We start from the raw sequence: 243793 nt of genomic DNA, 5'->3' as shown, positions 1-243793 counted from the left end.
GGGGTGGGGTGGCGGGGTGTGTGTGTGTCTGCTTTCTCCAAACTATGTCCCTTTTCCTCTGTAGCTTGGTTATAGTAATACAGGGCCCTTTGTTCCTATCCTCATTGCATTCTTCTGTGGGTTAACATTTACGAAAGATTTTTGATCGCTCCTTCTGACAAAGCTTTTCTGATGTTCGGTCAGAAGATATTCTGTGATACTTACCTGTGTTACCAAAAATTATTAAATATGAGCATTTTTTTAGTACTTGTAAGTGATCACATGGTTTCCTCAGCATGTTGGTAAATGGAGGGAAGCACCTCGGTACTTGCTAGGATCTCTGGCTTTAGTAAATTCGTGGATTTTGGTGAGTCCTAGCCTTCCCCTAAAGCAATATCTTCTCACTTTCTGGAGCTTCCAGCAGGCCACCTGGAACAACAGCACTGCCTGTAGAGATGTTTTGGTATCGTCTGTCAGAGACAACTTATTTTGACCCTTCGGGAGGCTTTCAAAGAAGCTGACTTGAACACATAGCGGTAAATGCCTCAGCATCCTTGTCCACACGTTTTCTGTAACAACCTGAAGAGCCGCCAGACTTCAAGGAATGGTGAACGTGTCCTCTGCTGGCACATGGGCGATGGTGACAGTAAAGGCAATGGTGTTTTTCCTACTTAGCATTTGAAACAAGATGAGAGCTGTGCTGCACGCCTTCCAGTAGCCTGGAACTGGGGGTACCTGTGCCTTGTTCCAGAGTCTGACGGTGCTGGCAGAGGGGTGCGGGGTGGAGAGCCAAGCCTGGTGTGGCTGGTGGTGGGCCAGGGCATGGTCTCGGTGCTGTTTGCCAAAGTCTCACTCTTTGCCAGGGGGTATGTGGCACGGCTCTCTTCCTGGCCGTTTTGGACACAGACATGAGGAGACTGTGTGCCCCTTCGTGCCTGGATGATGGCCCTTATTTAACCTGCTTATTCACATCACATCTGAAGAGCTGACGCAGATTTATGTCTGAGTAGTTAAAAAAAAACGAGAGAAAGTGTGTGCTACAAAAAAAAGAGAAAGAAAAAAATGTAGCTACCCTCTGGATTACTTCTGTTTTTTTGGTGTTGTTTTTTTTTATATAAGCAGGTGGGGGTTTTTTGCTTTTTTTTTTTTTTTTTTTAAATTGTGACTCACCTAGGTTGTGTTAGGAAGAGATGAAGAAATCACCTTTGTGGCTAACCACTTTCCTGGCAGTTCCACTGCGTGAGAGGAGTAGAAAACAGAGCTGTTAATGAAAGATCAGTAAAGTAGATCTTTAATGTTTATAATACAAGCGTAAAGTTACAAAGGGCAGTCGACTAAAAGGCGCCTTTTATTGTTAACACAGTTGTATGTGAAGTCCAATCCTAAATTTGAATTAATATAGTTCATATGTTTGGTTCTGAAAATAAAGCTGTGCTCAAATGATATATATCGCTGCAAGCATTGTTCTGTTGACAAAAGCTTTATGTGGACATTTTGCTACAAAAATATTCCCTCTCTTAAATCTTTATGACGGTGACTATACCAATCACGCTGAACTTTCTTGCCTGGGAGCATGTACCTCCCTTAAAAATCAATGTAATGAGGGTTTCTAAATGGTGCCTGTTTACCTGTATTGCTTGCTGTACACTTGCTGACCACAAGCTCTCTAGTCTCCTTGCAGTGCTGTCTCTTTCTTGCACGCGTAACAAACTAGTTAATGAAAATCCATTTTCAAATGCAACATGTTGGGAGAATACAGGCTTATCCGTGTCCTCTGCTGACTCCAGCCGGGACAACTGCGAAGCTGTGCCCTGCTCGCTGCCAAAGACGATGCCCCCGCTGCCGAGCTGGCAGGGTGGTACGTCTGCTCCAAGCTACTGCAACACGATGTATTAACAACGTGCAACATCACTTTTGATTTATATTAATATGCCAGGCTGTGACCTGTGATGGCTGAGGGCTGCGGTTCGCAACCTCTGTCAGGTAGAGAGATGCCCCCTGAAGAAGTTGCTGTTCCCATCCGAGGGGGCAGTGGCCCCTTCAGCCGAGCGTTTCCTTCCACAGCTGAGCCTGACAGGGGCTGTGAGTCAGAGCCTTGGACTCTTTTAAGGTCTCCTTCAGCAGAGTGATACGAAGGCATATTTTATTTGTTGTTGTATTTAAGCTGTTCAAAACCAGTACAGCCCTTTCCCTTTGCCCCTTGTTTTGCCAGTGATGGTTTTTCCACTGAAGTTTGGCAAGTATTGCGTAAAGCGCTGTGTGGTTTTGTTACAGGAATATTTGGTTCACTGGAGTCCTCCTTAATCATAAGGCAAAGTCCATTTGAGCTACCGAATGAATATTCATCAGTCGTCCTGCACATAGCCAAGTGGTAATTAATTCTTTCTCTTCTGGTGACCACATGCTTCTGATATGGAAAAGAGAGTCGAGGGGGGGGGGGAAAAAGGGGAAAGCAAACAGAAATGACACTGCAATCCTGCTGGTTTGCAGAGGAAAGGGAGAATACCCCTCCTTCTAACATTTTGGGCTTATGTCTTCCTAAAAAATGGGGGAGGAGAAAAAAAAAAATCATTTGCTGTCCCTGTGTTTGCAGCAAAGAAAGGCACTGTGTTATCCCACGGATCTGTCGTAAGGAATTATAGTGGCAGTCCTCTTCCCCCAAGCTTTGCTTTTTGTGCCTTAAAGATTGAATTGCCTTCCCTAGTGGCCTTTTTTCTGGAGAATATAAGCTATGAACAACAGTTTCCTCTTTAGCTGTTCAGCAAATATTCCATATTGATCGTGAATTTGGGCTTTTAGATGCAGAATTTTTTACTTGGGTAACTGTGAGGTGTGTCTGCAGCTTCTTTTGCTGTTGTGTCAGGTTGAAGTCAATGTTAAAACCTGGAAATTTCTGTTGAAGCAAAAATCTGAAGGTCTGAAAAATGAGGAATTATTTGAGCTAAGTGGACTTTTCGGTGGAGCTATGTGTTTGTTCACAGTAAATGGCTATATGCATGTACGTATATTCAGATGTGCGCACAGCGGTCAGGCTGTCTGCGGGACTGTTTGGATACAGCACCTGAAGTTGGTTTGATTAATGCTGCTCAAATGACAGCGCCTTTGGAATTCTTGTCTTCCCTCTGGCACTCGTGACATGCGGGAAGACTTTTCTTTCCAGCTCCTCCTGTTGGGCATTTTCTGGACATGTATTTCTTCAGTTCTGCCTTTTAATTGCTGTATCGTTCAGTAGTCTTTGGACATGCAAGATGCTGAGACATAAGAATGTTATAAATCTACTAGTCTGCCTTTTTCCATTCAGCACGTGATGCTTGCTTTCTGCCAGGGTATGTACCCTTATAAAACTGTTGGTTTTCTTCTGATCAGTGAAAGAACAGAGTATGATACTCAGATCTCAGTTGCATGTGCATGTCTTGCCCCCTGGAGATGGATTTCTGAATTTGATAGTAGGCTGTGTTCCTTTTCGTTTAAGCTTTTGAAATGTATAAATAATGACTGTCTACTTTGCTGTTTTCGTCAAGGAGCAGGAGGAAGAGATGCTTATACCATCGCTACAGAAAACAGATACTCTTCCTCCAAAAACACAGCCCTATGAGTCAGGAGGTATCCAAGCCCCAGGCTTTGGCAGCAGCAAGCGTGAATCCCTTTCTCTTTCCATCTTCCATTCCTTTTCCTGCTGCCTGTGTCCCTTCTCGTCCCATGCTCCCCCAGGTCTGTAATCGTCCAGGCAATGCCCCTAATTTCTGTATTAACCTCTGTATTATTGAGTATTTCATTTCACTTTGTCAGTAAAGATCCTATCCCGACATTTCACTGCCCCGAGCTCCGGCTGACCTGACGCCTGGAGGAGTAAGGTGCATTAGCCTCAGCAAATATAAATGATGTTGCTTCATGGAATTCGGGAGAATTATTTTCACTCTTTTTCTGTATGCCAAGGGCCTAACTTTTGCTTCAGATTTCTTACTGGTTGCATTTCTTACTGGGTGCACCCACTCTTGCTAGAAGAGGCATTTAAATTGGAGTAGCATTTGTTTATCTCTTTTTCTGAGATCCGTGGTCGTAATGGAAGTCTGAACGTAGCCTTGATGGCAAAGAGAAATGCAAAAAAAGTTCCCATCTTGGTCGCTGGGTAGTTGCTTTTGTGTTGGGGGAGCTGTTGCATTCTGCTCTGATGTGCCTTATACGATGCTTTCAGAACTGTTAATAGAAACGTGGGGGTGGATAATGCCTGCTCTTTATTAGTTCTTGTCACTTTGTGGCTTCGAGAGGCTTGCTGTCTGTTATTACAAAAGGGAAACGGCCGCTGCTATGCTCGGTGCTGCAGCAGTGCAGAATGCAGCCCTTTTCCTGCGTAACTATTGAAAACTGTTACTATAAGCTTTGGGAGGAATATAAATCTAGACACTATTTGAATCCAAGATCACTTTAATAAGACAAAAAAGCCAATACAAAAATAAATTATTTTAATATGGTGTAAAAGCCAGTAGAGTTGGTTATGAGCTTATATTTATTTGTTTAAAATCCCCTCCAAACAAGCAACAGATCCTACCAGAAATCCATGCCTCGATACTAAGGACAGAGTAAATCTCCATAAAATGCATACGTGGAAATAAGGTTGGCTTGATTATAAAACTGGTTTGGTGACAGCAGAGCTTGTATCCTTGATGTCAGCTGGAAGATTACACTCAAACCTTCTATTAAATATCCACCTACATCTCAGCATGTTTCCTGCCTGGAAGATCATCCTGAGTGACATGGCTATATCTGCGCCTAAAAAACTACGTGATCCTGAAATACTGAACTGGGTCCAGAGCTGGAGCAAGCGGGACATACCTTCTCAAGGAGTAAAGACCAGGGAAGGAAAGAGAAAGATTCTGCTATCCACAGACAGAGCTGTGTTTCCCTGGGCAGGCTGTCCAGAGCAGAAGGAATTTAAAGCTCTGTGTCACCGGGGAGCCCAGCACGAGCCTGAGTGACACTTGTGTGTGCAGTGCAGCTCCACAGTATCCGAGTCCATGTCGCCAGTGACAAATCCCAAGAAGGGAAGCAGAAGTAGTTTGTGCTGCTCTCCTGTGCTTTTTGTTTCACCTTTGCAGGTGGGGAGTTGTTACCTCTTGGTTTTAATTTATCTGGGCACATGAGACGTTCCCAAGAGAATCCTTTAAAGTTTTCCTAAACTTAACCCCAACTTGCCACTGAGTCAGCATCTCTTGTTTTAATGTATTTTAAGCTGCTGCTATGTGACTTAACTGTCATACCTTCTTTAAAGCCCACTGTGTCCTTTTGAAGAGGGTGATGGAATAAAAGCCCTCTGTAACTGTGTTTAGGGACAGTAAGGTGTAAGGAAAAAGTAGCTGATGGGTACCTAAATCCGATAGGCATTTATGTTAAGTAAGGGAATGGAAACGGAGCGATGTTATTGCCTTAAATTCTCCTGGGGTTAACTTTGTGAGTGGTGGTAAATGGTTATATTACTTGGAGGGTCTGATCGCTTGACTATGTAATATTATGAAGTTACATATTTAATCATCTTAGGTAACAGCGGGGCATTGATTTCTCAAGGCTTATTGCTTTTGTGTTATTTGATTGACATTATTCATTTTATTATTTTGATTTTCAAAAAAAAAAAACAACAACCAAAAAAGAAGGTGCATCTTTTTACTAATTGGTACCTGGATGGATTCTCTTTATAGTTACAGAATATGTATATCCTGAGGTACAAAATTTGTAAGCTCTTCGTGTTCTCTTTAAAATTAGTTCTAAATTGCTTCACAGCATGATTAATAAAAATAATGATCACTATGGAAAAAAGCCTCATGTTTTAATTCAGTGTAGAACTCTTGGGTTTTGACATTTTGGGGTTTTTAAATTATTTTTATTCTAGATGTATAAAAGTAAAAATGACAGCCCATTTGTCATTTACAGAAGCCAACGTATAAGATGCATAATGATGAAGTGGTGCTCTACAAAGGAGACCCAGCAAAGTAAGTCATAAACTGAGGCAAAACAGGTGAGTGAAAGCGTGACTTTTGGTCACCACTGAGTTGTAGGCCCATGCATCCAAAACGCGGTCCCGCTGTATGATCAGGGCAGGGACAAGTATCTGGTACAGGTTACAAGCACTGCTGGAAATCCAGGGCGCCTGGCACATAGCCGTGTGATGCCTGGTCCTGGCGCACTGGTGTCCAGAGCGGTGAAAGAGCAGTTCCGGACCACCTAGAGGACACAGCCTTCTTCACAGGTTTGATGAGGACCAAGCTTTCCCACCATCATCTCATTTACAGAATGAAAGCTGAAGCTGATGGGATTTGGCTCTAGGAAGACTTGGTAGGTCCTCTGAAAGGTGTTTTTGGAACCTCTTTTCCAAATACAGACTGTGGTGTTACCTGGTCATGGATCAGTTGCTGTCAACAGCTTCATCTGACTTGGTTGCCTTCCGTATATGTTTTTCCTCATGACTGTACTGTTTTTCATTTGTAACAGATGATTCAGGTGAAACTAAACTTTTCTTTCTCTCTTGCTATTGGAATATGATCTGCCTACCACTAAGACAAATCCTGGAATTTGCCTTATTTGAAATTTTTCTTTCATTATCATGGGTATGTATATGTGAAAGTGATAGTCCAAAGCAGCCTCAGGACGCATTTATTTTAGGATATGTATTTCTCCCGTGTTGCATTTTTTTTAATCAAACAAAGTAGGCTGAAAATGTCAGGATTTCAATAGCTAAAATCCATCTCTGGTTTTATCTTTTAATTTAATAGAAACACACACAAGAGCTGAAAGCATTTTTTTTTTCTTTCGTGAGGAAGTAGGCTCCTAAAGTAGGAAACACACAGAATACATGAGGAGAAGACATACTGGAAAATATATTGTCTGCTCCTGTGAACTATGTTTTTTCTAGCCTTGATATATCCTTGCCTTGCAATCCTGTAATGAAAATTTATTAACTGTTGTATTGAATCTGGTGGATTTACTAACACTGAGACATCTGAGGAGATCTCATTTGCCTTAAAACTAACAGGCTTGCTTTTTTTTTTTTTTTATGGTTGAAATAGGGGATTTTTTTCCTTTTTTAAGCCCAGTTTGAAGTAACACAGTGGATGCTCCATTGCACCCTCGGTATTTTCCTACGTTACTCAGCTCAGGTGGATGCCTGTTGAGAATGTACGCACAGCCCACAGCACTGACTTAAAGCCTCCCTAGGCCTTCCCCAAATAAAACAGGCTGTTCACTGCCCTGTTTCTGAGGAGAAACCCCAGAGACACGTTCAGTCTTGTTTGCTCCTGGATATGTATCTACAGGCTCCACCATGAAGGCTGAGTAACTGGGATTGTGCTCCACTGATGGGCCTGGCGCTGAACAGGCTTCAAAGAACGCATTGATTGCTCTGCAGGAGAAGTGATGGCTTTGGGATTGGTGTGAGGTGTGAGAGAAAGTGGAAGGAGAAGTGGAAACACAAAAACCAAGTATCTTTGCTGCCCGAGATGTGCGTCCTGTGTGGACGGCTGATGTTCGTGCCTGAGCTCTCAAGTCAGCACCTCTCATGGTTGTGGTATCTTCCTAAGGAAGTTTGGAAGTGACTCTGGAAACCAATGGCTTTGCCGTGCAGAAAGCATACATTTTCAGCGAGCGTGTCTGGGATGCTGAACTACTTTTTGCTAAATGCAAGGATTTTGGTTGCTTTAATGAGCCGCAGAGGCTGCAAACTGGCAGCTCTGCTCCTTCCCCTGCCACGAACCGCTATGCTCCACACATCTCAAAAGCTGTGAAAAGAGCAACTGAGCTCACACGTCTTGTCTGCACTCTGAAAATGAAACCTCTTCTGCATCTTTGAAGTGTCCAAAACTTACCGGGTCATCTGCCAGAGGAAACATTAGCTAAGCTGGCCTTAGCTGGTAAAATAAAATAAAATCTCCTGGTCCTGGGCAGCTGAAAGCCTGATACCAGAAAGCGTATGGGGACCCTTTTAGAAAGCTGATAAAGAGCTGAAAGATAAGCGAAGACTAGATATGGTAGTTAATACAACACAGAAACCAACAAGACTTTAACTCCTTGCAAGTACAGCCTACACAGGAATTTCGTTGCCGTACAGGAAAGCGCAGATAAACGCTTGGCTGTCGTTTCCACTCCCACCGTTTCGCTGTCCTCCCCTACCAACAAGAAGATGGGAGCACGCCCAAAAGGACCCATTTAACTCACACCAGTAGACAGATGGTAAGCACTGGACAACCAGAAGTCCTGCCACGGCTTTCTTCCAGGTCTTGGTCTAAGGTGGTAGGTGAGAGGGGTAAAAACCAACCCCCAAGCGAACAAACCCAGAGCTTTTGAATTTTGATTACTTATTTAACCTAGAATCTTTCAAGGCACTTACCTGTTTGGAAGATGGATGCCAAGTGAAGCACTTTTCCTTTTCCCCTTCCTGGCAGTGTGCCAAGCTCGGCTTCCTGATCTGGCATGTCAGACATTTCTAAAAGACAGCTTTGTTTTCCTAGGGAAAAGGAAAATCTATATTCTGAGGTAAAGAAAGAAGCTCTCCTGCCTCCTAACACTAGTTTGAAAGAGGAGGATGTTGTGGCAAGCATTATTTTGTTTTCTTCAGAATTCCTTTTTCTCCCCCTGATGCTCACGTGAAAATTCTCGTACTCAGAGTACAAATACATTAGTTACAAGAACTGATTTTTTTTTTTAATCATTGAAGAAGAGATGCCAGTAGCCTGTTGTTCTGTACATTCATTTTAATGTCCTGAGACAGTTTGCTGCTAGCCAAATAATTTGATGCATGTACTCTCTTGAGGAGGAGAAACAATTACAAAGGGCTTTTGCTAGCTTTTAGGAATTTATTGACAGTTGTTCAATTCACTGTAGACTGCAGCAATAATTGTGTGATTTTGGTCTCAAGTCCTAACTTTCAGCTGTTTTAGCTAGTCCCCTCCGAGCCCCAAGAAGCCTGTTGCCTGCAACTTGAGTTTACAGGTAATATATGTGTGCGTTCTGGTTTGTGGCATGTATTGTCTTGTAGGTTTGATATTTGTGAAGCTGGTTTTGGTTTTTTTAGTTGTTTGGTTTGGGGTTTTTTTTTGGTTTTTTGTGTATGTGTGTGTGGTGGGGTTTTTTGTTTTTTTTTTTGTTTTGTTTTTTTTTTTTTTTAAAGGAGAGATATGCTTCCATGTCCCCGTCTTATTTAAATGCAGAGGGTTACTTTGTCATTTACAAGCTCATCACTTCAGGGAAAGGTCTGTGGACTTCTGACTGCCCTGTAAGTGCTAGGACAGGCTTGCAGTACCAAGCTAAGTGATACTAGCTCTCCGCTGTACCGTGAGAACAGCTCACAGATAACTGCCTGTGATATTTTTTTTTCCTTCTCTTTCCTTTTTGTAGTGCAGAAGGTGACCCTGATGGCCGGGCTCCTGGCTAGGGCTGGAGGCACCAGCCCCGTCCTGGTGTTCCAAGTGGCAGCTCTGGCAATGCTGGTGTTGGGTGAGGAGGAGCCCTGGCGAGGAAAAGCAAACTGCTGGCATTTTCTTAAATCCTGCATAGGAGTTACTTGGTGTGGCTGAGAGATGCTGCTGGGTTATGGGAAAGAAAGAATAGCTATCGCAATGAGCTTCCAGCGGGGCATGCTCTGCACGATGTGTTTCAGCCTGTTGTGTTCTCCATGCTGAATTTTGCCCAGGGAGCTGGGAGGTGAAATCTGATCCCAAAAGAGCAGTACTTTGAGCCAATCTGTATTTTTATATTATCTTTCCATGGAATAGTTCAATATTTGATAAAAGCAAAACCCTTCAGGTTGAAGAGCAGAAAACATACGACACCCCCCCCCCCCCCCCCCCCCCAATACCCCTCTCCCCTGGTGCTTTTGCTTTCTTTTTTGAAGAAAGGACTCTCTTCTCATCTTCCATTTTTATGAAAACAGCAAAGCTTATAGAGAATATTCTGTTTGCTTAATGCCTTTGCTGTGAGATCTGCAATAGGAAGCAGATTTTTCTTCCATTCACAGGAGGGAAAAGTATTGTTCCTGCAGTGGTACCTGTTGTTCTGTGCTCCCTGTGCCCATCTGGGGCGTAAGGCAGCTCCTGCTTTCCCAGTGCATGAACAAATGGAGAAGTACGGTGAGGGACGGGGAGCTGGCCTGGCCCAAAGGTCAGTTCAGTCAGCGTCTGCTCTCTCCCACCACAGAACACGGTATGCTGGAAATCATTCATGCATCTACCATGAAACCCCTGGAAGAAGGAGAGACCCTGAATCTAAATTGTGTCATCAGCCATCAACAGACTCGGTCGTATAAAAAACCAAAGAGGCAGAACGAGGCTGGGTTTGGGAGGGAGATGGAAAGCTTGTACCTCTCACAACATTCAGACCCTGAGGCGAAGGTCATCTCCTCGCTGTTTCTGAAAATTCAGAGTCAACCAGTCAGTGGCCAGAATCAATGCAAGGCCAAAATGAAGAATACCGTCCTAATTAGCGTGGGCCACGTCATGAGAGCGAATGCAACAGGTAAGCTCTGTGTGTCGTGGAGCTTTCTGCAGAGGGAGCCGGGAGCTGACACTGTCATCTCTGGTGCAGAATTTCTCCATGATAAAAACTGTGTTCGTGGAGATGTAACCTCTCCTCCTAGGGTGCGAAACTAAAAATGGTCGCTACCATGCTGAGACGTGTGGAGTAAGTTTCATACTCCTCTGTCTCTTCGTCTGTGCATGCTAAGTGTAAGACTGACATGTGAAAAATGTTGGGGATTAGTTTTGGATTGGCTGTGGGCCCCTCTGAGCTAATGGGAATGGTTTCCCATGGGATTTCTACTCTGAGAACCGATAACCAGAGCTGAAAGGAATTGGGTGGGAAAATGTGTGTTAGCCTCAGGTTAGCTGCAGGTCTGCCCCGGTCCAGCTAGCCCCTGTGCTGTGATTACAGCCATAGCTACGTTCACAGGCGGTAAAGTTATTTTCTCTAAAATGAAAAACTGTGTATTTTCTGAAACAGAGACCTTTGTGTATGCAACCAGCCTAGCCTCATCGCCTCTTGAATTCACTGCAGTGTGCGCAGACCTCGGGGAGGGCTGGTGCTTAGCGCGAGTGATAACTGAGATACAGCAGCCACCACTGTGAATTATTTTGTTCTTTGAGGCGATTTTTTTTTCTCGTGCTTCATTATTTAGAAGAGAAAAACCATTGTGGAGAAAGACTGGGAGGGCTGGAGCATACAGTGGCAGTGCCCCTGTGCAATCGCTTCTATGCAGGTCTTAACTGATCGCACGGTGCAGTGTCCTCTACTTGCCAAGTGACTTCAGCTCCAAGCCTCCAGCAGACAGGAACATCTATTTGGCCTAACTAGCCGAGGTTCTCAGCTGCTGGTGGTGGTGAGCTACTAGAACTTTGCAGGTTGGTTCTGATCAGGGGCAAGTGGAGAAACCAGCTCATATTCCTTCCGGGCTGTTCTCCCAGCTTTGTTAAAATATAGGGTTTGTATTAATCTGTTGCTGCCTTAAAGCTTTCTCCAACGTATTTTGACAAAAAATAAAAGGAGTCACCTCTCTGCCATTAAGTTTTAGGTAAGGAAAAATGGAGTTCTGCAGACTTTTATTTCCATGTTGGTCATCATTGTACAAGGTGTGAGCATTGTCAATAGCAAAGAGGTCAGAGGGTGGCCTGGAACAGAACAAGGCTCTGAAGGTGGATTCTGAGCAGGAAAAGATGTGGGCTGTGGTCACAATATCCTGGATAATTGTGTGTGTCAAAGGTAAGAAGATATATCTGTATCTATATCTTTATATTTCCATATCTATATCTATTGATATATCTATGCATCTTTTCTGAAAATGGAGTTTAGGATTGATTTTTTTTTTTTTTTTTTTTTTAATAAAATCACAAGTCTCAGAGGCGGATTTCTGGCATGACCCTTAGATTTAATGACTCCTTGTTTCCCATTGTAATAATTCCAAAGAGGTTAGCAGGCTAGAGCTCCCCAGGGAGGAAGGTGAGATGATCCCAACTAACTTGCATTGCTTTTGGTTTTGAGCGATTTTGCAGAAGGTGCAGCTGAGCTGGATTCTGGCCAATGTTCACCGAAGTCACGTGGCTTAGTGTCCAGCTCCTGGTCGTGCCAAAACAGAGTGCGCTGAATGAGCACGGGACTATTGCTTTATGGACTTCAGATGTGTCCTCTATGGCCTTTTGGGATTATGTAGTTGTGTGCTAATGTGACATAAGGTATCTTGCAAACGGAACGCTGAGCCTGAGCTCAGGCTGTTGGCTTAGATGTGTGAAACTTTGTCGTCTTAGCCAGGTGACCCCTCCACATAACCTCTGAGTTGTAGTCTTGCATTAGGCGCTTTTTGAATAAACAGGTGTTTTCTTAATTTGGATTGGTATGTTTTACTTCTGAATACCAGTAATTTGTTTTATTTCTTTTTGGTCTGTGTATGTGTTCATCTTCTTTTCTACCCAAGGACCTGTACCGTGAAGATGCTGTTTGTGAAGTCCGAGATGTTTTGCTTAAGCAAGCTAATAATCCTGAGATGGTGTAAGAACAACTTCATTTTACTGCACATGATGAATATCTGGGATTCATGTTGTGTTTCATGGCACCCTTTGAGGTTTTGGGGAATTTATTTCTGGGATTGCTAGTACGGGTTGATTGGGATTATTCACTTTGCCTGTTAACCCCACTTACCTCCTAGGCAAAGAAGAATAATTTCTTCATGCCTTTTCTAGTCCTAGTCCTGGAATTGAAATTCTCTCACATCTAATCTTAGTTCTTCCAGGCTTTGCGTTCATTGAGGCAACAGACTTCTCAGTGTTGTGCTCTTTGAAATGGAGAGATGGTTTCCTTCCAGCTGTACTGAGACCTATCCCCCTTTCCCTTTCTGCGACAGCTCTCTGTGCAAAGAAGGATTTCCTGGGTTCTTCTCTCCTCTGAAATGTCTTCTGACATATTTCATGTCTGTCTGTGCTCTTCAGTTTTCTCTGAGTAAAACTGAGGCTCCTACTCTACTCCCAGCAGCATGAGCTCGGGTGGGGGATGCATGGGAAGCAGAAATGAAGTTGGACTCAGTGTTCCATGAACAGAAACCAAACCCAGGCACAATGCTTCATCTTCACCATGGGATGTTTAGAAAGGCTATTTTGTCTACAGTCTTTTTAACAGTGTCGCATCCCTCTCCCCTTTTCCAAGGTTTTATGTAAATTTGCCTTTTGTGTAAGGGGTTCTCTCTTAGGACTTAACATGCGGTACCAAATGGCAAGGGGAAGGTGGTCAGATGTGTATCTGTTTCTGTGGTTACCAAAGCCTGTCTGACCCTGCCATGTTTTTCATACCTGGGCACGTGTGTAATGGTTTTGAACATCAAAGCAGACACGTATCATCTCAATAAATAAGGCAAGTGAGCATTTATCTCCTCATTGCCTTGCCAGGCATCTGATTATCAGCTCTGAAGGGCTGCGATGGCAGCTGCTTTGTGAGCCTTTCCATCTAAGGCAGACTGATTTTTGGATTTTTGTTGAAATAATTGTGTACGTCACATCTGACAGAACCAGCCGCTTAAAGGGCAGCCTTGATGCTGAGAAGCAGTAACAAGCAGTGTAGATGTCTTGCTAGCTGGGGGGAGGTGGGTGGGGGGCTCGGGAAAAGCATCGTATGATCCTGTTTTGGGCTCCACTGAGCCAATTCAGACTGCAGATATTTTTAGCGCTATTCTTCAGCAGGCAGCATGCTGTACAATTACACATCAACATGATGCTTCTCTTGTAGTTGGTGTAACCATGTTTCCACCTCCTGGCAACTATAAGAATAGCTGAAAAGAGACTAAGGAGAATTCTGTTTTTATTTTTTGCGAGACACTAGAAGATGGAGCAGTAATTTTGAAGAGGCACTTCTCTTGAGCTCGGAGAGATTTTTAACTCTTCAAAGTTCAATGTTCTATGCTATGTATAAGCACAGAAGCTGTTTACAAGTAGTTTGCTTCATAAATACTGTGAAAATGAGTGCTTGAGCTCAAGGTCATAAATACAAGGTGCTTGCAGCAGGACTGTAAATAGTAAGACACCAGACTAATTTCATGTTGAGGGAGGGAACATGAGTTCATCCATGGTAACTGGGGACATGAACACACCTACTGAAACTGCAGTCTCTAAAATACCTATACGTTCTGTCTATTAAGGACTACAATTGTTATAGAGGTACATACTGTTATGGAGGACACGTAGACAAGACTATAGGCATTCTGCAAGGTAAGTGCCCTTCAGTAACGAGAAGGCATTAATTTTCCCGAATAAAAATCTCTTTCACAAGTCAGGATGACCTCGCCCTGTCTGTGACAGTAGACAGAGCTGGGTTTTCTTTCAGGAGCTGATCAGAAACCTATAGCACTCATTTGTTCTTCGCCAGTTCAATGCCACCTGCCTATTTCACAGGAAAACCCCAAAGCCCTTTTGGTAGCCGTCTCACAACTGCCCCGTGTGAACAGGAAAAAGACAAGTTTGAGTAGGTAGCGAAATACATATTTCTAGAACCTGTAAAGAAATATAGACTGCTAGTCCAAACTTTTCAGATCAAAATGGCTTTTTTCAGTGAAAACTGGTTTTCAAGCTTTTCAATGTAATGTGCACATATGCATTCAGCCAGGATCCCTTACGGGCATAATGAGATCACTGTTCCTTATGCCCTTATTAACTGCGGTAAAGCTAGTTTGTGGGAGTTTGGTAGCACATGTACATAAGCTTGTTTGAGTGGAGAGGTGCTTGACTCCAAAGCATTGAATCTGGACTTTGAATGAGGTGGTTTTCTTCATACAGTTGCAGGGACTCCCATGTAAACTGCAGTCAGTGTCTACAGCCTAGCTTCTTTTACATGATGCATCGCTTCACTTGGAAAAATCGGCCTGTTCAAAGGACCTTGTTGGAAGCCTGTATAATTCAAAGATGCCTTCAGTGTATCGCTACGGATGCATGTTTTAACGCCTTTAGCCAGAGGCTCTTTATCATTACAGAAGTCATAAACCAGCTCTGACAATAAACCATGTAGAAGCAACCTGCAACCCAGGTTTCTAGTGATGGAGACTTTGCAAACAGGCCAAATAACTTTTCCTGCTGTGTAGGAGGGCTGTGAGGTACACAGCTCTCTGCTCTCCAAGCGGGGGGCTGAGGAGGAAAAGAAAGAGGGGAGGAAAGCTGGTGAGGCAGCGCTGCCAGTGCTGTTTTGCTCTCCTATCTCCATTTTCAAGATAGCTGTTGGCTCCGGGCCCTGGCACTGGAGGCATCCCCTCTTCAGGAGGGGAAAAAGGCGGGTGGGGGGGCTGAGCCTGGCCTCGCTATGGGGCTGGATGTCCTGCTGTGGGGTGAGTTTTAATGTTCTCCTGCTGCTGTATGGGGAGGTCACTGCCCATGCTGGGGACTGCGGTGTCTGCCTGCACAAGCTGGGCTTTTTGGGAGCGGCAGCCCTGGCAGCTGCTTTACTGAAAGTATCCACTTTAATAAGAGTTATATGGAAAAAGATGTATAATCAGTGATGTAACTCGTTAGCTGAGCATCCCTAGGTACACTGTCACTTAATTGCAACAGCTCTACGAGTGTGTGCGTAATGTTGTATCTCTATATATTGCTTTTTTATAAACACACACATACGTAGCAACATGCACACATAGACACAATCGCAGCACAGATAGTTTTAGCCGATTCAGATGTTTTACATGTATTTTAAGTGGGTGCATAGCTGTGCATGGTGGCAGGGGCTGTACAGGCCTAAGGGCAGGGGGTGGGAAGAAGGCTGTGGTCTGGGGCGTGAAAGCATGCAAGCCAGAGCCTTGTGGTGGGGAGTGGGAGGCTTCCTGATCCTGCTTCTGCACACTCTGTGCTAGCTTAATTTTTTAAAATTATTTTTTTTATTATTTTTATTTTTATTATAGACAAGACCCAGCACTTTAGGACATTGAATGAGGAGCCAAAAGTCCCACTGTGCCTGCTCTCCCAGCCTGGAGCCGGCACTGCTCTGCCACCTTGACCTCAGGAGCCTTCCCCTCTGGCCTGATGGTGAGAAAATGAAAACGTTTTACCAGCAATGCCCACAACCCCACCACAGCGTCAATGTTCCTGACAGCCGACCTGACTTCACATTGCATTTTCCACCTGCAGACCAAAGAAGGCAGGCAGTTGGGGCAGCACCAGCCTGAATAAGGATATGTCGTAGGCCTGGGCTTCCCTTGGAGCTCTACCCTTCTGCATCACACTGCCTCACATCGAGCGTGAAATCAGCCAGAAGCGCTGCTAACCCCCTGCGATGCAGGAAAGAAACGGGGCGAGTTTGACTGGAAACCACCGTGGAGAATTTTTCTAAACCACTAAGTGACGCAGGGCTAAAGGTGTTAAGCTGGCTGATAAGAAAGAGAGTTTATGGCAGCAAAGCAGCCTGCATGGGGAGGAAGGAAACAAATAAAGCAGAAGCATCCCCTTTGATGTAGTATGCCCCACCAAAAGATTGTAGGCAGCGATAAATGCCATCCTGACGCTGGTGTCATGACTTTAGTTTGCATTTGAGAGGTGAGATGTGTAGTTTTTTTCCAGTACAGATACAGGTTTCTATATCAGGTATGCTTTGTTATAAATTGATTTGTTCCACTTGATACAAAACCCACAGAAATGGAAGCCACTAAAAAAAACCCACTATTGAGCCTTCTCCTTTGCCATGTGATAACAGTATGGATTTCATATTTGGAAGCATTGATCTAGCTGCTCTATAAACACAAAAGAGAAGATATTTTCTCTTCCTGTTAAAAAAAAAAAAAAATCTACTTCTATATGATGAGTCTGGGGAGGGCTGAGTATGCAGCTCCTTGGGGCTGGAGTAGCTGACTCCCAGCTGGGTCCGCTGCGGGTTCCTGGGACTTCTTGCAGGATGTTCACAGCTCTCCCTGGGGGGATGCAGCTGTAGCTTGCAGGGAACATTAGCTTCCCTGGGGGGTGAAGGAGGAGGAGCAGTGAACAGAAGGAGAGGGGCCCAGTAGTCCTGTGTCTCTACCCCTGCTTGGCACTGCCTAAAGCACCCTTTAGCATCGCTAAAGATCACGTAAGAGTGACCGATAAATGTGGAAGGACCGCCTGGGGTTCTATTTCTGCTCTACACCATTTCTTCTGCTATTTCTTTCTTTTCAAGGTGGGAATTATTTGAGGTTTGTAGCTTCTTTACGTGCAGTTTGGGATGTGTGGTGCATCACGTTTTGCCTGTAGAGTGGGAGGCCAATACCTCTGGCTGAAAGATGGGAGGAAACTTTTATCTGGGGAGTCTGAGATACGTACTGATTCTTATTGAAGTGTTTTGGGAGTAAAGTGTCCACCTATAAACCATCTCTTTTCTGTTCATCTTTGAATACTTGCATAGGAGACTTTCTTGGATTGTCCACAGTTCTGAAGGCAGTAATTGTACTTACAGGTTGTTGGTTTGCAGGTTCTTCCTGGAAAACTGGCAGCTAGGTGCAGTAGGTCCACAAGAGGCAGGAATTAAAATAGTTCAGGTCAGGAACATCTGGAGTATTGGGATGGAGTGAGAAGGCCCTGAGGTTAATGACCTACAAGTGGTAAGGGTCCTTGTAGGACCATGAGCAGAAGTTGCTGAACACAGCCATGCTGGTCTGGTGAGTGTTAGGGACAAATTAGGCGACAATTAGGGAAAAATTAGCTACAGTTAAAAAATAAATCCTATTCTTTGGTGTTGGAATTACAATATAATTGCCTCTGCATATTTTAACCTGGAAGTGTCAGGTTTTAAAGGCTTCATTATCAGCAGTGGTTCTTCCCATATGTTTGCTGACATTGGTGAGAGCTGCAGATGGTTTATACCTGGGGAGGTCAAGCTGTTAGGTACATGGACTAGGTTTTTTTTCCCCATACAATGGAAAACGTAAAGCAAATCTCTTCTGCCTTTCTGAAGGGAAGAGAACAGATTACTGGGGCTGGGTGGTGGGTAGCAGTGGTCTTCTTGTTCATCCTTTGCTCCTACTCTCCATTCCCAGTGCTGGGTTACGGTGCTTCCTGAGGAGGCTGGCTGCAAGGATGCTATAGGTGTGAGGTGTACAACTTCACTCGTGTTCTTGGCTCATAACTTTGTGGGACTAAGCTGTTTTCTAGATGGGCTGGCGTTAAAAAGGTAAATATTTCTGAGAAGAGAGGAAATGCTCACCTGCTTTCTTGAATTACAGGTATTAAAGATAAAAAAAGCCAGACAAAATACTCATCTGTTGTATAGCATTTTTATTCTTTTTCCCCTCTGGGAAAAAGCCAACTTTGTTGTAATGTTACATTAGTACTATCCTAAATATTAATATCTTGATGAACAGAACACACAGACACCACAAACCTTTGCCTTTCTGTGGAGGAAGCTTCAAACCTATTTACCTTCGGGTGTATGTTACCAAAACACTGTAATTTTACAGTTGTTCAGTATAACTTGTTCATAACTGTTTTCAAAACTCCTTCCATTGGTCTAGTTCTCTCTTTCAGAAAGCCATCTACCCTCTACTTCCCCATTTGTTGAGAACACTTCGGAGTTTGTATGTATTTGGAACTGAATGAAACTAGCTCACGAACCGAATGGGTTGATTTTCACAGCTACAAACCATCTCTGGCTTCCACTGATGCCAGCAAGTATGAAACATATAGGAAATGCACTATGGAGCTACAGCTCCTCCAGCCGCTGGCAGTGCTAACAGCCTTCTGCTGTGCTAGGACAGGGCTTCATGGATGCGTTTTCAGGCCAGAGAATAAAAACACTAGGAAGCTATAAAGTCAAACCAAAGGTCCGTTAGCCCAACAGCATGTGCAGTGGCCAGTCGCAGGTGATTAAGGAAGATGGCTCAGGACAGAGCAAGAACACAACCTCTCCTCTCCCCCAAAAAACTTTGCAGTTTCTAAGAACGAACAGCTTTGGGAGTATCTGTCTGCTGCACCTTTTGATATACAATTTGTCTTCCTCCTAGGGCACTCAAAGTCTTCCTACATTTTCTAACTTCATTTGCAGCAGAGGGACTTTAGGAATTCCCGGGAGAGGACCATCGCTCAGGAGAAACCAGGGCAGCAGTCGAGTCAGATCTGCCCCTGAGCGGGGACTGCCGGCTGCTCCCTGAGCTGGTGCAAAGCTCTCCGCAAACAGCGAAGAGGCTGCACAAAAATATGCGGGGAGCTGGCGCCTGAGGTGCATGGGGTCTGCAGACACATGGACACATCTGCTGCTGCATTTCTTCAGGTAACGCTTACAAATCAAACGCCTGGCAGCTCGCGTTAAAACTGAGGAGTAAAGGGAGAAATTGCCGTTTGAACTGCTCCAGTTATTTATTGCAAATGCCGTACCATGGGTAACCCCAGCTCCCCGAGTTCCCCACGCTCAAAAGAACAGCTGAACATGGAGGCTGACCTGGGGATGTTGAACATGTGGCATAACCAGCACCTCTCACTTCAGAAAAGGTGTTGGCTGCCTGCAGGCTTCGGCACTGGTTGCTGCGTGGTTGGTGAGTGTTTGGTTAAGGGCTCCCGGCCCCTTGCGACGACAGCCAGCCCCACGCGGGGTGCAAGGACTCGTGCCTGCAGAAGCCCTGCCACCCTCCCAGAGCCAAGGGATGGGGAGTATGGCTTGGAGAAGAGAAGCCTGGGTGAAGAGGTGGAAACATCAAATGCCTTGTAGTGGGTGATATGAAGGCTCTAACCCATAAAAGTGTGGGTTTGGATTTTAAATAACGTAGCCTTGCTTCGTGTATTGGTTACCTTCTCCTCGTGCCCTCCGGTGGGAGAGGTGACACAGCTGTGTGCGCCTGCCTCCTCTTCTTGCCGTCCCTGCCAGCCCTCTCCTGCCCAAAAAGTCTGTTATACAGGACAGACTTTTGAGGCAAGGTCTTCTCTACCCTTTAAAATGCTTCAGCTGCAAAGCAGAGCCATATTTTGCTGAGTTAATCATGGCAATGGCTACTGTGACATATTGGTTATTCTTTAAAAAGTTGTGGTGATGACTGCCGCACTGACTGATTCCTCGTTCTTTATAGTCTGCACCTTTTCCTCCTCCGGATTGTGTCAACGTATATTTTCATTATGTTGGACTTGACTTACGTTTATCTGATTTTAAGTCGGTGCTTTGCGTAGCTCAAGGCTCGTAGCTCGTGTTTGATGTGTAGCAGCAGACAGCTCTGTGTTGTGGTTTGCTCTTTGTGTCAGAAAGCGGTTTGTTTCCCTAGTTGGTGTCACATCCCCGCCGCGGGAGTGTGCGACCAGCTGGTTTGTTTTCACTCAGCCCTTTTGGAGGGGGTAGGGGCTTATGCCTGTCTGTGGGACATATCAGCTGCCTGTTAAGATCTCAGAAGAATCAACAAAATGGAATTAATGAACTGTACAGCTGAAAACAGGGATTATCTTGGATGGATGGTCCTAAACTGAGCTAGTTCTTACTTCTTTGCAACTGTACTCGTGAGGACGGAGTGGGGGGTTCCAGGTACATCTCTGGGCACAGGAGCCACCTCGCCAGCTGCCACCGGGACAGGCATCTACACTGGACCAGCTGCCTGTGTTAACATCTCCCTACCCATCCCCAGAACTGTGAGTATCAGAAGACCGGAGCGCGGTGGCCCTGCTGCTGTGCACCTCGCAGGCACCCCTGGCCGGAGGGCTCCTCTCCAGCCTGGCAGCCGGGTAACGCTCCTCCAGCCTCAGCGTTCCTCAGGATGGATCTGGGGGTGACCGGTGCCGTTCCCCCGCTGGAAAGCTGAGGCTGATGTAAGAGTGATGCGCATCTTGTGCCAGCCACTGCCATCAAGGCTGAGTAAAAATTTTAATTTATTTTTATGTAGTTAGTGAGGCATTTTAATTTCATCAAAGGAAATAACACAAGACGATCTACAAATATTCATTTGCAGCTTCTAGATCAATTTGATTCAGCTCTGCTTGGTTTCTCCTTTTTGGGTTTTACTTTGAGACTGACTTCTCGCTTACACAAGCATTCAAGGATTGTGAACCTTGAAATTTGCAGTCTAAATTCTGTGTTTCATACATGAATATTTAAACATATACTCTCTTCTTTCTGTAGGGCTCCACTTTTAATCATTAATGCCTGTTCTTTTGAGCAAATAAACCCCATATATATGAGACTTATATGCATTTTTAAATAAAGATTGTTCTCTGGGACAAGTTCCAATATGACAATATTCTCTTTATGCATATTTATAGATCCATCAAAATTGGTGAATACTGAGTTTGCTGATAAACATTGTGGAAGGTTTTTTTACTTTTCTTTTGAAAGCGTCTGAAAAATTATTTGCAAATTGGGTCAAATTAAGTACATAATTCTGGCCAAAAAGCATCTTTTATTTTTTGGTTTAAAAAAAAAATAATTTTTCACACTTTTTGATTGAAAGCAGCTTTTGCATGCATACTTTATCCAAATTGCAAAAATACCCCAAACCTTTTGACTGCATCAAGTAACATAAAAGAAAATATTTCATTTGTGGCAAAGATTTTAAGTGAACAAGAATTTGAATTTGGGAGTTTTTTAATATAAAAGTTATATTCCTTGTTGCATGTTAGTAGCAGAGTACTGATCAGCGTGGTTGTACTACAACTTTTTATGGGTTACAATGAAAGCTTTTCATCTAGATGCATCAGTGTTTTGTTAGAACCGTGAAGAAAACCGTCCGGCTGTTGTCTGAATGTGCGGGCACATCGTGTTGTGTTTTAAAAAATATTATTTTCTTTTGCACCCAGCTCACAAATGTGGCAGCATTTGTTCTTTTTGTGCCACAAATGGAGCAGTGCTCTGGTATTTCTTCTGTGCACCAGGTGTCCTCACTTGATGTATTTGACATTTAAAATGATTTTTTTAAGGCTGCGTAATTGAAGCCTGTTACTTTTAAAGCAATTGATACCAGATGAGGATTTAGGTTCCTGCGTGCGCAGTGAACCCTGGCTGCCTTTCCTCCTCTTCCCAGTGCATACTGAGAAGCATTTTTGTATTTAAATATGGGTGTGAACAGTGTGTGATCTAAATAGCCCAGAAGGGTAGTCCTGTTGCAAAACATATGACATTTCTGATTCAATCATTGCACAAAGATATTTGCTTCTCTGCTGCGTATTAGGGTTTGACTTGGGAATGAAAACAATGTTTCAGTATTTCCCATGGGATGAAAACACAATTTTCCAGTCATCGCTGTGGGTGACTGATTCAGAACATAAAAGATTTAAAGAGATACAAATGATGGCACAAAGGAGAGAATGACAAAAGGTCTACCACGAGCATGATTTGAGGGAATGCGGAGGCGAGTGATGGACAATGAGATGGCTTTATGGGCAGGCTACAGGGACCCTCAAGACAAAAGTGTGGCCACTGATTTCTGAGACAGTAACATCAGAAAACTGCAGTGCTGTGGAAACAAGCAGATGCTCTGAGACCTGGGCTTTTTTTCCCCAGCTGGCTGGGGCACAGCAGTGTGTTGGTTGTGAACATTTCTGCTGTGACAAACCAGCACAGGTGCCTACTGCAGCAGGGTGCTTCTCCTTGAGACCTGAGCCAAAGAGTCTGGGAGTTTGACTGTGGGAATACGTGTGTATATTGTTCAGTGCAGCGCAGTGCAAGTTTGCCATGCCAAATTGGGGTCGTTTGTATATGATACCTGATCATAGGAAGGTATCAGTGATGTTTTTGGCCAAATCCATGTTCAAACAACAGCTGAATGGGTTCACATCGGGAATCTCCACTGAGAACCACATATATTTTGATTGGAAATCTTTAGGATAGCGTAGAGTTCTGCTTTTTTGTGTGAACCAGAAAACAACGCGTTTGGATGACGGCGCTGTCTTAATCTTACCAATGAACTGCTGCTCTTTTTGCCAAAAAGGAGCTAGCCGTTTCTAAGATATGGTTTGTTAAAATGTACATCTGGTTGTGGAACAGCGTAAGTTATTAGATGCCTCTGGTTCACTGTGTCTAGGAAAGCAGGCAACAAACTCACGTGGTTTTGATCTCTTGCAATAGGATGTTTGCCCCTTTTTGTTCTACTGCAGAATTGAGTTATCCTTCAAGAAATGAAAAGCACACAAGGGTCAGGAATCATTTTTTTGTCAAACAGTTGATGAAGTTGATGAGGTTTCCTGTACATGCTGTTACCTTGATTTTTCAGAAGGAGTTGTAACGCGTGCATGTTTGCTCTTGCAAGACCTTTTTTCATCTTCTGCAGGTAAGTCTGTGAAGCAGCAGGAAGGGGTCTGTAGCTATCTCTGTGCTAGCTAGCTGGGAGTGAATAGGGAGCAGCTAGAGGTGCCTGTAAAATGGTATCAGAGAACCTGGATTTTTTAAACTTGTTTGTAAACAATAGTGGGGTTTTTATTTTCAAAACCCTTTTTGCTTTACTTTCTTCAGTACAAGAATGATACCGGACATGAGGTACTGTTTAGAACTTGGTTTTTCAAAGGAAACAGGTTTTACTATGTGTTCTTCTTAAAGGGGTTCTCACAATTTTTGACTACGTGCCATTTTCTTTGCCTTTGCTTTCTGCAGTTGCTGATTCCTTCTGCTAAAGATGGCTCAGACATGGGCAGTTCTGGCTGCGCTCCTTTTCTTGCTAATCGATCTGGTTGAAGGACAAGGTAAGCAAGAAAGATCTAAAACTACATACAGCGCTCTTTAGTACTCTATATTCCCAGCTCACCAGTACACTGAGACTTCACAGTTCACCAGGGGAAATTTTGCTTATTGTTCAATGTGAATGCAAATAGCGATGTCACCACAGCTGGCAAAATAATCGTGCGCCTTGCGGAGCGGTACGCGATGATATATCTGATAGAAATCTAACACAGATCGTCTGAAGACCCATCTCCTGTTCAACTGGGACGATATCAGGAGAGCTATGATTTTCTCGTAGAAACCGGATCTATATATGCCCATTATCAAATATGCCTGAGAACTAGTGCACTGAGTGATCTCGGGTTTTAACCTTGTCTCAGGTGTATGTTTCACTGCTATCCCTGGTTTTACTCACACTTTAACCAAGGTGCCTAATTCAATAACTCAATAATTTTTGTGAAAAGTAGTTTACTTTCCCTTAAGGTTGAATATTCCTCTCTTCCCCCCCCCTCCCCTGCCCCCCATTAGTTTTTCAAAACCTATATTAAAGTGGTAGAAATCTGTTGCCTAAAAAAAGGTGGAGGACCTGCATCTCATCAGCACACATCGCATAACTGCACAGTGCTCCAGCAGAAAGGCATCGTCCCCACTGCATTTCCAGATTTATTCCAGTAATGCTACTTATATGTGTCTGCACAGAGCGGTGTGTCCCCAAGGTGCCAGTACAGTAAGGAAGCAGAAATTTTTAAGTGTGATGAAGCCAGGTTCCTATGCTTTGACGATGGCTGTAGCATCATTTTTAATGTCTTTTTTCTTCTTATGTAGCTTTCAACATGGTGAATGTGGAGGTTGGTCACGAGGCTGTGTTGAGTTGCCCTTACGCCTCCAAGGAGCCTTTGCTAATGGTGATATGGAAGATGAAATGCAGCACTTGCTGCTTGTTGGCCTATAGAAGTGATCACAACAAGACAAAGAAGTTAAACTGCAGTGAGAGGACGATGTGGAGATATTCACCTGACAGTGACCCTGCTCTTCGGATTTACCCTGTGAACCTTGATGATGAGGGAAACTACACCTGTGAAGTCGTCAGCAGAGCAGGGAATTTTCTGTTCTTCTCTTCTCTAACTGTGACAGGTAATAGACATCTTGCCTTTTTCTGGGTGTGTATGTTGTGTAGATAAAAATGATTTGCTTTGGTGGTAAGAAATGAAATTAATTTTGGATCCATACTGAAATTGAAAATAAAGAGGTAAGCTGATTTACTCTGGCTATGTGGAGAAAGGCAAAAGGCATGAGGAGTTGTGCAACAGGACTTGGCTGTTCTGTGGAGAAATAATCTGGGGGTTTTGTGTTTTGGTTTATTTAACTCCTCCTGACTCACAAATGGGATGTTTTAAAAGGCACAATTCCAACAGTCTGCATAGTTTCTGAACGAGTTCTTTGGGCATAATGTTCACACAACCAGGAGTATACACTCTTGGTTAAGTTAATGCACATAGAAGGTACCAAATAAACATTGCACCTACAAGCCGAGCAAGAGGATGCTAAAACAAAATTCACAATGAGGTCAACATGTGTTTTGCCTGGGTAAGAGCTGAATAGGAAGGAAGCAAAAGTTTCAGGACACTATCTGGAAATATTTTACTCTTCCAGAAATATTGAAAGCCGTCTATAAGACTGCATCACTAAAAAATGAAATTAGTCTCTTTTCCACATAGTCAGGAACAAAAGAATATTAGGAAACATAATGAATACATCAAATAATCCTTTTCAGATAGACAGGTAAACTATCTCTAGGTTTCCATAAATTAAAAAAAAAAAAACCAAACCCAAAACCAAAAACAAGCCATGAGAGAAGATTTTGTGTTCTGGCCATGTTAGTTAAGCCATCTGAATATAACTAATAATTATGGGAAATGAATTTTGGAACTCTATAATTGCTATTATTAATTTTTATCACTTGATTATTTGTTGTTGTTGTTGTTTTTCTCTGCAGGGCCTTGCCTTTCCGATAATGGCTTAGGTATTGTCTGAGCCTTTGCCTGTTTCGTCAAATGCAGAACATGAGTCGTTCAACTTTAGGCAGAACAGTTTTGTCCAATTCCTCCTTTATTTCCTTACTATCCAAGTCCTGATCCTACCTGCCCGATCTCCTAAATGTTGTAGCTGGAGCCGCAGCAAGCTGTGTTCTCTTCAGCATGCGCGCTGCCCTGCTTTCAAATCTCCATTTAACCCACCCCCTCTGTCATCCCACCTTCACCTGTTACAGCTGCAGTCACCTTTCAGAAAACAGGAGGAAGCAGTACTTTTAGATGCAGCTAGCTAGTTTTAGAGATACTCACCTGGGACTGCTTTTTGATGTATCTTTTTGTGTGAAGATCGTTGGTACTAATATTGCAAATTATTTTTAAAACTCTTGAATTAGTCATGCAAGCTAAATACGACCTGACTGTCAGTTTCTCAGCCGGTGATTTGGTACTGAACTAGAACTAATGCTTGTGGCCTTTTTTTCTTCTCTAGTCCCTCCGACAGTGACTCTGACCTGTGACAACAGCAGGGGAGCGGTCTGTCGAGCATCTGCTGGAAAGCCAGCTGCTGACATCTCCTGGGTCTCTGCAAGTAGTCACAGCACCGAGGAAGAAGTCCATCACCCCAACGGAACAGTGACCAGAGTGAGCTACATAGCCTGGGTCAACAGCACGCATCCCACTGTCACCTGCCTGGTTACCCACCCAGCTACAAACCAGACCCTCTCCCTAGACCTGTCACGTATGTAACGTTGTTCTGCAGTTGCTCTTCATCATGCTCTTGGGCTTCTTCGTGCGCTGCTGTGAAGCTGTTCCACTGAATTCCAGGGCTCAGCAGATTGGTTTAAGTGGGGTTACAAGCCAAAGTCCTAGTGTATGTTGGTAGAGAAATTAATAATTTTGAATTAGTCAGTTGAAACCAAATGTTTTGGGGCATTGTATGGAGAAACTGTCAGTGCGTGCTTCTTTCTGTCCCTGTTCTGTTTCACAAAAGTTCCTCATTCTGCTTTTGATAGGTTGGCCTCGGCTGGCTGCCACGTGGTGCCCACCAAGCTGCTCCATCGCTCCACTGCCTCAACGAGACAGGGGGAGAGGAATACAACAAAAAGCTCACGGGTTGAGATAAGGACAGGGAGGTTATTCACCACTTACTGTCACGGGCAAAACAGACTTGACTCAGGGAAATTAATTTAATTTTTAGCCAATCAAATCAGGGTAGGATAGTGTGAAGTAAGAATGAATCTAAAAGCACTTTCCCCCCACCCCTCCCTTCTTCCTGTGCTCAGCTTCACTCCCAACTTCTCTCCCTCCTCCCCCGGAGCGGTGCAGGGAGTGGGGCTGCGGTCAGTTCGTAACACTTTGTCTCTGCTGCTCCTTCCTCCTCATGCTCTGCCTCTGCTCCAGCGTGGGATCTTACCCGTGGGACACAGTCCTTCATGAACTTCTCCAGACATGGGTCCTTGCCACCAGTAGCAATCCTTCACGGGCTGCTCCAGTGCGGGTCCCCCATGGGGCCACGGGTCCTGCCAGAAATACTGCCCCAGCCCGGGGCCCTCCCAGGGCGCAGCCCCCCAGGCCCAGCCGGCCCCAGGGGGGTCCCCGCGGGGTCCCCAGCCCGGTCTCCTCTCCCCACGGGGCCACGGGCCCTGCCAGGAGCTGCCCCAGCGCCGCTGCCCGCGGGTCACAGCCCCCTGCGGGCACCCCCTGCCCCGGGGGGGTCCTGCCCGGGCTGCGGGGGGGAGCTGCTCCCCCGGGGGCTCCGCGGGCTGGGGGCACGGCCCGCCCGGCCGGGGGCTTCTCCAGGGGCTGCCGGGGGGTCTCTGCTGCGGCGCCTGGAGCCCCCCGGCCTCCTCCTGCCCCGGCCCGGGGGGCTGCGGGGCTGGGGCGTTCATGTGCTCCCACTCCTCTCTCTGGCTGCAGTTTTGTTGTGCAGGTGTTTCCCCCCCTTCTTAAATACGCCATCCCAGAGGCTCTGCTGCTGTTGCTGATGGGCTCAGCCTTGCCCAGCGGTGGGTCTGTCTTGGATCCAGCTGGCGTTGGCTCCATCGGACATGGGGGCAGCTTCTGGCATCTTCTCACAGAAGGCACCTCTGCAGCCCCCCACTACCAAAGCCTTGTCATGCAAACCCAGTACAATGTTTCAGTAATCTTTTTAATCATCGATGACAGAAAAGTTGCTTTCGGCAGCCACTATAATACAGCTCACTAGTTTTTGGTTTGAAGCTTTGAACCCCTGAAGCTGAATTTCATCCAGCTTCCCACAGTGGCGATGGTCTGGAGAAAAATTCCTTGGCGAATGTCTGTCTGTGACTTTCAAATGACCTTTCCCGGGGCCAAAGGTAGTAAAGGGTAAAACTCAGCCTCTCAGCTGTCTGTGCCGGACCTGTTGGAAGTCTGTTCCAGTAGGTTTTGTAAGAATGGCTGAACAAGTGCTCGTATCCCTGAAATGAGTCAGCAGAGGCATGAAGGATACAAGTCAGCATACACCGGTCATGGATAACAGCATTTTACTGGGATGGCTGGAGAGCTCATTTGAAGGAGACCGTGCATGCAGATGAGTTGAAAACAGAAATGTGTTTGTGCACACAAGTGATGGGGTGTAGGTTCCTATTGCTGGCTGGCATCCAGACATCTCATCTGAGTGTCTCGGCTCGTTTGAGCTGTGGGGTACAGGATTAGCTTTCTCCGCTGGTTAAGGTAGACAGTAACATCGTGCAGTCAGTGGGTACTGACATCTAGCTCTAACTAGCTTTCTTTTCTCGTCTCTCAGATACCTCTCCCAGGATTCCTTACCTCCTGATAGCAGGCCCTGCAAGTGTTGCTGCTGTCAGTGGTGTGACTTTATGCTTGATTTTCACACGCAGAGGTAAGTCATTTGATGAGCCTGAAATGTATTACAAGTCTATTGCTGACTATGTGCAGGTACAAGGACATGTCCTTTATTGTTGAGAGTGGGGTGGGAGGCAAGGATTGAGGAAAATATCTATATGTGATACATTGTCCTTCTGAAAAAGTCCTAGTAAAATAATTCAAACAAGTCTGGAGTTTTGTAAGCGCCATAGTTGTTATGATATTAATACATTATATGTATGTCAGAGAGTTATCCAGGATGAAAAGGATTCTTTCTGAGAGTCAGGTAGTTAATGAGTTTTTAGAATTTGATTGTTCTGCATTTAACGACATAAAACTATACATAAGGATGACAGTCCACAAGCTAGTCTAATGACTAGGCACAAACAAGTGTCCTGTTTCCATCAGCAGTTGTAAGTTTTCCCCTGAGCAAGCGTAAGAATAGGCTAAATGTACATACTTTCTCCTGGTACACTAACCATTTCTCAGGCTGCATATATTTAATTGATACTGGGTCAGGTTTATACTGAATAATTTGATCCTGACAACTCAGATGATGGTTTGCTACTCTTGGAGTAGGGTAAGATGGCTGTGATGGAGGATGAAGGGAGTAGAAGCCCAAGTGGAGGCTTAAAACGGGAGTAAGAGAGAACAGCAGGCTGAAGGAGAGAGTGTTTTCAGGAGAGCGGGAGATGAAGCACTGGGAGAAGGCAACGTAGAGGTGGGTGAACTGTAAACGGAAGGAACCTGCAGAGAATCAGAGTGCCTGGTTTAGTCCTCTCCTTTGCCTCAGTGCTGCTCTAGCCTTACTGCTTGTCTGGGTTTCTTCTGTGGGCTCAGTGTCTTCCAGGTTATTCCCCCCCCCCCCGCACTGGGCATGTTACATTGCAGGTGTATTTCAGCCACCAGGTCTGAACAAATGGGGTGAAAGAGGGTGGGTGAGAGGGGACAAGGAGGGGAGGTGTGCACTAGAAGAGCAGGGGAGGCAGGGTGAGGAAAACAGAAAGCAGAAGGGTGGGTGTCATCGGCGGTGGCAGCACGGACCAGTGCTTGTAGCACTTTGATGGGAGCTTGTCCCTGTCACAGTGACGGGCTTCTCTGGGGCAGATGAGGAGAGGGACAATGTGCACAGATGGGCTCCTTGGCCCAACGTGTCCCTGCAGAACTGAGGAAAAATGCACTTAACTGAATCAATTCAACCAGGGTGACCAAAAGCTGCAATGAAGTGAAAAATAAAACAATAGTGCAGTCAAAAGCAGGACACACACACACAAAAAAAAAAAAAAAAAAAAAAAGGACTTAACGTAAGAGTGTACTATTTTGAAGAAAGTCTTTCAACAGCTGAGGACAGCTAGAGGAGAACTCTTGGTGTAACAGCTGTGCACCTTGCCCCAGCAAACCATTTTAATTTCTTACTTCCAGTTTTCCAGGTACCTAAACTGGCACGTGGGTCAGCAGCACCATCGGCAGTAAGTGTTGGGTTTGTGTGTGTGCACACGCTTTGCAGTTGTTTCTGTATTTTTCACTAAAACATGTAATTTCCTTGCAATGTGCGTGCTTTGACAAAACTCCCATTTATCTCTGTGTGTGGTGGTGGGGATGTATGAGGAACAGTGGATCTGGGAGGGTGTCTGTCCTTTGGATGGCCCTACCTTCGTGTATATTAAGAGTACCTGAGTAATTGTTTAAGCACTAGATGGAGAGTGATATAGTGCATTCCCTGCCTTAAGAATACAATAAATTACACTTACAATGCCAGTGGTTAAGCTGAATTTTAAACCTCCTAAAAGTTAATGTTTTCACATTTCTGCTTCACAGAGTAATTTTAATTCTGATCTTTTGCTTAAGAATATTTATTGTCCTTGATGGCAGAAACCTGCCTGATGAAAGATGGGATGAAAACAGACACGTATTTAACAATGAGGGGGAAAGGGTGCACTTCCTTATGCTCTGTTAGGGACAAACACAGCCATGAAACTTTTAATTTTTAAGTTGTGGTTCAAATACTTGGAAGCTCAGAAGCAGCAGCAATAAATTTGCCACCACAACTTTTACTTCCTCTCTAATTTCAGTGTGTTGTGATACATATTTAACAGCGTGATAATATGCTGCTTTTTCTCCAGGGCTTCTGCCTCATTTAATGCACATTGAAAAAGTAATTCTTCATATTTTGTTTTCTACTCATGGTTACATTAATGGCTGTGTGCCTTGTTGCAAACTAGTCAATCTGAAGTTAGAATGATTAATTTCTTGATATGCTCTTCCATGGCATTTGGGACAATTTGGCTGATGGGAATGGGAGTTACAGAGATCAAAGTGAAAAGCTTCCAGTAATTTTAGGTGCCTAAATTGGATTGCCTGTGGCCTGTCTGGGTGTTTTTTGGTTGTTTGTTTGCGATTTTTTGTGTTTTTTTTTTTTTTTTTCCCCCTAGAGAAGTTAACATTGTTCATTAGCATCTATTTTGCTGAAGATACCAACATTTGAAAATTTGCTTTCAATCATATTAAGAAAAAAAGATTTGAAGGCTGTCCTGTTCAGGCATCGTGAAGGTGGTTGTTGTATCTTTCTGTCACGTCAGGTTTCACCTTCTGTGCCCTGCCCCTCTGGTCACAGAGCTTAGAGGAATAACTTCACAGTTCTTTTGCAAAATTAATGTTACCTACCAGGTTTCTTCTGGTCTTGTTTTTTTTTTGTTTGGACTCTATAGAGGTGATGGTTCCACAAAATTTTACAACATAATATAATGGTACATGTTTTTCTTTATATTGCAGACTAAGAATTTCAGGTCCACACCATCACGTGTGAAAACAGCAGTGGTCAAGCCTCCTGTCTTATCAGAGGTTATCTATCAGAATTATGATCCAACAATGATGAATATGAACTATGCAACAGTGTAGGCATAAGCAGTCTAACACCAGCTCAGCTACTGCTGATACCATACTTGGACTTCAACGAACAGTACTCAGACTTTACCACAAAGCAGGCCAGCAGAACGCTCAAAATACCCCGCAAAAGTCTTTCCTGATCTGAAGGTAGTGGGGGAGAGCAACCCATTTTACTAAATTTTTTGAAATCTTTCTCTAAATATCAGTACAGCTCTTGAAACATTTGAAACTTTTAAAGATGGAGTTGGGGAAATACTGATCTGAGTTTTGTTTAAACATGGTATGAGGTATGTGCTGTCTTTCCTCAAATCAGTAATTGATATATTTCTGTGCTGGAGTCACAGATCGGTGGTGAAAATGAGGCACTTTTTTCCATTTTAGCAATGGGATTCTCTCTTCAATTTTGTGTTCGAAACCAGGAAGTGATACAGGGAACCCCAAAACATAGAAGGTCAAAGAAACACATCCAGCAGAAATGCAGAAATAAAAGAGTTGGGGTTTTTTCTGGGTAAATAAGTTATATGTGGCAGAGGTATTTGTCATCTTTGTTTATTTTATTTTATTTTTTTTTAATTAAACTTTCTGTTTGTATTGCTAGTGGAAGAAAAAAAAGCCAATTTGGAATTGTACTTGGTATGGAAATGAGAAATAGAAATGGGCAATTTTCTAAGATTAATTTTCAAGTAAACGTGCAAATATGCGAATATTTACCTAAATGATTCTGGTGCTATTTGGGTGAATGTTTACTGACCAGTCTCTTAGAAGCTGAGTTCACAGTGTGGTTTTATTGGGAACAGAAACTTGAAGTTGTGAAAAATGCAGGTGGTGTGCTTGTTTAGAGCACTCTTAACCAAACCATTTATTTCTTCTTATCCTTGTGCTCCCAAGCTGAACCACCACCCCCCTTCCCGCCCCTGACCCGTTGTTACCTGCAGTCCTCGTTTGTCAGGTTTGTCAGACCTCCCAGATGCTAATGCAGCAGTAAACGTACTGAAATGTGGGTTTCGAACGGCCTTTGCCTGCTCGTTGCTGAAGGAAATCATCTCTGCTCCATCAGTGTTCTTAGGCATGAGGATCTCCCTGAGCCTTTTAATTGCACTTCCCTTTATCACTTCTAAATAGACATGGGGGGGCACCTACTGACATCCCTCCAGTCCAAACATTTTATTTTAGTTGGAAAGGCACGAAGAGTGATTCTCTGCCTTAATGAAAAGTGCCTACAGAAGGTAGTCCATTCATGCCCGGTACCAAGCGATGCCTTTCTCGTGCTGTTAAATGGCAATGATGGGTCACTATCTCAGAGCTGTGTACAGCTCCTCCATGCCATCTGTGGGGAAGGAGACACATCTTTTGTTGCATAAAGCCTCTGGGAAAAAATAGTGGCAGATAGTCAGAATTATTGAAAGCAGTTTTTTTGCAGTGCTGAGTAGGGAAATGTTTTGGAGCTCTTGTGAAATCCATCATAGTGCCGTAGCGTAAGGAAGCGGTTTCCCAGTTCTGCTGGCCCACAGCTGGTGGTGCGTTGTGGGCATGATCCAGCACCCTTTTTTGTTCTCCCTGTCAGCCGGGAGCTTTCACAATCATGACGCTGCCAAGGAGTCTGTTGTGACTGGAAGCCTCTGAAACTGGGGGGAGATCTCTTGTTGCTTAGGGGACTGCCCAGCTGGATTTAAACTTGGGTTCCTAGGCTGGTGGTGCTCTGTGTGACAATCGAACAGGGGTCGTTCCTGTGGACAACTACAGCAGTGCAGGTCTGTCTTATTCAGAAGCTGGACCACTGCAGCCAGATCGAAGGATGACGTGGCTGTCAAAACGAAGAGTTAGGCTGTGGAGCAGTCTGCTTTTGGCAATCACGGTGCAAGTGTGTTGTGACTTTTAGGGTGCAAAGCAAGAACGTTTTGTAATTCCTTTGCACAAAGAGAAATGTTGAGGAGTAAGATCTAACAGAAACAGAGGAAATAGAACTTACGGAGATGGTGGTGTGTGTGTGTGTGAAAGCTGGAGAAGCATCGCTGTGTTAATTAACCCTGGCTGAAAAGTGTGGTTTCCATGCTTATGATTTTATTTTCCCCTCTAATCTGTATTTCATGTAATTGGTCCAGTCACCTGCAATGTGTCAGCATTTCCATTAACCTAGAAATTCTGAGCAGACTTTGATGTGCTGAAACAAGGTGCTCTGGCAATGAGATAAGTCCCTTTCATGCTGCAGGTACTTGGTGAAATGGGCTCTGCTGGTGGTTCCACAGCTCTTAACAGCCATGGTGGGCTAGGGTTTGCCTGATTTCTTATTTCTGGGATGGACCAAGAGCCAGTTCTGCTGCAACCTCTCAGAAAATTAGCTTACAGCACTGTAGTCAGGCTCTAATCATTACCTGTTTACTGCCAACAAAAAGCTTCAGCTACCAACACACAGCTCAGGCGAACCCGCATGTTGCAGGCATTAAAAGACCTCAGCTGCCTAATTGTTGTATCTTCCTTCTGAATAAAATTGGCCCTCATGTTTTTCAAGCTTGTTGTATATGATTAATAAAACTTATTAGGCCAAAGAGAATAATGTGGCTACTGGCGGTGATTGCAAGAAAGGATGGGACGTGAATAGTGCTTCCAGGCAGAGCATAATAATTGAACAAGCTCACTTAATTTTCTGCTCATCTTTTGTGTTTGTTGTAAGACTGGCATAAGTGGTAGGTAGTTTCAGATATAGAATTTGCTGCTTCTTGAGCTGTCTGCAATTCACTGGAGCTTTTGACCACAGGAGTGTTACATCCAAGCTGCCAGCAGGTGATAACTATTCCACTGGGGCTGTCGGCTCTGCTAACAGCATTGCCTTTGGAAGGAGGAGGGTAGGATTAGCCAGGCGGTGTGCCCATGTGTACCCAGAAAGGAAGTCCTTGCTGCTTGGGATAAGACATAGAGATCTGCAAGCTGAACGGTTTTGTATGGAAGCAGAGAGAGGAAAATGGGAGAGACTGGAGACGCGGGTTGATAGAGAACAGTTAAGACCAAGAAAGAGAGCATGGTGTTGCGTCTTTGCTGCTTCATACTTAATGGTGTGATTAATTACTTTTTCCATTCCCACTGCCTGTCACTGGGTACCTTAACTGCTGGTGGTGACTGGTGAAGGACAGATGTTGTCACATGGGAAGCTCTGGGCATGGGCTTTGATGGTTTCCACTCTGCCTGCCATCGCCAAAGAGCTGCATGTGTCATGCTGCTTGGTCTCACAAGCTGCACACCAAAGGGTTAAAAGCCATGAGGCACGCACCTCAGGGTGGCGAGGACAAGGAGGGAGAGGCCTGAGAAGCAGGACTGGTGTGCAGCGGTGCCCGGCTGCTGGGCCAGGGCAGCAGGCTGGGTGCGGGACCCCCTCCCACGCTGCCCGGGAGCATCCCATGGGCGCTGCTGGCTCCTGCCCCAGCTGCGTCCTCCTGGGATGGCTGCTGAGAAAGTGCCTGTTTCCCGCCTGGATTTAATTTTGTAGGTGATCTCGAGTATTTAGAGAATGAGAAGAAAATCACTTAAGTATTTTCTGTCATGTTGATTTTATAGGAGGTGGGCATCTCCGCGTAATCCAAAGACTAATCCAAATTGTGTTTTGGTCTCTTTTAGGAATTTAGTATGGAAAATAACCAACTTGAAGACGTTTTAATGAGTATATTTAGCATGCTTTTTTACCTTAATTGCAAGAACGCTTGTGGTGTTCTTAATACCTTTTTTCTTTATTTGCACCGAAAGCAAATTTAAGCAAGGCAAATATTCCAGACTGCAAAATTCCACATATTCTTCTGTGTCCTTGTCAAAATGCTAGGGAAATGGTGACTCTTTATTGAATATTCATTGTGAGAGAGCTACTAAAAGGCAATGGGTGTTGGAGTGAGCTATTTGCACGTTCTGGGGGGTGGGGAGTGGGAAATTAAACAAAAGGTTGGGAGTGTCAGCCCCTGCTCCGGGGCTGTTGCAACAGCTCTGCCTTGCCACTGTTGTTTTGGACAGACTATTTAGTCAAATCCACAGTTGATTGAACGTCACTTGTGCTTTTTAGCACTAGATGTGATTATAGATGAAAGCGCTCCTGTTTGTTGTGTGGACTTTCAGTTTATAGGGCACTCTTGGTAACAGCGATGATGTCTGCTTTATGATTAATCTATGAGCAATTTATCTCCTGGAACAGCAGGTGTTGTGATGCTGCCAAACAGTTCTTTGCTCTCTTTCTGTTTACCAAATATGGGGATTAAAAAAAAAAAAAGTTACGTTTGGAACCCCATAAACTGGAATGTATCTTCAGATTACAAACAAGATTTGTTTAGAATTCTAATTTTCGAAACCAGGATCGAAATGAAGAAAGTAAATAATTTTCCTGCAGACTTTGGAAATGGAGCAAATGTCCTAAAGGTATTTGCTATCTTAGTGAATAGCTTGGTTTCCTAAGTTGGTATTTCTTGCAGCTGTTTTTTGGTCTAGTATTTTTGGCATCAATTTGTCATTACATTTATTCTCTGATGAGAAAATAATACTTTCCTTGGTTCTCCCCTAATAAACTGTAACGCCTGTGGAATATTGTCCGGCTGGTTTTGACCATTTTGTGACTTGGTCTTTCTGCCTTTGTGAAGTTCTTTTGTTAGTGTTAACTTGTCCTCAGCTACTTGGCTTGGTGTCCACAATCTTGTATGCATTTGTCATGTGCTGGAGGCAGTGGAGAGCTCATGATTTAACCAAGAGGGATTTCTACTACATTTCCTACCATTTCTCTGTCCTGGAGTAGTTAGCATTTGTGCTTTTAATGGTGCTTCTTTAAGCAATTACCCACTTTTCTCTTTTTCCTTAAAGCTGTCTCCCCAGTCCTCTCATGAACCAGTTGTCTCAGTTTATTGATTTTTATCTTTTCTAACTATTTTATTATCAGATTCTCTTTCCTTCTCTTTTTGGCATCAAATACAATTGCATTCTCCATTCAATTGCTTTAGTAGGTGCCAGATCCTCTCAATGAATTTTTTTTCTTTATAAGATTTTATTTTTGGGGGTGGTGGTGGTGTGGTGTGGGAAAATTACTTTGGGGGGGAATTAGAGAAAACTGGGACCTAATAGAAGCGTAGTATTACAGACAGCTTTTTAGGCTAATGTACAGCTATGGCTTTCAGGATGGTTGGTATGCACAGAATCTACATCACCACAGCTCCCTAAGCAACACACCCTGCTCAGCACATGCTGATAGGAGTGATGGAGGATGGAGTGGAGTGGAGACCCTGCGGCCAGCTCTGCCGTGCTCCCTGCAGGAACGGGAGCTCAATGGCACCACACAGCTGATAAGCTGCAGAGCAGTTGTCACATGAAGGTGACATGTCCATGGCTGAGCCAACCACTGTGGCAAAATGACTTTCCTCAGATGAAATAATCTCAGTGTAGTCCTAACACACACCTCCATCCCACAGCTACCTGCCTCCAAGGTACTACTACACCTCACTGGGCATGGGATGCCAATCAGTACCAAAAATAGAAATGGCTAGAGTCACTCAAGCTCCACCTAAATGTAAGGAAAATGGATGGTCCTGGACTGAAGTAAGTCTGAAGGGGGGGAATTGTGTCTAAACTCCTGATTACAACTCTGATTTAGTGTTTAACTCTGACCCACCCTCTAAAGTTGTCCAAATCGATGAACAAAAGGAGTTCTAATGAAGGGAATTCTGCCTTGGGAAGGGCAGGAGACTAAGAACAGACAGTGAAAAGAACACCGCTCTCTAAGAAAGAAGCATTCAAGCGAGGAAGTTCTGGCCTCAAGAGAAGACAAGCTGATAAGGTGCTGCAACCCCCCACTCCCCCAACAAAACTTAGCTGGAAGTAGGACAAAGGTAATTGTGGCAAAGGGAGATTGCAACCTCTGACTCACACAACCTCCCCCCGGAAAGAGGAGAAAACCTTGCTTGAGGAACACGCTTAGTTATTGAAGAACTTCAGCAGTGCTATCTGAGGGTGCGCGCGAATTTACATTGGAAGCGAGCAACTTGGGACCAATCCTGTATGTGATGAATGAATATGCAACGTCCTATGAAGTATAAAAAGTGAACAAATGAGGGGAGAAATTAGGGAAGACCATAGTAACTTCTGGGATCAGTTGACAGGCTGAACCTGTCTTCTCCCCCATGGGGCCGCCTTTTGGGTAAGGACTTTATTCTGCAGCTAACTCATGCTAGCTGTTACTGAGTGAGTTGTTTTAAGCTTGCTTTGCAGTCAGTGTATTATCACCAGCAATCTTTGAACCTTATTCTGTCACAAACCTGTATTTTGTTTAATGTGGATCATCAGCTGAAATTCATTTTGTGGAAGTCGCTGGAGATCTGAGTAGTTACTGTAAGGGACTGACTGAGTGATGCTGTGAGTGGGGGTCCCCGGGTAGGTTGGTCGAACCCCCTCCAATACAGGCTGTCACAACACAGGTAGTGGGCAGGCTCGTTGGGCACAAGGGTCTTGTCTTTCCTGGGAAACTGGCAGGCTGATCAAATACAAAGGGTTCGAGGAGACCCCCCTTCTTAACGTGACAGGTGGGATGGGTGGGTAGGAACAATCAGTTTCAAATTGTGACTTGTTTTGGAATTTTCTAGTGTTCTTCACTGAACTTTGCCTTAGGGACACACTTATTCCAGGTCTCCTTGATTTTTTTTTTGGCCAATACATAATAGAAGATTAATTGCTTGAGTATAAACCGCTCCTGTGCTTCAGCTTCTGCAAATGTAAGCTCACCTACCAAGTCTAAATGCATAACATGCATGTTACTTGTCCTCGGATGACATCTGCCTTGCATTATTAGGCAAATATCATAGCCAGTTTCTTGTTTTCCTCCATAGTTTACATGCAGCTTTGTACCACTCACAGCAGCCATAAGCATCCAGCTCAGAGAAACTATGCGGGCATTTATCAGTGAGGCTTTTCAGACAATCTTGGTTATCAGTGATTTTACTTAGTTCAGACACAATAACAAAATATCTCTGAGATAATGTCATGCTTTCCCTGAATGGGGCTATACCTATGTCTGACTCATACATTGTTGGTAACACTGTATATAACCAAGACATTGTGGACTGAGCTCCACTGTAGAAAGCAGATGTTACTTTATTCAATTAAGCATAATAAGCAATGATATTTTCAGAGAAAGAGGAGAACCACAGACCCCTTGTGCATTTGCAAAAATAAAACTTACCCCCAAGAAGAGTAGAAGCAAACAGCATAAGGAGGTTTTTTACTCCACTTTTACTCTCTTGTCATTATCAAACTCTCACTGCATCTGCCGCAGTGTTTTCCATGTATTTTCTAGTGGTTTTGCCTATGTTATCAAATCATTTAGCACACAGTACCCAGAGAAGCCTCTTGGACTTCCTTGTTCAGACTGGGGCTAGTCTGAATTGGCCTCCTTTTTGACTCCTGATTCATAGTCTTATTTTTGTGTGAAGGCTTGTATTGTTCTCTAGCACTGATCCTGGCCTCCACATTTAATCTGATGCCTGGCATGGAGAACTCTGGAACAACCAGAGATAAGGCAAATAGCTTCATGAGAAGGAATGCAACAGATCATTCCTTTCATTGGGATCTCCTTTGGGTATCTTACCTGAGTCACACTGGCTGCAGTTGGCAACCTTGGTGACAAAGGTCTTGAAAAGCCTGAGCAGCTTTTATCGGAGCCTGACTGGTAATTTGCCTCACAGTTGCAGAGGTGGTACCCAGACCTCTGCGTCTTGCTCCTTGTCTTACCCTAGGAAGCTTCTGCAAGAACTTTTAAAGTCTGTTAATTGCTGTATTCCCCGTGGCAAGACTTCCCTGCCTTCTATCTTCTCTTTGAAAAAGGAATGGTACCCAGGCTGTCCCTCAAAGCAAAAGCATCTGGCTTGCAGATAAACCTAAAAATATAGGGACTGCTTAGAAGGGGTTTATAGTGCTAGAGAACAGTCACAGGACTAGCTCGGCTTAAGGTGTGTCTCCATGGCGCTTCAAAAGTGGCCTGTCATCCTGCTCCTGAGTCAGCCAGAACTACCAGTCTACACTGAATGTGGGGATTTGCACTGAATCCTAGGCTGGTAGAGTCAAGCTAGCACAGTATCTGCTGGCTTTGAATATAAGCCAGATACATCCATATCTGTGCTCCAATATGAATTTGCATTTATTTGTTCTCAGAGGGATTTAGCCTTATCTTCCTGGGGGATTTTGAGTTTCTCCTCTTGTTCTTTGTTTGCACGGTTTATATTGATGTTCTATCAGCAGCTTATATTTGGTACATTCTTTCTTATGTTTAAATGCTACAAAACCTTCTGCCAAGTAGATCTTACTATCTGCAGCTTAGCACGACAAGGAAAACACAAATGTAAAATCTCAAGCCATCACTCTGCTTTTCCAGGTGATAATTCTGCCAATTTCCAAATGATGCTTCAAGAAACACCCAATAGTGGAGCAATTCTGGCAACTCAATTACTATAAAAAGTTCAGCGGCATGTTGTGCAGAAATAGAAATTGTGCGAGACAGAGAGGGACAGCAGATTGTCTGTAACAGAGGACAGCATGCTGTGGGCAGGGGAGGGTGCTTTTGTTCTGCCATGTTTTGTGTCATCTGATGAGACAGACAGTAGTTATTTGTTGCTGTTGGACCACCTGTAGCATCCTATAGGACATCGTGGAATCTCTCTCCATGGAGATATTCAAACCTAGACTGGACACAATCCTTGGCAACCTGCTCTAGCTGACCCTGGCTGAGAAAGGACTAGATAATCTTCATCTAGCCTGAGATGCCTTCCGGTCTTGGCTATTTTGTGATTCTCTGACTAGTATCAGTTTCTAGATCCCAAACCAACAGCGCTGCCAGTTCTTAGGGTTGGTGCTTTGGACGTGGGAGAATAACATTGTAAGAGACTGTTCTGCCTTGCAAGCAAGTTTCAGCAGCTCGGGAGACATCATCTGAAGGAAGCCCCAGGCATCCTCTGGGAAGACAGTGGCCCTTTGCTTGAACACTGACTTCTGAATTAAGGACTCTGCTGTTTGCAAAGTGCTTTGTCTTTGCCTGGTCAGTGCTGCACACAGGTGCACACTCCTCTGGTGTGTTCCTGGGTGGGATGGGATGTACTGTAGGATAGGATTAGCAATCAGTGCCTGCAGGTTTAGGGTTGTGCAGGTACCCTCCCAGTCACAGCCTTTTTTTTTTGTTCTTTTTGTTTTCTTGTAACTATTTTTTTTCCAAGTGTGTTGTCAGCCCACAGACTCTCCTTGTCCTCGTTTTAGCTGAGTGTGTCTCAGTGACACCTGAGCTGAACAGGACTTCCACTTTGTTTTTGAGAAGAACAGTAGGATTCTTGGACTTCAAAAGTTACCGCTTTTACTTATTACTGAAACTTTTCAAAAGAAATGAACTTTAAAAGTTTGAAAAGGTGTATTTGGTTTGCATTGCAAGGTTTTGGTAGCAGGGGGACTGCAGGGATGGCTTCTGTGAGAAGCTGCCAGGAGCTGCCCCCCATTAGAGAGAACCAATTTGGGCTGGCTCCAAGACAGACCCACCACTGGCCAACGCTGAGCCTATCAGCAACACTGGTGGTGCCTCTGTGATAGCATATTTAAGAAAGGGTAAAAACTACTGTGCAGCACCTGCAAGGAAGAAGAGTGAGAAAAAAGTGAGATAAACAGTTCTGCAAACACCAAAGTCACTGGAGAAGGAGGGGGAGGAGGTGCTCTGGGTGCTGGAGGAGAGATTCCCCTGCAGCCCATGAAGAAGACCATGCTGAAGCAGGTCGTCCCCCTGCAGCCCAAGGAGGACCCCATGCTGGAGCAGGCTCCCAGTGGGAGCTGCGGCCCTGGACAGGAGCCCAGGCTGGAGCCAATTTTCTGGCACAACCTGCAGCCCTGCGGGGGACCCACAACGGAGCAGTCTGTTCTGGAAGGACTGCACCCTGTGAAAAGGACCGATGCTGGAGCAGTTCTTGAAGAACTGCTGCCTGTGGGAAGGACCCCCTGTTGGAGCAGTTCGTGAAGGACTGTATCCCATGGGCAGGACCTATGCTGGAGCAGGGGAAAGGAAGAAATGGCAGAGACAAAGTGTTACAAACCAGCCCCCATCCCCCTGCACTGCGGGGTGGGTGGTGGAGGAGGTAAATAAATCTGGGCAGAAGGGGTGGTGGGTGGTGGTGGGCAAAATGTTTTTAATTTTGTTTTTATATCTCATTATCTTATTCTGTTATTAATTGGCAATAATTTAAATTAATTGCCCGAAGTTAAGTCTGCTTTGCCTATGACACTGACTGGTGAGTGATGTCCTTGTCCTTATTTTGTCCTTATTTTGTCCTTATTTTGTCCTTATTTTGTCCTTATTTTGTCCTTATTTTGTCCTTATTTTGTCCTTATTTTGTCCTTATTTTGACCCATGAGTTTGTTCATCATATTTCCTCCCCCATCCTGCTGAGGTGGGGGGATGGTGGTGGTGGTGAGCAGGGAATGAGAGTATGTCTGGGTGGGCAGCTGGCAGCCAGCCAAGGTCATCTCACCACACAAGGCTTATTCACTAATAGGGCTATAATAGGAAATAGGATGCTGTAAACATAAGACTCTATTAAGGCATTTAATGCTGATGATACATGTCTGGATCTTCTGACTTTAATCTTATCACTCTGTACTGAGCTGTGAAAATTTCATTTCCACTCATTCTATTCTCTCAGCTGGCAATAAGTACTGCTGAGAAAACAAAGGTAAGTGCTTTATGGATTGATTTTTTCTGACTGCTGCCACAGTCCAACAGAGTTTATATTGCCATAGTGTAGTGTTCTTATCGAGCTGTGTTTATGTTTTGGATTTCATATGTACGTATGGAAACCATGGACAAAACCCCTGAAATCCTTTCTACGTTAGATTTATCATCTCTGAAGTTTACAACTCCCTTCTCTGTGCAAAACAAGCAGCCACATGCAGAACAATGTGCTTAGTACATAAACGTCTTGCTAGTGCTCACTCCATCTCTTGTGTGAGTGGAGTGTTGTGTGGAAAAAAAGATGAGTGAGCCAGCTACTGTAAAGCTCTGGCCTGGCTGCTTGCCTTTATCTTCAACTTGCTTGAAATATTCAAATCAGGAAGATTAGAATCGAACAACCCCAGTCAGTGTATTGTCAGGGTTGCCCCCTTAATCAGGCAAGTTAGTGCGTGCAGAGCTATGACACCCTCATGAGCACTGCATGCCTCCAGGTCTGAATCTCTACTGGCTGCACTTGCTATCACATTCTTTATCTTTGTTATTCTTGTGTAATCAACAGTGGTCGCCTATTTCATGGTGCTATATATAGCAAACATAAAAATGTACACATATATGCAAACATCTTTATGCATATGTACGTTGTGTGTGTGTGAAGCTGTGAATGTATACAGAAAAAGTTATGGTTTTTTTTTCTTGAGAAATTAATTGCTTGATAATTTCCCATCAACAGAACATCTCATTATATATAAATGTTGTGAAAGACCTTGTTAGACAGATAGACACATGAGGGATAAAATTAAAAGTTGCTGTGGAAACCATAACCTGAAATGAGTCTTTCTTTTACGCACTCAAAATCCCAGTCTTTGTCTTCTATTAGAATACTGTTTGCATATAATTTCTTTCTTTAGGAAAAAGAATCTGAATTGCTGATACACAAATGGAAATCCCATTTGACTGTGACTGTAAAGTGCATCTGAGACTAATGGAAATTTTTTTTTCACTTTCCTGTCAGTATTTTAAGCCCCTCTCTTGTCCTGGTATCAGTCTGGCATAAAGCAGAAAAAAAAAAATTAATCCCTGGTGGTCATTACTGCCTGTCTATGACCATCTGCAGCAGTTTTTTGGAACTGTTAATATTAGTGTCTTCACTGGAGTTAATTTTTATGTAGGAAACAGCCTGAGGTAGGCTATAGAAGAGGGAAGAAGAAAGAAGATGCTAAAGGACAGAGGAAATGTGTTGCTAAACACAAAACATTCTTCAGCTCTCAGCTGCAGCTGTCGCCATCCCTCTGTAGCACATTCTTAGAAAAGAATCACATTTAAAATATGGCTTGTCAAATAAGCAAAAAGTGACTTGAGCTCTGTGTGTATCAGCCACTTTGGTTACAAGAGGCTTGATCACACTAAAACTGGCATCCATGTTCTTTCCTTGAGATTCTTCTGTCGCTGTTATTTTCTGTAGTCATCTGCTGGCAGATGCATTCACATAATGTTAGCTTGGGTCAGAAATGTGCTTTTGAAAAGAAACTCCCGATGGTCCGCACTTACTATGCTGGGTTCATATTGTCAAGCAGTCTTGGAGCACACGGCAAACACTGCATCTTTTCTGATGGAGCTAAAACAGAATATGCACCCCAGGGGTGCACCTAATCTCTCCAGCTGCTAACAGGCACTCAGTTTACAGGATCAGACTAGAGCTAGCCCAAAATAAAATCCCCCCAACCCATGCTATGCTCTGTCAAATCACTCCTGATGAGCTACGCAGCTGATCAGATAAACATAGCTTTTGTTAAACAAGCTCTTCCCGCAGTGTGATTTTTTTAAAATCTGTTTTATATGCAAGAAATAACTTGAGCATCGGCTCCAAGAAGGCACTGAAAAAAGCTGGTTTGCAGTGCTCGTGTATTGAAGATCTTCCTTGATGATTACACGAAGGATGTGCATGGAAAAGATGGGGCCAAATATGGAGTATGCTCCTGTTATGTGCCTTTCTGTCTAGGAAAAAGACATTACAGACTGATTCTTCTTTTGACCTGCTAATTCTGGATTGCTGGGCAAGAAGACATGGTTGCATGCAGGCACTGTTGCCAGCTAAGCCTCACGTTTCCTTCACAAACACTGAACCACCACAGAGAATGACGTAATATCAATCCACACAATTATTTGCAAATGCATGAGTCTCATTTGACTTATTCAGTAGTTATATAGGGGGAAAAAAAACCTATCTGGCACAGCATTTCTACTGTTATCGCACAACAGCTTGCATTTAAAAAGCCATTGTGCTAAAGTGCAAATTGAGAATTAGCATATCTGTTTAAAAAAAAAAAAAAAAAAGGCAAAAAAGTGCAAAAAGCCAAATGCTTAGAATACATCTGCTAGATGCAGCATAAACCAGTCCCAGCTCTGGAGTTCACCCTCAGCAAATGTTTCATATACAGACACTGTCTGATGGGCAGGCGATTTTTGTCGCCCTTCTACTTGTAGTGCTATCAACGCAGAGCTCAGCTCTGGTGGAATTTGACTGAATTTATTCCGAACCTGTACTTGAATGCCTCTATGCTGCCTTATTATTTAAATAAGGAGTTGGCTGTGAAACAAGCTAGCCCAGACATTGCGAAATCCCCCTCTACTTTAGGAATACAGGAGGAGTTACATCCTGGAGATGGCTTTAGACTGTTCTAACTTCATATAATATTTTACAGAGTGATTCAGAATGACAATACTAGACAAGGGCATTTTTATTTCAAGGATAAATATTAGGTGATACTTTAGAAGTTTCACCTCAATTTGTTTAAGAGGGATTATGGACCGTTTCTCTCTGCCAGCATGGTTTGCCTGTGTTGAATGCGCTGTACATTCCTAGTGGATTCGTGTCCATGTCACAGAATACAGCTTCTACATTGGCATCTTTGTGATGGGTCTTTGCAGAGGCGGATAGTGAATGGGCAGGGAGGAATCTACTGCATTTCCCTGCCACGTAGCTAGTGCTAGACTGAGGAAACTTGCCTGTCCTTGTGATCTTGGCCATACGTAGGATGGTTTCTATCCACAGGGCTCTTGATTCAGCCCTATATTATGAGCCCCACAGTTTTGTTTTGGGAAAAAAATGTTAATTGTTTGTTGCATTCTAAGAGCCAATAAATGTTGAGGCAGAAGGTTTTCTGGTTTAGTTTAATTTTTGTATATATATGTTATCTGCCACCTGAAACATTTGAGCAAACAACCCCTGTCCCAGTGTCTTGATAGAAAGTTAAGGGTCCTGCGATAACTTTGCTTGTGTTGCTTTCCTCTTTGACGGCAGCAATCTGTCTGTAGCTTAGCGGCCTTTTTGGCTGCATTTCACACCGTCTGCTTGGTTACAGTTTGCAGTTTAGAGAGAGTGCTTGGGATTGTGTGTACTAAGTAGGCTAGATACTCATAGCTGAGCATTGACAAGCAGCTACTTGCCTTTGATCGCAAAAAAATTATTACTGAGCTACTTGGGAGGCTATTGCTGCGTGGTAAGAAAAAACCAAACCCCTGTCCACATTGAGTTAGAGAAAATATAAATAAATCTCGAAAAAAATTAGGTTGGAAAGGACTTTTGGAAGTTATTTGGGCTAACTTCAATGCTGCATCCTGTTTGGCCAGCAGCAGAGAAGATTAAAACCAGAAAACCACAGCTATCTTACCCTTTGGGCACCGTGCCCAGATTCTTACAGTCAAGGTTGTAGGACTTTGTGAGATGGAAATTGCATTTGAATCCTCTCTTAATAGTCATTAATAAACCTGCCCTCCATAATGACTTCAAGCTCTTTTAACCCTTTTTTGTTGTTGTTTTTAATCTCTAAAATAAACTGCAGCAATGAGTGGCACAAACTTAATTATGCTCTGTGAAAAAATACTTGTGCTGGTTGTTGAAACCCACTTCTTGGCAATTTACATATGTGCCTACTGAAGAAGCTAAGTGACCTGAAATGAAACCAAAGCAATCCAAAGGCAAATAGTGTGGTGTGTGGTTTCTGCTGCTGTGGCTGCTCTTGTTTTCTTAAAAGGGAGGCCCCATTACAGAGGACAGTGTATTCAGCTAAGTAAGCAATGGAGGAAATGAAGAGGCTTCCAGAGGTATTAAAGCTTTTCTCGTACAAAAATAGGAAACCAACTTAAGTTACACCAGGGGAGGCTGCCCAGGGAGGTGGTGGAATCACCATCCCTGGAGGTGTTTAAAAAACACCTAGGTGTGGTGCTTAGGGACATGGTTTAGTGATGGACTTGGCGTTCCTGGGTTAACAGCTGGAGTTGATGAACTTAAAGGTCCTTTCCAACCTAAATGATTCTGTGATTCTAAGTGTCTCCAGCTATGAGCAGTGGGACAGAAACCCTGCGGGCCAGGCATGTAGGTAGGGGCAGTGTGGTAAAATGCCAATGGAGAAAGTGATGATATGGTGGAAAAGATGATACATGGACCTTCTTCATCACAGAAGTTAGGTGCTGAGAGGAGGAGAGATTGCTGTGGTGGAGCTGAAGGCTTGTTCCCTTGCAAGAAGAAAACATTCAACAAGTAGCAAAAGAAGCAGAAGTGGCAAAGATGAGCAATGCAGCTCACTCCAAAAGAGAAGCAAAAGTCAGAGGGGCGTTAGTAGCTCAAGGTTTCAACAGAGAAAACATCAACATAGAGCAGTATTACATCCTAAAGAAAAAAACCAAACAGCAGGCTGGTCAGGCTAGTGGGACAGGCAGGAAACTGGGCCATGTCATGAGGTTGCCAATGCCACCAGTGTCAACAGAGCTGGTGGCAGAGGGCACCCCGGGAGCACTGTGGCTGTGTCCCAGGGAGGTGTGTGGGATGCTGCTGCCCCTTCTGCCTGCCTCTCCTTGGCCAGCAAAGGCCCCTGGATGCCTTATCAGGGTCATGAGCATAGTAGTGCTTAGCCTAACAGTCAAAGATTATCCTAGATGTCTTTTATGTGTGTTAGCTGGTAAATAATTGTTTTACACATCACAATTACATATACGTTACTCTTTCTGCCTGGCTAAACCTGCCCAAACAAACTGACCCAAAGGACAGGCTATGTAACAACGTGTTCCCAGGATGAAAGACAGTAGGGAAAAGACCCCAGAGATCCCCACCTGCCCTCACTCAAAAGGGCACATCCAGGAGCGTGAACAACCCTGGCTGAGGAAAAACTGGTTCAGTTGTCCCTAGTGAGTGGGAGGACCACGGAATGCAGCCCTAAGGAAGGACATGGGATGGGATGTTAAGGCTGAAAAAGATCCTGAAGGTCAGAGGAAGGATCAGCAGTGGATTTTTCACTGTTAAGTGTCAGTATCTGGAGCGAATCAAAAATAACTGTGCCAGGATGATACTCAAAGAAGAGTATATTCAGGTGAGCTTTGGTAAAATACTTTCAGTCTTTGAAAGGAAGTGAGAAAGCCAGAAAATACACTGCAGATTAGTACAGCTGGTACAAGGATTGTGGTTAGGAGGAAAAGCCATGCAAAGGGGACTGGTCTGAGGATGGATAATGCTGAAACCAGCTTTCTGAGATCTCACTTTACAAGACTTATGAGAAGAGCTTTAAACTAAGAAATGAGGAAAACTGCTTGGGAAAGGAGTAAAATCCTTACAGCTGTTTTTACAATAAATGGAGAAGGGGGGGTGGTGGCGGTGGAAAGGAGAAACACTGCTTCCACCTGTAGTCAACGCGATATCAATAGTCAAATTATTTACTTTTACATGGCTAGGAAGTATGTGGTCAATGGGAGACAACAGACATGCCTATGTATTCACACCAGGCAAGCATACTGCAGGTGATGTGCAAAGCATGAAACTGAATATGACCTCGACTGCATAGAGGTGGAAGAGCAGCAGTAATTATTACATGACAAGGAGCAAGTGGAAACACACTGTACAGAAATGATAGAATAACAGTTTAAAGGTAGTGGAGGAGTAGAATCATATTTTAAAGACGTTAAGAAATTATACAAAAAGTGATAATGTGGATAAAAGTAGGTTAGTTATGATCAAAATCATTCCAGGAAAGATGTCAGAGGAGGCCCTTCTGGGATAAACCAGGGAGTTGAAATTAGATATGAACAAAGAATTATTTAATGTTGTTAGAGAGAGAAATACTCCTGAGATTTGTATCACAGGACATTTTCATTCCTTAGTCATCGAGACTGAAAACCATTAGCAATCATACACCATAGGTGTGACAATCAAAAGACCTGTTTAACCGACCAGTTGACAAACCAACAGGTGATACTACTTCAAATTTTGTTTTTGTGACATTAACAACGTAGAGGAGGTGGTTGCAGGAAAAAATCTTGTGTGAGCAAGTGAGGTTGATTTAGTTGATGTGACATGGAATGCTGGTCTGTGACTCTTATTCTTAATTTAAAAAGGGAAAACCATGAATAACTGGAGGAAACTAAACGGTGAAGAATGGACTAAGAAGCTCAAGATTTCACTTTAAACAAAGCCTGGGATTTCTTTATGTTAAAGATGTAAAGCTGTTGGGGACTTCTCCTCTAAAGCAAAGAAAACAATAGCCCCAGCCAGCTCTGGAAATATGAACAACTTCTCTTGAAATGAATATTAGGAATGGACAGAGACTCTCCAAGGCTGGGGAGAAATAGTTGCCCTGCAAAGAGACCTGTCTTAAAGATGAAGAACTTCAGGGAGAAAATGGGAATAGCTTGCAGCTGTGCTAAGGCTGGCCTTACCAAGTGCCTTCAAATGCCGAGCAGCTGATTCTCTCAGGGTGTGTGGAAGGAGAAGAGCTGTGGTGGGAACAGCCCTTGGCTCTGAAGCCCTCATCACGTCCCTGTACTTTGGGAGAGCCAGGGGACCCTGTGGGGCTTATGTTGGGAGTTGTGCAGTTGGTGCTCTGTGAGTAGCAAAAGCGTGTGTGGTGAGGTAAGAACCACCACAGAGAAACATCTGGATTTTTTCCTGTAACCATGGGAATGTTTTGGACCAGATTTGCTTTCAGCACCTGGCAAGGTGGGCCAGGCCCAGGTGCCACCTTATCCTGAAGAGGCTGTCTGGGACAGAAGGAGTCAGCCTGAGCAGTGAAAAGCTTAGAGAAGTAATACCAACAAAGTCTTTGAGCACAAAGTGTTAGGAAATTTTAATTATCAGCCTCATTACTAGCTGGATGTGTAATGAATTCAGATCAGAGGATTTAGCGGGTGCTTTGGCAGAGATGGAAATGAATGAAACTGTCTTGATGCAAGGTGAATGTTTAAGATGACTCCCATTATTTTTTTGTGTCTGCTCCTTAGGAATGGGGATAAATGCACACACCAAAGATCCCCACCTGCCTAAGGAGGATGTACCCCTCTGCAAGTCCTGTGGCAGCTGTATCTGGATCAGCAAACAGCTGGCTGTAATGATATGGTAAAGAGTTGATTGGCATGCTGGTGGCTTTGCTTGACCCACATCTGGAAGCTCATGCCCCTTCCTCATGATACCAATTGGTAGTCATAGGAGTTATCTTAGCCTAACACTGAAAGCACAGTAGAAATTTGATTCTGGACCTCCATGGAAACATGCCTAACCTTTTTCCCACTGGCTTCATAAAAAATTCCCTCCTGTGAGTAATTTTTCACTTCCCAATATTTCTGACAACGCAAGCTGGCTACAGCACTGCTCGTTCTCACTGATTACTCATAAAGCCTCTGATGTTTTTGTTTTGTTTTACTTTAAAATCCCATCTGAGTCCAGGTTTTGTGTTTGATTTACTTTGTGACTGTAGAAGAAATCTGATGTTCCTGAGTCTTAAAATGATTAAAAACTCAGTGGACTGGGACACCACAGCTGTCAATAGCAAATTAAAAGAATCCCAGTTGTAGTGTTTTCTGAAGCCATAGCCATGATATTGAAAAGTAGGGGTTAAAAATAAAGATACTAGCTAAAAATAATAAATACCTATATATTCTTTCAGAAAATGTGTACCCTAGACCCTGCACTTTTATGTCAAAGGAGCTGCCTGGCTTGTTTCCTGACTTCAACATTATATAGACTTTTAAAAATGCTATAATGAAGCCTAAGAAGAGAATAAAATAATGTCATAGTAAGTGAGGAAACTTGGGTTTAATTCTTTGCTGCTGTTTTGTTTTGTGATCTCAGACAAGTTATTTTTTTCTCTCTCTGTTTGAGTCTTTATCTGTAACTGAGGACAATAGCAGTTTCTTGTTTCTCCTCGAGATGCGTTATTTTAATCACTATAAGAGACAATGAAGAGCTCGGCCGCTACAGCAAGGGGGATTGTTGAGTTATATTTAACACAGAGGTAGAAAGATCCACTTTGAAGCTCCTGATGTTTAAGGCTGCATTGTTTAAATATTTCTATCAGTTTGTTGTGCCTTCTGTGAACATGGGAGGTGTTCAGTAACATCAGTATCTTAGTAACATCAGTATCAGTAACATCTGCGTCTTAATGTCTTAAAGATCTGAACCCTGCTGCCAACTCAAGCCTTGGTTTTAGTACTATAAACACCTTTTCAACCATTAATCTCTAATGGTGAAAAAGGCTGTAAAAAAGCTACACATCTGTGAAATGGAAGAGCGGGATGAACTTGCTTTTCCTATTTGTTAAAATAGGAAATAAAGTACCTAATTAATTGCTTTTGTGCTACTTGAGTAGATTGTTTCAACTTAGGCCTAGCAATACGTTTAACCAACTTAGAAAAAGAGAGGAGTAGATCAGCAAGAAGACTGCACAGCACGTTGATCTCCCATAGCTGTTATAGCTGTCCACAAAAGATGCTGGCTGATACCTTTGGATTTAGGCAGAAGCAGCTGGGGAGGAAGGAATTCCCCGGCTGCCCCCGGACAAAACAGCCATCTGACAGACAAAACCGCTGATAGCACTGTCATTCAGGTAAATGTCTGGTTTATCCCCAGTTTCTTTTTCTTTAATTCTCGTTTCCTTGGGGAGCACTTTATAGTCTTTTGGGAACAGTGTAGTATCTGTATTTTGGCTGTATTTCTGTTGAATTTGGCTGAATTTCTGAAATCTTCGGTTGAAGTACATTATTGAAAAAAACTCTAGGTTATCAACTTTGCTCTCTCTTGGCACACTTGCGAATGTACAAATGGAAAAACATGAATTTGTGGGTAGTGACTCTGCAAATAGAAGCTATGTATCAGACCCTGGCTGTCTTGTGGTCTGTGAAGCCTCTCTGGACAAAGCAGTGGGCCACCTGTGAAGAAGTGGGTGGTACCAAGGCATGGGGAGAGAAGGTCATGATGATGAGGTTGGACCAAGAAAACCACCACAATGTGGGGGACATAGTATGGAGGAAGGAAATAGAAATACCACCCTAAAAAAAGCAGGTGAGAAATGGCAGCAGAAATGACAGTCTGTTGTGAGATTAGTAAAGGATTATTTTGTATTTACTTTTCAGGTAACTTAGCAATGCTTTAAATGTATATACAGCCAGACTAGAAAATGCATTGTTGGGGGAAGTGATACTTGCCATGCCCCTTCCTGGCAACAAGGACCAGAGTCATCTGGAGCATATTCATGCTGGCCTGCTCGGCATTGTTCCTGCAGCATGACGCTAAGCAAATGGCAAGCTGTACTAATTGGTCAGCAGGGGATTACTTTGCATGAAAAAGGCCCTCAAAAGGCTCAACAGTGCCCATACCTTAACACAGCTGAATGACAGCAGCCTATATAGGAGGTAGTGCTCGTATTTAAGTGGGGGTACAATAGGGATACAGGCTTGGCAGCTTTCTTGGCCATGTGTGGGGGGGTTGGCTTATCCCTGCCTGCAGTGACCTCAGCACAGTGGGCCAGAGAGCCAGCACATCCCTGCGAGCCAGCATGTTCCTGCATTGTCCTTCTGTAGTTGCAGGCAGAGGGGACGCCAGCTCAGTTGAACAGAGAGAGACCTGTTGGCAAGGTCCTCTCCTTAGGTGCTGCATTCTGGATTTCACTTTGGTTGTGTTCAAGCCACATTCAGCAGTCTGGCTCACCATCAGTCTTCGTTTTCCTCTTATGGGGCCTGGGGAAGCTGCTGTCCTTACCTGTTTTAGCTCATTAACTCACCTCATTTTACCTTAGGGCCTTTGATACCTTCTGTAACGTAGGGAGCATAGCTCATTTCATGCTTGTGAGCTCCCGCAACGCTGATGGTATTGTTTGAACTTCTTGCCTGTTTCAGCAATGAAACTCCAGGAGGTGCGTTTGAGCAAGGAGACCTCCCGTGCTAGAACATTTGGGTATGTCATGTAGTGACAGAAAGAAATACACTGGGATAGGGGAACGAGGGCAGGAGCTTACTTTGTATTTGCTGATTATATGGTGAAATGTTGCAGGTAGAAAGAACCCGTGTGTTCTCCTGCATCAAACGAATGTTAAAGATTGTGAAGAGCACTACCGGGCAAGAAGTCATACCCATGCTTTCCTGGGCTATTGAACAGGAGGATGTGGTTTGCACCACCTTACGACCATGCTGAATGTAAAGTTACTGTTTGTACAGTTCCCTAAACTGGCTGAAAATGTGAGCTCTCCACTACTTAAAACTAGCTTGTCTTTAGAGTGTCTAAATATTCGTAATTACCCGAGTCCTACCTCCTTTACAGCAATATATCTGCAGCAGAAGGGAATGAGACAGAATCATACTGCCACTGTGTACTTCCTTGGAAATGCAGCATAGATTACTCTAACTGGCCTCGCATTTCTTATGAAAGATTTGGAGTAATTTTTCATTTCTTGTTTCTTCCCCTTAGAATTCAACAGAACTTGGAAAAGGAAAGAAATTTCCAGGTCTGGTGACTTTTTGTCTGTATGACAGTGAAAGAGAGCATATGGGACAGAAAAAAAATGAAGAAGAGATGTTGACAGAAGCACAGGAGTCGGAAAATGTGTTATAATTTTCCTTTCTGCTTCGCAAAGCAGATCAAGTGGCTCCTGTGCTGCCTATATTTTTTTTAATACATAATTTGAAGCTGTAAGTAAATTGCATAAACAGTTCTAGACTCATTTTCCCAGTTAACAGGAATGGAATTGGACAGCTGACAGGGACCAACCAAAGCACTTGTGTATAAATCAATGACGAGGCAATTCAAGAGAGAAAATTCCTTAGCATGAAAAATGCCAGGTGAATTAGAGTCCTCTCACCTTGAGTTCTCCTCTTGCTCAGAAAAGATCGGCCATCATGTACCCCATATATTTGGTAATTGCTAACTCTGGAAAGTACTGTTTGTGACACTTCTGCTTTGTGTTTGTGTGCACAGATTTGTGTGGCTTATACGTGTTTCTTTTTCTACTTTTTCCAGTCTCAGTTCAGACTTTAAAGCTTTTCTACTCAATATCTGCAGTTTGCATTGATATTACATACAAATCACACAGATGCTCCCAAAGATTTTTCTTTTGATTGTTATAATCCTCTTTTTTTTTTTTAAAAAAAAGGTGGCTAGGGGACCCTCAACGAGGACTTCCTGCAAGTACTTGGCTTTGTCACATGGGGAACTCTTCAGTCTGCTTTTCTCTCCCCTTCCCCAGTGTGGTCTTGTGACAGGAGCATAGCAAAGACACCTATTAATTTCAACACTTCTGCCTTCCCTCCTCTGCATTATTACTGTATTTAATGCATTTCTTCTCTGTATCTCCATCCTTCTCCATCTGCCTCCCTCTTTGTTGAGATCAGTCATCAAAAGCCACAATACTGTCGTGCAGTTAGGCAACGTTTATCGATGGAGTACACCTCCTAGTCTGTAATCATACACCCACTGCTGCAGCCAGCTCAGAACCAGGTACTCCAGATGCAGTCCAGCAAAGCGGGGAGATGAGCGTACAAATGCCTGGGCTGCTGCTCTTGCAAATGGGCTCGTCTTAGTGTTCACTGCCCTACAGACCTGGCTGACTTTAACTTGCTGCCCAGTATGCCACAAAATTCAGGGACCCTGCCAGTAGAATTTAACAGAAAATATATGAAGACAGTCAGGCTTAAATTATGTTGAAACATGAAGAATTTTTCTTGCCTAGAATTCTGTCACTGACCAGTCTATAGTTTCAGAGCACAATTCACTTGCCCTGTGCCTTGGTTTGTCCTTTACACCGGTGCAGTTTGAGAGGGGATACAGCTTTTGGAAATGAGGAAGTTCTGGCCACTTTACACAATACTGTGCAACAGCAAAAGGTGGTAAAAAGCAACTGTGAATGAAACTTCCAGTCTGGTCCAAATCAAAAAGTTATTATAACATCACTACTTTAAATGGAGCAGTAAGTTGCTATTTCTGACATGCTTGGCATTGCTCGTGGCTTCTTAGAATTTAATCCTGAAATAAAGAAAATAACATCTAAATAGTATAGGCTGCAGCAGCAGGTTAAAAGTTTCTAGGATGGCTTCTAGAGAAGCAGTTTCTTTTGTGGTTTTTTATCGAGGAGCTGATCTCTGGGGATTTGTCGTGTTTTTTCCACCCGTGTACATTTCCAGACTGCATAGATGTTTCTGCACACTGTTTCAAATGACAGTCCTTCCTCACCCTTGCTTGGGAGGTCTCACAAATGTTATTGTACTCTAAAGAGTTGTCAATTTTAATTGAAATATCCTGCAGTCTCATTCAGCTAACAAGATGTTACAGAGACATAAACTCCCTCAGTCTTGAAGCAGCAGAGAGAGGGAGCAAACGTCATGTCCCTGGAAACCTCCATATCTCAACTCTGCTCCCTTGTCCCACCTACCCAGTCTTCGACCTGCTGCGTGCTCCGTGGCCCCTCCTGGGTTATTGCCCCAGGACCGATAAAGGGGATCAGCCTTTGACTGAAACTCTTCCTCTTGTCGCGCGCCTGTGTGTCAGCATGTAAAGTCTCTAAATTATACAAGACACTGGTCGTTAATGATCAGGCCCTAACGAAGGGGAGGGCAGGTAGACATGCAGGGTGTGATGCCCTTGCCGGGAAGGGGTGCGATCCCACGCTGATGGCTTCCCAGCTCCTCGGGCCCTTCCTAACGCCCACCCAGGGGTGCGCCCGCAGGGTGGCTCGGCCTGCAGAGCCCTGCCAGGGGACCGCGGGCCACCCCGCCTGCCGCGCTGGGGACAGCGGGGAGCCGCCGGCGGCGGGCCGCAGCGGGTGCGGGGGGAGAGGCCACGCTTGCGGGCGGGCACCCCCGGTGCTGCCCGTGGGGCCGGGCCGAGCGGGCAGCGCTCCGGCCGGGCCGTGCGGGATGCGGGCGGCTGGGCCCGGCGGCGGCCGAGCGGGCAGCCCGCGCTCCCGGCGCCGCTAGGGGGAACCGCCCGCTCGGGAAACGGCCGCCCGTGCCGCCCGCTCTCACGGCGCTGCCCCCGGACGCGGCTTGCCCGCGGGCTGCGGTTCCTGGACGAGCCGAATCGCGGTAGGCAGCAGGTCTGCCTCGGCACGGATAGCCTGGGCCGGCTGGAGCAGCCTGCAGATCACCGCCCGTTCTTATGCCCGTTTCCACCCCCCCGGCTGTGGACCCGACATGAGTCCCTGCCTTCAGCCAGGCCGGGCTGCCTTGTCACCGCCCGCCCCACAAGTGTAACCGCGCCCCAACCTCGCACGGGCTCGGCCCTCTCAGCGCCGGGGCACCCCGGCACAGCGGGCCAGCGGCCGGCCGGCTCCTCCGGGTGGGCCTGGGGCTGGCCCCCGCTGCCCCGGGCCTCGCTGCTGCTGCCCCGGGCCTGCCCCCGCTGCCCCCGGGCCTGTCCCCCACTGCCCCGGGCCTGACCCCCGCTGCCCCCGGGCCTGCCCCCGGGCCTGTCCCCGCTGCCCCCGGGCCTGTCCCCCGCTGCCCCCGAGGCACCCGCACCCTTCCCCACAGCGCCTAGCCACTGCAGCAAAGCTGCTCTGCCCCTTGAAAGCTTCCCTCCAAGCGGGCTGAATCCAGCCCTTGGTGGAAGCTCTGCACCTCTGGCTTTTCTCCTTCTGACACTTCGTGCATCTGTGCTGGGTTGCCTTGTCCTCATGCTAGTGTGTAATGTATCACTACTCCTTCGGTGTTCCTTGTACAGCTAAGGATGGGAGAAGACAGAACAGGTTATCATTTCACAGCCTTTCTCATTCCCCTGAAGGATCTTTCAATGAGCTCCTTTGTCCAGTAACACAAAATAAGTCAAACCTTCTCCTGAAATAACTCTCGCCCTGCATTCATGGTGTGTGGTGTGTTGTGAGCATGGAGTGGGATGAGCAGAAGTGGTTCAGGGGAGTGTTATTTGATTTATTTTCTGTTGAATCTAGACTGCTTCATTTTTTTTTTTTTCTTTTCCCTGTTTTGTTTACAGGTTTAGAGCTTGGAGGGTGTTTCGGTTGCTTTTTATTATTCTTCTCCAATCAGAAAGAGAAGCGCTGGAAGTAAATTGGTTACGAAGAGCTTTAACACCATGTTCAGTGAGCTGCAGACACAGGCGAAGGGCAGGCTGGCAGGGGCCAGGGAGGACTGGCATACACCAGGGTGTTTAACAAGGAGAGGCAGGAAATGTGGTAGTGGTTTGACTTTGTGTAACTTGTATTTGTGGAACATAAAGCAAGCTGAGCATATATCCCTGGCCATGTCTAAAGCAAGGGACAAAGTCTCCATTCAGCACTCTTCCTGCACTCAAGATGCCTTTTGAAAGGGAAGCGTTGGCAAGTCGGGAAGATTTTTAAAAGATCTGCTTTGATACTACTCAATTTTTTTTTCTGTGCTGTTTGTAGCCTTTAAAATCTCAGTACTTGCAATTCCTCGGTCTCACCAGCTGTGCATGGCTGGTGCTGACTGGTATCACCACACTAGTCTTCGAGAAGGATCCTGTGTGCTCAGACACAGCGTGCTGTACTGACCCCGGCTGGGATGGAGATAGCAAAACAACCTCCACTCCCTCGTTCAGCTCCTGGGAGGTGCCAGGCAGCTGCAAAGTGAACTGGCACTTCTGTGAGTTGGATCTGAGCTGTGATGAGTTCAAGCATATTTATTTCAAGGCTGCCTGGCTCTGTAAGGAGAAAACTGCTCAATCTTTTGTCTTTTCCTGTTCTCCTCCTCCTTCTCCTTGTCTGATTTGCTTTGCTCCGTTCAGACTGTAGTATGTGATTCCTCACGCAGTTCAACAAAGGGGTGCTCAAAATCCTGCACCTTGGGAGGAACAGCCCCATGCGCTAGTGTATGCCGGGGGCTGACAAGGTGAAAAGTGGCCTGGCAGAAAAGGACCTGGGAGAATCCTGGTGGACATGAAGCTGAACATAAGCCAACAACGTGCAGCTGAGGCAAAGGGGGGCTGATGGCATCCTGGGCTGCATTAGGGAGTGTTGCCAGCAGGTCAAAGGGAGGTGATCCTTCCCCTCTGCTCAGCACTGGTGCGGCCACAGCTGGAGTGCTGTGTACAGTTCTGGGCTTTTCTGTGCAAGAGAGACATGGAAATACTGGAGAGTCCAGCAAAGGGCCACTAAGATGACAGGCAGAAGCATCTCTTCCATGAGGGAAGGCTGCGAGCTGGGACTGTTCTAGCTCAGAGAAGAGAAGGCTCAGGGAAAACTTATTAACGTACATAAATACCTGAAAGGAAGGTGTAGAGCAGATGGAGCCAGGCTCTTTTCAGTGGGTCCTAGTGACAGGACAAGAGGCAATGGGCCTGAAACACGGGAGGCTCAATCTGAGTGTAAGGAACACTTAACTGTGAGGGTGACTGAGCACTGGCACAGGCTGCCCAGAGAAGTGGTAGAGTCTCTGTCCTTGGAGATATTAAAAAGCCATCTGGACATGGTCCTGGGCAGCCTGCTCTAGGTGGTCCTGCTTGAGCAGGTGGCTCAGAAGAGATGACCTCCAGAGGTCCCTTCCAACCTCAACCACTCTGTAATTCTGTGATTCTTCCACTAGCTTTGAAAACACCCTTTTTTCCCTTTCCTGTTTTGTATGCTGAGTGTCACCCCAGGACCTCACCCAGCTGGAGGTGCTCGGTGCCTACTTCCTTTGTCTTCTGGTTTTCTTCATGTAAAAGGGAGCTAAGACCTCCTACCTACCTCAGATAATTAATTAATTAGTATTTCTCCCATGCTTTGAAATCAGGATGGGAGAAATACTTACAAAATGCAAAGGAGCATCAATAAACGAGGTTAGAAACAGTGTAATGGTAATATAACTCATATTTATGTGTGTGAAAAATAAGGTCATGCTTACCTGTTATAGATATATCTTGCTTGGAAAACTGTTTTGGGTTCAAAACGACCACAGTTTACTTACTGTCAAAATAGATGTGGAAGAAAAATCCACAACCTGAAAACCCTTAACTTGAATTTTTACCACCTTAAAGTCCAATATTTTTACATTTACCCAAGCTGAATGATGACTTCAACCTTCAGAGCCGAACTTTATGATGACACGGCAAGCAAGCCCTGTACTGACCGGCACAGACCTGATGAGGTAGTTCAACACTGTCTTGCTAAACATGCTGGAGGGGCTGAAAGAGCCCAGCTCGGTTAGGATGCCAGTAAGCTGCAGGAACTGATATTAAGTGACCATTAATCTCTGGTGGAACTCCCTTTGCCAGATAAGATGGGCCAGATGCTGGATTGCTCTTTGTTTTATTACTAGTATAGTACTGACTAAGCTTGCTGCTGGTGGCATTCACCTTGAATAGGTATCTTTTTGCGTCTTGCTGGGGAGCAGTGCTGGGCTGTGTTGAGGCCACCTGGTCACAGGTCAGTTCAGGCTGCCTCCTGGCTACCTCCAAAATAATAGATGGATGTGAAACGTTTTGACTATTTTTGCTGTGGATAAAGACACAGCTTTGCTCCTGCTGGTTAATGGTGTGTGTTTGTGGACCAACTATCTCCTAGCGACTGCCAGACTAGAAATGACTGGAGTGCAAACTGGCTGATTTCTTATTTCATGGCTGTGGACTATTTTATGCAGCTTTGTACTGTGAAATATGGGAAACCAGGCTTAGCCAAAAGTGAGTTGCTTAGCAGACGCTTGCTGTCATACAAATTAGCCACAGCTTTTGCATCTTGGAGTGCTGCCAGCAGAGAGCTAGCTATTGCATTAAATGTCTACTACCAGTCATGATCTAAACTGAAAACAAGAAGATTAATCGTTCTTCTAGCATTATCTTAGCAGTTAGCGCTTTTTGTAGTGTTAAACATGTTTTTCGTCTTTAAACCCAAACTATAAAATACTGCTCTGAGTTTCACATCAATGAGTGTTGGGAAGAACAGGAAAAGGTTTAATTTAGTGAGGGACTGAAGTGTATAGGAACTATCTTGCATAAAAGTGGAAAGGGAAGTTAATTTTGTTAGTGCTTCTGACCTGCTATGTAACAATGAATACCTTCAAAACAATAGTTTAAATAAATATATGGTAGATGCAATTGATTTAGCTACTAGGAGATAAAAAGTAACAGCGTTCAATAAACAACTTCTTTGACTTTACCTCAACCAATATTTTAAATACATAATCGTACTGATGTAGTTTGACTAATGAAACACAGTATTTTTTCCTTGCCTAAAAATATTTCCATCTGAAATTTTCCTGAGTTGCGAAGTTCTTACTTAGGAAGTAACTCACTTGAACATGAAGTAAACAACTGGAATTTAGGAAATTCATACTTTAGTAAGTTCCTGAGGATTTAAGGTTGCTTTCAATCATTGGTGTCTGTTACGAGTGAGGGAATGACACCAGAAGGGCTGTTTTGAATTCAGTTGGTAAGCTTGACCGTTTACACCAATGCTGCTGACTTCTGTTTCTTCTGTTCTCTGTAATCTTACTTCTTAGTCAAACTCAGTATCATCAGGGCTTTCATTTCTTGAGTTACTAAATGGTGGCTAGGAACACTAGATCAAAGAAATTTTATGTTTCTTTTAGAGGTTTAGCCTTCCTGGTCGAGAGGGAAAATTAGAAATTTGAACCAGGCTCCCCAGAAGACAAATGAAAAATCCTGAAAAAAATAATCTGTTTAATTTGTTTCAGGATTTTGCAGGGGAGGATATCAACACCTTGCTGGTAATTTTTAGCAGCTCTGCTATTGGCAGTACTGTCCCTGTAGTAAAGCAGCACTTTATGGAGGAGGAACATGAAAGCCACCAGCAGACACCATTTACTGCTCACTTGGGTGTTGGAGTGCCCGTGAGTGCCTGCTGTGACCCATAGATGACTGCTGACCCATTAGCTCTCCGTCTGAGAACAGCTGCCCATGCACTGGTGCAGCTCTTGCGTCTAGATGAGACAGTGTTAGGTTTATGCTTAATCCTTACAGGTCTGCTACAAGGATTTCCTCTTGCTTTTCTTTCAGCATTTACTCTTTGGCGTGTGGAGTTCAAACAAGCCCTTCCTTCCAGTGGCTACAGCAATAGCAATGATTTTCTGTTTCCCTTCTGCAAGGGAATCTGAAATGCAAAGACCAAATAGTAATGTGCACTTGCCTAGAAATAATGTGCTGAGTTTGTAACTACTGGAGAAAATAATTCGGCACATAGTTATTTCCATGTACCTCCCTAGCACCAAGAACAATTAGACACCAGCTGAAGACAGTGACTGCCAAAAGCGCATTTGGATGAGGTGGGTGTTTCTGGGTGGTACAGTCATGCATTAACAAGTGTGACTGCATCACTAAAATGAAAGTATGTTTGTATCTCCAAGCCCTTTGTAGGGATATGCCATCCTCAGGAGGAAAGGACACCAATAAAGCATCTGGCAGGGAGGAAAAGCAAAGAAATGAGTTTAGGATAGTGAGGTGTAGTTAACTGCTTGCTGTTAGCAAAAACCATTCACCTGAACTGGATATAGTGCTCACAGCTGCTTCAGAAATCATTCACTGTGAAAGCTGGAGTGGGAGTAGGTCAGCTGCTCCCAATCCAGTTCTCTGGGTGTTAGAAGAAATCTAAACTGATGGGCAGATGGGTGGGCAGCTGCAGAAGGGATAGGGATCCAGGGAGCTTTGTGCAACCCTCAGAGGAGATGTAAACCTTTTTCCTGCAAGACACATACACAGTCTTCTGACAGAGCTGGGAAACCAGACATAATTTTTTCTATTTGCTGAGACTGAACTCTCACAGGGCGCAGAGCTACTTGCAAAAAATCTTCCCTCCACTGCATAAAATCTTTCTCCCTTTTGCTCTTTGAATCCTGTGCTGAGCTCCAGTAGTTGCCTGTGTACTTCATGGGTAGGGGAAAGCAGCATCTCATGGAAATCTTAACCCTTATGCATATTGAGAGAGGAACTAACTTTTTTTTTTTTTTTTTTTAACACGTCACATGCATGGATAAATGCTAGAGATGAAACGGTACTGTGTGGGGTTGTGTGATAAAGTGTTCGGCACAGTGGATTCCGTTAGAGAACGAGTGATGAGTTGCAGTCAGACACCAAGAAATGATGGTCCACAAGCCGCAAGTGCTTTTAATAGGATAACTACCCACTCGTTTGCTTTGATTTCTTGTAGTTGCATCTTCCACCACTGGGGCATTGAAGGGTGAGCAGATACAGCTCAGTGAAAATGATACAAAAGCGACCACCCTGCGTCTTGAGAAATGTTTAGCAGCTTAATTAGATTCAGAGTATAATACTGTTAACAGTGCATAAATGATAGCTATCCTCTGTTTATCTACATACTGTTCCATTCTTTCAGCTTTACCATTATTATTTAAATGTATTTTAAGTATCTTTTCTCCTCAAAAGCAACCCCTATTTTTATTTCTAATTTGATTTCACAAGATATTGTCAAACTTCATAAGTGTAAGAGGATAAACAGTATACTCTACCCTCCAGCAGTCATAAAGGGAGAAGCAGGGGGAGAGGAAGTCCTGCCCTTGGATATCCAATGTTATGACTCAGTACTCGGGAAACGTGGGAAACGGAGGTCTTCAATCTTAAATGTTTCAGTGGGGTTTCCTTTGCTGTCTTCTGCTAATCTGCTAATCCTTTTAAGAAAGCTGAATTCCATAGCTTTTTCTAGAGACAGTAGAGCACAGCTGATTTTTAAAGCAGTCTTTTCTTTCAGCATAATGCAGCCATTGCCACAGCCGCGGGGGCTGCAGAGGTTGTGCTCTGACTGCAATGGTAGTAACGTGTGATAGCTTGCACTGAGCATGAGCCAAATTCCATTCTGTCGCATCCTAGTATCTTCAAAATTTAACTGTGCTACCGCTGTGCTAGAGCTACACGGCATGACAGGTGAGCTTTCCATTAGATTCCTGGCTGGGTTAAAATCAACAGTAAAGCAAGTGCACCATTTCTAGTACTTCTGAATAGCATCTCATTTGGACCTTGATGTGAAAGCAGAATACAGCAAGTCGCAAGTGACAGAAACAAATTAGTTCAATATTTCAGGTTTCAAACCTTGTCACCTTGCAAGAAACATCTCTGACAGCTGTTGTGTCAGCTGGTAGCTACTGGGAAAAATGCAAAAATTATTGAACTCCAGAGTTTGTAATACAGTGGAGGGAGAGGGGGAGACAGAAATAACGGTGATGGCTTCTTTCTGGGTTTTCTTGTCTAACGCAAACCACGTGGAAGAATAACTGCGAAGACCAGTGATACCTTTCCCAAACTCTCAGCTTCTTTGTGATGTCCCTAAGCAGCTGCTGGCCCATGTGCCAAATCAGAGTGCTTTTGCAGGAGGCTGCTGCTGCTCACAGCAGGGTTTGTAGTTCCTGTAAGGAGCCTCAAGTCCCTGTTGCTGCTGGACAGCATTGAATGGCTGGCAATGAATTCAAAGCCAGGGTCTTAGTGATGCAGCCTGAATCTGCTTGTCCTGAAAAGTGCAAAACCCTGTCGCTGGGTTTTTGTGTGGCTCGTAGCGACTCCTCTGCACGCAGGGGCAAATGCTCTGTTAGTACCCTTAGCTGTCAGCAACCCTGCGCTGCTGGTTTTGAGGCAAGGGCTGCATTTGCACTCCTTAGCACTGTGGCTTGGCATCTAGAGCTTGTAAATCAAGGTTGGCCAGGGTGCTGCCTTTGAGGCCTTAGGAGGCAGCGCACAAAGAGGTCTGTTCATTGCAGTTATCTTTGGCTGAACCAGCTGGAGTGCCTACAAGGTCTTTTTAGCTCTGCTCTGGCTAGGGGCATGGAGTAGATGCTCTGTGGGAAGGAGGCGCTTAGAGGTGCCAACCAGTGAGCATCCCACAGGATCCCCTGCCCAGGTGTGCGCTGCATACAGAGGTCACTTCCCTCTGCCCTTAATGCAGAAGCTGTGGCACAGCCTTTTCCAGAGACCCGTGCTGCCAGCACCGTGGCCAGTCTCTGCTTTCTCACATGCTTGGAATCTTTCCATGTGCACAGCCTTTTCCAAGGGTGCACGGGGCGAGTGCCTGAGGCAGTCAAGAAAAGACTTGGGGATATCAGGCTTCTGGGGATGGAGGGCTGAACACAGAATTAGCCAGAGCTGTCAGCCCAAGTTCTTCATTAGGTGTCCCTCAACCAAACCTCACTAAGCCACCCACGCTCAGCCATGCGCTGGGGCCCCTGGCACAATCTGTGGCTGGCTTTAGTGCTGAAAGTCACAGGGGCTGTGCCTGGCCAGGTCTGTGAGGTTGGGATGAGGACATGAACCAAGGAGTGTCTTACGTTTCTCTCCCTTCTAACATCTCCATAAGGACGACCAGCTGCTCTTCAAGTGCTTACCCTGGCTAGTCCCAGCTGAAGCAGTGTCTCAGAGCACCAGGCACAAGGCTCCCTGGAGGTGCCCCAGACTGTCTGGCTGTTTCCCCTGGGGTTATGCCCGCGTCTGTTGGGGCTGGGCAACTGGCTTGCTATGAAACTGGTAACCCATGAAATCACCTTGCTGGCTGCTGGGGTGCTGCGAGGACGTAACACAGGGATGTTCTTCAGCTACAGAAGGCAGTGCTGCAGCTGCACTCAGCTAATCAACGTAGGATGATGCTAGATATGTTTCAAGCTACTACCTTTCGCTGGGAATGGCTTGGCTCTGTGCTGGAGACCTGTGCCAGACTAATAAAATCATGTCTTAATTGCAAGGTGTATTTTATATCTTATTTGTGGTTTGGATTTAAAAGCTGTGTGTTGTTTTACTTAAATTGCACTGATGACTGAGGGTTACTTTATTTTTTAAAAATTTTGTTTCTTTGTCTACTTCAAGTGTGTATTTCCTTCATATTTAAGGTAATACTTTAAGCTAGGCAGCTGGGCAAATCCCAAGTGGATCAGAGCCACAATATGCTACCTCTTTTTCCAGAGCAAAACTGACCCCAGATGATCCATCTCTTTAAAACTTGGGCAATTTATGCTTCCAGTGCTACGGATACAAAAGAATCATAACGTAAATGCAGAGTTCCGGTGCTTTCCCTTAAATACAACAAATGTCATTTCAGTTATATAAATTTATACAGGTTAAAAAACCAATAAGTATGTTCTCCTTATATGAACAAAAGCTCTTAAAGGTACTGCCTGCACCGCACAAGCTTCTGGAAGGCTTTCTTGAAATCGTCATTGAAGATTGTGTAGATTAGAGGGTTAATAAGGGAATTTATATATCCCAGCCATGCTAGGAAATTAGACATGTCTTCTGAGATGTGACATCTTTCACAGATATTAACAACTACTTCTTTTACAAAAAAAGGGAGCCAGCAGATCACAAATGCCCCCAAGATCAGACCCAGTGTAGTTGCTGCCTTTCGCTCTCTTGTGCTAGAGATTCTCTGTTTTTTCCAGGATTTCTCATGCTTAGATTCAGACCTGGGGCTTCGTAGGGTGATATTGATTTTATCACAGTTCACCAGGGGATCTGATGTCTTCTCTGCTGTGCTGGGCATAGAAGCCGATTTGGTGCTTCTTTCACCTGCGTCCAAAAGGACTTGTCCATTTACCTCCTCCCTTACGATCCGGCTGACGCTTCTTCTATGAAATGTCTTTGCTGCCTTGTATATCTTGTAATAAAGGATCAGAATCAAGGCCAGCGGGATATAGAAGGCGCCAAATGTAGAGTAAATGGTGAAAACAATGTGGTCGTGTTTGATGATGCATTCGTCATCCCTGCTGGTCGTCTGGTGCCGCCAAAACAAAGGCGGCATGGAGATAAAGATGGATATGATCCATACCACTGCAATCATGATGCCAGCATGCTTAGATGTCCTTTTCCGTGCATATTCCACAGCATCCGTGATTGCTCTGTACCGGTCCAAAGCAATGGCAGAGAGATGCAAGATGGAACATGTGCAGCACGTAATGTCCACGCTCAGCCAAATGTCACACACCACTTGCCCCATGATCCAGGTCTCCTTTACAATGTAAACAATGCTGAAAGGCATCACCAGGACTGCCACAAGGAAATCAGTCACTGCAAGAGAGCAGATTAGGTAGTTGGCGGGGTGGTGGAGCTTTCTTGTCACAATTATTGCAGTCATCACAAGAGAATTGATGGCTGTTGTCATTAGTGCAAGCACAGACAGGGTAATGGAAATGAGAATCTTGGATGTCACCCATCTGAATAGTTCTTCTGATGTACCATTTTGTTCAGTTGAGTTTATTAAATCCATTTTCTCTTTTAAAGATGATCTTTACCAGTGGAAGTTACCTGTTGGAAAAGTAAAAACATTCAGAAAGTACATTCTTAGCCGCCAGAAAATCTTGATTTTTGTTATCTTAAAAGAGTATGGGCCCCAAACTGATAAGAACCTCAGACTGGCTCCAGACAGACTTTCCTGGCTAGGACCATGTGGGATGCTCTGCCTCCAGAATACGGACCACCTCTTTCTCTTGGTGATGCTGTTGGGAAGGGGATGTTTGCGTGGCAGGGGAGAGGAGCGTGCTGTGATGCCCGAGATGGCACTGCCCTGTGGGGTGCCCCACATCACTGCTTGGGGGAACCAGCCTTGCTCCTTAAGCAGGGCTGCAGTGCCAGTGCAGCCCCTGGGGTGCAGGACCAGCCATCCTGCTAAACACTTTGAATGGATTGTAGCGGGGTCTTGAAACCGGTTAAATGTGGACCCTCTCAGCCTAAAGTACTAATACTGCTTTTAGGCTAGCACTGTCTACTCCCCTAAGCAATGTAAGGGCTGTTGAAAACTTCAATCCACAGGAAGCAGGCATAATGCTTCTTTTCTCTACATAAACTCCTTTTTCCCCATCAGCCTGTGAGTCCTTCCTTGTGTATAGATAAGCGTGGGCTTTCTAACCTGGGACATAGTTTTCCATCAAAAACAGGAACGTGAAACATTGCAGTACAAACAGAAGAAACAATTGTGTGTTGAAAGTTTAATTTTAGGTTTTCCTCTTACACATTACATCTTAAGATGAAATGGTTGAATATATTGTTAAGCTTCAAATGGTTGACTTACTGTCTAACTGAAATATTATACATAGCATCTTGAGAACATCATTACTTTTCCTCAAGTTTTGCTATTCTGTGGTCGTTGCCAAAGAAAACTGCAGAAAACTTGGATTCTAGTTGTTCTGCTAATGACTACAGAAACAGTATAACTCCTCTTAGGGCTCTGCAGGAAGCAAAAAGCAAAAATCACATAAATTCTCAGTTACGTTCTGGGGATGCACACCCTACTTTCTTATCCAGAAGGGTTTCTGAGCACTCTACAGACTGCAGCTGAAGTAGGAGTTTCCAGCTTTTTAGACTAGAGCCTGTAACACAGTAAGAGGGTCAGATTTTTCATCCTTTTGCGAGTTTTGACCTGCAATTTCTTGTGTGCGTAAGATCTACCTGATGAACCTCTAAGTGGGGTTTTCTCTGACAAATTTTGGAGTGTAGTGAGTGGGTTGCACATGTGTTGCATTGGATGCCACGTGTAGGGAAATATGTGAAATAAGTGAATAATTTTTCTTAGGTAAAGTGGCTCTGATTAACTAAAGCTTTTTGATATTATGCTGGAGTGGCTGAAAAGAAAATCTTATATACTGTTTATAACCTTGGACCTAGTTCACTAATTTGACTTGATATTCTAACCCGGGCAATGCTTAATATGCTATTGATCTACTCAAAAAGGTTTTTAGCGTTTCTTGACCAACATTTCATTGTGTGGAAGAACAAGGAAAGGAAATGTATTTTAGGTGGTCGTATTTACAAATGCTGAGCAGAATCTTGCCTTGTACATGAGCTGATTACAGCATGCATGTGCTCCCTTTCTCTCTGTCCCTCCCTCTGAACTTGAATACTTCACATGCATAAAAATAGATGTTTCATCACATCAGTGTCACCCTAAAACCTTCTGAATCCACAGTAATTGCTAGTTTGCGGATATTTTTGTCTATAGTTAGCTGCCTTCCAGAGAAGGAATAGGCACATATAGTATTATCGGGTGAATGTTCAACCTCTGCTAAATACATGTCCATTTTAAGCTTGTATAAATACATGGGGGAAAAAAGTTTATGGGGAAAAACTAAGATTTCTGTTGATATCCAGCAGCTGATCATATTTTAGAACTCATTATGGTTAATTACCTTATAAATTTCTAACTCTTTGGATATTAGTCCTTAATTGCAAGCAAGCAAAAAGCAATTCAGAGATAATGAAAACTGATAAATAGCTTTTGAAAGATTATTCACTTTGAGACCCTGGAGTGAGGAAAATAGTATGGGTGCATTCGCAAGACTGGTGTGTAAGAGTAAGTAGATTTCCTCAGTGCTGCAGTGACTTGGAGGCTCTTTGTAAAGAGGTACAGTGACAGAAATGTGCTTACTTGCCATGTGCAGTGATTATGCTTCTCTGCGTTGTTTTAAGGTTATCAGCTGGTACGCTCGGATTTCATTCAGGCTGCTAGCATGGAAATAGAGCAGTATTGAAGACCATCATGCCGAGGTTTTAGTGTACTACTATTAGATGCATAATTCTTCTGGTGTTCCCTGTTTGTGGGGCATAACCTGCTTTTAATGGTACCCATCTGGCCATAGGCCCTCCTGTTCCTACGTGGAGTGTTAATGACCCTCACAGCCCCGGCAGCAGGTGTCCAGGTAGGTCCCCGCGGGCTGCTGTGCAGACCAAAGAGTGTGGCTCCATCCAGGGGAGAGAGCAGTATGGTGACAAGAGCTGGCCTCCAAGGCAGTGGTTCCCTTTGAGGTTACAGAGCCATTCAGTGCTGCTTAGGACTGCCAGTCACAAAGTTTGGTGGCTTACCTGGCCATGTGGGACGGGGATCCTCTGCTAACTGTGGTGGGCATTTGTGTAAGGCTATTGGGTGATCATTAGCTGAAAAGATTGCTTTATAAATATGTGGAGTTGAAATGCTGGCAGCATTTAAGGACTGCCGCCCCTCTCTTTTTTGATCACTTCCAAGATGAACTAATTCTGGATTTTCTCTTGCTAGGCTGAACTCGGTTGAAGCAGTGGCCATCACTGGCTTCTGTCCTCAGCAAGCACTTGAACCGCTTTTTGTAGTAGGAAGGATGATGCTGTAAACAGTGCACTGGATTAGGATGCAGGAGAGCTGGCTTCTGCCCCTCTGCTGTAGGCTTCCCTTGTCAATCTTTGAGCAAATTCATTAAGGTGCTTCAGTTAATTCTCTATAAAATAGCTACAGGACTACTTCCCTGCTACCTTACTTTGCATGTTTGTGTTGTCTTCTTGTAGTAGCATTAATTATCTCTTGTATGCATTTAGTGCATTTAGGGAAGATCTAATCTCAGGTGATAGATACCCCCAGGTGCTGTGGGAATACTGGTGTAACTACATACTGCACTTCCAGCTCGGATTTTGCTGTTACCCCCTGTCAGTCTACTGAGCTTTTGCCTCACAGAGCAGGCACAGTCCCTCTGCCCTGCGGTGTGGGCATCTCCTTATGGCCACATACCTGACACAAGACTTCAAAATGAAGTATAGAAGACTGGGAGCTGTCTTCTCTTGAGCAGTGAATTTACTTTGATGAACGAAAACAAACTTGCAGCCATGCTGAACTGAAATCTGTATTTCAACAATTATGGAATGGGATCAGCAGTGACATGTAACTGTTTTCAAAGAAATCTCCACAGTCCAGATGTCTTTAAGGCTACTTTTGTGGAACTGGCAGCTCCATGACCCTCTCAAAGGAATAAACTGAATCTTTCAGCTTATCGCTGATATCTCAAATTCCATGGAAGTTGCTCTTGCTGCAGGTGGAAGTGTTGTCTTTTATTATTGCCTTTTCAATACGCAGCTGTTGTTGGAAAACTTTGCAAAGACTTGAGGCTTCAATTGCATTATATTGTCCTGAATTTAATATTGGTGAAAATGAAGTTTTGTACTTTATCTTCATTATAGATCTTAACACAGTAAATTAACCTATAACTGCTATTAAAATACAAGTATGGTATTTCAGTTGACCCATTAAAATATTAATCTTTGACTGCTGAACAAGAGCCCTGTAAACAAAGGAAGCTGCTGTTCACCTAAGATAGCGTGTCTGTTATTTTGGATACATGAACATTATTATTTTTGAGGAATTAGCCACCTCTATAAATCTTTTTTCCTCCCCTCCCAGATATGGCATGTTAAGGTGACCAGAACATAAGTACTTCCTTGTCTGTAAAAGCACATATATCATCCTGCTGATCTTATTTAGAGAGCTTGGAGGAAAATGTCTGTGCAGCCTTATCGCAAAAGCAAACATCGTATTTGTCTAGTGGCCACTCACAGAAAGGGGAATGTTGGTGCTGCTCCTCAGTTTTGCAGGAACACGTGTATATGTTATTCAGCCCATAACCACCCATTTCTTTCTGATACTTACAAAGTAGTAGTAAGATTGGTTTTGTTCTGTAGCATTAGCCTGCCCTTCCAGGTTTGGAAAACAGCACTCCTCTGCCTTTGAGTAAACCTGAAAGATAACATGAAACATGGGTTGCTGGACAAACACGGCCGGGAATGCCTTTGGGAAAGGCATCAGGAGCCTACTATTTGGGGTTCTGAATGTAGGCTGAACTGCCAGAAGTTTACAGCTCTTGTTTTTTGGGCCTGGTTTGCTTGATGTTGCTTTAAGCCCTGGCAGTGACAAAACTGGCTGATCAGAGTTTAAGTACTGCTTTTGCCTACAAGTTTGCTGAGCATACTAGCGGGGTGGGGAGGGTGTTTGCTTGCTTTATTCCATGTGGGTTCCTTAGCAAAATGTGTCTTTAATTTAAAAACAGTACTTAGAGAGCAAAATGAGCAAGTGATTGAATTAAGGGTATTTAAATTGCTGCAGACAGCAATAACAGTCTTTGTGCATTAAGTAAACACAGAGTTGTGCCAGTGGTACAGATAGATGCTGTTCATCCCTCACTCCAACGGGCTTCAGCTGGCTTTGAATTGATGAAGTGTTTCACTTGCTAGCAGAATCCCTTGCTCTATTGGCCGAGCTGATCTATAAGTCAGTTAGAAAGGCCCAGCCTTCTTGCTTCAGTGGAAACTGATCCTACAAACTTCTTTTCCAGGTAAAAGGGTAGACTATACTTGTTCCCAGCTATCCTGTTTTTATCACCTGTTCATGTATAGGCTAACCAGATATTTACTGGAGGTAAGACTAAAACAACCATAGAAGGATAAAGTACCAGCCTTGCTTGGGAGCTAGAATTGCTTCTAAAATTTATGAGCTTGTAAAAATCCTTCCTGATGTGGCTGTGTGTCTTTAGATGCTATGTGATGTACTGATGACAATTAGCTTAGTAATGATCAATCATATTAAATATGAGTAGAGGGAAATAATACTCCTTTGGATTAAACAAATCTATTTAAGAAGGGTGAGCTTATACTTGAATCTGATAGGGGATATGTACTTCATTGAGCCTGAACCATAGCATGCTAACAGAAGAGGAGAGGGGCATTTTCACTTGATTCTTAGAATTCTGTCCGTAAATTCTTCCCGCCCAATAACTCTTTCTAAGGCTCCTAAAGCTACAGTGCATCCCCTGGGACAGGGCAGGGGTGACTGGCAGGCTTGTAAGAGAAGCTACTTGCCAGCTGAAGGCAGCTGATGCAAACCTGCCATTTCTGGAATGCAAAGTAGATGTCTATCAGGAGTTTGAAGTGCAAGCAAAAATCACAAGGTTGCCAGTTTTCCTCATCCAGTCTGCATTTCTGCACATTTACAATTCCCTTTATTTTCTTTTCTGGTGTGGTGTGGTTTTTTTTTTTTTTTTTTTTTTTGTTTTTTTTGTTTTTTTTTTTTGTTTTTTTTTTGTTTTTTTTTTTCTCTGCATCTGCTACTCGGCTAGGAGGTAGAGTTATTTCCAGTTCTTAACCTGTCAGCAAATGTTTGTATATGCATGCTGAAGTAATGCTTTGGATTCCCTGGTTTGGGTGCTATTGTCTCAGTCCATAAGACTGAGCACATTCTGGACATGAAATGGTCCAGAACGTGAGCTGGAGGAATATCTCAAAAGCTGTTTAGGTTTTGCTGTTTGAGTCTCTATTAATTTGAGTATAAGTAACTTGTAGAAGGTCACAACACCCCCATTTCTAGAAAAACAGATGACAAATAAATGTAGAATCACAGATAAATCAATTGAACTAATATCAGCTAAAAATCATACAGAATTTTGCCTCCCAAGCACCCTTCAGGAGTAGATAGGTAGGCTTTGCATCATGCCCTGAATGTCAGTGTAAGATGCGAAGGAAATTGATCTGAGAGTCCTGGAGAAGAGGTGCCTCCAGCCTGGAGATGCACAAATCTATTTATTGCCTGAGCACAGGCACTCTGATTTCTTACGGAATGGCAAAGAAAAGTCCATTTCTGTGCCTTGAATGCAAGGCACAGAAGTTGTGCAGTAAACCTGCATTTGATGCTTTTCTTAGCTATGTTGCAGTCTAAGAGTCCCTGTGCTGGCAAAATGATACTGTGCAGTATGTTTTGTGTCAGCCACAACAAAGATGATGCTTGGTTTAATTTTCTGGATGGCTCTCTAAATTCTTTCAGCCATCAGAAATAATCCCAAATGGCTAAAATGACAATGTCTGACAGACTTAGCTCTGAAAGTTACCACCCCATGTGTCTGCTCTGTTAGGTTATTGCTCCAGGAGCAAAATCAGCAGGAGGGAGGTAGTGCTTCCACTGAAGCCGCTGAAATTCAGAGTCCAACGGCTTGCTTAGGCTGCCAGGGAAGGTGAACTTGCCCTCTGCCACTGGATGCTGACAAGAGATGCAAGCACCAACTTTGTCAGGACCAGAACGAAGGCAGTGATCTCTGGCAAAGGGGCGGTGTGAAGCACTGAAATAGCTTCTGTCCTTATCTCCCTGGTGTAATTAACTCACCTTCATGTTTCCTACTGAGGCTGTATAAATTGCGGTGTGCTGTGACTCCTTTGACACATCTCCCTCCAGGAGGTTTTGGTCCTTGCTTCGTTACTTCATGAGCATTACCAAGTGCTCTGTGTTTTCCAGTCTGCAAAATACCAGACTGCTCAAGCCCAAATGTGACAACCCCAGATAACAGGGATTCCCGGGGCTCTGTCACAGGGGGGCAGCTCCTTGCCCTCTGCATTTCAAAGGTGTCAGCTCCTGGGGAGGTACCACCTGAGCTACCTTTTGACTCAGCCAGGTAACCATGAGCAGAGCACTCCGCAAAACCTGCCTGGGAAGCAGCTATATAGGTGGGGTTACCCTGTGACGGATGCGCTCCTTGATGCCTTTGTCATGTTCTCTACTTGCATTTGTTGGGCTGCAGTGTAGTCCTGTGCTGCTTGTCAAGCCTCCTTGGAGGATAACCCCCCTGCTTATTGCCATCGTATCTGTAGCAGTTGCTACAACTGGAAGAATGATGTTCAGATGTAATTATGCATTCCTTGCCGCTTCTAGTGTCGAAGTTGAGGCTTTGGGGCTTTGCCTCCTTTTGGAAAATTAGTCACTTATCTGTGTTTGCTCTTTATTTCATGTCCCTCTGCCATCTGTTTTAATCTAGCTGAGGGGAATGGGGGCGGGGAGGGGGTGGGGAAGGCAAGCCAGCTTCTCAACCAGCCCTCTGGGAGGAGCAGCAAGAAGGAACGATATGGTCCACAGGATGACAGGCTTGCTTATATAAAGCAGTAAGCATGTTCTTCTTCTTACAAATGCAGCTTCAGTTGTTGGGTGACTGGAGAGTGATATGAATTTGATATTTTGGCTGGAGAAAGGGAAAAATTCAGACCCATATTCGTAATTCTGCAGAGGAGATGACAGTGATTTACTTGTACATTAGATGAGGGGATTCAGTTTCCTCTCTTATTTGAGGCTGGTCTGAATCCTTAGCCCAGGCTTCTCGAGGCAGTGGTCTAGATAGTTGCCTTTTATATTGTATGTGATGTGGAAGGGTCCCAGAGGACCAGGTCCTGGACAATAGTGCCCATGGGAGCTGCTTTCTGCCATCTCAGAAATTGCTGGCATTCTGAGCTCTGTAAATAGATATCTGTGAGACACGTAGTGTCTGGGCACCTCACCCCCCTGTGTGAGCTCTGTGCTGAAAAAAAAATGGTACCTTCATGATTGCAAATATTCAGCCAAATTCCTATGTTCTTTAGAGGCACGTGTCCCCTTGGATGGCTAGTCAGGATCTGAACTTGGACCCTCCATATCATGAGGGGGCCACTCACTTCCTACCACCACTTTTTGGTACCCGTCCTTAATTTAGTTTGCATCTAACAGCCTGAAATACTCTGTTCAAGCAAAAATTTTCTGTATGGGGAAATTTTTATAGTTTAAAATTTTTATTTTAGTTCTGTTGAAGAATAAGCAAGGGTTTTGTTTGTTTTTGTTTCAAGTTTTTCTTTGGATTGGCAGTGAATCAAAGAAATGACTATTCACACATCTCTATATATAATTTGTACAACTAGTTTTATACTGTGCCGAAGTGGCCTGATTTCATGATTATCAAATAAATTTGAACAGTGAGATAAAAATGCAGAATGGCTTTGCCTGAGTTTCAAAATACTGCCTTTTAGATAAGGGCTTGAATTCTGTACAAATCACAAAGCAGCATTGGAGCAAGGAGGTTGAAAGGCAGTTTTACTTCCTTTGAACAGCCTTGTTTCTCCCACTTCCCACTCATCCTTGTGCTTTGGGGCCAAGTGTTCTTTGCCAGCCCTCTGAAAACACATACGTGCACAGTTGTAAGTCACAAACCTTTTTCACTGACACCCCTGCCCCTGAAACTCCATTACAAGGAGTTCAACTTAAAAAAAAAAAAAAAAAAAAAAGAGTAGTATTTTCTATTTAATAGGTATTTTGGTGGAATAGTTCCTGTATTACCTGACTTCTAAGATAATGTGGGCACCTAATGTCTTAGTTTCTTGTGAATTTTGTCAAATGTGTTTTTTTATTGTATAATAACTGTGAAAGATTTTATTCTACTAGAAGAAACTACCTTGCTTACTCCTGGACAGTAACGAAACAATATCTTCCAATTCAAGTCTGGAAAAGGTCTCTGTTTCAATCTACACTGTAAGAAAACATCATTTTCGAACTATCACCTGGGCCACCAGTAGGTTATTTAGTTTTCTGCTGTATGCTCACCAGGGCAGCTTTGAGGGAGAATTGGTCTCAGCAGAGTTTGTTGGAAGAGGGGTGAAGGTGACGTGTCAGTTTGCTCCTCCTCTGCAGCAGGGGCTCTGCGTGACACAAGAACAGTACAAGTGTGTAGTTAAACACAATTTGGAGAAATGGCAAAATTCTCATAATCTGCAATCTCAGCTCTGCCTAGTTTTTAAGAGACTGATGCTTTTTTACAAAGACTGACTGGATGCTTCCCAGTGTCTTTCTCTGTACTTTTCACCATGCCATTTATATTTCTTCTAGTCCTCATCTGATCATCTCATAGACTGAAAGTCTTTCCCTAGGTCTTGTTATCCATATGTGATTGAATAACCCTATCAGATAGTAAACTCTGCATTGGGTTTGTCCTAAACAGCAGTTCTCTAATGTTTTCTTTATCAGGACTAACTGAGGCAATTCAGGCTATTTCCTCTGAATGATGTGCGTGTAGCCCCGGCCAAGAAGTACTTTAAGGAAAACAAACAAAACAGTCCTTAAAGGTGGTGGGTTTGAAAGTGGGAGGAAAATTAAGACCATCAACTTTTTAGCGGAAGTAGAACCCAAAATGTTTTTTTCCAGTCTCCTTGGGGAAGACAGAGAGGAAAGGAACTACATGCAGCCAGGAAACCAGGCAGAATTTAGCGAAAGCTTTCTCGAAGTGATGCATCCATGGGAAAAGATTTTTGTTATGGAGGAATACTTGGTGGTTTTTTTCCTTCAGACAATGCTTTTCTGTCAGAGGGTGCCAAGCTGCCTTGCCCTGATAACTTCTACCAGCGACCAGTGGCAGCTCTAGGGAAAGACCCTGTAAAGGGTGTGAGGAGGGGAAGGGCAAGGGCAAGCTCCTGCAGTTTGCCTGGGTGGCAAAAGGACTCTTTTAATGGCACAACAGACCCTCTGTCGTGCTGGCAGACTGGGGACACCCAGGAAGCAGTGAGCTTTGGCTGTGGAGGGTGCTCCTGTTAAGGTCTGTGATGTGCAGAGTCTTCCTGGAAACTGCTGCGCAAAAGCTTAGCGTGGAAAAAGTGAACTTTGAGACCACAGGTGAAGCTCTGGACAGGCAGGTGGAAGGCTGGAGAAGTCTTACTAAGTGAATCTGGGATACTTGCACGGGCAGGTCCTGTGCTGGAGCTGTGAGATAAAATCTAAAACTGGGAAGCTGCCCAGGAGTTCTCATTTTAGAAGTGGTAATGAAACAGTCCTCAGGTCTGGCTGGCTTGGATTGCTGTGGCTGGACTGGCCCCACCGTGCGGTACTGTGTCAGCCTGTACAGATCCCAGCTGCTAGCCTTCTTCGCAGGGAAACGGACTCACTCCTGCTGCTGGAGTTCGCATAGTGAGGAGGCAGAGAGGGACCATCATACAGTGGAGACTGGTGCTTCCTAACTGGCACTGCAGTGTTTTTCCAGTGTTTCTACGAAGATTGATTTATTCACCACTGTACACTTAGGTTGGGAGCTCTCTTTCCAAAATCCAGATGCTGTGCCTTCCAACTTCAGTCTGTACTAAAAAGGACACCGCTCTTGCATGGGGTGCTGCAGTGCCGGTAATCAAAACGTAGAGCTGTTCTCGTACATGCTTTCTCCTGTGTGGAGGCAGAGCACTGATGTGGGCAGGTAACTGGTCAGACTCTCCATGAGCACCACAGGAGGTCTTTGTCTGGGGATTGTATCTTTCGAAGGGAGAGGGTACCAAATAACTAGGAAGTTCTCATTTGCTGCTTCGTATGTTTTTCCAGTTGTGTGTGTGTGGGTTTTTTTTTATTATTTTATTTTATTTTTAAAGGATTTAAATCCTAGCATTGATACAAATGAATGCTTTAGCCAGAAGAGTTTAGTGCACTCAGTGAATTGGCATAAGTGCTAATGGCAAAAAGCATTTGTTCCAGGCCTGTGTAAGCCATCTATGTCTGAGATCTGGGATGCAGATATGCTGGCAAAACTTCTCTAGTGCAGATTGGGGTTTTGCTTTCCTCCTTTTCACAGTTCCAACATACTCTGCAGCTCTTAAGCATGTCTTTCTCTCTACTTAGTTTATTATTGCATTACAACATGATCCCCTTTAAAAGTATCAGTATTTGGAAAAATAAGCCCCAGGACAGCCTGTATGAAATCAAGTGTGTGGTGAGGAGAACTGTGGAGATGGAGAGAGTGCGTCAGATGGGAAAGTTGAGGGGAGAACTTGAGGAAGCGGAATGCCTGGGGAGGAGGGGTGCTGGCGTACCCCCTGTATCATGCTTGCATGCCTCTATATCTCACGCTGCTGCTGAATCACAGTATCACAGCATATGGTCGGGGTGGGAAGGGACCTCTGGAGATCACCCAGTCCAACCCCCTGCCAAAGCAGGGGCACCCAGAGCAGGCTGCACAGTCACATTCAGGAAGGTTTTGAATGTCTCCAGAGAAGGAGACCCCACAGCCTCCCTGGGCAGCCTGTGCCAGGGCTCTGTCACCCTCAGGGTAAAGACGTTTTCCTTGTATCCAGATTGCATCTTCAGAATCACATTGAACTTATTCAAATACAGTAATTTCTTTGAAGAACGAGGATGCCAAATAGGATGTCTGTGCAGTGCGGTGGAAGTCAGCGTTTGGGCTTTCTGAGTTATCCAAGCAAGCTGGCATGGTACTTGGCTCCACATGGGGCTGTGGTGGTGAGGATGAGTGGGAGGTGAGCTGGAGCAGCTGCTGCTGGGCCCAACCTGGAGCTGGGCTGGAAATGGCTTGTGCCTGGTTAGATAGGGACCTTGGCACCATGTTTTGGCAGAGAATGACTCTCTGTGGTCAGCTGGCACCACAGCTTGCTGAATAACCCCCGGAAACATTTCACCTTGGGTATATTTTTAGGGGTACAACACTTTCAAGAAAGCTTGTAACAGCAGGACAGTGTTAAAATGTGTCCAAACACAGAAACAAGGATTTATCTTCCCCAGGCAGCTTCCCAGACCTGCCAGGTCTCCTGTTGCAGATGCTATGACTACTAAATGTCTTAAGCTCTCTCACACTTTGTGAACTCATTTTCATTTCTGATAGGAAAATAACAGACTGTCACACACAACTTTTTTTTTCTTTGCATAATTCTGATGGAGTTGTGACACTTGACATACAGCACAGATGACTGTGTGAATGGCTTCTTAAAATTTAAACAGATGATTCAGAATGAATTATGAAAAACAACCTTATTGTCACAGGAATTCAGTACAGGCAGCAATTGTCTAACTAGATTATCCAGCTTCAATTGATCTCCAAGACTTCTCATTGATAAAGCAGCTAAAGAATCTTAAATGATAAGCCTAATAAACTATTTCCAAACAAAATTTCAAAGTTTTTTTTTTTACTGTCGATGATTTTTTTTTTCCCTCTTGAGAATCTGTTGATGTTGGTTTTCTAAGATCTTTTAAAATGTAACTTTGTGATTATGAAAGCCTTCAGCACTTTAGAGAAGTTTAGATACTATTTTGTTCCAGGGATGCTTTTAGGCAGAATTTCAGCTCTTTGTTTCCTGAGTAAGAAAAAAGCATGCACCTTCAAAAGAAGGTTGAGCAACTATCTTTTAGATTTAGATTGTAATGCTAACACTAAAGAAGCAATAATTCTAGCAGCTGTTTTCTCCTCTGGTTGTATGCTGAGAAAATGAATTTTTTATATGATAAGAACGTTTATTTGTAACCTCGGTGTATACTTGCAATATATTTTAAAATCTTTCACAAGGACTGTTTAAAAAAAGGTGTTTGACAGTACTTGCACATGACAACAGGTAATATTAATTTGGTGGTGGAGAAAAGCATTAAATTTATTGTGCCTAACTGCCCAAATCCGCAGAAGTCACATCAGTACTCTGAACTGCTTTAGGAGAGTTCAAAAACCTCCAGTGGATTCTCAGCAATTGTAGGCTGTCTGTGGCCCCCGTAATTTCTGAGAGATAAAGATTGTAAGATGTGCTTTCACATAATAACATGGTAAAAAGCAGGAGTAAAGGACAGAGGCAAATGGTTAATGTACTGATCTTCAGAGACTGGAAGAGGCCTAGAAAAATCAAAGGCAAGCTATTGCTTCTGTATGATTTGGCTTATGTATGTGAGCAGCATTGTGCCTAGCACTGTTGGAAAGGCTGAATTCCTTTCCCTGGATTGCTCACAGCCCACATCTCACATTGCGAAGTTGGAGGATTTAACTGTGGACTATAGCGTGAGAAACTATTTTTCTACCAGGAGACTGGAAAAGACCAAGTTATAACTTTGAAGGTTTCTGCTAAAATGCCTTTTCAGTTTTACCCTTGGAAGCTGCTGAAATTTATGGAAAAAGGCTTTTAACATTTTAACGATAATATATTGTTGACAAGTAATGAGAAATATAGAGTCTTGGATTGTTTGCCCTCATGTAGGTACACATGTATATATTTCATTGTATTTGTGCCCATCATTTCTAGGTTTTCTATTTTAAGAAATCATTATTGAAAACTGCATTTCCTTAGTGTTCAAAATGAGCCTTTGCTCTTTGAAGCTGAAGAATATTATAATGCTAACTCTTCTGGAAAGGAGTAATGAAAAGATTCAGGCAAGTCTTCACATCTGTATAGTCCCTTGGTTTTTTTTTTTTGTAATTGCATTTCCCCCCATTTTTAGCCACTAAATGATGACATTACATTCTGGGATTCTTCTACCTCTTTGTTTCTTGATTCACAATCTTTAGCATGTAGCTAGGTCATATATATCAAACATTTTCCTTCATAGTCCCAAGATGTAGAGGCTTTCCTAAAAAGATACAGAACTAACTTCAGGTAGTTATATACACATGCATTAAGAGGGTGCTCTCTCTAATCAGTTGACCTGAGTATCTGTGGCTTCAAGTAAAACTACCAAGCCTGAGGAGAAATAGCCAAGTCGTTAGCTGATGACACTAACTTTTATGGCCTGTCCAGCTGTACCACAGCACCTTTGTGATATAATATGCAGTATAGCAAATCCTAAAAAAAAGCCCACTGGGTTCAGTTCCCTGCAGAACGTAAGGACTGGCTAAGTACGCAAGTCCCGTGGTTTGTGGGCACCCTCCCCAATGCTTGGACATTAAAGTCCTGAAGATTGTGCCGTGGTTTCTTTGGAGCATGCACTTTAAACAAACAAACCGAAACCAACCACCAAATCCCCACAACAAGCCAAACCAAGAGAGGGAGTTTGTGAACGGGCAGAGTCATATCTCGGGTAAGGGAGCCAGCAGAGCCTCTTCCTCTCCGGTGTGGCTGGGAGCTGCTGTAACTTTATGCTCATTTGTTTATACCACCAGAGTATGCAGCCAGCATAAAAGCATACTTGGTCAATCTAAAAGGGCGCACAAATAAGCTTTTGCCTGCCTGGCACTCTAGAGGTGTGACGTGACGGTTTGGAACCGATGCTGGCCAGGGATGCTTTGGCTGTAGGCACGCCACGTGTGTACCCTTGGTTAGGGGAGTCTGTAACCTCCGTAGGGTGCTCCTGCTCTCTCCCATGGGAACGCTCTCCTTCTCTGCCCTGGCTGGGGTGGTGCCTGGGGGTGGCAGGGCTGTGGCTGACCTCATCACCATCCTAGGCTTGTTTTGCCTTGCTGGGGGCTGCGGGACAGGGCTGGTTGGGGAGGGAAGGGCACTGCACCACCCTGGTGGCCCCCAGCCTGGCCAGGCCATGCTGCACCCAGGCACTGTGAGGAGTGGGGAAGAATCTACCCTACAGCAGTGGCATTAGTCCCTGAAGCTTCTGGATGGGTATCTGGGGGCTCCAGGAAGACTTTCGGCTCCTGTGAGGGCAGGAGCTCTGTTGCATCTGCTGTCAGAACACAGTAAGCTCCATGCATGCTGCTCCTGCTGCTGCCTGTGTCTGGTGCTGGGGTGCAAGGGGTGCACATTCCTCTGCACCCCCAAGGTACAGCTCCTGCTTAATAGGGGGATGGCGGAGCCCGCAGGGGCTGGTTAGTGACTTGTGACATTAGGAAAAGCTGTTGGAACAGATACAGTGATGTGGTTGCCAGCATCTGAAGAAATCAAATGTATTGTCTTGGAAGCTCCATCTGTTTGTAGGTATTTAACTCCAGGGTTTGGGCTTCAAAAGTTCCAAGCCATTAGCTGTCGTTCCCAGGTTTGCTGTTGCTTGACCTCTACTGCAACTTTTATTATCCTTTCTGATAATTCACATGGATTGCTTTAGACCCAGGCAAGCAATAACAATGTTTTCCTTCTGCAAATAATTTAATCCAGTTGCTTAGTTCTCTCTGCTTCTGATAATGATTTTTTTTTTTTTTTTGTATTAGGAGGCATTAGGAGCTAATTTAGGCTGTGCAGCTAACTTTGTCCTAAAATCTTAGAATCTGTTGTGTTGGAAATAACATTTTATTAAGATTGGATCTCTTTTTTTTTTGTTTGTTTTTGGCTGGGGTTTTTTTTTGTGTGTGTGTGATTACTCCAGTATAACCTGGTTTGACCACAATACCGACTGTCGATATTCTCAATTCACTAGAACATATGCAGCACTGCATGGAAGAAAACCTCATATATGTAACCTTTATTCATCAACTAATCCAAATTTTAATTTAAAAGGGAATTTTAACAAGCAGCATAGGAGCCTTCAGAAAACATGTGAGGCAGTGCTGTGAAGGGGAAAAATGCTCAAATATACTGAAGTCCTTGCTTCCCTATTATTTTCAGCTGCAGACCTTTAAATGCCATAAATGTTTCTTATTCCAACTGAGATATCTGAGAAACATGGAAAGTAAGTGCAGAAGAACATTGAAAAAAGAACAAAATGAAAGAAAACCAATGCTGAAAAAAAAAATCCAAAAGAAACAAACACACACCCCCAAACCACAATACACTTCCCTCAACACCCCCCCATGCCCTCACCCCCCCCCCCCCCCAAAAAAAAAAAAAAAAAGACTACCTCTAATAACCATCACATATAGTACAGGATCATTAGATTAACCTTTTTTATGATGAAAAGCATTGCTGTAAGATGTTTCAGCTGTATTTAATGGCATCAGAAGCTTTATGCTCCTTATTATGTTGAAATGGATAAAGATTTTCATTTAGATAAATAGGTACCTGACATAGTCTGTTGTTTTTTTTGTTTTGTTTTGGTTTTTTTTTATATATAACTGCTGCTTTTATGTTGGCTTCTGACTTCTGTGATAATTAACAGCTAATTACTTTACCTGGAGTAAGCAGTGTTGAAGTTGAATGGCAAGAAGGATGTATGTTTTTTGTGCAGGTGTTGCTTCTTGCAGCAACATCCAGCAAGAATGATGGAGCTGGTGTCCGTGTGGGTAATGCATGACAAACACGGCTGTCTCTGCCCAGCACAGTGAACTCTGCTGCCCTGTTTGCTGGTTTGCCTCTGCCCAGTTTATAGAGAGAACTGTGGCAAAGTGTGCCTCTTCAGGCTTAAGAAAAAGATTTTCTTAAAGACAGAAAACATAAATCAGTTTGAGGGCTAGAGATTGTTATTCAGGTAGAAGTTGGTATCTGTGCCAAAACTCTTTCAGGAAGGTCCCTGTTGGATGCTGCAGCAGGGCAATATGGATCAAACAAATGTTCTGGAACCTTCATGCCTCCCTGAACTGATTTCTTTCTTTGGCACCAGGACATCTCCTTGACACCTTGGCACTCACGCTGCACGCCCAGGGTCCCGCACGCCCTGTGATGCCCAGCAGCTGGTGCCAAGGAGGGTGGTGGGGTCCCTTCTGTTCCTTCATGACTGCAAAGATACTAGAAGATCTTGGGTGAATTAATGACTTAAGTAACTTTAAACGTAAAATGGATATTCCTGTACTCGTGCTTCATAAATACATCGAAAACTCTTCGCTGTGCAGATAGTCCTGGAATTGAAGGATTGAAGCAAGCAATAAAATGCACTTAGGCTAGAAGTATGTAGCTCAAATCATCTGTTAGAGCTTGCAGTTGTTCTTCCTTTGGCCTGACTGTGGGCTAGTTTAATCAGAGCCATTTAATTTCATCAAAGGTTGCTCAGATGTCATGGTGTGGAGTGCCCCTAATGATCCTCGGAAAGTCGTGCTGCAGAGCAGCTCTGAAATAATGATGCTCACTATTTACAGATGCAAGCACGGTCAAATGCTTGCACATTGCTCGAGGTAACCTTGTAAAGACAAGTGATTATTGCAAGTTTGGGTCTCCGAAACAAACCTGTGGTAAATAGCTGGAGCCTCAGGGAATTGCTATTAGCAGCACTGTATTCAGGGAAGCAGCAGATACTTTCTTCTTCTCTTAACCCCTCCTGGTGGGATAAAGAAATGCAAGGAAAAGGGGGTTTGTTCATCAGGCATTTTGAACACAAGGCGATTATTTCTCAGTCCTTTTCCCCCAGAAATTTCCTTCCAGCTAGAAAAACAGATGCACGCCAGCTGGGGCTCCTTGCCATGTGCCGCTGAGAGTATCATACACGTTTTTCTCTGCCTGTCTGAACACTTGCCAGACCAAGGCTTAAGGTCTGTTAGCCTTAATAGGCTTTAAGGAAAGAACTGTTTGATTGTTTCTTAGTAATATGATTTTTTTTTCCAGCCTAATATAATTTAAAATCTTTTGCTGCCATGATGGTTGCTACAGAATATCAAGGAGGAGGATACTGACCAGTCTTCGAAGTTCAAGAAGCTGGGTTTTCTTTTGCTAATATGAAAGAGTAGAGAAGAGGTACTTGTGATCTTTTATTCAGCTTCTGTGAGTGTGCTTTCTTGAGTTTTTGTGTGGGTAAGAAGTATGCCTTAGAAGGAAGCTTGGCTGCGTCACTGACAGTATTGTGCTGACAAAAGTCTGAAGTGTAAATTGTTGGAAGAGATACCTGTTTAGGAAATAGATAGCAGGGGCTCTAAACTGGCTTCATTCCGTGGCATGACAAAGTTCTTTTTTCAGTCTGAAACTGAAGCTGAAGTATTTGCTTTTTGACTGCAACTGTATGTGCCACTTTCATCTTATAAGAAAAATAGGAACAATAACAGTTATTTCTTCAGGCTTCTCCAGCTGCATGCGTTGGCTTCATTGGAGGTTGATAATAAAAATGGTGTTATAAATTGCAATGACTTACATATGGGAATAGGTCTTTTTAATATTCCGTTTGCCATAGATGATGATTGCTGCATTTGCACTTTAAAGGAGGTATGTAAAACCAGCAAAAGGTGTGTCATGGGAAAGGCAATTGCCTTTGAAAAGTTTTCATAAGCTGCGCTATTAAGTATTTATATGTGTAGTCTCAGAGCAGGTAGACTAAAAAGTAACTGCCTTTAAGAATGTCACAAATGTTGCTTGGGACCCCTGGGAGACGCAGTATTTGGATCATTTATCTATCAAAAAAAGAGACTGATGGGCACAGGAACTTTCTTCTGACTATAGTAAAAATGGCAGTTTGTACAATTCTTGCTGTTTCAAGGCCAAAGCCTTTTTATTTAAGAGTATACTGCCCTTTAAGACCATTTGATCGGGACATTAAAGGCATGTTCAAACCCTGTGTCCTGTTCAATCAAGAAACTTTTATTCCTATATGTATGCTACAGATGCTAGAGAATTAATGATTCTGCTGGTAGGGGGTGAGGAATCCAAATGCCTCCTTCTGGACCTTGTTTTGTGTGGTTAAAAATTGTGGTTTACTGGCTATAAAGAAGTTTCTAGTGCTATTGCTGTAGCCATATACAGGAGAGTTGTTTGAAAAGACAACCAAGACTGCTTGTATTTATTAACTTTAGCCAAAAGGATAGAATCAACTGCTTGCTTTTCCTACGGCTCTGTTTATGACCAGAGAAAAGCTCATAAAATTCTATTCTCCATGAAACGGTAAAGAACCTTATGTACCAGTTTCTTGAGAAAGCTTTTCAACATCTAGTTGACTTCCTGCGTATCTTTTAGAAAGCATTTAATCTTGGTTAAATATTTAAAGCAATTGAGTATCAACCTTAGGAAATAAGTTATATGTAAGTATCTAAAATTGTAGCGATTGAAAGAATTGAGTACTGTTTAATAGTATTTCCCATATCTGCTATATTACAAACCCTGTACCAGGGACTATATTTTTCTGTTCAATTGTGTGTTCAATACCTAGGCTTAATGGTGTTCCTGTTCCTCTAGGCACTACTGCAATTTTCCTACCCGTACATATGGAGTTAATGAAATAAACCTCTATAAAAGAGATGTAGCTCTTCTTTCAGTACATAGAATTATGATAGTAATAGTAATGAATGGCAATGGAAAATTCACATACATATAGCTTTAATTATTCAGATTTTCTGTGTTTGGACATCTGGATTGCCAACAGTACATGATACTTTAATTGGTTGGGATTCTTTTATTAACCTTTGAGATGTTTGATAATGTTAGCAACAGAGCGTCTATGATCAGGGAGAGAGGTTGAATATTCCCCCCGCCCCCCCATTTCCTTCCTTCTGTGCTAGAAACACAGAAACTAGTGAAGTTAAAGACAAGTTTTTGGCTTCTGCTTTAGCTGCAAAGCAATGTAAAAAAACAGATGGCTTAGTGTTTCGGGAGAGGTAGGCTAAGTACTTTCCTTTTGCTCCAGTGGCAAAAGTGTCTTGAGGACACTTCAAGCTCAGCCCTCTGTTTTGCACAGCTTTTAGGATATCTTTCTGTGCAATTTGACCAAATGCTCCCATTTGGCTGCCTTCCCCCATCCATACCAATTGGCAGCAGCGAGCTGATTACCCTTCCCCTGCCAATCTCTGTGCAGTCTGCAGGTGAGCGATGAGCACTGCCCGTTAGTCCTGCAGCAGAGAACCCAGCAGCAAAATCATTCCTGATGTATCTCCCAGGTAGGAGATTTGCTTTTAAGGTCCAGTGTTTCTGATCTATAAGGTAGAAACCCAGCTTAAGTACACTGAAAGGTTACAGATGGACTTGTTAGCTCTTGCTTGAACTTTTCAAGGACTACTTTTGATGGAGAAAGTACAATGTGGGCCTTGTGAGTGTAAGGGGAAATACTGAGTGATTTATTAAGCCTGGAGAACCATGTGGAAATGGAATGGGCATCTAGGATGCTGAAAAACCCTTTTAAACAAGGAGCTTACTGTTAAGAATGACTTACTGTTCTTAGTAGAACTTTGCTTTTGTGATTTTTTTTATCTTAAAGCAATTATTATTTCAGCCATGTGTGGAACTGTAGATGAGTTTTTGAAGGTGTGAGCTCGGGTTAGGGTGCAAACACTTTGCTTCCCAGCCATCTGTTCAGGCAGTTAGAAAATGCCTGCTTTCCTAAAGCACGAGTGCTGAGGAGCCTTGATTTATGTGCAGGGTGAATTGAAATCAAATGCTGAACCTGTTAATTGATCCATTACAATCACCCTGCCAAAAGTTATCCCCTCCTGGGAAAGGCCATCTAGGTTTAAGTGCCTTAAACTCCTAAGAACATGGGTTCAGACATGGCAAAAAAAAAAAAAAAAAAAAAAAAAAAAAAATCATCATGCCTTGTATAAAGCCACAGTAATTTTCTTAGTTGTTAGGGCAACAGGAGAACAGAGTATAAGTAACTTAAAGATGATTTAGCTGGTCAGCAGCTGTAAACTTCTCTCTAAGTAAAGCCAGTGGAAAAATTCTTTGCCTAAGTACTCCTTGATGTATTCAAGGATAATAAGACAGAGGAGGTCCTTGGGCTTTCTTGTACTCAAAGCAGAGGAACAGGTTGAAGGTCTCTTGCATAGAAAGATGTAACCCAGGGATAAATCAATGAAGAATAAATGTTGTAAGATTTTTCTCCAAGTCTTATTTTTTTCTGTGGTAAGAAAATTAATTTTCCAGAAATAAGAGTGTGGCTGAAAATAACTGTGCTTCAAAGGACCATGTTCTCCCCCTTGTCAAGTAAACTTGGTGCTTAACTAGAAAGTTGATCCCTTTTCCATTTCAGATGGCTGAAGCTAAACTGTGACACATATCTGATTTCAGTGCTGTTGGCAAGAGGTATTGTTTGAAAGCAGTGGGACCAGAAAAGAGCTTTTTTGCCAAGGATGGCAGATGACCGAGCATCAGATGAGGCATCACCAGTGTTGTTCTGGGGCAGGTTATCCATGCCACATGCTTGCATGTGGGCCACAAAGGGATCTGGCATTATCCTTACTGCACTTGGCACCTCAGCAAGCAAACTACACACATGGAGTTCAGGAAAGTGAGCTGGAGCGATCTGTGTAGGTGGTAGGCTGTCTTAGAGCACATTTAACACTGGCAACTTCTTCTCTTAGTTTGAGCTTTACCTCCGTGTTTTACACTGAGTAAGTCTGTCTTTCTTTGCAGAAGAAAGAAATGAGGCTGAGGAATTAAAAGTAACAGAAAGCATTTTTTCTTCTGTTGGAGAAAGCTATCCCAAGGCTTAAGCTCCTGACAGTGGAGAAAACTCCACAGCTGAGATTTATTCTAACACAGCGGTACCTTGCTTGAGTGTATGGACAAAATGAAACCTACCTGGGTCTGTCTTTGTACTAATGACACTAAATACAATGGACTTGGGGACTGGGAAAGTCAGCTAGTTCCCAAAGTGACAACTCTGTGTTCCCTCTGGGAAATTCCTATTTAAAAGCTCAAGAGAAATGGCCCTAGCAGCCACCCATGTTATAAATCCCAAAGGAGCACGGTTCATCTGGCACCCTGTCTCCTTTTCTGCACTGGTCAAAAGGATTAAACCTAATCATTCGGGAAGTCGGTGGGAATGACAGCTGTCTTTTACACCCCTAGCATGGCTGGAGGTGGTATATGTCCTCCTGTTGCTTCTTCATCCATGAACTGTGGCTTAAAATCCCCATAGGGAAGCTCAGAGAAGCTTTTCTCCCAGAAGGGCCTTTTGCTGTGTTCAAAATTAAAAAAAAATATTGTGCTGGGGCATTAGAGAGCAAGCTGGAAGTGAATTAAGACAAATCAAGTAGCTGCAAGTGCTATTCAGAGACTGTTTCGGATTGAAATAGGCACCTAAGAGCATGAAGTGTTCTGTCAAATTGCTGAACATAAGGGTGGAAAATAGAGGAAGTCCATTTTGGTACACATGTTCAGCCGCATTAATTAGAGCAAAGTGATGACTTCCTTCTGTTGGGAAACATTGAGTCTGTACCCTCAAAACAAGAGCAGCTCCATCGAGGGAGAGCTAGCATGTTATCGTGTACGGGTTCCCCTTACGACTCGGTAAGATTTCTGTGCTCATGTGTCACACTCCACATTGGGAGTGTGGAGAGAAAATAATGCTTTAAAACACAAACGGTGGAATTTACTTGACTAAATGCAGCCATCTAATCCTGAATTGCCACCCTAGACAGAGAAGCAGGCATCTCTAGGGGACAGTTATGCTCATCCTGAAGTAGATGTTTCGGTTGAGTCAGATTAATTATGCCTGGAGGTGCTTATTTCTCCCCACTGATTGTAAAAGGACCCTAGGAAGACTAATTCAGTTACAGAAATCTGCAATGTGAACCTCTAGAGCTAGAGGAAATGAATCCTGCCCAAGGTACCAGTAATAGAAAGTTGGCAGATAGATTTCTAAGCAGAACGTTTATCATGTCTATAGTGTTGGTCCAAGAAGGTTATAAAGTGCTTAAAAGCTATGGGGATGTCGGGGCTGCAGTGGCTCATCAATGAAAACCACCACCAGACCAAGGGGATGAAAGAAGAATTTTTCAGGATGATTGTACTAATGTTAATGTCAAGATCGCTTCTCTTGAGGAGTTTATCCCATAGGGGTTCACCCGTAAAAGGGAACTCAGTGGAGAGGCAATAGGGTACTGAGGCTTCATCTCCTTTCAGCCTGTCTGTGCAACTCCTTGCTTATAAGGTAGGCACTTTCCTATAGTCCTTTTGACATTAAAATTCTCCTTTTCCTTCTCTCTTCTAATGGGAAAATAGTATATGGTGCCACCTGGATTTTATCTTATTTGTAATAATCTGTTTCTCCTAAATGAGAATATGGAAATCTCAGATGTGAGGTAATGGCCCAATTTATGGAACTAAAGAAACTTCAGTGAGTCTACAACAATGTAATAAAAATCTCAAAGAATTTATATGTTTTTTAAACATGCCACAGACTTTGAGATATGTTGAGGGCCTGTGTCTAACACAGCAAAGTCTGGCTATTTCACTGTATTAGACTATACAAGCATTTCTAATTTCAAGGACATGAAATTACAAGCTGCTAAATATATATGTATATTTTAACCAGTATGTGTCTCTATAAAGACAATGAATTGTGACTGCCTTCTCATCTTGTGCAAAGAACAATGAGCCTTAGAAGGCAGAAGCTTTAAAGATTAGTAGTTTTATTAGAAAGTGCCCTAAATGAAAAGTCTCAGCATTTTAATAAATTTCCTCTGGGATGAAAGAAGTTTCTCTCAAAGGAAATTGCAGCAGATGTGCAAGTATTTGGGAACACTAGGGAGACCTTGGCATTTGAAGGCAGGGAACTTTAACTGTGAAGCATTTGCTCCTCGTAATTTTGAAGTACGTGCCTATTAACAAACACTATGTACGTGTATAAAATTGAAGAAGTGCGTATAACACACATTAAAAAAAAAAGGAAGGAATAGGTATTTTTTCCTAGTAGCACTGAGGGGGGCATAGGACGGTAGCAGGAGAAGTTGTTGCAGGGGTTAGTGAAGAAACCGCATAGCTTGAAAGGGACACCTGGAGCCAAAGATGGGTCCCCCCCTGCCAGGGCTGGGCAGCCTGCACAAAAATCACCCCTTGCTACCTCCCGCGTTGCTGGTGGGGCTCCTGACAGTTTCTGGCATGCCGCGTGCCCTCGGCAAAGTGAAAACTGGCAGGGGTGGAGGGGAGGGGTGAATCTCTCCTCCCAGCAGCTGCTCTCTGGTCCTCTTGGACACCATGGCTTGGTGTTCCCAGCTGATGTCTTCCAGCCTGGGCCGGGCGAGGTGCAGGAAGGAGGCACCCACTCCTGCACTGCTGCCAGCATCCCCTCTGCCCACACTTTCCCCAGGACAGCGATTCACATCAGGGAGGCCCGAGAAGGCAGGCTCAGAGCCCATCCTCACCATCTGGATCTTGGTTACCTTGCTCTTCTCACCCTGATGCTGCTGGGAGTTACTGCTAATAACTCTCACACCCTTCCTCCAACGTGATGCATGAATCACCTGGAGAAGCTCCTTTGGGCCATTGTTTTGAAATGGCTGTTCTGAGTGATGCTGCTACAGGCTCCGTTATGAGAATCTGGTACGTAGTGTCTTTCACTCTCTTTACAACCTAACTGATCTAATGTGCAACAGGCTTCAAGGGATTTTGCTGCTTAATCTGTATTTATTTGAAGCCACATTTGTTCTTAGCGGGTTTTTTTAATTAAACAATCATAGAAAGTTACTTTTGGCAATGTATGCTGCTAGATTGGCTTCCTGGTAGTTTCAGATCAGTTAGACTAATTTTCTTAAATCTGTGTAAAATGTATTAAATCAATGTTTTATATAATTTTATTCCTCAGTTCAGCCAGAAATATAACTTTCTCTGCAGGAAATGTTCAATTGACTGGTTTAAAGTTTCTTGCCAGATCCAAGATTGTATTAACCATTTTACCAGCATAAGGGGGGATTGCTGAAGAAACATCTGCTTTGGGAAGGTTTATCAGATTTTCACCCCCTCATCATCAGGTTAGTGCTGTCTTGTGCATTCAGTTGCACAACCTCAAAGCACTGTCTGACAATTTACTGCAATCTTCGGCTGATTCCTTTGACCTAGAGATTGGGATTTAAAGGTGACAAGTACTAGGCTAGCAGGAAGCATTGTTTTAGTAGAGCGTCAGATATATTTCCTGCATCGCAGCAGTTTTGATGATGTTAGTAAGCAAAAGACTTTTCTTCATTTCCAAATAATACAACGAATGCTTCTATCCAACTAAAGAGTCCCCAGACTGCTGCTCCATACATCTTCAAGCTCCTGCATTGCAATGATAACATTGGATATGGGGAAGGGGGACTTGGGGAATTGCCCTGCAATTATTTTGTGTTTAGGAAGGACGACTGGCAGGGATTTCTAAGACTTGTGCACCCAGAAACGTAGGAGGTTTCATATTCCACAGTATCTCTGCCCACCCCACTGTACCTGAGCACTGTCCCCTGCTTGAGCCTTCTTCAAACAGGTTAATTCCTTTGCAGATGCTCTTAGAGTTGGCTGACCTCAGGAGGCAACAATTAAATGGGTGATCTCAAACCACACTGGAGTTGTCATATTAATTTTCCCTGGCGCGCGCGCGTGTGTATATATATATATATATATGAATATAACCTTGTCATATTCATTTTCTATGAATTCTGTGCTGATTTTAAGACTTACAGGACAATGAAGGTCCTCTCCAGACCTTCTTTTCCTTGGAAGACAGTCCAGGTGTCTAGAATCCCACCTGGGATACTGCAGTGTAGATGAGCAAGGATTTCTGCAATAATCATGCCAAGTTCTACGGTAATGACATTAGTTCATCAATAGAATATCAATTCTCCATTATTATCTCATTTGGAATCTTATAAAACTATTTATACAAGAAAGCTGATTAACATAATGATGTGGCATGAAGCAGTAACAGCACAACAATAAATATTTGTTTTAGGCATTTTTGTAACAATACATTTTTCTAATAAATATATAGCTGTTTTTAGAGCAGCAATTACATGAGTTATCACATTAATTTTTATGGAAAGTATTAAAGTATGGGCAATTTCATTAATCTAATGAATAGAAGGTTGCATACAGCTAATGCTAAATGATGGGGAAAGGGAGATTATTAGGAAGACTTTGTATATATATATATATACACAGTAAGTGATCCTTAAGGACAAATCAGGAGAGAAATTTGCTAAGCAAGCATGCTTTACTGGATTGATGAGTGTTTTGTTTTTGTTTTTTAAATTTGTTGGACTACTGGTTTAGGCAATCCATTAGGTATCTAATGGAAATGTTTAAAATAACTATTTTTAAATTACAGTTCCATTAATAAGCCAAGTAAACCAAGTACAAGCGCAGTATGTAAAGCTGATAATGAAGTCCATGTAGCACGCAGTAAACTGACTGGGCATATTTTCTGTTTCTAGACTACATTGGCTGAAGACAGAGAGTTCCATCCTGACTGCACAGAGCTGTAGTAGCAGGACAAGATATAAATGGGCTTGCTTGTAATATAGAAGTGCTAATTCCCTGTCTCAAAAGAAATTGGTGTGCTTAGAGCTAGGAAGAAATTTTACCTACAAAGTGCTATCAGATTCTCCTAAATGCAGTTTTATTCTGGATTCCTCCCACTGATATCATAGGGTGCTTGGGGCAGGGAAGGAAGTGTGGAAAAGCAAACTCCTTCCCAATGCCTGCTTAATTTTAAAGCAGGTCAGGGCAGTATTTCTAAGTCTGAACACACTGACACTATTCAGAACACTAACAAAAGAAAAGTGAAATAAGGCAGAACGTGCTCATTCTTTGAAAGATTTGCAAAAGTTCCTTAACAGAATAAATTATATATTTTGTGTTTTGAACAAAGCATAAAGGAATGTGGGGGTGATGACTGACAAGTTTCAGTCTTGGGAACGGTAGAAGTTTGAACATTTTTCAAAAAAGACCTTGAAAGTCGGAACGGTTAAATCATGCTGTTTGCCTGTCTTTTCCATGATATCCAGTTTGAGGTGCAGAATGAGGACATGTAGCTGTTTATAGTCCTTTTCAAAGGGGAATGAAGTGTTTTCACATAATGCTTTCAATATTTTTATCTCTCTGGGGATATAAAAGTGTCCTTTTTGGGAAGAAAAGGAAAGAGAAAAAAGGAGGGGAAACCTGAAAATCCTTTTTTTTTTTTTTCTTTTTTTTTTCCTGACTGTAGAAACTGCTTTATTACTTAAAAATAACCATTGCATTTCTTTCTCAGAAACCCTAAAACTTGAGGAGCTTGGTGTGCAAATGTGGAAGGCTGCAGCCTGAAGGCCAGTTTCTCTGTCAAAGCTACTGTTGTGCATTTTGTGCCCAAACGTAAGTTCCTCAGTCCTTCATGCTTGTCAGGCTCCAGTTCTCATACAGCAATTTATTCTATGTTATATGAGGTGTGCTAAAGAGAAGTGTTTAGAAGAGCAGAGCACACATGAACGATGCCTTTCTGTAGCCCTTTGGGGTAAAGGCATGAATCAGAAATGGGCAAGCTGCTTATGGCATGGCAGAGCTGGCTCAGATCTCCTCTGAAGTGTGGGACAAAGTGTGACTAATGCTGCCTCGAGGGTGAAGGGGAGGTGTAGGTGGGAGGGTATGAGCTGGACTGGAAAGTCAGAGGGCTGCTGGGCTGCTCCTGTCAGGGCAGGGGCGATGGCAGCAGCTGTGCTTCCTCCCTCCGTGGGCTTCCTCCCTCCATGTGGTTGGTGGTAGCAGCCAGCCCAGGGCAGTGGTGGCTGTGTTTGTTTGAAAGGCTTCTGGCAGAGATAAACTGGACATCCTTGGCAGCCTGATGTCCTAGGAAATTGGGAATACTTAAAGTTATAGCTGGCTGTGCCTTGCTGTAGGAGAAGCAGGAATAATAATGCAGATCTCTTGGCAGCATCAGTTCAGAGCTTTAATGACCAAATGGCCAAGCAGCCAACAACTTCTAAAGGAGCTTAACTGAAAAGTGTCATCCTCCTGTCTTGGCCATAAAGAGTTGGGGCAATGGAAAGATGAGATACTACTGAGGAAATGGGGAACACAGAAGGTCATGAGTGCTTCTTGTTCATCCATTTTTTGAAATGTGATGAGACAGTTGCCATAGAAATTCTATTCTCTGCTTGATAAAATGTGCACCAGTTCCAGGAAACCATTGATGGTTGTCACAAATAGCTGTCCATAAATTTAAATATCTCAGAGTAATGTAAGGGGAAGATCTTTTGCAAGATCTGCTTTTACTAGAAGGGCAATATGCCCGAGTTGGGCATCAGCTGTTATATGTAGTCTTCAAAGTGAATGTAGCTGCGGTTTGTTCTAGTTGTAAACAAAGGACAGCATATGTTTTTCAGAAAAAATATTAACTTGCATCTTTTCTGATCTATCAAAACTCTCTTGTAAATAATCTTGATTTACACTACCAGACTATAAAGTTACAGGAATTAATTTGGTTCAGAAGACAATTTTGGTTGTTTGAAATGATGTACTCTGTAAGAATAAGGTGCTTAGTAAGAAATGCTTTTTGGCTGTAAATAGTCTGGGGTATTCAAACCTTCCTAAATACAGCTAGTAAGTGTATTCTGAAAGGTCAGTTAGCAAGAAAGATACTTCTGCATTCTTTTTGTGGCTAATATTTATCCTAGTTGTGTGCTCCGGTATGGCAGGAGGTAACAGCAGCTGGATGGAGAGCACTGAGCATGTAGAACGGTATGAGCTTCTGGTCTGCTTTTCTGGTTAGCACCTTGCTCTGCTCAGCCCAGCTGAAAGCAAACCCCTTTGGGCAGAAACTAATTAGTTAGAGTGAAAGTTGAGCTACAACAGGGAAGAAAGAATGACCTGTACCAAACAGCCTATTGAAATAACACTTAAGGAAATGAAGGCTCTGAAAGTATTTTGCAGATGAAAGAGTCAATTCGTGGCTGCGTTTAGTAGCTCACACTATCTACAAAATCTTGCCAGTCAAGCATTATGCTTATCAGAACTTTTTTTTTTATCCTGAGATTAAAAAGATATGACAATTAAATCTAGTTATCTATCTGTCTTTATAGAAGACTAGACCCTACTGCAAATGAAGATAGGACCAGCTGATTTTCTCTTAGAGCTTTCTCGACTGGAACAGCATCCTTAAACAGTCCTATATAAAAAAAGTGAAAAGACTTGCTGCTTTCCTTTTCTGATAGTTAAATTTGGATTTACATAAAGACATGCCAGTAGTAATTCACTACAAAATATACCTGGCCAGGTGAATGTGCTGTGTAACATACAGATGGAATGCTTACTCAAAAACCGCAGTCAGAGGAGTGTTAGTTTGTCTCCTGTGCTGCCCTTCTAGTCTAAAAGGGCCTCTTTGGCCAATCATGCCTTAAAAGTTGAGGGTAGGGCAGCTGCAGGCTAGTATATTAATTAATGGGAAGGCGAAGTCTATGTGAGATTCTAGGTCAAAGATTTAGAGTTCCCGTTTCTTTTCCATGGAGCCTGCCAGCTGCTATAAATTGCCAAAACATCCACTGCTACTCTGATGGGGAAGAATGAGCTTAACAGCAAGGCAGCACCCTCAGGGCACAGAGAGCTGGCACTTGACTTGCTCCAGGGCCTCTCTGGATCCAGCTGGGAACACCACAGCCTTCTTTTCCGCCTCAGTCCCTCCCAGATGTCCTGCCTGGCACAGTATCCATTCAGTCCTGCTCTGCTTGTTATTAATTCTTACTGTGAGGCAAGTGTGCAAGGAAAGTCTGCTTGAGTCCTATGGGAGCAAGAAGAGTTAATGGTTCCCCTGTGCTGGGATCTACTGAGCAGAAGTGAGCATCACCCCTCGGGCAACAGATGCTGTATTGGGAACCTGGGGGACATGGGGGTCCCAAACTGGCTGCCATCATGTGTGGGATTCAAGGGGATTAGAGGTGCAGATCTGTGGTTGAGGGCTGTGGAGGGATGCCATCGCTGAGAACTTGCTGACTGACATCTAGTTCATTAGAGGACAAACTTAATTTTGTACTATTGATCGCCAGAAGCCTAAAGCCACACTGAGGTTTAGTACTCTGTTTCTTGCAGTTAGTGCAAACAAGTGTGGTCTGGTAAGAATATAAGGTACTTGTTCAATCGTAAGACTTACAGACAGCTTTATTCCTAGGAATAGTGCATTTATTCATCATTGTATAAGAAACTGCAAACTTGTTTTCTCAACATTAATACTGATCCTGTTCTTACCTTTTCAACCTCTGATTCGTCAATATCGTTAACACTGACAGAACTCAATTTCTTGAAATGGCCAGATTGTCTATCCTGAAATGGCCTTCTGTGAGGTTCTCAAATTTGAGGGCTCTTAGTGCTCCAAGTTAATTTACATGATGCTGCTAGCATCTTGAAAATACTCCTATCACTTTGTAAACAATGTGCTTTGACAAATGGCAGTCTATTGTCAATGGTCTTGTACCTGCTTTCTACTTCTGTGCTTTCATAACCAGACACACGACAAATGTTACCCATACTGTGTGCGACAGACATCCTTCTTCTCTCTAAGAACATACATTCTGTTCCATCTTGTTGAAATGGGTAAAAACGCTACCACTTGGTGTGTGAATCTGGCAGCAATACTGTCCGTCCATAGACAAAGTAAATGTGTATTAATAAATGATGACTAACAGACTTTCCACTTCTACAGTTTTCTATTATGTTACCTTAAAGCCCTTTACAGTCTGTGTCAGAGTTGCATATTCTACCTTTTTCTTTCATAAAAGAAGTATAGAAAGGCTAAATGCCTTGTCCTGCCTCCCAGGGGAGATGATGGGAAGGAGCACAGAACAAACCTCTAGGTCTTCTTTGCCCCAGCCTGCACTTTGCTTGTCCCCTTCCCCTCCGTTCCCAGCGGTACTCCAGAACCTGCCTGTTGGGTGTGTTTTCCAGCAGAGAGGTTTGCACCAGCAGGAGTGCCAAACACAAAATCCACCCTCAAAAAGAGATGAAGAGAGCAGAGGAGTGCTTTCTAGTGGGTAGGCTGACATGCTTAATGACTTGAATTGGGGGAACGGCCTTTTCATCTTGTCTGTTTTCCCATTTGGCCTTTCCTTTTTGGTTGGCAGCACTAGCTATGCTTGCTCCCAGTTAGAAGGGAAGGTTTTCAGTGGATTTGTGTGTGCACACCTGCAGGGTTGAGAAAGGAACAAGGCAACCTGCCTGGAAAGTGTGCTGTCCCAGGGTGAAGCTGCCCTATTTGTGTCGCTCCCTTTAGGAACCATTACAAAGAACAAGAGTCTTGCTAAAACAGGAGAGGTGCTGGAAGTATCTTCCTTCTTTCCGCAGCCTGTGCCATGAGGTACAGCTCCATACGGATCCCTTCCTTCCCATACTCTCCTAAATATTGAAACTTGAACCTACTTGGAAGGATTTTCCCCGTTATGTGCTTGAACCTTTTCCTCTCATGGTGATTTCTCCTCTCCCCAGTGAGGCTCTAGATTTATTGTCTCTTTAAACACACATTTGTGTTTAACTTTTGATACACTCAAACTACCATGCTCTCTTACATTAAATGGCAACTTAATCTATTCAGCCCTGTGAAGCACACAGCTGTCTTTTCTTAAAGAAAAGAAACTCTTTCAGCTTTTAAGACCTTTGGTATTGAAGGATAGAGAACAGTAGAAAACTGCCCAGTCTGTGTGTTCTAAATCTGGGAGATACATGTTTTTTTAAAGGAATAAATCAGTTACCTCAATTTCTCTGCCTCTAAGTCACTGGTGTTGGAAATATCCTAAACAACTCTTACAGAATGTTGCAAGATTTCTTATTCCCAGCCCATTAAATATTATTTTGTTCTCTGACCATGTACGCCTCTGGTAAGAAATTTCTCTGCCAGGAATACCACGGAGTGTGCAGAGTGCAGGGCACAGTCCCTGAAGTGGATGTGTCTAGCTCTATTTAGAAAGACTGATACCGCTCTTGGAGTAGGTGGTCTCTCTTAAAAACATCAGCTGAGAAGCAGATGGAGTGTCACCGTGATGTCTTGGTGACAGGTTTGAAAGGCTCTGTTACCAGCCTGGTTACAGCAAGAGCATCACCATTCTGAATTAAGTTGCTTGAGCCAAAACAGAAGGCATCAAAAAAAAATATTAGTTCTAGCTTTGGAATACCTGATGAATGATGGGGTTTGGTATTTATTTAAAAAAAACTCACAACACCAAACCCAAACACCTTCCCTTCCCTCTCAGCCAGTCTCCTGGCTGCTTTTTATTTTGCTGTAGCTCAAGATCCAATACCATGTATGCTGTGGTGAAAAATATCACTGATATCACATGAAGATGAAAGTTAATTACTGTTTTCAGTGCTGCTTGGAGCATTTAATTTCATGTTCGATACAAATGAAACAAACTGCTTTCAGAAAATAGCTTACCAGTTTCTTCCCTTTGTGGTTCCACGGAGGAAATCTCCATCTTTTTTCTGGATTACCTACTCACTTGAAAGAACACTTTTGCCCTGGCTGAAAGTCCCCACGAGGAGTGCCCCTGATTTAAGGGAATACTGAGTGGGAGAATATCAGGAATGAACTGGAGATTCTTTACTTCTAAATATCAGAAGGTAATAAAATTGTTTGATAGGAATCTATTTGTTAATCTGTTAATCCACGGAGAAGATGTTTTTCATGATATTCATGATACTTGTGATAATGAGTACTTGTACGTTATAATTAGAGGCACAGGTTTAACAACTTACTACATGGATTTACTATCTGCCTTGCAAAGGACAAGCCCCAAAGGGGCTACATTTCAATGTGTTTGAAAAGAAGGGAAAGGACAGGTAGATGTGCAACTGTTCTGCACAGTTTCAGGTACAGCTCCCTGAATAATTAGCCATGTGGCCACTGCAGCTGCTGTAATTACTCTTAGCCCCTGCATTGACCATCTCCTTATGCTGAGTGAGTAGTGATAGCGGGTGTCTAAAGAGGAAGTATAGGGTGCAGCGTCTACCTCCAGAGTATTGCTTCAGCCTCGAAATACTCTTTTAAAACAGGGACTTTTGACTTCATATGGCAGTTATTGCAAAATTGTAGAGAGTAACAGCAAAGTTGTGACAAAGCCTGAAATGTAACAAAATTAAAGTGACAGGCAGGCATACAACTTACAAAATTGTCTCCCTTCTCCTTTGGTGTCACAACAACTCTTTCTTCTAGTTCTGGTAGAAAAGAGATCATGAGAGACTGGCAGATAGGAGGCTTCCAGCTTGCAAAATGTTTCTAGCACCAGGTACAGCCTCATCTACCTGCTGTAAGATCTGGAGCCCCGATTATCTACAGCTAATCATTATTTCACAGGTAGAGAAGGCATGAGGAGGGAAAGAAAGAGCTGACCTGAGCTTTGTCATGAGCAGGGTGAGGTGAAGGCTGAATTCTGCTTTGGTTTATGACTAGAATGAAACTGAACTTTTTGTAATTTTACGGCTGCTAGTTTGGGCTCTTGGGAGACAGCTGGCCTGACAGAGCAGCGGTTTATCTATCCTGCATTGGCCTCCTGCTGCCTGTGCTTTGCTAACCTTATTGCTAGGCTTCTTCTATTGTACAAAGGTCCAGATTTCTGCCAAATTAGCATCACACAACACCAATCTGCTGCTTGGGGGTCCTGTGCGGTCAGTAAGTTGGTAGCTAGATTATAGAACTTCTGTTGAGACTTAGGTCTTTGCAATACCCTTGGTAGCTCATGACTGATGAGTGTTAAATACAGCCATGAAATCTCATAAAGGCCAGTTGGACCTTTCAGAAATAATATCAGTAGTTGTGATTACAGATTAAAGGCAGGATCTAGGCCTCATTTCTGGTTATAATGCATCACTGTTCATTGTAAGGGACAAAATTTTAGAGCTGAAGGCATCCTGTTGTGGGGGACTTTCCCTCTGTGTTGAAGCGGGTTGGTGATAGCCAGCATTTTATTATCTGTATTGGCACATATTTCATAAGTCAGACAAATTATTTGCATGTAGTACAATAATACCTACCACCTGACATGTACAGGGGAGATTCTCAGAGGGAAGAAGAGAGAATTCTCCTAGTTTTCACCACTAGTTGTTTATGGTGATATCCTTAGCTACAAGCTTGTCTTGTTAATTGATTGAATTATTTAAGGTATTGATTTATTTGCTAATGGCAAAATGAGTATCTTTATCTCTGACAGCCTTCAGACTTGGAAGAATAGTTAAGGTCTTTTTACTGATCCTTCAGTGCATTAACTAAGAATGTATTTCCTGTGTACTGGGTAAAAACAAATGGAGAAATCTGGTTTCTTTCCTTTTTCAAGTGCTCACTTCATGATCACCAGAAACTTCTCTTAGCAGCTCTTTTGGGTTTTTTTCAGTACAGTAGTTTCTCCATAAATCTTAAAGATCAAGATTTTACTACAGATGTAGTAAATGAGCCACATGAAATCACTTAGAAAGGTACATGTTGCTTTATATGTTAACATGTGTAAGCCAGAAAGCCAATATATAGATTTTTGTGGACATTCATTCAGGGTTTATAATACTTGTCTGCATTTATAGTGTGAGAAATGTTGACATTGGCTCAGCAGTAAGCCCTCTGGGGTTTGCATGCTGCTGCTTCCCATGCAGTGCAATGCCTCCGGCTGTGCAGCCCCCCTGCTTCCCTCCCCTGTCCTGCCCGAGTAACGTGTGAGTTGTCGAGCTGTCTTTCTCACCTCAGAGCCCTTTCCTCTCCAAAGTCTGCACAGCCACATAATTCTCGATAGCATCCTAGTCACTTGTAGTTTGTACTTCCACAAGAAAAAATGCTGCCAAGTCTTTTTTTTTTTTTTTTTTTTTTTTTTCTGGGGAATAATCTTGTTGTTTCTTACCCTTTGAGTTGCTGACAATCAACTACCATTTATAAACCAAGCTCTTGGGTGATGATGGCAATCTCATAAGTCACGGCTCAGTTTCTGCCCTAACTTACTGAGTCTACTGAAATAAATTCAAGCATTTATGTCTACCCATTTCTAATTTGGCCAGTAAAATTACCCCATCTTATTGCCCATACTAGAACATCAAGCAAGCAACTTTCCTTTCCCCTGTACAACCACACAGATCAGAAACGCAGTGCAGGAGTTACTCTGCTTTGGTCTCCTGAGAGATTATTCAGAAATGCTATCTGCCCTGCAGTTCTTACAAACAGGAACACTACTACTGAAATCCCCCCCAGGAGAATGTACTCTGAAATTCCAAGGGGCTCTGAATTTCAGAAATCAAGATTGATCCTTCAGAAGATACTAAAACTGAGCTTCAGCAGTGTTTGTATGGAATGGCTTTTATAACTAATTTCTGAGGCTATTGCAGTTTTTCTGGTAAAATATTCATACCACATTGCTCCCAAGAGAGGTGTAAAAGCAAGGAGAGGTATATGTATTATTTCATCTGTGGCTTGCACCACACTTCAGTTAATCTCTAGATATGACATGGACAGTTAGTGTTGTGTTAATCACAAAGATGTTCTGTTCAGATAAGTCTTGACAATTTGAGATGTTTACCCAATGTATATTGTGTAAGTCTCTTGAACTTGTGAAACTTTCCAAAATAACAAGCTCTCTGTGGGATATCAAGTATAGTAATTCCTGCTTCAGGCTTAGTCAAATATCTTGAAATACCTTCTCTTACTATTCTGCAATATTCCAACTTCTAACGTTATTTGAGAAATGCAAAACACAAATGCCAGAGAGGACTGTGCTAAATAAGTCTTTGAATGTGTGTTAAAAGAAATCTCTAACAAAAACCCATATTTTTTTAAAAATTCTGGGCACATGTTCAGATGGCTTTACCACTACTATTCAGTATGCAGTTCCCCCCCCCCCCCATAGCAGACCTGCAGTCTCAGTTAAAATCCTATCTCATTTAAATAAGGTACTCTGCTATTGAAAATGATTTAAAAGAAATACTGCCAAAGACTTGTTTGAGGATTACGGTTACTAATCATATCATATGACATCTAGACCTATTCTGTTAACCATCCCCTATGCTAAGTTTGTTCCCCAGCCTGCAATAACCAACTTGAAATTTACTGCTTTATTTTACTTTCACCATTAACTTGCTTAATGTCTGCAGGTTGTTAATGTAGTTGATGAGTATCTTTATTCTGTGCCACATTAAGCTTCCTTTTTCCTGTTGCAAAGCGTGAGGCTGGTCCTACAGGTGCTTACTTTGAAACTTTGTGTTAGTAATGGCTTAGGTGAAATAGGAAAGAGAGCAGTGAGCTTTTATTTCTAACTTATACAACCCATAGAAAGGCCAGAGATCTGCAGCTTTATATTCTCCCACAGATTCAGAAAGAGTGGTTCATTCACAAGCTTTACTCCACATTGTGGAGATGCTCATCTCCCTAAATCCATTAACAGTGGGGCTCCTCCGGAGAGTCACAGAATCATGGAGGTCTTGGTTGGATAGGACAGCTGGAATTCACCTCATCTGGTCTCCTCTCTGTAGCTGGAGGCTTGCTAACATTATAGACCAAGTTAGCCATGCCTTTGTTCAGAGGAATTTTGGAAATCCCCAGTAACAGAGACACTGCAAGTTCTCTGGGCAACAGCACTGCACTGTCTTCGCAGTGAGAAAGTCTTTCTCTAGTCTCCAGCCTGAACCTTTCTAGGTGGTTCTAGACACCAATTGTGAATGTCATCCTTTGCCTGCCACTCACAAAAACAGTTTGGCTCCTTTGAGTAGTTGTACTACATCATTCCTTCTTTAGTTTACTGGATCACCCCTTCTTGGAAGACTAAATGACCCCTGCTCCTCAACCTTTTCTCATGGGTGATGTGCCCTGGGCTGTCTCCAGGTTCTCCACATCCATCTTGAACTCATCCCTCATCCCAAATGTGCATGGAGTACTGTAAGTGTGGCCTTATCAGTGCTGACTAGCGGGGTATAATAACCTTTCAATCTGCTGGGCATGCTTCTCTTAATGTGGTCATTTCATAGAATCATAGAATCATTTATGTTGGAAAAGACCTCTGAGATCATCAGGTCCAACCATTAACCCAGCACTGCCAGGTCCATCACTAAACCATGTCCCTAGGCACAGCATCTACATGTTTTTTAAACACCTCCAGGGATGGTGATTCCACCTCCTCCCTGGGCAGCCTCTTCCAATGCTTGACCACCCTTTCCATGAAGAAATTTCCCCAACATCCAGCTTAATCTCCCCTGGCATAACCTGAGGCTGTTTCCTCTTGTCATGTCCCTTGTTACCTGGGAGAAGAGACCGACCCCCCCTGCCTACAGCCCCTGTCAGGCAGCTGTAGAGAGTGATAAGGTCCCCCCTGAGCCTGCTCCTCTCCAGGCTGAGCACCCCCAGCTCCCTCAGGCCCTGCTCGTAAGACTTGGTGGCTTTTCCATGGACACGCTCCAGCACCTCAGTGTCTTTCCTGCAGTGAGGGGCCCAAAGCTGAACACAGGATCCCAGGTGCGGCCTCACCAGTGCCCAGCACAGGGGGACGGTCCCTGCCCTGGTCCTGCTGGCCACACCGTTTCTGATACCAGCCAGGATGCTGTTGGCCGCCTTGGCCCCCTGGGCACATGCTGGCTCCTGCCCAGCCGCCAGCCAGCACCCCCAGGCCCTTTCCCACCAGGCAGCTTCCCAGCCCCCTGCCCCAGCCTGCAGCGCTGGTGGGGTGGTTGTGACCCAAGGGCGGGACCCGGCACTGAGCCTTGTTGAACCTCATCCACTTGGCCTTGGCCCATCGGTCCAGCCTGTCCAGATCCCTCTGCAGAGCCTCAACACCCCTGCCCAGCCTGGTGTTATCTGCAGACTGACTGAGGGTGCACTTGATTCCCTTGTCCAGATTGTCAATAAAGATATTAAGCAAAACTGGCCCCAGCGCTGAGCCCTGGGGACACCACTTGTGACTGGCCACCAGCTGGATGTGACTCCATTCTCCACCACTCTTTGGGCTTGGCTGTCCAGCCAGCTTTTAACCCAGCATAGAGTACACTCATCCAAGCCACGAGCAACCAGTTTCTCCAGGAAAATGCTTTGGGAGATAGTGGCAAAGGCTTTACTAAGGTGCAGGTAGACAACATCCACAGCTTTTTCCTCATCCACTATAGGTGAGTCACCTTGTCATAGAAGGAGATCATGTTCATGAAGCAGGACCTGCCTTTCACAAACCCATGCTGTCTGGGCCTTATTCCCTGGTTGTCCTGCATGTGCTGCATGATGGCACTCAGGATCATCTGCTCCATAACCTTCCCTGGCACCGAGGTCAGGCTGACAGGCCTGTAGTTCCCCAGATCCTCCTTCCTGCCCTTCTTGTAGATGGGCATCACACTGGCTAACCTCCGTTCTGCTGGGACCTCTCCAGTTTGCCAGGACTGCTGATGAAACTATGGACAGTGGCTTGTCAAGCTCCTCTGCTGGCTCCCTCAGTACCCTTGGGTGGATCCCATCTGGCCCCATAGACCTGTGTGTGTCTAAGTGGAGCAACAGGTCCCTAACTGTTTCCTCCTGGACTGTAGGGCCTTCATTCTTCTCCTCCTCATCCCTGTCTTTCAGCTCATGGGGCTGAACATCCAGAGGGAAGCTAGTCTTGCTAGTAAAGACTGAGGCAAAGAAAGCATTGAGCACCTCAGCCTTTTCTTCACCCTTTGTGGCAATGTTCCCTCCCACATCCAATAAAGGATGCAAGATTATCCTCGTCCCTCCTTTTGTTTCTAATGTATTTAAAAAAACTTTTTTAAAAAAAAATCTTTTATGGCAGTAGCCAGCCTGAGTCCTAGCTGGGCTTTCACCTCTCTAATCTTCACCCTACATAATCTTGTGACATCCTTACAGTCCTCCTGAGTTGCCTGCCCCCTATTCCAAAGGTGGAAAACTCTCCTTTTTTCCCTGACTTCCAGTCAAAGCTCTCTGTTTAGCCAGGCTGGTCTTCTCGCGCACTGGCTTGTCTTTTGGCACATGGGTACGGCCTGCTCCTGCACCTTTAAGACTTCCTTCTTGACCTTCCTGGACCCCTTGGCTCTTCAGAACCAGCTCCGAAGGGACTCTGTTGAGCAGGCTCTTAAGCAGGCCAAAGTCAGCTCTCTGGATGTCCAAGGTAGCGGTTCTGCTGACCCCACTCCTTACTTCTCAAATAATTGAAAACTCTATCATCTTGTGATTGCTATTCCCATGACATCCTCTGACCACCACACCACCCACCAGTCCTTCCCAGTTTGTAAACAGCAGGTCCAGCAAATCCATCTCCCTGGGCTGGCTCACTGACCAGCTGTGTCAGGAAGCCATCTTCCACATACTCCAGAACCTCCTAGACTGTTTCCTCCCTGCTCTGTTGTATTTCCAGCAGACATCTGGTGTGTTGAAGTCCCCAATAAAAACAAGAGCTAGTGATCTTGAGACTTCTCCCAGCTGCTTGTAGCATGTTTCATCTGCCTCTTCATCCTGGTTGGGTGATCTAGAACAGACTCCCACCAGGATATCCACCTTGTTGATGCTCCCCTTGGTTCTTACCCATACACACTCCAGCCTACTGTTACTGTCATTCAGCTCTAGGCAGCCAAAACACTCCCTGGCATACAGAGCTACCCCGCCGGCTCTCCTTCCTTGCCTATCCCTTCTGGAGAGTTTGTAGCCATCCACCGCAGCACTCCAGTCACCTGAGTTATCTCACCATGTTTTCGTGATGGAGACTGTGATAGTTTTCATGCTGCACGATGGCTTCCAGCTCCTCCTTTCTGTTGCCCATGCTTCAGGCATTGGTGTAGATGCATTTCAGCTGCATCAGTGATGTCGCCTCCAACACTGGCATGCTGCCCCCAGGCTCATCTCTAAGGAGCTTGGTTTTATTTCCTTCCCTCTTTAAAGCTCTCTTGATGAGCCCTGCTAAACCCTGACCCAAAATCCTTTTTACCCTTTGAGACAGCTGAACCCCAGCTGTTGCCAGTAGGCCTGATGCCGTGTAAACTGACCCATGATCAAAAACCCCAAAATTCAGCCACTGACACCAGACCCAGAGCCAGGTAGTGATCTGTGTGACCTTCTGATTATATGTCCCGTTGCTCCCTGCCACCAGCAGCATAGAAGAAAACACTGCCTGAGCTGAGGATCACCTTTAACCCGTTGCCCCAAGGCACTGTGAGGTCTCTTTTGATTGCCCTCAGTCTTCTTGTCATTTGGACTTCACCGTTGCCCACTTGGAAGAGCAGTAACAGGCAGTAATCAGAGGGTTGTATGAGACAAGAGAGTTTTCTGGTAACATCCCTCACCCAGGCCCCAGGGAGGCAGCAGGCTTCCCTGTGGGTTGGGTCCGGTCGGCATACTGGGTCCCTGTTCATCTCAAGGTGAAGTCACCGATGACAACCACCTTTCTTTTTTTCCTAGCAGAGCTGGTCACGATGTGATGGGGTGATGGACTTTCCCTAGGCAACTCCTCCAACCTCAATGGGCTTTCATCCACATTGTCATTTACCTGGCCCTCAGGTTCCAGAGCCACATGCCTGTTGTATGAGGGTACCTGTGGAGGTGAAGAGGTTGGGGGTGATTTGCCTGCTCTCCCAAGCAGGGACCTGTTTCCACTCCTCCCTGTCACTTAGGACCCCTCCATCTCCCTCGTTGGTGACAAGAGTGCTGTGCTGGTTCATATTCACCTAGCACCTACTGTAACCTTGGGACCTTTTTCAGCAAGGCTGCTGATCAGGCCACTTGGTTTCCAGCTTTTGCACATGCAAGAGGTTATTCTTCCCTGCGTGCACCATGTTGCACTTTGATGTGTTGAACTTCATGATGTTTGTTTGCCCAGTCCTCAAATTTATGGCCAAGTCCCTTTGGACTGAAGCTTTGCCTTTGGTCATGTCAGACATTTCTAACCTAGTATCCTAGAAGAATCCAGAAAAATTAAAGCCAAGTTTCTGCTCTGATTTCTTCTCTTGGGGAACATTTCTCTCTCCATTAACTATAGAGGGAACAACAGAAGACTTACAAGGTTGGCTTTTGGGGGTCTTCCCTGCAAAGAGACTTTAGCTGTCAGAAGTTAGAGCAGTGGGAGATACAGAGACTACAATTGCCTTCTCTTTTACCCTGCTGTGCAGCGCCCATCTGAACGGAACCTGAGCTTTTTTGTTCACTGATGTTTTTCTGCTTTGTGTCTATTTCTGTCTTCCAGATACTGTGTTTCATCTTTAACAGTTATGGCACCCATTAAGCAGAGAGCAGTCTTATGACTGAACGAGCTTCGCTGACCGTTAGCCTCTTTATGCAACCTGAAGTTAATGTTCAGACTGTTGATACATTAATAATTGTTTGGTATAAAATGTTGGCTTGTCTTCATGCCTTTTTTCCTCTACTAAGGTTTCATTATTTGTAAGCACAGTAACTTCTGGCCAGTTAACCTGTGTTGTGTTTTCCTCGTTAACCTTCCTGCTAACATCCTATTAACTACAGATACTCCCAATTTTTCTCAGATTTTTTTCAGACCTCCCACTTTAATATTTTAGACAATAAAATCCCAATGGACATGTTTCTGTGCATATTCTTTCCTTTTTCGTAGCTTCTCTCAAGAGATATCTGCCTTCTGCTACTGACCATGCAGATATTACTTGGGTGTATTTAGCTTCTGCAGTGGTTTTCAACTTCCCACCCTGCCTCCCACCCCCCAGCCAATTTGAAAGATTCTTAGTGGTCTACAATGGAAATGCAGGTTCCCATGTGATAACTGATGTCCTGCGCTAGTAATGTGGTGGGTTTGGTTTTTACTTCTCTAATTGTTTTGGTGGTACCTCTTAGAAGTCATACAAAGGTTTACAGACCTCAAGATGAAAACAGCTGTTTTGTTTTACATGATAGGAAAATGGAAAAGGAGTATTCTTAGGCTGTTGCTTACAGTTGAGAAAACAGTATGTGCTAAGTTGCGATAAGTATATCTGATATATTTTGTCTAGTGTTGCCTACAGGACTCACAGCAAAACACGTTTTTGACTCCCATCGTTCCCTGGGGGATAAAGGTCTATTAAGCAAAAGCAATTTCTGAGAACCACAAAAATCTTTCACTTTGATACAGCTCTTCAACCAAAACGTGCAGTATGAAATCCACATACCTCGTTCTATCCTTTCTCCTACAAATCGAATACGTCCTGTCTCAGCCCAGACTTGGACTAGGTTAAAGGAAAAATATTTTAACAGGGAAAGAGATGTACTACAACTAAAAAGGATAGCAGCAAAAAGGCACTAGGCTGATCGGTGACTGGCTTGCTCTCTCTCAGCAGTACCGATTTCTCTTTTCAGCCACTAACAATCCTGGATGCAGCCATATGAAAAGCCCACTGCTGAGGGGGAGTGAGTGTGACATTCTCTTCAGTGGGACTCAGAGCTAAATTAGTGCAGTCCTCCTCCCCCATTTCTTCCTTCATGGACTGCAGTGCTGTGGCTGTATTAATGAGGCACCAGCTTCATACAGTATGTCTTTCTAGTGCCAAAGTTCAACAGAAGTTTGGTAAGGCTGTCTGCAAATGTGTAGTTTTCTACAATTACAGGTTATATTTTTTTTAAAAAGGATTGCTTCATTCATTCTACAGTGCATCATCCTTGTTCCTTTCCTTTCTTTGTGGTAAGCATTAAAGGATGACCCATTTTGTATAGAGAGATGCCTAGGCTTGCCATTTTGGTGTTGTCCATCCTGTTACAGCCATCAGTGAGTTTACCCAAGTCAGAGGACATCTCTGGTGATGTTAGTCGTAACTAGCTGTCATGGATATGGTGGGTTGCTGTATTCATAGCAAGTGAACTTACAGACAATAACCCTGTTTCTTGCATTATTTCCCACTGCGACACGTGGGGGTGTGTATGAAGGATGACCCAGAACAGCGGTTCAGAATGGTCTCTGCATTGGTGGTAGCTGGATGGCTGAGCAGCACTTCTCTGCTCTTCAGCTAAAATAAGTCCTTGCTTCACACTTGTTTTCAAAGGAAACCACCTGTAGTTTTATCAGTGTTTTCTCTTTCAACTCCAAGATCCTGATTTCGTGTGGCACTATGGCTATACAATAAGGAGAGTGCAAGGAATGCATGCACGGACAGTTATGAAAAAGCGTGTCTCCAGAAAGTGCTTGTTTCTAACTGCTATAAGCTGCAGGTTGGCTGATGGTTGAGGGATGAATAATTGCATTCCTTTTTAAATGACACACTTTAGAAGTGGTGTGGATTTCCCTTTTTTTAGTCAGTCACATGTCCTGATCCACCAATGTGTTTCAGTTCTTTTTAAGCTTGGATGAGGTTTTGAAATAAATAAAATTGGCATACGCTTCAACACTGTCCTCAAGCAGAAGTTCTTTCCAACGTCCAGACCCTAACTTTTAAAAAAGCAGTTTTTTCTAGAATAATTTCAGGCATTCAGTATTCCCACGTGCATTCAGCTGACATGCCTTGTGGTAGACACTCAAAACTTGCAGTGTGCATGATGTGGAAAATGATAGCTGCACTCTCGGATTTGTCCCCCCTGGCCCCCAGCCCTGTGCCTTAGCTTTGATCCCACCTCCAGCCCTTGAAACCCACGTGCGCGAGCGATAGAAGGGCAAATCAATGTGGGTAACCACGCTGGTGATTTAAGCGCTGAAGCTGATAGAAGAGCAGAAGCAGAGAAGTGCACTGAGGGGAACAGTTTTTAAGTACTTAATTATAGAGTGCCTGAAGAAGGCTGGATGCTTTCTGGAGTACGGATCAAGTGTCTTCTCCTCTGATACGATTAGGCCGCTTTGGCTACTTGTGTCAAGTCCCTTCCAGACATGCTAGCACTTGGATTCCTCCCACTCCCCAGAGGACTGTAATTAAGAAGTTACTGCCTCCCAAGTGTGCAATTATGTTCTCTTAAACCCAATAAGAAGCCCTTAGTCTGAAACATCCCCTGTTTCCTGCATTAGCGTTCTTCTGATAGGTAGGTACCCCACCACGCTTTGGTAAGCTGCCGAGGGTGTTTTATCCTCTGGACAATTTGCTGAATGTGAAGAGTGTTAAGAAAGAGATCAAGAAGAAGATATAAAGTAGGTAAAATAAAAAAAAAAACCCAAAACTGTGTAAGTGCACTTGATAAGTACTTTTAAAATAAAAGCTTATGTAAAAGTCTCAGTATCGGTAAAGTTTGCCAGAAATGAGGAAGGATAAACTTCCCAGGACTGCAAGTTTGGGGTTTGCTGCTTGTTTTTATTTTTTTAACTCTTCTTAAAAAATGGTGGTTTTTAAATAAAATAGGTTGGAAGGAAACTATCCAAAGAGAGTCTCTGTGCTGGTGGCAAGAATAAAATTCAAAGACTTACTACCCCTTAAAAGCCTCTTGCTTAGACTAACCAAACACTCAGTTATGTCAGTCCCAATTTTAAGCTTCTATGAAGGCAAGACTCATTTTTGAAAATTGTGTACGCAGGGCAGTAATATGATCTGCTTGAAAACTGGTTTTAGGCAGTAATCTTGACTATTCCACCATGCTAATGTTACTGTAGCATATGACAAATAATTATATTTCTCTTGTTTAAGGCATTGCAGAAATAGAAATAAAACAATTCCTAGGCATGATCTTCCAGCGCAGTCACAAAATTTTGAGCTAAGCCTTCCTTGTTGCCATGCACGCCTTCGTGCTGTGCTCTGGGTGGGCATGGAGACCGTTTTATTCCCTCCCTCACTGTGCCAGCCTTTAGGCTTTCAAACATGCTTCCTCCCGGCTTCCCTTGTTTAGACTAAAGAATTGAATTTCTTTAGATATTTCTGCTTAGGCTATGTTTTCTAGCTCTTTGATTTTTTTTCCTTGTTATTTTCTGAGCACTTTTCAATATGCCCCTGACCCTCTTAAAATGTTCAGAAATGGACAGTGCTCTGGGTGATGCCTTGTTAGTGCCCAGCTGAGCAGAAGGATGTGTTTTTTCTAAATGCTTTGTTATATTCTTGTTTTATGTATTACAGTATATTTTTTTTTATTTCAGTAGCATGGCATTGCTGACTCACGTCCAGCTTGTGTTCCCTTGAGTCCTCCTCTGCAGAGTTCCTGGCAGCCCTGCTTTATGCAGGTGATATTCCTACCTAAATGTAGTGCTTGGGAATTCACTAAGGACAATGGCTATCTCTTTTTAAATGGGCTATATCTCCGTTTTACTACAAATGCTCTTGATTTTGGGTTTACTTGTCAGAGTTGGGCCACAACCCAGAATGCATTCACCAGACAAAAGTAACTGTCTATGCTTGGCTTGTAGTTCCAGAAAAGGACTTGAAGCTCAGCAGATATTAACACCATAAGACCTTCAGGGAAGTTTTTTAAAAAAATAAAAGTAGGAATATTCTAAGTAAACCAGGGAGTATATAGTTTTAAAAGTAAAGTTCATTGCCTGATGTCTTTAAGTAGCAACCTTTCTCAGTTCTACAAGTCGTAGCAAGTTTCAGGTAAGTTGAATGCAAACAGTTAGGCTGGTTCCATGCCAAGGATTAATGGCAGTTAATCCTTGCAAACAAAAGGTAAACTATGGAAAAATTAAACACACACAGTAACAAAACTTTTAGTAGGTGATTCTAATAAATTGTGAATTAGCTAATGAACATAAGGTGTCAAATGCAATGCTAGAAAGTATGCAATACAACCTTCACTACTTGATGTTCCAAAAAGACTCATAATCACTACTGCTTTCTGCCAGCATCTTAGTCCAGGGTGGTGACATGCCTAAGCTATGCAATCACTTATAAGAACTAACCTGGAAACATGTAGAAGTACTGCAGTTATGCCAGCTGTTTTTAACAGGGAAAAGTGATATGGGCACGATATCCTAGACTACTGTTTCTTCAAAGTGTGTTAATATCCTGAGCACTGTTCATTTAGAGCACTGGGAGCAAGACATAAAAATAACAGCATTATCTGGGTTGCAGACAACTGCCTTCAAAATGTAAGATTAACATTAAACTATAAACTTTTTTGTGGGGTATCCCTTCAGTTCTGTTACCCATAGCACTAGTTGACAGTTGTGTTTGAGAGGAATGGATGACCTGTCATTGCAAATAGCGTATTTTAGTTCTGCGTGTCTGTGAGAACAGGGAGCACTACATTATTTATACTAGTAGTTTGGCTGTTAGTTAATTAAAAACATCTGGTCAAACCGGCATTTCTATTTCTATGCACGCAGCAGAATACAGTATCTATTCTGCATGGTGTTGGTTTTCATGGGGCTTTCTATTTCCTACAAAATGTTTCTGTTACTGTTGATAATAGCTTCATTTAACTTGAATGTCCCTGTATGGAGGAAAAGAATCTGGTTTTGTGTAACAGAAGGTAAAAAAATCTAATTTAGGCAAATATTGTAAAGTGTTGTTGAATATATTGAAAAAACATCCCACACCTAAAATGACAAATGTTTGTATAGGACATATCAGCACTCTGCTGTCATAATGCAATATGTTGTATGGCATTATTGAATCTCCAGGTTTGCTAGTGAAGAATGAAAAGAAAAATAGAATTGCTACTTCATACCTTAGAGATGAATGTAATCATCATGAAATTCATTCAGGTGACGATGCCTAAAACTATCCACATGTTTTCCACCGTAAGATGTGGTTTTTGCCTTCTTGTATCTTTGGAAAAAACAAACAAACAAAAAACCCAAACGCAAACCAGAATTGTCAAGCTACTTTTATGCCCCAGGATGAATTGTAGTGGGATGAACTAAGATGGCTGGGTTGTTTTAGAGAAGGAGGCTAAAGAAAAGATGCGTGATTTTGTTGCTATTAAAATCTTTACAGCAGCTTGACCATGAAAAAGTTAAAAACTTTGGGAGAAGGGAGATGGGAAATCACAGCAAGGGAGAAGACTCGTGGTCATCCCACTTTAAAGGACCTGCCCTCATGGGAAAGCTCTCTGAGCAGACTAGTGTGGGGAGAGAAGCTGGTGGAGAGGAGACAGGCTGGATGTGGCTGGTTGTTAGTGCTCACTTTCCAAAGCTGGGAAGCAATCCCTGTTCCCACCTGTGACACCCAATGGCAAAACATGTGCCCATCTTCTGCTAGTGGTCAGCCAAAAAACATCTGCAACGTTCAAAAAGACAAAGCAAAAGAAGCAGCGCTTTCTACTGCTCTGTTAGCCTGGCGAAAGAAGCTGCCAGTAATGATCCAGTGGTAGTAACCCTGCGTGTCATGGTAATTATATATGATGGATGTTCCTGGGGCTCTCCATTGTGGTGTTTTTAAAAGGCAGAAGATTCTGCGCAAGAACTGTATTGAGAGGAAACACCAGGTGTATGGTTGATTGTGCAACCTTAAGATGGTGCTCAGGGTAGAAGTCAGAATTCTATAGAGAAAGGAGTAGTTGTGTGTCAGCCTTCTTCTTGCTTTTGTTACCAAATCAAAGGGTATGTAATGAAAGAGAAATGAAAATAAAGACTTCAAGATTAGACATTTGCCTTTGGACCTTAAAATGAGTTTTAGCCTTCTTTTTGTCCTAATATTGCTTATGAACTCTCTGAAGTCAGGTAAGTAAAGCTCTTGTCCCTCTGTGTAGTCCTCAGTGCTTGACTTGAGAGCCTGTCTCTGATTTGCAGAAGTGAGAAGCTGCTTTGAAAAGCTGACACCTGGGAGGTGTATCCTCTAAGTAAAAACACAAGTGCTGTGCATTGCTGAAACCTCTGGCAACTCCGGCTATGCTCTTCCTCAGCTGGGATCCTGCAGTTAGTAGATACTGGTGAGTGTCTTCTTTCTGTCTTCAGAATCAGAACAATGCTGCAAGTCCACAGGGGGCTGGGGCAGAGGCTTCAGAAGAGGTCTGCAGTGATGAACCCCGCTGAAAAAGACCATGAGGGACTCTAATGTGCAGTGGGGGGAAAAGTGTAAACTGGAAAAAATAATAGGATATGTCTGTTCAGTAGGCATGGTCTCTTTGAGACCAGGAATTGTAGCAGGGGCCCACGGGAAAAATCACGAAGCAGAGTCCGAGGGAAGACTGTATGAAGAAGCCAGCGTGCAAAGGAGCTGAATGCAAGTTGTATGACAGTTTTAAACTTGTTGTTTTTCTACCTTTTGATTGTAAGTGAAAAAAAGTGGAAAAAATGATGTGTTGATGTAGAGTTTATAGGGTGCTTTGGGGCATGCAGGGCTTGCAGGGTCTTTGTTGTACGCTCTGCATGTATGTGTGTACATATGAACCAAGAGGCTGCTTGTCTTCCCAAATGTTGCTTGTTTACCCAGTGCATTTCTATAATGTCTTCATTTTTCAGGTACAGCAGCAAAACCCAATTATACAAAAAGCTACTGTCCTAAAATTAGAAAGACTGTAATTCACAAGAAATATTTGCAGTTTCAATGTATTTCCTTTGGTATCTGCCCTTTTGGTGTTTACAGTTGTTTATTTTACATTTCTAGGCAACAGAACCCTACTTTATTCAATAATTTAAGTACATATATATATACGAATAAATGAAGTCATCCTTCAGTGTGTCACTTTTAATCTGGAGATCAGTCTGAAGATATTATTACTTACCTTGCATCTAGAAATATCTGTCTGATAATTTGTCTAAACTCCTTGAATACTATTTCTTACAGTTACACTTATTTAAGGAAATTTATGGTTTAAATTGCAACCACTGTATGTAAAATGTGTTTCTTAAGTCTCCTTTTTTAATAATTTACATGTATAAATATTAATATCTCATTTTATGACATTGCTGTTGTCTTATTTAGGATCCTGGAAAAAAACCCAACTAATTAGATTCAGAAAGAACAGCTATTATTGTTATTTAACTAGCACACTGCTATTTTTAAGTTATATTGAAAATTATCTGAGATAATAAATTATCCTATTTAATTCTATCTTACCCACAGGCCTGACGGACTGCTGTTTGACTTTGTCCCCATCAGCTATCAGACGCAGGGGGCAGGATTTTCTCTAAACTTCGTGTTGCAGCCCTAGCTGCCTTTCCCAAATTCTGATCCCGATGTACAAGCTATAAAAGCAGCCTCTGCTACTCTTCTGGTTGTAGGAGACCTAGAAAAACCTTTGGGAGGTTGTGGACTGTTACGCCTCATGAAGCCTCTCCTGTCGCTTTCCCCTTTCCCTTTTTGTCCGAAGGATAAGCTGCCCTTGCACTGTGACTCTGTTGTCTTTTTGCCTCCTGTTTTACCCCACAGCTCTGATCCTCTTATTGTCAATACTGTGTGTGACTAAAATTGACTCCTTTACAGAACGAGCTGATTTCTAACAGCACAAACCCGAAAATCAGAGCCTGGAGGGTTTTATGCCTAAGCCTGCTGCAAACCAGCAGTAATGACACAAGGCAGCACCACCTCTGTCCCCTTCCAAGAGCAGCCTTCGTACATTCAAATTCTTGCACCCTCACACCATAGCACAGTCATGTAATACAAGTGTTGTGGTATGAAATCGTTACTCTGGTGGGCTAGGACATGGCTTTTCATTCTTAGCTTTCACCTCAAAAAACGCGGGATAAGAATAATGTATGATAACTATGACCTGGTGCAACAAGGGCTACTAGCCGGGGGGAGAATATCAGAGAGGGCATCATACGCTAAATCAAAGATTGTTTTGTCCCTGGGTCCTGGATCCAGCATTGTCCACTATAAAAAACTGGCGAAGAAACGGACCCTGCAGGTGCTGAGCCTGCGCCGTTGGCGCTGCCTGCGGTCAGTACGCTGGCCCTCCATGGGGCACGCGCAGCAGGCCGGCCTGGGCTCCGGCTTGGAGAGCTTGTGACTTCGGCTCTTGTGCTGACCATGAAACTACGAGTAAAATGAGTTGCTGTGATGAATTGTGCCTTCCTAGAGCATCATCTCATTCCAGCTATTGTCCTGTAAGCAACTGTCGGTGTGGCTACGGTTATGTCTTTCTCAGCCCTGCCCAACACAGGGGTGGTAAGAACTACGGAGCAGAAAACTGTCCCAAGTGAACGCCTATGGAAAAGGGTACAAATGAAGTACAGGTAGCACTTCCCTCAGGAACTTTCCCGGTCCACCGTATTTTCTCCTGACCTTTCAGGAGCTCCTTGGCCATGCATTGATTTTCCATGGATTTTTTTCCACAAATTTAGGTAGTTATTGTCAAATTCTGTGTTTGCTCCAGAGCATGCAAGGTCTGAGCAGCATGCATACAAGACCATCTACATCAGCTGGTTTGGTGGCCAGGTCTCTTGCTGGTGTGCTACACAGAGATAATGTCAATGTAGCTTCAGGTGCCTATTCTGCAATTGTAATGTTTTCTTTTTCTAGATGAAGATTAAATTCTAGATGGCTGCTCCTTCAGTGTAGAAATTATGTATGCCTCTGTAGGAATATCTTCAACTGGAGTGGAAATTCCTGCTTTCCCTTAGGTGGCTTCCATGTTAATTTGCACATTGGCCTCTGCTGGCAATTTTTAACTGATGTGCTACACTTCCTATCCCTTTTGGCTTCTTACATGCTGCTCAACATTGTCTTGCCATGCCTGCTTTTACACTCTTACTGATGCATTTGGTTTGGTAAAGGAGTAACCACAGGGCATGCAAGGTCAAAACTGTTACTGCTCCAAATGAAAAACAGAATTTCAAATCAAGGAGGAGATTAACTTTGTGATACTGTCCTGTGAAAAGCAACACTAACTGTTTTTCAGCAATAAAAATCAGCTATATAACTGTAAGAAGTAAGAAAATAATTATCACAGAGAGATATTAATAACAGCACTTCTGAAATGGGCATGCATTTGGACTGATGTTTAAAGTGTGTTTCAAATTTATCTTAATTGCAGCTCTAAACTTAAAAGATGATGAAAATAGTATTACTTTTTAGTAAGAGTGGGTGGTGTTATCTATTAACATAAGTTTGAAGTCACACAGTAACATTTCAAGTCTATTTATAAGTGAAAGACTAACAAGCAGGTGAGTGAATACAGGTCAGAGAGGGGAATTAAAGAGAATGGGAATAATAACACCTCTGGCTACATGGGCTGGTAAGACACCACTGCCACGGGGGAAAAGGATCAGAAAAATAACCCTGTGTCTAAGTAAACTGTGGATTCTTGCAGCAGAACACAATACCAAACATTATGACTGTGCTTTGCAGAGCTGTGCGCTTCCTGAGCAGCTTTGTGTTTCCTCCCAGAGGCAGGCATAAGGTACTTATTATTCAAATAGCCACCACTTATCCTCAATAATGCTTTCAAGGCATACCTGACTGAACTGTAAAAACCCCATCTGGTCAAGTGCTGGTTTAATACGCACAGACACTGGCTTGCAAACCACTGTAGATTGTTTCCATAAACTACAATTTAACAGTCAAGATTTAATTAAGAAATACATCAGAGCCTTTGGAATAAATGGGATAGTCAGGGGTGTTAGACAAGTGGGCTGTGTGACATGGAAAGGGCTGGAAAATCTATGCACTGACAGTTGTTTTCCCAACAGTAAATAGGGGCAGGATTGCTGAAAAAAGTCACCAAACCCCAAAACATCCACCTTACACATATATGCACATGACAGTTTTAATGATAGTTTTACATAGTTCTCATCACTGTCAGCCACATTATGTAGTTGGGTTTTGATTTTATCAATCTGCATATTGCAGTCCAGAAAATCCTGGGAAAAGGACACATTTTATGGCACTATAAAATCATCACTTTCCTGTACATTTTTCTGGTATTTTACAAAGATTATTGCATTCCCTGAAAATATGTAAGAGGTTTAATTTGAAATAAGATGTGTTCTTTCCTGTAAAAGCAAGCTGTCCAGCAGGCAGCAGGAGACAAAGAGAATGTTTAATTTTAAATTGTAGTGATTTAAAGTAATATTTGTATAAAGGTGCACATACATATAAATATTATTTTAAACAACCCTGAAAACTACTAAAGCTGAAACAAATGTCAGTTTTATATAAAATTTAGAAATACTGCAGCTTGAAGGACAGCTAGACATCCTTCATGGACACAAACTTTAGGAAAAAATTCTTGACTGAAAGGGTGGTCAAGCATTGGAAGAGGCTGCCCAGAGAGGTGGTGGGATCACCATCCCTGGAGGTGTTTAAAACCCATGTAGACGCTGTGCTTAGGGACACGGTTTAGAGGTTGGCTTGGCAGTCCTGGGTTAATGGTTGGACCTGATGATCTTAAAGGTCTCTCCCAACCTAAACAGGTCTATGATTCTATGAAACTAATGTAAATTAAGCAATGTTTCTGCTGTAAACATCATGTGTTAAAACTAATCCATATTTACCGTATTATCTCTGAATGCAATAAGGACAGTGCATTATCCTTTTCAGTAATGCAAAGCTAATGTTGGCTGTCAAAAGGCTGGAGTCAAAGACCTATAAAACAGTATCTTCTCTGCATGAAATCTAAATGGATGTTTTAATTTGTTTCTGTTCCATTACTTCTGAATAAATTGTTTCGAAGCAGATAATGAATTCATGTAAATGCTAGTCTGATCTGATCCTAAAATTTCTAAAACCTTTCTTAAGAAAGCTCTTTTTTGTTATTTTTAGAGTATAACCATACAGGTTGTTTTTTTTAGTATTAAAATGCCTGTGTGAAGGATTTCATAGAACAAACCAAGAGTTTTCAAAATTCAAGTTACCCTAAGTAAAATTGATTTAGTTGTGAAAGACTTGTTTAGAATCTTAAATATGTATTTTATGTATAATTTTCAGGGCTGCAATTGTATTGGCTTGTCCCAGATGTTTATCACAGGGGAGGAGAATCCTAAACATGGATAAAGTTTACGCATTTTAATTTCCACTACTAATGTGATGATTTGAAGGTAAGCCATTTAATTTAGAACTGTTCAGAGATGAAATGTGCAAGCAAAATCTTCTGTAGTTTTTACACTCGGTGTAATGCATATTCAGTTTATGAGGCCACAAGCAACTCATTTTTCCTTTAGTTATGCAAGATAAATTACAGAGAAGCTCCACTGAAAGCAGTGGAAGTACCTGCAAGCACATTTTTAATGACAAGGGGCATGCCCTATTACAGACTTCATGAAACACTGGCTATGAATTTAATAAAACTGCAGCTTTCATTGCCACAGGATGCTGAAAGAGTATACAGCAACAATGGATTGAAAACAGATGGTGGCAAATTCATGGATAAAGATCCAACATTGTTATTGAACATGATGACTGTACGTGTAACTTGCATCTCAGGAATGTCTAAGCCTTTTTAAGCAGCACTGTCCTGATGTGACCGTGTTTAGAGGCTATCACAAAGGTCTGACCCAGTACCAGCACATTTTTTGCACCTTACTGAAAAAGGCCCTGTGTATTGACGTGGAAGATCTTATTTCTGTTTGTTCGTAGCAGTGAAATGTAAAGGACTTGAACAATGTTCTCTTTAGTGTGTTGGGATTCTTGTATTCAAGCTGGAAAGCTTTTACCAGATGGTTAATTGATTGAAAGAATGCTTCTAGCCCTGGAGAACCAGGCTGAAGAGTTTTCTTTATCTCATGGATCTGTTCTGCAACAACCAAATGGTGCAGCTTGGGCAGGTGAAGGACTGAATCCCGCAGCACTGTCTTAATTATGAAAATGAAAAGCATCGTTGCAGTCGAGAACTTGGGAGTGTCACCTGCAAGTTGTAATCACACAACTGTGACAAAGGTAGCAGCTTCCCATTGAGCGATGGTTTCTGTGTGCGTGCTGCGGTGAGCCAGAGGCCTCAGCCATTTCTGTCCATCAGCAGCATCATTTGTTTCCCTTGCTTCAGCTTTGCCTTTCTCCAGTTGGCAATAAGTGAGAGCGGCGCTGTACTGGAGCTCATACCACACTGAGGTATAAAAGTTGGCACTTGGCATGAGTCATTTTGTGTGTGCATCTCATGAGTGACTAATTGAATGATACAAGAGTCAGTAAGGTAGCCCAGCACTTCGGAGTACAAAAAGCCTCTAGTCAGCTTGATTCCCTTAGGTTTTCCTCTACATGCCTTGACTTTTCATAGTTAGATCCTTAAGATAAGCTAAGGAACATGGATACTTCCCTATTTCCCCCAGAATTATGATTTTCCCTTCTGTAGGATAAACTGCTGAACTAGTTGCCAGCTTTTTCTAGCACTGAAGTATCTAAGATACCAAGAAATATTCTTCCAAGATTTTGCAGATCAGAAGGCTAATTTGTTTGAAACAGGCGTGGCTATACTCTGTGCTGCTGCTGGGCTGTGCACCTTTGTGTTTGCAGCACAAGTGACTGCAATCCAGCCACCCAGAACCAGCAACAGCAGCAAGGCACCAAACCCCCAAACCCAAACTCTCACGTGGCCTTGCTCTCCTCTTCCAGAGGCTGCAAACAAAACGTAGAGAGGACAGGGCTCCTTCAAATCCACGCAAGGTTGGGTTTTTTTTCTTTTCTTCTCTCTGCTTTCCGATAGGGACAGAAGCTGGTCAAAGTCCAAAGCTTCCATTCTTGATGGAAAAATGTTATTCCTATCTCCTGGTGATTGTCTTTCAAAACCTAGGCAGGATATATCATACGCAAGGACTACTATTTAATTTTCTCCAGGGACAATTTGCTAACAACTTGGAAAAAACTTCCTCTTTCCTGTGCATCCCTCCTATCTCTGGTCAGTCTGTCATTGCAACTGGAAAAATCCTTTGGAACTGCTAGTGTGGAAGGCCGAGGGAAAGCTGGAAAAGTTAGGAAACAAGTATCACCTTGGGAACTGAAGTCCAATGGTGATGGTCAGGGGTCTGAAGTCAGGCATAAAAAAGAGAAACCACTCAAACAGGGACAGGGATTTTGCATGTGGGGTTTTAATGGTGCTTATCATAGCAGCGACCACTGGTATTTTCTGGTAGTGCCGTTAGATGCAAACGCCGGCTGGAAGCACAGCTCGCTGTCAGCAAAGGGGGCTGCGCGCGCTGAAGGGAGGTGGGTCGTAGTCACGCTGTTCTCGAAGGGTTTGAAGCCACGCTACTTACCGGGCTTCAAGTCATGATGTACGACCCAAGGGCAGCTGGGTACAGGAACATATACAAATATATAGAACAAAATATATATATATATACAAATGTATAGAACAAAGCAGTTGCTTGTGGAAATATTTTTAGGGAAGTTTATAACTGAAGGTGCATTTGATGCAAGGCAGATGTAAACTCTTAAATCCCTACATACGTGGACTTCAATAGCTTGGTGGAACTTCAGTTTCTGAAGGACTTTAAACTGTTACAATTTGCCTAGCTAAGCTGGACCATAAATATTCTCAAAACTTGTTTCTCCCAAGCTTTCATTTTTCCTATTTATGCTGAAAGCTCTTCAGCAAATGAACTACTTACTATTGTATGTTTGTTCAGTACAAGACGGGTTTCTAGGCACTACTGCAATAACATAATTATGAACAAATAATCACTCCAGGATAATTCTATACAGACCTTCATATTCATGCTTTTGTACCTTAGATACAGTCACCATTTATGTTCAGCAATTAATTAAGCTACTGGTTACAGTCACTGAGATACAGGGGCATACTGAGGGTCTGATCCTGTCTGTATACAACACGTCTGTAGGCTCCAAGTCATGCAGCTGTTTTACCCTTTTGAAACAAATTCCAAGTGCCAAAGGTTGGCGCTTATGTTTGTGTGTCTTAAAGGCATCTAGGGAGAACAAGAAAAAAGTCCAGAAACAGCAACATCTCTTTGTTTATGAGCAAGAGCAGCAATCTCTCGTCTTGCCCTTTCTTCTTATGGGTCAGTTCAACATCCATCTTCCTGAGCAGCATCTCAGCATCTGGCCATCAGTATTGTCGCCAAATGGTCACTTTCTTTTATTTTAATTACCTGCCTGAATCCACACCAGGTTTCTTAGCTGCTTCCTTATTTTATGTAATGAATCAGTGCAATAACTGCTGATTATTAAAGTCTAGAAGTCATTTTATGAAGACAGTGATCAAGAGAACTGAAGACATGAAGTTCAAACATGGGTTTAATGCCTCCTCCTGGTCAAACATAGCAGTTTTGTACTTTAGGGTTGCCTTTTTGTAAGATGCAATAACAAAATGCAAACTGCTTAATGATGCATTTTTTCTTAATTATATTTAAACAGGTAATTTCTGATTTTGTTTTGTTTTTCCTATCCTGCTGCTAGTGGTTTAGATGCAGTTAAAGGGATAATGTGTGTGTTTGTCCAGCTTAGTAGTATATGTATTTGTAATTTTAAAACAAATCCTGTTCCAAAGTGAAGGAAATACTATACTTGTAACTGACCTTGGAGAACCGGACATTTATTTGCCTGGTCAAGTAAATAGCAAGTGCCTTTGTGATCTTAGTGAGCACAGAATTAAATCTACATTTCCAGCTTGGTGCAGGGATAGGCAGAGATCTGATTAAGACTGTGCAAAAATTTCCATTCCAAAGCCCTGCTTTCAGGGCTGTTTCCTCTCCTGTTCTCTACTCTCTAGGCTAACCTTCATCAGCTGGTTGACATTTTCAGTCTGCCTTGGGTTATTTTTTTTTAAGGGCAGGAAAAGAAGGAAGAAACATTTGCAGGAAAAATGTTAGAAAATTTTCCAGGAGCAATTTTTCTAGAGGCAGACATAGAAAAGTTAAGTTGTTTGGTCAATGTAAACCATCTGTGAATATTTTTCTTCACTGAGAAATTCTAGCAGACCTTTATGACCTTGGTATTTGACATGGGATGACCTTCCTGGTGAACCACATGACCATGATATCTTTGTGGAAGCTTAATTAAATTTGAGTTACTACAAAAAATAATAAAAAATTACAGTGTGTACAGGGTTAGTACAGACTTTATAGATTTTTTTGACAACTAAATTCTGCAAAGAATACCAGTGCGAAGTTCCTGTTTACTCATAGGAAAAATTCAAGGCAATGTAGTTCTATCTGATTTCCAGGATATCAGCAGTCTCTCAGGTGCTCCATAATCTCCAGCATGTCAGCACTCTCACTGAAGTATCCTGCTTTCTCAAACAATTCTTTATTGGCAGATTAATCTTTACCAACTCCTCTGGGTTACAGCCATAACAAGGAATCCTGTATTTAGAATAAGTAATATTTTCAACTGGCTGCCTTGCATTTTTCCTCTACAGAGATATTGATCTTTCTTTCCAAGGACCTGAAAGATCCCAGGGGAGAAATTTCTAGTGATAAACTCAATGAAAAACCAACACACTCTTTCAGGACAATACTTAAATGCAAACTTTGATTTTTATGGGTTATAGCCCTTAGCTGTTATGAGAGACTGGGCTTACAAGAACTGAGAGCTTTTTAAAAACTCTGCAGCAAGGACTCTTAAAGCATGCAACAGCCATCACCCAGAAGAGCCCATGGAAATTGCTACTTATGAAAGTAAAGTTTAACATTTTTTCTTGAACAGATCATGCTACCTGTTCCCCTGCACCTGGGAGATTGCAAAAGGTATTTGCATATGTTGATATACTCCATGAATTTAAACATTGTCGTGTCGCGTCCATCCCGCACACACACCCACACACACACCCCTTTACTATGTTTCTGTTAAACCAACATTCTTCCTGGAGGTACCCACTCCTATTAAATGAGAAAGTTTCATGCACCTGTTTACATAAAGGGAAATGCAACTCTCCAGTTTTCTAAATTTCCCAGTTCCTGTTCTTGGGATCCATCTCACCTGCTTTTAGGTGTCTGCCTAAGGCAAAAGCAACATGATGCTTTGATCTGTGCTAGACAGGTACCCTTTGGCACCTTAGGCACTCGTTATGGGCAAAGGAGCAAGGTAAATATTGGGGTGAGATTGCGCTGACCTGTTTAGACCAGATGACTGGCACCTTACAAGCGACTGTTTCTTTCCTTTACTGCCGAAGGAAGCTGGAATGTTTGGTTCAGGTACAGATGTCTGTCTTTGGTCAGATGAATCTGACCCTACTTTTGCAGGTACTAAGTATTCCAATTTGACTGAGATCAATAAGGGATGTGTGATAATTTTCTGCTGGGAAATTTATGGTTTTGAGGTAGTCAGCAGGAATAGATTCTACTACAGCATCATCCTGATGTTTAGTATCCTAAGAATCCCACATTTTGGAAAGGGAAAGAGATGTCTCTTCTCTGAAGTAGACTGCAGTGCAACAGGGAAAAAACAAACCCCAACTTTATTACTGTATCTTAGATCCTGAATAAAATCCCAAATTTGAGCATTTATCTGCTGAGCCTTTGAAAAGAGAATCTACTGAGCTTTGCTGTACCAACCTTGTCTGCAATAACAGAGCTTAGTTTAATTCAACTAAACATGCTCGGGTGATGACAATGTGGTGTTCAAAACAGGACACAAACTTGGCAGACATATGGTAGTTACCACCATTTTTAGAAACACGTTTTAAAACTCTGAACAATTTGCCTCCCGATTATTATAAATGTATGTATTTTACTGAAATAGCAGTAACTTGCCTTCCCTTCCCTTCGCTGTGGTGTAAATGACCCCATTCATTTGGAGCTAAAATTGTCCTCCCTGGAGTACACTGACTTCAGTAGAATTATAACTTGCATGATTTCAGCTGATAGAGTCTACTGCAGCTATAACCTAAAGAAGTAGTGTATTTCTTGCGGTATATGATAAAAGAAGCACTTGGCAAAGGTCAGCTTTTCAGATGTCTTGTAGAAATGTCATTAAGTACAGTCTTCTGATAGGTCTTCTTCTGCCTCACTGTCTGCACCAAGTGTCTGGAATTCCTGATAGAAGTGCAACATCTCACTGACTTTGTTAACTTCAAGTTAGAATGTTCCAGTATAATTAAAATAACCTCAAAGTCAAATTTAGCAGGTAGGAGTTTTGCTAAAATTCTTTGAATGAACTCTATTGTATGAAAGTAAGACAATTTTTAAATTATTGGTCCTTCTGAATGTGGCTAAGACTGCTAAGATTTGAGGGAATGTCAGAGAAAATCCTAAATATTTGAACAAAGAGCCCTGCTAAAGCTATTATTTTATATTAACGGGAAAAAATACTATGCCAAAATGAAACCCTTCTGTAAGCAAGGCCTATCTGCATTTCAGTTTTGCATTTTAAATCCTAGCTTTTGTCTACTGTGATAACTCCTTGTTAAGCTGTCAAAAGACTGGGTCAGTGCGTGTGTTAACGGAGTGCAGGTACAGTGATCAGAGAAGAAACCATATGGCCAAAAGGTTGAAATGAGCTCTAGTTCGGTGCTGAGGAAAAACATATACCTACCAGCATTGTTGCTGTCTACAGACTCCAGAAATTGTTTTATCTGAGCCATCTACAACTAGGGAAATGCTAATATTTACATGGTGACTTTCTGTATGGACATCTATGTGTCTTTCAGTTAACAGATTGCTGTGAAACAAAAAGATGGACAGCAGGCAAGTAACTGGTCAAATGCAAATATCAGGGAAAAAAAATCTGCATATTAGATATAAACTGTTACACGGTGAGATGGTAAGCTAACGTCTCTGTCTTGCTGGAGGTGCTTGTACAGGGAAGCTAAGTACTCCATGACCTTGAGGTTTCAGAGCTTACTTGCTCTCCTTACATAGGCAGCAATATGTGAGCTTGATAGGCTGGCGCTTTAAATCTGCATTGTATTCCCCTTTGGGAAGGACTAAGGTACCAGAGAGTTTTCTTGCAGTTTCCAGAAGATTTTGTTAGCTCAAATGATTTTCTGGCTTCATACACACACATTTAGGATGCATTATCCTGGACCCCAGCTTACAGAGATCACGGCAACCTCTGCGGTATTGCAAAGGTCTCTGGATCGAGGTGGCTGTCAGGAGACTGAGCAGTAAAGAACATACCAGCTCTGAAGAGCTAAGGGTTGAGTTACATGGAGCACTGCAAGGGTTAAACTCCATGGCATATTCTCAGCTGACCATATAGATGGACTGGTATGGTGAATTTGTTGATCAGCATGAGCCTGCGGGATGCTTTAACCACCATCTGGTAAACTTCAGGGTTTTCAGTACACTCCCATCAGTTGTGTTGTATTGAGCTGAGAAAATAAACCTTGAAAGATCCAAAATGAAAAGTAACCCCAAATATAATTTGGATAGCCTAGTGTCTGGTGTGTGTCCCAGTGAAGGCATTAGTTAGCATGTGTTCTTACGGACTGCCCTTAGCCTAGGAGATACTGAGCACCCTGTAAGGTCACAAAGAAGAAAAAGTTGGGAGTACATTCCAAAACAAATAGATGGTAAATATTTACGTGGATTACAGAAGAAGAAGTGGCACAATATAAGCTTACCAGTTGTTGGAAGACACTAGAGCTTAACGTACTGGAGAGAAGTTGCAAGAATAGCTTGTCCTCTTGGAATACTGCTGGGGCCATGTATTCCAAGTTCAGGGGCTTCACATGCTAACTGCTGTCCACTGAACTAGCTTCAGTCTCCAAATTATTGAGGTGTAAGAAATATATGAAGAGCCTACAAATATGCTGGTAATTTAAATGATAAATGCTGATAAGTACTTTTCTCCTTCCTGCCTAAGCTTTACTCAAAGCCTTCCATTAAAATATATAATTGAGTATCTAGGCAGTTGCATTTTGATTTGCATCTAGTGCCAAAACAATATATCTTTCAGGTAAGACTTTCATGCATTACTTTTAATAATAATGATTTAAATTAAAAGACTGCTTCCATCAGAATAATGAAGCAAGATAGCCAAGAAAATAGCTATGTGCCTGAGCACAGAAATTCATTAAAGTAAGAAAAATCTATGAAACGGTGATGACAATGAGAAAAGTATCAAGCCTCAGTGTCGACAATACTGAAAGCAGAGGCTGCATTTAGGACTTACTGCATGGGAGGGACTGTTTTCTCTTTTCAGAGATCTTTCTCCTTTTTTAAATTCTGAGAAATCAAAGAAAATGTTGTCAGCTCCATTACTTTTGCATTGCCATAGGCGCACGGGATTTTACTAGCACAAAAAAGGTGCCTGACGGTGCTATAAGGAATAATCCTTTATTTTACTTATGTGTCAGAATTAATGATTTCCCTTCTTCCAATACTAAGAAACATATGATTACTTAATAAGGAAAAACACAACCTCTTGAAGAAGGCAATTCAATGTAATCAAGATAACTCCGCTTTCTAATTTCCCTCCTGGTCTCAATTTAAGTTGCCACTAGTGTATGTGTTACCTATCTTTATCTTACAAATAAGTTGTCCTTATAAAGCCTTTTTTAAAAAAAGAAATATTTGAACAGGTGCTCTTCATTAAAATATTTGTGCCTTCGCCAGAATATAAGGAACTCACATAGCAAGTGCTAATGAACACGAGCTTGCCTTTCAAGTGTGTTCCCTTTTCCTCCTGTGTTTATTTCTTTTCTTCAGCCAGGCAAGGCAATAGTTAATAAAAAGTGGCACTAACATAGCAGCAGTACCTGTCTGGTACTTCTCTGCATCCCTGCCTGTCTGCCGAGCTGTGCTGCTGCTCTTGATGGGCTGTGGGGAGTCGAGAACACAGAGGGTTTACAGGAGGAGCTGACACTCCGCATACATCCAACCTGAGACAAATTTTATAAACCTGGTATCTGGCTCCATTGGCTCCCGTGACTATGCAAAAGCAAAAAGGTTCTGCCTGGGACAAAACAAGCTTTTGCTGCTGGAGCACAGGTTATATGGAAGTGCTTTATACGACACAAACTGTTACAAAGCATTCGGTGCACTAAAGTGTGCTGTCAAGACCTGTTTTCTTTAAACTGCCAGTCTGTCATTGCCTTTTGGAAACTAGCATACAGCCAGCAAACTCATTTCCATCAAAAAAAAGGAAAAAAGCCCCGTTTATACTTCCCTTCCATTTCCTCCTACCAGGTAATGTCTCTCTAACTTTCACCACAGGTGAACTAATTCTAGTACAATTAACAAACAGCCAAGACTTCTCTTGTACTAGACACAAAACCAGAAATAGTGAGAAAGAAAAAAAGTAGGGTTTAAAAATGTTAAGAGAAAAAGAAAGAGAAGCTTTCAAACCAAACATTGCCCCCACCTGAATCTGCTGAACTTCCCAGACACAGCGTAAAACTCCTCCTTTTCCATATCATGGGCAGAGGCACTAACCCCCTACCCACAGCTGGGTCAGATGCTGCTGGCTTTCATGGCTAAACCCAGTGCAGACCACAGCATCCCTTTCGTGCAGCCTAGCACCCAATATACAGGCTAATACTCTGTTGGAGGCAGAGGGCACCATCTACCTTGCTGTTTTCCTGAAGACTTGACAGTTGTTCTGCCTTGCTGCTTGAGTCTTGTTGCAGTTACACAATGAATTTCTGATTTACAATGCATTCTGTAACTTCCTTTAAAAAAGCTAAATTAGGCAGCAATGGGGTGAGGTTGCAGATCAGAAGAGCTCCCGTTTAGTTTCTATCTCCAGAAATTGGGTCATTCATCCTCTCATTTGGTAGGTGGAGGAATTCCTGGCCAAGGTAAATTCCAACTTACAAGTTTGGGAACTTTGTCTTTCCTTATGTGTTCTTCAAGGCAACAGGGAGGGCTTGTAAAGGCTGAAATGGGTTTGTATTCCAACCTATATTTCACTAAAATCTCTATGTTTCACTAAGATCACCATGAATCAATTAGGTGACTTTATTTTTGTGATTATTTTTTTTTGTCAATTTTACACTTGCCCAGTGACACTTTTTAATTGTTCAGTTACTATAAGCACAGCAACCTTGTCTTTGCCTCTCTCTCTGTAAGGGTTTTAAAGTACACTTTGTCGGATCTTTCAGACACCCAGAGTTTGGACCCAATCCTGAGATGGTAGGATTGTGTTTCTAGAACTTGTGTAGATATAGATGAGGGTAAGAAGTGCTGGACATGTGTAAAGATCAGCCTTGAGGGTCTGTTTCTTCCTCTAGCACAAAAGTAATGAGATTGAATACCCCAGGAGGAGTATCTTTGAATGTCACCTGGTGGCACATCGCTCTGCTCCCTCTCAGTACGTGCAATTTTCAGGTCCACTTAGGAGCAATCATTCTTCATGTACACTTCTCAGGCAATTGACTGCTGAAGATTTTAATTTGTTTCTTGTTACTTTATTATCCAGACATCTCAATGTTAAATTACTATCTTGTCTCGATACTGTTGAGGGAAGTTTTACCCTTCTGTTTTTAAATATTTTTGTATTCAAACCAGTTGTAAGTGCTTTATGAAATATTACAATTAAGCTGTGTATTTGAATCACTATTGGAAAGAAGGATTTGGGGGTTTCATCTTTGGTGTTAAAAATCTACAATTATGTGCTATGGGAAAAGTAACTTTTTGCAAAACTGCACATGGCAAAACCACAAATAAAAACAAGCACACAGTGGCATGAAATGGCCACAGGCCAACAGAAATGTGAGAAAAATTTTCTCACAAAATATTTTTGTGATGAGCTAACATCAAAAGATTTTAGGTTCAGCTTGGCACTGAGAAATCTGGTTAAGCAAAGTAATGAGTGCTGCTGTGCTTTTTATCTTCAAAATGTCTTACAAAGGTTAAGTCTTTAAAATATATCTGTGAAATGAAGCGTTATATTGCCACCATTGTTTTTTTCCCCTCAGTTGAAGTGGATGTTGAGTGTTTAAGTGTCCAAGGCCACAGAGAAGGACAGACCTAGGACTGCAGACTAAGCTTCTCTTGCAGTGCCTGAGCTCAGACTGTGCTGGACATTCTTCATTTATTCAGCCATCCCGTCCATCAGCCGCTGATCTCCTTTTCTCAGAGTGATTGTCCTCTGCGACATCTTTTCCCCAGCTGGACTGCAGCTTTCCATCGCACCGTGTGTACTTGGATTGCCCGGTTAAGCCCTCAATAACCCTGCAGGTCAACCCTCCCCTGGCTACATTTGTCTGCTCTATCACTTCGGGCTCCTCACAGTGCAGAATTTTCTCTCCTCCTGCACTATAAGGAAAGGTCAGTCTTGCAGAGCTCAGGAAAACTCTCTATTCAGTGTGCTTTGCAGAACTCCTATGGAAGACCAAACTAAATTCATTTGATCATCTTTAAATTATGTCCATCCCTCACAAATGCATGTGTGTAGTCTCTCTGTATGAGGATAGAAAGCAACTCACCATCTCCTGTGTCTGGAATAGCCTTGGAAAAGCTGTGTCTGTGCCAGGAAGCCTGGGGACCGGACTGGAAGTAGGAGTTAAATCACCCTTAGTAGCACTGGATACTGCCAAAAACCTGCGAGAAAGAAAAACCATCAATACAGACTCTGTAAGTGACAATGGAATATCTCTACTTCAGGGGAAGGAAAAAAAAAATCAGGAGGCCTAAACTGTAATTTGCAGGATCTTTTCAACTAACCGGGAATGGTTCTTTAAAAGCTTAGAGGCCAGTGTCAGGAAAACTCCACAGGGTTCACGTAAGAGTGTGGCTGGTGATGCCTGAAACTCTTTGTAATGGCTAATGGCCAGCAAAGACCTTGCAGGATTTGATGCTCCAGAAACTGGCTCCACTTGAGGTACTCAAGAAATCAAAAAAAACCTGACCTGGACTTTTCTGAAGATAAATGGTCAATAAAAGGAAAAGGAGGAGGAAGCCGGTGCTTTTTGGTGCAGCCAGTAGTTCTAGCATCTCTCGTGCTGTTAGAATCCGAGCGCACCCGCGAGGTGCTAATAGTCAACTCACATTGAGCGCAGTGGGAGTCCAGGGCACGTGGTGTTTTGCAGCATTAGGAATCATGTTACTCAGCTAAGGACATAAACATGCCAGAGTATGTGCTGTCTGAACTGCAAGGCATTGTTTCTTGCTTTATCAAAATATTAAGGTTATTTCCCCAAGCTAGCAGTGTCTCACAGTAAGCAGCTGCCTAAAGAAGAAATATACTGCAAAAGGGTATGCGTTGTGAAAAGTCTGCACTGTGAAAAGCAGAAATAGAGCATTCTACCAAGAATAGGCTGATTTAATTTTAAATATAAAATCTTTAAATGGCTAAAGTGCTTACAGTGTAGAAAATCAGATATCAAAAGCAGTTCTTGTTTCAAAGCAGAAGAGCAGTCAGTAAGAAAAATGAGCACAAAGAAGACAAAGTGACAAAAGAAAGAAGGAACAATTATTGATTTCCTGGAAAAAGGGATAAAAGCTAATGATTTTTCACACATTGTCAAATAACACAGTAATTTATTCAGAATATAATTCTACTAACATTTGACTGCGACTAGGTACCAAATGAGTTCCTACAGCACAAAGTCCTCTGGAGCAGGTTTCGGGGATGGTTACAGACTTATTTGTTGTGCCATCTCCTTGACATCACGGCCGATGGCCTGGGCTAAGGTAAGCAGTGGTGGGGTTCCTTGAGGTTGTCAGTGCAACTTTGGGAAGTCCAGGTTTCCTTATTGATGAAAGAAGGGCAATGACCTCCCTGCCAAGGAGGCACCCAGCAAATCATGAGTTATAACATCAGTCCTGTACAAGTTGGAAAAACGTGGAAAAGTAAAAGCTCTTAGTACTTTTGTACCCATGCCACTGGTAGGTGTACGACACTTCTGCAAAAATTAGTCTCTTTCTCAGTACAGAGCATTAACCTTCAAAATGTAGCTTATTGGCAGTAATGATAGAGTTTAAATAGTAAAATGAGTGTCCATACTCCCTCTTTCCCTGCCCTCCTTTGCAATGCAGATTTCTCTATCTTAAGCCAAGGCCAGGAAGGACAGAAGGTAGAGTGGCCAGCATGACCTACTACGGCAATATGTGGCACTCAAGATGTGAGTAATGATGTACTTTTCTGTATCTCATTAAGCAACCAAAGGATGATCAGCAACAACTGATCAAGGCAGAGGCAGAGCAGCCCTCTTGTTGGGTCTTGCTTGGGAGCTGTGAGCGTAACCATTGTCTGCATCCTCATCTCTCAACATGCACCATCAGACGTGTCAAAGCTACGTTTTGTACGGGAATGCAAGAGTGTGTGACAGCCGGGATAATTTTAGGATGATCTTGAAATACTCAAAAGGATTTCCACTTTAAGGGGTGGAGGGAGGGGAAGCTGGCTTTAGACCCTGTTTGAGCTCTTGTATGCTGTCCTTCATTCCAAGGTAAGAAATTCTAGGTGTCAGAATGTCTAGGTAGCACCTACACACCTCAGAGATTTTGTTTGGCTTTTCTAGACAGATAAGAAGGGTCAGTCTCCCCACAAAATCAAGGTCCTTTTTGTACAGACCTTCCCCCTACAGTCTGTCCTTTTCCCATTCTCCTTTCCTTCCAGCTTCTGCATCTTCATGTTTTCATCCTTATCCCAGCTGTGTTTGCAAGCACCTGGCTCTTTGCACTCAGGGCCTTCGTAGTTGCACTCCCCTCTTCTCTCTTGCTCCTCTAATGCAAAAAGAAGCATTTCTGAAATGTGTGTGCTTGTGCAGTCAAGAATTTTGCTGTTGGCACACCACCCAATGACTTCACTCTTGCCTGAATGGGGAGAGAGTGTCCTCTGAAGGGGATCTGGAGGCCACCTAGGTGCTTAGATCATTGTTTGCACCTTGTTATCTAGCCTGGAGTGCTGCCAGGCATTCCTGTGCAGGCAGATTCGCAAGCTGCCTACAAGCTCTTGTGAAGACCTTGTCTGGATGGGAAGGGAGAATGGGTGCGGGAGTCTTTGTTGATGATACAGCAGTATGGATGTAGCTGGTCTACTTCCGTCGTTTTCAGCTTAATTAAAATGTAAGTACCCTGGACCTAGAGGTTCAGCACAGGAACTGAACAGGCATCTTCAAGGAGAATCCTACATAGCCAGCAGGTAAAGTTCATATGGATTTATGCTTTCTTTTAGCTTTCTAAGAACATCTGAAAAAAATATGTAATGTTATATCTTTAACTGAGGCTGGTTTTAGAATAGTGATTCCTATAAATTGAGAATGAAGAGGAAGACATGACAGAACTGCAGAAATAAGGACTTTTTGAACCATTGAAAAGTAAATTACAATCAGGGTAATGTTTGTTACGGCAGAACATCCCCAGGTAAAGGGAAGAAGTAGGAAGTTGCCCAAACCCCTGTGAACTCACTGGTTTGTTTAATAAACAGAAGCCAAACTTTTACAGATGAACAGTGTTGTCTTGTACATAAGAGGACTTAATATTTCTAAACGTAAACAAACCTCTTTTTGCCCAGTATAAAATAATCTCACATCTGCTCAAAATCCCAATAACTTCAGTTTGTGTGTGGCAGCAACTACCTTTAGGAAGGTAGTCCAGCAGAAGTAATTCTGGACGTGCTTTCATCTTGAAGCACGTGTATTGCTTCCATCACTTCTCAAGCCTCAGAGTTCTCCTGCTTCAAGTCTCAATATTTACTATGTCAGGTTGAAGCCTGCCAGTAACCAAAAAGCAGAACTATCAGTTCCAGCCCTCCTTTCCTAGTAAAGATATTGATATTATGAGGGCTCTGGTCTTGTCAAAAACAATGGAAAAAAATCTTGTGAAATGTGTGGAATATGAAGGCAAGCTTTTTTTTGTGGTTAAAAATAGTATCTGTGATAATATAAATATATTATATCTATATTATATAATATATTTACATATAATATAAATCATAAAATAAAAATAATCTGCAATAATAAAGTCTCTAAAATTGGGACTTTCTTACTGTGTGGAGGATGCTAAATAAGACTTTTAAAATGGTATCTTGTGCTAAGATAATTATGGGAAAAAGCAGCTTTCGATGAATCTGACAGCTGTTTGAAAAGCTCAATGGGCAGCACGATTTGCTGTTGTGCAGAAGACCAAGGTTCAGAAGCACACACAAAATTTTGTCATCTCAACAGCCAGCAGGAACTGGAGGTGGCATAAAGAAAATGACAGCCTTTGCCGCAAAGGCAAACAGAAATCTTACCTGTGATCTGGAGCTGAGTTTTTTCCTGTATAAAAGGGGCAAGGGGTTAGAAGCAGATAATACTTCCCAGAATGGCTTGATGTCCATAGCTGGGTGAGAATTCTCTTCCTTTAAATTTACGGTGGCTGCATCGGATGTGCCAGAAAATGATGGATCAGTAAAGCCCTATAAATCCTGAACACGTATGTAGTATAGCTTTTCAAAAATAACTTGCAAAACAGACTTTCAGGAGAAGAAAAACTCCACAATGACAGCACACTGACAGTGCAATAGAGAGGAATTTGTTATTCTGACTGCAGGGGTGACAATGACCAGAGGGCAAATGCATAAAATAGGAAGGAAGAGCCTATGTGCAAATGTCAAGTACCCCCTGCAGCAAATGAAAGAAAAAGAGATATGCTCAAAGTGTGTTTACTCTATATAGGCATAATACTACTGCTACTAGTAGTAAATAATAATAATAAAGGTAATTTCTCCGATTACAATAAATATTTCTGAGCTTGAAGCTGAGGATGCGATGCAACATTATATAGTATCACCTGTGTATAAATAAGTGATTCCATTCAGATGTTCATTGCCATGAAATTAAAAGAAACCTTTGCCATCTAATGGTGAAGGTGGCAGCAAAAATGGACACGAATGGTAAGTGAAGGGTTAAACATATAGGATGGTCTTTTTTGTGAGTAATCTTTGTTGAGAATTTTTAAGCTATGGTTTGACTCTAGAAATAAATGTGATTATTATCATTATTTCTTTTATTACCTAAAGAGGAGAATATCTACTCACAAGTAAAACTACTTCAGTATGAAATTAATTTTGCAGGCATAATTTGCACCCTCAAACAAGATCTCAATCCCAAAAAGGAGCAGCAAGAAACTGAAAGCCCTGCTGTGTTTCTGAAGTTATTTAGTTCTAAACAAACATTCCTGGGCTGTCTGTCTGCTTTGTATTTTTAGTTCTTCTTTGTTATTGAATGCTTTTGTAAGAAAGCAGGATTTTTGTTCTGAATTTTTCTTCCCCTGGCATTTCCCATATGAAGTTACAATCCTCTGATAGCTTGTACGAAGAGGATTAGAACATGTCATCACTAATTGCAGATGAGGATTTAAAGCAGGGATGGACAGGAGAAGCAGAAAGATGAGATTGCCCGACCTGTCTTGCTTCAGACCATGCGGCTGCTTTGCATCTACCCCTGCTGCCCCAGGAAGGTAGCCTGGCTTCCACATCTGTCCTCATCTTACAGAAAGGGATTTTTTTTTTTTTTTAATGTGATCAAACACTAACTTTTCTGCCGAGACACTGATTTTTTTTATTGTACATTTTCCCTAAAGATCCATTTCTACCATGAGAACTACACAAAGTTAGTTGGTTCATAAAAGCACAAGGGAAGGAACAGCTCCAAAGAGGAATCACTTCTAAACTCCCAAAAGTTCCAGATTGCAGGGGTGGGATCGTACCTTCCTCCACAACCTTTTTTGTTGTTTCTTCTAGAAAGTAAACTTTTGAGTACTGCCATTGTATCCCCACCTATACCATACAAGTGCTTCCCTCGAGTCTGGAAGTAGTAATGGTAAGGTACAGAAGCCCTAACCATCTGCAAACATTACTGTTACTTAAAGGAAACAACGGGTAGCAATTTGACTAATAAGCTTAAGGAATTACATAACTTAAGTAGCAATAGAACAAAATTACGTCAGCATGCATTTCCCTCTCTTTTGCTTCAGCACAAATCAATTATGAAATACAAATCAAAGTAATGGATACATGTTTATAAGAATTTAGGGTTCCAGGCACTGATTAACCATGATGGAGAGAACTTGCTCTCATGAAGATAAATGTATTATCGTAAAGAACCTAAAAGTTCCCATGTGAGGCTGTGAACTACTTGAAAGGACAATTTATAGCATTCTTTGATGGGTTGAAGTCTAAGGAGATAAGACACAATAAGCAAGTGGCCAGAGCTGCTTTTCAACTTCTCTGTATGGATCATTCATCAGTAAATTGCATAAGCAGAGGAAAGCAGTTAGCATAAATGCCCCTTCGTCTGATTTTGAAAAAGATTCTTTTCTTTCAAAGTCTACTTTCTTGCAACAAGGTGAAAGAGTGACTCAGCAATTTAAAAAAAAATAATGGCAAAACTGAGCTAGAGGGAATTTAATTATCTTTAGGCATCTAATAAAAACCACAGAAGTTTGCCACAATTTTCAGGACTTGTCTGTCAAATCTTGACAGATCAGGAAAGTGAAAAGGACAGTTTCTTGGTTAAGACTGAAAAAGAGCTTGAACTTCATTTTCAAGGAGAAAGGATGTTTTTTAATTAATAAAGGTAAAGAAATATGTGGTAAAACTACCTCCTTGTCTGACATATCAAGAAAGCCGTAACCAGAATTCCACATGTCTGTCAGTCCCTCCTGTGCCAAGATCTGGGCTTTCATTTTCAGGGATGAAAACATTTTTTTAAAGTCATTGGGAAAACAATATGTGATTCAGTTAGATAAAGAATTAAATGCTTCAGTCTTCTCAGAATCAAAGGAAAACAACAGTTTCAGCTGTGCTAAATAGACTTGTTGACGTAACATGCTGGTTCTTGGTCACCTGAATTTATGATGTAAACCAGTATCTCTGTGAAGCTGCATTACCAAGATGACTTCAGTGTTTTGTTATTTAATCACATAGCCTGAGCACTTCTAGTGAGGAAAAGAAGGGATTAACAGACAGAGGTCAGGGTTTGGGATTTTAAAATTTATGTGCTGTTTCTTGACTGCTATAAAAGGTAGACTAAATATATTGTCCGTCCCACAGAGCAATGTTTTACAGATCAAAAGGCCATATCTTTAAAGCAGGCAGCATTTTAGTCCTAAATAATACTCTTTTACCAAAGTGATCATATAGCTCAAATGTTCCTGAAATGGTGACTCTGTTGTGATGTATAGCTATTGGTGATGCGAGGCTTAATATAGACTAAGTTCTTGGAAAAAGAAAGGAAACCTTGCTGTAAACATTATCAGTGGCTTGGCAAGTGGTTGGGAGACAGACAACTTTTTTGTTGGTTCGTCTTTACCATCAGAATGTAGGGTACTGGACACTGCGGGGGCTGACAGAAACCTGCTCTGATTATTTATCTCCTTTCTTCCCCACGCAGGTGCTGCTGCCCAAAGAGCTTCTGGGGAAAGGTTCCTGTGTGGGGCATAGAAATGGTGATGGATATAGCTGGGGCCTGCTGAAGGTACTGATTAGGTGTTTCCTCCAGGGAAGGCAAATAACCAGCCTGTAGACCTAGTGTAAATGATCTAGGGCAGCATTTCTGTTTTCTTTCACTGCTTTGGATCACTTCCTTTGTAAGACAAACCGCTTCAGCCAGCCTGGCCGTGGGATATTTCCATCGCTGTTTGATCTGTTTTCCAGCAGTGCTGGCTCGGCGTCGGAGCAAATGCTGAAAGCTGCTGCCGGGGAGGTGCAGGGAAGAGCACGCGAGCAGGATGTGACTGGAGTGAAAGCTCCCCCTCAGCCAAAGCCATTTCTCACCAGTTTGCTCAAATTTGCAAGAACAGCCCAGAAAGAACCACCTCTGCAACTCGTACAGTTTAACAGAAAATGGGTATTTGTACGGGCAAGTACTGCTGTAAAAGGAAGATAAGTCATGATCTGGGCAACCTGGGAATCTCAACTTCCACTCAATATTTTCCAAACTGACTGGGGTTTGTGGGGCCCTGGTGAATGCATCTCCGAAGGGTGCCACTTTCAGACCTACCTTTTGAAACAGATTTAGTTAATGGTGATGTGCAGTCAAAGAATTGCTCTCCATTCTGCTAAATTACGTTCTGTTTCAGGACTCTAATCTGAAGCCATACTCAAAAGCTGCAGCAGTTTAGAAAAATTAGCCAGCAGCCTGGCTGAGCTTACATCTCAAGCACGCTGGTTTTATTATGCAGTGATAAATCACTTTTTAACTTTCTGCACAAAGGGCATTTTCTTGTCGATGTATTTGAGAATGTTGTAGAGGTGTTTGTAATTAAATAAGGAAAAAGCAGAACTTCTTTTAGGAAGAAATTAATTTGTGATGCTATTGAAATCAGAGAATTTCGAACATACTGTCCATGGGTTATTTTTGCTTTGTGCTTCCACAAAAGTAATTGCATTTCTTTCTAAAAAACAGTGAAGTGAGAAATAGCCAGTTTTCTTTTACATGGAGGACAGAAAATTTATCAAATAGAGACAGTACAGACTTAGGTAAAGATGTCTGGATTTTGCCTGCATTAAAATATTTTCAAGGTCAAGCTTTCCAAGGTCTTTCACCTAATCATGTACTGAACCACAACTTTCTAGCCATTAAAAGTGCCTATGCTTCACAGTATGGTTTAGTTTAGAAAAATGACACGTTAGAGCTCAAAAAAACAGACAGTTCAGCTTTGAGTGCCGAATATATGAAATGCCCTCCTCTTCCTTGTCCTTTTCCAATCCAGGGTGGCCAGCTTAGTGTTCTGCCCAGTTTTGATTAAAGATGAGGTACAGATCTGATCTGGCACGGCAATTGCTATATTCCAGTGTAAGCCACAGACTATTGCTGCTATTATTTATTCTCAGACAAAAACATTCACCCCCACAACCTCCAACTATAGGCTGCAAATTCTTCATGCCTAGCTTTTTGCCATGAGTAAAAACGACATTATTTCTCATTTGCTCCGGTTGCTGTGGGCTGCCTCACCTGTCACAGCCAAGAGCTGCACTATCTGTTGGCCATTCTGCGTGGAACGATTTGAAAATTTCCAGTGCTCTCTTCCACTACAGATCAGAAACCAGGTAAGTTTTTAATGTTAAGGATGGTCGCTTGCACCTCATCCAGTTTCTCCCTGCTTAAATAAATGCGCACACAGGCACACACTTGTGAGATCAGCCTCTCTAAAGAAATTTTCCTTTTCCCTTCTTAGAGTAGGTGGGGGTATCTGTGCACGCTCGAGCCTATCTTGGCAAATTCCATGAAAATATGGATGGTAGACCAAGGAGTTTGCTAAATGTATTTTCTGAAGATTTTCCCCACTGTGGAGAAAGCTAGGTTTACTTCATTTTATCCAAAAGCAGAGGTTAATGTGCAATGGGAGTCTACACATAAGAAAAACCCCCACAAACCAACCCCAAACCCCAAACCAAACCAGCGCTCCAACTTTTTCTCCCAGAGCTGTTTATTGTAGGAAGAAGTTGACTGCACAAAGCTACTCCATGGTGAACTAATGAGCCACTGCCTCCAATCTGCATTTCTTAGGTTCAGGCTGACACATTTGCAGCTGAACTTTTTAGGCTTGCCAGTTCTCTGGAGCAGATGTACATTACAAAAAAGTTGGGAATTTCAAGGTATCTCTCACCGATTTACCATGTATAGCACATCTGGGAAACTAAGTGTCTAACAATAAGAGAAGGGAGGAGAGGCAGGGAGATACTGATGGGACTACAAGACCTGAAGAAATGCTTTCACCTTGTTAGAAATTTTTAGGACCTAAAACTTAAGCATGTTTAAGTATCTGCCTTGAAGAAGCTACATGCTGTAGGTAGTACCAATGGGTTAAAGCCCTTTTTTAAAGAAGTGGCTAAATCTGTTGATTTGTTGATGGAAGAATCCACACAAACTGTCACAAAGTGGTAGATGTTCTTCAAAGCAGACAAATACAACACCAATGACATGACATTTCCTGCCATATCTTACTAATGAATAAAACATTAGGTAAGCAAGGGGAGGTCAAAGAAGGACAAAAGGCTTGAATGAGGCAGGCATTTTCAGTGGAGGGGATAAGGTAGGTGAAGCTACCATCATTAACCATAATTGAAACAGGATTTTTCACTCCTTCCCAGCACATGGAAACCAAATTTTTCATTGCCATCAGCATCCTTTTACATTACAAATGGCAGGAATGTACAGGTGGCAGGAAAATCAGTCTTCAGAATCTGAACATTTTAAAATGGAAAAAATACAATTGATTTTAAGTACATAGTGTTCATGCAGAAGATTAGCTAAATCAATTTTATACTGAAAATATGCAAGTGCCCATAGAGTATTTTGTTTGGGAGTAAGAGAGTATTTTCTTATGTATTTTTTTCTCAGAATTCTATTGCACTCACTCCACCATAAATTTTCCACTATTGTTTATAGACAGTTCAAGAATGTGAAGCCAAGACTTGATGCTGCAAAATTTCAGATAAAAGCTGTGAGGTAAGAGGGCAATATGCAGAACATCTCGGAGTTTCATATCCAGATTCCCACAGAGAAAAAACATCTTTAAGAAAACTGGATGCATAATGAAAAGGCATAGATGTGTTTAATCTCATTATTTTCCTCTTTTAAATCTCCGGCTCATACCTTCCCCCTTGGCTTCTGAAGACACAACTGCTTGCCTGTCAATCACGAGTAATGCTTCCTGTTCTTGAACACCTTTCCTCCACCTCCTAAAATAGTTTCCAACGTTGGAGCATGGTATTACTTAAGCCAGAAGTAGTAAGGTCTAACCAAATGTCACATTGTCCTGCCTGGAGAGTTAAGGAAGGGCTGCAAGCCTGGCTAGTCTTGGAAAACAGTCTTACCACAGCAAATCCCCTAGGCAAGGGAATTTAAACAGGAATGGTCCTCGGGGTTTAAGAGAAGGCCAGTTGTTTGAAACCTCTTTTAGCCAACCTGTCAGGGCTTGAGACCTCGTTGTGTGTTTTCAGAAATGTGTGACCTGATAGCTGCTGTCGCTCTACCTCGCCTCATGGGATGTGAAGGTCTGACGCTGGCCCCGGGGTGGTCCCTTGTGAAGATGGACTGCGCCGGGACTGCTCCCAGCAGCTTCTGCCATCACCTCTGACAGCATCTGATCTGCTTTTGGGGACTGTAACACGAAGTAGCCCAGCCAAAATGCACCTGTCGCAGGTCCCTAGGAAGGGGTGACGTGAGCCAAACTCCTCTCCTGCCCTGCTGGGCTTGTTCTTCTTGAGTGCTTTGCCAGGGCAAGAGGCACAGCAGAGGGCACAGCGATGCGGCAGTGGAAGAGTGCTGGGCAGGGGGGTCCTGCTAAGCCTCTGCTTAACCATATCCTGCAGGTTACAGAGGATTGTGCAGAAGAAGAGTTTGGATGAGGAATGGTGGAGGATGAGACAAATGGCTCCCGACTAGCCATGGACTGCCACGCATGTTGCTGAGGATGCGGTTAATGCTGATGCTGGGTTTATAATTTGTGCTTAAAGAGCCTGAGGAAATGGTTTTATTCCTAAATACCCCAGGACCCATGTGGCTAGATGAAGGCTCGTGCCAGGGAGAGTCTCTGCTGTGAGAAGAGTCTCTGCAGCAGCTAACGCCTTGGCTACCTGGGACAGAGTACCCTCAGGGTTTGTCAGTGGTGGAGACAAAGTTGAAATCCTTGATCCCAAGGATGAAGGTCAGGTCTGGGAGGGAGAGGCAGGGGCAAGGACAGTGGGGGGGGTGGGGACGGTCACACTTGCTGCTGCTCTGGCTGTTGCACGGGACACAGAAGGGAGGACAGTGACTCCCTGCACAGTGTGACTCCGCACTGCTGGGGCAGCCAAATGGGATTTATGGGGCCCCAGCACTGGCAGACGTGGAAGCTAAGCATTTAACTTGTAATGCCAACTTGATGAGTGCCTATAGCTGATGCCGAGCTGAAGAGTAAGATTTATTGCTGCTTGCTGCAGGACCTTTAGGACTTCTGCTGACAAAACCCCCAGGCATCTGGATGATTTTGCAGGATGAAGATGTCAGTGCACTCTGGCTTAGGCTGCACTTCAGGCAAGGATTGCAGTTAAGGAGCTTGGCAACAGCGTTTTGATAATTATGCTTATTTTTGCTTCCTAACAGACTTGCATGGCAAGTTAAGGAAAGGGTTGATGATAATACAGAGCAGCCGGCTCCAGCTATGCAGGAAGGGTTGGGAGGAGGGTAGGTGCAAGCAGGGGTGGGTGCTGGATGGTGCCGGTAAGAACAGAGTTTCCAGGGAGGCAGCTGGGAGTGGGGAGCGAAAACGTCAGTGGAAGAAGGCAAGGTGAGGGAGGAAAGTGTGAGGGAAGAAATAAAAGCCAGTTTCCTAGGGCTTCTCTTTTCATCCCTGTCCTTCCTGTCTTCTGGGTACACCCTGACTTAATGTGTGCCCTTTTAAAAAGTAAGCATGCTACAAGCAACAGCTTTCCCTTATGTTTACAGTAAATGATCTGATGCCTCCTTAAGTGACCTGGCCACCTTCAGCATCTTCAGATCACTGCAGCTTCTTTTTCTCCCGTGCTTTTTAGCTGAAGACAAGACATAGCTGATTTTTTTTATTATTTTTTTTTTGGAGGGGGCTTGTGTGCTGAGCATTTTAAGTAGATGCTTTTATATTGTGTATTTTCAAATCTCTGGCTATCAGTCCTCGTAATTCACAGCAACAGGTATAGTGTGTTGAAGCAGTATCCAGGTACTACAGATCACAAAGAAAATGCATAAAGGTCTATTATACGTATATAGCTGTATCTATAAAGGTCTATTATACATATATAGCTGTATCTATGCATATATGTGTATATAAGTGAAGGACTGAAGCACCAAGAGTAGCCAGCTCTCAATAAAAGCACAGTTGCTCCTGGCTTGAATAAAAGGAGAAGCGAGATACTGACTGTGAGGGTGACATGTTACTGTAACTTGAAAACTAATTAAGGAAAGAACAGAATTTAAATAGCATTTGGATGCAACAGCAGGAAACACAAGGAATAGGTGTTTAACAAGATTTCTTTTGCCTGTTTAACCTCTTCATTAATGCCAAAACCCAGACTCTGAGAGACTTTGGCTTTACCTAGTTTCTGTAGTTGTACTTTTGGCTGTTTCATGCCTCAGAGCATTTCTTCTGCTCTTCATTTGTCTCTAGGGATCGGGGTCTCTGCCGCTAAGTACTTTTGATCTCAGTTGGATGTACCGCTGCCTCCTCAGGAGTCAATAGGATTACTTGGCTGTGAGTAAGGCCCAGCGCTTGTTACTCTGCTCCTCAGGTTCGCTAGAGCATCCGCAGGGAGATCTCCTTAAAAACCTGGGTGAAATTTTTTGCCCAAGGCCTGGAAACCAGGGAAGGCTTTCCTTTGTGATCATTGTAAAATACAAAAGCATAAATAAGTGGTTTTCAATGTGTCAGGTGTTGGCAGAGTCTGGAGGGATATCTGTTAATTCAGTAGGTCTCTCATCGCTGACTCCCTCCTGAGTGACAATACTGAAGTGGCTTTACATCTTCAAAGAGATTTCTGGTTTAAATGACCTTTTAGCAAAGAATTCTTTCTCTCTAACATTTTATATTCTGTGCCACACTTTCTTGAATTTAGCAAGTGAAAAGAAACTGCAGTGGCATCTGTTTTAACAGTCACCTTTTAATGATATGTTTAACTCTATCATGAGTTTTAAAAGTCCCTTCCTGAATTTCCTTGAAAGATTCAGACTTTGAAGAGAAAAACTTATTATAAGATTATCTCTGTAAAAGCATGCTTATTTTTAGGATGAAGTTTCAGCAACATTGGGCAGCAGACAGAATCGGTATTTTGCCGGTGAGACCCTCCCCCACCATCCACCCAGCTGTTTAGACCTGTGCATGGCAGGGACTTTTGCGTATGCATCTCTGTCTCTTTATGCTTGTTTTCACAGAAATTTGTCCTATTAGCTGCTGCTTCTTTTCATCATTGTTCTCCCCTCTCTGCTCTCTCATGGGTTTCCACCCAGTGTGCAGTCCAACCTGCTGGCTGATGTTCTCCTTCCAACAATTTAGTGGTTTTGACACTAGAATATTTTTAATTCCCCTTCTTTTTTATTTTATTTTGCATAATTAGCTTTTTTTTTTTTTTTCCCTGCACATGCTCTTCAAACCTCCTTAACCACAGAATCATTGAATCATAGAATAGTTTGGGTTGGAAGGGACCTTTGAAAGTCTTCTAGTCCAATCCCTGGTAATCTCAGTCTTCTTCAAACAAACTGATTCCTTTTCTTAACCCATTCCAACACTGATATACACGAGAGCTGACTGTCTCCTGTACTTTGCTCTCCCCTCCCTGACCTGTCTTTCTATCCAGAGAAGGGTTAGACTTGCTGTCAGGATACTGAGCGCATCAGCACGTTCTGCAGCCTCTTGCTTCCAGGACTTTGGCTGGCTGGGCTCAGGGCTGTGACATTCGCTGTCAGCTCTTTTCTACTTGCTGGATGTTAGCTCCAGGGCTGCTGCTGGCTCAAATTCCCCTAACAAAAATCCTGCTTAATCTCCTTCTTTATTGTAACCATCAGTTACGATCTGTAGATATTTCATTCTCATTTTCCAAATTTTTTTTTTTTGTTTTTTTTTTCTCCAGATGACAGTGTGCCAAGGACACAGTCGCAGCGTGCAGGGACCATGCTGACCTCCAGGATGGGGCTGTTAAAAGGGGACAGCACAGCTCCGAGCTGAAGGGCACATCGCTGGGTACACCTAGCTCAAAAGTTCCCTCAGAGTCTCTACCTTGAACGCCTTTTGTGATCTGAAGTGAAAGGTGAGCAGCAACATACGGTGACAGGGGATTGCATAACATGGTCCAAATCCTTGCAGCACGTTTGTTTAAAACTAGTGTTTAGGATACAAGAGACTGTGTGGATCCTGATACCATTGTACCTGGCAGGATGGCTTTGCGGTGCTTAGACGTGGCAGTGATTCAACCCATTAAGCAGACAGATGCTTTGTAGACCTGATGTTACACCACTTCTCACCCTAGAGAGTTGCTTCCTGTACGGCACTTCATCTTTAATGATCTTAATTAATACTAATTGGTATATAATCACCTCGAAAAACACTATTCTATGAGGAAAACTAATCTCTGATGTTACAGAGATAGGTAATTGTGAGAAATCTTAATGTACTACAGACCTGCGTAAATGATTAAATAAAACAGATCTTCCTCTGTTTTGTCTGTATCTATCTATATATTGTTTTCCTTGATAGCTTATATTGTAACTCCCACACCTGAAGCTTCCACCACATGTTTTAAACTATTTCAGAAGTAATGTGAGGCTAGCAGAGATCACACTTATGAAAACTGTAATGAAAAACCATTATTAAAGAAGGGATATACTTTTTTCTTTTTCCTTTTTTCTCCAACTTGCTTTCAATCAGCATACTAATTCTGCTCTTACGTAAAATTCACTCCTGCATTTATATAGCAGGGTAGTTTCATTTTTGGTCCATTCCTGTTTTGAGAAGGAATCTTCCTGCACACATCCCCAAGATTCCCTTTCTCTTTCAGTAAGCATTGTGATTACATAAAAAGAAAAGCAGAGATCTTAGTAAACAAAACCAGAGGAATGATTTAATCTTTAAAGCTGGCTAGGACACCGAACTTGCAATTCACATCTCATTTTTGTCAGCAGCATGTCCAAACCACCAAGACCATTCCCGAAAATCACAGCTGTGACAGCTACGGCCACCGAGCTACAGGAAAGCTGCACTCAGGTCATTCTGCCTTGTCACCGCCAATGAAACATGAGAATAGTTAGCATTACTGCCTGCTGATTTTGCAGCGTCTTTTGTTCAGTAAAAACAATTCTAATGATTAATAGCATCATAAAATAGCATGCTGAAGGCTTTCCCTCCTGCCCTGTGTGGCTGGCCTGTGGAAGGAGCGTGATGGTGTAGATCAGCCCCAGCTGCATCCATTTGGCCCCCGTTTATGGTGGGCGAGTGCAGAGGCAGGTGATGGGCTGGGCTGGGAGAGGAGGTTGGGGAGATGCTTTTGGAGGCCACCTGGAGAAGGGGAAGTTTCCAAAATGAAGCAGGGGAGAGGCTGAGGCCAGCAAGCAGCCTTCCAATGGAGAGGAAGAAATGCTCTGGACTCTCTTTGTACAGTAAGTGTTTGGGTATGTTGTCCTGAGCTGGTCGAGGCTGGTCCCCGGAGCTAGCTGTTGTCAGCCGGAGCTGCTGGTCAGAGGGGAGGTCTTATAATTAGTCTCTGGGCTGGAAGAGTATTAGGAATTGATTTGGGCATTTTACTGTGTTTTAGCAATCTAATTCTCAGTCGGTTTTATAAGGCTTGCTGCCAATTATTTCAAACAGAGCTTGAAACATGCTCCTGCCAAAGGTAAATACTATCAGCTTCAGAACTCAACTGCTGTTTCAGAGCACTTACATAGACATGTGTTCCACATCTACAATTTTTCTTTTTTTTTTTTTCTTTTATTTTTTACAGAGTTAAATTTCTTTTAAGTGCTATTAATGGTTTGGAGGGCTTCTACCAGCCTCCTGCATGCACAGGCTATTTGACCACAGGTGTCTGATTTAAAAGGTCTGCAAAACATCTGCTTTGTGTGTCTGCAAGCAGCCCAGGAACAAATTGCTTGATAATGCTGTTACAAACACAGGCTGTGTGTGGTAAAACAACAGCAGCCACAGACAAATAGGAGTGTTGTCAACTCCTAAATGCCTTAAGGTAATTTGATAGGAGAAATGTCCAGAGGTCCCAAAAAATTGTCTCGTGTTATAGGTAAGGGCTGGGTTTTTTTGTTGTTGTTTAGGTTTGGTTTGAGGTTTTGGGTTTGTTTGGTTGTTTTTTGGGGGGTTTTTTTTGGTTGGTTTTTTTTGGGGGGGGGTGGGGGGAGGTGGGATTGTTCATCTTTTTGCTTTTCTCAGCTTGGGCTGAGGTAGTTTGGCTTAGCCTGCGGGAAGTGGAGAACAGTTGCTGTCCTAACCCTGGGAATGGAACACTGGCAGGCGAGCTGGCACGTGCTATGTGCAGCCTGTCGATGGGGCCAGCTCTGGGGTGAGAAAGCTGGATGCTGGAAGGCATGCTAGACTTAACCTCACAGGATTCAGAGGAAGGATTAAAAAAAACCTCGGAAAACAAATGACGTGTCATAGGCAAAAAAAACCCTTCCTTGCTCTTGGCAGGTAAAAAAGAAATTCTGATGCAGAGGCTTAATACACTATAGGTATTGTGCAAGTAAATTTTTTGGCTGTGCTACTGCACCAGCAGTTCAAGCACCTGTAGCATAGTCTTGGTTTCTGTCTGCAGCATTTCTTTGGTATATAAATCCCTGCATAAAGTCACTGAACTCTGGTTTAAAGCAGTGCAAGTTCCTTGCCTCAGCTGCCTTGTTTGGAAGGTTGTTCCAGTTTCATGCTGATAAGTGTGGAAGTGCCTTTTTTTTTTTTTTTTTTTTTCCTTTCCCAGCTTCTAGTTTCAGTTGATTCAATACCAGTTTGTATTTGCTTCATCTTTTACTGATATTTACTGATGTTATCTTTGAAACAGGTCTTCCCTTATCTTCCTATTTGCTCCCTCTCAGCTTTGTTTGGTAAGGCAAAACTGTCCAAGCTCTTGTAACTTCTCTGCTGAATAATCCGTTCCTTTGATCATCTTTCTATTCTTCTGCTGTACTCTTTCTAGCTTATATTTTTCAGAATGTAAATGATCAAAAAAGTATTCCAAATAGTGTCTCAGTGAAGCCTTTCAGAAGGACAGTTTTCTCTTTCTCTTCCCAAACTATCTTGCTTATAGCATCTTAAGTTGTCATTAGCTTTTTCCATACCTGCATCACTCTAACCGCTCACAGCCATATGCTGACTGACCAGTGCATTTTGATTTTCCTCCTTTTAGCCATCTCCAGCACATAATCTCCATGGAAATAGCAAGACTTCTTGTTATCGATCCCTAATCATATAACTCCTTCTCCTATGCTGCAAAATGTCTTCTCATTTTTACCATGATAATATGTTATTGCCTATTGGCATAGATACCCAAGAGCTCTGGGTATATTGGGCAGCATTCTGCAAGGTAATATCTCAGGGAAAAAAAAAGAAGAAAAAAAAAAAAAAAGAAGCATAAGTCTCTTTGATTAATCAAATAAAACCTCGAAACTTTCTTGAGCTGCATACAAAGCCTAAAATGTGACCTGGAATACGAAATGCTAAGAACATGGTTTGTGCAGGTTGGTGGTCTTGGTTACAACAGCCTGGCAAGCCCTGATGTGGTTTCAGTTGCGATGTCCACTATTTTGGATTAAAATTGTAAATACAGTAAATTAAGCAGAACTAAGATAACTGAAGTTGGACTTACAAAACTTTTAAGTGTTTTAAATGTGTAAAAGCAAAACAAAAGCAATTTTGAATATAAAAGAAATGCTATAAAATAAGATGAAAGGATTCTTACCATACAGACATCATTTGATCACTGATGTTTGCTTTGATTGTGAGCATATACTTTCAAAAACAAGACACTTGTTAAAAAAACCACCCCAAATTGCCACACTGGCAGATGATCTCAAAGTTCTACTATAGCTCTGTAGTAAAATATTTGACTTTATTCTGATATCCTGCCTACAACTAGAATATTTATCAGGTAACTTTTTAGTTATGAGGAAGAAGGGCCTAAATGTACAAATGGCACAAGCAAACAAAACACATTTAATTGCAAAAACTTGAAATTATTCACAATGTTTAAAATAGACTATTTCTAATCAAATACCACTATTCCCCAGTGGTGACAGAAACAAAAAAATTACAATCCACACCTCCCACAAGTCTACATCTGATAAGCTTGCAGAGACCAAACACACAGCTCTGCTTTCTCAAGCAATATTGAACTGCAAGGGATGCTGAAAAAGTTGTGGGGCAGGGGGGGATGGAGGGAAGGGCACATCATGTCCTCTCCTTGACAAGGTGCGTAAAAGCAATGCAGCCCAATTCTACACCAAAAGCTACGTAATTTAAAAATACTTCAGAAAAGGAAGGATTGTTACTACATCTGACTTACATCAGTAAAGCAGAACTTGGCAAGGAAAGAAGAGGTTCGAGCAGAGTCTGAATATGGAAATGTGAGTTCTAATCGTAACCTTTTGCTCCTTCAGAAGCTTTATGGCATCTACTTTCCTCACTATTCCTGTAGTAAAAGACACTAATGATACTCTGAAATCTTACCCATGCAGCTCCTAAAGACAGTGTTTGCAAAGTGTTCTGAGGATTAAAAATAGCACCAACTAAACAACGTCACTGCTGCCACTGGGACATGTACGTGCATTGATAATAGGAGGTGGGCAGCTACACGTACCAGGCAAACAGAGCCTTGGGAAGAAAAGTTTAACTGAAAACTTAAGAATTTTACCAAAGCATTACAAATTCAAATTCACAGAAAGCTAGAGAATAAATTGCTGCATACAAAATTCGTATCTGAGGTGCTGAAATGAAATGTTTATACTGAAAAGAAATGCTGTGCAAGAACTGGTTGGTGTGTCAAGAATTCCTTGTAGGATGTATTGAAGGGGAAATACAAGCAAACACTATTTGCTCAGTAATAAGGAAGCTAAGCAATCAAGAGATAGGACCCCACAAATATCAAATGTCAGAAACCTCTTATTTAAAAGCTGTCACACTGCAAGACAGATATTGCTGCTATGTCATATATGCATCTTGGCTGCTGATGAACAGCTAATTAATCTTGTAAGGCTAGAAGCTAAAAAATCACACACAGCAGCATGTGTGAGCAATCTTTGCATCTGGAAGAGAATACATGGTAAAATTAAAAGTTTTTCAGATCCACAGACAGCCAGACATCCTTTATGCTCAGTGTAGTGTTGTTCTTTCACATTATGCTTCCCTGAAATGAGCTTTTAGTTTTGATATTTTTTTTTAGGTGTTTAGGATTAATAAATCTTCCCTGAATCAGCTATAAAGATCTCTGTCCTGCTTTCAGTGTCCCATGCCAGCTCAGTCTGTGACTGAGAATATTTCAACTGTAAGAGAGTCCCTTTACTTGGGGAACTGAACGCAGCATTTCAAGTGACGTGACACTGAAAGGAGCATGAATTTTAAACAGTTTTAATCCACCCATTTAACAGAAGAGATGCAGTTTCTACCTCTAATGCTATTAAATTTAGCAGTGTGGTCTGAAAAACTCCAGAAAAGAGCTTAATTTGGTTAAATGTAGACACGTAGAATCACTTAGGTTGGAAAAGACCCTTAAGATCATCAAGTCCAACCATAAACCTTACACCGCCAAGCCTTCTACTAAACCATCTCCCTAAGCACCACATTTACAACCTGTTTTAAGTACCTCCAGGGACGGTGACTCAAGCACTTCCCTGGGCAGCCTGTCCCAGTGCTTGATAACCCTGTCAGTGAAGGAATTCTTCCTAGTATCTGATCTCTCCTGGTGCAACCCCAGGCTGTTTCCTCTTGTCCTATTGCTTGTTACCTGGGAGAAGAGACCGACCCCCCCTGCCTACAGCCCCTGTCAGGCAGCTGCAGAGAGCGATAAGGTCCCCCCTGAGCCTGCTCCTCTCCAGGCTGAGCACCCCCAGCTCCCTCAGCTGCTCCTCATAAAACTGGTTCTCCAGACCCTTCCCCAGCTTTGTTGCTCTTCCTTGGATGCATACGATACAAACATCTATAAAGTATGGGGATTTTTTTTGCATTCCATTTATATTCAGCAACCCTTCTAGGGTGCAGTGCTTTACATCTGAAAAATAAAATGCCTAAAATAGCTCAGAGGGCTTGCACTCTGTCGTCTTCTCTTTGTTGCCTATAGAGAGAATAGAGGATGACCTGCTCAGACATAGGTTTCTAGGTTACTTACAAAAATCTCGACTCAAGCAATGACACCGATTGATATAACTTCATAAAATAAATAGATTTATAGGAAAGGTATGGTTGATGAATTCCTATCTGTTGTATGAATGTCTGGCTGGGCTGAAAATAGACTGTCATCAATCCAGCATGCTTTAAAGTATCTCAGCAATACCACCTGGCAAATCATGCTTACTAAGCTAGGGTTTTCCTCTGCTGAGAATGTGGGGATAAGGGCAGTTTCTTTATCATGCACTTAAGCACATAGTCCAGAACTCACCTGGCAGCGAGCGGAGGTGCCAGGTAGTTCATATTACTTGCACATCCTTAGCCTGAAAGCTCCTGCAGGAGTCAAACAGGTGAGGTTCTACCTTTGGGCTGGTTCAACCTTCACAGCTCTGCCCAGACCAGGGACACATGCTCAGCAGCAGGCCGTCACAACAAATCCAAGAACCACCAGAAATGAAGTCTTTTAGGGGGCTTTTATCTGTTCCAGAAGTCTTCAATTGCTGTAACTTGCTCTAGTGGATTCTGGAAAACATGTGTTCCCTAATAACACATCTTTTTTGAAGTCGTATGTTGAACTAGAATATGGAATATACATTATTTGGTTAGTCTATGTCTCAAGTGAACACTTAAAAAACAGGATATAGGCATTTCCTGAGCTGTGCTCGGTACTCAGAGGACTGTGCCAAATCTGAAACTACCATGAGTTAACAACTATGGGTTTATCATCTTGCAAATTTAATTTTTAAATGAGAACAAGCGAACTTAAACTCAGCTTTCAGGTCTCTGAGGGCTTTTTTTCTTTCTGTTCCCTATTCTTCCTTTTCCCTGTTCATCTACTGAAGAGTGAAAAAAGGACCAGAAGAGCAGAAGTCATTTGGCTATTGATCCAACCTGTTAACACTTCTACCATTGCCGTTAGAATACTTTACATGGAAAATAAAGCAAAAATAACATTCATCTTAAATTCCTCCAGCTGGAATACTGCATTTTCTGACTCCACATTCTTCCTGAGTAGTAGAGACTACTTTTATTAGTACAATATTAAAACAAAACAAGACAAAACAGAATGAAACAGAACCACTTTTGGTTACAAGTTGGAAATGTTAGCACTGCTTGTATTTCTTTTTTTCTGTATTGACGATTAGGACAAGTATAAGCCCAATTACAGTCACAGGAGCCATAGGTACATACAAGAAGTGACTGAAATAGTGGCACACCCCGCTCATGATAAACCAAAAGTGAAAAAGTATAAAGGTTTTTGTTGGTTGGGTTTTTTTTTTTTCCATTTTTCCTTACTAGAATCTTCCAATTTGTATTTCCATCTTGTAACAGTAGAAATAGTGCACCGGCTATATGATTTACCAGCTAATAAAATAGTATGTCCAAACTACTGTGAAAATAACAGGTTAGACCAAGTTGTCGCTTGATTTTCTTAGACATACAGCCAAAGCACCTACACATGCAATAAGAATTTGTGTAAGGAGTCATAGTATTTAAAACACCAATGGAAATCCAAAGATTCTATTCTGCAACTCTGCTAAATTTCATGTTTGAAGCAATGCCACGAAAGAAACATAGAGCTACTGGTGTGCATCAAAATAAAAACTTTAGGACTTTTATTTCTGCATGTTGATGCACTGTATTAATGTGTTGTGTCTATAAACAAAAATAGCTTTATCCTCTTTGAATACATGAGGCCAAGAGGAGCAGAGAAAGGGGGCAGGAGAGTTCCCATATGGTTTTGTGGGGTTAGATATAAAGGATGGGGCTTGCTGTGGGTACAGCCCCTGTGCTTGGGGCGGTCCTAGCACCACCCCACCAACCCCTGCATCCTTCTGCCACCCATCTGCGTGACATCCTAAACCCCACACCAGCATGATTTTGGCATTCTGAACTGCAGAACCTCACAGAAAAATCACATCCTGGTGTGCCGTAGGGATGGGAGTCATCCTGAAGCCCTGTGCCTTATGGCCAGAAGTGGTGCCTGAGCCTCCTTATATTTTGTTGTACAGCTGAAATGACCTTCGTTGAGCCTCCTCTGGAGCGTTAGTCCCTGAGGAGTTTGAACATGAGTCAGTTTGCACCCGCTGGCTTGTGTGGTCCACAAAGAGAGCTGTTGGCTTGTGTCCTGCAGGTGCTATAAAAGCATTCTCTCTTTTCTTCCCCCAGTAAAAGAGGTGCTGCCTTTGCTGTTGTCTTCTTCTCTCTGCCTCTAGTGGAGAGTAAGTGTGTGCAAGTGGTGATGGGGTAAAGAGGGAAGAATTTTTATATACTCAACCTCTGTAGTACCTCTTCCTTCTACTGCCTGGCAGTAGAAGACAAACTACCCCCTGTATCTCTCCTCTTTTCTCAATTTTTATTTTTTTTTGTGTGTGTGTGTTGGTTTTTTTTGTTTGTTTGTTTGTTTGTTTTTCTTCTCCCTAAGCTGTAGGGAACTGCAAATCAGGGGACTAAAGCTTCCTCTTAGTCTGCCACTTCAAAATCAGCCCCGACTAACAATAGTGGTTTCAGTGTATATAAATCCAGTTTTCCCCGGATTTGAGTGGATCAGGGGCTGCACCTCAAACAATAATTGAAAGCACTGCTAGAAGTCTTAGTAGATAACCCAGAGACTGAAGTCTTGACGGCCCCAGAGATCTTGCTGAAGTCTGAGCTGAATCATACCCAAAAGCCAACAGAAGACAATTATGCAGTTCAGATGTTTTAGTCTACATACCTGTTCTGGAGGAAAAAAAATATACCCACATAGACATATTCCCAGGTATAGTCACCAGGTACATGACCTGTATACATGCACTGGTAACAAAATTGTTAAAAGGCTTGTAAAACAATATAGCTTGCTGCTCAAGTATAAACCAGCTGTCTAGTGGTTTGCTAAACATCTGATGAGAACATAGGAACTGTATTTTACTGATCGCTTCTGTCTTCCTAGAAAAACTAACGTTTCCTTTAGTTTTAAGCCATGAAGTTGCATGGAACTCTTTATGCCATGGTGTTTCTGCCCCATCAGTTCAGTAACTCTGCTAAAATCCGTTGTTAAAATGATCTTATATTTCTTAGAGGATATTGCAGCAGAGTAGAAGAAAACAGCAGAAACCTGAAGTGGATTTGGAGAGTCTAGATAAATATGAAGATAACGCTGAAACAAAACGCCACCACCTCAATACCGCTTTCTTAAAGGTTTTGGTTTTGACCATTTACCTGAGAGCTAGAGAGACAGATGGCACTAATCCCCCCCGATGTATAGTACAGTATAAATGTCATGTTCAAATAATATATTACAACAAATAACACACAAGTTTCCCACAAAGTTCAGTCAGTTTGTACTAAAACTGATATATTCATTTATTAATATGTAATGTTTCTGCTGTGTTAGCTACAGTAATAGTTTTCTGTAGGCAGTGCGTCTTATTTACAGGCACATATAATTGTATTCGACAGCAGGAACATAAAAATATTTGCAGATAAAGTTTACTAAAAAAAATATAATCTCTGCAATATAAAAATATTGAAGGATGTTGAAGAATATATTTTAAATGATAACTAAAGAGCAGTTAAACATTTTTCAAACTGCCCTGTCTGGCACAGCTGTAAGTAACAATCTGTTTGAAAAAGCCCTCAATTGACTATACTAGCAAATGTTAGGATTATTAGTTATTAACTGACAGTTTTACCTTTGAGTACATTTATAAAGTTCTGCAGCGTTGACACTAGTACGTATATAGTTTCCTGCAGATCAGTATAATGCTGAAAGAATCTGTGTGCAAACATATTTAAAGCTCTTCATCTTTATCTCTGAAGATGTTGATATGGATGGAGTTAGAGGTATTTATCACCATCATTACTTTGATCCCCTTTTCTGCAAAAAGGCAGTTGAAAAAAGTTGAAAAATTCATGTGTCTGGAGAAGTAGGGAAGACAGTTTCATCTGCCACTGAAAGTAATCGCTTAGCCATGAGGGATGGGCTGATGTACGGCTGTGGGTGGGTACAACACAGATGTCTGGCAGAGACTCCGTGTTTGATAGTGGTCTTGCATCAAAGCAGAACTTCTGGGTGTTCCCTCGCTACTAGACCAATGGTGTATAATGATTCCGTTAATTATTATGAAAAGCAGAGAGCAGTACAATAAAAGTAAATCTTGGTTGTGGGTACCAGTGTGTGTTACTGTGTCTGAACAAAGAAAAGGGGGGAGATCAGTTCATTCCTGTTGATGGGTCCTTGAATATTGACGTAAGACGGGCAGGGATACCCAGCCTGTGTTCCAAATGAAAATCAGCTTTTACTTAGCCCACTGGTTTGGATATAAGGCAAATATCATAAGTAAAGCGTGTTTTATAAAATATATGTCTAATTCTTGAAGTAGCAATTATCAGTTTGGTGCTTTTAATTTCAAAAAACTGCTATTTGTATCAGGCAGAGAACACCTCACCCATGTTCAGGCCGTGCTATTGCCTATGCACAATGTATATCAAACTGTCCAGTTTTCTAAGGCCAAAATAAAAGTGTGGCATTTAGGCACTGAAACCATACACTGTTTCTTACAGAACAAAACTAAACGAATTATTTAATTACCTCTTCCCAAGCTCTGAAAACTTAATGGTCCTGGAAATTTCTTTTGTGGGGTTGGATAAAGTGAAGGTGCTACAAATGCACAGCAAAGGGCAGAGCGAAATACATGTGAGAGACAGCAGCACTCAGTCCCAGGTACTTCAAAAACTGCACTGAGAAGAGACTTCATCTAACATCTCCCACTCCGATGTAAAATTACTGCCTACTCGTATGTTATTTATGTGTATTTGAAGTCACAGCTACTAGCTTGCCTTCAGAGCTGCTGTTTTAACTATTTTCTTTGGTATGCAAGCCCAGCAGAGGAAATGTGCTGACAGTAAACCAAGTTCAACATTTTCTTGTATATCTGCATTGTTTGTTAGGTTCTAATCTGCACTGGCTGTGCAAAGAATGCTGACAGGAGACAAAATGCTCAAGTGTCAGTGAATCAATTTGGCCAGAGGATCCTTCGTTAAAGGTAATTATGCATGAGAAGAACTTCGCTTGATTGTCAGCTTGAGTTTGTAGAACTGGCAGACTGGGGAAAACAAAACAAATTTAACTTGCAAATAATGTATACATGGAAAGAACTGACAGACAACAACTTATAAAGTTCCTGCCTGCTGCTTTTACGGCCACTTTGCAGGCGGCACTAGCATTGATGTGGAAGCAGAACGCACTGCCAACCTCACCTGAAGGTTTCACTGTGATGGAGCTCCATCTGTTTAGAATGGGATAGTCGGGTCCAGAGCCCCTTCAAAGGCAACGTGAAAAACCTGTTGATAAACAGCCTGTTCCTTCTGTGAAACCTAAGTGCAGAAAAAGCAGCTGCAATAGAAGTGTCTGTGAAGTTTGGTGTCTGTGCAGTAGCCGGATTTAAAGGTAGACTGGCCTGGTTTGGTTTATAGAAGATAAAGAAAAGACTTTTCTTCTTGAAGTTAAATATTTTTTCTTTTGATAGATCTAGTGTTGCATAAGCAGGAAGAACTTCATATGGAGATTGCAAAAACAAACAAACAAAAAAATGCCCTAAACCCAGTCCCCAGGCCCTCCTCCACGTGGGATCTAAGGGTAACGATGTCCTGGCATCCCACCGGACCCCTTCCATGCTTCAGCTGGGGAAGAAGAGGAGTGAACTGTCCTGGGCTTCACACAATCCCCAGTCCTCATTTCCCTCTTTAACTCTGGCTTGTCGAGGTGCTTCAAATACCTCAAACTGATGTTTTGAGGATGAGAAGAAAGATACTAGCAAATTTCATTTCTGGCTTTGAAAAAAAAAGTCTGTCATTAAATTGAATTGCATAACTATACATCAATTGTTATAAAGGCAAAATACATTAAGAAGATTCAATAGAAAAAGGAATTGGTTTTAGGAATAAATAAATACAGGTTAGCTATGAATTGTCTTTGCTCATTGATTGGGATACAGAGTACAACTGAAATGCCTATTTGCTCTACAGATTTTTTTGTGCTTTCAGGAATGAGGGAAGTTAGGGTTGACTAAAAGGAGAAATTACTGGATTGAAATTTATGATAGATCTGTTTGCAATTGCTACTTAAGATACATTCAGAAGTAGTGAAGATGTAATATGCACTGAAAATAGTAGACATGGAAGAAAATTGCATTACAAAAAATGAATTAAATTGGATTTCAAGCCATCCATTGCACAGTAAAAATTAACTTAGAAGGTAAAGATATGACTTGGCGTGCAAAATAATTATTTTAAATGGGTAATGTGCATTAAAATGTTGTGTCAACATGTCCAGTGACCTTGTCTGGTAGGGGACGGGGAATTTTGCCTTCAGACTTCTGCAGTCTGATTGGCACTGTGCTCCTGTTTTCCAAAAATAGAACAGTTAATGTTATTCTTTTTTTGCATAATCCTTTTTCTCTTAGACTATTGCAAGACTTTTTTAATAAGAAACCTTAGAGTATACTTGTGAAACAAGTCAGATATTTTAACTGGGTATGCTGAAGCAAATTGAAAAGGGATTTACCAAGGAGATTTGTCTGTGGCAAAAAGCTGGCTGAAGAGTTCACGAACAAAACATGTACTTGGGTTTGGTGAAAGCTGTGGAGGGAGCATCCCATGTATTGGTCTGGTTAAACCCATGGAAGGAGTATCCCATGTACTCCTAACTTGAAAAGAATAAAGGTAATTACGTGAAAAGGCTTGTGCCTTCCTTTCTATTCTCACATTTCTACACTGTCAGTAGCTTGTTTTAGCTTTGACAAACCTTGTGTATACTCTGTTAAAAGTCTCAATGGATTGAGAGGAGATACTTGGTTGCTTTTCCTTAAATGTGCCTCTCACCTGGGCGGCGCGGGTGAGATGAGCAGTGGGTGAGCCATCGAGGGATTTCAGCCACAGTTACAGCAGACAGGGCTCAACTGTTCCATTTCCTTCCCCAGCTCAAGGAACAGTCGGCAGAACTAGAAAAGTCTGCGCCGTGTCAGCACGTCCAACAAAACACTTTTGCCTTGCTAGGGAGTACAGGTACCCTGTTTGTTGCTGCAGTGAGAGGTACGCAAGGTGGGTGATAGTTAAGCTAACTGCAAGGCGTAAGAAGGCAAAGGATTATTACTGAATGCTGGAATACTCTCTAGTCAACCATGAAGGAATCACAGAGACTTGATTATAAAGAAATCTATAGAAAAAAGGACTGGGCGTGGTCTCTTTTTTACCTGCCTCAGGCAAATGTATCACTAAATCAGTTTTCCAAACTGATCCACCTCCATTTCTAACTAGTTCTGTGCCAGTTACTCTTGTTGGAAGATTGTTCTCCAACCTCATTGCACTGAAGGTTAGAAATGTTTTTCTAACTTTGTGATGTGTTTATTCTCATGTCGACATTACCCTTTAGCTAAAATATTATTTTCCCCTTTCTTGTTTTTACTTCAACAATATGTTTGTAGACAGAATCCCTGTCCTCATCTTGGCTGTTATTTTGGCAAGCTCAGTCTTTCAGCAACCTCTTTGCAACAGTAGTCATTTAAGAACAGATTGACCTAGCAGAATTATTGAAAATACCTGCTATTTTGCATCTTGTTCTTTCAGAATTCTGCTGTGATGATTATTTGGTCTCAAAAGACCAAATAAGCTCCTTAGCAATTTCCCTAACCTTTAGCCGTTCTGCCTTTTGTTCCATGCTCAACATTGTCTCCGCTGATTGAAACGAGGCTGAGTATTTACTTAGTTTTTGGCTGTACCTAGATTATCTTTAATCTCTATCCTATTTTCCTGTATAGCAACTCCATTCCCCCCACCCCCCGCGTTTTTTTTTAATATCCTTGGCAAAGTCTGATTTTCACTGCAGGTTGGCACTCCTTCATCTCTGAACACTCAGCTTGCTTTGCTGCTCAGTACTTTCTCTTGGTTTGGGTTTTGTTGCCGCTGTTCACCCTACTGGGCAAGCCTATTTGCACATTTAAAATAGCAATTAAGGATCGGAACGAGGGAAACACATTTCCTACATGTGGTACTGCACTATGCTTCACAGCTTCCAGGTCAGGTTTCTTTAGCAGCTTGTTTTCTTTATCCTGAAGGAAACTCTCATTAGACAGATGCAACCTTCCCTTTGCTTACTGAGCATTGCTGAGTATGTACCATTTTGCATTTATACATTGTCTTCCAAGTTATATTCTGGGTGAAGCACTGATTTGTGTTCTATAAAGATTTATGTAGCTTCTTCAATGTCTCCTAAATTGTGATCAAACGAAACTTTTCTATTTACTCCACGGATGACATTTATGGGCCAAGTAGAAATGATGTAAAGTACTCTCTTTGGCAATTCAGAAGAAAAACATAACAGTAATATGGGTTTCCTCATGGCAGACATTTTTGATATAAAATGAACGCTAAACAGAATTTTAGCAATAAATAAACTTTTACAAGGATGACAATAAATTAAGCTTTTATATATAGATATATTTATGCTGTTGCACAAGTTTTCAAACCTGCCTTGTATCTGTGTTTTGCTACTTTTCCCCTCATATTTTCTACCTGCTCCCATGCTTTTAGTAGTGACTCCTCATTGCACGTTGCCTTTTGTTGCCTCCCATCATGTTTCTCTCTCATTTGCTTGAATTGCCCCTTTTTCCTATTGCTGTTTATTTTTAACTCCTACTTTCAAAGCAATTTCTGGCTTCACCTGCCTGCCTTCGTAAGACCGAGCTGGTTTTGCCTTGAAGATTTTCTCAGGGGGACCTTGGAGCAGGGCAAGGTCCCTTGCCACTCAGGTGCTGTCCTTTGCAGCATCTGTTGCCTAGCAATCTGCTGCTCAGGTGCCTTTAGCGGTACAGCCTTGTGATCAAAGCTTAAAAGGCAAGCACAAGGGAAAGTGAAAATGGGCTCGAGAATCACTGCAATCAAAGCACAGCACTTGTTTGTGGTTTTTACATGACAATGAAGAGACCCCAGCGATACTTTATGCCCCACCTGCCATTAAGTACAAAAGGCTTAACTTGTTTTTGCTAAGTGCACTCCTTGGAAGAGGGAAAGCGGTTGGCACCATCTAGCAGCCCTCAGCTGGACAGTGTGGCATCACCCTGTCTGTTCAAGACTCAGACTAAAACTGCTGAGCCTTAAGTTTTGTTTTCTCCATCCCCTTAGACATTTTCAATAACCATCAGGTGGCATTCCTACCAGAGACCAAGGCAGTAGCATGTTTCCTATAGGATAAAGTTGGTGTGGGCGGGATGGAGTACCCTGAGAAGTTCTACTGTTTGTCATTCGGGGATAGTTCAGAGTCAAAGACTCTGAGCTTTGCATCTACCAGACCATCACTGTGATCAATTTGAGCTGTTTCATGACATAGCGACCGGTCTGCACTGGCCCTCAGTAATGATGCAGAAGTTCCCTGTACCTTGACACTGCCTATATTGTGTTCAGGCTTAAAAAAAGCATTAAAGAAATCTTGTAATAAGGCTTTGTTAACAGAGATGATGCTCAGGTTCTTGAGATGTCAGGCTAAATTTTATTTGCACCATGAAACTAGCTAATATCATCACTGAACAAAATTAGACAGAGTGGTTAGTACCATTCATGATGTTAGAGGGAAAATGAAATTAATCATCCTTGCAAAACCAAACGTCTCTCAGAGATGTGAATATCCAAATTTAAGAGAGTATGACCCCAGCCTAACATAGCATTTTCCAAACCCGTCTTTGTAGTTTGGGTATTAGGGCTGCATTGGCTTTCAGTGTGATTGAGAGCTGAAATAATTTAGGCATTCATACAAGTGTTTTATGTACGAAGTGACCCCTGAATAGAAACATGAGTACACACTCTAAAAAATCATATTTTATGTGCGGTACATAAAAGTCCAGGGATAAAGTTGAGTAAATCACTGTAAATGCAAAGTTTCACAGAAATTCAGAAAGGTTAGGGCACAATAGCTAAAAAAGATCTCTTGGTAATCTTTTGTCTTTCTTTACAGTTCACAAAAGTAAAGGATTTCATTGGCTCTTCTTTCGAAAGCGTAACAGGGGAACGTGGTAAGAACAGTGATGGGTTTGGATCAAAATTTGTGCACCGCTAGTGGGTTAAGCAGGTAAGGCTCTTCCCCAAGTAAGTGACGGCTGAGCAAGTCTCTTGACTGTGATTTTGGAACTCCACAGCGACGTTTTCCCATGCCATGCTTTTGGCAGGTGAGCAAGAACCACACACTGCTGCTTGTCCAGTTCCCGTTACTTAGAAGATCATAATTATTTCTCCCAATTTTATTTATTATATTTCATAAAAAGAAACAAGATTTTCAGGGAATGGGGTAATTAGCAGCATACTCGCCCATCCCCGTGATTTACATGTTTTCAGACTTTGGCCATTCTACAGTGCATCTGAGTTTCAAGTTTAAAGTGATTATTTGCTACTAAGATAACCATTTAATAATAACCATGTTAGATGATAGTCAGATTTTTTGTTGACCGGAGAAATATTAAATCAAAGGGTTGATTTGGAATGATCTTGTCCTTAACTTTCTGAGCTTGAAAGAGCAGGTTTTATGTCTGTGTTTCACGTCTGGTTTCACTTTTTCTGAGAATGATGTTTCCTTACCTATGCTGCAAAAAAAAAAAATAATTGTAGCTCTTCATCAGAAAGACAAGAGGATGAACCTTCAGAAGTAACAGTTTTATAGGGCTTTTAGTCTGAAGCTATTTTCCTTCGCAAGGCTGGAGGAGGGAAGGGGGATGGAAATGAGATGGTGAGGGTGGAATTATAGTTGGACTGAGAGCCCTGCTAAACATGATTCTGCTTTTGGACTTTCCCAAGCTGCCATGAAATATGCTTTATAAGATCAACAAATGAGTGAAGACTGTCCCTCCTCTTTAAACTGTTGAAGGGAACACATTCATTTCCCTCTCTTGAAGGCTCGCCTACAAGGACAGGTGATGAGACAATATGGTTTTATTTGAAATTTTTTGCACAGCAACTAATAGCCAAAATTGGTCATTCCTTGGTAGCCTTTTTGATCTGCGCAGCAGTGCATCTCTGGTGCCACAGCACCACACCACAAGTTACTCTCGTGTTGCTCCCTCCCATCGTGTGGCTGCAGGCAAATTGCTGTGTTTTTTTCCTCTCCCTTCAAAGCTTGGTTATAAATTGCATAAAAAGTTGTGGGAAGGTGGGGGCTGGAGAGCAGCAAAACCTCAAAGGGATCTGCTGTATTGTTAATGTGTCTTTTGCAAATGATGCTTGTTTTCAAGTAGTGGTCAGCCAGCAGGGTAGGAAGGTGGTGCAGCGAGATCCCCAGAATCATCACTGTGGGGATGCTGCTGTCTGCGTGTACCATTGCACAGCCGGGTGGCACACCACAGCCACCTGCTATGTCATTTTGGACCAAGGAAGAGAAAATCTAAAAGGTAGTTTAGGTGAGCTCTGCCTGCACCAGATGAAGTTCCAATAGCTGGGCTTCTGGGCTCAGAAAATCAGTATTCATTTGTAGGAAAGGACGTGATGCGGGATGAGGATACATAACAACAGCACAAGCCTGACTAGCCCCCAGCTGCGTTTGAAGCCCTTTTTGCAGCCCACGTTCCCTGCGCTGCAGCCCTGCTCCCTGGCCGGGGTGGCCAGGCAGGGCCAGGCATCCTGCCGCTCTCCTGGGGGGCACATCTTAGCCTCAGCTTATTGACCGGTTTATGGTGCCTTCTGATAGCCAGGCAAAATAAAAGTTGGGCTGTATTTTTGGTGGCTGCAGAGGAACAGGTGTTTGGAAGACTGAAAGAGCAGAGGTGGTGCTGGCTGCTGCACCAGAGGTGGCGGAGGAAGGCTCATTTGCTGGGTTTTGCACAATGGCTGTGATAGCAAGAGACAACGTTATTAGCAGGGGAAAGATGTTCGGAGACATTTTAGACAGCCTCTAGCACCCGTGGTTAATTGTGAAGCCTCGCGGATCAGAAAAGCCTTGTCCACCTATTTTTTACCTACAAGCTCAACTGAATCTTTATTGCCCCTTTTTAATGCTTTTCCAGTGTTTCTGCAGAAGGCCAAGGCATTATGCTTACAGCATGGGGGATTTGGCGACAGGGTATTGAACTCATGTCAACAACAACGTGCCCATAAGCAGTGCGAGCTTTAGGGCACTGGATCATAAAGCCCATCAGAAACAGCACAACCACCTAATTGCATGTAGCAACGTGGAGGTGGAAAAACGTATTTAAACTTCCCAAATTCATTCCAACTTTTGCTTTTCCCCTCACAAGAAAGTGTGATGTTGTATTTGCTTCCCAGAAGCTTTGCTTTTCCTCTCGGTGCTGAAGAAAAGGGAGGGGCTGTTGCAAACAGGAGGGAAGATGACAGCCTGGGTATTCGCTGCTGAGCGGTGTACAGCCTGCGCATCGCTCTCCCTGAGGGACGCAGCTTCATTAAGGAAGGGTAGAGCATAACCATACGGTACCAAAATATTCTCCAGTTCTGTTTCTGTGCCTCTGTGCCATCTCCAAAAGCTGGGTTTTCCATGTCCCTTATACTCTTATAACTTATTTTATTTTATTATTTTGTTTTATTTTATTTTATTTTTAAATTTTATTTTAATCCTCTCCTCTTTCTATAAGATCTTCTCTCACTTCTTCCTTCCCCTTTTCTGGTTCCTGGCCAGACTTCAGGTTCCAATGTGTTCTGCCATTCCCTTTCCAGTTCCCGAGCCAGAAATCTGTCAGATGTGCCGGGATGCTCCTGGGACAGAACCGAAGTGGTGATGGAACAGGGGAATGAGTTAAAACCAGAGACTGGGAAGCTTTGAAAGAGAACATAATAGTTATTGTGCTAATTTTCATCTCCATAGCAACGCTAAAAATCCTGGAATCCCCCTCCTCCGGTGTCCTCCTGGGCTCAGCCTGGTGGCAGCACGGGCACAGGGACTTGAAGGGTACCCGTAGGGTTCTGAATTGGTCGAAGGGCTATTGGGAAACTGGTGGGAGGCAGAGAAAAAAGTAATCACCTCCCCGTGCAGCTCTGCTGGCCATCTTCACAGTGAGGACCAGATCCCATCAGGAGGTTTGCCCCAAGGAACTGGCAACAGCTGCTGGCACAATAAGCAGCGATGTGTCTGTTGGAAGGATTCTTGCAGAGGTTCTGTCAGGATGAGGGGTCAATCTTGCTTTTATCAGTGACCCCTCAGAGAGACGCTCTTGCCTTTGAATGTATTATCTTTAAATCTAGTTTTAGACCGTGTGAAGGCCTGCACAAATTGCATAGCAAAAACAGAATTTTGCAATAACTTTTCTGAAATCAAATCATTAATAATGCTGAGACTGTGATTAATGCAAACTGGATATCTTAAAGTATGTATGCATCTTTAAATACCATACTTTGGGTAATATAAAAGGTAAAGGTAGCTGAAAGCTCAGAGCATCGTTCAAACTGTGAAGCAAACTTCTATCTCAATTGCATTTTCTCCTATACACGCTATCTTGGTAGCTGTGCTTGCATTATAATAAGCTTGGGTTTTTAACCCTTGTGGTACCATCATACCGACTGGGAAAAGGTGGTTAGCTGGGAGGAAGGAGTCTTATTGATATTCCATAAATGCAATTGTCCCAAGGTGCATTTGTCACTGCTGAACACTGCTGTGCTGTTTGCAGAATACTAGAGGGCACACCTTGCATATGTATAAGAAGCACAGAGAGGGAGAAGAAAACAATGGAAAATGCCATTGTGACAGATGGTGAGATGGTAGGCTGTTCTCAGATGGAGACATGTTAGAAGAGCTTTATTTCTCCAAGTAAAGGGGGGCAAAAATGTCTGGTAAGCCTCAGAATGGCTTTCAACTGTGAACTTCAACTAACGGCAGAAGGAAGTTATCTAGCAGCTCTCTGGGTAGTTGTATTAGAGTTGGACACGTCCTGCTAGCAGTGCTGGCTCTCCATGAAGGTCTGTCAGGAGCCCTGCCTGGAATTCAGTGCACCTTGGCTAAGAAACATCCGTGCTGGCCACAAAACATAGGAGCGTGAAGGTGGTCTTCCTAGCAAATGACCAGTGCAATTTGGAGCCAAACCAGCACTTGCTGGGAGCTTTTTATGTGGATGGACCTTGACTTAGCCAGCAGTAGTGGGGTATTTGGATGCTCCCTTCTCAGCTAGTGGCTCTGTTGGATCTATACCATCAGGTCTGGCACTATTCTCGCAGCTAGAACTGAGCACAGAGGTGTTTCTTTTGAGTAGATCTCTACTAGGATTTGCTCAGGTTTTGAGTAAGACGACTGTTGCAATCTTGAGAAAGGTACGGAGTTCTGCAGCTGGAATGCACCCAGCTATGCAGCAGCATTGAAAGTGGGAATGACACACAGGCACCTCATGGAGACAGGGAGCTTCCAGGGAAACTGGGGGTGCAGTGCAGGAAAGCTGCAGGAAAGGTAACTCAAAATACAGAGCTGCTCGCCTTATCAGTTGACTCTGAAGATAAATTGATAAGTCATTTTCAAGCAAGTGTTCCATTTCATCAACAGTATATACTAACTCTAGAGATGTTACCCTGCAGACATGAGGCATTTAAATTAAAAAAAAAAAAAAAAGTTTTAAAAAAAGAATAATCCTAAGTGTCTTTTCCTTTCTCCACTCTCTTCTGTCCATCCCTTCTCCCATCTTTCAATCACATAGTCTTAATACCCAAATTACTTTCCCCACAGATTCTGAGCCTATTGCGTACATGTAGTTTCCAGAGCACTGAGTGGGCTTGATGTACCATCAGGCTGGAACGTGTTAGGAGCTAATTCTGGGATGCGTGAGCACAGGAATTGTCATGGGAACACAGCCGATAATCAAGAAGGATAAAAATTCCGGCAGGAAAACAGGCTGTGGAAGGTTTCTGTCATGTTGCTCAAAACAACCCTAAAAAGATAATGATTTTGCAATTATTTCAAAGGAGACACTGTGCAGTGGAAATCCCTGACAAAGCAGATCATCAGTAATTAGTAAAAAAAGGGCACTTAAAAAAAGTAATTTCTTTTAGTTATACAAGGACATAAAACTGCCTTCAAGACCCTATTAATGGAAAAAAAAAATATTTGGGGAGTTGATTTCCCTGTGACTGAAACTCTGCTAATAACATTGTTAAAAAAATATATTTTCTCACTTTTTTTTTTTTTTTAACTGACAGAAAAGGAAGGTTTGAATTAGCCTACCACACAGCCAGCTGCTAGTCTTTTAATCCTGTTTCCTTGGGAAATGATGCTTACAAGATCATGCTGTCTATCAGTCCCCATGAGTTCCTTTTGAAGTCCTTGCCTGGTTTTAACTAAACTTGCAGAGAGATCAAGAGTCCCTATACGTTTGATGAAAACATGCTGCCAAATAGTCACAAGGCAAACTCCTGTTAATGGAAAAGTCACAGTGTGTGTTCAACTTATTATTAGACATTAGAAAATCTGTATGAGGGAACAGAGGGACTGAAAACTTTCATAAGAACAAGAACTACAGGAAAGCATGCTTCAAAAGTTTCACTGATGACTGGCTGGGAGTCGCTGTACTAAGCTCTGTGATATAAGTACTCCTAATTTTTTAATTCCAACCTGTGCGGGGCCTCCTGATTAATTAAAGTATCAACATTTCAGTGATGAAAAGTGGTATTGAAAATCAATGATCAGTTGACATTGCTGCATGCAGGGAAGATGGAAAGGTCTTGCAAAGGTCTGCAGAACCAGCTGTGAGAGCCTTCTGTCACCTTGCTGGGAGGGAAGGGCTGCAAGACCCAGCCACCGCTTGCTAATTCTCATCCTTTAAATGTATGGCCGGCTACAGATAAAATCATAGGCAGGCACATCTCCTACATGGAGACCTCCAAAACTGCATGCCCTGCTTAAGACTTACCTGTAGGTATTTTGCATGTTCCCATTCCAAGATAACAGAACGAGTAACCCCCAACCTGGAGCTGCAGGGACCCTCATGGCAGGAAGATCTGAGCAATTTACCCGTGGCCTCTCCTTGCAGACTTCAAGTACCTCTTATTCTTCCATGCACTTTTCTTCCTAGCTCTTTGTTAAACAGGGGAATGCTCCCCACCTTGCCTTACGAGTCGGGAAAGTCAGACACAGGGAGACTAAACGGTGAGGCCAAGGTCACACGCTTAGGCAGAGGGGGGAGTTGAACCCAAACCCTCTGAGCCACGGGCCAGCAGCAGCTCCAAGAGCCAAGGGGCTCCCTGCAGGGTGGGAAGCTCTTTCACGGGATCTCCGTCCTTAGTCCTTTCTAAAGCCAGCTCTGTGATTCCTGCTTGCGCTGTTTCTGATTGTACTTTGGCAGATCAGATTATCCCAGCACTGACCATCGCACCATCACTTTTGAAGTGACTTTTATGTATATCCCACTGCAAGACTCAGTATTACAAACTTGTTTACACAAATGGCTTGCTACCTTTCATTTTTTCATATGAAAATTCACATTCATCATACCATCCTCCAATCAATACCCTTTCAGCATTCATAAACTATGGCCAGAAATACTCCAAAGTAGCCGCTAACAGCCTAGATTATGATTCTGACTGCATAAAAGATAAGTAATTTCAAATTACGACAATTAACTACTTAGATAATTTGATTTATTCTGCTATAGTCTCCATGAGTTTTAATCACGGTATCTTATCCCCAGCTTGTGCTCTGTTAAGGCTGACCTGACGGTACGTTGGGTGGTTCAGAAAGGTCTAATAAGAGCGCTAGAATGGTATGAGGGAGAAACAGGTAGATGGTATAACCAAAGTTCTATTGCAGTCTCTTGCCTGTAATTAGTCCATCTCTTCCTTATCATCTGTGTTTATTCTGTTGCATTTTGATTTAGCTGCCTCTTTCAGGTCATACTTAATATGTATATTTACATTTTGAACACTACTCTTACCCAAATGCCTAGTTCAGGCTTGCTGAACTTTCGCAACCCGTTAACGTTTGCTGCAGCTCAGCAATGATTGTCGTGTTTCCCAGCTCCAGTCCCAGAGTCCAGCCCAGCTCCTGCCTTCTTGCTCAGGAAGAGCCACCCCGCAGCCCACTCCCCGATGCCGGCACGGGGCGCGTTCTCCAGGGCAAGGCGACTGCCCACCACTTAACGGAACCAGGCAGGGGAGGAAACCCCAGGACCAGCAGATCCCTCACAGCCCGCACGAGGCCGGAGGTAGCAGCAGCTTCCCTCCCTCCCTCCCTCCCTCCCTCCGTAGCCTGGTTTCCCCAGCGTGGTGCAAGGAGGAGAGGCAGCCTGTCAGGCGGCGTGGGCCAAGCCTCGCTCTCCAAGACAAGCCTCCTGCCTTCAGAACTCGCTCGCAAGCAGTGTCGTAGTCAGCACCCAGCATAAAGGGGTGGCAGCGGCTTGTGCCTGTGCCTGGAAGGCAGCAAGTTAACAGCAGAACAGCCTGTTTGAACAAGTTTTTGCTGTTCTGTTCACACGCACAGCCCAGTGCCACAGGCTGTGTGGTACAGCCTCCTCCTTGGCACAGCGGAGCATCTGCAAAGCAGAGATGGCACTAGGAGTATTTTTATCTTTTCAATTTATTTGTTCCTGTAGCTCCTTCCTTCTGATAGGGACCCTTCTTCTACCTCCTATGGGTGGCTCCAATCACATAGATAAAACTGGGTAAAAAACAGACAAGCACACAAAAACCATCAGGTCTGGGTACTGAGTAACTTGGAATCTAAACAGCAAACAAACAAAAAGCATATGAGTAGCTAGCTCGGTAACCTTTCAGAAGGCAGAAACTTCTTCTGAATTACCTCTTTAGTGCCTTCCGTCAGCACATTATCATCACTTTGATCTAAATTGAATTGACTCTAAGCCAGTTTATTGCAGTGTATGAGCTGCTCCCCTGTAGATGCTGGCGATGATGCTCTTGCCTGAAAGCTGGGTGTGACACTGCTCCCCCACAAAGGCACCAAGCAAGAGGGGTAAGAACAGGTTCCTGTAGTTTACTACAGAGACAGAAGAAAAAACAGATTCTTACTTTTAGGACAGGTTTTCGAAGGAGGTGAAGATGCCAAGGAAGGAAGGAAGGTATTTTTCTCCCCTTCTTTCCCCTTCTCTGCTCTCAATCAAAACTACCTTCTCGTCCCTGGCTGGGAGGTAGCTGTGGTCTGAGAAGAACGCTTCTGCCCACAGGGTCTCTCCACCCCTACACCCCCAGGATATTTCTTATATTTATTGCAGCTCAGCTCTTTCAGAGCTGGCAACTGTTGCAGGCAGAAAGAGGAGAGTCTGAATAAAGGAGAGAGGGTGCCAAAGTCTTTCTTACCAAAAGCTAGAGCAATACTTCTTGATCCTTACTCTCCTCGATTCCTACAACTCTTTAAAGGGCAGAACCTCCAGTGACAGCGCTTGGTTGACAGGTGTTGGTCCAGATTTGTAACAGGGAACACGAGGGGTATGAACTGTTCTTATTACCACAGAAGAAAAAGCTTTCTTTTTCAGTCAAGACAAACAAGTCTTTTTATCTCCTGCCTTCTTCAATTACTTCAATTTATTAAAATCTTGATTTTTATATTAATATCCCTGCAATGCTTTGAGTTCTCAGGTCAGTGACTCATACCTACATCTGTACAAGAGCAAACCTTTTTTATATAAATGGCTTAATTTTCAGGCTGACCTTGGAATTTTATCATTCTTCAAATAAGCTATGCTCCTCTAGATTAAATGAAAGAGCTTCCAGAAGGTAAATGTGTTTGGGCTCAACACACAAAGCTTTGTGTCAGGTTACTGCCAAAGAAGCCCACACAATATTGTCTCAATAAAAAATGAGAAAGTAAAAATCATTTAGTCATAGGTGTACGACACATTAGGTATGCAGGAAAAGGCATCACAAAATTATGGCACTGCAAAAACATTTCTCTCAATAATAGTTGGAACAACCAAGTTGGTCACACCTAGAGTAAGTACTGCTTTTATGGAAAGAATTTGCAGAAGAAAAGTTAGAATTGCGTTTGTAACCACAGTAAGTTCTGATGAATTAAAGCAGCTGCTGGTGTTTACAAGTGCTCGTTCCTGTGTAAATGGTGTTGTCCTACTTGTATTTTCAACACATCCCTCTGTCAGGCTGCCTTTAACTTAGGTTCTGTGCTGCTGCTTTAAATTTCACTCTAGATTCCTGTGCCACTTCCACCAAGGTGCCTCACAGGTTTATAAGAAAAGATGTGTGTACTGTCCCCTCTCTTTCTTGGTTACATACCTCTCTGATACATGCTGGAAGCCAGATTTCAGCAAACAGATGCATCCAGGTCAGAGAAATTTTATTTGCTTTCTCATCCTACTGCATTTTAAATCCATTTTAATTCAGTTTTTATGCCAGATAAGTTTTGGCCAAATCTGCTTTTCCAGTATTTCATACAAAGCTTTTTCTCGTGAAATTTCTGATGGAGACAGAGACGAGCAATTTCTAAACCACTAGACGAGGTTCCCTTTGACTGTTACAAGCTGATGTGTGTGTTGCAACCGTCCTGGTAACTGTGCAGACAGTCGCCAGTTTATCCTCACCATGCACTTGAGAAGTCAGTCAGCATCATTGCTGCGTTATGTGGAAAGATGAGAAGCAAACTCCCTGACCCAGCATATCATCCCTGGCTTTGTCCATAGGCAGGGGTCTGCCTCTTTCAATCAATCAATGAAACGAAGGGAACGGCCACCTTTCCACCATACAGACTATGGTGGGACATTCAGCAAAAAGCAGGGGATACTGCAGTAGTGGAGACCACGAGTCCTTTAAGGAAGAGAAGCATCTCTGTGTGTCTGCAGCGGAAAGCATTTCCCAAAGAGAATGAGCACCCGTTCTCCTCCTTCTCTGACCTTGCCTCAAGATATGTCCAAATCCAGCAGATACAGCCCATTCTTGCAAGCGGTTCACATGGATGCCACCCAGACACCCTGCTCCTGGTGTATCGTTTTCCACGTGTTGCATCACCTAGCCTTCACAAATAGGTCTTGAGAAAGAAGAATTTAACGGGATTTTCTGCAAACAGGTATTGAAAAGAACAGGGGAGTTTGCCAAAAATGTGTTCCTCGCTCCATCTGGATGTAAATCAAATCCCTTGGGGGTTTTTTTTTGGCTTTTTTTTTTGGCTTTTTTTTTTTTTTATACACTTTTATTCCAGCAGAGGTCAGCTCTGCCTGCGCTGGGGATGAGTAAAGCAGTTCCAAGGGTGGGTGCCCGCACACCTTGCAACACAAGGTGCTGGTTTCTTCCTAATCTCCCCTCACAGCTACTAACCAAAGCCCTTTCCAGGCCCTCTTCTTAAATGGAGAAAACAAGTGCTTTGCACCAGGTCACTTATACCTGCAAGAACAGTGCTCCAAGCGGCTTGCTCCAGCAGTCTGGCTGCTGTTGTGTGGCTCCAAGCCTGTTTTAAGAACCGCCTGTAGCATGCAGGAGGAGCAGGAGAGCCAGAGGACATGGTCCTTTGTGACGTTAAAACCACTGCAAGATGAGAAACCCCCGAAGAGCAAGATGTTGCATCTAGAAAGTGCTTTCTAATTACTCAGCTATTAGGGAAACGGAAATACTGCTGTCGTGTTGCAATTATTTTCCTTTACTGCTTTATCAAAACTGTTAAAAAAAAAAAAAAAAAAGAAAGAAAAAAGAAAAGAAGGTCTCTGTGCTCAATAATGTTTTGTCAAAGTTTGTTCTGGAAAAACTATTTGGGTGTATTCACAAATAATTTTTCCACTTTCAATAGCATCGTTTCAGTGGATATACGGTTCACCACAAACGTTATTTCCCCAGCTCCATCAGTTACAGTTTGTCAACGTTAGCTCTTCAGAGCACAAGACAAGAAACATTTGGATGCTGAAGGCAGAATGTGTTTTCAAAACGACGTAGTTCTACTCTTTGGTTCAGCATTCCTTGGTTAACGTTGGGGGATTTTCCCCAGTTTTTTAAATGTCAACGTGCATTTCACATTTTGCACCTAAACAAGAACCTAGTCACTGTAGTCTGGGGGCTGCCTTTGCGAGAGACAGCTCCCCCCACTCTTCTTTCCTCCCCTCCTCTTTGGCTTCACAAACTAGAATTTTCCTTATGCTTCCTCCTCTTTCCCCACCAGTACCCAAGGAGGAAACTGTGTTTAAATATTCAGAAGTACCGTTCACAGCAGAGTGCTGTATTATATAGCCCTGAAAATGTGCAAGATGCATTTAGCCTCTTTTCTTTTTTAAAGATGAAGTTATTGCTACATTCAGAATTTTTGTTACTTGTCATTAATGATTGACATGCTTTACAGACTTTTCAAGTTCAAAATTAATGACTACTTTTCTGAAATTAAACGTCATGTTTTAGACAGAAATCTTTCCCATAACCAATGATGTGCACCACTGAGCCAGCAGCTGCTTATGAAGGATAATGTCTAAAAATCCCCAAAGAATCTCACTGTAAATCTGATGTCTGGTTTTCCTAATTAATATTTTTCACACTTTTCTGGTATCTTTTGTGAATTTAGCTTCTGAATACTGAAAAACAGGTGAAGTTTGAGTCCAACTATGCACTCCTTTTCTTTGTTCTAGTAGTTCGAAATAACTAATAAGACTAAACGTGCTCTGCTTATTTCTTATACGTAGCTATATATAACAAGAAACGAGTGCCATCAGTCTAACAAACTGCCAGGAGAGCCAATAAATAACTTCAGGGCAAGATCAAGCGTGGGGCTATGGCACAGCAGACTTGACTTGTTACCTGAGAATTGAGAGAAAAAACATAAACGTGCTAGAAAGAGGTAATCAGGGCGTAGCATCATGGTGAACTTGCACTCCACGCGTGTTTGTGTTGGCCCAGCTGCAGCCTTTCGGAGTGTCAGATGAATGTTAATGAAAGCAAGTAAAGCTATTTTCCATTTTAGTGCTTGTTTTTCCTGATGGCGTTTTCTATTATAGGTCAAGTAGCTACAGATGACAGCTTAATAGGTCATCTTAAAAACAAGATATACACCCAGAGCTGCTGCCGCTGATTAAAGATCACATATCTAACTGCAGATGACACGCTTGGCTTTTAGATGGCTACAGTGGACTGAGAATTCCGGTGCGAATATCAAATAATGTCACGATATCATATATACGCAGCTCAGACTCTTGCTCACCACAGGACCATGCAAGTGCTTCACCAAAGAGCAGTAGTTTTCTAGATCACTGTCAGCATTTGGAAAACTCCTGTTCTTTGCTGTTACTTGGGGATCTGGATAGCCCACCACTTCCAGGCACTGGGTGCCAGTCCAGATGGCCATGAGCAGGCTCCACACCTAAGCCCTCTTTACTTGTCTTGCCTTAGTAGCTGTATCCAAATATAGGTCTTTCCTAGGTCAAATTTGTGTTCACAGATAGTTCAAAGCACACTTGTGCCAAAAACGAATGGAGCCATCCTAGGCTGCTTATCTTGCTCTTTCATTTTGTCTGTCTGTCCAGTGGCAACTGGCTCACCCTGGCCTGAAGGGAGCCTTATCTGCTTTCCCCAAGGAGAAACCATTGTCAGAATCTGAAATGCAAACAAAAAGGCTTAAGCCTGAACCAAGTATCTCTAAAGCAAACAGAAACGATGTCTCTATGGGTGAGAGAGCCCTGCTCCCTTGCCCACAATATTCATGTTACCTCCATTTAGAGCTGCGCCAACAGCCATGCCCACACTGCGTGGCATCGCATCTAACACAGGTCCCTGTAGCTGAAAGACATTATTGCTGGTTTTTGGAGGTTTTATGGTTTAAAATACTGGAATTGACGTGAGGGTTGACCCAGCGGAATGGTAGTTTGACAGCATGATACCAAGGGGGAGATAAATTGTATGTCCTTGGACATGGCATGAGGGCTTGTGAGCCCTCAAGGGCAGAAGATCTGCTGGCATGCTATATGTAGGACAGAAAGCTCCCAGGCTGGGTATGCTCTCAGCTATTGTGCTTCTATGAAATGGTCTCCTCAGCAAGTTACAGCTAAATCCACACTTCTGTCTTGAAGGAAACTGGTTGGTTTGCTCCACGACAGGTTTCAATCAGAAACTAACATTGATACAGTTTGGGTGATCGGGAGGTAGGGACTTAACAGCAAATCAGGGAAGTGAATGTAGACATACCCATAGATCCTCATTACTAATAGAGAATAGTTGCTTATTCCAGGTATAAACAACCTAAAATATTCATTAAAAACAAAAAATACCAACCAAATAGCAAAAAGCAAAAAAACACTCAAACCCCACAGCCACCCAAGGCTTTTGGTCTAGATGAAAAGCAGCACACATTTCAGCTTTTCCAAAACAGCAGGGGCCCTTTTCGCCACTGGCAACTGTCAGTCTTCAGGTAATTTCATAATAAGACCTGCAGTACAGTCCTTGAGAACAGTAAGGGTTGGCTGGAAACAAAAAATTAAAAGCCTTCGGTAAAAGGCAGAGTGAGAATGAGCTTAATTTATAACCCTAATGCAAAATTTCTTTGTGCAGAAGAGATGGTAATGATGCCATTATGTTGGGCAAACCCAATATAGAAGATTGTTTATGTAGATACAAGCGTTAGGACAGAATGGAAGTCATTTCCCTAGGAAAGAAATCAACAGCCTTAAATGCATCTTTTACAGATACAAAAAAGCTATTAGACTTCTAAAGTTTGACTTCCCTGTTTTCTTGAGTGCATAATTATATTATTTGCTTGTTTTGTCTGGTACATTTGGATTTTTTTTTTCTATGTCATTAAATAACGTCAATGTCACTTTTTGCTCCTGGCTGCTCCCTGGGGTGGCCCCAGGCCCTGGTTCATCGTTCATCCCCTCCCTGTGCTGGGGCTGTCGATGGGTGCCATGTACCAGCACTTGGCTCTGCCTGCCCGCGCTTGGCTGTGTCCCTGGGGTGAGGCAGTGCCTGCGCTGGGGTCACCTCCACTGCCAGCACGTCTGCCCTTGCAGAGCAGCCCTGCTCTCCGTTCCCCACATACCCGGGTTCAGGATGTGGATGACCATGCAGCAGTTTTTCAAAAAGGATCTGACGGTTACATCATCCGAGCATGAATCAGCCCTGTGATATCGCTGACATGGATTGGGATGTACATCTCTGCCCAGTCAGTCATTTCCGCTGTTATATTTGCACTCCTCGTTGTTCCTGCCCAAGGGTATCCTTGATACTTGTTCTATTCAGCTATGTTACGTAAAACAGCTTTAAATACTCAGTTGTTCAACCCGTTTGCATTCCTCCTCAACCTTTTCTCACCTGCACGCTTACCGAGTGTACAAGTTATTCCCTCAGCTAAACTGTTAACAAATAATGAAATGCTAATTCTTATTAAACTATTAATTAAAACATTACATGATACTCAGGAGGGTCTCCTGGACAATCACAAGTGGTGCGAGCCCCACAGCTTCACAGCAGTTGTTACACTGCGTTATTGAAATCTGTTTTCTGAATAAAGTTGTCCAGAGAGTGGTACACATTACTCCTAGTATTTTCACCCAAGCCACATTTATTGCTTTCTGTCTGTGGCAATGTTAGAAGTTTGTCCTGTAGTAACATCAGCTGGAGGAAAATACTGTGATAACTGGCTGGGCTGCATCTGTAAACCATACAGATGTGGCCCAACTTTGCCTACATCCTCTAGTGGTTAAGATACCAATAAACCGTGGCCTGAAATCTCTCCCAAAGATAATTTTTTGCTAACAGACCTCTCCGTTTCTGTTGTCTCTCTCTCAGTTTCAGAGCACCGCCTTCTCACCAGTGAGTCAGTGTGTCACAGCCACCACAGTCAGCTGGGGAACTCGTACTCCGTGGGCTCCATCACTGCCTACAACGGCGGTTTGTCCAAGCCACACTGATCTTTCATAATTCAGCAGAGCTAAGAATAAGAGAACAAGTACTGATAGCTACTTTTTTTCCATGATAAACTTCATAGATGATCTTATGCTTAGTACAAATAAACTGAATAGATTTACCTAGCATTTATGCTGGGTAAAAAGACAGGAATATGTTTCCTTTCTTCCAGAAGAAGGATCATTCTTCTTCAGCAAAAAAATCCAATTACGGCTCAAATCTATGCATCTAGAGACTACCAAATGTGGTTAGGATATAAAGAAATCTGCACTTACAACTGGGAAATGCTTGGTTTACACATATTGCAGCAGCCCTAAATAAGCATTAGGCACACTGGCTTGTGGATTCAGGGAAAAACAACAGCCACGATGATTGTTGCTGCCCACACAGAAAGTTTCTCAGTCAGGGCAGCGCCAGTGCTTTCACATGAGCGCAATCAGCAGCAACCCAGGAAGTCAAAAGACCAGGAGACTCAGCTGAGGATGAGCATGGTCTGGAGATGAGCTGGTCCAGGAGACTCAGCTCAGGAGAGTATGGTCTGCCTGAAACCCAGCTGCTGTGAGGTGAGAAAAACGGTGGGACTGGGAGAAGGAGGGAGGAGGGAAGGTGCAATGTGATGCTGAAGTCACGCCATGCTGCTGACCTTAAGAGTGATGCACTGAGCACCACGTCCTCTGTCAGGTAAGAAGCAATAAGCAGAGAACATCTAGCATTCCTGTCCACAAAAAGACCCAAGCCAGTTGTTCTACTCTCCTCGTTCAGCTGCTGTAGGAACCAGCTACAGACAGCTCTAGGAAGGAAGTGTTACTATGGGGAAAGGGAATGAAACTTGAGTAAAATAAACTTCTATAATTCAGCACAAAGCTGTGCCTGTTTACCCATAATTGTTATTGAAGACATTAACTACACTATTACAGGTATAGTAATCAAACACTCATAAATTGTATTCTGAAGGTCAAATTTTCCTTAAATCATCATATTTTTGATTGTGGCTTATAACAGCAGCATTCAGAAGTTCTCCTCAAGTCAGGAGAAGCTGCTAAATGCAACTACACTTCAATAGGTACGAAGTACCTATTGGAGGAATCACTGGTTTTGTGTTATCATAAAACATCCTCCACGTTCTCATCGTCTCTCGTTACGGCACAAGCAGTACCTTTTCTGGGTTAGGCAAGCCAGTTCTAGTCCCCACCAACTCTGTCCATAATGGATCAGACCTTTCCGTGGGTCTCTAGTTTTTGGTTTTGCTCTCCTTTCCTCTTTCTCCAGCAAGTCACATTCCCAGCGTTCCTTCATTTTGTGTTCATTTGTGTGGGTTTTTATATTTGGCCTCCATGAAATTGGTATGTCTGTTTGTGTACATACACAAGTAAGCGCATACACATATTTACATAGACAAGTAGCTAGGTCACCTTAGCCTCTCTTTGCACCTCATAGCGACAGTCCTGCTAATAAGGCGTCTGTGCAATCCAGTATTCCCTGTGGCAAAGAATGACTTTTTACTGGTTAGCACCAAAGGCATAACTGCTGTGTTTGCACTTGGGCCAGCTGACTTGCTGATTCTTTTTCAGATGGTTTTGCCATCAAACTTTTCTATTTTGCACCATCAACAAAAACCCAGTTCAGTCAGAGCCTGAAAAAGTAACACTGTCATTTAACATAGGGGAGCGACGGTTTCTTACAAAGTGCTATGCATTAGGCCCAAGATTTTTCTAGTGAAAAATAATGAAAAAATGGAATTTAGGTGGCCATTTTTTCACTTTGATAAGCCCTATCTTCAATTCAGGGCTTCTGGCCACTCAAAACTTTCAAAACTCAGCTTGCATTTTGGCAAGAAAAAACAATGCTTAAACGTATTCAACGAGGCTGCTTGGCGGTATGCTGCTGCAGTCTTTCAAGAGACGATATCACAGCTAGTGATTTATAGAAACCCTCTCATTTTTCAATGAAGCTAGTGATGTGAGAGTCCTTAGAACAGGCTTTTTGTGGTGCTCAGCTGATGATGCTTCATGGTAGAGCAACGCCTGCTTGATATTTGAAACTAGCTGGTACAGGTACAGCTGTAAGAGTCAAACTCAGTTTCACAACTCTTCCATTTCCAAGTAAGCCTCCCAAGTGACATTGTGACACTCTCCTACTGTACGCAAGGGAAGCCCGAAAATGTTTAGTCAGTTCTTGGGATGGCCAGGTCTGCATAGTTTACTGCGCTCCCATGTGCTTTTCTTCCTCCAGGAACTGCAAGAGAACTGAGGTCATGAGCATACGAAGGAAATGACCATCAATTCCCATCTTTTACTCCATCACTAATTTGTCAGATGAACCATCGTGAAAGTAACACTCGAAATTCAATATATATAATACACATTCCCAACATTTTATGACATATGCCCCATTTTTAAAATTAAATTGTGAAGTGTATACACTGAAGGACTTGCTCCTCTGCCAGGAGCAAGTGCCTTGTGCAACTTCCCATCATGGACATCACATGTCAATTGAAAGAATACTTCATTTTGTTCTTGCATTGAAACTTCTCCAACTTTATTACATGTGGAAACATAATGTAGTAGTAGAGGGCAACATTATGTCTGATATATATAATTAGTTTGCAATAACATAACCAGGGGACACATTTTTGATAGAATCACTTCTTCACACAGTAGCTGCAGAATAATGGATCACATTGACTGATCCTTCTTGCTAATGCTATGACAAAGTAAATGAGCATTTGTATGAAAATGCCATAATAGTTGAAGCTTGAATTAGAGAGTCGGTAACCTTTGTTTGTAATCATAAATTACAGAGAAACCCTTCAGGCAAGAATGTAACATTAAAAAACCTCCCAAAACCAAACCACACACCAAACAATAAAAAAAACCCAAAACATCCAAAGCCAAGAGATACAACCCATCAAATACTGAAAATGCATTATATCGTGTACCTATATTAAGTTAAGCACTTAGGATCCTATAGTACAAATCGCCTCCAGCAGTTTCTAAAGTTATCCCACAGGTTAAATGGACACCCACAGGTACAGATTAGTCATTTAAAAGACAAAGGTATAAACCCTGATTTCAAGTACTAAAGGTGTCTTAGAGTCAGCTTCTCTCTCGTTTTGAAGCTATCCTTTTTTTCCTTCTGTTCCTGGGTGAAGGGCTAGTACTAAGGGCAAGCCACCAAATTTGGCAGTATATGAGGCTTTTCCCGATTAATAACTTCAAGGAAACGGGGGCAAAAAGGTGTTACTCTTTCAGATCCAATAACTTCAGTTTTACCTTCTAACAGCAGTGCATCAGTAAGTTATTAACAATACCTGACTTTTAATCACCTATGCCCTCTAAAACAGTAAAATAGTGGTATGTCACCCTGAAATGTGGAATTGGCACAAAAGGCTGCGAGCACCTGAGAGATGTCACACGCAGCGTGAGCCCTTTTTGTCTGTAAGCCCAGCTCAAGAGGAATCGCAGTGTTGAAACGCCAGGTTCCACAGGCAGTGAGAGCCTCCTGCCTGAGTGTATTCTGTTAGCCCTTTCTTTTGCTGCCTGGGTGGAAAACCAGGTAATTTAGAGCTCGCAGCGGGGAAGGAAGGAAGGAAGGAGGAGGAAGAATTCTGCAAGGAAATATGCAAGGAAACTTGCTTATTTGCAGGTTTCACTGAAGGCAGGGAGAGCTGTAGAGCCCAAAATTTCTGGGAAAAAGACAAAACCAACAGAGGTTTGATTATACCCTTCTTAAGAAAGCAGAATTTCTGACTTACCTAGAAGACTATTTTAATTATTATATTAACATTTCATAGTGGCTTGGAGCTGATTAGCTTTTTCCCCTCTTTTGACACTCCAAGTGCTTTCAGTCTCCATAATCAAAATGAAGAAACTTTCAGATATTAACAACAGGCTTGGCAGAAACCTGGACTTGGCAGAAATCACACCAAAGAAGGCACTGTCATGCCTGTGAATAGCAATGGGGAAGAGGCAGAATTACCAAGAGCAGCGTGCTTACAGTAACTTAAACCAACCAGGAGCAGAGGTAACTGCTGTCTGTACCTTTTCCAGTGCTCAGACAGGAATACTCCCCGGAGTTACTAATGCTTTGAGCAGCGCTGCTGACCAGTCACTTAACCACTTGCGTCCTACACGCAGGAGAAACAATACCCCCTGCTTCCACATCCCCGTTCAATGCAACGCTGCAGAAAGTTAGCTGTGTGCTGACGCTGCACAGTTTGTATGTTCGTGAACAAAGATTCTTTTTTTAGCCCCTAAGCAAAATTTTTGTCTCTTGGGTCAACAGATCTTAATATTTAGCAGACTAGCAATAACCCACAAATGCATATTCTATGCTGTTTTCAACACTAGCAAGATAAATGGTGGACGAACCTAAGTTTCTGGAAGATAAATTCAAATAGAGATGTAATCACAGCAAGCAGCAGTTTAGAGCAAAGCACACTTTGAAGGGTCACGGTGTCCCATCTCTCTTTAACTACTGAGACCGGTCTCCAAGCTAAGGTCCCTAAAATACATCCCTAGAAGTAAATGTTGTAACTCTCGTCTTTTTCCTTTCCCCACCACTGTTGGTAGTCCTCTGTGGCTCAAAAGCCAGAAGCACAAGTCCTGTTCTCGGACACGATCTATTGGCTCGGCGTGTGTGCCTGGGGAGGGGTACGTGCACATCGAGGCACCGGTTGGTAGGTCAATACATGACTGACTGCTCAGAAAGGAAAGGAATAAAACCTATGAAGAGCAACAGGGTCTACCCTAAAGCTAAGTTTTTCTGGAGTTAAACTTGGAAGTTTACCTCCTATTTCACAGCAAAGTTCCGATCAGTCATTTTTACCAGCTATGCAACAGATACTCCTGTTTTCTTTTTTATGAGAATAAGGCAGTCTTTTCCCCATGCATACACTGATATTTTTTTCTTAACTGACCTCTCAATTCTATTTTCCTCAGGTAAATGTCTGCTGGGTTAATACACGAAGAAGAATAGCTAATAGTAGAGAGCATAAATGTCTATGAAATGACGATATCAAATAAAGCAACTTCTCAAGCTGGTTTTCATAATATGCAGAAAGCCTGTGGTTGCCCAGTCTCTTAAAGCATCCAAATAATACAGTGACTTTATAAAATCAGTAGCCTCTCAAAAGCCTGCTGGATTAAGAAGCTATACAAATTTGCAAACTGTAAAAACCGTAGCATGTTTCTATCACTTAAACATAAACCAAATAATTACAGGGCTGAGAAATACCACTCGATTTGGTTAGGGTGACCTTGCCTCGGCAGGATCCCCAAGTTGAATTAAAGGTGAAAACAGGAGACAGTTCACTCGTTAGCATCATAAACTAAAGACATTCAAAGCCTGCTTGGATTTTCAGATGCGAATGCCAGTGTACAAAGTCAAGCCAAGTCACAATCAGCACACGGGACTGCGTGTGTGTAGCACACACATGGATGCCGTGTCAGATAGCATCAGCAAAAATTAAACTAAGGAAATTCACAGGGATGCTCCTACATGAAATCTCATCTACGTTCAGGTTAATAAAAGAAGGAAACATATTTGCAAGGGTGGTGTGAAGTAGGAAGGTTTTCATTCCTCAGCCCAACTTTAGGATGAAGCCGAAACAGAGTCCTGCACCGTTCACCCCCCAATATTTCAAGTTCTCCGGCAGCACGAGAGAAGCTAATTAACGAAAACCGAACGATGACGAAATGAAGCCAGATAAGCCACAAATACCCACATATATAAGCACACAGCAAGCAAGGTAATGAGAAGTTAGCGAGATTTACCTTTTGAATTATCCAAGTGGGTGGTTTGTTTGGGTTTGGTGGTTTGGGGTTTTTTTTTTTTTTTTTTTTGGAAACGTCGGGAGCTGCTTCCACGAGGACTCCTCCGCACGCATCCGCACCGCGGCAGGCGCCGGCTCCGCAGCTCGGGGAGCGCAGCGCTTCCCTCCGCCGCCGCCGCCGCCGCCGCCGCTGCCCCCGCCCAGCGCGCAGGGGCGGGGCGGGGCGGGGGCACCCGCCCGCCGGGCAAACCCCGCTGCCCGCCGCGCTGCGGGAGAGGCGGCTCCGCGCCCGTCCGCCGCCTCGCAACTTGCGCGTCGCGGGAGCCGCCGGGGCGGGGCGGGGCAGGCTCCAGGGGGGCGCCGGGGGAGGTGGGGGGGGGGCGCCGGGCTGCGGCTGGGCGCTGCTGGGAGATTCTCGGTGGTGCCCGGTGATGCTGGGCTCTGCCCGGTAGTGCTGGATGATGCCCGGCGGTGCCCGGCAATGCTCGGTGATGATGGGCGATGCCAGGCAATGCCCGGTGATGCTCGACGATGCCCGGTAATGCTGGACGATGCCCGGCGGTGCCCGGTGATGCTCGACGATGCCCGGCAATGCTGAACGATGCCCGGCGATGCCCGGTGATGCCTGGCGATGCCCGGTGATGCTCAGCGATACCCGGCAATGCTGGACTATGCCCGGCGATGCCCGGTGATGCTCAGCAATGCTGGACGATGCCCGGCGATGCCCGGTGATGCCTGGCGATGCCCGTCAATGCGGGGCTATGCCCGACGGTGCCCGCTGATGCTCGGCGATGCCCGGCGATACTCCCCCTACGCTGCCCGCGGCTCCCGGGCGACTGCCGCGGGGGTGCGCCTACCTGCCGGGTGGTCTGCCCCCGCTCCGGTGCAATGTGCAGTGGGGAGTGATGCCCGCACCCCCCTCCCCCCCCCACCCCCCCCACCCCCTCAGGGGGCAGCGGGGTCCCTTGCGGGGGCTGCCCCGAGTTTGTGCCGCCTCCCCGGCTCTCCGCGCAGGGCGCAGGCTGGGAGGAGTCGCACGAGTCCTCGGGGCGGGGGGGGGGCGGGGGGGGGGGGGGGGGGGGCTGGGCTGGAGTGTCCTCTACCGTGGGTGGAAAGGCTGCTGCCCAGTGGTCGTCTTTTTAGTCTTTTTGGGGGAGATGGGGAAGGTCTGTTTCAAGCACCTGTCTTCTGTGGGATCTTGGATCTTAAGTGCATGCTAGTGGATGGGGCCGTTAGTGTCCTCCAAAACGTTTATGGCCAGGCTGTGAGGAGGGGGTGCCAGGGGCGTGTGGTGCAGGGCTGGACAACTATTCACTCAGTTCTTCTGCAAAAGCAAAAGAGTGGCTGGAAGAGTCATATATTTGGATGAGGAGATTTTGAAGTGAGTGGTACCTTAGCGGTGTGCTTACACATCCCTGAGAAGTAACTGCCCTGCTGTCCCTGGGCTCTTCAGCCCCAACCAACAGCCCATGCCTGTTTAATGCCTTCCTTCTCCTTCTTTGTGGCACCCAGCGCTGGGCCTCCATGCTCAACACGCCTCAGTTCTTGCATGTAGCCCATCGGCCGAGGAGGCTGAGTACTGCACAGCCGGCCTTTTTGCAAGCAGTGCTTTGAGCTCCTCTTTACATGCTGCTTGCAGTTCACTTCCCTGATGCATGTTTTGCCTTGTAATATTGGGTGCTAGTTAGCACCCTTTCCTTTAGCTCACGATATTTGTTGTTCGTTTGGACCTCTATTTACACAAATCTTTTCTGAAGCAGCCCAAAATGTGTTTCAGTGAAACCAGCCCCTACATACCATTGCTAACTTCGATGCTGTGAAATTTTAAAAATCTGAAAGTACCAGAAGTTAATTTAAAAGCTTTGTTATTAAAAAAGGCAAAGGAAAAGTTTTATAGACAGAAGGTCTGTCAACTACCTCCATCACACAGCCACACTGCAGTTTCATCAGTCTAATTAAAGACTCTCCCTGGATCCTTTACTGCCTGCCAGCTTCTGAGGTGGCTGCTTAGGACTCTTCTGCAGGCTTTTAAAGTTCTAGCTTTATATGAGCTGAACACAGATTTTCTTTTGCGGGTTTTGGCACTGGTGAGTACAGTCTTCTCTTCCCTCGGCTACCTACCAGTCACATTTATCTCCTACTATTTTTTGAATTAAAGAATGAAGTTTTAACTATATCCCAAATGACCTTAGAAATAGCAGAGGCTAAGCAAAACAGTCCTGCTCTGTCCAGTGCTCCTGATGAGTAAGAGTTGACTGTTTAGGATTAACCTGTGTTCGCTCTATAGTCTGCATCTGGCTTCAGATTGATGCCATTACACTCAGTCTAATGGGAATGTGAAAGTGCCTCTCTAAAACTGACAATTTAGCATATGTTTTTTCTTTAGTGCCTATAAACATTTTAAAAAGATTTTCTCTTAGGGAAAACTGCTTGAGCAACATTGGTGGTGGCAGAAATTATCTAGTAATTCCCCAAACAGTGTGCGAGGGCACTGGATGTCACAGTGTGAGCAAGTAGTGTCTTCGGCTCCTTCTTCAGATAACTGCTTAGGACCTCTGGCTTCCTGTGGTGTTTGCTCATTGCTGCTTTATTCCTCATGTGTTTTGATTTCAAACTGTGGCTCATCCTCAGATTGTATATCATGAGCAAAGCTACCCCCTACTTAGTGTAGTGGCATCTTGATCAGCTAGTGTGCCTCAATACAGTAGATTTGACGGTAGCAAGAAAGGGCTTTTCCATTTTGATTATAACAATTAGCAATTTAAAACCTATTTTTCAGAGTTAATTTTTTTGGTGTTCTTTTACATGGGAACAGTCATACTGGGTCAGGCAGAAAACCCTTCTAAGTCCATTATCTTGTCTCTGAGGAAAGCTGGCAGTGGGTACTTAGGAAAAGAGTGGAAGACCTGGGCAAATACAGAGAGAGAACCTTGTCCTGGTATACCCTCTCATCTTGCTGAAACTTAGGTGATACAAGTTTGAAACGCTAGCTATGCCTTTGTATGTAATCACCTTGAGGGATCTTTTCTATGATAGTGTCTACAGATACCTTTTGAACACCTTCATACTTTTGTTATCCACTCTATCCCTCCAGCAAGCTGTTCTACAGCGCACCTAGCCAGTGGCCTTATAAAAAAAAAAAATCTTGCTTGTTTTAAACTTCTGCTTAGAAAAAGCGTATGTCAAACCGAAAGTCAAGCAAGAGTGGAAAAGTTTTACTTAGCTTAAGTGAAATTTGCATGAGTTTAGATAAAGCTATTTAATCCCCTGCATTTGAAAAAAAGTAAAATAGGTCAATGAACAGGTAATATCTGCGTATAGGGCCACGATGTTTACTGGAGGAGGAAAGCCCACGCTTCTTATGTCCTTGGATCTCAAGTTTTTTGAGACAGACTTTCTGCCAAGTTCCCACAGCACCTGCTGCATCAAAGCCTTGATCCTGGACTCAGGCTCCGAGACACTATGATAACACAAATAATAAAAATTGATTGAGTGATAAATAAAGAGAAAATTAAAAAATGGTGTGATGGCTGGTCTGTGGACGCAGAACATTGTTGAGTTTTGTGACATGTATTTCAGTCCTTTTCTGAGAGATTTGATGCAGAGCGAAACATTTTCTTAGACAAACAATTAAATAATTGGGTTCCTTGAATTCAAGATTACATTTCCTATCTTTTGTTTCCAAACAGTGCTCGTCACCTGTGATGATGCTAGCCCCAGCTTCTTCCTTGAGCTGACAGTTAATCACCAGCATCTCAGAAAACTGTTGAGATACAAATCTCCAGGTATGTCTGTGGCCAGGAGAACCCCAGGAGGGGTTTCTGTCCATTTCACTGTAAACTTTCCACAAACTAAGCCAGAAAATCTGGATCTGTGGATGTCAACAAGGCTATGGAAGACTGACGTGAGTCACAGTCACCCTCCACTGCAAAGGTCTGCCTTTCCCAGCACCTGGCATTTATCACCTTGCCTGGGGGGTGGGCAGGGGGTGGGTGTTGGAAAAGCAGCACTGCCCTGCAGCGCATTCCGAGCCTTAGGAAGAGATGTGCCTTATGGAGCTACTTATTCTCTGCACGTGCCAGCTAATGGCCTCTGCCAGGGCTGGTGGGATAGATGGTAACGCGCTGGCGTGTAAAGCTGATGTTGGAGAAGAGATGGGGCAGGGAATCCTCTTTACCACGGTGTTTGAAATTCCAGTATACGTCCATGAAGTCCAGGTTGCTTTCCTCTTGCCCTGCCTCCAAACTGCCTCACGTCAGTATGGAGTGAAAGAAGGATTTGACCTAGTTTGTAAGCCACCATCCTTTGTAAACTCTCCTCCCTCCTCGGCACTACAGACTTGATACATCAGAAAGCCTGGTGGCTTTTTCATCACATTTAAATCCCCCTTGTGCAATAAATCAGGGGGATGATATGCATGTCCTGTGTGGCATACCTTTGTCTGCAAGCTCCATTTCTTTCTGGGCTATTTCTTTCATGGGGTGTTAAGAAGCTTCAGCGGTTCGCTGCTGCTTCATCCTTTCCCATTTACTAATGTAAATCTTCTGGTGGCTGGGGTCTGCTGACAGCCGCCTTTCCTTTCTGCCTGGATCCTATCCACAAGCCTGGAGGTTAATCAGGTGGGATGCTGGCATTCTTTCCTCATAGATTTCCTTCTTTCCAGGCATGGGTTTGAGAAAATAAAGGCTTTTGTTCTGGAAAAGCGTAGTAGCATGCTGGTGAAGACTGTGGTAAAGCTCCCATTCAGTGCCGCAGGTGGGTGAGGAGGTTAATGGGCAGCTGCTATTCCTGCCTCCCATCTTCCCACTGAGCAAAGTGGGATGACAGCGAGGACTTGCACAGGAACATATCATTGCCTACGCTAATTTGTATCACACTGATGGGAGTGACGGTGGCCTGCGCTAATGAGCACTCTGCGATGGTGCCCAGGCATAGTTCAGAGGAGAGCACGGGCCAAGGGCTGTTCCTCTTAGGCACTGTGGTTATGGTAAGCTGGTGGTGGATATAGAGTTAGCTGTATGTAGACACAATCAGTGGCTTCTTTAGTGTATTTCAGCTTAAGGATCTCAGCAGAATATTTTGCAGCAGGGAGCAGTGTGTGTGCGTGCAGATGTAATATGTGGGGATCATGAGAAGAGTGTTGCACCAAGAACGATAAGGGTTATTTATTACCAAGACAATGCTAAGAAGACAAGAGTAGTTACATAGCAGGAAACAACGCATGCGAAAAACCTAGCCATTCATTTCTGAAGGACTTTTGTACTTTCTCCTACACACACTTTGTCATGCTCAGCCTGAGTTGCCACATTTGCATCCTCTGTGACTTTAGGGATAGGCGGTAAAATCTCCGGTGAGGGCTAAGGTGCTGGTGCCTGAAAGTATGGGAGCTCTGTGAACTGTTTTGCACTGCTGACCACCCCCCACAACCCCCCCCCAACCCAACCCCCCCAAGAAAACCCCACTGTGGGAACCAGCTGCACGTGACAGCAAATTGCTACGTGTTGTAACTTGGTATTATGCTGCTTCTGTTGTTCCCTGGTACCTCCTTGTTACCTTACCTCCTTTGTGTTACCCTGCCACCGCATGCCAGCCCTAAGGCAGAGGGGAAAGACAGTTTTTAGTGAGTTTTTTACAGTTGTGATGGGGATGGGCCCCACAATGCCCTTGGCCAGAGCCATCCCTGGAAACAACGCATTTGCTTTCTGGGGCGTGGAGAAGCCCTGCCGTGTTTGTGTGGACATCACCAAAGACATTGAGCACAAAACAAAAGAGCTGAAATGATGCAAGAAATTAATGTGGCAGATAGTACGGCCAGAAGAGCTTTCCTCCCACTGGGTTTATGAAAGGTAAGTATAAAAGTTACTGTTTAGTCCCTAGGGCCCCACTGTCTTGGAGAAGCAGCTCCTCCTTGGCAGAGACATTTATCAGGGCAACAACTCAGCATCGCAGGGGATACACATGCCTTTTTGATTTTTTACAGCTGTGCTCTTAGAAGAGCTCTAGCTGACTGACTTCCCTCCTTTTTAAATCCCTCTACTCTTTTGCTTTTCCTTCTGAGCATACCCATCTATTGCACATACCCTGACCAGCTTTGTGGTGTGAAGGGAGACTGCATCAACGTGACACAGAGATTCGGAGCAGGCTCAGCTCAAGGACAAATCCCGTTCAGAGCAGCACGAGGGGGCTCAGTGGGTGGCTTCGTGGACAGGAGAGGTAAGAAGGAGCTTGCTGGACCTGCAGTGCAGCTGCCAGAGTTTGGCAGCAGAGCCATATTTAGGAGCTGTTCCCCAGTCCCAAGGTAACCTAGGGACTGACGCCTCACCGTTCTTGCCTTTTCTACTTCGTTATAAATACCTACACAGCTGGGATAAAATATGAGATGCAGATGCCAGGCTAACTTCAGTTTGATGACGGGGTTATGATGTTATTATTTACATTACGGTGCCTAGAGAGTAGGGAGTATAGCCTTGTTGGCTCTGCCTTGCACAGCCGTCACAGGAATGTGGAGTGCCCTTAATGAGGGTCAGTGGAGCAGTTCAGCAGGGGCAGTGACAGACCATCTGCAGGCTGCAATACCAGGTGCTCAGCCTCTCTCCAAATCAGTCTATTTGTTTGCATCCTTTAATTAAAACACTCTTAGTTCTCTTAAAGTCTAACTATTAAGTAAGAATGCAAATTGCTGCTTAGGAAAATAGCAGATCATTTTCGCTTAATGAAATGTGTGCATCTCATTGCTACGTATCTAGACAGGGAAAAATGTGGAAATGTTTATCCTCTGTAAACAATGCTTACACTCTGTGTATTTGAACCTGTTCTCATCTCAGAGGCCATTGGGTTAAGCTCAAGCATACCCCACAACAGAACTATCGTGGTATTTAGGGCAGGGCATGGTGTATTTCTCTTCTGCAAAGACAAATGGACAGGCCAGGAGTGCCTCTTGGAAAAGGAGATGCCACAGCTTCTATGGACAGAGGGTGGGAAAGAAGATGCACAGCAGTGGGTAACTGAAGAACAAGACAGAAACTGGGACTTTAAAAAGCATGAGTGTTGCCTCACGATGGACAGGAAAAGAAGAATGCAACAGGAAGCCACCCACAACAAAAACACGAAACTTAACAGTTACCAGAAAAATTAGATACAGAGTTTTCAGAATGTGAAACCTGAATATGACACACAGCTGAGAAGAAGGACAAGGATGCTTATATCCTGATTTACAACTAGATTATATCAGCAAGAAGTCCAATACGTCTTTCTTAGATTTAGTAACTTCCATTCCAGTTGTCCACTGGGGTTTTAGTGGCTATCTTCAAGCCAACATATACCAATGTGTATATTTATGTTGGGAAAAGAACTACAGAAGCTGGCAAAATCCCTATGCTTTCCTCCTTCCTTCAAAAGTGAGGACGTCCTCCACATTTCTTATTTTCCTGAAGTACAGAAACTGTGCAATATAATCCAAAGTGATAACTGCCTAAGAGATTAGGTGGCTATGTCAGTCCTTAGTAAGTATTGAATCTATTCTTAATTATAACAAAGAACACATGGGTCTGAGGGAACCTTTAGGTGAGAGCCACTGGAGAAGTCTTGATCATTTTCACTCTAAATTACTGGGTAACTATATTTAACAGATTAAATCTTTAGGCAGATTGTTGTCTCTGGGAATGCACGTTTTTGTTTTCTGGAAATCGTATTTTCCACTTGGCTGGGTGCTGCTGTGCTGTCAGCTGCCGTGATCACGCTTGCACACATGCACACATGCACACAGAGGCTGGTATCAGAGCAGTACGCAACTGGAAAAGGATGAGTTTGATTAGCAAAAAGAAGAAATGCTAATTACAGGGCAAAATGGTATACAGTGTGCTGATAGCTACAGGTAGTAGTGCCCTTACTCAGCACATCATTAAAACATATCTGATACCTCAAGCTAAAAGGTTGCTGTAGTGTGTAAAGCAGTAATATAAACAACAACTTCAGACCTCAGCTCAGTAATGAAAAAAAATGAGTGTATCTTTTTCCCTAAAGAGAAATGCTTTGCATAAATACTGATCACGAGAACTAAGGATGTCAGCAGTGCTTGTAGGGATGTGTCAATGCTGATAAAAAACTCAGTGGCACGGGGATAACTTCTGAAAATGGCAAAAAACATATACGCATAGTGTCTGCTTAAATATACACCAAAGTGCCAGTAACAGAATTCAGCTCTGAAGAGGGAAAGCCAGCACTCAGTTGAGAGAAATTATATTTCGTTCCACTTCAATACAATCTGAAGCAATTTTAGTTGAAGAAAAGGGTATGAACCAGTCTCTGCTGTGTTCCACTTTATTGTGCTTTCTCCTAATTTCGGCAGGCTTTGCTTTTTATCTAATTTATTGCTCTTCTGTTTGTTTGTTGGTGGCTTTTTTCCTGCCATATTGTGTCATTTCTGTATTTCTTTGTCCCTTTTGTACATCATCTTTGTTTGTTTGTTTGCATCTGTTTTTCTTGGTTTTTTTTTTTTTTTTTTTTTTTTTTAGAAATATTTCTATTAAAGTTGCATTTGGAAGCCTTGTCTAAAAAGGGAGCATCCACTGTGTGAAGACTACAGATACTATTGGTAGGCAATAATCTCTTCTTCCCAAGTAATTAGATAAAGCAACAAAATGGCATAAAAGAGAACAAAAGCACTGGCACGTAAGGTAACTTCTTGGTTTTCTTACCTCTTGAAGATCACTCACATTTAATTAAACATTTTTGCTGATTTTTTTATAGAAGGAAGGTTCCAAACAGCGAAATAACTAAATAACTATAGAGTTAAAAAAAAGTTATATAATGTACCATATCAGCTGAGGACAAGAAAGCTGTGGAGAATGGAGGAAAGGAGATTGCCACCTACTTAAAATGAAGAACTTGCCTTCTGCGTTATCAGCGCTAAGAAGCTGTGCCTTCGCTCCCTCAAATTCACATGCAGACATTTCAAAATCCTTGTGAACGAGCACACGTAGGCAATGTTAACTGCAAGAGGTAAACTATGTCCCGTAACACATTCTGATCTTACAATAGCCTTTCCCTTTGGACATCTTAAAAGCGTTTTGTTCAGCCAGGCTCCTGTCTAGAAATCCCAAAGCTTCATTCCCTGCTAGTAGGCTACCAGGATTATTTTGATAACACGCAACTTTGGTCACTGCCCTAGGGTGCTGTCTCAGTAAGCAGGCTGATTTTGCTCTGATTCAGATTTTGTTGTAGATTTACTGAAGTCTGTGGGGCTTCGTAGTTTCACTGAGAAGGAGAGTCTTTGTCATCTTGGAGATATTTTCAAAACCAATGAGAACTTGCTGAAGTGAGTGACTGCCTCCTCCCTGATGTAAAAAAACGGCAGATCTAACAATCTAAAGCTTACGAGTAGTTGGATCTGTTTTCTGCAGGAAAGAAGTCATGACAGAGGTGGTATCTACATCATCTTACTGAAAATGAACTTAGGATCCATGCTGGAGAAGCAGCGCCGAAGAGCAGAGGAGCAATGGCTAAAGGAGAGCACATCTTCCAAGGTGGCCGAGTGGTGTGCGTGCGCTTGTCTCAGAGCTGTCAAGTGCAGCATCTATTGCCCTAAGTTTTTTTTTTTACACTTTCCATGGACATTTGTGCTGATTTTGACTGAATGAGACCAACATGCCTTTTTCCATAGCGAGATCAGTATTTGTCACTGCTTGCTTCCACCAGGCTCTGACTTCCACTAAGACTGCAGGACTTCTTGAAAAAAATCCTTCTCCCCTTCCTTTATCCTTCTTAGTCCAGAAATATACTGATAAATTTCCAGTACAGCCTGCACTAAATAGCTGCTGCTGGTTCTCTTAAAGAAATCTTTGTGTGTGGTTCTGATTGACTAAAAGATAAACAGACTGCATAAGATAATGTTTAATTTAAGTTAAAATTATTAGGGTTTGCTCAGATATCTCTGAGTCCTTTTGCTTTCTGCTGCTTTGATTCATATTTAGAAAACTTCCTTGGTAAACGAAAAGCCCAGTAACATATTTATTGCAAAGCTTTTGAATCTTCCATCATTAAACAACTTGACTGATTGCATTGTTCTTAAACAGACTGAGCTCAGGTGAGGATATGGAAGAACAGATGAGACAAATATTCTAATAGCTTCTAAATAAATGCATCTTTCCATGACAGCGTTTGCTTTTAAAGATCCCACTCTCTGAAATAGCTTCTCACATCATTAATGAATAGTGTATAGCTGGCTGATTGTTCGCCTTCTTTTGTGCAAGAGCTTGGTGGATTTGCTTTGAATACAGACTATGGAATGAATGTGTTTGAGATTTTAAAGTCCCTGTTTTCTAAAAAGCAGCTTTGTCGCCAAGCTACATCTGTGGAAATATGTAACATTATCTTTTATTTTTGCTTCCCCCTCCACCCCACTTTCTTGGCTTGTGGAAATGTAAATCATGTTTTAGGACCCCCACCAATCTATCAGGTGTTCCTGAATAAGCATGCTCTTTCAAAGCTCAGATGAATTTTAAACTGTAAAAAGTTCTGCTGAAAGAATATAGGAAAAGCTTCTTTTGTCTTATATCCTAAATAAATCACTAGATTATGCCTTTAGTTTTCAAGAAACATTTAAATGTAACTTTGTAAGTGATGGTGAGATTGTCATGGGGAAGTACTAGTGGTTAGTGTGTTTTCTAAAAAAAAAAAATAAAAAAAAATAAAAAAAGCATCAAACAGATTTATATTGACCAGCTGCATATCACAGGAGATCCCCAAAGTCTGGGGCTGGTAAGGTTCCTGGTCGCTCACTGCAGTCAGCCTTCCAGTTATTTACAATGGAGGGAAACCTTCTAGCGACAGTCGCCTTTCTCCAAAGACAAGAAGATTGGGGAAGTTATTGGCAGTTCTGCTTTTACCCTGAAAAACTTCAGCTAGGATCCAAGCGTTTCCCAATAGATAACCACCTCTTAAGTTTTCTGCCTTGTATTACTCACCCCGGTGCCATTCCTCTTTTTTTGTGAGAGCTGGGTTCCCTCTGTCGCCACGGAGCTTTGAATGTTTTTCTTTCATACATTTCCCAGAAACATCCATTTTTCTACATATTTTTTCTCTCCCTCCAGCTGGGTTTTTCTGTCTCACCTATCTTGCAAACCCTTGCATGCATCCTAAGGCATTACACCTTCACTTGCTCCCTCACAGGGAAAGGTGCCTTCTGAGGCGTGTTTTTCCCTGTAATTCCTGTGCTGTGCACGTGTGGTGCTTTCTCAGGCTCCATTCCACTCCCCCACCTCCAATAAAACCTTTGGTCTTAACGTTTAGTAGGGACAATCTTTCAAAATCATTCACATACACCTAAGGGCAGCTCTTGCTTCCTACTCCTGATTGGTCTTAAAGTAGTCTAGAAGATTTTAGGAAGAATAGTAAAATATGATTAGGATATCTGTCACATCCATAATCTTAAGATTTATTTGATAGAAGAGCAACCAGTGGCTCATTAGTTTGTTCCTGGCATCATCTATGTGTGCGAAGCTCAGCTACTGCTTTCTTTGAAGTTTAACCATTGCCTGCTTGTTGGGACTTTTACAAAACTATCTTTGCAAAGAACAAAGAAGTCTTAGTTGAAAACCAGGATTCCTCCTAAGCGTATTCTGCCGTCCACCAAAAGTCTTACCGGTTGCTTTCCTGAACTTTTATATGAATACGAGAACATGGGAACTTCATTCACCAGTTTGTTGGAAGGTTTTTATGAGGGAAAGGACTTGCAGTTAAAAATAAAAGACAATCAAATGTATAAATACGTTATTTTGAATTTATAAATGTCACAATCGATCTGCTTTGCGGAGTAGGTGGAGCTTGAGGCTAGGGAGCCAGCTGGCTTTGTTTGGGGTCAGATCCAGCTGGGAAATAGCCAGGTGATTTCTATAAAGGGATGGAAACAAAGTAGGTGGGTTTGGTTGTTTGCAAGGGGTGGGGGGTTGAAATGCCTGCAGCCTGCCTGGGGCAGGTGGGTGGCTGGGCTCTGTGCTTCAGCTGTGGGACATGTCCTGAAAAACACAACCTTAGCAGCAGCTCTGGTCTTTCTGGGCAAACTGTTAGCTTGTTCTGGTGCTCTGCGATTGAAGGTTTAGCTACCAAAAGTGAAGAAGACTGGAGTTTTAGAGCTGGCACCTGAAGCGGTAGGGTTTGGGCTGTAGGCAAAAGCTTTGGCCTGTTGGATGCTGGGGGAAAAAGTGGAGCTGAGCTCAGTGTTCTTCTCGTCTGTTGCAGCTCAGCCAAGGTAAGGTGGTTTATGGTTGATACCCTTCCATTTTGCTGGGGTTACGTGCAGATGAAGGTGGCACCTGGCTCCACCTCCGCAGGGTTTCCCGTGCAGTGTAGGGGCTCCAGCCTTACCCAGGGCTACTCTGGGGGTCTCCCCTCTGAGCCATAGGTGTGCTGGGGTCTTGGCAGTGTCAGCCACCTCCATGTCACCCCTGCATGACTCTCAGGGCTGTTGGAAGAAGCAAAGTAAAGATGGGTTTAATGCATGGTGTGGATATTATACCTAATGGTGAGGAAGCATCTGATGTGGAGCACCTAGCTTGGCTGCTAAGAGCCTGTTGTTGGTGGGTGGTGTGGCCTTTCATGGAGATGTCTGTGACTGTAACGTAGGGGGGATGAATCCTACTGTTCTGCAAAGTTTAAGCTTCATCTAGGTATGCTTTTGGGAGTGCAAAATTGTATTTTGCAATTAACCTTAAAATGTTTGCATTTAAGGTAATCAAATGCTTTGATGCTCTGAAAATGTATCCCTATTTTAACTCTTAGCATATGCTTTTTTCTTCCCCTTTGTTAAGTAAATCTATTGGCTTAAATCAAATACCATGGTGGTGGGGGTGGAAATATGAATAGGTTGATCTTTATCAAGATATATGCTTTTTTAATGAAATAGCAAAAGATGCTGTCAAGGACTTTGAGGTGAGATAGAGGTTGGCCAAGAGTACTTGGTTCTTTTTCTGTGTAATCTCTTGTACTTGAAAGCTTACTGGAAGGCTTGGAATACTGTTGAAAATGCAAAACTCACAGTGCTAACGTATTTCTACCCTTCTTTTCCTAACCAAAGCTGTTCTTTTATGGTAACCCTTACCAACGTAAGGTTGGAAAAACCAAAAGGTTCATCAGAACGGCGCCTGAGGTATTACCGAGAGCTTATGCCTGAGATACCTCTATACCCTGAAAAAGTCTTCTTGGTATCCATCTGACTCTTCCTGCTCTCCCACCATTTAAAACTCACTTTCTTTTACACTTTCTTGGAGAACTTGAATGTACTGACCTTTAGGGTATGCTGTTTATAACATATTGATGATGACCCAACATATATTCAAGTAAAGAAGAACACTTATTTTTTCAAAATATTAGGGCTGAAATGCTGTGAGTTCTGCAAAGACCACAAGCAATACTGTGCATTAATTATATGATGTACAACTCATCCAGTAAAAACTGTTGGACTATTTCTTTATATCCAAAGATGTATACCTGTGGAATCTGGAAAAGGGAAGTTGTTATTTGCTGAGGGTATATGTACGGATATACAAAATATCTTCAGGATTTGTTCCTTTGACTTTGCAAGTTTATATAGCAAATATTGAGTACCTATTTTATAATTACAGTTTCTCAGACTCTAATAATTTGATCCAAAAAATCCTTGCAGTGTGGATGGAAAATATCATGTCCCAAAGCACAATTAAACATAAAAATTAGTTGGGATAAAAGCCTGCAATTGCTTTAAGCAAAAGTCATAAGAGAATATCCAGAGATAAAGTTGTAAACAAACATATTTATGGTCATTACCATTGTACCATTGCTTACTTTTTGTGGGAAGGTGGGAAGTGAAGAAGGGTGGTGAGGACACGGTGCTCTGGTTTAACTAGATTTGAGTGAGTCAGCTGGTTAATGCCTTTACAGCAATAATATAACTGCCTGATAATTGTTTGTAGTTCTTTTTTCTTGACTCATTCAGGACAAAAACTGTGCTTTGCAGGGATGAAATGTGCTAGAATGGTGGCTGACATTCTAATATTCAAGAGTAGTTTAATTTCAAGATAGCTACAGGTAAATGGGATATCTATTTCTGATGCACTAGAGAATGTGGTGTCTGTCATGTCTCTACCCACCCCCCCACCCCCCAAGCTTTCTCTGATTTAGAAATAAAACCGTGACTTTTTCAGTACAACGTAGGGCTCAACATACTAACTGTACCTCTTTGAAACTTTGACAATGACTTGTTTTTTATAACCCAATAAAATAGAATGCATTTTTCCCAATTTGTTCTGCTTGTATTGTTGCAAATGACTCCCACTTTTTCCCTCTCAAAAATGTGAAAAACAATTCCTTGTAAATGCTTTTCACTGAAAAAATGGTTAGCTATAAGTTGCAGCACTTGCTTTAAACACTTGTCCAAGAATATGCACTGCTAATAGCTTTTTTCTAACAAAAGCCTAATCAATAAACATTAACTGGGGAATTGGAGAATAAAAGTTATTTGTTTTTATTTTGTTTCACTAAATAACATTTTCAAGTCTGATGAACAGCCTACCTTCTAAATTTCAAATTCTGTGTAGTCCGATTTATTTTTTTCTTCCTCAAAATAGCTCATGTCAGCATCAGGGTGGCTTTTTTTTTTTGCTACTGTACTGATATAGCAGATGATAAATTTTATCTGGATTTACAGGACCTAGTCAATATGTCTGAATGTGTTATGTATATGTAGCAGAACTTGCACACTCACTTTTCTTTTGTAATTTAAACAATACACCGTTGGACTCTTGCTCAAGGCTGCAACACTACAAAAGAATTTTTGGAGATTAAGCAGTTTGCTAAGCTTTTCTCAATATTTAGTCACGGTCATACGCTTTTTGCTAATACCTGTCAATCTTGATGTAGCACGTCTGCATCAATTTCCCTGTGTGCAATATTCAGTGTACTGTTACAAGATGCCTTCGTGCCAACATCTCGATGTGTGTAAATTGTTCCTTTTTGTGTTACAAGTAAGAGTCAACATGCCTTTGCTCTAAATCCAGCACTATAATTTCTCCAAGTCCAGGCCAAGGTGGGAGTTAAGAACTGTACAGGGAGTGTTTTGGGGTTCATACGTTGTCAGAAACTGAAGTGAGAAGTGTCGAGGCTGTTTCATAGCGGAGCCTCTCAGGGAGGCTGTGATGCCTGACCCCGCACAGGTTCTCTCCACAACATCATTACCCCTGTTCAAGAACTGGGCATGACCTAGAGTTGTCTTGAAGTGTTTCTTAGACTAGTCTCAGAAACATTTATTATTCCTGTCAGCAATCAACTGGCTGCTTTTTTTTTTTTTTTTTTTCCCCCCTCTCCACAAAACGCACTCCGATCAGGACCCTGATCCTGCACAGTTAGCAGGGACCTTACTGGGCTTGGTGGCTAGTGAGACCAGTGACTGCCCACCCCATAGAAAAGCAGCCCAGCTCTTCAGAGCGGCTCTTCTCATCTTCTGGGAGGATTCCTCTAATAGCCAGAGACCATTCGTCGAATATTAATGCTTACAGGAAGATGAACTACCCCAATTTCTCTTGTCCTATGGAAAACATGGAAATTGGATTTCTGGTGAGATGCTCCACGATGCATAAGTAGCTGTTTAGGTGGAGGAACTTGTTGTGTGATGTGACACAGAGTACATGTGAAATGATCAGCTGAACTTGCCTGATTTGATGAGGAAAGGATTTTTGCTTCAGAAAGCCTCATAGATCTGGAGATGCTGACAGTTTGGGTAAGGATGGCAGTTAGGGTTTATACAGTCCATCTTCACCCTAATCTTCTCCTGGTGTTCTTGCCCAGAACAATAAACTTGTCTTACTCACCCTGCCCCATGGTACGTATGACCTTCAGACAGCTTTAAGGAAAGGTAAATACAGCACTAGGCATAGTGCAACTTTTGGACAACAGTTATGATAATTTTGAGGCACTGCTGAAGTCCTTTGCTGCAAATCCTGGTTTAATTACAGCAGAAACACAATCTTTATGTGCGGCTGCTGCCTTGTTAACTGTTTGAATTGCTTAGTAGTTAATCCTGTGTAAACCAAAGCGAATACCTGGCTTGAAAAAATGTATTCTTGGGGAAGTGTAACCAAAATAAAGTAACTTACACAAAACATGGGACTTATGCCCACAGACTAGAGACATCTCTTCCTTTTACACAACTTTATCTTCCGTTGCCGACTACCGTTAGCTTTCCTTTCACTGACCTGCATGACACTGTATGTGCCTTAAAATGGTCCAAGCTGTCTGTAAGAAATGTGCAGCTAGGGCTTGGCCATAACTTGGAAGTAAATAGCAATAACTGTAAGGTACAGCTGTAAGGTACAGGTTTTGTTTCCCTCTTCAATAACTGAGATAATATTTTGGGAATTAATTCACACCTTCTGATTTTTGGACTCATAAGGTTTTTGAAGAAAGAACAAAAAACCCCTTTAAACCATGTTGACGGCTGCTACATGTAATATTTCCATTTTCTAATACAGTAGTCTAAATGGAAAATGTTGGTTATTTTTCCTTTTTCAGTAAGAATGAGACATTAATAAAAAAGGAATATTCTCCTAGTTTTACAGGTAACATATTACACAGCCATAAACCAGAGAAAGAGGGGGAACAGTCATCCTAAATCAAGAGTGTCCTTTCCATGAGTGTACAAAGGAGTGGGGAAAAAAATTTTAGAAGATAACAGGCTAAAGAGAAATTTTCTTCAGGAAAAAAATACACAAGGTGAAATTCCTGGTTAATTGCTGAATAAACAGCAGTTTGAGATATCTGACAATAATTCTAGCCTCAAAATACTTTGCTTGGTGAAGGGGCAAACTGTACTAGGAAAACAGGTTATTTTTATTTGGGGTTTTTTTTTTTGGAGACTGCAGTTTTGACACCTATCTAGGAGTCGGGACAGGAGCAGAGAAAATGGGTTATCAAGCTGATGCTGCATTTTTCTGCTTAGTTAAATAAGTAATCAGACTATGAGGAATTCTTCTTGCTTTTTTCCTTTTTTTTTTTTTTTTCCTCCTTCCCCCCCTCCCCCTATTAGATTGGGCAATTTGGCTTAGAGGGCAATATTTCTTGCAGGGGGTGTGTGTTGCATGGAGGAGCAGAGGGAAGCGAAGTGCATGGTTCTGTTGTATGGCACTAGGCACAAAGCCAGGGCTTGGCGCTGTGATGCGGGAGGTTACACCAGTCATTCCCAAGAGGTAGGATTACATTTTAGTGGTGGTGTGGCTTCAGAGCCTGCAGATAAAACAAAAGGCAGTCAGCAGGTAGTCCACCCATTTCCTTTGGATGATAATTGTGCTGTTTCTCCAAGGACAAAAGCCTCAGTGAATCTCAAGCTGTGATCTGACATGTCTGCTGCCATAGCACAGTCCTGAGGAGGGGGATTGAAGGATGCTTCAGACAGGATGGAGCAAGGATGACTCCTTGGGCAAAAGCACTGGCAGGAGGTTCCTTTGCTTTAGTTTTTCTCCTGGCAACAAAAGGATGTTGTTCTTGGCTGTCTTGCAACTTTTTATTGAGGAGGTATTTTATTATTTCTTTCCTCTGTGCTTGCATACGAGACCTCATGGTATTTGAGCAATAAAATGCTGGTTTGATCTTTGCTCCTTCACTGTGTGTATCGTTCTTCAACTGTGCAGTGTCCTGTGTTATTAAGGATGGTCTTGGCAGAAGTAGCACGTTGCTAAAACGCAGCCAGACTTCTACTGAGACCAGAATCCTCCCTTATAAATGCACATGATCCCTTTAACTTGTGAACTACCCTGCCTGCTGAATAAGCACTTCTGCTTTGTCTCCAGTCTCTCTGTGAGTTACGGTTAGCCATCTGGGGAAAGGGAATGCATATTGGGATGGTTTTTTTTCTTCTTTCGTGTAATAATCACAAAATATGTCTTGCGGCACGCTACATGTCTGACTGCTTCAGAAGGAGGGAAAACTTCCTTCAGGGAGACAGATGCCATTCAGTATATAGATGCTTGTGATAAAGAAAAGAAATATTGCACTCCAGGGGAATTTGACTTCCCCCCGCTTTAGAATATGGATATTTCTAGCAAAAACAACACTGCCAGGGTATGGGGAGGGAAATGATGGCAAGAATTTAACTGCTTTCTTCTCTTGACTTAAATTTAAGAAATTCCTCGGGTGAAAAGAGACAGAACAGTAAGGGGGAGAAAGGTAAAATAGATGCTTGCAGAATGGAGACTTGGAGCCTTAAAAGGAAAGTATTTGGACTATAAGTTTGAGTAACAGCCTCGTTGCTGTGCAAGTATCATAGAGGTTGGTGTCAAGAAAGCAGATTTTTCTGCCATGGATGAGAACAGTTTGTAGGCTTTTGCTACCTGTATATCCGAATTTAATTAGTTACAATGAAAAGTATCTTAGCTTCCAGCTGCTATCTGCAGAATCCATTTACAACAAATAGTAGTTATTCCTGTTCTTTGTCCAGCATTATTTGTCTTTCAGTGAAAGAGCCTCTGTACTCAGTTTCACAGCACTGTAGGTGAGGGTATCACAGAGGTATCTCAGCATCATGCACTTTCAATCTGCCTGTTTTATTATTAAAAAGATATCTTATTTGGGCTAGCAGTGGAAGGAATATAACAAATGAAAAAGCATGAGGAGATGGGGGAGCTCATAGTAGCTGAAGACAGATTTATTACTTTAATGATATTTTATGGTATGCTCCTGAATATGCACCAACAGGTTGTAAATAATCCAAAGGGAGGATTTGCCTGAGCTCTGAAGTGCTTTCAGTGTCCCAGCCCAATTTCAAGCTGTGACAAATAAGCATAAATACTGCAGGCAGCATTTTGCTCATCTCTGGCTTTCAATCACTTGTAAAACAGACTTAAAAGGAACAGCGTGGTGAAACCTGGCTTAACTGACCACTGGGGAGAGTGACAAAAAGGCAGAAACATTGTTTTAATAGATGTTTTTAAATTATGTGGAATATTTTATGGAGAATATTCTTTTGTTACAAAACTAATTGCATATTCTTAATGCATGGAAAATATCAGTTGGCTCAGTTTTCTGCTCAATGCAAAAACTTAGTAAGCAGCAGTAATGTCACAGTGACCCCTTTTACTGAGGTCTGCTGGCTGTGTGAGGATGTTTCAAAATAATGTGGCAGTGAACTTGCAATGGAGATCTCTTAGAAAAGTGACAGTTCAGACAAGACTTGGGAAAAATAAACCTCTAGGGTCCTAGATAAAATTTCTGCTTATAATCCGGAAGGGAGAACCACCTGCGATAGGAAATAGTTGATCCCTGTTGTGGTAAGACTTTTTGTTAGGGGTCAGTTAAGCCTGTTGCACATCCTCCTATGTGTGTTGGCAAATGTGGAAACAGTGGGGTGGTTGTGTAGAGTCCTTCCTTCAGCTCAGAGCTGCACCCGCTCCCATCAGAATGTCAGCTATAAATATTCTAACTGCACCAGATAAGATGAGGATTTGACCCTGGGTTTTTTGTAACCTGTGGAAAAGCTCTGATGTCTTTCTGGACAAATACTTGTTTTAATGGACTTTTCCAGAGGGATTTGTCTTACTATGAGATTTCCTGAGGTGGCATTTCTACATCCCTCTGAAAGACCCAAATTCAGCAGAGGTCTTTACTGGTAGAAGAGAGCGAAGGTTCTCTGGTGGTCGGTGCTGTGACTTAGGAAGTCTTGGAAGCTGGAACCTCACAAATAGTATTTTCGATACATGACCCAAATGAAACATGTTTATTTAATAAAGTTCGTTGATACTTCTAGATGTATAATGCAAATACATTAGACGCCTGAATACTTTAAATTGGAGTTGCAGCTTTCAACACCCTAGAACGATGCAGTAGATTGATGGTGAACATCCCTCTTGCTGATGACTATATTCAGCAGTTTGATTGGCTTTGTGTTCTTAAGAAGCTTCAAACCTCCAGTTACTATTTTGGGGTAGTTAATTACCAGTCACTCACTGAAGACTCAGTGTGCTGTTTCTGGAGACACCAGGTTTTTCCTGTGCTCTGTAGCAAAGAGCGTGCTGGGAGGGCATTCCTGACCCCTCTGGTGTACCAGCCCCCTCCGAGGTAGCACCTTGAATGGACCAGAGGAGGCTTTCACATTGTGTTTCTCATGGATTGGGCTCTGCTCGCAGGGATGTGTTTTTCTGTGAACTTCCTAAATTCCTTGCACTGTGTGTGCATGTGCACCCACTTACATGAACACATACTCAGCTATAGATTTAATAAACTGATGCTGTAGCTATGTTAAACTTGATTTGTCCAATGTCTTGGATGCCTAGATGTGAAATCTGTCACGCAGGGATGTATCTGCTTCTAAACCAGGAATTAAATCACACTGTGCTCATAAAATCACGGTACAGAGAAGTTTGAAAGAGTGCAATCCATTTCACGAATCAAGGCATGGATGGTCACTAGGCGACAGTAACAGTGGCTGGAACAGCAGCTGCTGCTGCTGCTTCACGTATCAGCTATGAAATGGGCTGGCATCATTAATTCTGAATTCTGTAACCAATTAAATGCAGATGTTTTGCTGCAAGAGCTTTTGGGTTTTTCTTCTTAGAATATCCAAAGGTCACACAACTTCCTGAGGGTCCACTGTTAGCGATGCTTCTCATTAGTTTAAGGACAAAGAGTTTTGCTATTTGCAGGCAGTGCTTATACTGGAGATGGGGAAAAATCCTGGCATGAAATTGTTTGTTGCTGTTGTGTTATAAAATGCTGATGTTTGTGCTGGGTGATTCAAGAACCCTTGGTATGTCTCATCATCCTATACCGTCCATTTCAATCATCGTGTGCTGCTTTTCCTTTGGGCGTAAGCAGGTTTTGAGGAGGAAAAATGGCGATGGATGCTTTTATAAGTTTGCCTGAACTCCACATTTTCAGTGAAATATTAATTTGTAAACTCATGGAAATATAGGTAGGAGGATAAACAGCTGTGTAAAATGAAGGAAGGTGGAACTTAACCTTGCCTGGAGGTGTTGATTAAAAATTAAAATAAGCTTCTAGAAGCCAAAGCAGTACAAGCCAACAGCTCTTTTTCTTGCTCTTTCCCCTCCCCCCCCCCCCCCCCAAATTGTTTCCTCCTGACCTGAAATCTTAAGTTCTCTGCTTCCTCAAAGGTCAGATTGTGACTTAAGCTGTTGAACAGTATGGTTCATATTAATATTTATTTCTTGTGTTGGTATAAAATCAGTCTGTTTGTCACTTTTTGTGAGAAAGATTGAACAGCAGTTTCACAAGCTGTAGTTAATGCTAGCTTAGAGCAGTATTTTGAGACTGTCATTTACAGCAGGAGGTTGCTGTGAAATCACAGGGTAGCCCCAGATTTGTTATGTTTGTTGTAATTCCAATTGAGTTAAAGGATTTATAGTTAGCTGAGGATGTACATTGCTTTATACCAAGCTTTCCTGTAAAAATCACGGATGTTTTCATATTTATGGGTGGTTAGGTTAGCTCAGAATTTTGCTGTTCATCAATTTCTGTGCGTGGTATACTAGCTTTGATGGATTTTAAGCTGAATTACAATAGTTGAGGTGTTTTTGCTGGAAATTAAAGAAGATGCCTCCAGAACACTAGTGCTGTTACATGGATACAGCACATGCTGAATTATCAGTTATATGAGTAAATGAAGCCAGAACTGTAAAACTATATGGTTCCTTGCTTGATACTTCAAGTTTCTAAACATAGGAAATTTAATGCCTCAGCTTATGGAGATCACTTACTGCAACTATTTAGATTTTCAATTGCAATATAAATAGATTAATTTTTAGTTGTCTTCCACCTTCCTATTTGATAGAACCTTTTGTGAAAGTGTCTTAAAGCATTTCTCTCTCCGTTGGCCCAGCGCGTGTGTGTGTGAAATTGTGACACTGACAAGTCCTCACTGGTGAGAACCTAGTAATTATTATTTGATGTTGGTAGAGCTGGTTTTCTGATGCTTGGTGACTGCAGCCTAATTAACATGAAGAAAAATGTTGGTTTCAGCTACGCATATGAGTGCAGTGAGCTGCAGTCTTGGCCTTGAGCAAAAAACATCTTCGAGTCACTATGGAGAACTGGATGCCTGTTTTGTCGTTACTGTAACGGAATTTAGGTATCGAAATCTCTTGGGTGGTTCTGAGGCCCTTGCCTTGTAGGGTTGTGCACATGAACACACAGATTTGTTTACATTGTGGTTTTCCCTCTTCATTAGAAGTTATCTGCTTCTGGTACTCATTGGTGCAGCTTCACTGATCGAGTCAATTTTATGTAACTGAAATATTTGGGTCCTCCCCCACTGATGATAACATATGCTACCACTGAAGTCTAATGGAAATTAAAATGAACTATTCTCCCTTGTATTCTATTTATATTGTTAATATAATTACATTTTATGTAACATATTATGGGGAGGGTCTCATTACTGCAGGTACTCTTTCACTGCAAGTGACACTTCCATTCAAATCTTATCAAGGGCATAACAAAGTCATTTCTAATACGGCTATTGGCTGTGTTAACGACCTTTTCTCATGATTTTCGATGTAACAAAGTAACTATCAACAAACCTGTTGTTGAATTCTCCATCCATGTACCTAGAAGGATAAAGTAATGGGAGACCTTGGAGGGCTTCCAGCATTAAGTTGATGGCCTTATGGAAGGCAAGGTTAGTAAAGGTAGAATTCAAGTGTGGTACATACCTTGAACTGGTTGTAGTAGCTCAGATTCAAAGCACTTCTCTACTTAGAAACAGTAGAGAAACAGTACTTAGAAACTTCAGGAGGAGAAATGAGCCAGGCACAATAATTAAGATTTTGGTTTAGCTCTATAGTGAGCAGCAACCTGTATGCGTATATGTTGCTTTGGGTGTTGTCTTGAACTACTATCGAAGACCAATGACTAATTAAAAGCTCTTTTTAAACTATCACATGTATTTATAGCTCTTGAGCAGTGCATGGTCAGAGTCTACTGATTGATCAGAGAAAGTAGCAAGCAGGATGGAGAAGAAGATGACTTAATGTCTTTTTAAAATCCCATTTGAGACCATAGATTAAACATTCCAGTAAGTGTTGCTCCTGAGTAAAGTTTGGGTGAATGGTTTCTATGTGTTTGCATACTTAGAGTTGGTTTTATGTATTACGTTTTATCGTGAGTTTCCTGGGGTACTGGCATTTGGTGAAAGACACAACTGTCTCGTGTCTAGCTTTTTCCACATAAGGAATTTTCTTGCTTTGTAAGAAATTTCTGGAATAAAGAACAAAAATATCTAACCTTGAGCACAAGATAACGGTCAAAGACATGAAACATTGGATATTCCTGTTTAGCTTGCTTTCTCATACCAGCTCCTTTTTCCTCCTCATCTCCCCACATTCCCTTACTCATTTAAATTTCCCTTTTGATTCTTTCTTCCCTTTTACCCTCTGGTGCTCAGACTAGAACCCGCAGCCCTTTATTAAAAGACTGGTGAGAGAGAGGGAAAGAAAGAATTGCCGTTACAGTAACGAAAAGACCATACAATTTATTATGAATGACGATATAATTACCAGACACTTGTTTATTACTGAGAATAGGTTAGTTACCAAGCACGTTTGTATAAGCCACCTCCTCTTCATGAGAAGGACCAAAAGGTGAAATTGTAGCAATGTAGTAGTGGTTATCCCTTTCAACTTGGTATTTGCAACAAGGTGGTTTGGTTTCTATCCAGCTCTGGAACTAAGATGAACAATGTTCTTTGATGAAGGAGCATTAGCAACTGTATATAAAAAAGTGAAAGTTATGCCAGAGTTTTCATCTTGATAAATTTTAACCTTCATAAAGAGTTTTAAAAGCACTGCATTCACACTTTTTAGATTTTTCAGGTTTGGCACAGAATGCACTGAGCAATGCTGCAGTAGTATCGGTGCAAAACACTTCTGCCTCACTAAGAAACATAAGCCATTCCAATTTATTACTACAACAGTCCAGCTATAAATTATTGGAATTTTGCGCTTTGGGGGAATTTCTCCCCTTTTGTATAGAGTGGACAAATTTTTCTTTCAATGAAGTCTTGCCAAGATCCTGTGCTTTTCAAGTAATCTCAAAATGTTTCAAGTCTCACCTTGGTATATTGACTACAGCTCCGAGGTGGTCAAAAGTCTTTAAAACTCTGCCTGTAAGTAATTGGCAAGGCCATTATTACCTTGCTGTTTTCCATCTGTTGATTGATCTCCAAGAGTCCCTCTCTCCTTTGTGAGCTTTCACAACATTCACTGACTCTGACATGTTTAATTTGCTTTGTGAATTATGTATGACAAGAAACATCTTGCTCACTGCACAGGGAACAGCCTGTGCTGTGAACTGTGGTGCTCATCTGATGCACGTGGTGTTTCTCAGACCAGATACTCCTAGAAATCTGTGTAGCATTAGAGGGGAAAAAAAAATTAACTGAGGAAGGGGGTGGGGGGAGGAATATACCTGAGTAATGAAATGGGATTAAAGCTTTCACTAGACAGAAAGCAAGGTGAAATGTTATTTTGTTTTGGCATATTAGGCTTTGCATCTGAAAACCCCTGGCCAATACCTCTGCTGTCTGCGAGACACCAATAAATTATGAGCAGAGCTCCCCATTGATTTTTGGATGCAGTGAAGAAATTTGTGGAGCATTGCCATGAGGTGAATGTATGGCTCAAACACCACAGATCATTAGTGTGCCATCAAAACTCTTTTGTGTGGGTTTTTTTTTTTTTTGAAACCAAGGCAAGATATGTGTTTTCTGCCTCTAGGTTAGAGTCGTAGTGTTCCTACCCCCGCCTGGTTAGGGGCTTTGAAGGGTGTGTGGGAAATCTTGGTTTTGGTGATGCTGATGTGAATGGATAGGTAATAAAATGGTGTTACTGCAAGTTAAAATCAGGTTGACATTTGAACCCAATGGTTATTCACCTGTCTGGTATGGTGACTCGCTGCTGCTATGGATCTGAAGCTAAGAGTTTTTGGATGGAAACCATTTCTCTTCAAAATGTGTTTATTGTATACAGGTTCACTTCAGCATCGTTGTCTGGTTATGTGTGTTTATCCTCCCCTCATGCAAATAATGGTAAAGAAAATTTTGTCATACTTAAGTGTGGGTCTGAAGGATCTAAAGCTGCACTTACACAAATCCACTGATCTTCTTTTCCACAGAACTACATATCCTTTTTCTTGCAAAAAGATGTACAGATGTCTGTTCAGCATTTTCAGTGTAATAAGATAAATGTTGATTAAAGAAAAGTCTTTCCAAGGGGATTAAAAAGACTCAGGGTTTAGTATATCAATTTCACAATTTTATTAACAGTGCTAAGGAATAATAACATTCCAAGGATAGAAAGAGTAGCTCTTCACTTCTTGAAATATGTTATTTATGAAGGCTGAATAACAATGTGAATTATAAGACTGTAGATCAATTTATAGTTTAAGTGATACTCTTTGATTTATAATTAGATTAGTGGAGGATCTGAAAGAATTACGGGGTAACATGGAGAAAGGGTGGAGTTTGAGTGAGGTAAACCTGTATGAAGTCTTCTGAGATGAAGAAGCAGAACATTCTCTCAATTTAAAGTAGAAGCATTAACGTATTTTCTCTTAAACTAATTCATCTGTATCATTGGAATGAAGCAAGTGCATTTACAATGTTTGCATACTAGTTGCAAAAATAATTTGGACTCTGTCTTTTTCTTTTCCACAAAAATAATCATTTTTTAGGGTTATATTTTAATTTTTGAGGTGGAATGATGTTTTAAAATTTGTTTAGGAAGACAATTCAGTTGGCATTTCTACATCTCAAGCTTTTAAGAAAATTGATGCTGCTGTATGGCAAGTATTATACATGCTGCTCTGCGTTGTTGAAAGGCTTGGGAAGGTGATATACAAGCTTTGGACTTAAAGCGAATGTCAAAATTTTAGCTGGTTAATTATATAAGACTAAGCAAAATGTTTGCTTCACTGATTTTTCACTTCATGCCAACAGGGTCACCTGGTTTGGAGGACCTTGGAGAGGTTTGGTGTTTCTTCCAAGATACTATGTGTCTAGAACAAGAGATGTTTGCTTATTGTTTATTGTGCCACACTTCAACTTTTCTAACTTGTAGAACTCTTGTACTAGTGTCCACTGGTTTGAGCATATGCAAATGAATTTAGTTCCATTCAGTGAAAGAAATGGTTTTTTTTCTGTCCAATCAACCATTTAGAAAATTTTCTAGTTATTAAGTTTCAAAATATGGTACATCTAATTAAACTGCCTTTTTAACATTGCATTCTGTATGCAATATTTTATTGAAACTGGCGTTTCTCTACATTTGTCAACAGCACATTCCTCAATCTGTACTTTTCAGTCTCAAATTGTCAAATTCATTAGCTTGATTACACTGTATGTCATCAGATTAAATCCTTGTCTATATCTAGATGCCAGTGAAGTGAGTGGGAGTTCCACTATCAATTTCAGTGGAAATAGCCTCAAACGTCAAATCAGGGAAAATATTTTACTTGCAGAACTTACACTAATGACTGGAAAAATCTGAAGGTTTAAATGATGGGTAAAGAATTAAAAAATTGAAATGTTCGTCCCAACATCCTCAATTCAGAAAACTGAAAATCTCATTTGTAGGAATTCCAGCCTGGAAGCAATTAAAAGCCTTTTTACTTGCATGTTTTTGACACCATTTTGTAGATTGCTGCTCTTGTGTTTTACAAGTCATAGTTGTGAAGTCATAAAAGAAAAAATAATAAATAAAAGCAACTGAGACTTGGACTGCCAAAATCAAAATTCAGTTTCTGTTCATCGAGACTCTTTTTTTAATACTAAATCTTGCTTGAATGATTTTTAGTTGAGATGCTAATACTTCAGTCTGTGCACTTGAGTTTATTGATCTGGATTATGATCAATACTCAAGAGTAGTAAATACTGGAAGGCCTTAAATAATGGTAAAGGCTCTATTTTGCAAAGTTCAGCTATCTGTTGGAAATACAAAACATACTTGCCTTGCAAGATACTTTGGTATTTTTCATGTTTATTTAAAATCTAAAGGGTTCAGCTAGAGCATAGAGCAGAATTGCTCTTGCAGTATGGCACCATCCTGCACGGAACCCGTCACCTTGTCAGTGACATGGTGCATGTCCTTGTCTGGGGAGACTGTACGTGGGGGAGTGGGCAAAGAGGACGGTTAACAACCTCGGGGGAAAAAGACAGTTGGAGCCTGAAGTGTCTCTAGTACTAGTGTCTGGTGAAGAAAATTGGAGGCTTTGGGGTTTCTGAGTGCTTGCTGGTTTCCAAATGCTCCCGACAAGGCTGAGAACTACTGTCTGCAGACCCTGGCCGTGAATGGATGCTCTTGTAAGTGACATGGGGTTGCAACCCTGGGTAGAGTAAGTGTTGCCCATTGTCATACTGAAACCCATATTTCTGCAGAGAAAACGGTGCCCAAAAAGGAGCAGATTCTGCTTTAGTCCTTGTCAGTAATGCCTGACTGGACGGACTTCTCCTTGATGGGGGAAGAGGTGTAGTTATCCTAACCCCATCTCTTCCCCTGAGTATGAGGGAGACATCTGCAAAGTTCTCATTTATTCTGTGTGGACCTTCTGAGGTGTCCTGGCACACCTTGTGTTAGACTGGGAAGAGGAAAGGAGGAAAAGCTCTTAAGCAAATGAAGGCTATGCAATGAAATGAAAAATAGTGAAACAAAGTGCTAGAAGACAGGTCTTGGAAGGCTGTCTGTGTCACAGCGGCTTTAAGCCTGACTAATTGATGGTGCACTTGACTGTGGGCTCGAGGTCCATTCAGGTGCCATTTTTGTTAAAGATATCTTCAGAACATTACCGAGTCTGTACAACGTTACTGCAGTTGCTGAACAAGATCCTCATGGAGAATCCCCATGGTGACTGGCCTTTTGGAAGTAAACATGGAAGTGGTGTTTTGCTTTGTCCCACTGCTGGTGTCACAGGGTGGGTGAGCACAACTGCGTCCCGAGGCATCTAATGGAGCTGCTTGCTTAGTACTTCCCATGTGTGGATGGCGGTGCTTGCTAGTACAAGTAGCTACTACTTGTTCAGTTTCATTTGTAGAGCTCGTGAATGCAGGGAATATGGACCTTCTTATTACAAAACGAGCTGTTATTAAACATGGAAAACTTCCCCTGTATTTCAAATATTTGAAGTTGCTGTGACACTTGAAGGATGAGAAGAGGTAGATGTGGCTTATCCACAGCAATAATACAAAGCAAGTGTCTATTTGAATTAAAGTGAATGAGTATCCATATGTGAACAGCTGTTATATACTTGCCAGCTATCAATTTATTGGAAGAGATATAGAATGAATAGACTGACATGCCCCTTGCTCCTCTTCCTAATGATGTGTTCTCTCATGGACTTGCCATGCTCTCAGGGAAGGAGAAAAACAAAACCTGAAAATGGTACTGGCCAGAAATTCTGTGTGATCACAGAAATGTGGTGTTAGCTGTTGCAAGCTGTTGCTCTGACGCAAATGTTGTTAGGAGATGGTATCGTCTTCCCTTTTGCTCAAGCAACCACAGGAACTGTTTTGCAGAAAAAATAAGGCTGCATGTGGTTTGTTTTTTTTTTTTTGTGAAATCACTTTCAAATTATTCATCTTCAAAGCATGGGCAATTAGAATGGATTTTCATGATAATTATCTTGCCTTTAATTTGCTATCTAAGAAACTATTTCACCATTTAGGGACCTATGTTTGCTGATTAAAGCGGTGATGTAGCAGGCTTCTGATAGTAACACAGCTTGAACTGGAGAGGTACTTTGGTCCTGCTCGTTTGCTATGCCAGATGCAGCTAACTCCTCTGGGGGGGAGAAAAAGCAGAGGAGCTGGTATCTGGCTTTTCTCCCTACACCCATCAAAACCCCCTGAAGTATTAGTATTTCTTGTTACAGATCTGGGGCACTTTTGCTTTAAAAGACTAAAAAAAGTGAGCTGCAGTGTGTGTCCATGTTCTCATAGAGTGCTGTGGGAATCCCATTGGATTTGCTGGTACCCTTCTGGTGGAGGTCTCTCTCCCACACATATGCAATGACTGAAGCTGGGGTTTCACCACTCCTGGAGACGTGCTGTCTGCCCGTGTGACACACTGAATGCAGAAGTGTGGTGGCTTGTTCACCTTAACAGTTGAAGTTGTGAAAGCTTTTGGTGATGGAGGGGTAAACTACTGCAACTTTGCAGCTGTTGTTCTGGGCTGCTTAATATCAGCCCCTAAAGATGCGCTGTGGGGCAATGAGTGATCTCTTTAATGGGCCAACGTACGTGTCATATACGTTACATCTGCGAGGCACATCTAGATGCAGTGTAAATGGGGTCTGGTAGCTGAAGCCACATCTTTGGTGGCTGGCTCAGCCACGCCTGTGGAGGAGAACGTTGTTTCCTGTGGCAGGGTCCACCCCACGTGCAATCCTCTGACATGGGACAGCATATTTCTGGGTGTAATATGCATTATGTAATATGCATATGTAATATGCAGACATATCATGTCCTGCTGCTCCTCCTAGGCATGTCTACCAGCATGGACAGCATAGTCTAGCAGGGGTATTTCTACCAGTATGGACAGTACTGATAACGGCTTATGCTCTGGTCACCCACCAGCTGCTGGAAAGGTTGGTTGGAGACCTTGGTGTGAAGCATCCCCGAGAGCAGTGCCGAGTCAGCAGCTGTTTCTTTTTTCTGCTCCCTCATCGCTACCAGTGTGGTTAAAAGTAGAGCAGGGCTCTGTCCCTAGCAGTTTCTTCCCAAGAGTGCCAAGCGGGCTCTCACTGAAGACAAATGGTTCTCGCTTTCTAGTGCAGCCAGCCTGGTGTGTGGAGAAAGTCCGTGTGTGTTAGTCCTTTTTCTCTCCCCTCGGAGAGGGAAGAAGCTGTCCCCGAGATCTCCATGCCCTGTCTGCAAGCCTGTCCTCTGGCACGGCCCCCAGGGCTGGTTGGCTCTGGGTTGTTCATCCTGGGATTTACTACTGCTACAGTTTACCTGGCTTCTGAAAAACATTGGGTTTGCCTCTGTATTGGTCTAAATATTTCTTAGTAATGCTGAATGAGCAGGAGACTGGTCATCTTCTAAATGATAATTTGTTGTGTCCCGAGAGAAGTGAGATAGGAAAAGCCTGAGGGCGAAAGCTGTCTTCCCCTAGTGAAGCGTGGGGGACCTTCAGGCCAGCTCCTGCCCTACGGAACTGGCTCGGGGATTGCCCTGGGACTCTGCCCAGCTCCTGCCTTGCCTTGCTGGTGGTTGGTTTACGTGTGACTTCTGTGTTGATTTAATGGTACTTAGTTTGTGTTTGCATCTCTTGAGCCAGAGACTTATGCGACACAGCTCAGGCTGCTCTTCTCTTCTTTGGCACAGAGCATGCTGGCTATTGTGCATAAAATATCCAGTACATCACAGGGGCTTTATTATCAAATTAGCAGATTTTAAAATATTACAAAATAAGTCTCTTTACCTAGTAGTATTTAGAAGATTTATGGGAGAAAAGTGAGTTAACAGTATTTTAGCTCAGCAAGGAGGAGATGCCAGTTAACCTGGCATACCTTAACACCAACCTCCCTGCCCCCCATCCCTCAAAGATACAACTCGGGGATTTACTAATCCTGTAAATAAATCTGATTAATATATTTAAGCTGTAAAGCAAGCTTTCAGTCTTGCCCGAGAGTCAAAACCAGCCCTTTGCTGCAGGGACTACCTTGCAGCAAGCCAGTGTACTCCGGCAAATAACTCGCTGAGGGGAGGCAAAACTTCAGCGTGGCTTGTGGAGAATCTCTGCTCAGAGAGCAAGGGCAGAAACAGAGTTAATTGATCCAGAGCACAGGCTGATAAGTATGTGGCCTTAGGAAGGAAGGCCTAAAATTGCCAGCAGGAGTCCATGCTGTATACCATCAGAAAGTTGTTTATGCAGTAGGAGGAGTTTAGCAGATTATCTACGTGGCTGTTGGAAGTATTTTTTTTCCTCCTCGCATGCAGTGAGTCTACATCCCTAGACTGTATAAATCTTGCCTGCAACCAAAGGTGACCTCATATGTTGCTATGCTAAGAACTGTTTTGTTTGGGGTTTTTTTTTTTTTTGGCTGAATATTATGATATAATTAGCTCTCTGCTGGAAAACCAAGTTCCAAACACTTCCACTTAAAAGCAGCATGCAGGAGTTTGATGAAAACCCAATGCCATGATACCTCAGGAGAGCTGTATACATTCTGTATTCTCATTCTTTAAAGCCTGGATTGTAAATATATCTCCTGTAACACACCTTGAGAGCAGCTGTGGGGCTCTGGTAACCTCAAAGCTACAAGGTGATTGGGGGGGGGGGGGTGTGTGTAAGAGATAGGGTAGAGTTTAACAATTGTAATAGTCTGTTTAGCTGTTTAGGGTAAAAGTTGTAAAATGTAAGCTGTTTGCCAAATCTTACACAGTTTGCTTGGGTACTGTGATAAGGTGTACGGGAGTAAAGGGCTTCATGACCATATAAGTCCAGCTTTATGACCATGTAAGTCCAAAGAAAGATTACAACCTTGCAAAAACAAGTCAAAGCTGGTTCTGTGGTTTGGACAAAGAGCAGGACGTTACTGAGCCTGCACCAGATGTGGGGGTCACGAGGAAGACTCACCTGCCTTCATCCTCAGGACCCCTGACGACCACCACCAGGGGACACTGCGCAAACTCAGTCGGGAGAGAGATATGGAAATGACCTGCAGAACTAATTTTAATACAAAGCGGGGATAGGTAATGCATATGTATAGGCGTATTACATCATATTATGAATATGTAATGAGTTGTCTTATAAAAACAGAGCAAGTTTTCGTATCAGGCGCGCATGGTTTTGGCGGGACTACTCCCCCGTGCTGCCCAGCGCTGAATAAACATACCTACTTTACAATCTTACAGATTGTGGAGTCTGCTTTCCGCACGTCAGTGACAGAGAGAATGGGTTGTCCGAGGAGCCTGTGCAAGGAGGAGAATGAAAGAACCTGACCTCAACTATATAGTTCAGAGGGCCCCGTGAACAGTCACCTATATGGAAGGAAATGTTTTTGACTTGGGGTTTTTTTTCTGATTTTTTTCCCTGTTGGTAGACTGTGCTTTTTTTCCAGACACTTTTTCATTTTTATTTTAGTTTGCCCTCCCCATCCCAAAATTCTTGACATTGGAGTTCTTGAGGAAATAGTGCAATCGGGAAGCTTTGGTAATGTAAGATAACTGCTGAAACGCCTATTTATGATAGGTTTATGAATGCCAGCTATTGCACTTTGTAAGAAAATAAAGCTGTGTTCTTTGAAGATGAAACAAAACTTCTGCGTTCTAGCCTATCTGCATAAGGAAGATCTTATCCATGAGTTCATATTCTGTTTTTAGCATTCATCAGTTTTAGTAACTGTTGTCCTTGTATATGTTGCCATGGACGGATACTGTACTGTCACTTCTGTGATCTTTTTTGAGTTGCTTGGTATAGCAATCTATTGCTAGGTCTATGTATAATCTTATGCTATAACTGTTATAGAAAGACACAACTAGAAATAAGGCTTTCTGACTTTTTTCCACCTGTGTAACTGGTGACAAGGCCATTATATAAACATTTCTCCTGAAATGAACCTCTGTAGTTATCAGAGGTACTGCAAACTGCTTGGAAGGCGTGCTTTTAAACTGTGAATTTTAAAAGATGGCAAAGATTAATATAGCTGACGTTGAAAATAATAACATATATCAATGATGTTGGGATAAGATATTTTAAAAGTTAATTTGGCATTGTAAGGTCTACAGGTTCCTTTAATTTTTCATTAGCATAACAGACTAAATATCAATCTTTCCATTACGACTGTGTTTTGTAGTGCGTTGTCAGACAGTTAAAAACAGTCTTTTCTCAATCCCTATTTGATGGATGTACAAGGGACTGGAGAACTGCAAGTGGTTTGATCTGATCTGTGCTTTTGCAACCCTTCCAGAAGATTGAAATGTTACTGTTTCTTGAATTTCCTTAAGGCCTATGTTTGTGAAATTTAGATAAATTTTGGCTCATGATATAGAGCAGGTCTCTTATAAAAGTACTTAATCCTAACAATGCTCTCTGCATCTTCGTCTTACCATGATATCATTTTTAGCATCTTTGTATCAACAAATTATTTTGCTCAGAAGTTTGGTCAGATTGCCCCCTCCTAAAAGTAAGGGTAAGAGCTTCCTCTGCCTTCTTCCCTCTCTTTCCACCCACCCTTACTAAAGTAAAATAAATAAATAAAAAAGATAAAAGGGAGCTTGGCTGTAATAGCTAATACACTGTATGAAGAAAGGAAATACATGCGAAGCCTGAATTCCTGACTACCACTTTGTTGGGAGGAAAACAGGCCAGCTAAAAAAGACTTTTTGGGACATTCGCATAAAGCGATTAAATGTAGGTGGGGAAATGAAATAATCCTGCCTTTTACCAACTTGTGACTGTCTGATTTTTCTACCAACTCCAAATTAAAAACAGTGTTGGCATCTAAATATCAAACGAAGCTTTTTACCAAAGTGTTTCCCAAGCTGTTCTGGCAAACCCCTAAAAAGCCGTGGAGAATGAGCTGCAAGGTTGGGATCTCTCAAGATCCTGCAGTGTCGTCATTGTAGAGATAAGCAAGTAATAATGACCTGGGCTTTAAAACACTGCTAAGTTTTCTGTATTATTATTTCAGAAAGCGTTACTTACTGTAACTGCAGAGCCTAATACAGTGTCAGCTAAAAGACCAGAGCAGACTAGTGTTTCTGTAGGCAGATACTAGCAGCGCTGATGTAGAAATCCATTTGAGATGCAAGTTCCCAATATTTTACCAGCTAATGTGTGCTGGGTGCTCCCAAGATGAGGAAGTCTTTTCTGACATCTTCGAGCATGTTTAATTTTGTTTGTTTGCTTCCCAGAAGCTTGGTTTACTGTCCTCCTTTCACTTTCTGCTGGAGTTTGGGGTGTGTGTGTGTGTGTGTGTTTTGTTTTTTTTTTTGGTTTGGTTTTTTTTTTTTTGATGTGTGACCCAGGTGCTCAGGCTGAAGGTCACTCCAGAACCTGGGCCTACGTGTGCTGGTGAGGATGTTTCTTTCACTCCAGCAATATTGAGTGTTGCTTATCTCTCTGTATGTGGTGTTTGTCATGGCATCATTTCTAATGTTTCCTTGCAGCTGTGTAATATTTCAGCTAATGTGTGGCTTTATGGTTTGTTTTTCTTTGTACTCTATGAATTGCTTTCCAAACCGGAGCTTTTTGAAGAGAGTGGCTAGTGTTTTAGGTGTCCCTGGTGCATTGCCAGTAATGCTCTTCGAAGGCTTCTGTCATGTGGAAAGAGGAATGAATGGTTTTGCAGTGAAGCAGCTGCCTTGTAAACGCGCAGACCTCAGATTTCCCTCCTCATGGACAAGTTCCTAAACTACTTGTTGTTGTCTTTGAAAAAAGAAAATAGCACAGGCAAACACTGAAAATTAATAGCCGCTGTGTCTCGGTGTACCGTGCTGCCAGGTGTTGTGCGGCAGGCATCTCGGTCTCTGTTCTTTCTGTGATACTTCATATAAATATTCCCTGGGCCAATTCCCTTACAGATATTTTTTTTTCTGGAGTGCTCATGGATTGTTCTCTGCTGGTTTGAATCCTAAATCTTTAAGAGCAAGTGTATATACTGGCTAAAGTGTCCGAGGCTCCAGTTTTATCATCATCTGGGACTCTCTCTCCCCCCTCCCCTCCCTCAGCTTCTCCTCGGGAATAAGAGTAGCTGTAGGGAAAACAACTGAATATATCACGTCTCCTTGTTTTATCAAGCAACTGAATTTCAGTGAAGCCCCAGGGAGAGATTCCACAGCTGTAGAATAGATGCTTTTTGTTTCATAATCTGAGATTTTATTTCTTCCTTGGACATTTGATCTGGCTGCTTATCCAGAGGTGTCTGCTCGTTGCTTCTGCTTTAGGGGAAAAGAGGGCTTGATCCTTCCTTGAACTGAGAGAACACATCCTTCAGCACTGGCACAGACAGCGATTTGAGATATTGTGGATGCCGAGAGCTGGGAGGAAGTGTCAGTACAGATGCTAAACTGGATTAAGTGACAGGTGAAAATAATATGAAATTCTGATCCTCTAGTGATAGTTGTTGCCATGGGGAAACATTACTTTACAAAAACACTTCTTTTGATGTGGTCCAAAGAAATGAAGTAACCACAAACTGTGTTTTTAGAATTTGTTTGTTTTTCTTGCTATATTTTTACCAATAAGGTGAAGGGGTGGGGGGTGCGCAGGGAGGGGAAACCTCTTTGCTGGCAGCAGCTATCTACAACACTGATGTACCCTCTACTTAGAGGATTGTATACTCTCTAAAATACAGACACCAGTGATGCTTTTATCGGAAGGCTAGAAAGCTCTTGGAAAAGAGAATCAATTATGTATTTGACTGCACTTACCAGAAGTTCTCATGCTAGTAGTACCCTGGTGGTGTTTGCAATGGTGTGAAGTGAAATACAGTGCTGCCACTATATATTCTTTCTCATAGAGCTGTCTAACGATTTGTTGAATCTAGTTAGAATAGGCAGATTGATGGCGATCTTCTTGCAAGGTAACTAGCCTTGGATCCTTAGTGCTTCTAATAGCCCAGCTGCAGAAGCCAACTGCCTCTGCTGCGCGTGGTGTTCAAGTAAGCCTTGGCTTTGGTAGGGTCTTACCATTGCTCAGAGCTTTTACCGTTCATCAAAGCTTTCCTGTTCTTCCTGTAACTTCTAGTTCTAAATTACCTGTACATATATGAATCCTAGAGCTCCCCATCATGACAGTTACGTTCAGAGGATATCTTGTTATCTTTTTGATGTTAAGGTGTTGAAAAAGCTTTTCAAACATTTTATGGACCTTTCTATTACTGACACATTTAAAACTTCAACCATTTTAAGCTACGGTCCTGGATGTTTTCCATTGTCTTTGGAGGCTTTTTTTTCCTTTCAGAAGAAGCTGTTTCCCCCCTGCTGACCCTGCTCTCCTCCCCCCTACCACATGGGAATAAAACTCATTCTCTGTTTCCTACTGGCTGTTGCTTCTGCTTGTTTCTTTTTTGGTAACCGTGATAGTTTACAGCTCCCCCACCTTTTCCTCTTTGTGTTCCTTTTCAAGTTTGTTTCATGCAAATGTTTAAATTCCTGAGCCATCTTGTGGAAATGTATTTTTTGCCATAGTTCCCATTTTCCTTCTTGCAACACCCTCTCTGTGCTGTTCTCTTACGCAAATTAATGCAGCGTGTGCTCTCACACTGTTATTGCTAGATCAATGGAACATACTAGTCTGAGAAGTTAATTTTCTTGAAGAGATCCACCTTGGATTTGGCCAGGTAGACTTCTTACTGCTGTTTCTGGTTATACTGCCAAGTGGTAAAACACTGAGATTACTATGAGGAGCAGCCAGTGTCCAGTTGTGGACCACCTTGACTCACATTGAATAGTAACCTATTTTATAGAGAACTTTGGTCATCTACTGACTACCTGTTTCTGTAACTGGATGCCATTTGGAGATGAACTAATGGATGCATTGAAAGTTATTGATCAAGAACTACTCCTCAAAGGGAACTATATCTACAGATTGAGTTTGCAGTAGTGAGTATCAGGAGGGACTTTGAGCTTGGTGAAAGAGGCATAGGTAACCTTGGATCTGCATAAGTGACACCTGCCTTCAAACTGAGCTGAGGAACTTTGAAATGCTCTAAGCTGAAGGGTGCCTCCGTGTGTTCCTGGAGGGGCTGCACCCACAAGTGTGGTGGTACTAACAGAATTGAGTCCTGCTGTTCTATTTTACTCCATGTCTGCCTTTTGCTCACCATCCTCTGAAAAGGGCCAAAGAAATATGCCAGTGGAACTGATAGAGGACAGGTCCTGAAGGAGTGTAGTGAGAGAGCAGGATGACTTTCAGGCACGTCAAAGAAACTGCTGGGTCCAATTTCGGACAGTGCGTGTCCAGGTTAATTTTCTTGAACCCTGGTGCATCCTATTGACTTAATGCAGATATGTTCTATGCTGAGCAGCTTTGCAGGAACCTGGCAAAATAAGGTAACTGTGCAACACGTGGTAGGTCAGATTGGTTATTGATGTATGCAAGTTAATGTACAACGGAAAGTATAACGTGTGCTGTTTCCATTTTGCTTTGCTAGCTTCAGGATTAACTGCAGTCCACACATAAAATATGGTTTGGTATCATTAGGAAATGAAATGACAAGCAGTTGTGGAAAGAACATGGGAAATAACGTCAGTCACCCTTACTGTGGTGTGCAGCCACCTGGAAAGCAGTGTGCGCTCCTAGCCTGCTTCTGACAAGAGAGTGGAGATGGAGGTGGAAGAAGTGAAAATAATTAGTGGTATGGAAAAATCCTGCTAAGAGGAGGCATGCAAAGACCGGGAGCATTCTCCTGGAGACAAAATGAATTGAAAGGACCAAACAGATTAAGTTGTATACGAGTTGAATTGCTGGGCAGAGGTATTAATGCTCTTTTCTCCCCTGCTTTCTCATGACTGCAGAATAACCCCTTTGGTTACGTGGACAGTCATGTGTGTATTCAAGAAGTGCTACAGGCAGGCATGAGAGTTATGGGCAACGGATGAGGAGGTTGGAGGGCATACATACTCGGAGTACAATGTGAATTCGAACCAGTGGTGTAAGCTTATACCTGGTTATGTTAATGCGGGCAAGAGCCGCAGCAGAGAAGCAGCAGTGTTGTGTGTTTGGGGACTGTGGGTTGGCACAATTCTAGTGGCTAACAGACATCTGACAAGTGTACCTGGTGTCTATATTTTTGTTATTTAAACTCTATAACAGCTATGCTCTACAAGTGCCTCCAGGTGCCAACTGACTGAATATTGTCTCCTGCCGCTTGGGTCTCCTGACCTGGTGGGGGCTCCAGGAGCTGCTTAAAGCAGGTTGAAAGCTGTAGGTGTTTTCTAACTTTCTTTTTCTCTGTTCAACATGTGAATCAAAGTTTCTTATTTGGCCAATAAAGCTATATACAGATGAGATGTTTTCAGAGAAAAATATGCAGTTCTAAATTCCTTTTTAAAAAAGCGATTTTCAATTTAGAGATGTGAGGGTAAGCGGTGGTGGTGGTGTCAAAAAGGTATCTGTGGGAGGTGCTGTTCAGCATGGTCAATATCATTACAAGATGATGAATCATATTCCTACAGATATGTGAGAAGTTATGGAAAATTTACAGTACCATGAAGAACCACTAAGTTTTAGCTTGGTTTAAAGCCAGGGAAGGCTGACCTTATTTTTTTCAATGATGTTGTGATATTTTTTTTTGAGTGATAGGAGTGATTTTTAGGCAGGTGTAATTTTTAGTTTTAAGCAAAGAAAAAAACCTAAAAAATCAATATTTTATATCAGAGAACATAAGTTCTCCTGAAAACCCCTGAATATTGCAACTGCAATACTTTTGGATTTTATATATGTAAGACTTATGTTAGTTCAGACAATTCTGTTGCATAAGAAAACTAGTTTTTTTGGTTTCAGATACTGACCAACAAGATCCTAGCAGGATTTGTCTTTTGTTTTCTATCAGCCTTGTCTCCAGTGTACCAAAGAGTTAACAGAATTAGTTAATAGCGCCTGAACACTTCTATGGCATAAAAGCCAAATGAAATATCTAATTCTATTAAAGTTTCTTTTCATGTCCACACAAAAGAAATCACTTTTAATTTTTTATTTTATGATTCATAACTACTTAGGAATTGGTATTCTTGGCAATGTAGTGTCTTTAATCACACAGCTGTCTGCTGTTCTGATGTGTATGTAATATGCGCATGATATTGCGGAGGTTGCTCAGGAGTACTGAGAAAATGAGATAAGGGTACATCATTTGGTGATAAAGTTAACTGCCTCTACATTAATAACAATAATATTGTTGGGGCTGCTGTATTAATCCATCTCACCTACTTTTACCTATAAAACCACAATAACAATCTGTAATACTGCTACATAAACACTGGCTTCTCATGATGAACTGTTAACAAAATTCACTGAGGGCATTCTTTCATGATGCAACAGAAAGCTGCTTAAGACCAAGCATCCACTTACAATCCTTTACGCTTCATTATTGCCTAGTGGCGAGCACTGTGGGAGATCTCAGCATGTGTCTGGCTTGGACTGTCTGCATAAAGGCTTGGTTTTGGGGGCTAAACATAGCTTAACCCTCTGACAGTAAAAGTTGGTGAACAGGGGCTGGCTTTTGCTGCAGGGGTAAAATTGCTTATCAGCTTTCTTACTTGCTCCCAGAGAGGCTGGGTGGCCGTTGAATGGCAGTTTGAGTGGCAGCAGTGCCCTCCTTGAGCATCCTGGTGCTGGCTCCCATGCAGCGTGTGTGCTGGGGAACTGGGGTGGCCACTGGCCTTGTCACCTGTGGAGATGGGAAGGGACTCTGGGCTGCGTTACCCTTTGGGAAAGGGACAGGGGTTGCTAAGAACCACCCCTCGTGCCTGGAGGTCTCCAGCCACAGTTAGAGAGCAACAGAGGGCAGGCAAGGATGGGGTGAGTGCCCGCGGCACTGGTGTTTGCCCTTCTCAGGGAGGGTGATGGCCCCAGCACCGCAGAAGTCAGTGCTGGTGGCTGAGCCAGCCACTCTAGGGCAAACACTCTTCTCCAGTTCTTTGTGGAGCTGCTGCTAGCAAGAGTGGTGTTTCTTAACTCATACCCTCCTTCAGCGGAAGCAGGATCACTATAAAATGTGGGAGTGTATATGTTTTTACATCTTAAAATTTTACCTGTGAAGCAATCAGACATAGAAACTTGTTTAACCTTGTAGGAAACAGGCTGTCACTAGAGTACTACTGCTAGATGTTTGAAGCCATAGTAGAGCTGTCTAAGGAGCACAGAAGATATTTAGTTCTGTGACTTATTCCATAAAATGGGTAAGGTGTAATACAACTCTGGCCCAATGAGCACGCTATGCATGTTGTGGCTCTGCTGCACCGAAATAACTTCGCTCCTGTTCCCTGTTGTAGATGGTTCACAGACCTTTTAATACATACACGTGTTGTGCTTTACCTGTGAAGTACCCAGGTGCTTGACTAATATGCCAAGACTCCTCACAGGACTGCAAACACCACCAAACACTTGTTTGCTTATCTAGCACCCCCACCTCGCCCTCAATAACCACAAAAAAGAACGTTTCTTTCTTTTCCACTTTAGGCTTAAAAAAAAAAAAAAAGTTGTCACTAGTTAATGATGTTTCAGGAAGAAAACAGCAACACCACAAAACCAAGGAAATTAAATCATATCTGATGTGGCGTTTCCTCTAGATCTAGTGGAGAAGAGCTCTAGAGAGATCGTTCACCCTGGCATTGCTTAGTGGCCAGTGTTGCTGTTGCACGTGATGTGGCTCTTGGCTACCGTGTTGCACAGATCTTGATTTGCCTGAGGTGACAAGATTTGGGATGAGGTTATTTTGGGGAGGTTAAGTCTGGAGTCTGAGCATTTTGGCAAGGCTCAGAGCTCCTGTAGCTCCCATCGGAGGACTCATCACCCGGTGCGCAGCGCCAGCTCACATACCGAGTCTCAGTATTTCTAGTCCTTTATTCTAGTTTGTGCAAAGTAGGAGCGAGGTGGTAAGCCACAAATGTCTAGCTCTCCAATTGCCAAAACTTTGCACTATTTATACATTTCAGCAGGCAAAGACATCAGCCTTCATTACTTAATGCTCAGTTTCTTATTTGTCGAGTAATTCTCCCGCTGCTTGTGTTAATTCACATCCTCAGTCACAACTTCTCTTTGGGTCTGGGGGGTTTCTTGAGTCAGTGGTCTGGGAGCTAGTGGTTGCAATCTCTCCCTGCTGGAGTTACCTTCCCCTTAGTTGGTGCTTCTTTTGATAAACTTCCAGTCAGCTCGTTCATCTTGTGGTGGTACTTTCCTTCTTTAAACAAAGAACTTGCTGGGGCTTAATGAAGCGCTTAGCAGGACATACAAAAATGCTTGTACCTTGAATTAACCATTAAGAACTAATTTGTTCTAATTGTCTTAAAGTCAAACTACTAATAATACATTCAATTTTATTAATCGTTTGGTATCATTTCCCCCCTTTGAGGCTGAGAATTGTCCTTATTACAAGCTTCATAAGCCTCACTGTTCTTTTTAGCCATCAATAGACAGTGAATTCCTACAGTTGATTCGTATAATGAATTTCTTAGTGCATCACAAAGCATTACAGATTATAATAATTAGTCTGAAGTAGGCTTGCCAACCACCCAGTAAGAGAGAAACCAAAACTATGCACCATTTTGCTTAGCTGATATTCTTCCACTGAATTTCTAAGATTTCTACTAGATTTCACCACTCGCTTTATTTCTTCAATGTAATTGTCCAAGTGTTCTGTGACACTAGAGAGATGGACACAAAAGTTCTTGTTCATATTTAAATATCTGCATGCTCTCTGCACTACTATTGCTATAAAATGGGGTCCATTATCCAAAGAAAATCTTTCCGGTATGCCAAACCTAGGTCCTTAACTACTTCTCTAGTCTTCTTGGTACAATAAAGGAAAGCCTTGGGCCGACTAGAAAAGTTGTCTACTAATATAAACAAATATTTGTACTGACTGTATATCAATAGTTCTGTAAAACCTATTTGCCAGTGTTTCAAAGTCCTATTTTGAATCTGTGTAAATGCTGACTCTTTTTCCTTGACTTATTTCCAGGGCTTGAGTGAGGACTGTTAAATCAGCCTTCTGGGCAGAAGTGTTGCTAGGTAACGATTTGTTTTCCAATACTTCTGTGTTTTTCCATCAGTAAAAAGTTCCATTTCTGTCTCAGATAATAGCTTGTCTCGAAGATCCAGCCTGCTGGAGTGAACTTGTTCAATAGTTGTTAAACAATCATGATGTAAATCTCCAGTTTCTGAGGCCAGAAGTAGAGTAGCTGGGTTAAGGGGAGAGGTTTGAGAGAAGTATCACATCACCTTGTTGCAGCAATACTGCTTGATACTGATCCAGTTGGCTCTGAGAAATGCAATGGTCCCCCTTCTCAAGAAAAGCCATCACAGTGTGGGGTACATGGGCAGGAAGGGGTTGGCCCAGCATCAGTTTCTGAGATTCTTTGATCAAAGCTACAGTTGCAGCTACTGCTCTCCAACAAGTGGGCCACCCTTTGCGTACTTCTCTGCACTGGTGGGATTAAGAATCCCACCAGTCTATTCCAGTTTCCTAACTTCTGTGTAAGCACTCCCAATGCTACTTGCTGTTTATCATGCACATACAATTGGAACAGCTTCTGCAAATTTGGATGTCCCAATGTGGGGGCTTCTGTAGACTTTCTCTTTGTTTCTTCAAAAGCTTTTTGAGCACTCTGGAGTCCATTCTAACATTGTTTCTTGTCCTTTTGTAGCAGCATATAGATGTTTGGCTATCAAGCCAAAATTTGGAGTCCAGAGCCAACACAACCCATCTATCTTTCCAATTTGGGCCTTTTTTTCTTGAGACTCTGTATCCTGCTGGGTCCAAGAAATTAAGTAGACTAATAGTTGCCTCCAAAGAGTCTTGCTGAGTATCTGACCCAATCGGTGTATCATCTACACATCGCAACACTGAAATGGTCTCGTACTTGTGATGCCCTTGTTCCAATTCTTTTGCCAAAATATTACCAAATATTGTGGTGCTGTTCTTAAATCCCTGGGGAAGGACAGTCCAGCACAGTTGCATTTTTTTTGTCCTGTAGACAGATTTTTCCCATTCAAAAGCAAAGATAAGTGGACTCTGTTCATCCACTGGTATGCAAATAAAGGTATTTTTCAGATCCAGCACTGTAAAATACACAATAGTTTCTGCTATTGAGGTTAGGAGAGTATAGGGATTTGGGGACTACTGGGTGGACATCAACTGTCCAGGTATTGACTTGTCATAAACCTACTGGGAGGATTGGAGCCTGAAGTTCTGATTGACATTTTTGTAACAGTCCAAATTTCAATAAAGAGCTTATTTATGGTTGCAATCTTTGCTGGGCCCTTAACTTTATAGGATATTGTTTTCTCCTTACTGGTTGGTCTCCTGTTTTCAGCTCAGTTTTTTTACTTGAGGTTTTCCAATGACTAAACTAGTGGTACAACTGCATCCAAAACTTTGTCAGGAATCTCCCCCTCCACAGGTTTTGGGTTGGGGTTTTTGGGGAGGTTAAGTCAGGAAGATCAAGGTTGGAAGTCAGAAGGGAGATAACATGGAGGTTTACGCTTCAAACATTTTTGCAAGGCTCAGAGTCCCTGTAGCAGCAGAGCACATGTGCCTTTAAGAGCTGTGAAACGGGTGTTATTTTAAATGTGTAAATTCAGAGTGGCAATATCTGCAGAACAGAACTTCAGAAAGAGCCTTTCATCTGCAGGGATAATCTGAATTTTGAGAAGCATTGAAAACACTTAAGTCCTTCTGATGTTAATGCAGACAGAGGAGGTACTTGAGTGGTGCTGTGGATGGCCGCCCACCAAACTGCATGACTCCTTGCCACAGGGAACTATAGAAACTAAAAGCTGATGGAATTCATGGTGGTGAAGGAGAGGGACTGTCAAGGATTATATGATGGAAAAAACCAGCATCATTTGTTCAAAAGGTCTTTGCAGCAAACATCGGTGGTCCCTGTTCTGCAGAAGCATGGGCACAGGCATGCCTTGGCTTGCCACTCTGTGACATCAGGGACCCCTCATACTTGATCTGATTTTGTGTGTATCTCTCTGCCATGCAAGCAAAAACAAGCCAAAGGGCTGTATTTCACAATATCTTGTTTAGCTGATAAGCTGAAAGCAGTTTGTTCTATGGATCTTTGAGTGACTGTTTCAAGATAAAAAAAAAAATTGATATTGGATATCCCATCATTGCATGGGTCTATTGAGAGATAAGGTGTGTTGACCTCTACCAAATGACTCGATTGCTGGCTCTTCTGACTCTTTACATTGCAAGAGTTTCACAAACCAAGAGTACAGAGTTTGTAAATAGTTCCTATTGCTTCAGTTACCTGACATGCATTGGCAGAATTGCATGTTCACAAGCCCCTGCTTCAGTTCCGCTGCCTCCTGTGGCTCTGGTGCTGGGTTTTTTCATGGCACCAATAAAAGCATCTCTTAGCTTAACAAAACCAAAATGTTTAACGAACCACTGTACCAAAAATATGGATGGGCAATCTGCTTTGTGGCTTAAGAGACACTGTGAACACTTTCCTCCAAGCTTTCTACAAGAATTTGAGAAGTTGTAGGCCTGACTGACAAACAAGTTCACGTTAGGACAGCTGTTTGGAGATTATTAATGCTGTGTAACGTGTCGATGCATATGCTCAGGGTTGTCTCCCGTAACTATGCTGCTTAAACAGTTCAGCACAAGGTCTATGAGAGTTTGGGAAATGTCTTGGTGCAATAGGAACGATGTGGGGTGGTTTTATTCTTTTTCTTTTCTCATCTCTCTCTTTCCAGGACACTGTGCTATACTGCTGTATTTCCACGCCACTAAGCTTGAATCTCTCCTCTTCAAACATCAGGGAAGTTTTTCATCTTTATTGTGACAACCAAAACTGAGCAAGGATCAATTAGGGGAGGCCACACTGGGCAAGTATAACTGATGGATTTAGCAAGCTCAGGAAAAAGAAAGCAGGGAAAGGGAAGGGAGGGAAGTATGAAAAATGGGAGAGAGCAGAGAAGAAGCAGAGGCTGCACGTTGATATATTCTGCCTGAGCCACAGCAGATTTCATGTGCTTGTCAATGATCATTTGAACAAAGCTTTCCTGTCCCGTGGGCAAGAAGATGACTTGAGGTCTGCACTGGCCATGAGTGACGGTTGTAACACAAGACAAAGTATTACACCCCTGACACCCCTGCAGTGCTGCCTGCAGCTGCTCAGTGGCTGCCCTGCGGTCAGGCAGGCAGCTGTGGCCTGCAGCTCCCTGGCAGTGCCTGTGTGCTCTTGTTTCCCCCAGGGCCCCTCTGTCATCTTCCTCCTCCTCCCTCAAAGTGCAGGGCCCTTCCTGGGGATGGGGCTGTGTCCCACTGCTACCTCTCATGTGTGGGACCCTGAGCATCCTGCCCAACTCTCACCCTGTGGTCATGCTGCCTTCCTCTCTTGTTTTTGTTTCCAACTCTGGCACATCCCATTTCTGATCTATACTGTGCCCTGCTTCTTGCTAATCCAGGATCCTTCAGTCTTTGCCTGCCAGCTGAGCTTTGTTTCTGTCTCACTATCCCATCTTGAGGCATTCATTGTCCCACCGCATTGCTTTCTCCTGCAGGGATCTCCCCCATCTTTTTCCTTCTACCTTATTCTAGCTCTGGTTTCCCTTTTTCTCTTCTTCAGATGGCTTTGTCCCATCATCTTCCTCACTGACACTGTTTTTTCTGTTGGAAATAGGACTCCCTTTCTACCTGCTCCTAAACAGAGAGGAGATGTTTGTGCATTCAGATGCTCCCAGCTTGAGGAAGCCAGGAGAATGGTCATGTAGCTATTTTGGAAAGAGTTTCAGTATATGACCTAGAAACAACATCAGTCATAAGTTGAGTTTTATCTTCTTGGTGAAAGCTAGGTAAGGAGAAAAACATGCTGTTTTTCTGATGCTTAAATAAGCCTCGGTTTTCTTTTTGTGCTATGGCATTTGGAAAGAGGAGGCTGTTCATTGTAACTCTCTTCAGCATCCTGTCATCTTCACTTGCCTGAAACTGTGCAGCTCTCTGCTGTCTTTGTGCACTTACGCTGGAATCTAATCACACCAGCCTGCGGTCTCCCGGTGCCGTACTGCAGGCTTTCAGGGTGAGACTTTTTTGCTAGGTAACACCTGAGATGATAATTCAGGACAGGGGAAAAACTGCCACAATTCAATGCAATACTATCACTGTTCTCTTTTGAGGTAAGAAACCATTGGTGGTCTCATCCCAGCTCTTGAACAAGTCGTCTTCAGGTCCTTCTGGCTCAGATTCAACAGCAGGCAGGTCCCTGTGCCTCTTCTAGAAGATGCTATTTCATCTTGGAATACAAAATACATCAAAGGAGGAAACTTGCCTCTTGAGAGCTGTGGCCACTGTCTCACTTCTGCTGACTTTGCAAGTTTTTACCCCCAGTGGAGGCAAAACCAAAATGGATTGTTTTATTTCCTTTTTTAATTATGATTTTTATTTTGTTTGTGAGGAAGACAGGCTCACAGGAGCTAGCATCCAAGTTGTGGAGCTCTGTGTTCCCGCTGGCTTCCTGCAGAATGCTGTGTTACCTTGCCTGCCCCTCGCTGGCAGCCTGCCATGCCACATAGGGAATTATCTCCATTTTCAAAAAAAAAAGAGGAAATCATTGTGTTTGCTACTGTGCAGATAAATATAGCATGAGAGATTAACTTGCCCAGACAGTCCCTCTGCTGAAGGCCCAGATAACATTTGTGTTTATGGCCTTGCTCTTTTTAGAAGGCCTTTACAGATTGCTAGTGCTAACGAAGGATGTTGGGAGCGGAGGCAGGGGAAACCTCAGGCTTTCAGGTTTGGTGGGTTTTGTTTGTTTTTTTTTAGGTTCTAGGGAAGCTTAATTCCATCTTGCACAAAATGTCTTATATCAGAGTTCCATACTGTTGAGTTTTTTCTTTCCCTTACAAAATCTAGTCTTATTTCATGGAGGGCTGATTTTTGCAGTATTCTAGATCCCTTCAGTGAAGTTAAAACCCTGGCGTACAGTAGGGGAAACAGTTCTACCTTTAAGGTATTGAATATTCTGCCAACTTATGTTTTCATATTGCTCTGTGGCATAGTGGCAATCTATAGTAAGACTTCGTACAGTGCTCAAAATATACAAGGTGTGGGGGAGTTCTATACAGTGGAAGCGCGTTGTTCTGGTGAAGGGTCTTGCTAGCCTTACTGCAATAGTCTTGTGGCAGGGAAGGGCAGGGCCAACCAACAATAACTGCTTTTTAAAGTTACCTTTCCAGCTGTTTTGAAATGTGCCTGGCATGGCTGCAGATGGTTTTGGTTATAAACATGACTTCCACTAGCAGAAAAAAGGCAGCCCCAAGGAAGGGGACCCAACTGCAGAAGGTCCTGGAACACAGGAAAATGGAAAAGTCTCCCCATGCCTGACCTGCCTGTAACTTCTGGGGCATCGTCAGAGGGTGCATCGGTCTCTGCAGCACCAAGCTCAGTAAGTCCTCAGCCCAAAGTTTTTCTACAGGTCACCATGACCACACACAAGTAGCTGGTGTATCTTCAACCCCTACTCCCAGCTTTCTGGCCTGTACTCCCTACCTACGAGGGACCATAGCCCTTGCAGTGACATCCCACAGCGTGGTTGTTTGTGGCATTGGTGAGCACATACTGACCCTACAGGGCTTCAGTGTTTGTCATTCAGTTCAAGCAAGGAAGGGATGTGGAAATTCAGTGATTGAAGCCTGATGAATTTGACCAGGATATTTAGGATATATTTAAGTTTCGGAGACATCATGATCAAGGGATTTGTAAACATTGTTTATTCTTGGTAGGAAAAAAGTGAGGGAGAAAGACTAATTCTTTTTGCATTAATCAATGCCACCTGATATGCGAATATAATCTATCAAAATTCAAGGCAAGAAGGAAGTATCTTCCATAGGTAACTCCACAGAGACTTGAACTGAACTTTTTGTAAGAATATGAACTACTTCTAGTTGCAATTGCAAAGCTGAGGGAAATGTATGGAAACTGAAGTTTTCACCCCAATCATGATATTTTCATCCTAAAATGAAAAACAATATAACAATCTATGGTTAAATATAGATTATATTTATTTTTTTATATAGATTATATAGATAATGTCACTTTACTATCCCTAATAGCCTTCCAAGACTGGTTAGAGCTGATATGAAGATTAAGTTGCTATTATGAATAGTCTTACTGCAATTCTAATGCAAGTGCCCTAGATCATTTTGCTCAGTACATGATCAACCCCTCGTCTTACTCATCTAAATAATTTCAGACCAGATGAGATGTCAGTCAAAACACTCTTCTAAATTAACTCTACTATTTCTTTAGTTCTTTAAATGAACTTTCAATTTAGCTAATAAATCAGAATTAGAATTCCCTTTCACACATTTCCTTAGTACAGTACCCAAATCTTGTTCATAAACATTAATGTAGCTTAATGCATCCTTGACTTTAAGTATGTCCTTCCCAGAAGGTATATTTAGCTTTCTTTTGTGTAAATTATGAATATGAAGTGAAAAATCTGCTAAGTAACTTTAAATTTTTCTCATTAGTGAGTCCTACTTGCCATAGCCACCCAGTGTATTTATTAATGTAGCATCATTAAAGTATATATGAGGTGTTAAAAATCAACGAAAACTGAAAGAATTTTTTTAGCAACTTAAAAATTAAAACTTAATGTATTGATGCCTTCAACTGTACAAGACTAACCCTTCAGTTTGGTTTTGTCATCCCCTTGAAAGAAGACATAAGTTTTTTGATTTTAAACTTCCTAGATTGGTCCTGTGTGTTATGGTTCTTATTAAAAACATCCCAAAAATAACCCCCCCCTAAACAACAGCAAAACACAACATGCTGCATCTCCCCCAAAAAAGCAACAAATGACCAAACCAACATAAAAATTATTCTTGTTATATGCAGTCCACTCTTATTTTTTCTTTACAGAATAGTCAGTGTTTAAGTATTTTATATATTTAGTATACTATGTATTCACATAGAATCAATACTGTGTCATAAGAAGTAGGAAGAATGAATCTGAATTTGATAAAGAATGACTTGTTCTATACACTAGCCTGTAGGACTTGAATTTATTAGAAAAAGAATCCATAGAGATTTTTACCCCAATCATGATATTTCCATCCTAAAATGAAAAACAATATAACTTTTATTCTTGGTGATTTTCTATCTCTGTAACTAAGGTACTGTGTTTACCAGACATCCTGAACTTCATAATTACTAAAATTGGACCTGTAGTACTGGAGAGGAAGGAATGAGCTGGATGCTCAGCTTGCATTCTGTGGCATCGAAAGTCAGCTGAACTCTGTCACATTCCAGCTTGAGAGAATTTGTAGGAATGAAACAATTTACCTGGGAGAGTTTTGTCCTTGAGCATGAAGTTGCCCTTCACTCTTATGAACTTCCCTTGTAGGCTGTGTCACATCTCCCTGTCCCTGCACTGAGCCTTTATCCAACAGATGTACATTTTAGCAGCAAATGTGAGAAAAATGTTTTTTTCATGGGTTCATCCAATAATTGGGATTAAACTCTGCAAAAATACCCTTAATATAACATTGCTCAGAAAATGCATCTGTACAGGCTGCTGTATTAGCTGTGGTGTCAGAGGCTGAAGGGGATGCTTCCAGAGCATAATGATGAAAGCAGATATGTATTCTGATCTTAAATTGCCCTGGATGTCATATGCTATAGGAATATAGGATCTGGGTTCACTAAAGGAAGACAGGAGGGTCTGCATTAAAGTAATCACTGAGTTTGTTGTGTTTTTTTTTTAAAAAAAAGTTGTACACAGATGAATTATGCAGATATTGCATGTTGAGTCTATCTTACTATCTTTACTTGAGTAAATTCTATTTCACTAGCTCAAGTTAAAACTAAAGATGTTTAGCTATTATGAAAACATACAGTTGATATTTCAGAAAACGTCAGTTCAGGTTAGGTTGATACGTTGGGGGGAGAAGGAAATGTCACTGATCTGGTAAAAGCACTATTTTCTCTTCAGATGCCATTTCACACTTCTCATACCAGGGAAATACTCTTTTGATTCATTGAAAATAGAAATATCAGAAGTCAGGTTTGATGGTATGTCACTGAGTGGTACAAAGGAATGTTCTTTCAACAAGGTTTTTTCTCCTTTAAAGGGAAGTCTGGATATTCCCCCCCCCCCCCCAAATCAGATTAAAGACATTGTCCTCTATCAAGACTCTTCCAACTCTAGCAAAAAGGTAAGTTCAGGGCAGTCAGTGGCTTTCAGAGCTTCAAGTGGCAGTTTGATGCCAGACATGGGAGGATAGGAGGGAAATGCTTTACTTCTGTGAAGCTACTAATTCCCTTCTCATGGAGACTTGTGCACTGCACCTTCAATTCTGCGAGGATTTTTGTACTGCGATTTCTCAATCTTCCATTCTCTGGGCTATGTTGGCTGCTGTGTGCACAGTATTATTGCATCACACAAGAGGCATACACCTGCTGAAATGTCACCCCTCAGCTGCTTCTGTGCCTATTTGGGACAGAAGATAATTTGTAGAGTAATTATTCTTTATGTTAAAGTTGTCGGCTGACTGCTGCTGCGAAGGTTGCTGTGAAATATTTTAGGTTAAGATTCATATAGGACTGTTCTAAGGATGAGGTTGTCCCGGTTGATGTCCATGAGAGTCTCATTGGAAATAATTTCTTGCAAGAGACACATGGAGCATCTTCAAACAAGCCATTTTGGGAATTTCCTGTGTATCAGGAGGGTAAAAAGCAAGCGAAAACTGTTACAAGAGGGGTCTTCCCCTTGCATTGTCACAAGAAAATATTTGAAGATGGTACTCTGCTCAGAGAATAAGCTTCTGGAGAGTCATCTTCAGCAAAGTAAAAATTGTCAAAGATGGAATAACTGTGTTTAAGTGGTTCACGTGGTGTTCATGTTCCTTGATTCAGTACCATCTAAAGGACACACTTGGTAATTCTGATTTGAAATTTCCCTAAGTCAATATGTCACTGAACAGGTGAATGCTAAAGCAAGAAATCTCAATTGAACTCAGTAGAAGGCTTTAACCATAGGTATATTTAAATTAAACACATTCTGAAAACTTCTCTTCCCACTTCCTCTGCTCTTGATTGTAATTCTCATTTATTTAAATTATTTCAAAGTGCGATGTCATGTGTATGTTTCAGTGCTAGGGTATCCTGGGGCTGTGAACCAGGAGCAGAGGATGATGTTGCACAACAAGGTGGCTATAAAAGACAGAGGTGGCAGGATGTCTCACTGTGTGATTTACTAACAGCCTGAACTAAATTCACTTCCATTCTGAACCATGCTCAACAGGAGAAGGAATTGACCTTGATACGGTACTTTGCCATGTCCCTTCAGCGGTGGGGAGTGGTGGCTGGGCTGGAAACCCCTGGACTTGCAAGCTTTACAAGATGCGGGTGGGGGGGCCTTGCCCATCTTCCTTCCCTTGACCCAAAGATTTCACTTGTTCTGATTTTTATTTCAGAAGGTGATGAAGGAGAGATCTTCCCCGCAATAACAACTGGACAGTGGCAACCTCTGGTATCACTTCTGAGACAAATTTTAACTCAAAGATACTAGCAGGCCCCAAATGGCTATTTATTTAACTATCGCTCATTTTTTAGACCGAGGCATATGTACAAATATAGTTAAAGTATCTCAATTTTGCTGTCTGTGTCACGGCAACACTGAATCAGAAGGTTAATAAATACCCCTGTTGTGCTGCTTTCTCCTTCCCACTATGCTCAGTCATCGCCGTGAATGAATGTGGCTACATCTTCGGGAGATATGCTGAAAAAAAAATAAATATAGATTTTCAGCTCACAAGTGTTGCTGGACTAGGAGGAAATTCATATTGTTCTTAACATTTGGAAAGAATGCTAGTTTTCTCAGGAGAAATAACCTTACAGCTCTGCACTTCTCTGCAGTATCTCCAGTGGGTGTTTTGTCACCCACTGGAGATAAAAAACATGTGCTCAGACCCGTACCTGACTCTGGGGGAACTGGGCAAGGAGGTGTGAGGGTGGATGAGAGTTTATTTGTGCTTCTAACACTGCATCCCTTTTAAGAATGACTTGTTACTGAGGTTTGTAGCATAACACTAAGAAAACAACATTTTCACCTCCACCCCCCCCCAAAAAAAAAAAAAAAAAACCACAACCAAACAAAAACCCACAATACCCCATTTGTAATACTAGCTTCAGCGATGAGATCATATTTGCATTTTGTGTCAGGTTATTGAAAGCATTTCATAATGTTCCAGGACCTTCTACTTTTTGGGGTTTTCCAGGTTGTGTATGGGGTAGAGCTTTTTCCAGCAAGCATCTATCTGTCTTGGCAGCGGAAATTTGGGAAGAAGGGGTGACTTCTCCTAATTGCTTAATGGTTTCCAGTTGAGATCCTGGCTGCTGGTGTTAGAACAGGACCCAGGGCAAGGGGGGGCAGGCTGGTGGGGTCACTTAGCTCAGCCAGAGGGTTGCAGGGGTGGTGGGGAGCAGCAAGCTGCTAAGAACTCTGAGCAACTAAGACCTTCTGAGGCAGAAGAGACTGGGTAGGGCTCAAAAATTATCTGAGGGGATAAAAACTGAAGCTGGAAGAATGGGCCGGAGGGAGAGCTGGCCAGAAACTCTCTTCTGATGCAGTCGCTATGCGCCCTATGCTAAAAAAAAAAAAAATCTATTTTTTTCTCATTTTCTCACAGAAAAATCTAACTTTTTTTGTTGTTTGAAAGACTTCATCTTGCTATTTAGAGATGACCGTGTAAGGGGAGATGAAGACACCCATTTCGAGGCCCTGGGGTCATCATAAACACCCTGGTGCATGTCCTGCCGTTTGACATAAGTAGTAGATATTATTAGTGATGGGTCTGGAGAATGAAGAGCAAAAATCAGTGTGAAAATACAATGAACTGATGAGGGGAGCAATTAAAAAGAAAAATTAGAGGAGAAGGAGATTCTGTGGATGAAATTAAGCTGGGAAACTGCTTCCAAGAGTGTTAGTAGTTTAAATATAAATAGCGCAATTACCTGTGGAAACATTGATTACTTTTCATGGAGAGTTAAACTTAGTTTAATAAGCAAATACAATCTAGTAAGACTGTGTCATCCTAAGTACAGGCCAACCATTAGCACTCAGACAGCTGTCAGTAATAAACTATTTTTCATTGATTAATTACTTTCTGAGGAAAGGAAAAGGAAGAAAGTAAATCCCCTTCGCTCTGTGATCCGTGACCATAGGGACTGAAAGCAGCAAACTATTTCTATTTTGGAGTACCTAACCTCCAAACCTGGATCTTCAGTGACCTGAATCCTGGGAACAGGGCTCCGTGGAGGCGGGTAGTAGAAAAATCACCTTATCAAATCAACAATGCAAAAATGACATAAAGTAGTACGTGGTAAACTGAATGCAGCTGGAATGGTTTTGGTAAGGTGTTTCTTAATAGTTGGGGGACATCACATCGCTGTTGAGGGGCTTTGTGCTGAGGATAACAGGTTCTGAATCTTTTTTTTTAGCTGAATATGGTAAAGCACTGCATATGCTTTAAGCTCAATGTTGCCCTCCCTGGAGGAGGAGAGGGTTTAGAGCTTTTTTGGGGGTGAGAATTAGGTCCTTGCTCAACTAATATTTTGGGTTCAGCCTTTCCTTTCAGACAAGTTTACTATGTGTTGACAGATCTCTTTCTTCCTGAAGATTCATCTTTATGTGGAAAAAGTACCATCGTCTTTGAATGTCAGCTTACCCTTAAAATAAGTCTTCAAGAGGAAACGTAACTACTTGTTTTTAAAACCGAAGGTCTTTTTTTTTTTTTATCTGTAATCTTCTGATTAACTAGATATTTTTTTATTTCCTGAAACAAACCGTAATATCCTTCCCTGGGTTCCTTCAAAATCTATCCATCATGCTAAGAATTGAATCTCAAACCTAGCAAGTTTAAGATCCTTATCTTACTGCAGCATAGAGTCTGCTAAACCTTTGACACTTGCCTTCAGATTTAAAAGTTCAGGTTTTATATGACTATAATAGGCTTATAAAGTGTATAGAGGAAGCTTTACAATCTAGTAGAAAATAATTATCCCATTTTAGCTTAGCAAAGCAAAGATCCCATATAAGCAGCACGATGTGAGTAAAGGTTGGGTTACCGCAGATTATTTTTTTGTAAGCTTTCAGTTAATTGGCACGTAGGTTTGTTAAGGGAACTTGGTGAGAGATACTTTCACCACAGATAGGAAGGAGGTACGGATATGCATTTCTCTGGTAAATTTGTTTTATATTGTAATGTGTAACTGAAGCATCTCCTGGACTTGGGACTTCAGAAAAAAATTCCTTTTTTTATTATGGTGATATGGGATGTATGCTTAGTTCAGCACAGCTACCACATTTAACAAACCTCAGTTAACTAACTCATTAACTAACTTCATTTAATCCTACTAATGCAGCCCTTCAGCTTGCTGTGCCAGCCTTAGCCTGGGTATTGCTGCGGTCAAGTGTATAATCAGTGAAATGCTAGTTGAGGAAAACGTATGCTTTATTCTTTTTAAGGGTTCTGAAATCATCGATTCTGCGTGGCTTTGTCTTGCTTTAGCTTTGCAGCTTAGAGAATTGCTTATCTTCTCCATCTCTAAAATTACTTCTGGGTTTGAGGGTTGTTTGCAATCCCTGGTACTTGGATGCCTGATTTCCTGCTTCTGATGGGAGATGGATGGGAGCTTTGTGAGGGTGTTTGGTCCATCACCCCCCCCAATGTGTTAATAAAACGGAACTAGCTTCCTGTACCTTCTAGGGAAAATGCAGTGGGTTTGCTTCAGCTCAATTTAGAAAGGACTCGTACAGGGTGGAGATTATTCCAAAACACTGGGTGGCTGTACCTTGCCCTGTGAGCCCTGGGGAGTGCTCGCGCTGGAGGCAGATGCTAAATCAAGTCACTCTCACTCCACGTCATGTGCTTGTGGACTTTAAATCTGTCAGGTGTCTGTCCTCTAGAACCAGCATGCTCTTGTGGGCTGGACAGAAAGCCAGCACCTCTGAAGCTGTATTCCCACCTGCATCTGGTTTAATAATGCTTTGTCCTTATGCAACACTTTATTTTGCTGTCGTCTTTCACTTTTCTCTCTCCTTTCCTCCCCCGCAACTAGGCTGTTACTGAATCTTGCCAGGAGTAGATAATAGGAGCACGTTAGTGCTCTGTTAACATCTTATGATCGGTTCAGATCCACAGCTTTTTCAGTGCTACCATGCTGCTGAAACCAGCCATCTTCTAATTCTTCCCCCCTTTTTTTTTTTTTATTTTCCTAGGTTTGGACATTACATGTCTTGTGGTCTGTTGCTAATGGTAGTACTTTATATAGCAATTGCTGAGCAAAGTCAGGTGGTCTCTTGGTTAATTCTTTTATAAAATACAGGTTGGATTTTACCTGAGAGCTTGTAAAGAAGTAGCAAAAATGCAGATATTAAGGGACTCGTCTGGCATTTATGCAAAGAGCTCAATGGGGGGAAAAGCAATTAATTTAGGAAATATGTCCCACCAGTCACAGAACCAAAAATGCCAGCTGCTTTGGACAGTCTGAATCTGGAAGTCCAATAGACAAGGACACAGATGGTCTGATTGGCATCGACTGGTTGGATAGTGATTTTCATTGGAACCTAAAAAAACCTGGTGCGGAGTCATCTGAGGATGGAGAAAATTACAGAATGTTCCTGTGGGGTAAAGTCTGTGTCTTCCTTCAGCGGGATGTGAGGTGATGTAGGACAGCCTGGTCCCTGGTGGAAGAGGGCTTTGCTTCCAGTGGGACGTTAGAGATGGGATCCAGCCACTACCTGAAGTGTTGCTGTGCTCTAAACTAAAATCCTGGCTTTCTTCTGTGTTAATCTGATGGTGGTGGTGTCTTCAATTGAAAAAAAGAAAAAAGAAAAGAAAAACAGTGAAAGAAAAAAGGAGCTGTAACCTTTGACAGAAGTGTTTTGGTGGAAGCTTCAGCTGTGTCCTCTTTGGCTGCCATACCCCTAGAGAGTAGTCTTTGGGATAAGAGTGTTTGAAAAAGACTGAAGTTAATTTCTTTGGAGAACAGAAATAATATTGCTGTATACACATGATTTGGTGGGCAGTCCCAAGGATAAGTGGTAATGTGATATGGAGAAGGCTGGTTTGTTTGTGTTTGGTGTTTTGTTTTTTTTTTTTTTTTTAATTAAGTGTGAATGTTGAGGATAGAAACACCTAGCTTTTTGTTTCATCCTAAAGTCTTCATAGCTTTTTTCTTTTCTTTTTTTTTTTTTTTAAATGTAGCTGTTTAAAACAAATAACATGATTGCCTTCCTGCCTTGAATAAGCTGTAGAGACTTGTCAGGTGGTTCTTGCAATAGGCTCAACTTCTACCAGACGTCACATGTTGGCTTAAAATTGTTATAGTGAAAGCTATGTCCCTAAACCAAATGTCTTGCTAATTAATTATCTTCACTTCTTAAAGGAAGCACCATCATTGTAACATGAACTTCTTTCCTTTGGTTTCTAGCCTGTGGAAAGTAGATTAACAAGCCCTTTATTGCTAGAATTCCTTCCCTTGAGGAGACAGGCAATGGAATAAAATCTACTGCCTTTGTCTATCTTTTGGGTCAACTGTGTAGATTGGCCTTTAGTCTGTACCTATTGTCATCTTGCTAATTCAGTGTACAGTGGGAATGACGTGTCTTTCTATCTGGAATCCCATGACATGGGCAAAAGAGTTCCGTTTTCTGTTTAATTATAGGGCATTTCTGTTGGGTTTTTTTTATTATTATTCCATTCTCTGGTGCATGTTACAACAGGGGTAAAAAACCAGGAAGAAATGCTACAACTGCTGTGAGAATTCAGAAGTATAGTATAATTCAAATTATCTTCTTCTTTTGTGTGGGTTTTTTTTTTTCCCTCTTCTCTCTATTCTGTGATACTGAAATGTACCTTTGTGCTTGGGAGAAGTAAATGTTAGTGTTAGGGAAGTTGATAGGTGAGGTATAACCACAGCCTTGGGCAGAAGTTGCTGTTCCCATTATTTATGTCTACAAAGTCAGATAAGTCTGGCATTCAGGGAGTACAGCTTGTGCAAAAATTTCCCCAAGTATAAAGATATGTCAGAATCATCTTAGATTTTCCAAAGTTCCCTTCCCACAAGCTTGGAAAAAGCAAAGGTGACACACTGCTGGAGTATGGGAAGAGACGTGTTGCAAAGCTATTTAACTAGAAGATAGGAGATGAGGATTTTCTGACTTTAATGACATGATGCCCTCACGCTCATGGGGTGGAAGGCAGCCTCGTGGTAAGCAAATGAACGTCTTACTGACCTCAATTAACACTCGCTCTGTTTGTGCCGGGGCTGAATTTTGCTCTTCAAGCCTGCTAGGTGCATACTAGGTGAACGGCAGACAGATGTAAATGACCTCATTTTATCACTTGGGTGACACGAATACCTCGGATTCCACCTTTAACTAAATTGGAAACCTGGAATGAAGAGCTATAGCTCTGTGTGGTCCATGGAGAGAGCTATACTCCTGGGGGGTCCTGAACCACCCTCTGTGCGCTTCACAGCTCACATAGGAACATTGAGTCGTAGCTCAGCCCAGTGTTAATGTGAATTTGCTCTTTATATCTGCATGCATCTGATCTTAGTATGCCCAACCCTGTATTTGCTTCTCTCTTTTCTTAAGTTTTTAAAAAACATTTATTTTGGGTGTTCTCTCTAAGAGATTTGTCTTACTGCAAGACAACACAAGAAATTACAGAAATCAAACTGGGTGTCACTTTGTCTCTAATTCACGAGGAGATGCTGTACCTATAAATTGCAGAAATCTAACAGCTGCAACTGCAGCCAGATAAAACACTGACACGAGGACAGCTGAGAAGCACTGAAAGACAGGTAAGATTGGCTTTTTGTCAAGGAGCTTTACCTTCCTGGAGAATATTTGGTGTCGAGCTGTCAATCTACTTGACTTCAGAACGAACAGCATGAAGTGATAAGCCAGCATGAGTCCTATCACCTTTCATTTCTTGGGAAAGTTTGGAGACTGACATAATTCATTAGATGTTCTGGTTTTTTGCTCCTCTCCTGTTTTTTTTTCTTTTTTCTTTTTTTCCCTCCCCTGGATTGTGTCAGCTTGTAACCTAAAACTATAACCTTGTGGTGGTCCAAAATTCTGATGAAATACTATGCCTATACACAATTATATGAATGGGATGGCTCTGTCAGTAAATAATTAATGCAAATGCAGAGAAAGTCTTGAAGCAACTCTCGATCTGCTTCTGTTTTGGTAATGCTTCTAACTGAAATACCAAGTGTACCAAAATATTGCTGAAGGGTAAGAACAACTCTGAAAATTATCAGGTTTTAACTTGGCTTTCTCTGATCTAGCTTCCATAGATGTGGAAAATACACTTTTTTCCTTTTCTTTACATTTAAATATTTTGCAGCTAGAATGAAATATTTATATATGACAAGGAAATAATATACAGGTAAATCTATCTTTCCTCTATGGGAATCCTATGGCTGCACAAATAACAGATTTGCTATCACGCTTTATTTCTGAATTATTTTTGACCCTCAGTCATAGTTACATATGCTGTGGTGTTTGTTTCAGGTGCCATTGAATAGGTGAAGTAATTACAAGGTTTCCTTCAACAACCCCATCAAATACTAAAAGCCTTAGCTGAAGGGACCCATGCTGGTATGGGTATGTTATTCTATTACTATACAGATAACGAAGAGGCAGACAGGAGTCAGTAATGAGGATTTTATTCACAGATCTTAATTTGTCTCCCACCATACTTCCTTGCCTCCACTGCCACTTAAGCTCGTGGTGTTAAAAGTGCTTTGGATCCCAGCTTGTATTAAACCGCCCTCGGATACTCTTTTTTTTCTTTTACCCAGGGGTTACATTTGTTATTTGCATTATGGCAAACTTAGTTCCACATTAATTTGGTCTATCCAGATTTACTTTCATTACGGACCATGGGAAAGGACAACAAGATGCCTTCTGGAACTTAATTTGCAGAGGTCCCAGTTTTGTATCTGCATTTTTATGGGACATGCAAAATAGGTATGTGTGTGTAGAAGCTTTGTGGGAGTGATAAGGAAAGTAGACAGAGAAGGGAGGGAGGGATCTTTACATCAATCTCTGAGGTAGCTATACCAGGCTAGTACTGTTACCTGCTTCCAAACCCTTTCATAGAAGGAGGTTCATGGTGGGGGAAGTCCTGGTTCCTATTTCAGTTCAGGGATTTCTTTATCAGATGAACTGAGGTTCACTAAAAGTGCGATAGCTCATTGAGCATGTTTCGGCAGCTTTATCAGGAAACTTTCAACATTAAGCTTTGAGGAGAGATTTTGCTATGGACTAGGACATGCAAAGTCTAAGGTTGAATGTCTTGTGTTGTGTTTTAGCAGGCTCAGGGTAGGAATTTTGTAAACTCCTAAAGGAAAATGTTTCTGGGTTTTGTTTGGGTTGTTGGGTTTGTTTTCCTCATTTGCGGTATTTTACTAAACAAATCTAGTTTGAATTCATACCTGGAGCAAGAACTGACTGTTGGGGTTTGTTTAGTTTTCATTTATATATATATATATATATATATATATATATATATAAATACTCAACACCCCCCCACCCCCAGGCTGAAACTGTTTCCTGATGTAATGAAATGTTTTGATTTTACTGGGCTTTCAAAGGAGCTGTACACAAAGGAAAAGCCAGGCACGGACCCCTTAACCCGAGCTCTAGAGTAGGTGCTTCGGATGTGGAGGGCCCCAGGCTCTGTACCCTGGTCACCCACCCCACCTCCTGCAAGGATGCCCTTGGCTACCAGGGGTGTTGTGGCGTGGGTGCCTTGATCTTTGCACAGCACTAGTGTCTGTCACCTCTCCGGTCCTTTGCAGAGATTGATTTGATTAACATGGAAACTAGTTCAGTTTTGATCTTTGGAAAAGCTGGAAATAAAACGTGACTATAAGCCAAAACCCAGTAACATTTATAATGTTGATACTAGTGCAAAATATGTGAAGAGTTCTAAAAGATATGCAACAGAACCATCCATTTGAGGAATATTGTCTGATAATGCAAGCTAATAAAGAATGCCAGTTGGTGGGTTTTTTCTCTTTTTTGATAAAGTATATATACAAAACAGATTAACAGCATTAAATAAAGATACAAGATTGTTTATCTCCCTCTATGGAAGACTGCATCCAGAATACCTATAATGACCTTGGCATTCTGCTTAATGAATAAATGGAGTATTCAGCCATATCAGATAATGAAAATGAGACATGCTTAATTAACTTAGCACCCAACTAATCAGCAGTTAATGCAGTCCTGAAAATTGCTAAGTTATTTCATCTCAAAGGGTCAGAGCACTCGTGTAAAGAAGGGACAATCTAAGCTTTATACCTTAAGCATGAGGCAAATATATATGGCAAAGAGTAATTGATGTGGCTGGGAGGTTTGGGGCAGTAGTGTGGCCTTGATCCGTGCTCTCCTTAGCCATCTGTAAAATGTTTATAATTCTAGAATGTAACTGTTAGTTGACATCCTGCAGGCAATTGCACTAGAGGATCTGTTGGATTGCGAGCAAAACAGCTCTGCCATTGGTGGGCCAGCAAGTTAAATTGGGTTCATTTAAAAAAAAAAAGTGTGCACTTTAGTTGCCACTGTGTGAATATCCCAGAACAGCCTGCTGTTCAGGGATTTCATTCAAAGTACATACTGAGTTGCTGTGCCTGACTTGACACCTGCAAATACTTCTGTCGCAATTTTAACTTGACTAGAAACAGTAATTCAGGACTAAATAAGATAATTTCTTCCAAAATCTTTCCCTCTTAGCAGGGTTTTTTCTATTGCTTACAATAATGACTTAGTATTGAGACACAAAACAGTGGTGTTTGAGGAACGGACAATCAGTTTTGTTCCCTGGACAAGGGATAATCAATGGAAATCTTGTTTTCACTGTTTGTGTTCAGGAATCCCAAATTAACAAAGGACTTACAGAACAAGAGGATTCCTCTTGCACTGTTTTTCAATTTTCTGTGAACTGTTCTTTTTAGCAAATAGTTCATAATTTTAATATGTTAAATGGCTTTCACACATCTTTATCAACAAGTAGCAACTATGTGGATTTTTTGTTGTTGTTTTTGCATTTATTTAGAAGAGTCTCAGACGTTAAACATGCTAAATGAAAAAGTAGCTACATGCCCTGAATCCATAGGAACGGCAGCGGTGTCTGGGTGTTGGTTCCACAGCCTTTGAATTGTTGTCTTGTCCCAGATTTTTAGCAGCAGGTATCTTTAGAGGGCACAGGATTTACCATACTTGTCCCTGGGGCATTGCACCTCTTGCAGTGGAATGGGTAGGAGTGGGGGAGATGGTGTCTCAGCTTCCATGTGGGCCTGTAACTTTTTGCAGATGTATCTGCCACATAAATCCCTGCAGAGGTGCCTGCTGCTTTCCTGTTGTTAAAGTGGACATCCTACGCATGACCTTGATAAATGAGGGGGCAAGTGTTAAAAGGTGGAGGGGAGTCTATACCCAACTTCTCCTTTGTCTCTGTTCACATGCTTGCTGGTGCTGTCTTTGAAAATCATCATAGATATAAACAATGGAAAAGTAATTATATTTTTTATTATGTATGTGCATACTCCTTTTAGCTTTTTGATTTATTTCAGTGTCAGGCTTCAGACACTTAATGTTTTCGAGTTGGGGCTTTGTAGACCTACCCTGAATATATTCTGAATATATTGCTAAAAATGCTTGATCCAGCATCAGTAAACTTCATTTAAATGAGTTTTAAACCTGATCTTTGTACCTCATTTGATGAATCACCTGTGAGGAGCCGGTGTATCAATTATAAATCTTCACAAACTTCAGGAGCTTTGGAATTTGTTTCTGGAACGAGAGGGAAGTTTTGCCAAGCCTCCACCGCAAAGCATAGCATAGCCTTTCAAATGACAGATTTTACTTGGCGGTGTTGGATTTCTGTGCAGGCAAGAAGGTACCACAAAGGTATCGACAAAACATCCTGTCCTCCAAGACGAACGTTTATTATAGTGATGTCTCAGGAGGTTTGAGCTTTTTTGGTCAAACCAATACTGTAAATTGTACGTAGACACTAACTGAACTGTTAGTAGGGTTTGCAAAGGATACTAACAGGGTTATTGCAGCAGTGGTGATCTAAGAATAAAAGCAAGGTAAAGGCTGTGTGCAGAAGAGAATTAGACTTACCAATAACCAGCTATGCCCTGTAAAGTTTCCAGAGTAAGGCATTTCCATCATTGAAAATATTTGGAGCTCAGACTAGAGGTTTTCTGTAAATATCTGTAAATACAAAGGTAGTTTTTGGACACCCTTTGGAAGGAATCCAGATGTGGTATCTGTGTCTCAGTCCCTATTCTGCACCCGTTCCATGTTGCCAACCACAGGTTTAACCCAGGCTGTTTACCTGTGGGAAGTTCTCAGTGTGGTGATGCACTGGGTTAAATAATATGTTTTGTGGAAAGAAGCATAGAAGAAAACACCAAATGCCATGTTTTCCTTCGATACCTCTAAGCATTCTGTTTCTCCTAGTGTTCTGTAGTGAGAACTGGGTATTTGTACAGCCTGCTTGTGATGATGGTGATTATCCAGCTGTGATGCTGGTGCTTGGCTGTCCTTATTGCTGATAATTGTGTTTCACCAGTCTCTTACGATCCACCCTCAGTGCGTATTAATGTCAACCCTTATGACTGAAATGGATTATAATGGGAGGCATGCTTCACCCGTGTACTGCCTTTTGGTTATTTACCACTGTGCACAGTCTAGGAATACTGTAATTTGGTATGGTATTTGGTGGTCAGAATGACAGGCTGACGAAAACAGAAGTGCTACCAGGACTGTTGCTGGAAAGGAGCAGAAAGGACAGGGTCTCCCCCTCCACTGCCCCTAACATCCAGCTTTGTACAACTTGGCTGCATCCTTCTGGAACTGCCATGGGTCAGGAGGGTGCTGGGCTGGGCTTGGGCACCAAGCTGCCCTCAGACACCCTTGGGAATGTACTTACAGGACTTGGCCTATGTTCTATAAGTTTCATTGCCTCCCTGTGTGGCTTCCATTGAAACTCCATGCTGGAGGAGAGCAAAGGAGCAGGTCAAGGGACCTCCTACAGGGGACAAGATTTAGAAATCAAAATCTTTTGGATACCTTCAGCACACTGTGGTCTTCTGCAGCAGCAAGAGTTAAGTCATCTCTTCTACAGACGGACAGATAGTGATGTGAGGATGGTTGTTCTTGTGTCTAGGAGGATTTCCTTTCTTTGTAGATGGGAGAAACCCACAAATATGCAGCAACTGCAAAATAGGAAGGAGGGAGGGTGATTCTCTGCTTTAGCATGCTAGCAAACCTCAGGTGAGCACCTTCTCCTGAAGTGAGTTAGCTCAGTGGTTATAGAGCTCTGACAAGGATTGAGTTGTTATATAAACCTGTGTGTCCCATCTTGGACTTGAGAGCATATATTCTGTCTGTCTTCCATATGCTTCTGGTATGTGGTCTGCTTTGTTTGCTTTGCATAGCTAAATGAGCAAAGGTCAGGCTTCCTATGTGAAATGAACAACCTGAACTTTGTAGAGGCAGCGCAATTACAGAGAGCGCAGTTCTTTGTAGATCATAGGTGAAATCTCATTTAGAAAACTCTCCTAGTAAGTCCTCGCCCAGTATCGTCAATTTAGAAACATTTGTACATGCATATGTATAAATATATGTACGGAGATACATGTATATGTGCATAGATATGCTAGCTGTTTGCATACCATGGCTCCAGAACTCTCATGTTCTCATAACACAGTTTCCTTGGGGGGGTGGGGTGTGGGGGGGTGGTACTTATGTGTCTGCACCTTTCTGGATTAATTTGAACTGAGCATCAGTGGCTAAAGGGTGCAATGTTAAAGATGAGATCTTATGAATGCTTAATGCCACAGTATGCAGTCCTTCTGATTGCCTGATGCATTTGAAACATGAGTTTCCTAGGTCTGGTCACAGCCACCCCATAACTGCACCCCTGTTCTGATCCAGTTGAGTCCCTTTCAGCGGATGAGCTCCCAGATTACCACCTGAAGATTTGCTTTTGGTGGTAAATGTTGAAGTTATGACTTCGTGTGGGATGTAAGTGGTATTTAGTTGGAGAGGTGAGGTGGGGAGGAAGCTCTTTTCTGTTTAGTATTTCTCATTAGCTTGTTGCCTCAAAGGTAAGTTTTTTAGCATAACATGCAGGAATTTGCCTACACAATATGTCCTATTAATGTAGAGGAACTAAATATGGAAAAGACTCCCACTTCCATTGTCTCTTTTATTCTGTTCCTTGAATGCCCCAGTTGGACTTCTAATGAAGTATTTCCTCCAGCTGT

The 243793-nt window shown here is 42.6% G+C and overlaps 2 protein-coding genes and 1 long non-coding RNA gene across 26 annotated transcripts; 1 reads left to right on the top strand and 2 right to left on the bottom strand.

Moving 5' to 3' along the window:
* The first annotated feature begins 19103 nt into the window (after positions 1-19103).
* LOC308058816 (cell surface glycoprotein CD200 receptor 1-B-like) lies at positions 19104-169824 on the top strand. Of its 21 annotated transcripts, XR_013925991.1 has the most exons (10): positions 19963-20543; positions 23494-23582; positions 24385-24693; positions 26080-26328; positions 28357-28452; positions 49297-49411; positions 113759-137449; positions 138792-138851; positions 141529-141612; positions 142985-169824. XR_013925991.1 is itself a non-coding variant. In XM_080375210.1 (7 exons), the coding sequence occupies exons 2-7, from the start codon at positions 23516-23518 to the stop codon at positions 53539-53541; spliced, it is 930 nt and encodes a 309-aa protein (XP_080231336.1). In that variant the 5' UTR covers positions 19104-20543; positions 23494-23515; the 3' UTR covers positions 53542-55151. The 21 variants fall into 21 exon arrangements, 5 of the variants coding, with proteins under 5 accessions (XP_080231336.1, XP_080231338.1, XP_080231340.1 ...); XR_013925978.1 differs by having other exon boundaries at positions 113759-117672; positions 135792-135875; positions 136058-169824; XR_013925980.1 differs by having other exon boundaries at positions 113759-117672; positions 130450-130535; positions 135792-169824.
* LOC308058823 lies at positions 36342-49289 on the bottom strand. Its single transcript, XR_013925995.1, has 2 exons — positions 41708-49289; positions 36342-41641 (listed from the first exon to the last, which is right to left on the bottom strand). It is a non-coding gene; the product is annotated as an uncharacterized lncRNA (long non-coding RNA).
* Positions 61326-129012, bottom strand: HTR1F (5-hydroxytryptamine receptor 1F). 4 transcript variants are annotated; one of them, XM_080375208.1, is made up of 3 exons: positions 82526-82549; positions 74349-74443; positions 61326-65482 (listed from the first exon to the last, which is right to left on the bottom strand). In XM_080375208.1, the coding sequence occupies exon 3, from the start codon at positions 65442-65444 to the stop codon at positions 64344-64346; it is 1101 nt and encodes a 366-aa protein (XP_080231334.1). In that variant the 5' UTR covers positions 65445-65482; positions 74349-74443; positions 82526-82549; the 3' UTR covers positions 61326-64343. The 4 variants fall into 4 exon arrangements, with proteins under 4 accessions (XP_080231334.1, XP_080231335.1, XP_080231333.1 ...); XM_080375209.1 differs by lacking the exons at positions 74349-74443; positions 82526-82549 and adding an exon at positions 128898-129012; XM_080375207.1 differs by lacking the exons at positions 74349-74443; positions 82526-82549 and adding an exon at positions 69525-69649.
* Positions 169825-243793: the final 73969 nt, after the last annotated feature.

The sequence above is a fragment of the Falco punctatus genome (genome assembly GCF_963210335.1).
Source record: "Falco punctatus genome assembly, chromosome: 2".
Classification (NCBI taxonomy): Eukaryota; Metazoa; Chordata; class Aves; order Falconiformes; family Falconidae; genus Falco; species Falco punctatus.
Note: the sequence above shows the minus strand (reverse complement) of the source record. Positions and strands in the feature narration are given on the sequence as shown.

Coding starts and splice junctions, on each gene's coding strand:
- HTR1F (XM_080375209.1), bottom strand. CDS start 65,444: ATGGATTTAATAAACTCAACTGAACAAAATGGTACATCAGAAGAACTA.
- LOC308058816 (XM_080375210.1), top strand. CDS start 23,516: ATGGCTCAGACATGGGCAGTTCTGGCTGCGCTCCTTTTCTTGCTAATC. Junction 26,329..28,356: donor CCTCTCCCTAGACCTGTCAC/GTATGTAACGTT, acceptor CTCGTCTCTCAG/ATACCTCTCCCAGGATTCCT. Junction 49,412..53,435: donor CAGCTGGCTGTAATGATATG/GTAAAGAGTTGA, acceptor TTTAAAAAAAAG/GTGGCTAGGGGACCCTCAAC.